This window comes from Dermacentor albipictus, chromosome 4, assembly GCF_038994185.2.
Source record: "Dermacentor albipictus isolate Rhodes 1998 colony chromosome 4, USDA_Dalb.pri_finalv2, whole genome shotgun sequence".
NCBI lineage: Eukaryota > Metazoa > Arthropoda > Arachnida > Ixodida > Ixodidae > Dermacentor > Dermacentor albipictus.
The window spans coordinates 171,002,120-171,280,529 of record NC_091824.1 but is presented as its reverse complement, the minus strand read 5'-3'; the positions used below and the strand labels follow the sequence as shown (position 1 = coordinate 171,280,529).

General features: G+C 45.7%; 6 protein-coding genes across 11 annotated transcripts in view; 4 read left to right on the top strand and 2 right to left on the bottom strand.

Moving 5' to 3' along the window:
- Window positions 1–46,158: 46,158 nt before the first annotated feature.
- Window positions 46,159–75,749, top strand: LOC135902488 (uncharacterized). Of its 3 annotated transcripts, none has more exons than XM_065432597.1 (10): window positions 46,159–46,341; window positions 50,164–50,309; window positions 57,229–57,378; window positions 58,666–58,814; window positions 62,143–62,326; window positions 64,831–64,931; window positions 65,529–65,635; window positions 69,394–69,494; window positions 73,698–73,786; window positions 74,887–75,749. In XM_065432597.1, the coding sequence occupies exons 1-10, from the start codon at window positions 46,196–46,198 to the stop codon at window positions 75,064–75,066; spliced, it is 1,353 nt and encodes a 450-aa protein (XP_065288669.1). In that variant the 5' UTR covers window positions 46,159–46,195; the 3' UTR covers window positions 75,067–75,749. The 3 variants fall into 3 exon arrangements, with proteins under 3 accessions (XP_065288669.1, XP_065288667.1, XP_065288666.1); XM_065432595.1 differs by having other exon boundaries at window positions 50,161–50,309; window positions 57,232–57,378; XM_065432594.1 differs by having other exon boundaries at window positions 50,161–50,309.
- Window positions 75,750–87,933: 12,184 nt separating this feature from the next.
- On the top strand, window positions 87,934–89,907 carry LOC135902489 (uncharacterized). Its single transcript, XM_065432598.1, has one exon. The coding sequence runs from the start codon at window positions 87,946–87,948 to the stop codon at window positions 89,746–89,748; it is 1,803 nt and encodes a 600-aa protein (XP_065288670.1). The 5' UTR covers window positions 87,934–87,945; the 3' UTR covers window positions 89,749–89,907.
- Window positions 89,908–99,799: 9,892 nt separating this feature from the next.
- Window positions 99,800–260,303, bottom strand: LOC135902447 (cytochrome P450 4V2-like). 4 transcript variants are annotated; one of them, XM_065432526.2, is made up of 14 exons: window positions 168,397–168,551; window positions 159,847–160,077; window positions 155,344–155,531; window positions 144,598–144,955; window positions 138,422–138,531; window positions 137,934–138,022; window positions 133,040–133,239; window positions 131,331–131,400; window positions 130,529–130,655; window positions 119,333–119,515; window positions 108,601–108,774; window positions 106,016–106,082; window positions 104,889–105,068; window positions 99,800–101,570 (listed from the first exon to the last, which is right to left on the bottom strand). In XM_065432526.2, exons 4-14 carry the CDS (start codon window positions 144,848–144,850, stop codon window positions 101,401–101,403), a joined length of 1,623 nt encoding a protein of 540 aa, XP_065288598.1. In that variant the 5' UTR covers window positions 144,851–144,955; window positions 155,344–155,531; window positions 159,847–160,077; window positions 168,397–168,551; the 3' UTR covers window positions 99,800–101,400. The 4 variants fall into 4 exon arrangements, with proteins under 4 accessions (XP_065288598.1, XP_065288599.1, XP_065288600.1 ...); XM_065432527.2 differs by lacking the exons at window positions 144,598–144,955; window positions 155,344–155,531; window positions 159,847–160,077; window positions 168,397–168,551 and adding exons at window positions 149,621–149,788; window positions 174,685–175,339; XM_065432528.2 differs by lacking the exons at window positions 144,598–144,955; window positions 155,344–155,531; window positions 159,847–160,077; window positions 168,397–168,551 and adding an exon at window positions 259,959–260,303.
- Window positions 176,661–205,193, top strand: LOC135902448 (normal mucosa of esophagus-specific gene 1 protein-like). Its single transcript, XM_065432529.2, has 6 exons — window positions 176,661–176,727; window positions 190,514–190,576; window positions 193,143–193,224; window positions 195,948–196,033; window positions 198,225–198,285; window positions 204,925–205,193. Exons 3-6 carry the CDS (start codon window positions 193,156–193,158, stop codon window positions 205,009–205,011), a joined length of 303 nt encoding a protein of 100 aa, XP_065288601.1. The 5' UTR covers window positions 176,661–176,727; window positions 190,514–190,576; window positions 193,143–193,155; the 3' UTR covers window positions 205,012–205,193.
- trsn (translin) lies at window positions 225,735–248,638 on the top strand. The gene is made up of 6 exons (XM_065432524.2): window positions 225,735–225,948; window positions 229,321–229,414; window positions 232,519–232,615; window positions 237,526–237,641; window positions 244,842–244,921; window positions 248,261–248,638. The coding sequence occupies exons 1-6, from the start codon at window positions 225,877–225,879 to the stop codon at window positions 248,498–248,500; spliced, it is 699 nt and encodes a 232-aa protein (XP_065288596.1). The 5' UTR covers window positions 225,735–225,876; the 3' UTR covers window positions 248,501–248,638.
- A 15,409-nt stretch (window positions 260,304–275,712) lies between the features above and the next one.
- The window catches only part of LOC135902490 (uncharacterized), a 17,944-nt gene continuing 15,246 nt past the window's right edge, over window positions 275,713–278,410 (bottom strand). The window contains exon 4 of the mRNA XM_065432599.1: window positions 275,713–275,969. Coding sequence (XP_065288671.1) covers window positions 275,891–275,969 — 79 coding nt within the window. The 3' untranslated portion in view covers window positions 275,713–275,890. The remainder of the gene's footprint in view (window positions 275,970–278,410) is intronic.

Here is a 278,410-nt window from a genome sequence, read left to right as displayed (position 1 = left end):
GAATAAATCATCACCATTAGCATTGGATCATGCCACTTGCCTTGCGATGCGATATGTGCATAGCATCTATATCTGTACCCTTCTCATTGCAGTTGCTTATTATTGAACTAGGTGGGAGGTCATGTAGAAGTTGCATAGGTAAAGTCTTGAACAAAGATTATGAAGACGTAGCTATAAATATTGGTGTAATGAAAAGCGTGTATGGCATACCTGAGTAATTCAAGCAGGCTAGGTGACTCTCACCGTCCTGTTTCAAAGGGAATGACGTTAAATCATGATCATCATTGGCATCATATCGTGCCATTTAACACGCAATGTGACATGTGCACCACATAGTCAATATATACAAACCTTGCATTGCAGTTCCGTTATATTCCACCAGGGGTCCCAACATGTAGCAGTTGCATGCTCCATGTAGCTGGACCTGGTTAACTCAAGCAGGCCAGGTGACTATTTGTCACCACCCTGTTTCGAAAGGGATGCCAATAAACTGTTAATATTGGCAACAGCAATGTACCGTGCAATGGGTCAAGGGGTGTACACGTTATGGCACCTCCTCGCAAGGTACGAACTGCTACTGAAGAAGAAAATCGTAGAGCTGCATGCGCAGCTGCAACCAGGTAACATCGGGCTTGGCAGACCGCTGTGCAGAGAGCAGGACAAGCTGCAGCAGAAACCCCAGCTTGCCATTGACACCGGGCAGACATTTTAAATCATTCTCGCGAAAACTATGGGAAGAGACTTCACCACGAAGACCCTGTAGTGTGTGGTTCCGAAAAATGGAGCTGTTCCTCCATCTTGTGCTGTGCTGTGTGTGCTGCACAGGCCTGTGACTTTTTTGTTAGATGTGTCTGCAGTATCGGAGTGCCACAAGCTTACGGTGAGCAAGAAAATCTCGGTGAAAATGTGTCCAACTGTGTTCTGTGGTCTATACTTGCTAGTGATTGCTAAACAAGTGCCATAGCATTCGTTGGTCACGTCAAAGAAAGGTTTCCTTGAACGGATTCCCACAGCATGTGGGATCTGCATAATTTTTCATTTGCACCAGCTGTTTCAGAGTTCAACATTTGTTAAGCTACAGCAAGTTTCTCCATATTGCTTTTCAAGCTTGTGAAAAGTGGGCAATATTCTGGTAACATTAAACACACTACCGCTTGGAACATAGCCTCGCAAGCGCTTGCAACATAAGAAATGCTGTTGTCTATCATATGATGAGCGGTAGTCTAACAAGGAATGTCTCTGTAGCCAAGGTACCATTGTTACCGTAAAGCAGGCTCTGCTATGTTTATTGACTAGTTCAGTTAAAATTGGAACCATACCCGGTACTATATAGATGTATGTTAGACATTGCGCCAAATGAGATTTTGGCCTGTGCCAGGACTTGCGCCGGTTGCTTGTTCTACTACTCGTCACTTCATGCTTCCATCTTCCTGTAACTTCTGTCTTGTTTTGTTGCCTTTCATGTTACTAACATGTGTCAAGTTTATCATGATTTTATCATGAGCCACAAACACTGTCATAACTGCAACACTAATTTTACAATGGCTGACTTTGGTGGATATCAAAAGCTTCATCAGAAGGACCCTGAAACACTTCTTGAACATAGTAAAAAAGCCTTGCCGATCTTGCATAGAGGCTGTTGTGAACATGCGAGCCAAATATTGCTGTACTGCATGCAACAGGGAATTTAGAATCTTTTGTCGAAAACAGCGAAAGATTGCTTGCTCTCGCTTCTGCATTGTTGCCATGCAGCGTCATTGAAAGCAGTTGACAGACCAATTCTATTGGCTGATTTCGTGATAGAACATTCTCAGTAACGCATACTAATTGATAATTTTGAGATAGCAAAATTAAATACGTATATGACTGCGATCTCAAAAAGACAGAAAAATCATTTCATTTTTGCACTGCTGGCTGCGACTGTTGCAGTGGCGTGCTGCGTTACGTCATAGAATGTTACGTAGTCTACCGCAGCCGCCACCAGGTACCACTCCTCCTTTCCTGCTGGTTTCCTCCTCCCCCATATGCACTGGAGCACCGCCAAGAAGGGTCAACATTAATGAGGGCGAGCATAAAAAAAGGGGGGGAATGTTTGGTGAGCTATCACGCCGAATAGAAACATGCATGTTTTGATAGAAGTAAATCACATCTAGAATAAGCAATGCTTTAGTTCAAAGTATAAGGTACAGTAGAGGAAGAAGCATAATATGCGGTGTCCAAATAGCAACGTTGTGCATGTTTTATATTTTACACCACTAGCCATGGCGACTCGCACACTCCCTCGCACTGAGGAAGGAAGCTCAGGAGAGGTTCTGACGTCACTCTTTGTGAAGCGAAAGCGAAGCCGGAAGTTGGAGTTGCTCATGGCGTTGCTCCGCCTATCGGGCCAGCTCTCCTCTCTTGTTTACATTTCTCGCGAAACCACGCCGCGCTGCGCGCAACCGTGCTGCTCGGAGCCGCGCGCTCCGCAGCAATACTAAACAATCGTTGGCACGTTAGCATGATTCCGCCAAAGAGGGCAAAATTTCCCGCGGATATTCCTTCGTCCGTTGCCATTGCCGTGGCGCGGTACATTGCGTACAGCGTTGCATGCGCGTTCATTTTTCATTTCACGAACTTCAGTTCCTCCTGTCCCACCTGGCCACAGCAACATCCGGTAGAGCATGCCCCAACCTGCCCGCACGGCGCCTTTGCCACGGTGCGAAACCTACGGAGCAACACGTGTGAGCGCACAGAACAACAGAGCCGCCATTGTGGCCCGAAAGGCGGGGCCATTACAGCAAAGAAATAAAAAAAAAACAGCAAAACAAAGGAGAACCCACCACGTCATTTCCTCCACACTTTTCTCCTAGCGCGCGCAGGGGGTAGGGCCTCTCTTCAGTTTCCTTCCTCCATGCTCCCTCGCATGCGCCTGCTTCTATCCAAATGCATGCTTTTTACTTGGTCTCCACTCTGGCTGCAAGAAATAAAAGATGAAATCAACCATCGCTTAGCCTGACTTAAAGCTGAAAGCAGGACATTAGGTATAATTTGTTGTCATTATTGAGATCAGCTCTTTGTTTTGGTGCTGTTAGGCCTACATAGCCTCGGCGGCGATGCTGCAAGAAAACACGGATGAAAACGTTTTGATGCATTTGCGTTCCTCATTTTCTGAGGCGCCAGTAACTCCCGCAGACCTGGAAGGAGCTTAATTCTCATGCAGATTATTACAGCACCGTGGGCTTTTTTATGGCCAATTGCCGTAGCACACTCTAGAACGCTATCCGATGTCTTGGCTACGACTACGCTTTCCGAGAAAAATTGACCAGATGATTCGCACATACGCAGTATTGAACTTTTTGCAATTTAATGAATATTACATCTAGCCGTTTAGCACACCACGTGCAAGCATTGCGCCTATCACAGACTCGAAAGAAGTAGAAAAGAGAGGGTAAGCACGAGAGTGAGGAGGACGGTGCAAAGGACAATGAGTGTCGCTATACCTTGTAAACTTGTTTTGAGGGACCTTATTCGCTGTGGGTGCCTGACTGCTCATCCAATTCGTGCACGTAGTGGGGAAGGGAGAGAGCACACTCTTGGCTTCCCTGTGTAGCTTCCAGCGCACTAGCAGAGAGGAAAAGAGCGAAAACGCCCCGTATCCAGGAGATAGCTCCTCTAATACTTGAAGGATTCGAAAAACTTATGCAATATGAGATTCATGTGGCAACATCCTTTGAAGGGCCCCTCATCAGGCCCCACAGCAAATTTTGGTTGTATGCTGGAAGTTGTTACGTGTCCTCTAAGGAGCGTTCTGCCGGAAGAAAAAAATTTCAAATGGGCTCATTAAAAGCCGAGATGGAAATATTTCAGTGCCGCGAACCCATGATTTCAGCAGGCGAGCTCCGTTGCCAAGCGAGACACTCTCTCCACTCGCCCCCTCTAGCCTCCGCAAGTGAAAGTCCTTCCCTGCGTTCTCCCATAGCGCTCCTCTAGAATCGCGTGACGCATACGTCACGGGCCCTGCCTTCATTTTTTCTTTTGTCTCCTCGCTTTTGCTTTTCGGGGCTGCACACTTCCGCTGACTGCGTTGCGCGCGGGCTGCTGTGACTGTCTCGTTTCGCGCAGCACACGATTTTGAGCGCTGTGCACAAGGGCACATCACTAGCGGTATAATTAATTGGTACACTATTACTGAGGCAGAACAAGCAGATCGCAGAGCATGATCATGCGCTGGAACACAGTAGAAAATGGCATAGTTTCGGCACCTGCGCACGTGAATGCACGACCGTGGGAACAAGCAGACGAAGCGGAAGTCTCTCTTGCTTCAGTGCGAAGTAAAACAAAAAAAAAACACGCATACATTCCGTTTGTGTGTTTTATTATTTCTCTAAACTTCAATTCGTCAACTGAACCAACAGTTCAGGCAAATAACAGATGTTGCCTCGAATAATTCTCGAAGTCGCGTGTCGCCACGAGCAACGTCACACCGCCGACACGAGTACGTAGGCGTAGGCACACGACAACGTCACCGTCCGGCTTGGAGCGCGGTCGCCGTGAGGCGCTTGTGCCGTGTGGGACCCTTGGCAAAAAACACTAAGTGATAAACTTGAAAAAAATCCAGAACCGAGCAGCAAGGTTTGTCTTATGCCGGTACTTGAGAACCGGTAGCTGTACCAATATCAAAAATGAAACAGGATCAGAAATTCTTTCCTCTCGCCGAAAAAAAAATTGAGACTGAAAATGCTTTATCAAATATTTCATGGTAAAACCGGCATACGAAAGGAAATATACTTACACAGGCTTCATTATACCCTCGTTATAATACTGTAATACCCTCGTTATGAGGGCCTTTGTGGGTATTTTTGAATAAATGAATTTATTTATTTTGAATAAGTTATGTCTCTGCACGTACTAATCATCAATTCAAGATTTTAGAATACTGCACTAGAACTAATATTTATGGTAATTCATTTTTGTTCGTTCCTTTAGCGAATGGAATCACCTATCAAGTCAGCAAGTGTTCTGTATCAATGAAGATGGTTTTTTTTTTCGACATAGTAACCCCCCTGCTATAGCGCCTTCGGGCTTAGCGGGATAATCATTGAATAAAGGAAAAGGAAAACGGCGCTCGCATTGAAATTTCAGACCTTCCCGCGGCGCGTGGTGATGTAATTCTTTGCAAACGCGATCGTTAGCGCGCATTGTATGTTATGCGCTCATTAGATCAAAATGGCCAGACCTGGTGAGGGGCCCTTTAATACTGAGACCATTCTATGATTAGTTAGAAAAGTGGCCAAATCTATTGCTTGCATTCTTTTCTTGCACCCTAAAGCTGGAGATTTTTATTATTCTTCTGTAAATACAGTTAAACCTTGATATAACAAACATTATTATAACAAAATTCTCGATATAACGAAGTATTTCATTTTATAGCTTGTCCATGAACATGTACTAGGGCGAATCAGAAAGTATTTGCTCCTATATTTTTTAATCCAAATTAGGGCTGTAAATGCGAAGTCAACATATCCATTCCAAGCCCTTTCTTGGACCGGCCCGGCCTTATCTGCCGGCAGTTCCGCGGCGTGGCGTACGAGCAATAAAGTGCAATTCATTTTTATGGAGGAGGGTACGAAAGCCCATCTAAAGCCACAAGGAAATGCAGCCCACGTATGGGATTTCCTCGTTTTTGTCCGCTGAAGAAGTTATTGGCAGGATAGTGATTCACGTGCAACGATGAAGCTAGCAGTTCAACGGTGGTTCCACAGTCAGTCGGATTAATTTACCACAGGGGCCTCTCAAATTTAGTGCTACACTGGGAGAGATATCTGCACCAGTGTGGGGACTATGTGGAAAAATAGTGTAGGGTACGTAGAATAGAGAGAGAGAGAGAGAGAACAACTTTAGTGAAAATGCCTGCAAGCTTTCACCGCGACACGGCCACTATACGTCAGTCTCGTGCATTGTGCTCCTCGAGGTCTTCGTTCCTCGCTACTTCCGGGGACCCGAGAGGGTCGCCGCCCCCTTCCTGGGGGTGCTGCCCCCCTTCTCCTCGGTTTTGCGCGGTCGCTGCCTCTCTAGAGCTGCCGAGACCCACTGGACAGCCTGGAGTTGTGTCTCTTGGTCATAGCACCTCGTTGCAGCCTCTACCTGCGGCGGGATCGTAGTCTTCTCGCTGGCTTATGAAAGTCTTCTCGCTGGCACTATGAAATTCTAGCAATAAGAATGCATAACACCGTTATTATAGTGTGTTATCGCCCTCCCAATGGCAGCGTTAGCAAGTTTTTTGATAAATTAGAAGAAATCTTTGAGTTTGTTAATAAAAATCGGCTTGATTTAATTTTCGGCGGGGACATCAATATTAATATGATGAAAAACGATTCCCAAACTTTACAATTAGATATTTTACTGAAGGTGAATGGTTTAGTGAATGTAATAGACTTGCCCACTAGAGTTACCGAATATTCATCATCTTTAATTGATATTTTTTTCACAAATATCATCCCTGAAAAAGTTAAGGCGGGTGTATTTGCCTATGACCTCAGTGACCACTTGTCTATATTTATTTGCGCCAAAGGGCACATTCGAGAGAAGGTAACGCAGCCAATGCACCAGATGCAAAAAATAACCCCCCGCAATTTGTCTATATTTCGGGAACAAATAGAAAATGCCCGTTGGGATGATGTATATAGATCCCACGAAGCAAATGGGGCCTATGAAAAAATTCTTCACATTGTCAAATCAATATATGAATCTAGCTTTCCCTCAGTGCGCATTAAGCCAAGCAAAAAAATTCGGAAACCATGGATTAACTCTGAGCTTCTCGGACGAATCGCGCATAAAAATGTTCTCTATGGCAAGTTTATTTCAACTAAAGATATCGAATTATTCCGCCAATTTAAAGTGTGCCGTAATCGCCTCGATAAAGATATAAAAAAGGCTAGGCGAGAATATTTTGCAAATTTCTTTGCAGCAGCTGCTGGGTGCTCTGAGATTATGTGGAAAAGGCTCAGCTCTGTATTAAGGCATCATCCGCCTATCAGTAAACTTCTTAAATTAGATATTAATGGTATAGAATTATCTGGGAAGCGGCTTGCAGATACATTTAATACATATTTCGCAAGTGCAGGTAATACGCCTATGCAACCAAATGATCTTAGTAATATTCCGGTTAATAGCAACACTATTTTTCTTAAACCTGTAGATGAAAACGAAGTAATCCACATAATTAAAAATCTAAACAGCAGCAGTGCGAAAGATATTGACGGGTTACAGATAAAACCATTAAAATACCATTAAAATGTGTCGTTCTCCCCTCTTGTGACCGTCTTAGTTGGCGCTGTTCCTTCCTATTTCATTAAAATACGTTGTTGATATCCTGGCTCCATGCATTGCATGTATTTTCAACCTTTGTCTCGGTCAAGCTATTTTTCCCAGTAAAATGCAAGAAGCACGCATTAGTGTCCTATATAAAAAAGGCGACAAAAATGACATGAGCAACTATCGTCCAATATCAATTCTCCCTATGTTCTCGAAGGTACTTGAAAAAATAATTTTAAATCGGCTTATGGATTTTGAGCAAAAACATAAACTTCTAAATGAATGCCAATTTGGCTTTCGCAAAGGCCCCAGCACGGAGTGTGCCTTACTTGCTCAGAAAGAGTTAATTTCAAGGGCGATTGATGAGGGAAAACTGGTTCTGGGGTTGTTCGTAGATTTCACAAAAGCATTTGATTGTGTCAATCATTCACTTCTTATTAGGAAACTCATACGTTATGGTTACCGCGGGAAGGTTGCATCCCTCATCACATGTTATCTAGAACACCGCTAGCAAAGGGTCGGTATTAATGATGAACTCTCTAGTCCACTGCCCGTTTCTTGTGGCGTACCACAAGGCAGTATTTTGGGCCCTTTCCTCTTTAATTTATATATTAATGATATCATTAGTATGAGTATCAAGGCAAACTATATAATTTACGCCGATGATACTAGCATATTCCTGATAAGAAAGTCGGCGGATGAATTAGTTGAGGAAGCAAACTTAATTCTTCAAAAATTGCATGAATTGACACGTAAAAATTGTCTTAAAATAAACACAAACAAAACAAAAGGAATAATTTTTCGAAGCAAAAATAAAAGCGTAATAATTAATACGCCTATACTGCTAAATTCAACTCCTATCGATATAGTTCCGTACTTTAAAACTTTAGGTGTTGTCTTTCAAGAAAACTTATCCTGGGATATGCACGTAAATTCCTTGGCGACAAAATTATCTCAAATAATCGGGCTTGCATGCGTTTACCGTAACCGTCGTATACCGCCAACAAAAATAATGATGCTGATTTTCAACACACTGTTTCTTTCTAGTCTAAACTACTGTCACTTAGTTTGGGCTACTACCACACAGGGAAATTTGGAAAAACTTTATGTACTGCAAAAAAAATTCCTACGAGTCGTAGAAAATGTTCCAAAATATGTTCATACACGTGAATTTTTTATAAAATACAATGTAATGCCAATTACCAATATGTACGATTATCGACTCTGTAGAGCGTACAAACAAGAAATAAAAAATGGAGCCAGCTTTCTGAGAACACTAGCGGATTTCAATATCAACATTACAGCATACGCGACAAGGTCCAGAGAGTTTTGGAAAGTAGAAACCGTCAGAACAACGTACGGACAACAAACTATTCGTAACAACTTGCCAAGGTTACTGAATAAATTACACAACGAAACCACTGGATGGGAAAATACCTCTCTTAAAGCTCTGTATAGTTATTTCTGCCTGCACTAGATTGTTCCCTGGCGTTCGCAAATTTTTCATTATCGAAAACAACTAGTCGCATTGTATAGCTTATATTCTTGGTTTTTTCATTTGTTTAGTTTGTACGAGAAATATTATTGTTACACCTTGTGTTATGATTATGTCTTTCTCACCCTTGTGTTTCTTCTTCTTTTTTTGCACAGTTGCGATACCATTGTGCCTATCATTGTTTTTTATCCTTATTGGTTAGAGATGATTTTTACTATGACCTGTTAGAGCACATCTCTCTTTTTCTTCATTTGCTTCGCATGGTTCGCGATGCTCACTATTGTGTAAAGGACATATCTAAACAATGATGTACTACTTTTGTGCTCGCTAACGCCGCGCAAACGCCAATGCGGGGGCCTGCGGCTTCGTCAAGCTGTCCATGTGGCAGCCTTTTCTGCATGCTCCTCGCGTCATGTACTGATGCAAATAAACATCATTGTCATTGTCATTCTCGCGGATTTATACTACAGTCCCAAAGGATGTGGGCCGCGGCGGCTCTCTCCTTAGCGCACAGTCTACACACGTCACTTGCGTACACGCTCGGACACACGTGCTTAGCTAGCACCGGGGTGAGCAGGGACCCCGTCTGTAATTGCCTGTATAGCACTGCCTCCTTCCGGGTAAGCCCCGGATGAGGTGGCGGCATAGTCTGTCTGTTAAGTCTGTACCACTTCACTATTTCGTTGAAGGTGGTCATCTTGTCCTTGGCACTGCACCGCGACCAACACTCCGAGTCGGCCGTGCTTGCAGCTGCGCGGTTGGTTAGTCCTCGCGCGGCTGAGTTGGCCGTCTCGTTGTGGTTCACGTTCCCGCGTTCCGACACGTCACTGCCCATGTGGGCCGGAAACCACTCGATCACCACCATTGGCGTAGCCAGAAATTTCGTTCGTGGGGGGCTCACTTTGCCGCTCGGCCTCCTCCTTACAGAATTAGTCGAGGGACCTATATTATATATATATATATATATATATATATATATATATATATATATATATATATATATATATATATATATATATCATTTAAGAACCTTGTTTACATTTTCGTGCATATGCAACGACCACGGGTAAATCTCAATGACGCTGTCCTTTGTTAGAATGTATTGCGCGGGAGCAGCTGTCACCGCTCGTGTATTGCGAGGAATTGCTCCGAAATTATAGTCGCAACAGAGAGCACATGTAAAAAAGCAGGAGTTCTGCAAAATATACGAGGGCGAGTCAAATGAAAGTGAGCCAATGCGAATATATGATAAACGGGGTACTTTATTTAAATGTAGTCACCATGAGTATTTAGACACTTGTCCTACTATAACGAGTCGCGTAATTCCCGTCTCATAAAACTCCTTGGGTTGCTGCCTCAAAAATCTGTAAATGACTACACGTCATCTTTTGACACGAATCTGGTTCCCTTGAGCAGTTTTTTCAAATTTTACCAAATGTGGAAGACGCAAGAAAACAGGTCTGGGCTGCATGAGGAATGTTGCAACGTTTCCCACTTGAACTTTGCCAGTTTCGTATTAACCACATCAGCGACGTAGGAACGGGCAATGTTGTGAAGCAACATGTTCCCAATGCTCAATTTTCCACGTCGTTTGTTCTTGATTGCGACACGCAGCCGATCCGACCTTTCACAATATCTGAAACGATTTAGAGTCTCTCCAGGTTTAGAAAATGCGATCAATAATGGCCCCTAACGATCTAAAAAGAAGTCAACACTTTTCCGGCAGAAATGACGGCCTTAGTTTTCCTTGGGAGTGGTGAATTCAAATGCTTCCACTGTAAGCTTTGCCGTAGTGTTTCAGGCTAGTAGTAGCGGCACCATGAGTCATCCTCGGTCACAATTGCAGACAAAATGTCGTCACCCGCATCTGGGGTTCTTTGACGTGCACCTAAATCTAAGTACGCGGGTGTTTTCGCATTTCGCCTCCATCGAAATGCAGCCGCCGTGACCGGGATTCGATCCCACGACCTCGTGCTCAGCAGCCCAACACCATAGCCACTGAGCAACCACGGCCTTTTCAATTGTGTTGGGGATGATTGCACGGTGGCTTTGGCCCGGCCATGGTCATCTTTGTAACTTTCATGTCCTTCTTTGAACAGTTTGCTACAATGCTTCACAGTGGCCAATGAAACGCAATGTTCAACGCATACGGCAGCCATATGGCGAATAATTTCTTTTGGGGAAACATCTTCATGTGTCAAAAACCTCTCGACACCAAGCTGTTCAACTTTTGGAGTGTCCATTATGTCACGTAACCCTGTTCAACCCAGTGTATGAGAACATTAAAGAACATTTAACCTCACCTCTGCATGTCACTTGTAAATGAGATGTGTATGTGCTACGCGCGTGCCTCGAAAATAATGAACCGAACCATTATTGCGCGGGGCGGGTCGTCTCACTTTCATTTGACTCGCCTTCGTACATTATAAATGCGAAGATACAATGGAATATACATATGTGAAGATACAGCGTGATACAGGGCAAAAATTGGCACTGCAAACAAAGTTCACTGCGCATATACAGAAACCCTCGCAACAAGATGTTTAAATATACGTATACAGGTAATATATATAAGTCTCCAATAAATGTACGTACCTAAGAAAAAGTCACTATATATAATGCGTCAAACAAGGCAAATAAACAGGTTGCGCAACCACAGATTCACAGATCACAGCACCCCCCCCCCCCTCCACTCCCAAAATGTATCGCGTGCGACAGAAGGCGGCGCGCTTCCTCCCCGCTTTTCTCCCTTGCGCACACAAGCGAACGCGTTGCAATCCGTCGAGTCCCCGCAATGCTGGCAGCGAGCGACTATGCATTGTTTCTTTTTCTCGTCTGCTAGCCAGAAAGCGTCCAAAACTCTGCCAGGTGAAAAGGCAGTCGGCCAGAAAAAAACGAACGCGCATCTAAGTGCGCCGCGCGGTTGTCGATGCAGCACGAGAAAAACGCATGCCGCTCTGGCTGGATTGGCAGCCCGTGGGTTGCGAGAACAAAATAAAAACATGAGAAAGAGGCTTAATGTATCCTCGCAAATAAAAGTCTAGGTAGAAAAATAAATAAGAACTTAGTTACAATGGTGGCTTTAGTGTCTTGACATGGATGCTTTGGCGCAGGTGAAAAAAAATTCATATTCTTTTCTGTGACCTATTGGCACAAATGAACCACCACAACGCTTTGTCTCATCGGACCTCGCTGCGTGCTTTGTCAACTTGTCTGATAGTATGTTGATTTGGCTTGCCTCGTTGTATGGCCCGATGTACGACTTTAGAAAGGTCGATACACCTTTGGCGTCAAATGTTTACAACAGCATTAAACCCACAAAATTCCGGAATCGAAAATCTAAAGCACGACTTTGGAAATGTCAATGCACCTTTCGCATCAAAATGTTATGAGAACTTTATACCCACAAAGTTTCAGAATTGAAATCCAAGCGCTCGGTAGATTCCGCGGCCTCCACGAGATGCCGAGACGAGCCCGCTCGCCATCAAAACGCCCTTGAAATTTTGTGCTCGGTGGGGCTCCTTGCGTTACGGTATGTGACTCCCGATGCATGGGCATTTCCAGGAAATCCAGCCCGATTTCGCTATGTTCGCGCTAAAATGTCTTTTCGGGCATGAATTCAGGACATTCTAGACAAAATCGAGCATGATTTCCGGCGCCGGGAGTTGTTTTGGTCGGCGGCGCATAACAGCACGAAAAAATTTCGGGGGGGGCTCAAGCCCCATAAGCGCCCCCCCCCCCTGGCTACGCCCCTGATCACCACAGCTCTTTTGAGTCCGATGTGTTCGGCCTTGCGCAGTATGCGCGCGGCCTCACTACATACCCTACCCTTGGCGTAGTTCTTCACTGCCGTTCTAGATTCACACAACACTGTAGTGCATCCGGGGTCAGAGATGGCCAAGGCGATGGCCACCTCCTCCGCCCGGTGTGCCTCTCGAGTCCGGACGCTCGCCGCGGTCTTCGTTGCACCCGTCGATGCCCCGACAGCCACCACCGCGTATGCGTCGCTGCTCCCTCGATACTCCGCCGCGTCCACGTAGACGGCGCCTTCTTCTCTGGCGTGGAGGTCCACGAGAGCCCTGGCCCTCGCCAACCTCCGCTCCTTGTTGTGCTCGGGGTTCACGTTCCTCGGGATCGGGTAGACCCTGAGCTTTCTGTTGATGCTATCCGGTATAAAAAAGTCTTTCTGCTGGTTGCCTTCCCTCGGCTCGAGGTCAAGGTCCCGCAGTATCTGTCTTCCGGTTCTCGTTTCAGAGAGACGCTCGAGTTGCGCCGTTCTCTGTGCTTCGGCTATTTTGTCCAGCGTGTTGTGGACTCCCAGCGCCATGAATTTTTCGGTACTTGTGCTGCCGAGGAGGCCCATTGCCGCCTTATACGCCTTGCGTATGGTGGCGTCTATCTTGTTAAGTTCGCTCGGCCTCCAGTTGTGGAAGGCGGCAACGTACGTTATGTGGCTAACTGCGAAGGATTGAACGAGCCTAGTCAGGCTCTCTTCCTTCATCCCCGCTCTTCTGTTGGACACCCTCTTGATGAGTCTCATTGCCGCGGCCGCTTTGCCCGCGAGCTTGTTGACCGTTTCACCGTTGACACGGTTTCGCTGGATGAGCAGCCCGAGCACTCGAATCTTCTCGACCTCCGGTATTACTTGTCCTCCCGCTGTCTTGACCGTAATCTTGGGACGCTCGTACTTGGCTTCCATATTCTTTCTTTTCCTGCCCGCTCCTGTCGGTGGAATCACCAGCAGTTCTGACTTGGCCGGAGAGCAAACGAGTCCGCCCAGCTGCTCCTCGATGGCGCTGACCGCTTCTTGCAGCGTTGTCTCGATGTGTCCGTCGCTTCCTCCCGGTACCCATAGCGTAACGTCGTCGGCGTAGATGGTGTGCCGGACTCCCGCTACTGTTTTTAGCCGGTTGGCCACCCCGATCATCACGAGGTTGAAGAGTAGCGGTTAGATCACCGAGCCCTGCGGAGTTCCCACGCTGCCCAGCTTCTTCTCTTCGAGCTGCAGGTCTCCCGCGCAGATTTCGGTGGTCCGTTCCGTCAAGAAGTCTTTGATGTACTGGTAAGTCCTTCTGCCCATGTTTAGCCTCGATACTTGGGCCAAGATAGCCGAGTGCCTCACTTTATCGAAGGCGCTCTGCAAGTCCAGCCCGAGTATGGCTCTGTTGTCATTGGTGCCCGTCGTATCGTCGATGATCTCGTTCTTCAGTAAGATCATGGCGTCTTGCGTCCCGAGCTTCTTCCGAAACCCGATGATGGAATTTGGGTAAATCTCCTATTCTTCCAGGTAACGCTGCCACCTGTTCATGAGAACGTGCTCGAGGACCTTTCCCACGCACGAATAGTAAGTATATTTGTAGTTACCTTAATGGGACCCTGAAACAACTTTGACGATCTTGTACAAATGTACTGAGTTGTTACAGTAGGTCCTTCTGATCATCAATTGACGCATCTAAGTGCTCCGCGTAAAGCGTGTAATTTATAATAGGGTTTTAAAAATGTACATCGCTGCCGATCGCAGCACACTTCTCAGCAGAATTTTCAGCCGCCCCTACCCCACGATGGAAGAATAGTGCCCTACCCATATGGCATAAATCACCCAATTGACGTCAGTAGGGCGACCTATCCGATTGGCTGCCCAGGGCACGTCATCGATAATTTTTTCACCTTTATGGTGAAGAAATGATGTTCGTAATAGTTGGAATGTTAGTTCATTTGTTTCTATAAAAAGAAAGTAACACGAACAGAATGCACAAGAACAATTTCTCACTGCACTTAAGAGGAAGCATTAGCTCGTGCCCAACTGCGACGCGGCCTATTCAAATGCACGTAAAACGCAAAAAAACGTTTTTTTGAGATAACCCCTGGACCGATTATAATGAAATTTGTTTCATTTGAGAGAGAAAGTTAAATTATAGTGACTGTTGGAAGCGGAATTTCGATTTAGGGGCCTGAATTTTCTTAAAAAGATTTTCAAATATTCGATCGTGTGAAAAAAATAGAAGCACGAAGTTTACGCATTCATATCCCTGCATCAGGAACAGATATCGTGGTCCTGTAAACGGCATCATTTAGATCATTCAAAGCGGGCAAATTCAATATGTCATTTTGCACTCACGTGAATTTGTTACGGTGGTTACGAGGGTTTTGCAAAAGCTGTACTTCCATTATACTAATTTTTTTATATTCATGTGTAACATAGCAATTTTGTCCACTTGAAATGTACTATTAGATGCAATTCACAAAATTGTATTATCATTTTTCGTTGTTGAGTTAGAGTTCTAAACTTGATAGTTTTGTCTTTTAAAAATTTTCGATTTTTGCCAATTTTTAATAAAACATTGACGGCTAAATAAAAAAATCCGAAACCAACAATCACTAGATTTTAAGTTTTTCTTTTAAATGCAACAAACCTTGTCAAATTTCGTGCAGTGGTTGCCGAGAAAAACAAATTCTCCTTTTACATTTACTGTTAGGTATGGCCGGACGCCAAGGGCGATACGTCATTCCCCTACCTTCTACTTGGTAGGACGCCAAGGGCGTTACGTCATCCCCTTACCCTCTACTTGGTCGGGCACCATGGGTGATAAGTCATCCCCTTACCCTCTACTTGGTCGGGCACCGCGGGTGATACGTCAACCCCTTACCTTCTAGTTGGTCGGGCACTGCTGGTGATACGTCATCCCCTTACCTTCTACTTGGCCGGACCTCACGGCACCGAAGAGGTCATTCACCCGATCTTCTCCCAGGATTCGTCGAAAAGAGGATCGACTTCTCCTTCTTGTGCTTGGTAATGCAGGAGGAGGGGCCCTCTCTCTGTGCCTGTCACGTGTCATCGACGGAAGCAAGATCCCGCCCACACTTGGAGAGAGCCTATTTAGGGGCTCCGAATTGTAGTTTTGAGATACTTCATACTTCATGCTCTTCTTATTTTCTTTCAACTACCTTTGAATAAACAGTGCAAGTCTCGCACTAGCAACTCGTCTCGCCCTTGCTCGGTCGCCATGGTCTACCGGATGCCTGCAGCCCGCCGACAACGCCACGCTACCCAATAACGAAAGGTCGGTCGAGCTTCGATAGGCAGGCGTCTCTACTTCTCGGCAGCAGTACGGTACGCTACCCTGGAGTGCGCAAGAAACAGGTTGCTAGCGGTGGGATCGCCTACAAACGCAACAAACTGGTTGCTAACGGTAGGATCGCCCCTGAACTGCAACAAACTGGTGGCAACGGTGGGATCGCCTACAAACGCAACAAACTGGTTGCTAACGGTGGGATAGCCCCTGAAGTGCACCAGTACATAGATAGGAGCACCCGAGCTAAAGCTTCCGCACATCCGGCACACAGCAAGCGTCGTCTGCTTGCATGATAACGTGCTCCACGAGAGCTCCGCTGCCAGAGTCTGTCTCAGTCTTTGCGCGAGAACCATGATTCGACTTTGTTGCGTTGTGGACTGCAAACTTAGCGACTGGCAATATGTCAAACTGTGACATCGTGTCCCTCTGCAAGGCAGCAGACGAGTGGACTGGCTGCAGCGCATCGGACTGCCGCTATCCGATCGGCGCCAGGATTTGCGCGTTGGCGGCCGTCACTTTACACCGGAAGATTACTAACGCAATAACGTTTTGCGAGTCCGGTATTAGGGTAAACGCAAGCGCAAGGAGACAGAGCCTGGCCGCTTGACCGTGTCGTTTCACGGGATGAGCAGAAGCGAAATGTGAATGGACTGCTCGGTGCAGCCACCTGGTGGCAGAGGGCTAAAACAAACAGTAAGGAAATGTGTTCTTTGCTGCTAGTGTAAATTTTTCACAGGAGTGTAATCGTTAACACGTTGATTTTTGTAAATGTTTAAAATGTTTTACACTTAGTTATTTTCATGGGCTATAGGGTTGCCGTTTTTTCATCTTTCCGAGAAAATTATTCTGGGTCTATTCCTGTATTTATCCAATAAATCGGCGTTAGCACGTGCGTGCCGGGTGATTTAAGTGAAGAAACAGCGCTTTTAAGAGAAATTACGGGACCTTGCGGAATCGATATTTTCATGGGCTATAGGCTTACCGTTTTTTTTATTATTCCGAGAAAATTATTCTGGGTCTATTCCTGTATTTATCCCATAAATCGGCGTTAGCACGTGCGTGCCGAGTGATTTAGGCGAAGAAACAGCGCTTTTAAGGGAAATTACGGGACCTTGCTGAATCGATATATATATATTTTCATGGGCTATAGGCTTACCGTTTTTTCATTATTCCGAGAAAATTATTATCGGTCTATTCCTGTATTTATCCCATAAATCTGCGTTAGCACGTGCGTGCCGAGTGATTTAGGCGAAGAAACAGCGTTTTTAAGAGAAATTACGGGACCTTGCTGAATCGATATTTTCATGAGCTATAGGCTTACCGTTTTTTTATTATTCCAAAAAAATTATTCTGGGTCTATTCCCGTATTTATCCCATAAATCGGCGTTAGCACGTGCGTGCCGAGGGATTTAAGCGAAGAAACACACTTTTAAGAGAAATTACGGGACTTTGCTGAATCGATATTTTCATGGGCTATAGGCTTACCATTTTTTTTATTATTCCAAAAAAATTATTCTGGGTCTATTCCTGTATTTATCCCATAAATCTGCGTTAGCACGTGCGTGCCGAGTGATTTAGGCGAAGAAACAGCGTTTTTAAGAGAAATTACGGGACCTTGCTGAATTGATATTTTCATGGGCTATAGGCTTACCGTTTTTTCATTTTTCCGAGAAAATTATTATAGGTCTATTCCTGTATTTATCCCATAAATCGGCGTTACCACGTGCGTGCAAGTGATTTAAGTGAAGAAACAGCACTTTTAAGAGAAATTATGGGACCTTGCGGAATCGATATTTTCATGGGCTATAGGCTTACCGTTTTTTCATTTTTCCGAGAAAATTATTCTGGGTCTATTCCTGTATTTATCCCATAAATCGGCGTTAGCACGTGCGTGCCGAGTGATTTAGGCGAAGAAACAGCGTTTTTAAGAGAAATTATGGGACCTTGCTGAATTGATATTTTCATGGGCTATAGGCTTACCGTTTTTTCATTTTTCCGAGAAAATTATTCTGGGTCTATTCCTGTATTTATCCCATAAATCGGCGTTAGCACGTGCGTGCCGAGTGATTTAGGCGAAGAAACAGCGTTTTTAAGAGAAATTATGGGACCTTGCTGAATTGATATTTTCATGGGCTATAAGCTTACCGTTTTTTCATTTTTCCGAGAAAATTATTATCGGTCTATTCCTGTATTTATCCCATAAATCGGCGTTAGCACGTGCGTGCAAGTGATTTAAGTGAAGAAACAGCACTTTTAAGAGAAATTATGGGACCTTGCGGAATCGATATTTTCATTGGCTATAGGCTTACCGTTTTTTTATTATTCCAAAAAATTATTCTGGGTCTATTCCTGTATTTATCCCATAAATCGGCGTTACCACGTGCGTCCCGAGTGATTTAAGTGAAGAAACAGCACTTTTAAGAGAAATTATGGGAACTTGCTGAATTGATATTTTCATGGGCTATAGGCTTACCGTTTTTTCATTTTTCCGAGAAAATTATTATCGGTCTATTCCTGTATTTATCCCATAAATCGGCGTTAGCACGTGCGTGCAAGTGATTTAAGTGAAGAAACAGCGTTTTTGAGAGAAATTACGAGACCTTGCTGAATCGATATTTTCATGGGCTATAGGCTTACCAATTTTTTTATTATTCAAAAAAAATATTCTGGGGCTATTTCTGTATTTATCCCATAAATCGGCGTTACCACGTGCGTCCCGAGTAATTTAAGTGAAGAAACAGCACTTTTAAGAGAAATTATGGGACCTTGCTGAATTGATATTTTCATGGGCTATAGGCTTACCGTTTTTTCATTTTTCCGAGAAAATTATTCTGGGTCTATTCCTGTATTTATCCCATAAATCGGCGTTAGCACGTGCGTGCCGAGTGATTTAGGCGAAGAAACAGCGTTTTTAAGAGAAATTATGGGACCTTGCTGAATTGATATTTTCAAGGGCTATAGGCTTACCGTTTTTTTCATTTTTCCGAGAAAATTATTCTGGGTCTATTCCTGTATTTATCCCATAAATCGGCGTTAGCACGTGCGTGCCGAGTGATTTATGCGAAGAAACAGCGTTTTTAAGAGAAATTATGGGACCTTGCTGAATTGATATTTTCATGGGCTATAGGCTTACCGTTTTTTCATTTTTCCGAGAAAATTATTATCGGTCTATTCCTGTATTTATCCCATAAATCGGCGTTAGCACGTGCGTGCAAGTGATTTAAGTGAAGAAACAGCACTTTTAAGAGAAATTATGGGACCTTGCGGAATCGATATTTTCATGGGCTATAGGCTTACCGTTTTTTTTATTATTCCAAAAAATTATTCTGGGTCTATTCCTGTATTTATCCCATAAATCGGCGTTACCACGTGCGTGCCGAGTGATTTAGGTGAAGAAACAGCGCTTTTAAGAGAAATTATGGGACCTTGCTGAATCGATATTTTCATGGGCTATAGGCTTACCGTTTTTTCATTTTTCCGAGAAAATTATTCTGGGTCTATTCCTGTATTTATCCCATAAATCGGCGTTACCACGTGCGTCCCGAGTGATTTAAGTGAAGAAACAGCACTTTTAAGAGAAATTATGGGACCTTGCTGAATTGATATTTTCATGGGCTATAGGCTTACCGTTTTTTCATTTTTCCGAGAAAATTATTATCGGTCTATTCCTGTATTTATCCCATAAATCGGCGTTAGCACGTGCGTGCCGAGTGATTTAAGCGAAGAAACAGCGTTTTTAAGAGAAATTACGGGACCTTGCGGAATCGATATTTTCATGGGCTATAGGCTTACCATTTTTTTATTATTCCGAGAAAATTATTCTGGGTCTATTCCTGTATTTATCCCATAAATCGGCGTTAGCACGTGCGTGCCGAGTGATTTAAGTGAAGAAACAGCGCTTTTAAGAGAAATTATGGGACCTTGCTGAATCGATATTTTCATGGGCTATAGGCTTACCGTTTTTTGATTTTTCCGAGAAAATTATTCTGGGTCTATTCCTGTATTTATCCCATAAATCGGCGTTACCACGTGCGTGCCGAGTGATTTAGGTGAAGAAACAGCGCTTTTAAGAGAAATTATGGGACCTTGCTGAATCGATATTTTCATGGTCTATAGGCTTACCGTTTTTTCATTTTTCCGAGAAAATTATTATCGGTCTATTCCTGTATTTATCCCATAAATCGGCGTTACCACGTGCGTGCCGAGTGATTTAAGTGAAGAAACAGCGCTTTTAAGAGAAATTATGGGACCTTGCTGAATTGATATTTTCATGGTCTATAGGCTTACCGTTTTTTCATTTTTCCGAGAAAATTATTATCGGTCTATTCCTGTATTTATCCCATAAATCGGCGTTACCACGTGCGTGCCGAGTGATTTAAGTGAAGAAACAGCGCTTTTAAGAGAAATTACGGGACCTTGCGGAATCGATATTTTCATGGGCTATAGGCTTACCGTTTTTTCATTTTTCCGAGAAAATTATTATCGGTCTATTCCTGTATTTATCCCATAAATCGGCGTTAGCACGTGCGTGCCGAGTGATTTAAGTGAAGAAACAGCGCTTTTAAGAGAAATTATGGGACCTTGCTGAATCGATATTTTCATGGTCTATAGGCTTACCGTTTTTTCATTTTTCCGAGAAAATTATTATCGATCTATTCCTGTATTTATCCCATAAATCGGCGTTACCACGTGCGTGCCGAGTGATTTAAGTGAAGAAACAGCGCTTTTAAGAGAAATTATGGGACCTTGCTGAATCGATATTCTCGTGGGTTACCGTTTTTTTTTGTTATTCCGAGAAAATTATTCTGGGTCTATTCCTGTATTTATCCCATAAATCGGCGTTTGCTCGTGCGTGCAAGTGATTTAAGCGAAGAAACAGCGTTTTTAAGAGAAATTACGGGACCTTGCGAAATCGATGTTTTCATGGGCTATAGGCTTACCGTTTTTTTATTATTCCGAGAAAATTATTATCGGTCTATTCCTGTATTTATCCCATAAATCGGCGTTACCACGTGCGTGCCGAGTGATTTAAGTGAAGAAACAGCGCTTTTAAGAGAAATTATGGGACCTTGCTGAATTGATATTTTCATGGGCTATAGGCTTACCGTTTTTTCATTTTTTCGAGAAAATTATTATCGGTCTATTCCTGTATTTATCCCATAAATCGGCGTTAGCACGTGCGTGCCGAGTGATTTAAGTGAAGAAACAGCGCTTTTAAGAGAAATTATGGGACCTTGCTGAATCGATATTTTCATGGGCTATAGGCTTACCGTTTTTTGATTTTCCCGAGAAAATTATTCTGGGTCTATTCCTGTATTTATCCCATAAATCGGCGTTACCACGTGCGTGCCGAGTGATTTAGATGAAGAAACAGCGCTTTTAAGAGAAATTATGGGACCTTGCTGAATCGATATTTTCATGGTCTATAGGCTTACCGTTTTTTCATTTTTCCGAGAAAATTATTATCGGTCTATTCCTGTATTTATCCCATAAATCGGCGTTAGCACGTGCGTGCAAGTGATTTAAGCGAAGAAACAGCGTTTTTAAGAGAAATTACGGGACCTTGCGGAATCGATATTTTCATGGGCTATAGGCTTACCATTTTTTTATTATTCCGAGAAAATTATTCTGGGTCTATTCCTGTATTTATCCCATAAATCGGCGTTAGCACGTGCGTGCCGAGTGATTTAAGTGAAGAAACAGCGCTTTTAAGAGAAATTATGGGACCTTGCTGAATCGATATTTTCATGGGCTATAGGCTTACCGTTTTTTGATTTTTCCGAGAAAATTATTCTGGGTCTATTCCTGTATTTATCCCATAAATCGGCGTTAGCACGTGCGTGCCGAGTGATTTAAGTGAAGAAACAGTGCTTTTAAGAGAAATTATGGGACCTTGCTGAATCGATATTTTCATGGGCTATAGGCTTACCGTTTTTTGATTTTTCCGAGAAAATTATTCTGGGTCTATTCCTGTATTTATCCCATAAATCGGCGTTAGCACGTGCGTGCCGAGTGATTTAAGTGAAGAAACAGCGCTTTTAAGAGAAATTATGGGACCTTGCTGAATCGATATTTTCATGGTCTATAGGCTTACCGTTTTTTCATTTTTCCGAGAAAATTATTCTGGGTCTATTCCTGTATTTATCCCATAAATCGGCGTTACCACGTGCGTGCCGAGTGATTTAAGTGAAGAAACAGCGCTTTTAAGAGAAATTATGGGACCTTGCTGAATTGATATTTTCATGGGCTATAGGCTTACCGTTTTTTCATTTTTCCGAGAAAATTATTATTGGTCTATTCCTGTATTTATCCCATAAATCGGCGTTAGCACGTGCGTGCAAGTGATTTAAGTGAAGAAACAGCATTTTTGAGAGAAATTACGAGACCTTGCTGAATCAATATTTCATGGGCTATAGGCTTACCAATTTTTTTGTTATTCAAAAAAATATTCTGGGGCTATTTCTGTATTTATCCCATAAATCGGCGTTACCACGTGCGTCCCGAGTGATTTAAGTGAAGAAACAGCACTTTTAAGAGAAATTATGGGACCTTGCTGAATTGATATTTTCATGGGCTATAGGCTTACCGTTTTTTCATTTTTCCGAGAAAATTATTATCGGTCTATTCCTGTATTTATCCCATAAATCGGCGTTAGCACGTGCGTGCAAGTGATTTAAGCGAAGAAACAGCATTTTTAAGAGAAATTACGGGACCTTGCGGAATCGATATTTTCATGGGCTATAGGCTTACCATTTTTTTATTATTCCGAGAAAATTATTCTGGGTCTATTCCTGTATTTATCCCATAAATCGGCGTTAGCACGTGCGTGCCGAGTGATTTAGGTGAAGAAACAGCGCTTTTAAGAGAAATTATGGGACCTTGCTGAATCGATATTTTCATGGTCTATAGGCTTACCGTTTTTTCATTTTTCCGAGAAAATTATTATCGGTCTATTCCTGTATTTATCCCATAAATCGGCGTTACCACGTGCGTGCCGAGTGACTTAAGTGAAGAAACAGCGCTTTTAAGAGAAATTATGGGACCTTGCTGAATCGATATTCTCGTGGGTTACCGTTTTTTTTTGTTATTCCGAGAAAATTATTCTGGGTCTATTCCTGTATTTATCCCATAAATCGGCGTTTGCTCGTGCGTGCAAGTGATTTAAGCGAAGAAACAGCGTTTTTAAGAGAAATTACTGGACCTTGCGGAATCGATATTTTCATGGGCTATAGGCTTACCATTTTTTTATTATTCCGAGAAAATTATTCTGGGTCTATTCCTGTATTTATCCCATAAATCGGCGTTACCACGTGCGTGCCGAGTGATTTAGGTGAAGAAACAGCGCTTTTAAGAGAAATTATGGGACCTTGCTGAATCGATATTTTCATGGGCTATAGGCTTACCGTTTTTTTCATTTTTCCGAGAAAATTATTATCGATCTATTCCTGTATTTATCCCGTAAATCGGCGTTAGCACGTGCGTGCCGAGTGATTTAAGTGAAGAAACAGCGCTTTTAAGAGAAATTATGGGACCTTGCTGAATCCATATTTTCATGGGCTATAGGCTTACCGTTTTTTCATTTTTCCGAGAAAATTATTATCGATCTATTCCTGTATTTATCCCATAAATAGGCGTTACCACATGCGTGCCGAGTGATTTAAGTGAAGAAACAGCGCTTTTAAGAGAAATTATGGGACCTTGCTGAATCGATATTTTCATGGGCTATAGGCTTACCGTTTTTTCATTTTTCCGAGAAAATTATTCTGGGTCTATTCCTGTATTTATCCCATAAATCGGCGTTAGCACGTGCGTGCTGAGTTATTCAAGTGAAGAAACAGCGCTTTTAAGAGAAATTATGGGACCTTGCTGAATCGATATTCTCGTGGGTTACCGTTTTTTTTTGTTATTCCGAGAAAATTATTCTGGGTCCATTCCTGTATTTATCCCATAAATCGGCGTTAGCACGTGCGTGCCGAGTGATTTAAGTGAAGAAACAGCACTTTTAAGAGAAAATACGGGACCTTGCTGAATCGATATTTTCATGGGCTATAGGCTTACCGTTTTTTTGTTATTCCAAAAAATTATTCTGGGTCTATTCCTTTATTTATCCCATAAATCGGCGTTACCACGTGCGTCCCGAGTGATTTAAGTGAAGAAACAGCACTTTTAAGAGAAATTACGGGACCTTGCTGAATCGATATTTTCATGGGCTATAGGCTTACCGTTTTTTTTATTATTCCAAAAAAATTATTCTGGGTCTATTCCCGTATTTATCCCATAAATCGGCGTTAGCACGTGCGTGCCGAGGGATTTAAGCGAAGAAACAGCACTTTTAAGAGAAATTACGGGACCTTGCTGAATCGATATTTTCATGGTCTATAGGCTTACCGTTTTTTCATTTTTCCGAGGAAATTATTCTGGGTCTATTCCCGTATTTATCCCATAAATCGGCGTTAGCACGTGCGTCCCGAGTGTTTTAAGTGAAGAAACAGCGCTTTTAAGAAAAATTACGGGACCTTGCTGAATCGATATTTTCATGGGCTATAGGCTTACCGTTTTTTCATTTTTCCGAGGAAATTATTCTGGGTCTATTCCTGTATTTATCCCATAAATCGGCGTTAGCACGTGCGTGCCGAGGGATTTAAGTGAAGAAACAGCGCTTTTAAGAGAAATTACGGGACCTATTGCTGAATCGATATTTTCATGGGCTATAGGCTTACCGTTTTTTCATTTTTCCGAGGAAATTATTCTGGGTCTATTCCTGTATTTATCCCATAAATCGGCGTTAGCACGTGCGTGCCGAGGGATTTAAGTGAAGAAACAGCGCTTTTAAGAGAAATTGCGGGACCTTGCTGAATCGATATTTTCATGGGCTATAGGCTTACCGTTTTTTCATTTTTCCGAGGAAATTATTCTGGGTCTATTCCTGTATTTATCCCATAAATCGGCGTTAGCACGTGCGTGCCGAGGGATTTAAGTGAAGAAACAGCGCTTTTAAGAGAAATTACGGGACCTTGCTGAATCGATATTTTCATGGGCTATAGGCTTACCGTTTTTTCATTTTTCCGAGGAAATTATTCTGGGTCTATTCCTGTATTTATCCCATAAATCGGCGTTAGCACGTGCGTGCCGAGGGATTTAAGTGAAGAAATAGCGCTTTTAAGAGAAATTGCGGGACCTTGCTGAATCGATATTTTCATGGGCTATAGGCTTACCGTTTTTTCATTTTTCCGAGGAAATTATTCTGGGTCTATTCCTGTATTTATCCCATAAATCGGCGTTAGCACGTGCGTGCCGAGGGATTTGAGTGAAGAAACAGCGCTTTTAAGAGAAATTGCGGGACCTTGCTGAATCGATATTTTCATGGGCTATAGGCTTACCGTTTTTTCATTTTTCCGAGGAAATTATTTTGGGTCTATTCCTGTATTTATCCCATAAATCGGCGTTAGCACGTGCGTCCCGAGTGATTTAAGTGAAGAAACAGCACTTTTAAGAAAAATTACGGGACCTTGCTGAATCGATATTTTCATGGGCTATAGGCTTACCGTTTTTTCATTTTTCCGAGGAAATTATTCTGGGTCTATTCCTGTATTTATCCCATAAATCGGCATTAGCACGTGCGTGCCGAGTGATTTTAGAGAAGAAACAGCGCTTTTAAGAGAAATTACGGGACCTTGCTGAATCGATATTTTCATGGGCTATAGGCTTACCGTTTTTTCATTTTTCCGAGGAAATTATTCTGGGTCTATTCCTGTATTTATCCCATAAATCGGCGTTAGCACGTGCGTGCCGAGTGATTTAAGCGAAGAAACAGAGCTTTTAAGAGAAATTATGGGACCTTACTATTTAGCGCTTTGTTTGGCTCTCTGAGCTCTGCACCAACAGGTGGCTGGACCGTGCAGGCCGATCAGGCCACGTCTACGCTAAAGTTGCTTCGTCAGTTTGAGTTTATGCCTCCACCAGCCCGTCGAAACGCCAAGCTCGCCTGTGGTTACTGGAATACCAGACAAGTTCGGCGCTGCGACAGAATGCTCGCAACGCACGCTGCTTCGATAGCTTGCGTTTGGGTTCGATTGCCAAGCAGTTGCCGGAGTGGTTGGAGAGGTTTCGCGCAGAGCCAGGGAAGGCGGAGCTTAACCCCGATCACTCGGCGAACGAGTTGAGGAGAAAATGCATGGCTATGGAGGAGGGTAACTTGTAATCGTCCGTATCTCTCTTCCCTGGTAGCACAAAAGATATACGTAACGTTTTCGTAGCGTTTATCCAACACGATAAAAACGGGTTAAAGAAGACACGAATGAGAGAACTTCGGCGGGAAAACGTCGTATATCTCTGCTAATGTCCGGCTTAATTACTTTCTTGAGACGATCTAGAACAGGTCTGCAAGACGTATTCGAAAAGCTGGTCTAGAAATAGGATTGGGAAAGACACAAGTAATCCCTTTGCCAAAACTATTCGTAACCAATTTCTAAACGTTTTTAGGACGTTATCAAAAGGCTGGTCTAGAAGCGGTCTTGAAAGGTTTACGATCACCTGAAGCTAATTTTCGCGGGTGACGGGCGCGATCAGATATCGTTGTTCAAAACACGCGTTTAGTTTCGCCTCACGCGACTGGCCTATGCCGGGCAGACGTCGTCAGCCGCACCCGTCGGCACGGCCTAGGCCAATCGCGTGAGGTGAAACTGATCGGGCGTTTCGAACAACGATCTCCAATCGCGCCCCAGATGAGCAGAAGCGTCGGTGTTGACTGTAAGAGCCATGGCGCAGTGCCAAGCACTGTTCCCTGCATTGCCGGCGCATCGTCTACCAAGTCGCACGAAAATGAGCCTGTTAGGAATAATAAATCCTTAATACCGCCTTTAGTAAGCTACGATGCTTACAACCACAATGGGAATGACATCCTGCAAAATACAAATGGCCACGTCTTGGCAGATGGCCAGACCAAGCCCTTCAAGCCAAGAGTGCATGAAATGAGAACATTGTGACAAAGCGAAAACACTTTATTAAAATGTAATGCTTATGCAAGGTTCGAACAAACTGTGTGAGAAATGCAAATAGAAGTAAAAGTACATCAACAATTACAAAAGTCGCAGAAAGGATTCGTAATGAACTCGAAAGTGAACATTCACTAGCACATAAACAAAATTGCAAGTACACATACAAAAATGAACAGAAAAACCTGGAGTGTACTAAAGTGTCTAATTTATCATAGTGAAGTGTACGTGCTATTAGATGGACTAGAGTTACGCAGAAGTGACATCGGAGCGAATGGAAGAAGTAGACTGAAAAATGCAAGAGTATGAATCGGATGGTAACTGCCTCCAAGCAATGTTACCAATCAGCTAGAAGCTTGAAGAGAGCACAAAAAGAAATACCACCGCATACCATCATAAAACAATCCTGCGACAGAAATAAAAAAAAATGGGAACAATGCAAAATTGGAAATATTGGCTTTAGGATATATCAAAGAAGGTAATGGCGAGAAAAAAATAACCATACAACAAAAAAAGCAATAAAGTGAAATTAGTACAGAATACTTCAACTGGGGATTCAGTGTAACAAGTGAACACTACTGTAGTACAGCGAACAATGAGACAGTAATGCTGCATCTTGCCACTCCAGAACGTCAGAAATGAATATGCAAGCCTCATATTAGAAACTTACATAAACATGGAAATAAACTGGAATGCACTGGAAGCTGCATTTGTGTAACAAAGGAAGCAATGGTCATAATAAATAGTAAGTGTTTTATCTAAAAAGCCCTTTACAAGAGGCAAAGTTGTACCTCTCTGGCAAAAACAAAGTTGCAACGAATAATTTGCAAACCAGCAAATAAATTAATTAGCACACTGACATGTCACACTTTGCGCACATCTCCAGTCTCCTAAACTAAAAAAAAAGGACTCTGAATGAGAAAAACGTTTAACACATCTAGCCCAGAGCAAATTCTTTGCCAGTTCACTCACGCTTTCACATCCAAAAACATTTGCCACAAAGTCCAGGCACAGTTCCACTGATGTTTACCAATTCACCCCCACTTTCACGTCCAAAAATATTTGGCACACAATCCAGGCAGAGCTTCATAGATAAATAGCTTGAGAGCACCCTACTGATTATTGCGCAGTCCCGCTGGAAATAGAACTGCCGCACATGCTGGTAGTGGTTTCAATGTAGACACACTTGCTGCCCTGGACAGGTATGCTCAGATGTCTGCACTGGTGCTCCATTTTGTCGAAGTAGATACATTGATGCACTACACTGGTAATTGAAATGTTTTGAATGCACAAGTATTGGCTTCACCAGAAAGGCTTGCCCACATACCACCACTGGCATATATATGCACTTGCTCTTCACTCAGTAGCATTGAACTTAAAGTGTTCCCTATGTGGGAGCCATGTGTAAAACCGGTGTCACACGACCACTCTCGATCGCGATCAAGCCCGATCCGGATTGAAATTATCGATGCGACTGGCTCACTCTCGTAGCTTACGCAGAGGAGCCAATCACGACCGAGAAATTCGATTTGTAACGGACTGGATAGCGGCTAAAAGAGCCCCGTGTGAAACCGGTATCAAATAATACACAGACGTACGCTAGGAAAATGTGTTGCGCAAGGACAAAGAACTGCGATATGCCCTGTTGTGCGAAGCGCGCGAACAGAACACACACACACACACACACACACACACACACACACACACACACACACACACACATATATATATATATATATATATATATATATATATATATATATATATATATATATATATATATATATATATATATAAGAAAACTACACACAAACTACACAAACAGATCGCACAACCCAAACTAATCACAGAACGTCGTTTTCTTGACGGCAAAACCCTGCAACACTTACATGACAAAGGGCAGCGGCAGCACATTCAGAACAGCCGCTATCGTACCACAGCGCATTGGAAGTGCGATAACGCTATTATGCCCGGCTCAAACAGATCGCACAACCCAAACTAATCACAGAATGTCGTTTTCTAGACAGCAAAGCACTGCAACACTTACATGACAAAGGGCAGCGGCAGCACATTCAGAACAGTCGCAAACAGACCATAGTGCCATGCGAGTGCGATAACGCAACTATGCCCGGCTTCACGAATAACATGGCCGCCTTGGTCACATAACAATTGAAAACACTGCTGATTTCCAAATTAAAACCACACAAACATATCGCACAACCCACACTGATGACAGCATATCGTTTTCTTGACAGCAAAACACTGCAACACTTACATAGCAAAGGGCAGCGGCAGCACATTCAGAACAGCCGCAAACACACCACAGCGCAATGCGAGTGCGGTGACGCGACGACGCCATGACGACGCGACTATGCCCGGCTCGCCCGGCTCGCCCGGCTGCCCGGCATCACGAATCACGTGGCCACCTTGGTCACATGATTTGACGACGGTATCGCCACCTTGCCCAAGGTTGGATCACGTTGATGGGTTGTTGAATATTGTAGAAGCCGCTAAAGAGGCTGACGCGCCGTGACGTGGTGGTGGCGCCTTGAGTCGTTTTCAAAACGTATTCACCCCTCGTTTTTAAGCTGCCTGGCTTCCAACGTTATCAAAACGTATTCACCCCTCGTTTTTAAGCTATCTTGTATGGAACGTCTTTGATGCGTCGATTTTGGTCAAAAATCCGTTTCAGACGTTGAATCCCTTAATACGACGTTTTCAAGACTTTGTGTGCTACCTGGGTTAATATGAGATGTTTCAGACAAATTGTTGTGCGAATGATTAACTTTAGCTGTACCGTACGTGTATTCAAAATTTGTCCGAACCATTTCAGGGGTCTTTAATGTATCTATTTTGGCTAATAAAATATGGCGCAAAGACTTTCTGAATCGCCCTCGTATTTAGAACCTCGGCGTCCTGGAAGTCAGCTGCCATAACCTCTTTCAGAGACTGGAAGCTTCAGCTCGGGTGCTCCTATTTAAATACCTGTAAAAAGAGAATTCGTTTTTCTCGACGGGTCGACGAGGTCTGTTGCATTTAAAAGAGAAAACACAGTGACTGTTCATTTCAAATTTTTCATTTAGGTTATCCATTTTTTATTAAAGGTTGGCAAAAATAGCAAATCTTTAGAAAACGAAAATGTGAAGTACAGAAATAAAAGAAAAAAAAATGAAATGAAAGAAATGAAATGAAATGTGAAGTTCCCTCTAAAGCGCTGGTTCTTCGCGTATGTAGGTGCCCACGCACGTGACGACTCCGATTTACGCGATGAATAAACGAATAAGCTAAGAATAATTTTTACAGATAAATGTCAAGGAGGGTAAACCAAGCTACAGCCCAAGAAAATTGTTTCAACCAGGTCCAATCAGTTCTCTCTAAAGCGCTGGTTCTTCGCATATGTCACTGCCCACGCACGTCCTGATTCCGATTTACACGATTAATAAACGCATAAGCTAAGAATAATTTTTACCGAAGAATGTGAAAGACGGTAAGCCTACAGCCCAAGAAATTATTGTTTCAGCCATGTCCAATAAGTTCTTTCTAAAGCGCTGGTTCTTCGCGTATGTCATTGCCCATGCACGTCCTGACTCGGATTTACACGATTAATAAACGAATAAGCTAAGAATAATTGTTACGGAAAAATGCCAAAGACGGTACGCCTATAGATCAAGAAAATATTGGCACGCGCTAGCTACGCTAGAAGCCGAGAATGAAGAAAGGTGCGTGGTAGTTTTTGTATGTTTCCTTATCGTTCGGAATTTCATCCGACCATCTTCGTCGAAATGAGGCGTGACTTCTCCTGCGATGGTTGGCGTCCCGCACCTCGCGCACGAAGAACTTTCTCTCAGCCGACTTTTTACCAGGCCTCGTCGAAATGAAGCGTGACTTTCTAATTCGCCATGACCGTTTCGAGTGTCTACCTGTCTGCCGGAAGCCCCGCAGTGTACAGGCCTCTTGTGCGTGTGCGAGTTTGGAAAGGCCCTTTCCTCGAATTGGACCTAGAAGAGAACTTCCACGAACCCTCAACGCGCAGAAAAGGCGGACAGGTGTCTACGATTACAGGAGGCGGGACGACTTCTTCCTTTCAGCAGGCTCGATATAACCAGAGGAGGAGGGGCCCTCTGTCTGTGCCGGTCACGTGGCATCGACGGAAGCAAGATCCCGCCCATGATTGTAGATAGCCTATTCAAGGGGCTCCGAAATGTACTATTGATCACTTCATGCTCTTCTCATTTTCTTTCATCTACCTTTGAATAAACCGTGCAAGTTTCGCACTAGAAATCGTCTCGCCCTTGCTTGGTCGCCATGGTCTACCGGTTGCCTGCAGCCCGCTGACAACGTCACGCTGCTCAATAAGTAACGTCGGTCGAGCTTCGATAGGCAGGCGCCGCTACTACTCGGCAGCAGTACGATACGCTACCCTGGAGTACGCAACAATGGGCTATAGACTTACCTTTTTTTCCATTTTTTCCCAGTGAAGTTCTTCGAAGCAAATTTATTTATTCGTCGTGTATATCGACATCAGAAAGTTCATGGAGAGGTATGTATGCGCGAGATCAGCGCTTTTGAAACATGTGATTAAACCTTGCTTGAAAACATTGTCATGGGCTGTATGCTTACCTGTTTTTCATTTTTTTCCTGTGAAGTTCTTCGAAGCAAATCCGTTTATTCTTCGCGTATATCGGCATCAGAAAGTGCATGGAAAGGTATGTATGCGCGAGACCAGCGCTTTAGAGACATTTGAGTGGACCTGGCTTTCAAACATATTCATTCTTTCCTGCGAAGCTCGCTGACGTATATCACTCAGTGAATCGAGTGGTCTTGGTTTCGCCAAAATCGTAATGGGCTATAGGAGCATTTTTTTTTCAGGAAAAGCAGATCTACGTATATCCTTCAAAGGTGTTTATTAGTTGCCAGCTTTTGGGCCGACCGTGATAGCAAGGCACGGACTCTCAGCACGAGCGGCGTTCTCCGAACAAAGAGAGATTGACCCACTAGAAAGGGCTGGAGAGGGTGGCTCACTATAGCGTTACCCCTCTTCTTCGCTACAATTACCCCCGGCAACGAAAATGGAACCTAACAACTTCTGACCGAGTGGATCACAGTACGACTTGGGGCGCTCCACGTTGACGTTAAAGGGAAGCTGAAGAGTCTGTCGAATTCAATAAGACGCCATATACGGATGCGGGAACGCTATAAACCATGCAGGTAAAATTTTGGGGGGGATTTTTCACTTAGGAGCGACGTAATCGTCAGTTAAAATTGCGCTGTCGGTCCGCCCCATGTCGAGCGCCGCGCGCTGCTGCTGACGATGACGATGAGAGCGGAGACCGGAAACCGCGGCGTAGTGACGTCAGCACTGGTATTCCGTTCCATCGCAGTCTCCGCGACCGTGCCTGACCGTACTTGTTTCTGCGTGCGTGCCGTCATAATCTGCTGCGCTCGACCCTGCATTCCTTTGTTTGTGTGTATGTAGAGAGATAGTTGTCGTGCGCAGCATCAATTAAAGTGGTGGGCCGATCATGCCATCGTTCTGTGCAGCCTACGGTTGGACGAACACTAGTGGCCATGACGATGTTCCAATGTTCCATTACTTCCCGCAAGACAAGAAGTTTTCAGCTAAGTGGGAGGCTGCTGTGAATTGAAAGAATTTCAAGCGCTCAAGAACAACAGGGCTGTGCTCTAACCACTTCCGTGACGATGCGAACTACCAGAGTTTATCAATAATGCGTGAATGAGTGAGAGTACTACTTGCTAGCAGGCTTTCTAAAAACAGCGCAGAGAACGTCGGGGCAACGAACGCACAAAGACGGGACGGGTGGACGGATGGTAACTGGTCTTGGAATACCTTATGAATACAGGAACTCGTCCAAACCTGGATTTTGATTTACCGCTAGCTCCTTCGTGCTAGCACGCTGAACGGAAGGTGCATGTTTATCTACACCACTTGTGTATTTCTTCGAGAGATGCAATAAGAGAACGAAGCGGTGACTTCATTGTAAAAAATTCGTCGGTGCACCATGAATTAACAGCGGTAAAATGTTCCTCGAAGTTTTTCAGCGTTTTCATGACATCATTGCTTGGATAGACGAGGTTTTGCCCATTTGAGTGCCTTCAGGGAAGCATATTGATCACCAGGGTTGCCAAGGAGAGCAGCTTTGCACGGCGCACAAGTTACAGACTTCAAAATTCCTTTCAAGATAAAGCCCCCAAGGTAGAACAAGATGTGACACTCGGTTGACGTGAGCTCTTCAATAAACAGAATTTCCGAGTCATTTATTTTCGCGACTTCGCCTAGAGCACATTCCTTCTTGCCTTGTGCAAGCATATTGTTACGTGTGAAAATATACAAACGAAAGAGGCTATTTACAGGCTATTTACACTGGAGCCAGACAGCCAGGCCGACCCTCGCTCGCGCTAAGGGCAGCGACCAACTTCATCGTCGTTCTCGCGGTGGCCCGTCTCTTGAGCATCGCTCGATAATATCGTAATACAACCCCCCCCCTTCCCCCCGTGGCATAAGCGCCGTCACAGTGCTGTTAAAGATCCAAGGTGCGTGGAGAGTTCTAGGGCTTGAGTCGGGCGACGTAGACAATGTCACTGGCTGTCACATCGGAGGACGTAGTTGGCGTGGCTAGAGCGATTTCATTGGTGACATCGGTCACTTGGCGGAGCGCGCTATATGCGCCTGTGTAAAAGGAAAGCAGTTTTTCACAAAGGCCAACTTTACGCGATGGTGACCAAAGCAACACGAGGGTGCCGGGCACAAAACGAACGCCATGGTGACAGAGGTCGTAGCGTTGCTTCTGTTTGTCTTGAGACACCTGTAGACGAGCGCGCGCAAGCTGGCGAGCATGGTCAGCATGGGCGACTGTATGACGGGCATAATCGCTAGTTGAAGCTGTGGCGAACGGAAGCCCAATGTTCAGCGGTAGCGTCGGTTTTCAGCCATACAAGAGGTAAAACGGGGAAAAGCCAGCAGTTTCGAGACGGAAAGAGTTGCACGCAAAGGTAATGTAACGTAGAGCGAGGTCCCAGTCATGGTGGTCGCCTGAAACGCATTTGGATAGCATGTCTGTAAGGGTGCGGTTCAAACGCTCAGTGAGGCCGTTCGTTTGGGGCGCTACGAGGTGGTAAATTTATGCTGTATTGAGCAGGCACGCAGGATGTCGTCAATGAATTTGGCCAAAAACGTACGGCCACGGTCTGAATTGATGCGGAGCACCATGCACCAATATTATATCATGTAGGAGGAAGTCCGCAACATCAGTTGCGCAACTGGTCGGAAGAGCGCGGGTTACGGCGTAGCGGTTCGCGTAGTCCGCCGCGACTGCAACTTTCCTAATGTAGATTCCGGAAATGGGCCGAGAAGGCCTAAGCCGACATGATGGAAGGGCTCAGCAGGGATGTCGAGCGGCTGCAGGTAACCAGCGGGGAGCTGGGAAGGCTTCTTGCGTCGTTGGCAAAGTTCACAAGCGCCGACGTAACGTCGTATGGAACAGGCAAGGCCCGGCCAGAAAAAACGGTGACGTACAGGGTATCGTCTCGGAGGACGAAGTGGCGTAGAGCAGCATCGGCCGGAGAGTGTTCAAAACGGTCGGTGAGTCCTCTGATGTTGGCGTCACGAGGTTGCTCGTCGGCGAAATGAAGCAGCTGCGACACAGAGAATACATAAGCAGCACTGGTAATATCGGAGGAGTCAGGGTCGTCAACAGGGTAACGCGACAGGCTGTCAGCGTCTTGGTGCAGGCGGCCAGACTTGTAGACCACAGAATACGAAACTTCTTGTAGTGTCAAAGCCCATCGACCAAGCTGGCCTGTCGGATCTTTTAGGGATGAGAGCCAGCAGAGAGCATGATGGTCAGTGACTACGGAAAAAGGGCGACCGCAGAGGTAAGGATGGAACTTCGCAACCACCCAGACTTTATACCACAGTGTGCCATTCCATCTGCCAGCCCCTTTCTTGTTTTCGGACTTCCAGACTACAGCAAGGCATTCTCATTCCGTAATGGAATAGTTGCGCTCCGATGGTGTGAGGAGGCGGCTTGCATAAGCAATAACGCGATCCTGGCCACGCTGACGCTTGGGCTAAGACGGCACCTACGCCATGACCGCTGGCATCTGTACGCAATTCTGTAGGGGCATCAGGGTCGAAGTGGGCGAGAATGGGTGGTGAGGAGAGAAGAAAGACGAAACGAGAGAAGGCGGCGGCTTCTGCAGTACCCCACGAAAATTGTACGCCTTTCTTCAAAGGATTAGTGAGGGGTCTAGCAATTGCCGCAAAATGTTGAACAAAACGACGAAAGTACGAGCATAGCCCGATAAAACTTCGAACATCTGCGGCTGTCTTCGGAACTGGAAAGTCTCGGACAGCGCGAGTTTTGTCGGGATCAGGCTGTACTCCGGAAGCATCAACGAGGTGGCCCAGAACAGTAATTTGGCGGTGGCCGAAACGACATTTCGACGAGTTAGGTTGCAGCTTCGCCTTTCGAAATACATCAAGTATAGCTGTTAGACGCTCAAGGTGAGTGTCGAACGTGGGCGAGAAGACGATGACGTCGTCGAGGTAGCAGAGACATGTGGACCATTTGAAACTACGGAGTAAGGAGTCCATCATACGCTCAAAGGTGGCAGGGGCGTTGCATAATTCAAACGGCATTACTTTAAATTGGTATAGGCCATCAGGTGTGATGAACGCAATTTGTTCGCTGTACATATAGTCAACAGCAATCTGCCAGTATCCAGAACGAAGATCAATAGAAGAGGAATAGCTGGAACCGTGCAGGCAGTCAAGGGCGTCGTCTATACGTGGGAACGGGTAGACGTCCTTCTTTAGATGACGGTAGTCTACGCAGAAGTGCCAGGTGCCGTCCTTCTTCTTAACCAACACCACAGGTGACGCCCAGGGACTCGAAGAAGGCTCAATGATGTTCTTATCTAGCATTTTGTTCACTTCATTTTGAATTACTCGGCGTTCCGACGCAGAAATTCGATACGGTCGTCGGTGAATAGGTGTAGCATCGCCAGTAAGAATCCGATGCATGACCGCGAGCGTCTGGCCTACAGGGCGATCATCGAAGTCGAAAATATCTCGGTAGGACGATAATACTTGGCAAAGGTCTCCAGCCTGCGCAAAGGACAGGTCTGTCGCAACCATTTTCTTTATGTTGGCATCGGCGCCCGAGGCTGGCGCGAGGGGCCTGCTAAGCTCGCGAGAACAATCGGTCGAGAACGCTGCCACGTGATGGCCGCCGAGACAATCAACGGTGGCAAGGCAAATACCTTGCGGTAGAATTTGCTTTGCCAATCCAAAGTTAAAGACAGGCATGCGAGTGCGGTTCGCAGTAATAGTATACTGTGAGGCACGGTAACGTCATACTGTAGTGGAATGTCGGGCAAAGGAGTGACGAGGTACTCGTCATCAGGAACTGGTGGGGAAGACAACAGTTCAATATAGGCTATGGACTTTGGCGGCAGGCGAAGAAAGCCGCTGGGGCGTAAGCGGTATTGGGGTGCGTCAAGGTTCTGCAAGAATCGGCAACTCAAGGCGAAGGGTACTGAAAGAGCAGTCAATAAAAGCAGAATGCGCGGAGAGAAAATCGAGGCCGAGAATGAGGTCGTGGGGGCAATGAGCAATTACGGTGAAGAGGACAGGAGACTGCCGGCCGGCGATGCTGACACGTGCCGTACACATGCCGATGATAGGCACAGTACCGCCATCCGCAACGCGGACAACGTGTGCCGACGCTGGGGTGAGGAGCTTGTTCAGTCGCCGTCGGAAGGCAGCACTCATAATAGAAAGATGTGCTCCTGTATCGATGAGTGCCGTGACAGGATAGCCATGAACGTCAACGTCAAGGTTTTGGTTCGTAGGTAACGTGAGGAGCGGATTTGAGGGCAGGGTCGACAACGCAGCTTCACATCCAGGAGCTGCAGTGTCTAGTTTTCCGGCTGGACCCGGGAGGCGATAGGCGGCGAAGAGAAGCGACGGGGTAGCGGCGAACGAGACTGATGGCGTCGAGGTGAGGGCGAGCGGCTGTAGCGAAGGTTCGGAGCAGGAGCATCAGCGGCAGTGTGTTAATCGCGGGTGGCATAGGGAACAGAAGGTCAAAAGGTGCGGGGATAAGCGGCGGCGTATGTCCGAGGATGTGGTGGCCATCGGTTGCGGCAGTGACGAGCGACGTGGCCAATGCGACAGCAGGGGAAGCAGATTGGTCTGTGATCAGGGGTGCGCCATTCGTGCGGATTGCGGCGAGATGTGGCAGAAAAGGACTGTCGGGGACGAGGATAGCCGCTAGAGAACTGGGGAACGCTGGGCTTAGACGTGGAACACACGGAGTTCAGACCCATGTTCTCAAATCCTTGTCTGACGACGGCCTGAATCATCGCAATGGTGGTTGCTGGCGGACCGGGAGGCGTCGCGGAGAAAGCTGGCGAACAAGCAGCCTCGAGTTCGCGGCGAACAATACGGGTGACGTCGTCACAGGTGGTGGTCTGACGTGGTCGACCCTCACATGTCGATGTAGCAGCAGTGTTGGGTAGCTGCGTGATGTGGTGTGTGATAGGGCGGCTCCTAGCTTGTTCAAGGCGACGGCATTCCTTTATGACGGCGTCGAATATCGAGACGTTGCCGAAAACAAGCAAATTGAAAGCGTCGCCGGCGATGCCTTTTAGCACATGTGCCACTTTATCTGCTTCGGCATATTATCGTCAGCTCTGCGACATAGAGCCAGGACGTCGAGGATGTATGAAACGTACGGCTCTGTAGATGACTGAACACGAGACGCAAGAGCCTTTCAAGCGGTAACTTTGCGCTCAAAGGGGTCGCCGAACAGTTCCCGTAGCTTTTCTTTGAAACTGTCCCAACTGGTTATCTCGTCTTCATGCGTTTGGTGCCACACGCGTGGGGTGCCGCCGAAATAAAATATGACATTGGCGAGCATAATCGTTGGATCCCAACTGTTATTAGCACTGGCGTGTTCGTACAGCTTGATCCATTCGTCAACGTCAAGCTTCCAGGCCAGAGAGCACATCAGGGTCGCGATGTGGGGCAACCGTGATGATTGGAGCAGTCGGACAAGCCGAAGCCGTTGCAGAGGCGGGCTCGTCACCGGGAGGCATGGTGACAAGCTCGATGTGCCGACCACTTCGCTCTGCCGTGGAGAGGACGGATATCGCTAACCTCCACCAGAATGTTACGTGTGAAAAGATACAGACGAAAGAGGCCATTTACAGGCTATTTACACTGGAGCCAGACAGCCAGGCCGACCCTCGCTCGCGCTAAGGGCAGCGAAAAACTTCATCGTCGTTCTCGCGGCGGCCCGTCTCTTGATCATCGCTCGATAATATCGTAATAATATCAACAAGGTATTCGCGGTCTTCGAGTTCATAACCAGTTGACCTCGAAGTGTGATGAAATTGACTGACACTGACGAGCCTGAGTGCGCACTTCTAGTCATACGCAGTAGGCACTGGTTGCATGAGCCGCACCACAGACAAAAAGTTTCCTAGGCAGTCTTGCAGCAGTCTACTCGTGAGAAGGAATTCATACCCATCACTGCCAAGAAGCATTCCTTGAAGGCGAAGAACAGCCGTTGTCGCAATCAGGACTCCCGCTTGTGACTGCTTCCACTGGGTGCCAGTGCCCATTTTGATTTCTCTGATCGTGTCTGCTGCCATGCGTAGAGTGTCCAAAGCCGCATGGTATTTTGTTATGTTTCTGCGGCTTAGGGCGATCGTGGGATGACGCGATGACATAAGGGCGTACCACTTGGAAACGAGGTCCATGAACCATGCTGTTGTTTCGGCCTATGGTTCGATCCCTCCTTCTTTAATCAGGAAGCGAATATCTGGTGGGGCTTCGCGGAAGAGCTGGACAGCAATTCCAACTTTCATCTTGGAGAAGTGGCCACAACTAATGTGGGCTTCTGATAAATTTTGTGCTACCTTAAGATCATTGGCAGGGCCGTAATTCAGGACGGCCTGTACGTGCTCCAGTTTCACCTTCGAGGACACCAATCCATTCTGGCATACTGTTGCATCACTGAGTGTGAAAACTTTAGAGCTTAAAAGCTGTCCTCTCAGATTCTTAAGGACATGTGCTGGGTCCGAGATGAAGAAAAGTTCCTTGCCTACTAAGGTTGGGTGTGGTATTGAGCACGAAGTAGCCGAGTGAGGATGGCTGGAAAAGCCAAATTCTTGCCACATAGCACGGTTTGCTGCGCCCATGTCACATGTGTCAACAAGGATTCTTAGAGAAATCTGGCTGCATATCTTAACTATTTCCAGGACATATGACTTCAGCACAGAGCCGTCCACACTCCTACCATTGAATTCGTAGGCTACCGATTGCTTTCACCTTTGTTTGATTTCACCCAACATAAACACCAAACCATGATTGGCTGGCTCCTCTGGCTTTGAGGGCAGCGTCGTTTCTCCCAGAAGCACCTATTCACCGCGGTCCAGTTCAAATCTCGGGGCTATCTCTAGCTAATCTCGAAAGAGAACGCAGTCCTTCTCCACATCCTCCATTCCCTCTGCTTTGCACCTCATTACGTCGATGACTTCATGCAGGATGCCTGGGAGAAACTTCAGGCCTTGAATTCTTCGCGCTAACGTTCTGCTTGATGGGAGAGGGTAGCCCATCTTTCTGATTGTTTCGTACCCGGTCGTTCCACAAGCAAATTTAATTTGTAGGCCTTGCTTAACTGTTCGCGTTGACCATGAACAGCCTTGATTGTTGCTCCAGATAAAGGCACGAATTTGGTCCTCATTTAAAAATTTCATGTTTCGTGAGAAGTTAGTTGCCTTTTTCTGAAGCTTACGAACCTGTGCCTGTGGCTTTCTGACAATGTTTCTAGATTTGTCATGACGTGTTTTCAGCTTATTGTAGGCTGCTGTAAGGTCTGCAATCTTCATTTTGAGCTCTGCTGGCTCAGAACCGAATGAATCAGTTGCACTAACCGATGCAGTTTCCTCAAGGCGTACATCCTCGGAGGTCGAAGAAAGTTGCCTATCACCACTGCTGACTTCTGTACTCTACGGTCTCTGAGCGGCCACCTTGTCTGACGATGTATCAACAAGTGTAAGTCCTTGCGTAGTTAAGGGAACGGTGTCCTCCCTTTCTGGTGATGAATCTTGTGGGGTTGCGTCGTTACGCATACAGTGTGCATGCAAGCCCATCTGCACTTCGCTCCTTTGGTGGCCTTCGCTCTTTAGGAAGTTCTGCAAGCAGGTAAATAAAAAAGAGATAATGCACATTATATTTACACTAAAGTAGTGGTCACTCGAGACAACAGAAAGCGTGCCAGAAAATTTGTTATATGTGTACATGAATCGTTCCCTGACACCGCGTGCAGAAAAATTATTATATGTGTGCATGAATCGTTCCCTGACACCACTTCTTCAAATGCATATAATGAAGCAATAAGCAATACTGCAAAAAAAAATACTAGGGTAAGGAGGCATCTTACGTTTGAATGGGAACACCGTTGGCACAGCATTTGGCTTGAGCTTTTTCCACCCATCCGCGCGGTTTTGTTCGAAGCTGTTGTCTTCGAAGTGAGCCTGCAGATGAATTAGACTCGAATTAGCGGCGCGATTCACACTGAAGACAGAATACATAATAAGAACATAATATGAAAAGTATGAGGCGAATTTCTCTCGAATGAGAATCTCAATCGGCACTGAACATTATAATGATCTGTTTATGCCATTCATTGAATTATGCAATTCATTAAATAGGAGGCCGCTTCAGGATAACAGACAGCGAAAGCTACTAACACCTCATACGTGTCAAAAGCAGCGTGAGAAAATGACAGAGAATTAACATTGGTTCCCGCACAATACAGCTGCACAATAACTGCCGCAGCATATCTAATCATGACTGTCCTCACGCTCTTTCACCTGGTGCGATGTTTGGGCGCCGACAGAGTTCGCCGGCTATCGCTTTGTAAGGACAATGAACTTTTAATTTTAAAAAATCGGAAAAGCACCCCTAGCATGCATTCCCGAGCGGAAACATTGTATTGTACAACCTCGTACGCAAAAAAACATGCGGCAAGCAATGGCCGTTGCGTTGTAGTGCAACTTGAGCACTTTATTATTCTTTCGGGCAGTCTTTTTTTTTTTATGCCGAACAAGGCCAACAGTACAGATAGCACATGTGGCCGATGCTGCTACTGAATGGCACCTGTCTACCGATACGCAAAATCGATAAATCGCGATTAACGTAGCATTGAACCGACATCCGGCACTTACGCTGCAGACACACGAGGAGTTGGTCGGTCGCCACTTGTCACGCTTGACTCGCACCAGCCACAGTAGCTTCCGTTTTGGGTCGCTTGGAAAATGAAAGATCCTTCAACCATTCCGCGAATGGTTGGAACACTGGGGAACGCAACATCCAGGCATTCCCCGTCGAAGAAAGCCGCGCGAACGCAGCAGCACTTCGCATACGCCCGTACAGGAGCGCGGCGAGGACGGTGCGGGCAACGCAATGGAGGAGGGAGCGCGCCCAAACAGGTCGAGGCGACGTGGAGTGGTTGAAAGGCTGTGCTCACGCTAAGCGTTGGCGCGCGCATCGAGGCACCCTACCCGAGTCTGCTGCTGCACTTTTCATCAAAATAAAATCTGTTTGCGCTTTATTCCGCTCAATTTCCATGCGATAGTCGAATTCAGAGGGTTGAAAACCATTACTTCTGCTCTTCGCTCTTTTATTCTGGAAAACCCTTCAGCTTCCCTTTAACGGGGAATGCGCGCTCGACGATACGGAAGGGCCCTTCATACTTTGCCAGTAGTTTTGAAGAGAGACCAGGGGCAGCGGAAGGAGCCGAGAGTTACACAAGCGCTCCAGGAAGGAAGGTGGATGCAGAAGTGGTGTCACCGCGAGTGCTCTTCTGGCGCTCTTGGGCATTGGAGGTAAATGCCCGTGCGAGACCACGGCATTCTTCAGCAGCTCTTGCCGTGGCAGAAATGGACGCACATTCAGATGCATCTGGCCGGTATGGCAGAATTGTGTCGATGGTGTGCGACGGGTGCTTACCATTGTAATGGTTGGGGTCGGGCATGAAATAGATGGTAGCTGGCCCATGCCCTCGTCCAACTCATTCACGCTGAGGACGTTGTTGAAGGTAAGGGCTTGCTCTCATCGAGAACGAGAAATATGGGAATTATTTACCAGTATCTACATGAGAACGTTACAGTTTATCAGTCTAGCATGACTGAAAGAGAATGCACACTCAGCAGCCACGCAGCCGCGCAGCCGCGCAGCCGGTTTCACTGACCACACCGAGGTGAGAGGGTTCTCGCAGACAGAGGTCTTGACCCGAGCAGGCGCCTCTTTGATCCCAGAGTTGACCCTGCAGACAGTGACCACCGCGTCTGTCCCTTGACTGGCGACTTCTAAGACCCGTGAGATGGTGCCACAAAACACTTTCTTCCAGGAGTTCCCCCGCTCCAAACAAACCATGACGGTGACGGCGAACCCACTAACAATACTTGGTCCGCCGACTGCGTCCAGACATCTCGACGACGCTCGCTTGGGAACGCGGTGCATTGTCGTCCTTACAAAGCGAGTAACCGCAGCAGACGTGCCGGTGCCAACGGGTTGTTGACGAGGCGCATTCTTGTTTTCACGAAGCGAGTCATCGCAGCGGACCGGGCGCATTCCAGGGTCTGGTTCTCCGAATATCGACACCACCGCAGCTGCAGCTGGCTGGGAAAAATTTGTAGGTCGGCACCCTCGTAGGCCGTTTATAACAGCGTACGGTAAAAAAAAATTGAAAATCGGGTGGCGCTCTGAGTAACGGCGTTGTACGCGTAAGATACGAACGACAGAATGACGTCTCAATTTGTGTGGTCTGATGCGACTTAAATGGCAATCATGTTCGCCGAGCGTACGGTTGAAGTGTTCTTTAAGGCCATTGGTTTGAGGATGGTACACCGTAGTTGTGCCATGAACAACGTGGCACTTTTTAAGAATGGCTTCAACTACTGCGCACAGGAAGGCATGTCTGCGATAATGAGCAGTTTCTGAGTTGGCCCATGACGCAGGATCAATCGATGGAGCAGGGAGGAAGTCGACTGCCACAATGGCCCAGTGGTTGCCAGTCGATGTCAGGGTAAGTGGCCCATACGAATCGATGCCGACGAGCCCAAACAACCGGGTAGGGCAAGGTAAAAGTTGCAGAACGGCTGGCGAGAGGCGGTGTGAAGATCTGCGGCGCTGACAATCGGGGCAAGAGTGAAGGAACTTCTGAACGTAGCTGTATATCCCTCATCCCTTGCCAGTAGTACAGCTTTCGAAGTTAGGGGCCCGTTGCTTCTAAATAACTTTGTCAGGGGCAATATGATGGCGGCGAAATTGCGAACGAAGCGTCTGAAGTAAGAGCAGTGACTTATGAAACTGCATAATTCTTTGACGAACGTTGACTCAAACAATTCGATGACGGCAGAAAGTTTGGCTGGATCGGGGAGAATTCCATCCTTGTATACGACGTAACCTAGAATTGTCAGCTGCCGAGTTGTAAATAGGCACTTCTTTCGGTTTAGTTGTAGGCCAGCGTTTGCTAAACACGCCAAAACACAGCGGAGCCGTTTTGCGTGGTGAAGTCAGGAGCAAAAACTACAGCGTTGTCAATAAAGCACAAACACGTGTGCCACTTCAAGCCGGGCAGAACTGTGTCCATCATGCGCTCAAAAGTTGCGGGCGCATTGCAATGTCCAAAAGGCATTACCTTAATTTCGTATAAGCCATAGGTGTGATAAAAGCTGTCTTCGGGCGATCGGGATCTGCCATGGGTACTTGCCCTGAGTGCAAATCAAGGGTCGAAAATATTCAGAGCCCTTCCACTATGTGAAGATGGAAGACCATGTATCTTAAGTTCTGTATGGTGGTCATGCTATATTGTTTGAATAAAGGCAGAGACACATAACTTCCGTTTTATGTGTCGCCTTTCTTATTTGTTTAAAATCTTTTATTCTTTTTTTTCTGTATATTTTTCGTTTTGTTTTATTTTATGCATATACACTGACGTTTCGACACGCATCGTCGTAGACTAGCGTTTGGGCAACAGCGTTCATCGCTCCGGCGCATTGTTTTTGTCAACATCTTAACTTCGTTGCTGCCGCTGAAAACGGCAGCAACACGATTACGCCAGTGTAGAAAATTTACACCAGCAGCGAAGTAGAATACACTTGGTTAAGGCAATACTAGCTGCTTTTGTCTCTTTTAGCTCTTCGCGACCAGGTAGCTGCACCATGCAGGTCACTCCCGTTTACGCCTCCGTCCCAACGCCCCCGTCCGCCCGCGTTTACCCGAATACCGGACAAGCTAAATCTCTCTATTGTCAATCGCGTTGTCTATGTGCGGGAGAGGGTAGACGTCCTTGCGAGCTACCTTGTTGAGGTAATCCGGTAGTCCACACAGAACCGCACAGAACCATCTTTCTTCGTAACAAGGCATACAAGGGATGCCCATGGACGCCCATGGAAGGACGTATCACCTCACGGTGAAGCATATCGTCGACTTGTTACGTGATTACACGACGTTCTGCATGAGATACACGATACGGACGTTGCCGCAATGACGGTTGCGAGCCAGTGCCGATGCGATGTGTAACTGTTGACGTCCGGCCGAGAGAAGACTGTCCTACATGAAAAGAACGAAATTCTGCAAGAGGCACAATAGCTGAGACCGCTGGACCGGCGTAAGGTCATCGACAATAGAACAACCAAACACATCCCTGGGCTATAGGTCACATGTAGAAACAGCTCTGAGCACACTGGAACAAGCACAGTAATTGCCACTGAACACGCCCATAACATGTACATCTGCGATGGCTTCTACATTGCCAATACAATATTCCCCTCGGAACAACATCACAGGATACGGGAACGGATCGCAAACGAAAATGGTGCTGGAGCCATGTGTGATGTCGAATGTCGCAAAAAGTAGCAGCAGAGTTTTACCGAGTGAGAAAGCGGTCAGTAGTGCAACAGCGTCCGAGATTCCGCTGCTGTCCATGGGCACGACCGTTGGCGTGCTCGGAGAAACGTGGAAGTAGGCTTGGATAAGTCTTTTCCACGAAAGCGAAGAAAAGTCGGTGAGCGACAAATCTAACAGCGGCGAGAGTTCGATTTCGGCCAGTGCACAATAGACCATGACATTGTGTCGCGGGAGAAAATGTCAGCCGAGGGTAACGTCATGAGAACACGAGGGAAGGATGATGAATTCTGCGGCGTATATAGAACGTCGTCAATGACAACACGAGCAAGGCAAGCCGCTAAGGGGTGATTATGCTGAGCGCTGGCTGTGCGGAGGGACAGCTCAGAAAGGGGCGTCGTGACTTTCAGCGAGTTTCAGCGTAAGCTGAAACTGCGGAAGCTATGCCCTCGGCGTGAGGTATGTTGGTGTACAAAGATGCGACATCCATAGTGACCAAGTAACCCTCCGCCGGTACCGTCAGGTTTGATACCTCCCGAAGGAAGTGATTTGTGTCTTTATTGTACGAGGGGACTGACGATGGGATGTCCTTAATGAGACTGTCAATAAAGCTGGATATTTTCTCAGCCACTGTTCCATTACTGGAAACGATAGGCCGACCGGGATAGTTTATTTTGTGAACACACACACACACACACACACACACACACACCCACACACATATATATATGTGTGTGTGTGTGTGTGTGTGCGTGCGTGCGTGTGTGTTTGTGTGTGTGTGCGTGTGTGTGCGTGTGTGTGTGTGCGTGTGTGCGTGCGCGTGTGTGTGTGTGTGCGCGTGCATGCGTGCGTGTGTGTGTGTGTGTGTGCGTGTGTTTGTGCGTGTGTGTGTGTGTGTGCGTGCGTGCGTGCGTGCGTGCGTGCGTGTGTGTGTGTGTGTGTGTGTGTGTGTGTGTGTGTGTGTGTGTGTTTGGTTATTTCCCGTTTAGTGACATTCGTACATATTTTCTACGGTTTATTACCGCTTCGCATTGTTTACTTTAATACTTTAATACTTCTACGTTAAAATTTTACGTAGAACAATTCTAATATCCCCCTTGTCGGACTTCTTTTAATTTTGTTCCCGCCATTTCTTCATTTTTATCGGCTGTTGCGAAGATCGAGTACTCGTTTACACATTTTTTCTCCTCATTTATCATCACTTTTCATTGTAGATGCGCCTGTATTTTATTTTCCTAATGTAGCTATAGTCTCGGGCTATACCCAACTATGTGGTGTTTATGTCACTTATTTGCATCAACCACAAAAATAAAAGAAGGAAGCGTATGGAGAACGAAGAAGAAGAAGAAGAAGAAGAAGAAGACAGGCTTGCGCAACTTGAGGACGGGTACTCATGATGCTCTGCCTGCGTGGTCACGCACACCTACAGTTGCGAGCTGCCGCCCTCTGGCTCAGCCTGATGCAGTTGCTGCCCGCGTCAGAGGCAGCGACTCCCACGTCCACAGCGCCTCGCTGCATCTGCTTCGTCAAGCTCTCCAGGTACGTGACACCGTTACTTCCGTTCCATGAAGGCTGGCTTTTATGGAATTCCGTAATATAGCATTAGTCAAGGCAAACGGTCAGATGAATCGAATAGAAAGCACAACGTCAAACTTACAATTACGTTTCATTTTCCAGACACGTGCTGTAAGATAAACGCGTCTGGTCTTTTCTTTGTCTCTCTCTGCTTGCATTGTGCGCTGCGACATTTCCAAGCATGCAACGCAAGCTCGCTCAGCGTTTGTTCTTCTTTATTCGCTTTCTTTCTTTCTTTGCTTCCTTAGGTGGTTACACTGAACTGCTTTTGAAAAGATGCAAATGAAAGACCGTGGAAATGGTGGAGGGTTAATAATCTTCATTGTAAAAGCCGAAGCTTGGGACGGTATGCCTGAGATAAAAGAACTTGATACAAATGACCAGATCCGGTTATCCAAGCATCCCTTATACGTGTGAATTGACTTTACAGCGCTTGTCCCTTAACAAACAAAGTTTTTAGCCAACTGCAGTGGCATGTGCGCTCTATAGCTCGAGTGCTCTAAGCAAGTGGGTTGGATGCTGCACTGCCTTCTCTTACAAAACATACGCATACTGTCGAAGAAGACTGCGGCACGGAAGCCGGCGACTTTTGTGGAAGGGAGCATGGCAGCCAGTCAGAAATGGAGGCGAGAAAAGAATTCCGGCGGAACACATCGGGCACGGTGAATGTCGGCGTTAATGCGATTAGCATTGAAGCGATCTAGCGACACATCGTATCGCAGCCGCAAAGACGCCGTATGTTACGGGTCGTGTGTGCAGCCGGGTTGCACTTTTACAAGTGCTAGTAGGTACACTGGGGCGGGGCGTTTTTCGCGGCGCTCGACGTTTCTGCGCAGGTGCGAGTATGAGGGGGTGCGAGAGAGAAAATCTGGAGGCCTTTGCTCCTTGAATATGTGACTCTGCCTAGGCACTACGGAGGAGGTTTCTTAGCGCGTGTTGCATGCTTTTGTCCCCTAGACATGCCGGCATTGCGGAGTGCGGTCGAGTTTGTTTATTGTTCCGCCGCTGGCTGCCCGCGCGGTGAGGCACTGGGCACGGTCGCCCCATTTTGTGATCGCTTTTTCTGAAGGGGCAAGGTTCTGACCGGTGTAGTATAAGTCGCGGGTCGCTTTTTTCGTCGCGACGAGAAATTGGATTCTTTACAAGCACTGCTCCAGGAGGGCACATGTAACCGGCAAACGTAGACCTCAGTAAAGCACCTGAGGTTATAATAAAGCAAGCGGCGCAGGATCTCCTTGGCACCGTTGCGTATCCCAGGCTAGCGTACTCCACCGCTGCCGAGTTGTTGCGACGCCTGTTTATCGAAGCTCGACCGACTTTACTATTTGTTAGCGTGGCGTTGTCGGCGGGCAGCAGGCATCCGGTAAACCGTGGCGACCAGGCAAGGACGAGACGACTTCTAGTTCGAAACTTGTCCGTTTCATTCAAAGGTTGGTGAAAGCTGATAAGAAGAGATTGAAGTGCAAAAGTACATTGCGGAGCCTCTTTAAATAGGCTCTCTAAAATCGTGGGCGGGATCTTGCTCACGTCAACGTCACGTGACAGGCACTGAGTCTGGTTTGTGGATGGGCGTGTCCCACTTTCAGTGAGCCGGTACGGGCCCGCCTCCGCAGGTACCAAGCACCCAGGTCGGGGTATCGGCGGCGCTTATCCTTTCTTCTAGGCGACGTTGGTTCGCGGAAAGGGCGCCTGGTCAATTCTCCCAGTTCACGTGGTAAGCCCTCGTAGTGGCTTTGCAGCTGCTCTCACTTTCAGTGAGCCTGTACAGGCCCGGGAGGGGCGGCTTGATCCTTTGTTCTAGGCGACGTTGGTTCGCAGAAGTTCTGTAGAGTTTGACAGTTTGTGGAAAGGGCGTCTAGTTGTGGATAGGTGGCTGATCCATTGTTCCAGTTGACGTCGTCGCGAGCATGTCTCAGCTGGCGGCAGCCCGGGGCTCCTCTCTAGTACGCGGAAAGGGTGCACACACACAAAGGGGCCTGTGAACACTGCGGGGCGTCCGCCAGACCGGGATCCACTCGAGATAACCATAGCGAATTAGGAATTTACCCTTCGTTTCGATAAGGCATGGTGGTCGAGCATCCCTTTTGCACGGGGTGCTACGCGTCAGTTGTAACAGCACCCAAGGGGTAGCGGGGGGATCAAAGCTGGAAGCAGGGATGCCCGCGGGTTGGGGCCGTGGAGGCCGAAGCGTGCCAGGGAGTGTGCGCATAAAAATTTGGCCGTCCGCGATAGCGGACAGCCGATCTTATACACCCTTGGAACGCGCGAGCCTCTGCGAGCACTGACGCACGGACCAGTCCAGGTTCTAGCCTTGGTGTCCCCGTTGCCACTTTGATGTCCTGGAGGCGCCGCCAATAATAACAAATAATGACACGTTGTTTCAATTCGTAAAAAAAAACGATTGAATAAATATAATTACGTACAGCCGCCAACTTGCAACGCTAAGTTCAGCACTACCGCGTCCCGCGGCTTCTGCCGGCACGCCTAGGGACAAAGCACAGAACACGCGCTAAGAAACCCCTCCGTAGTGCCTAGGCAGAGGGATATATTCAAGGAGCAAAAGTCCCCCCATTTCCTCTCTCGCACCTGCTGTTACCCGCGCATGCACGCAATGGTCCGGCGTCTGCGCAAATGCCCCGCCCCACAACTGTACCTACTAGCAATTGTAAATACGCAGCCGGGTTCCTCTCTCGCGCTCATACTGAACACGCTGCGTCATCTAGTGGCGTCGCAGGGAAGGCGGCAAAGTCGGCATGTGGCACGCGTGTATGAACGTATCTTGCAGGCAAGGTTATCTGAGCATATGACGCGGGTTCGATTCCGCCTAGCCTCGAATATATTTTTATGTTCGTTATTGTTGTTTAAGAGCGACAAATTCCCAGTGGCACATGTCTAGTACAACCAAAGTTGGTGTCAAAGAGATTGATTGAAGAGCGGCAGAAACCTAGTTGCGCATACTGAATGACCCCAGTTGGCACGAAGGACGTTCATTGAAGAGCGGCACGTACCCAGTGGCACATGCGCAGTAACCCAAGTAATCGTGAAATAGGTTCACTAAAGAGCTGCACACACCGAATTACGCATACCGAATGACCCAAGTTGGTCCAGCGGTTGTTTTCGAACCCTGTTCCCCTCAGCTCAGCAACCCGATGCTCTGTCCATTAGATCAAGGTCTACATATATAGTTACCCAATTTGGCGGAAAACGGTTGTATAGAAAATAGTCCCCAGAAAGATACCAAAGAATGCTAATCGCATTTAATCCGATTGGAAGACGCCGACAAAGTTGGAAGACAGGGTGCTGCATGGTAAAAATGAGTGGAAAGCATAACATTTAAGTACTTGTGCCGAATCATCACCTTCGTGTGTGTCCTTCAGTTTTTCCTCGTAACATTTTTCCTTCGCGCTGCCATTCTCTTGCATAAACCACGTAGCAACTCGCCTAACGTACAAGGTATAACCTCATGAACTCGTGTTTTGCGGAGGTGTTCTGGCCCTCGCATTATCGGCCATTCTCATGTGCCAAATCAATTGGGCCAGGAACAGTGGCGAACCGTTGTTGTGGGTCGACTCTGCTAGTTAGCGGCTGTGTCCGTGGAATTCCTATATTTCGGTTTGCTCTGTATTAGCTTGTTTCAGGGTGCCAACAGCGTCTTAATCGCAACCCGCTGTGTAAGCTGAATGCGCCAACTTAGTCTCGACAAGCGGGAAGCGTGTAGTTGCAGCGCAGTCAATGCAGCGCTTATTCCGACCATTCACGGCCTTGCTTGGTGTCGCCCGGCAGCAGCGACCAGAGCCCGTGGGTGCTGCCGCAGCCAGGCGTCGGCAGCCTGCGCTGCGCGGCGGCCGAGCCCGGACTGCTGCGCTGCCGCTGGCGCAGCACGCCCTGCGGCCGAGTCCGTCGGCCGCCTGGACTCTACTGCTTCGGCAACGGTACACTGGCAAAGCATAGCCCTTGTATGCCTTGACTCTGGAGTTTTACGTGCCGAAACCACAATCTGATTATGAAGCACGCAGTAGCGGCGACTCCAGATTAATTTCGACCACCTGGAAATATTTAAACGGACACTAAAGGCAAATATTAAGTCAAGCTAAAGTGATAGATTAGTGCTCGGGAATCTCTAAAGCGTCAATATTCTTGCGAACAGAGCCTTTATAATCGAGAAATTGAGGTAAATGCAGGACGTTATTAGAGACTCCCCTGAGACATTCAAGTACTTGCCTTAAGACGAAAGCACTCCTCAGTTAAATTTTGTCACTAGTACTCAACCACTCGTTGCAAAAAAACATCCTTGTATTGAATTATAAGACGAGGTAAAATGCTACTGGTCCAGTTCTATATCATTTTTAGAAAAAAAATAACTCGTTAAAATTACCTTTGACAACGACGCAGGTGGTCGAAAGGTTTCGTTTTCGCTCGACTCTGCGCCGCCAACGCTTTTGCGTTCCAGTAGTTTCGTTATCGCGTAGTGCTGCGCTGGTTTTGCTGCCTCGCAAAACTCGCACAAACTGCAAGCAACAGAGAATTCAACTTCCATGTGATGTCGCGGCATGCGTGAACGGTCTGCGCCATTTCACCAAAAAACAGCTGCAGCGGCGAATCCACCGCTCTGTCTTGGCTCGGTAGCACGTGCATATCAACATATCGTGATAATGTATATCAGTTATGGAAGTGTGGCGATAGACCAAACGCATCGACTACCACTAGAAATTATGAAAACCTGAGGCAAACCGGCAGCTTCAAGAAACAGCGGCGTAGGACTCCATTTTTGAGTCCTAGCCTACGCGCGGATGTTCTAGCATTTATGACCTCAAACCCTCATACTAGCGTGCGGGACGTGGCCGCCCACGTACCCATTTCCAAGTCATCATTTTGGAGGATTCTAAACGACGGCCATTCACCCGTACCACTTTAACCAGCATCAATGCTCGGAAGATATGGGCCTGTATATATAGAATCGTCTAGATTTGTCGAACTGGGTCCTCACAAAAGCCGATGAGTCACCGGACTTTTTGAGCAATATCATGCGAACAGATGAAACGAATTTTCAGAGAAACGCCCAGGTAAATCTGAATTATGCACACTATTGAAGTGACTACAATGCACACCGGGTAAAGCGTAATCGGCACCAGTACCAGTCGTCGTTCGATGTGGGGTGCGGAATTTACGCCGGTGCCATAATCGGTCCCATCTTCTTCGATCACACACTGACCGGACAGCGTTACGTGGACGAAATCCTTGAAGGAGTTGTGGACGAGTTTCTCAGCGAGGTCCCGCTGTCACGTCTTCCACTCCTGTGGTATCAGCAAGATGGAACACCAGCACACAGCAGCCGAGCACGAAACTGGCTGGATGCGACTTTTCATGCGCAATAAATTGGAATGCATGGGCCTTTAAATTGGCCGGGTAGGTCACCTGACCGCTTTTCACTCGATTTCTTTGGGGTTGGGGAAAGATCGTGCTTACATGATCGAGACGGACGTCAGACTAGTTCAAGGCAAGGAGTCTGCCACAGAATTCCGGCGTCGGTCATCAGGAAAGCGACTGAAGATATGATAAAACGGTCGCCTATTCGAACACGTCGCCTAGGCTGGTGTTCAACGGAGCTTACGAATTTATAGACGAAACGGCAAACTGAAATCTTCTTTTTCTTTGTGCGGACATCCTGATTGCCAATTCGGCTCATTTGGAAGTTGTATATTTACTTTCTTGAACGCATCGATTTTTTTTCTTTTCTGTACAGGTTGATCGCTTCCCGGTCTTTTTGCTTTTTAACACGATAGCGTTAAGGAGCTCGTGTCACAGAAAAGTCGGCGTCGGCGGCGTTGGCCGTGAGCGCAAAATCCTGGAACGCAATTTATAAATAAAAACAACTTGCAAGATGGGCTGAGTGGGAATCGAACCAGGGTCTCCGGAGTGTGAGGCGGAGACACTACCACTCAGCCATGAGTTCGATCGTTCGAAGTGGGACAAAAGCGCCTCTAGTGAATGCGGTGTTGACTTACACACGTGCCGTAGAAAGTCATACTGCTGTGCATATCGGTAGTTAGGAGCATGTAAATTACAGAAGTCGCAGTTAAACGCGTAGCGAAGTACGTTCCGGCTACATTTCTTCTGCGCTTTCCGCACACGCAGAGCCATGCTGTGGCAAACACAGAAAACCCCCTCCTCGCAATGTACGGCGCTGCCCCCACAGATGGCGCGCCACGCGCGCATTGGGGCTGTACGGGGACTGGTGCGAGGCGCGTCGCCGCTCGGTTGTCCGTGCCGATCATGACGTTCCAAGACACCGAGTTCTTTGGTTCGTTCCGCTTGCTCAGGCGCACGTTTCGTTGCCGCGCCGAACGCTGCGTTGCTCGACGCTCACCGCGTGATTGGTGGGTGCAAAGTCCGATGCGGGGCGCCTCGTAAGTGATCGCTGCGCCGTAGCGCATTGTCTTACACCCCTTGGCGGGTCGACGGAAACGCTGTCGCGTTCCACTCTTGAAGGCGAAGCTTAAGCATCCTCCAATTTTATTTTTGACACGACCCTGTTTTTGCAGCACGTATACACTTTCATGAAAAAAAAACGGTCACTTTAATTTGGCTTTTGTCTGAAGCAATCTTGTGATATATGTCTATTACATTGCATTTCGCATTTGCGTGGTCAGAGCAGCGCTTCGGCCACGTTATCAGGGGGCTTTTGTTATCAATGTGATCAGTCGGCCTTGAGAGACGGATAATAAATGTGACGTAGAATTAAGAGGAAGGAATAGCTGCGAAGCCGCGAAACCTGCTGTTGGTGCTCCTTCCGTACCATTATCAAGGTGATGCGCTGTCTCTTCGGGCTTGCGACAGGCAATGCCTTTGCTTTCTATCAGGTTATTTGATGGCGCTGCTTTATGATGCGGGTGGGAGCGCACTCTTGTGATATTTTTCATACTTCGTGAGGTTTCTATGCCACTCGGAAAAAAATTGTACGCAATTATCAGTACGTCGCTGAAAACACCGCAGTTATATGTCATTTTCAGGTGTCTACAAATGCCTCATTGACACTTCGAAACTTAGGACACTACTTCTCGAGTTAGATAATTAATTGCAATGACCGAACTAAATCTCAGTAACGAAAGAATTACTGGCGGCTACTCCACTGTACTGGAAATGATATACACTACGTTTTCTTCGAGTAACGCAACTGCTCTTTTTTAAACTCTTGGTGCATGATAGTTGGGGAACACTATAACGCACTCAGTAACCGGAATGAGGCCAAGACGGATTAACTCGAAATCAGAATGAACAGCAGTCATGCGCAGCAGCGCTTATACTCGGACTCACAGAAAAATAAAAAAAGAGAGAAAGAGAGGCTGCAGTTTCGCCGGAAAGGCGAAGGGGTATTAGTGGTAGCTAAGTATACGACAATTACACGAAGGAAGATAATACCACCACCTAGAGGACTCAGGCTGTGAAATTAAACTGTCTCCTACTATGAGGTCTTGTATATACTCATATAACGCTGTCATTACCGCGCTCAATTCTTCGAGGTCACGCGAAGTACATATATATATATATATATGATAGGGGTAATTGGAGATCGCAGGGAGAGGCCTTCGTCATGCAGTGGACATAACAAAGGCTGCTGCTGCTGCTGTTGCTGCTGCTGATGATGATATATGTGGGGTTCGGAAAGCTGGTCGCACCTCCCCCCCCCCCCCCCCCACCCCCCGAAAAAATGAAAACTCTCCGCCTATAACCACACTGATACGGGGCACTAAAAGCGTTCTAAATAAAGAAAAGAAAGACGGCACGAAATTCACTGTGGAGTGGAGCTCACGCACTCTTGCGCGAAGAATAATGGCAGAGCTACAGAAAGTAACTTAAAAAATAATAAGCAACTTAAGGACGCTTAAGCTTCCCTTATAAGAATGGAACACGATAGCATTCAAATATCCCTGACTGCTTCTCACGCTTCCCGGCAACTGCTGCTTGCGTAACCGTCATGTTCACCGGGAAACGCCGGTGGCGAACGCTATGCACGAAGGCAAAGTTTCGGACTGAAACGCGGCCTCCTGCGTAGGTGGATCCCGGAGGTGGTGCATAACCACGCCAAGCCTCCAACGGCAGCTGGAAAAGGCGTTTGTGTTTGAGTTTCCGCGTAAGAGAATTATTTTTCCTCGTATATTCCAATTACAAACCGACGCTATCGTGTCCGCAGGTTGTGGGTAACTCGTACTTTTCGAATTTTCAGACGCATTTTACTTTGAAAAATTCAGTTAGTCCAGTAGCGCCTATCGCCACGCGGAGGGCCTGCGTGGTTCGTGGTGCGTAGTTCGGGATGATGTTTTTCTCAGGGACAACGCCGCCGACGCCAACACCAGATTTTCTGCGACACGGGGCCCTTAACGCAGTCGCGTTAAAAGGCGCGTCATGTTTGTGTCACGAACCAGATTATAACGCTAGGCGCTATTGGATCTTGCCGTTTAGTGCGGGAGTTGGTCGATGTTGAGGAGCATCTTGAGATGAAACTGAAGGTTTATTTACATTATTTACAGTAATAACACAAAGTAAATAACAATCATAAGGTCATTGATGGCCGGCAGCAAATCGGACGCTGCGGCCCGTGGCAAGAAGAACGAAAAATGAATGAATGAATGAATGAATGAATGGCTCTGCTCCCTGTCTCTCGCTTTTAACCCCTTCGGTGTCTCGGGGTAACGTCATTTTCGGCCAGTCATCAAGCCCGCTCAGGTGTCGTCATTTTCCTCCAATGGTAGACGCTCGTGCAAGTGCCGTGGCATTCGGCAGATAGGGTTGCTCCAATGGCTCCACTGTCGGTCGAGTGACTAGTCACCGGCGTTGCCTCATGGCCTGCGAGTGCCGTCACAATTGGCAGATGGGGTTGCTCCAAGAGCTCCACTGTCGGACGGGTGAATTGTCACCGGCGTTGCCTCCTGGTTTGCAAGCGCTCAGCTGGAGGAGACCGGTTGTTCTTCGAACGACCTTTCAGAGCTGCAAAACAACTTTGCTCGGGACCAAGATCAACTACCTGGAATCGTGCCAGGCTCCCGTTGCCTTTTCGGGAAGAGTCAAGCAGGGCTCGACGGGCGGCACCTCAGGTGCGGGTCGCCAACTTGTCTGACAGGTCCGGGAACGTGCGCGCCTTAATTCTGCGCACCTTAATTCGAATGAGACGGCAAGAACTCGAGTGAAGTCCCAGGAAAAGGGTCCGTATCTAACAGCGCTTTCCGAGGCCGGAAATTTCGGTATAAGTGCTTGCGTTATATTCGTGCAAATACGGTATTTTGTGCGGCCTCCCGACAACGCTAAGGTCCCTAGTTAAAACAAAACTTGTTTTATCTAGGGACCTTACACAGCATTGAGTTTCTTCTCTCGTCATGTGACCGACAGAGCGACATGATTTCAGACGCCGGCTGCTCTCGCCACAAAGAGCAACGGTGGACGCTGGCGCCCTGGCAAAGGCGCCGAGCACACCACGCCAGTGTAACCGTCAGCAGCGCCGTAATGGCGTTCTACTATAAAGGCACACGTTGCAACGGCACTTTACGGCGCTCCACCCGGATCGGCGCGACGCCAGAGGTCGACCAACCTCCTTTGTTTTCTTTGTTTCTGCCCTGCTTTCTCCAAAGAGAGGGCTTCTCTCCAGGCGTCATTTAGACACCTGGAACTCCCTGCAGTCTCGGCATCGCAACTGCTGCTTCCCACCCGGCACCACAGCTCCGTCTTCAGGCACATTCTTACGTTCCTGAGCTCCCGGCGCTGTGGTGTAACTTGTGAATGCGCCGCCTTGCTACCGCTGGCATCCAAGGTTTCTGTGACTACCTGACTCTCTCTCTCTCTTTGTTCTTTATTTCTTTATTTCCCCCTCCCCTTCCGCAAGGCGCAGAGTCGTGCTCTCAATGGGTTGCAGAAAATAGCACCCCTTGCTCCTCACAATCACTCTCTCTCTCTGCTCTACAAGTAGTGCCCTCGTTGACGGCATGTGGGGCGGTGCCACAAGCACTACATATTTATGTGCTATGTCAAAGACTTTAACTGTTAGGAACTACTTGATCACGGGCGTCGTACATAGAATGTAAATAGCCTATTCTCATCTCTCCTGTGTCCTCTCCCTGTCCTGTAATCCTCTAACCTTTCCCCCTCCGCTGGTCGCTGTTCATGTGTCAGCTGGCCAAGCTACTGTTACAGTGCGACCAGCAGAAATTTCATTCCTTCTCACTTCTCAGATATTTTAGGGAGCAACAACTTATTGAGATAAACTATAGGTTCTGTGTCCCAAGCGCACGAACAAGGGTCGTGGTGCTATTCCCTGCACATTATTAGGCAAGCGGGACATTGGCCACACTGAGCCTGGCTGCATGTGCTGATCGGCACGGTCCAGATCGAGAGGCCGCGAGCACCGCTTCGCCCATAGGTGGCATTAAAGCGACGGCGTGTTCCTCAAGCGAATGTTCACTCCACAGATATGACAGTTCAGCAACTTTGTTCTAGCCTAATGTGTGCGCACGCGTAATGTACAGGTTGCGGGTTCGTCCTCCATCGGCGTCAAGGTATCTTTTCATCTACTTTCATTTTCCCTTCTCTTCATTATTTTCTTAATTTCAATTCCAACCGCAGTTAAAATACTCCTGTGCTTCCCTTGGCTTCATTGCCTGCTGGCTTTATATAGACACTACATATATAAGAAACAAACGAACTCTGTTTTTCTGGCGGAAACACAATGTAATATCTATATAAAGCCAACAGGCATATATATATTGCGCCAGATCGTTCTAGGACTTTCTTACAAATGCCGAGAAAATCGGTACAGAACATGAGTGCGCCCTTATATGCGCTGACCGCTCGCGTTTCTTGAAGCAGGTACAAGGAGCGACGTCGGCGGGAAAACGGAGGAGCAGGAGCCGTGGCGTTTGATGGACGCTTCGCAACGCTACCTGGCCTGTGTGTTCGGCACGTGCGGACCCGCGTGTGCTTTCTGCACACGGGTACAGCCTGGCTCCGGAATCGGTGAGCAAGAATTCTTTAGAACGAATGCGAGTTCAAAAAAAAAAAAGAATTGAAAAGAAGCCTGTTCTTGTTTCAGCTTTACGAATGTTTACACTAACTTTGGATGCGTTATTTCAGCTAAACGCCGTGATGTCCACAATAGAGCGCGTGGGTAGCGTGTTTAAAATACATGTAATTTTAAGATATCAGAAGAAAATATTTATCTAAGGATTTACTGTGGGCTACTGAGAATTACAAAAATAAATATCCGAGGCCACCTAAGCACTTCTTTTGAGTTGTGAATGCCAAGGCATTATAAGGTCAAATTCAACACCGCTGAGCGGTCCTTCGAGTTTTGCACTGGAGTAATGTTTACGAGTTTGGCACGGCGAGTAATGCTTTCGAGTTTTGCGATAAAAATTGGTGTGGGTTTTGGCTCGTTCCACCAGCCCTTTATTGGGAGAGTTGTGACGATGGTGCATTTCGCTGCCTGCCTCTTCGCTCGTTTTGCTGCGTTTTTACTTCGCCTGTGGTGTACTGGCGTAGACGGCCATGTTTCGCTACTGCCGACGTTGCGGCCACCAACGATACAGTCGTTTCAGACTCCACAGTGACACGTGATGCCCAAGCCAGCAAGCAGCAGCCGGTGGTGCCAACGCTGCATGCCACCGACGTCGTGCGCGACGAGAGGCCGAGGAAAGAAGCAGCGGCCACCAAGTCCGGCAGGCGCGCGCAGCAGTTAAGCCCAGTGGGGGGGTGAGAGAAAGGCACATCACGGCGACGCTCCCTTCCCTTCCCCTGGCGCGCTAGCAGTTTTCCCGCTTCGCCCTCTCTGCTCCGTCGAGGCGCGCTAGTGAAGCAGCGTCGCAGCCAATGGGAATTTAGGTGCCGTTTCGCTGCTACAGACGCCAGCTTTTTCGCTCAATGCGCCATTTGTTGCGTTCGCATCAAAAAAAGAAAACAGAAAAAGAAAACAGAAACGAGCACAAGCAGAGACGGACGCGAGGCGCACGCCAAACAGGAACGGCGTTTATTTCGAGTATACCCAAACACATATCAGACAGCAATATCACCTGCACTTTCGTGTATATTTGCGATCAAGTGCACCGCTTTCATACGTCCACGCAAATTGCCGTTCCTTGGTTCAAACACGAATTATTGGACACAAACGCTGTCACCGTCAGGTTTTCTCACCCTGCGGGTTTAAGAGTGCTCGTGTTGGTTTCAACGTTAGTATGAATGGCACCAATGTAGCCATGGTGAGAATAGATCCTCGATATAACCAATGGCCTCGCATGTGCTGCGCAGGCGTGTCTCTGCGCTCCGTCGAGTACTCGCCCTTCCTGGTGGGCGTCGAGTGGCGGCGCGTGCTGACCTTCGCGTCACTGGCGGCGACACTGCGTAGGCGCCGCCCAGCGCGCCGCTACCGCATCGGGGTCACCACCTGCTGGTCGTGGGTGAGTGCTCCCGTCGCTAAAGGTATCAAGGTCAAGGATACTGAGCATAGCCCTAATAAATCATTATTATCGTACCCTATACCTACTGCATGACAGAAGTCTTCCCCGAACATCTCCAGTGCTTTATGTAAGCAGACTCCATACGCTCACATGTTTCCTGATCTCGTAGCACCTAATCCCCTGACGTCTCCAACTGTTCTTCGTTTTCTATATAATAGGGGCTGTTATCTTATTGACCACTGGTCTTCTGCTCTAGCATTACATGAGCATGCCCGATTCTACCCCATCTTATATATATATATATATATATATATATATATATATATATATATATATATATATATATATATATATATATATATATATATATATATATATATTATATATATATATATATATATATATATATATAGCATGTCCCATCTATCATGCACGAAGTTTTCAAGATATGCAAATGCCACGTGGCTGATAGAACCAAGGCAATATTATATTTGCCGTTGCTTGGAGATAATCAGATTATTTGGTTCACTCTGCCTAATTACATAGTCTTCATTATTAATCAACTTTTCAAATATTATAATTAGAGGAAAAGTGGCAATAAGACAATTATAGAGCAACATGAAAAACTTCCGATACAGCTTTCTGTTGCTCAATACGTGTCCTTCAGAAAAGTATTTTTCTGAGCGTGAAAGAAGCACGCGAAAATACACAAAATGCCCCTACCGTATTTCTTGTTTTTCCCGTTTTCTTTTCTGCCATGACCAGTTCTTAGTACTCCTCGCAGCTGACTCCGCCCCCTGCCTCTTTTTTTTTCTTTTGCTCTTTTTGTATTATTTTATTATATTCTTTTATTAGCTCTGCTAAGAAAAAGATGAAAATTTTATTTCTTTTTATTATTCTTTCACTCATTTTACTCATTTTGCATTGCCTTTATTTGATCAGGACACTAGTGTTCGTCTAGCATGTAAAAGCACGCGTGACGAATTCATTTTCTTACGCCTCTGACCCTCTGAGCCCTTGACACCCGTCCTGGGGAATGTGTCAATTACCTGGACACTACGAATGATGAGTGGATTGACCCCGTGAATTCACCATGAATAACCCCGTAACCAACGAGTGAGCTCATCTTTAGTCTTCGCTGTTTTTCTTTTTCTTCTTGTTCTATTATTTCTTCTTTTTTTTACGCATTCTACTTAACTTGATCAGGGCACCACAAAATGGCTTGCGTGTTCGTCGATCATGTAAAGGCGCTCGTAACGAGTACCGTGCCAACGACCTGTACAATGCCAATGATGAGCGAAGTGATGAATGCGCCGTGAATAACCCCGTTAATAACGAGTCATCTCTTCAACTGGCCCTAGGCTTTCGCCCTCATGCCTTTTGCTTTTTTTTCTTGTCTTCGTTCTTGCGTGTTTTTAAAGCGAAGCTTTCTTTGCCTCTTCCTTCGACTTTTCCACTGCTGCTGCTGCTGGTGCTGCTGCCATCGAGCACACCGCGTAGGTGGGGCGGGGGGGGGGGGGGGGGGGGGGGGCGTTCAGAGCACGTGTATACATGGCAGGAGCGAGTCGGAGAGTAAAGGCATCGCTAGAAACTAGTTTTCACCCCGCGTCGAATGTGCAAAATGCCCTTTGGAGTTCCCTGGCCGTCGCCACATTAGCTTCTTTACAGCTGTAATTATCCGTGATTCCCCTCAGAAGCATTGTAGAAACTGCAGCGGTTCCCTCGTGCGTGTCCAGAGGGGACGTAGATAGAATTGTAGGACGGAGGGAGGAGAAGAGGCAGTTCCCATACAAGGGAGGAGAGAGGGGGGGAGAGAAGGCAAGGAAACCCTACTCTAAGATGGCAGTTGAGGGGAAACTGGATAAGCTCAAGGTACGGTATAATACTTTGCTGCTATATCAGAAAAATAAACACCATGTAAATATGTAAAGCGTACAAACTATGCAGGGCGCGCAGAAGCAGAGCCGCATTACGGAAAGCGCACCGCAGGGTCCAGGCGACACTACGGAAGCGGTCGACCGTCAAATAAACACTTCTGTGCCCACCGCGGTATCTTTGCGGCTATGGCATTACTAGAGTCCGTGGATTTGATCCCAACCGCGGCAGCCGCATTTCGACGGGGTCGAAATAAAGAATGTACGTGCACTGAGATTTTGGTGCACGTTAAAGAACATCACGGTATCGAAATTAATCCGGAGTCCGCCACTACGGCTTGCTTCATAATCCGAGTGTGGTTTTGGCACGTACAGCCTCATAATCCAATTCAAGTTTAATACTTCTGTCACAATGCGATGTGCCATGTGAACGAATGACTATGCTCAATGACTATGCTCAATGACTATGCCCTCTCGGAGGTTACGAAATATAACGCACAACACCTCAAGAAAACACCCCTCCCTGTGTTACCTTTGTACTACGCAGACAAACAGCAGTGGTGCAGGCAAGGTAACGTTTAACATCAACTCACCCCTCTCGCGTTAGAGTACAAGTTGAAGAAATTAAGCTTTATCCGTCAACATCACCGCTAATTATCGTCAATCAAAGCATTCAGCACGGAAAGCTTCACTTACATCGATTCCCACAATGCGTTGGATCTGTATACAATTTCTTTCTTTACCTAAATCTGTAAGGAGACTGTATCCCTCGAAAAAGGTCAGTTCACCGACCGAAACTGGCTGGGCAAATAAACCAAAAATAACCGTGAAGTCGTGCTTGTCATATATATATATATATATATATATATATATATATATATATATATATATATATATATATATATATATATATATATAAGTAACTATAAGTAACTATAAGTACTAAGAGCGTAGCTAGAGCTAGTTGTACATGTGTATTCATTAAAGTTTACCGTGATAGGCTTTAGTACTCCGCTATGTAATTTCAGATCACTTTTGTACGCAGTATGGGTATTTTATACGCAAGCGATCCTATTTCTTTTTCATATGTTGATCGAATAATTTTCTAAATCAATGATTTATGCAAACGAGAATTATTATCGTACGCAGTCACTTCCTTTAAATACAGCAGCTGTGGGTACATTACACAACAAACAGAAGCCGACTATGCCGAGTTTGCGTGAACAGCTGACACGTTGCTTGATGGCGGAGAAACAAAAAGCGACGGCTGGCGTGTGCCTGACGCCGAACGCGTACTTACTGGAAACAGGCAATGCAGTCCTAGCTGTGTTTCAGACTGGAAGAAAGAGCTGGAAGTGTTGGTAGTAGCTGGGGAAAGTGGGAGGGGGAGCGTAGTTGGGAGGGAGGAATATTGAAGAAGTCACCGCCTTCGTGCACGCATGTACCACTCATAGAAAGAGCAGCCTTGTACTCTTCGATGTGGACCCGAGGAGCCCGTCTCTCTGTCGGGGCCCGCGGGTTCCTTCAGCGTGCCGGCCGACCTGTACAGCGGCAGCGTGCAGCTGCGGGTGCGAGGCTTGGGCCGGGACCGCCCGGGAGCCGCCGTCTTCCGAGCGTACTTCCACAGAAAGCAAGTCGGTGAGTGCTCGTCAGCTGCGGACAGGAAAGGTGCGCACTACTATACCACCGAGAAACGAAAGAAACTGGAATAGTTTTTTGTTTACAGTTTACATGGTTTACAGTTTGCCGCATCCTAAACTAAACAGGGCTCAGGCACTTACATTACGCTTACTACAGACTGGTACTTATCCTTGCCCACGGAGACGGAACATGTTTTATCCCGAGACGTATACAGAGCCTTATTACCAAGATTGTGGTGCTTTAGCGACGCTCGAACACATGCCCTGGTCTTGCGAAAGAATTGAAGACTCGGCAATCAAGGATGCATCCAGGTGGGAGGCTGCACTTCGCAGCCCGGACCTTGATAAACAATTCTGGGCTGTCCAGCAGGCTCACGAAGTGGCCGTGAGGCTTGGCCTTCCGGTCTCGACGTGGGAGCGGCCCGCTTAGTGGTTAATTATCACTACTAGCAGGACTAAATGAAGTTTCCCTCCCTCCCTCCCTCCCTCCCTCCCTCCCTCCCTCCCTCCCTCCCTCCCTTCCTTCCTTCCTTCCTTCCTTCCTTCCTTCCTTCCTTCCTTCCTTCCTTCCTTCCTTCCTTCCTTCCTTCCTTCCTTCCTTCCTTCCTTCCTTCCTTCCTTCCTTCCTTCCTTCCTTCCTTCCTTCCTTCCTTCCTTCCTTCCTTCCTTCCTTCCTTCCTTCCTTCCTTCCTTCCTTCCTTCCTTCCTTCCTTCCTTCCTTCCTTCCTTCCTTCCTTCCTTCCTTCCTTCCTTCCTTCCTTCCTTCCTTCCTTCCTTCCTTCCTTCCTTCCTTCCTTCCTTCCTTCCTTCCTTCCTTCCTTCCTTCCTTCCTTCCTTCCTTCCTTCCTTCCTTCCTTCCTTCCTTCCTTCCTTCCTTCCTTCCTTCCTTCCTTCCTTCCTTCCTTCCTTCCTTCCTTCCTTCCTTCCTTCCTTCCTTCCTTCCTTCCTTCCTTCCTTCCTTCCTTCCTTCCTTCCTTCCTTCCTTCCTTCCTTCCTTCCTTCCTTCCTTCCTTCCTTCCTTCCTTCCTTCCTTCCTTCCTTCCTTCCTTCCTTCCTTCCTTCCTTCCTTCCTTCCTTCCTTCCTTCCTTCCTTCCTTCCTTCCTTCCTTCCTTCCTTCCTTCCTTCCTTCCTTCCTTCCTTCCTTCCTTCCTTCCTTCCTTCCTTCCTTCCTTCCTTCCTTCCTTCCTTCCTTCCTTCCTTCCTTCCTTCCTTCCTTCCTTCCTTCCTTCCTTCCTTCCTTCCTTCCTTCCTTCCTTCCTTCCTTCCTTCAAAAAATGTTTGCTCTGCACTGGGCTCAATATCTACCGCCGGCACTAAAGGTGGACAGGACACACAAGGATCGCTTGTCCTGTCGGTTTAAGCGTTTAAGTGCCGTCCTTCTGCTCAGTGTAGAAGGACGACACATGACGGTTGTGTCCACTTCTATTGTGTGCCCTTTGTCCTGCTGAGACACTAAATAGAGCCAACAAAAGGCAAGGGCGGCCGTAAGAATGACAACACATGGAGCTGTGTGTTATCTTTCTTATGTCCGCTCTTGTCTTTTTTGCGCTACTTAGTATCTCAGTATGACAGACCAACTTGCCCGATTGACCATCTAGGTACCGTCTTTTCTCCGTCTTTCATCATAGGAGATCGTGTGCCGATAAATTTTCAGACATGTTTTTCACTCCAATAACCATGAGTCACAATACTAACCAAATGGACCAATTTCTTAATTTACGACTGGTCATTTAAATAAAAGGTATCTAGCCACCGGAAGCTTTCGTGCGCCCCCATTTATATGAAACAGGCGGCAGTGTAGCAGAGAAACCACAAGTATGTACAAAAATATTGGACGCCATAGGCATTAAAATCAACAGTTTAATGCATAACTGTCGGTATAACGATCACAAATCGGAATGCAAACTTGAAAAGAAAGTAAGTTATTACGTGGCTGGGTAGATCAGGGCTGCGTAGTCGGTCGCTAGTGTACGTTTTGATGATAGGAGTTGCTTTCCTAGCCTGCATAACCCCAACGTCACGCAGACGGACGAGCCTGGATACTCGCATATGAAATGTTTTATTTTTATTACAATACAGAAGATAATACATTCTTTGAAGGGTGCTGGTTATGTTTCATATTGCATACGTTCAATACCAAGAAGCGAAGCGGTTAGGGATAGACCTGTTTGCTCAACATTCTGAAGTTCGCAAGATTAAGGCGAATCTAGTTCCAGAAGCTTCTGTACCGTAGGCGCTGCTCATCCTACTTCGATCTTTTTTTTGGGTCTGGAGATAGGATTTGTAACAATATATAAATAAATCATACAACAAATATAGGGATTCACTGTCGTTACCCTGAATAGGCAGCAGTGACATTCGTAAATGCATTGAAAGTTGCTTTCTGTGACTGTTTAGGCAGCGTCCGTCTATACTGTGGTTTATCAGTTGAAAAGGTGGTGGTGCGAGCTCGGTGGCCGAACTCTGCCGCTTGTTTTGTATGCGCCGCTTTTGCGACACAGAGCCAAGTAGCCCGTGCGATGTCACCGTGAGAACCTTGGGCTGGTCCGTGGTGCGACTCAGCTGGAAGGCCCGGCCCCACGCGCAGCTCGACGGCTTTCAGGTACCCGCTCCTCCGCACACCAAGGCACAATTCCATTCACAAAACTGCCTGTAGAGTCTTCCTCGACTATAAGTAAAAACACACGCGATCGCCCTGCCGGCTGAGTAGCTGTGTTGCTTGCGAGTTGTTTTTCCGGATGCGGCACAGTCCAATGGGGCGGGACGCTAAATACGATGGTGTAGCGAGATTTACGACTACGCTCGGCCAATTTACCTTGGCGCTTACCACCGCGGCGCTCCTTTTATCCAAAGGTTTGGTTTGGAACATTGCTCTCTTTGAGTACTTAGGAGCCAGAAACGTCTAGATGGTAGAAAAGTGTAACGTTTATTATGCGTTTTTTATCAGTGCCAAATGCAGTATAAGCACTTCAACGCTTGTCAGAATTTGCCAGATGAACAAGATGGCCATAACTTGAAGAAGAGCCGAATACGCAGTTGCGATAACCCGTGCAAGGTACTATTGATATAAGTTCTGAGCTCCTCCGAGCAATTGCACTAAAGGAGGCGAAAAGCGGTTCTCTTCTTTTCGAGACCATGATTCAAGTGCGCATTCCCATAACGAGAATTTCTTTGATGTTTCGGCGCACCACTGTTTCAGGTGCACTGGTGCCGAGCAGACAGCACGCTTTCCCGTGGCTGCTCACAGCTCCACCTTCCACGCAACGTCTCTTCCGTGGTTCTCATGGGACTCGTGCCGTTCCTCAGGTAACGCAAGGCCAGGACAGCGCAGAAACAGACCCGTCCAACGCGCAATGCATGGCACGCACTCGCAGCAAAGTATTCCTGTGCCGCCACGATCTGCTAGACCGTGGGAATTCACAATAAGTGTCTTTTGGAATGACGTGAAATTCGGCCGTGGTTTATGCGATTTGAACTGAATGACGGAACCAGAACCATTGTTGGGCTGCTGAGCACGAGGTCGCGGGATCGAATCCCGGCCACGGCGGCCGCATTTCGATGGGGGCGAAATGCGAAAACACCCGTGTACTTAGATTTAGATGCACGTTAAAGAACCCCAGGTGGTCAAAATTTCCGGAGTCCTCCACTACGGCGTGCCTCATAATCAGAAAGTGGTTTTGGCACGTAAAACCCCAAATATTATTATTATTATTGAACCAGAACCATGAGAGAACATTGGTATTCACTGCCACCAACCGGCGGCTTGGCGGCTAAGGTGTTATATTGCAAAGGATGAGATCGCAGATTCTATGTTCGACACGCATTCGGAACAGACAAAAATAAAGAAGTTGAAGGCTCTTTGCACAATATTACGACTCGAAAGGACTCGCGGTAGCAATTTCAGGTCACTCGTACATGGCGCAGCTGACGTACATTCTCTTGATCGATCGCCGCTTCAGATAGACGTTGATGAATTTGCACAAGGCAGGCGCAGATACTGTGCGCCTTGGTAAAGTGTGTCACATTAGTGCTGTTCGGAAACGCTGAGCCATTTAGCTTGAACATGGCGAATGAATGGTATTCGCCTTCGAAATCACAATGCACAAATTTGCGTCTTTGTTTTTTGAGTCATTGTGCATATGAAACACAAAAGCCCGCAAACATGATGCTTCACGACGAGCACACGACTTTTTCTGCAGGCGCCAACGGAAACCAACACAGTTTGCATTATTTTTCTCAGAACTTGTATGCGACACTCTTCGGCTTTTAATTTTCTTACGCACAACATATGCGCAACGCAGCTGTGTGAAAACTTATCTTTTTCGGTTCAAGATGCGCGAGCCAGCACGCCATGCCACGCGGCTGTTGTTTCGGCAAAACATAAGTAGACAGAAAAAGGTTGCTTATTCACTGTTTTATTAGCAACCTATCGCATGGCAAGGCATTCAATACACAATACAATAATGTAGAGCGGAGTATCTCATTAGTCAGTACAAATGGGCGCATTCTGTACTATACGATCATACATACGTAAGACAGCTTCCTGCAATTTCTCTTAGACAGGAAATTTCTACAGAGACCATGTGGGCTGTGCACAACACAACTGTATCAAAATAATTTTTATCGCAACAGTTATTTGTGAATAATGAAAAGATTATCAAGAGCACCATATCCACATTTTTCACATACCAGTAACAAAAACTTCCTTTATACCATACAACGGGTATACTCTAGTCCAAACAGCATGCTATATAATTTTCTGCATAGCTCTCCTTGTGCTAATGTGCCGATAAATATCCAGCAAATTATAATTGAAAATCTCTGTAGTCTTTTTTCCTATGTGGTTTTGTTTCGCAATACAACATGTAAGAACACTGAAGATTAATTCAGATTTGTAAATTACGAACAAGGTATCAATACGAAATTCCTCGCGAGCACATTGGCGATGCTTCTTAAAATGTGTGATGCCCTTTGTTTGTTCTATCGTCATCTAGGCATAAATATCACACTTCCGTGACAATAACAAATAAAGCGAAGATTTTTTTTTTCGAGGAACAGTAAATGACGCAGCATATGTCAATCAGCGGTTGATCGTCAAACACAAACCCCTTTTCAGCGCTTACACCATCCACACAGCGGCGCGCCGCGCTCGGTTCCTTGTAATCCAGATGGCGCTCGCCTTCGCGCATTCGGGGCCGACGCAAGAGCCCGCGTTTCTACCAGAAAGCTCGCTTTCGTCCATAACGTTCGTCGCCAGCGTTTCCCGATAAACATCACGGTTACATAAGCTGCACTTGCCGGGAAGAGTGAGAAGCAGTAAGGGATCTTTGAATGCTATCGCGTTCCATTCTTAAAGGTGGAGCTGAAGCGCCCTCCAAATTTTTGAACAGATTGCACTTTCCGTTTGTTTTCTTGCCCTTGAAATTCTTGCTGTTTCTACAGGTGCCACGGGCTGTGCTATACAATGTTATATAATACATGAGTCCCCATTGCGTACAATTCTTTACGAACGGGTTGGATACGCACGCTGCCTTAGCCAAAAGTCACCGATTAACGCAGCGAAATGCAGTAAGCAGTACATGCGCAATTAGATTACTTATTGATCGCACACTCACCGCCATTGGCTATTGCACAACTGGAGGACAGTGATTAGCTGGTGCATTCGTCGGATGATGTATTGTTTATTACTTCTGTGAGCACTCCCTTTAGTTATTGTCAATCACAAATTTAGAGCCAACGGGCAATAAATCTAAGGAAAGAATAGGGTAATTGCATGTGATTGAAACACAAATGTAGAACATAATGAGAAAAATTGAAAATGAAATTGGACGAAAAGGTAACTTGTCGACAATGGGAGACGTCATCTTCTGCATTTCTATTTTGATAATTTTTACCCGACATCTAACCACGATATTACAATTTATTCTTTCAAAACTTGCTGTAAGAATTATGCATGTGTCCTTGTGGCATGATTCACATTTATTTTACTTGAAGACGTAAAAAGATAATCTGTATGCTGCCTGCCATCGGTTCAAATGCAAACAGCGGAGCGCCTGGTTTTCGCGCAGCCCAGCACAAAGCAAACTCAGTGGAGATGTATACAACCAGCTGTGGCGTGCCACGAGCGGTGCCGTCTGCTCGTCGCTATGCGAAATCACCGCACACCGCTGTTCGCATCTTTTTTTAATATGGGGTTTTACATACCAAAAGCACGATCTGATTATGAGGCACGCCGTAGTGGAGGACTCCGGAAATTTCGACCACCTGTGGTTCTTTAACGTGCGCCTAAATATAAGTACATGGGTGTTTTCGCCCCTATCGAAATGCGGCCGCCGTGGCCGGGATTCGATCCCGCGACCTCGTGCTTAGAAGCCCAACACCATAGCCACTGAGTGAACCTGGCGGGTGTTCGCATTTGAATCATTGCATATAGTACTCGTAAGCAACTTGAAAACGCACTTTTTTTCCAGGCTGATAGGACACGAAGCCGGAAGTTTGTTAGGCTCACTGCATGCTGCCGGGCGGTGCTTGCGAAACCGTCGTATGTCCCTGTATTCTTTAAGCGCATATGAGCACCCGTTCGAAAGCACAAGAACATCGACGTAGCAAGTGCCTTTTATACCCATGCGTAGCAGTCCATCGATGACCTGCGCTCATGTCCCCATGGACAGTGTTTATCAGTTTACTCCAAGCACAACAGATCCACGGTTCGACATACTTACCTGGCGCCAAGAATTGTGAACATCATGAGACCTGTGCTGAAGTGTGCTATGGTAATACGGCAGTCATTATCGAAACGTTCATCGTTATTCCGTTATAGTATTCATGATGACCAAAGGCACCGAGCGTAAGGTGATGACAATTGAACGTGAGCACAAAATCAGTTAAGATGAGCAACACTTTAGCTACATCTGTGTAGGTTAGTGTGAACTGCATGAGGCTTATCAATAGTTTCTTTTGCTTTAATTGCATGGTTAGCACAGTCGAAGCGCGCTCCGCGAGTCACTTCATTGCATATACGTATAATTTCTGATTTGCGCTCACTTACGTTTTGTGGCTTGCAGATACACGTACAGGCTGCGCTCCTTTCGGGGCGACCCAAACAGCTCGGACGTACTTTTCAGCTTGCCTACCACGGCCACGCGCAGAGACCGTCTCAGCTTTGGTGAGATGACTGCACACAGCGCTGTGTCATTTTGCTTTTTTGCGAGAAGTTTTCAGCATGCTTTTCCTTGTAAAGAAGCACTTCTGGCTAGCTGCGCTCGAACGCGTGGGCAAATATGTTGAGTTACGTATCTAAGTCTCGCATTTTCGCTCTTCCAGAATTATTCAAAGCACTCAGCGCTACAGCGCCTACTGAGAACTTAATCGCTTGCGCTCAGGAATCTTGGGTAAATGGTCTATATGAAGCAGTATGAAGCGGGGATCTGGCCAAACGTATGCTGCCAATTTTTTAGTATCATATATGTGATAACGGAGACGTAACGTGCCTTTCTGGAGGCTCGGCGGGCGCGGCTATTCGCCGCGAGATGAACTACAGGTGGCAGCACTGTCACCGCCTTGGATCGATGGCGTGCATTGAAGTGCACACGGTGGCGTTCCGCTGTGAACGATTTGGCCCGATTTTCTGGTGATTACACAGGCTGACTGCAGTGAACTGATCTTATATTAACCTACAATGCCACATTTTTGAACTGAGTGCGCAGAACGTTTCTATCTATTTGGAAGAAGCGCAAGCTGTCATTCAGTGGGGTTATGGCACTCAGCCACAGTCTCCATTTCGCCATTTTCGTGGGGCTTTTTGTTTGTGTTTTCCTTGCGTTCCTCCGACTCTGTTAATATTTGGGCTCACGCTAATTAATACCGCATTCTCTAAGGATAATTCAATGGTTTAAATAAGTTTAAATAAATACTCCTCTACAACGAAGGTAAACTTAGTGCGCACTCATCAGTGAATTGTACGCATACATATCCGCTTCCGTTATTTTTTTATTCGCTGTGAAATGCAAGCAGTTAAGGAGTTCCGTTTAACGAGTTAAGCCACTCTGAATGAGAGTGCGTTAGTAGGATCATAAGGTTACTTCTGACCAGGTTATTAAAGGGAAAGCCTTATATGCCCCATGTAGAGGAGAATTGGGCGAGTGTCCCGCGTTAACGTCCAATTGCCAAAAAACCCACGCGACCAATTGATGACGTCATGTTCCCGGCGCTGGACCTGCTGCGACTCGCACTGCGAAATCCCACGGTGAACAGCCGCGGCGATCAACGGACGCCGTGGTCCACACCCCAAAAATTGAATTTGCCCAATTTGAAAATTGGGTTGACCCACGATTAAAAGCGACCTAGCCCACTCCCAAAATTGACTTTGCCCAATACGAGCACGTGACCAAGTGAAAAGTATCGCGTGGAAGTCAGAATGCTTTCACATTCAGTGCATGCAAGGAGACTTAAGTGACTCTGTAACTTTCTTTATGGCCCTGACGTGGTTATGCGCACGACAGCAACACGACAATGGTGATCATTTGAGAAGCTAAAATCGTTAGGCTGTTTTATTCCGGCCAATAGTGGCCACTGTCTTGTGTCAATTAACAAAGCTACAATGAAGAGCGAAACGAAATTATAGTAGCTGCCCTTCAACTCAGTGTTATGACGTCTGGCGTCTAAAGAGAGCCGTGTCACACATGATCCTTATACAATACCTATTTTAGCTTTCGTTTTTAACAGCTTATCAAAGGACAAAAGCGACAATTTAATTGCAAGAAAAAAGTAATTCACCGTAGGAACACCAAAACTACATATTAAGAGAACACCTCTGGTCTTGTGAACACTGAACGAGGGTCACGCAATTATCGCACTTATCATAATGTACGTGTCCTAATGTAACGCGCATGGCACGATATGCTATCAGTGCATGCTTACGATGTTTTTCTACTGTTGAGTTATGTTTACACCATCCCGCTAATGTTTCATAGTATCGCAGAGATTGTGGAGTCATCGACACATCGTGACAATTAAATCACTAAACCGCGCCATCCACGCCTCATTGCTATCACTTGATTTATACTTTCTGTGATCTATTCGAAACACGAAGCGATCATAACGTTGATATTCTTGTGGAGCGCGGAGCAATCACGCGTGGGGACAGCGCAAGGCTAAATGCTTTTGCACACCGTCCAAAAATCCCGACCAGAACTTACTACAGCCCTGCAGCCACGGCAGAAACGGTCTTTAAAAATATCCAGGCCATACACTCACACGTGACCACGTAATGCTTAAGCAGGTGACATGCGGCGCAGTCCACACTGTCAGGGGTTCCGCCAGTGCACGCGAGGCGGCGACTCTGCTCGATCTCGCGGCCAGTGCTCTCTTGGCACACGTGACGAACCTTTGGTGTGCGCGCGAGTGTGCATTCGTGCTTCGAAGAGCGGGTGCGCAGAATAACGGACCTTTAGCGTGGGCGAAGACTGCTGACGGTGCGGGCAAAGAGATGTTGCCCACGATGTCGCCGGTCTGGGCGTCACCGCCGACGTAACCGCGAGCCCCGGCAAGGCCGTGACTCAAGCAGTTGCAGGCGAATTCTGTTTGCGCACTCGGAAGTGAACGGAGAGCGCAACAATAGCTGTTTGGGAAGCAGAAGCTTGATGTGGGTGAGTTGGTTATGCATACTTGATGAAAAGAGCGCTACGAAGACGCGGACCAAAGAACAACATGTACGACAGACAAGGCGCTACTTCCAACTAAATGTTTTTTGAAGAAACAGAACTTTAAATAGATGCAACCAAGAATGGCCCATCGTGACATCACGACATCCCTATCTCTTCAGAAAAGCTATCTCTTTTTCAGTAAGCGTCACTGCACTGCATTGCAAAGGCCGAGGGCACGTGCATTAGTTGCCCTTCAGTGACGCTTACTGAAAAAGAGATAGCTTTTCTGAAGAGATAGGGAGGTCGTGATGTCACGATGGGCCATTCTTGGTTGCATCTATTTAAAGTTCTGTTTCTTCAAAAAACATTTAGTTGGAAGTAGCGCCTTGTCTGTCGTACATGTTGTTCTTTCGTCCGCGTCTTTGTAGCGCTCTTTTCATCAAGTTTCTTTGGGAAGATTATAATCGTCTACAGAGCGCGCGAAGTCGAGCACGTTATTCTTAAAGCGTTCGAACTAGCCCAATGACAGACGGTAAGAGGGTCAAAGTTTCACTTTGCAACACAGTTGTTGCAGTGCGAAAGGACGCGGACGAGAAGCACAGGACGAGCGCTGACGCATAGCACGTGCACTTTGTAACACTGACAAGTGACTAATTTTCCAGAGGCTAAAATAACAAATGTTTTTCTCGACAAAATTTTCATCATCTTTTAATATTTGTACTTGCTCTGGGTACTATCGCTAATGATGTGCTCTTTGTCACGGCGAGCTGCGTCGTTTTTGCGTATACCGCCCTATAGCGTACAATGTGAATACGGCCACAAAACATATTTTACGTAAGATGCGTGCGCGATTGGTCACCACCGCGGAGATCGCTTCGTTATGGAGCTGACCATTATCATCAATGGCGGGCACCTGGTGCGTTGGCCAATGAAAAAAAGTACTCATACGTATTGGAAGCTGTACCGCAGGGAAACAAGTGAAAAATGTTGGAAAAGTAAAGCTGTGAAAAAGAAATGCGGTTTCCAGATTTGTATTCACAAAGAACTTTGTACGCTAATACTTTTCGGAAGGACAGGCGCCTGCGTTTCGTGGTTGGCGAACATGTTATCAGCGAGGATGGCCAGCCAGTAAAACATTAGGAGAAGACATTCTTTCTGAAATTAGATCCTGCTAACAGTTCCCATTTACATCACAGAGGTACATAATCGGGTAAATATAAAGATGGTTCAAGAGGCGTAATACTGTGCAGTGGCTTCATATCATAATGCAGTATACACGTTAGTTACAAGTGTGAGGACTGACATAGAGGCCAAATGGGTGTCAACAAGAATTTGAAACAATTTTACGATTCACAATAAGATAACATCAGACAGAAATGAAAGCGGTGAAAAAGAAAGTGGCCGTACAGAAAATAATTACAGCAAAGGTGGTCTTTCTTCCTGTCCCGCTGAGGTGCTTTAAGACGATGAGCAACACAAGGACAAGGTGAGAGCATGCAGGAGTCAACGTTTCGACAACTGAACTTGTCTTTTTCAAGTGGCCATGAAAAACACAAGTCCACTTGGCGAAACATTAGCTCCCGCTCTCACCTTGTTCTCGTGTTGCTCATCGTCTTGAATTCCCCGTGTTTTCCTTAGGCGCTTTAACAAATTTAGGCGATTTTGCGCTTTTAAATGACTACTTGCATGCATAACCGCTGTTTTTTCGCGACGCAAATTTATAGAGCTGTTCCTGTACACGGAGATGCTGGTTGTGTTCTTGCTGGCTGGAGCGCTGACCCTGGTGGCACTTCTCACCATTGGATTTATCCTGGTCAGTCACGGTTCATCTTTCACGTCACCTAGTATGTGTTGCGCATTAGCAGCACGTACGCAGTTGCGTATTATGTCTCTTTTTCTAGAACTGCGTATACTCGTTGGCTTTTGCGTTGACATTGTTTTGCTTCCTTTTGAGCTATATTCAGAGTGAAATATCACTGTGCTCAACCTCACTCTCATGATTATGGTTGCCTTGCATGTTATGTCAGGTATGTTAATTAAGTTGTCATGTTCTTGTATTATGTTTGCTATTTCTATATAGAAATTACTTTTATTCCGGGCTTTGCAATCTTTTAATGCACTGCCCAAAATAAAAGGCAACCTGCGTGCGAACTTACTTGGCAATTCTAATAATCTGGAAAATTCACACTGAGTGACAGAAAAATAGATACTGCGATTATAACAAGAGGGCATGGCGTTCTCACACAAACGCGTCATACGAGAATAACGTTTTCTGTGCATGTGCCGTTGCATTCATCTCCAACTTTTTTTCTGCTTCGGAGTTTGGTTTGGTTTGCAATTTGTGGGGTTTCAACGTCTCGACTCTGCGCATGAAGTGGCCTTTCACCCTACTTTTTTGGTACACTGTGCCACCTGTATCCATTACTTCTGAATATATATGTCCTATTATATATGTAATTATATATTACACACACACACACAGTAACACACACACACACACACACACACACACACATATATATATATATATATATGTGTGTGTGTGTGTGTGTGTGTGTGTGTGTGTGTGTGTGTGTGTGTGTGTGTGTGTGTGTGTGTGTGTGTGTGTGTGTGTGTGTGTGTGTTTCTGTGTGTGTGCGTGTGCGTGTGTGTGTGTGTGTGTGCGTGTGTGTGTGTGCGTGTGTGTGTGTGTGTGTGTGTAATATATAATTACAAAAACACTCCGGGAAACAAATTACGCTGAAGCTGTTTGTGAGAGAAGGTTTCAGCCAGTCGTGATGCTGCACATGTATGATTGGCGAAGGTGGTCGGACATCCACAGGCAGCCCTTGCTAATCTTCGTGAATTTGACCTCTGATTTGTGCCTCAGTTGTGTTCAATGGCATTCCGTAGAGCGCACGCGGATATGCGCAGATGCGTGCCTTGGGCCTGACGACCTTCCTCGACATGGAGCCCAACGAAATGGCAGCGGGCCCGGGTGGTGCACGCGAGAACCAGGCGCAGGGCGACCACCGGCGCCACGTGCCTGGCGGCGCCAGGAGGCGGCGTGGGCCAGCAGCGCTTCCCAGGGTCCGGTCACGGGGCGACAGCTGACCGCCGCTGCGGGTTCGCGCAACGCCCGGCACGCCCGCCGGCGGCCATCTGACGCGGCACCTGCAGAGCCCAGCGTCGTCGAAGCCTGGGACTGATTTTTCAGCGATATTGGCGCAAGCGGAGAGGCGCAGGTGCCGTGTGACTGCTTCCCGTCAGTGATGGCTGGCGCTCCAACACGGTGGCCAAGAGCGCGAGTGCTACTGACGACTGACGCACCGCGCTCGACAATACTGAATTATAGACAAAGAAAATTTCGCCTTCACGAAAACCTAATGGGCGGTTACTCTCGACGCAGAACCGTTATTTGTTGAGATTGCCGTAGATATTCACGGAACAACATGGTCCTCGACCTGTCTGGATCTTCACTAAGGTATCTATTTGGTCCTCTTGGTAGATATGCTACAAGTACGTACAGAGTTGCGCATAAAAGGTCCTTCTTCCTTGATGTCCGTGTCTTTTATGCGCAGCTCTGTACATACTGTCGGGATAATTACCTACGACATACGATGACTGCATTCGCTGTAGACTAATGGAGTCCACCGGAATGATTTGGGCTTATACGGTCACTTCCCGTGCTCCAAAAATTTTAGTGAACGAAAGTTTTTACTGCAGCAGATATTTTTCGCTAGGTCTTCCGCAGACTGTTGTTATCATGATTAAACGCAAAGAATGTTATGGTCAGACATGGCAGTACCTTGCCTGCTCGCTTCAGGCTGAACGCATAACAAAGCCCCCTTTTCCGCCTTCGTGAGGACTAATTTATGGTGTATTGTTTCTCTTGCCTTTACCTCGCGTAAGCAGCAAAGTTCACGCATTTTCGAGAGGTGAATGCTTAGGCATCAATGCGGACCCGGCCGCCGCGATGATAGCACACAGTCGGTTCGCCAAGTCAGAGGCTCGGAGTGGCGTGGCCCTGGCAGCACACGCCAGCAGTGGCCATCATAAGATTTCGGTCACTCCCACACAGTTTGATAGAAAGAGTACCAAAGGGAAATCAGGGCCACCGCCTGCCGCAGTGGCGATGTGGCGTCGCGCTGCTAAAACAGAGGTCGCGGGTTCGAACTCGGCCTCGGCAGCCGCGTTCCAATGGGGGCGGAATACAAAAAACTCTCGATGCGATGCATTGGGTGCACGTTAAAGAACCCCAGGTGGCCAAACTGAATCGGGAGCCCTCCCAGCATGTCTTGTTGTCAGATCACGGCATTGGAACTTAAAGCCTCAGACTTTTAAACTCGGTTGCTAGTGTCTAAGGGAACTGCAAGCCTGGCAGTTCAGCGAGCATGGTAATGACGGGCACTATACTTATTTGCCTTAACCTTGTCCTTCCGGCTTCTAACGGCTTTGTGACTCGTCAAATTCATCATGTTTAAATAAATGTTGCTTTATAAATGCCTTAGTTCGCAATGATCATGCATATGAGAGACCTAGGACGCTATTCTGGAAAGTGTAAAATTCCGCCATATTGTCAAATATGGTAATGGCGGCGTTTCGAGCTAATCAGAGAGGCCTTAGTAGCCTGCTCTCGGCTAATCAGAGCTGACATGATGAATTCGAAAACATGGCGGAATGGGCCAATGACCATTGTAGCACTACTCTTGTCTTGCTGTGTTTAAGAAACTACAATTGCTTGGAAATTTTAGAAAGACGAAGCGTAATAAAAACGCCACGAGAAGTTCGAAGCCGCAAGTGTGAAGATTAGACAAATATATGTACTTTCGTTCCTTTGAGACACTAGGCGAATACCTGGTTAATTTACAGATTTTTTATATTTCAAGAAATTATAATTTTAAGTTGATTACAATTGATTGCCCTCAAATTTGCTCTCCTTTCAAAACGCACACATTTTCTTCTAAGTAAAGAAAGTCTTACATTAGTGGGTACGCGCCATAACATAGCGAGCAAGCAAAAGCAAAAACAAAGCAAAGCAAAGGCAATGCAAGACAACTGACTGACAGACCGACCGATCGACGATAGTAGGATACATCTTAAACAGTAGTTGGCAACCAAGGCACACAAACTGCACGGAGTTGTTACTCCGCCTGCCAATCACGGAAGCAAACAACATCGTCATGCGACCGTTTCAAAATGGAGTCGAACTTGATACCTCCGGAGCGTTTCTGTTTTTGAGGAGTCTTTTCATCGGCGGGAGCGATGAGGTGTGCAACAGACATGGACAAAGTGTATGAAGTCTGAGAATTTCATTCTTCAAAAGTCCACGGTACAGTTCAATTCAATGCTGACCACGTTTTACTCATGAAACTCGAAGCCAACTGAAGTGAAACTTGGCAATAATGAGTCGCAGCGAAGCAAGCGTTTTATTTCAGTTCAATAAAGAATTAGTCTTTCACCGTTCCGCTATAACAGACGAGTTAAAACGTACAAAATAACGCGTCTACAATTTTGTTTTTGTCTTACCGTCTTATTTAGGTAACAGGGAAAGGTTGAAGTACAAACTATTTGCAACCTCGCGAAGGAGCAGTGGCTGGAGGTTATGAGGGCGTGGGCGGGGCTTCACTACAGACTTGAGTTTCATCCGACTATAACTAACTAATAAACTAACTAACTAACTAACTAACTAACTAACTAACTAACTAACTAACTAACTAACTAACTAACTAACTAACTAACTAACTAACTAACTAACTAACTAACTAACTCTATGGCTTTCCCGGTACCGATGCAGAAGTACTCTGCATTTCTTCTCGTATTTAGCGCAGTACGTTACTTGTTCCATATACAGCCCTAAGTGGGAAGAGTTCTGATCTCCATAGCGGTAAGCAAAAAAATTATTTATAAAAATCACTTATCATGACTATGACAACATCTTCAACACGAAACAATGTCCCCGGCATGGTTACAGGCTTAGTGCAGGACCATGTACACAATGCAGCTTCAGACTAATGTTATAGTACCGATGCTTCGTAATGTGAAAAGTAAGGCAGGCGCTAGGAATGTTCTCGTCGTCCTGGGATTGTTCTATTCATTTTGGTTGCCCAATTTCCCTCCAATATTTCTGGCGGAATTTTCAATGCTAGTCTCAGCCCTGCGCCAACCTCCACCCTTTCATCTGCAGTGATCATTACACATTTATTATGGTTGTGTTCTCAGCTTATCGCACGTGATAACTCGTATGTTTCAAAAGCTATCTGCTTACTGACCCCTCACTTACGTATGCTGCGATCAAAATGTGCACCTGGCCACGAAGGTCGCTTTCTTAATCAAATGGCCGTTTACCTGGCGCAGGCTTTCCAGACCAGTGGTTTATATACATACGACTACAGGATATGTCATTGCAGCCAGGCTGCGCAGGTATATTCTTTTGTAGGATAAATCCAATCTGACATTTTTATTAGACTAATAACTCTTAATATTACCATCCAGAGAAAAATTCTGTAAGATTCGACAGATGGAGGTGACACTCACGAGACAGCGCTGTCCTGTTCCACAGCTGTTACCGTTTGTAAGATTCATGCTGGGGAACGTGCTCAGGAGGTACGCAACGCCACGGGAACCTTCATTTGTGATTCCTGCCCACAAGTTTTATTGACACCGATTGTTCTTTTAAGGTTTCCTTCTCTATCTCATCTTGGTACTTTTTTAATTGTCTTATTTAACGTACATCTTTCGTGTCTGACTGTGGAATCATGCATCTTATCGTCTGCTTGTATTAGATTCATTTAGCAAGCTTTCAAAGCGCTCCCCCGAGAGTGACCGTTCCGTGTAGTGGTTCGAAACCAAGGACCGAGTGACCAGTTATGGCGAAGCTAGGAAGTGTTACCGCTTAGCTCGACGGACAATGCCGCCTTCCCACCTGCCACTCAGGTGGAGGAGGTCGTCATCCTACGGGAGATACACAGGGGTCACTCCTCGCCTCAGCAGTGCTACACGTGCTTCACCCAGAACTCTATCTAGTGGTGTGTGCGGTGTTTGTGCCATGGGTCCGGCGGATGAATGGCACATCATGTGGGACTGTGCCAGGGTCCCGACCGAATGTACCTCCAGGACATACCCGCCTGAACTTCAAAGTGCAGTGCAGCCTGAAGACAAGGGCACTCATCAATATGGGCCGTCCAGCAGACCCGGGGTGCGCTCGAAAAGCACAAGCCTCACGACCCACCGTAAATGGGCCGAACTGGGGTAGTGCAGAGTAGAGCATAACCCCGTGTCGACGCTTGACCAACGTCAGGACGCGTTAAACCGTCGGTTGCCGGCGTTTTATTAAAGTTAGTCCTATCCTATCCTATCCTATCCTATCAGTAATGCATTTTCGCCTGCGCCACATTTCTATAGACATTCTCCACTTCGAGGGCATGCGCCATAGTTTGAGGTCGTCATCATCATTTCCCGCTCGCGTGCTGAGGTCATCTGCGCAGCCTTACAAAGACACTGCCGCGTTAACTTTATCGTTTTACTTTCCTCAATATGAACATAACATATTAACTTCAAATTTAAAAAAAATGTAGCCCCAAAAATTGATATTAACGATTAATATTCACTTAATATCATTTTAAATTACAAGATTATATTTAAGTATGCTTTCCTTTTTTACCTACCGGCACCCTATAGATATATATATATTCATGGCCGGACCCTGTAGTGGCTTGTTGAGCTATATCCGTAGGCACCAAGCCAAACCAAACCTTAGAGGCTCCGGAGACAGAAGAAGAAAGAAATCGCACTATACAACGTTTGGGCTGAGGTCATCACCAGGGCGACGACGTACTGTGAGTGACGCAAAACAAGAAAGCGCGTCAGACTGAATAGTCAGCATGCAAGACGTTAGTAGCAAGGTGACCTCAGCGCTTGAACTGTTCAAGTCGCCAAACTTCCCACGGCTGCAGGATAAGGGTCCGGGAAGTCCGTCCACGGAACGGGAGGTGATCAGCAGGGATTCTACCACTGCGCTGGAGGCGAGTGATGGCTGTGCGGGCAACGACTTTGGTGGAGGCCGATCAATTTCCTTGCTGGCGTTTCAAGCAGACGCTGGCGAAGCACTTGCAGCACCGGAACGAAACAGTTCGTTCTTTGTGCCCACCCTGTTTCTCAGATTCCTTGCCGTTCTCAATAGAAAGAACTCTGCCAGTCACCGCCAAGATGCCGCACCCCTGTCGACCTTAGACAATACCCAACAAGCCGATGGAAGCACGGATTCAATGGATCTCACTTCGGCTGGCAACTCTCGCGTAGCGATGGTTGGAGACCCCAGATCACGACGTATCGACATCTCCCAACCGCGCATATCAACTGGCGCCGGCAGGACGTGGTTTATTCTTCTCTCGATGATTGGCACGTTTTTCCTCTGCTTCTGGCTGATCCATCCCTTGTCTGACTTCGATGTCAGAGCTGATGAGCCCACGGAGCACAGTCCTGCATACGCTGATGCCATAGACTATGGTGCGATGGAAATCAACGAAGTAAAGGAGCTACTGGAAGATGAAGCGCCGTTGTAGCGGTATAATGCGCCGAAAGAACTATAAACGCTATATACTCTGTTGACGACAATTAGAGGAAAACAATCGGAAAAAAGGGAAATTTCTGCCTAGCCTTGGCATCTACATCAGCATCGGACCACCAGAGTGATTTAACTGCGCGGGCGTATGTAGGCTGTTACCCTGATGGCTGCTCATGCAAAAATATTGCGTATCGAATGACTAAGTTGTCAGCAACTTCTGCAATTCTCCAGAAAGTTCTGTATTTATAGAACATGAAGTACATGGGCGATGTTCACGAGATACGCATTATATTACTGTGCGCTTACATTGTTTCGCAATTACGGAAGCTTTCATTGTTAGAATTTTGATACACAACATAAACTGCTTAAAACGATAGTGACTACGACGTCACGACGGATTATTTGTTGCTACGACAGAGAAACGTTACAAGTTTCCCGTTAACACCTGGGCCGATCCTGGAAATATAGTGTAGACTGGGCAAACTGCAGGATAGTATACATTTGGCCGGTCGGGGCATAACTACGTTGTAGCCATGCAGTATTATAAGGGGCGCAATATTTGATTGCATCGCGCAAAAGACAATCTTCTATCCTTTCTGCACGTAGGTTTTACCAGGAAAGAAAGGCCAAAAAAGGAAACGTGCCGAATTACGACAAGCGTCACTTTGTGTTCGCTGTGTTGACATATATGGTACTAAAGCAAAGCTTTCTACGGGAACTCAGTCGGACTCTGCTGAGAGTGGCTACTACTGTTTTGCGGCCTAATAGAGCTAGCATTGGGGTGCCGAACCATGCCCAACAGCTCATACAGCACTCGTAACAAATCGGCCTCTATGTAGCCTTATTTGTACAACTCCTACAGATGTGCGTGTTTCCGGCTGTATTCTTCACGAAATTACGCTGTGAGGAAACAGACGCTACTTAAATACCTTAAATGCTACAAATATACGCCTCTAACCGCATAAGTAATTTATTAAACAAGTTCTTTTTTTTTGCCGCCATCTTTCTCGGGGCTTCGGTGAGTTCGCTCGGTCGGTTTCTTGCCGAAAAGAGAGATGGGCTGGTCCTGAAAAATATTGTTAGACTAAACTGCGCCCGGAGATGGTTTGAGAGTGTGTCGATCCCGGATACAATGTAATCCGCGCTCACATGGGTCACGTGCATGTTTTCCTGCGTACTGGTTTACCGGGCAGGCATGCTGCAAAATGCGTTGCGGAAGGCGAAATTTTATGCGAAGCATATTACGAGGGCTCAACCCAGCTCCTCAGGCGCGGCGGTGACCATGAAATCACGTGACACCGTGACGTCACGACAGAGGAGAAGTGGCTTTGGCTCAACTCTTGCAAGACGGGCTGGGTGGGAATCGAACCAGGGTCTCCGGAGTGTGGGACGGAGACGCTACCACTGAGCCACGAGTACAACGCTTCAAAGCGGTACAAAAGCGCCTCTAGTGAATGCGGTGTTGCCTTAGAAACGCGCTGTTTCTAAGGCGTGCGTCTCTTGCTCAGGCGCACATTTCGTTGCCGCGCCGAACGCTGCTTTGCTCGACGCTCACCGCGTCCAATGCGGGGCGCGTAGTCGCTGCCCTGTAGCCCATTGTCTTACACCCCTTGGCGGGTCGACGGGAACGCTGTCGCGTTCCACTCTTGAAGGCGAAGAAGTAATGCATGAGTTGTTTCTTCGTCTAGCCGAACCAAATATAGCCAAGCAACAGCAGTTCACCAGGCTAAACAGTGGTTCAACAACTAAAATAAAGGCTAGTATGCTTCGCATCCTGGGCTTAACCTTACCTAAGCCACAGCCATTTTTTTTAATAGAGTTTAATGATTCGCTTCACGAAAAACTTCGCTTCACATAAATTACAAAATTACAAAAAATTGTGGCATAACCCATCTCTTATGAATGTCGGCGTTATTGGGATTAGCATTGAAGCAATTTAGTGAGTGACCACCGCCGAAACGCTTCATGTATGAGGCATGCCTGCAGCCGGGCTCCTCTCTGGCACAGCCCCGTGGACAGGCTGCGCCCTCCAGCGGATGCGTTGCAAAGCCCGCACGGGGTTCGTGTCTAACTGTACGGGGTGGCATGTTGAAGAACGCCTATTGCAGATAAAATCATTCGTCCTTGAGCTGGATTATTCAGAGCGGCGGACATTACTTGCATGTGTAATGTGAACACACATTCAGCAAATTAAAAAGAAATCACTAATTAACTTCTTAATTGATTACTTGACGGCACATATGGCAACTTGGGAATTGTAATCGGTGGCTTTGCAAGGCATATCCACTTGGAATGAATTTACAAAATGTCACCAGTTTGGAAGTATGCGCCATCAAACTCACCGCAAGAATGCTCTTTTGTTCCCCTTACCTTTTTAAGAAAAACGCTCTTTTATGCACTTAAATGGAAAAGTAAATGGAACGCCAATGTATTTTTGTGCCACCCTTTGGGAAATGCTATCTCGAAACAGGTGTAATCCTGGAAATTAAGTGGATACTTCTTGCAGACTCACCGGCTACAATTCTAAAATTGCAATGTGTGTCGCAATGTAATTAATTAGGAAGTTAATTAGAGAGTATTCGTTCATTACTGTAATATGCGTTTCGACTTCTCGTGCTAGTAATGTCCACCTCTTGAAATAGTACAGCTGAAGGACAAGAATTATGTTATCTGCCGCAGGCGATCTTTCAAAACTGCTGCTTCGTGCGCACACGCTTCGCGACAGATACCGCCCGCTCTCACGCTCTGCGTACGCGGGCGCTTGCTGACGCACAAGGAAACGTTCACTATTCTTTCAGGATGAAATATCATATCCGTTACAGCGAACACCAAGTGTAACTTGTCGTGGGTTGGCGCCTATTTTTTCTGATGTTCTATTTGTTTGCTTTTTTGTTGTTTGATTTACACTCTTTACTAATATCTTTATTGATCTGCGCCGATACCTAAGGCGGTGCAATGCTGCAAGGAGTGCACGTTCAAAGCGGAGCGAAGAATGCTGCACATTTAAAGAGGAAATTGCGTAACGGAGCCTTCTCATACAGCTATCTCGTGTCACCTGCGTCAACCGACTCCATCTTAAGCCCTCCGCCGCATTTCGATGGGAGCGAAATACAAAATTGTTTGTGTGCTTTGATTGAGGCGTACGTTAAAAAAAAAAAAAGCTGGTCAAAATTAATCCAGAGTCACCTATTGCGGCGTGCCTCATGATCGTATCGTGGTTTCTGCTCATTAAATACAAGAATATAATTTAAATACATCCTACGTCAGCAAGTTTCCTAATCTCATCCCGCCTCCTAGTGCTGAGCTGCCCTTGATTGAAATTTCACCCCCTTGGTACTCACCGATGTTCTAAGCGTAGCCAAGTCGAGGGATGTAAAAATGCCCGAAGTTTCTGCACTTTTTGAACTCTGCTGAAGACGGAACCGTTGTTCATTATGTTGACGCCGTTCTTCATATAGCAGGAAAATTATATGTGAAAATAGCGTAAAACTTACGAAAGCGCTCCCTCCCAAGCTTTTTTGTGGATAGCCACCAGCCGTCGGCTAACCAGAATTTTGTGGCTAATTTGGTTCTACTTGCGTTGTTAGGAACTCAAATTGTCCAGTGCGCGTGTTCTACTTTTATTCAATACCTTAGAATGCAGCAGGTGAGGTCGCATATTCGGAATCATTACTCGCCCTTGAAAAATGTCCCGTGCTCGTGCCAATTGAGCAAGAAAAAAAAGAGGATGAAATTCAACATTCTCAACGCATTATTGTATTCATTGTGACTGACTACGATTCACTGTGTACGAGTCAAGTATCTCCATAGGGGTCTGCTCTAGTTCACCTATTTTATGCACTGGTGTGGAATAACTCGCGCGAAATTCACTTCGTGTGGTGCAGTATAGCGGGACATGAAGAGATGGTTTTGTACGAGTGAGCCGATTCTCCAGATTCGTCTCCACTGCTTGGACTTATTCTGCGTGTCACGCAGCCTTTCAGTTATATGGACATTTCAGGCGAATTTTCGCCGTCATAACCGCCGCGGCCACAATGTTCACTATGAACCCAAGTGGCATAAGATCATATCGCGCCCCACGCGCCTTATGCTGTGGTTGCGAGGGAAAACGTGTGGGGAGCCGAGAAGGAGTGTGGCTTGGTGCGCAACGTCTTATTGGAGAGGGAAGGGGGTGAGCTTGCGTCTCCTCGTCTACACCGGCCGTGGCTCGTACGCGGACCACGCACCGTATCTTATAAGTAATCTGCGGCGGGGGCAAAGGTGGTTAGTACTGCGCCATGACGATACGTACGCAGCACGCAAGCGCTTTGGGGAACGTAGGAGCGCGTGTCACATCAGGACGTTTAGTGCTGAGAAATGACTACGTAAGCGGGCGAACGTCGTTAAGGTACGTCCTCACTTGCGGAAATAAGCGCGCGCAACGCCTGTCTTCTCGTCTCGTGTCCCGTCTACGTTTCGCGCTGTTAACACCAGGATGGAAAACAAACAAGCCCAAGCTGTTATTCCAGAGTATTCTTGCGCGAAAGCGCCTTTCGCAGCGCGCGTTTTGTAGCGCACGGCTTGGCGCGCGCTTATTTCCGCAAGTGAGCCCGTGCCTTTAGACGCCGGGCATGTCGGAGTGCGTTCGCCGCCTCCGCCTGTACGTCGAACCATCGGTCGAACTGTAAACGCTGTTTATGTCGCTAACGTGACGTAACGTGTCCGCGCTTTCACGCTACGTCGAACTATATTTAGGCTTTTAAATGACGCTATATATACATGTAATACGGACGCAATACACGAGTCATATAGAAAAAAAAAAAACTGGGTACTCACTTTCTGAGGCTGGCATGGTCATTTGCGACGAACTGCGCCAACAGGAGGCCGAGCCTTTCGCGCAACTGCGCACACCGAACGCTTTCTTAAAATCATAGTTCATATTATTTATTGCAACGAATTCCCACCGTGCAGGATCCCGGAATGGGTTCTGCGCGTTAACTTCCCGCAGCAAAGCCAAATCGTAGGCCTTTGAAAAATACAGACTTCCGCTGGTCGCCTTTGACGCCGCCATTTTGCGAAACTCTTTAGTCCCGCGCTCTCCTGAACAAATGAGAACCACGAGAGCAGCAGGCAAGGCTCCCTACGTACGCACGCAAGAATCGGATGCGTGCGTACGCGGCGGACGCATCACGTACCGTTCGTATTGCGCTCTGCGCATGCGCACTTTGCAAAACGTAACGATCTTACGAACGCAATGCCGTTGCGCACGCTACGTACGCAGTACTAGAACGTTGGGCGTCCGCAGCAGTTCTGCGCACGCAGCTTCGGATTGCGTATGTCAAGCCGCGGTGGACGAGCCGAGATTCTTGGTGCCTTGATGTGGGCTATGTTCCCGCTCGCCTAGTGTTGGAGGATGCGTGATCTCGAGTTTCCGAGATGCGTTGAAGCGATAGGCAACACGAAACCTTCGCTCGCAATGGCCGACGCTCTTCACCCCAGCGTTGTGACAACGAATACCTGTTTTCACTGAGTGAGATCCGTTCATTTTTTTTTTTCGGTGCACACTGATATCATGCTTGGTAATTTAATTGGTAAGCGAACGCATGCTGCAATTTATGCGACAAATAAAACTACGACTTTTACGCGCTGTAGTTGTCTAATATAATGCTATCGCTATCAATGCTTTACCTTTCGGGCGAAACAGCATTTTTTTTAAGATCTTGTGACGAATGCTTGTCTCAGGCAAATTTTATTGTTGAATTGCTGTGTGTTGTCCGGCTTTCTATCTCGTGCTGACAGAAAGAGAAAGAAAACATTTATTCTTATTGAGCTGGGGTGACTTCCTCGCAGGGCGGAGTCCTTAATTCAGGGCCGCATTGGCTCGCACCGCTCGGCGTACTTGCTGGATCAGCCGTCGCTGCTCTTGCGACGACTAGTCTAAGCTGTGCTTGCGGGTCTAAGCATGGTCAGCGAAGTCTCCCAGGAGGAAGGTGAAGAAGAAGGAATAGAGGAATAAGCCGGACGGTATGGGCATTCCCAGGTGCAGTGATATTCTGTGGGCTTTGCTCAAAAGTAGGGACAGTATAAATGATATTGTGTGATATGGAAGAGGTGTATATAAAAGAGACAGGGGAATGAACTAGTTTGTAGCTGTCGCCACGCGACGGCACCTTCTCCGCTAAGGGAATGGTGTGGTGGGGGGAACTGTGTCCTGCTATCTCTGTAATGTTGTGCAGTTTCGGTGTAGTTCTGTGGTTCTGTCGGTGCGTCGTCTGGGTTGGGCAGTTCTTCCGATGACGCCCGGTTGGCAAGATCTCTGGCTACAGAATTAGCACGTTCATTATCATGGGGAGAGGCGTGCCCAGATGTCCAGACTATATGCACCCTGTGTAATGCTATGGGGTGTAGTGATGTAAGAAGGCGGCTTGTGTTGGGTGACACCATCATTTTTGACAAAGTCCTGCTGGCGGTTTGTGAATCAGTGATTACTGTGATGGGTTCACCCGGTGCCGGTATAGTTGAAGCGTATACGATGGCTAGGGCGAGAGCAGCCTCTTCCACCGTGCCACTGACATGTCTTGTGCGTGGCCAAAGCCCTCAGAGTGTTTGGGCTATCTCGTACGACTAGACACAGTACACATATCTGTGGGTACCTGGCCATGTCGGTGTATAGGACTGATGTGTCAATGTGACCGATGTGTCAGTGCCAGAGTCGGGCCAGGGCTTGCACTCTTGCCTGTCTCCGGTCATTATGGCGGCCACGTGAATTTTGTTTTGAATGCTAAGCGCAAGAAGCGTGTGGTCTTCCTGTTGTGGTTTTCTTGGTGTTTCGTTTCCTAGCTGGGATAGAATGAGGCACCCCTGCCTTGTTCGTTCGAGGTGTTGTAACCCCTTGTTTCCTGCCGAATCATTTACGCCTTCCATGGTGCGCTGATGAGCGCCCTTTTTCTCAATGTAAGGTTCCTAAATATTTACCATTACTATTCCGGCTTTTCGATTTATAGCCTTTCCTTCTTTTGTAACAAAAAAACAAAGAAATGACCGTTCTATCCTTTCTTCGCCCCTTCACCTACTAACGCAAAAATTTTCTCGAGCTCTGCCTCTGTCTTTTCGATGTCTGCTATTATCGTTTGGGGTTGTTCATTTTCTCCGCAGCCACAGGGCAATCTGAGCTGCACTTCAAAAATTTATCGAGCTTTTATGAGGGTATGTTGCTAGAGCTGCCTCCTATGGTGCATTGTTCTTATCTGAAATTTTTGGTTGCAAGTTATATTTATGACTGCGTATTTACTTATTTTCTTGCAAAGCTGTGCCAGTTAATTTTCCGTATGTTTTCTTTAATGTTCTTTGCAAATTTTGGCGTCAGTATATAGTCTGATTTCACACTGTGTGAGCGATCACCCTGGTGGGTATGTGCCATGGTTTTCGAGCTCAGCATCAGCGTCAGCATGCGTCGCCGAACGAAGGCTATTTTTTATGGCATTGCATATTGTGCCTTTGTGTCCGTCACCCTGAAAGTGGAGGTGTCCTACATGCGCGGCGTGTTCTCGCGAATGGAACTGCACTACAGCGGTCTGCTCCTAGAACTTCCCGGTTGCAAATTCCCAAAGTACAGCGCGTTCCACTGGACGATGCGCTTGGTCTCCCTCGTTGAACGGTCCCCATCGCAAAGGTTGTGCTCGAAACCAGCGGTCGTGTACCTCTCCGGCAGCACCCTTATGCTGGACAGACGCCTGCTTCACGAACGGTATGGACTCGTAGCCGAGCAGCTCACTTGTGCCTCTCGTGAGATCTCGAGGCAGACGGGAGCCATGACTCCGGACAACCTCTACTTCAAGACAACGCAGCAGCCGGTCAGATTTGGAGAAGTGCTGAGTGGAGAGTACATCGAAGTTTCTTGCGGAACTAATTCCACCGCCCTCTTCAAGGAGTATTTTATGATGCCGCGTAAAAATAAAGGAGACCAGGCTTCATATACTGGTCAACTAAGCATCCTAGTTTTAGGGCTAGACTCTACTTCCAGGCTAAATTTTAACCGTCGCTTGAAAAAGACGCGGCGCTACTTGACGACCGAATTGAACTCATTCGAATTCCTCGGCTACAACAAAGTAGGAGAAAACTCGTTTCCGAACCAAATGCCGTTGCTAACAGGTATGTCTGGTCCTAATGTTCTCAGCATCTACCAAGACGCCTACTTTGATTCGCTGCCGCACCTGTGGAGCGCATTTAGTACGCGAGGCTACAGAACTCTTTTTCTGGAGGAAATGGCTCACGCTGGCTTGTTCACATTTCCGGATCTTAAGGGCTTCGTGAATCCGCCTGCCGACCACTACCCTAGGCCCATCGCCCTGGCGATAGACGCGGAGGAGAAGTCATCATTCTGCGCCGGCTCGAGGCTCAAGACTGGCGTTTACCTGGACTACGTTCGAGATGTGCTCAGCATGGAGAACAAGCTATTCGCGTACGTCTGGATAAGCGACGTCCCGCATGAGAATCACACTCACCTCACCATTCTGGACGATCCGCTGGAGGGCTTTCTCAGGGATTTAACGTCGCTGGGTGTCTTGGAGAGGACGGCCCTGCTCTTCCTCAGCGACCACGGCGTCCGCTACGGCTCTATCCGACTGACCGAAGCTGGCCGCCACGAGGACTTAACACCGTTCGCTTTCCTGGCGCTTCCAGCTTGGTTCTTGCGTGAACACCCAGAAGCGGCCGTGCAGCTGGAGGTGAACCAGCGTCGGCTCGTCACGGCGTACGACTTCCACGCCACGCTGCTTTCGCTGGCCGATCTTCCGTTGCTGCGCGCCAAGCCCACACTCAAGGGCCTCAGCCTGGTGGGCCCTGTGCCTGCACAGAGGAGCTGTGGCGACGCGTTCGTTCCGGACCACTTCTGCGCTTGTCTTGGCGCCCGAGGTCGTGTGAAGAATGCCGCGCAGGCGGAGGCGCTTGGGCGTTTTGGTGTGGCGTACATCAACGCTAAAGCCGGGTTTCATTTCCCGCGTCTATGCCGCCTCTGGTCCCTCGCATCTGTGGACGAAGCGGAGGTCCTCGGCGGTGATGTTGCCGGCAAGGTGCTGTTCCGATTGAAGCTAACCACGACCCCGATGGCTCACTTCGAGGTATACGGAAAGATAAGGAACTCTACGTACGACGCCCGCTGGGTTGTTTTCGTCCAGAGGTTGGACAAGTACAGTAACGAGACCAAGTGCTTGCCCTTGAGTCGATGGCAGCATCTGTGCAGGTGCAAGTAGGAAACTGCTGGTCGCATTTAATGAACTCTTAATAAGTATAAATTGTAACGCTATCGTTTGTACTGAAATTGTTTACTGACGCGTTGACCAGGTCACGATGCATGAACTGTCTGCATTATGAGATCAAGTAATATATTCTGGACCTTTACAGACTTCAAATGAATTGAGAAGTCTTCTTGCAGTGTTCGTGTTAACCAATTTTTTTTAACCGGTATAGCCATTATGGTTTAAATTTTCATTTGAGAAATAATGACATTAGTAAGAGTAATATCTATATTTGTTTCTAGATAGGTATACCTCGATAATTCAAGGCACAATTATATGGAAACGCAGAGTTCTGCAAATCGAATGCAATTATCCATACCTCAAGATACAGTCGTACACGTTAAATAAATACTGTGAATTAATATATGCTCAGAAACCTGCACGTTACTCATGTTAGGAAGGAAGTAGGTTGCGCAGAGCAATAAATTCTCTGGCACAATCTCAAGGTCCGCACGCCTTATAACTCTAAGATGGTTCCGGACGGCAATTAGCACGACCCCGCCGAATTTAACATGCTCATAATACAAGTGGTTACATCTATGAACTGTGTTTTCCAGTGAAAAAAAATTCTTGGACAGTAAGTCGTTGCGAAGCCAAGTTTTAGTTAAGCATATAACATGGTATGAACAGGCTAGCACATTCTCGTAGAAATAGGAGGATCTCGTGCGTAGACCACGTACATTTTGTTAAAGAACGGAGCACTTTATTAACGAGGTTAGAAAAGAAATTACGTTATTCTGTTTCCGAGATTCCGGGATTCATCATGCCTGCCAGAGAAAAGCATGAAAAGGCGACCTTTCGGCCAATGTCTGCCGAGTTGACCTTTTTCGAAGTCGTTTTTTGTTCACTGTGACCCGGAAGGAAGCGTAACTCTCGTGCTTCGCTTTGAGCTTTTGGCAGTCAACATTTTTCTGCATAGCACTGATTTCATCGCAAGCCGTCGAAGGGGCCAAGCGCGACACGAAAAGCGAACGCCTTCCCTGCACAGAACCAGCGTGCTGGAAGTACTTGCCTCCATCGACGGCTTCTCCCTCGTCTTGGGCCGGAACTGAATACGTTGTAAGCCTAGACGCACATTTGCTTCCCGCGATGATCCACTCACTAGAGCGGGTGCCGATTTGACGCTGGGCTGTTCACGTACCGACGCGAAGTCGATGGATAGGACAGGTAGACTTGCGGCGCGGGACCAAAGGGACATAGGTGAAGGCGCCAAAGGAAGCCATTCGTTTCTGTCACATTGCTGCTGCGCACATTTTCGCAATAGCTCTGTGTCTCGCGCCAGGCGCAAGCGAAGGCTGTCGTTGTCCTTTTTCAGATCAAGAACCACTTGTGAGTTACACAATTTTGTCGCACAGGGCCTGCACGACGACACGAAGTTGGCCGCAGGCTTTATCCCAGGCGGTGACGTCTTGGTACAGCGGGGCACTTACAGCCGGCACAAAGAGCCCTATACTGTCGCACCCGTTGCGTCTAGTATACTGAGAGCACTCGTATGTGCTCGATTCCGTGGACATGTATAGATCATACTCTTCGTAAACGATGTTCGAGCGCTTGCAGTGAAACCGGCGGCCACAAGGCCCACAGCATCGGAGAAATTGTTGTCGACTGAAGAACGGCTGCGAGCACAAATCGCACTAGTCCTTTGAACCCGTCATGGCATGTCAGCACAACAAACAGCCGTACATGCGCAAAGTTGGCGGAATCGGGGAGCATGGCAAGAACGTGTCCGCGATCCTTCAGTACCCAGCACTGAATGCACCTTGCATGTGCCGCGGTGTTGACATAAGCCCAAGTCCCGCAAAACTTTTGGCTGAGGCAGCACTCCAAGAAGAGTGAACAAATAGTCGCCGGATGATTTTCTTGCCCTTCATTGCCACAACTGGGGTTGCATTAACCGCTTTGAAGCTAGAATTACCTTTGGAAGAAACAAATGGCAATTGGCAGGCTTAAATTTTGAAAGCGCTCATATTGGGGCATATGGTGATGCATGTATGAGCGAGACGTCACTGTCACTGTCAAAGAAAGAAATAAATTTTTTTTTACAGATGCATTAGTAGTACAGTGCACCTTAGTAACAGAAAGCATTTGGTATTTTTTTCTTTGTTTTCGCTATTGCTGTTCATTTATTAACTCTTTGGGTGGGCACACGTTCTGTGACATAAACTGCCGGTTGCGTGGGAGTCGCTCTCTCGCTGAAATAAATCGTTGTTAGAAGTTAGTCAGTGGGCCTGGTTTTTCCTCTGCGCCCATCTACTAGAGTTGTGCTACACTTAACGCTTTCCTAATGACATACCAATGAGCCGAAATCACAACCTTGATAGACAAAAGGAACGTCAGCGTTCCTCTTGTTGTTTCCTATCAAGTATATGGCTCCTACCGGTTATGGTGGACTGGCAAAGAAATGGATGGATTATTTCAATTTATAATGAACAATAAGTGAAATTTCTTTTCCCTTTCGTACAAAGGAGGAAGCCGGAGCTAAAGGCTGGATTAGGCCTGACGAAGGCCTCCGCTCCCCTGTACAGTCTGACATCAGAATAGCATAACCAAAAATATAACAACATAAATACGAAATCATGCACTTGCAAGTGTCACATGATGCAGTTATTTAAGTATACGACAGTAAAAAACGGTATTATACAAAACCAAAACCAAAATCGATAAGATATTTATTTGTTTCCTTTTTAAACATTTTGAATGAAACATCAAAATCACCATTTGTCGACATTTTATTGATAGTCGCATGGCAGTTACTTGATAATTTAATTTTTATTTGCCACAGTTAGTACGAGTCTTGGTGGATTTGTTTTCGAAAATAGTATGCATCATTAGACAAAGTATTGCTTTGAGAGTAAGGTTTGTTGGCTGTCATATGCAGCAGCAAACTAAAAAGGTAGACTTGGTTCGCTCTAAGCATATCGTAACTGCGAAACAACGGCAACATGGAAAAATCTTTTGGTCTGCCATAGCAAACATGAATGCACCGCAAAGCTCTCTTTTGCAGTACAAGTAGCTTCTGATAGTTAGTGGTCATAGTTGTTTCCCATACTAGAATACAATAGGTTAACTTAAATTATACAAGCGCATAATACACCTGCAGTCTCAACCACACGGGTACCAGTTTAGCTACTTAGTAAAGTCAGCCAACACTTTTATTTATTTCAGATGCTAATTTTGATACATCTGTGTTATGGAACCAGACACCGAGAAATTTAATGCAATCAACCTCATGTATTAATACGTGTCGAAATTGAATGTTGACCTTATAAAAGTCAGCAGTATTAATTGGCCTAAAATAATATAGCTGGTTTTGGACAAATTTAACAAAAACATGTATTGTAGGCAGGATTGTAAGTTATCTAAGTACCTGTTTATCACAGCCTCAGCTTGGGCAAGAGATTTGGCTGTAAGGAATATGTTCGTGTCATCAGCATACATAATCATGTCATGAGAACCTGGTAGTTTGGTAATGTCATTGATATACATTAAAAACAGTAGTGGTCCTAATACCTGAGGGACTCTTCAAGTCACAGTCAGTCGGTTAGATGAAACGTCATTCACCCGTATGTATTGTATCCTATGACGTAAATTATTCTGCACCAAGATAAGTGTAATACTACGTACACCCTGAAGAAGACAACTCCATTTGTCGAAACGTTGGCTCCTGCTTTCACCTCCTTCTCGTTTTGCTCACGTACACCATAGAAATTTAATGTATGTACCAGAATACCGTGCTGTACGCAGTCGAACGCCTTCCCAGAATACAAGAATAGACAAACTGCTTGTGCTCTATATATTCAAGTATTTTATCCTTAATAAGGAATAATGCTTGCTCTGCGGAATTTTTCTTCACATAACTGTGCTCGGAAACAGATATCAGGTAGTGCCTAATTAAAAAAAAACATTCAAGCCTGCAATTTACGACTCCTTCAAATACTTTAGAAAATTCTGGCAACCTAGAGATTGGTCGGTGGTTTGACATTTCCATTTAATTACCACCTTTGTATATTGGACAGACCTTGGCTATTTTTAGGTCATCGGGAAACACGCCAGTAGTAAACATTAGATTAGCAAAATAAGAATACGTCAGGTATTAAAGGCGCAACGACCTTGATGGGAACAGATCTTATATCATCATGGTACGCAGATACATCATTTTTAACTTGTTAATTAAAGTCACTGTTTCCTGAGAGGAAGTGGGCAAACAAAACAGAGACATCGATAAGGAAGTAATATTGTTATTAAATGCATTGTCAGCTTCAGATGTATAACCGAGTGGTTTACCAAGATTGACAACGTACTTACTAAAAGCGCAGGCTAATTCATAATCAGACAACTTTCCATCTGGCGTACTGATCTCGTTCAGCACAACATTATCTTTTCCTTTTATTAGAATAGTTTCTTCTCTCCATACTTTACCACTGTCGTTTTGGATTCTTATGAAGCGCTCGATAAAATATGTTGTTTTTGCTGTCTTTAATTTCTTATTCAGTTGATTTCGATACTGTTTATACTCCTTTAGAAGGTTGGGATTCCGACTCTGATTAAAAAGGTGGTACATCTTGTTCTCAGTGCAAGTATTTGCGTGTAAATCTTCGTTAATCCATGGTTTCCTGTACTTCTTCCTGTTTAATCTTCTTCTGATTAGTGGGAAAGCAGTATTATAGGCGTCTAAAAACTTCCTAATCAATTCTGGGTACGCCTTAATTACGCCACCAATTATTGTATATGTTATGCCAATTTGTATTCCAAACGAGGTATCGAATTTCTTGAGATTTTTATCATTTATTTCCCGCGTTATATATATATCAACTGTGGCCATGGGTTTGTGCACTCTGTTGATATAACAAAAATAGGAATATGATCACTAATGTCTGAACTCAGTAAGCCAGATTCAAATTACATATACAATGCTTAAGAAGGGGGGTAAACCGAGGGGGGCCGGTTTTTATTAGTCATATCATAAGAAGCCAACAAACACTGACACCAAGGACAGCATAGGGGAAATTACTTCTGTTTAATAAATGAAATAAAGAAACGATAAGTTAATGGAAATGAACGTGGGTGAAAAAAACACAGACATCGATAAAAAAGTAATAGTGTTATTAAATGCATTGTCAGCTTCAGGTGCATCACCGAACGGTTTACCAACATTGACAAAGTACTTGTTAAAAGCACATGCGAAGGCTGTGGGATCGTACCTCCCCTGCGGCAAGTTGTTTTTTTCATCCACTTTGATTTCCATTAATTTATCGTTTCTTTATTTCATTTAGTAAGCACAAGTAATTTCCTCTATGTTGTACTTGGTGTCAGTGTTTGTTGGCTTCTTATTATATGGTGCAACGCTTGTAACACAAGCATATCAAAAGGGTGGCTGTATCAATATTAATTCTAGTAGGCAAAGTTCTCTGATTGGAACATACTAAAAATTAAACAACAGTGTTGAAATCTCTAGTGTTCTTACCGTCATGCAATAGATCTACATCAACATCACCAGTAAGTAGAAATGGAAGAGCGGTAGAATTCAAGCTTTCAAGCAATTTTTCAAGAAAATCAAGAAAGTATCGCTTATTTCCAGTCGGTGGCATATAAATTGCCACGGCAATTATATTGGGCAGTGATACAGTTAAAGATTCAACATTGGGACTCATTATTGATCAGTCGCCAAGAACAGAATGCGGGTAGCAGCTTTTACCATATACAGCAAGGCCTTCACCTCTTCCGCTGGGACGTAGGTGATCATTATATGCGTAGTTATTGAAATGAAGACGGTCATCATGTGCGAGCAACCAACTCTCAGTAGATACTAACGCATCAAATTTTGTTGTTAATGAGGTAAAAAAGTGATCAAGGCCGTCACCGTTGTTTTTGATGCTTCTTAAGTTAAAGTGGATAACAGACAGCTCCCGCTGCCGCTTACAGAATTTAGCGATAAAAGACTCAGGGTTGTACCGAGAACAAGCCGGTATTTGGAACGTGACCATGATCGTTTAAACGAAAAATGAGGCAACTATTGTGATATCTTGCGCAAATCACCCTCATCGGCAGTCCTAATGACATTGGAAGATTCGTTCTTTCCGGCGAAAATCTTGCCCCTGCTCGTCCAAACGATTTTCCTAGACTTTTCTTCCTTGCGGGCAATCGCGGCTCCCAGTAGTTGCTTATTAGCATGAGTTAAGTGCTCGTTGACATACATTCGATCAGATTCAGGTAGTCCCAGCATCTCATTTGTGATCTGACGTTTTCTAGCCTTCGCAAGGACCGCCTGTCGCTTATCACGGCGCACGAAACGAACGATAATGTTGCTCTCGCCCGTCACTCGTGTTGTTATCTTGTGACATGTGCCAATGTCAGCAGCACAAAGTAGTTCGTCAATGACTTCGCCAAGTCTTTTTATGACATTAGCATTGTCCACTGACTTGACGCCCTTAAGCTCTAATTATTCAAACGGCTTTATTGTTCCAGCTCATCGACTCGTTGCGCTAGCTGCTTGTTTTCTTTGTTGAGAGCTTCGTTACTTTTTATCAGGGCGCTGAGTTCCTGCCTCAAAACTTTCAACTCTGTGTTAATCGCCTTGGTTTCATCACAAGCGTCGCTGCTAAACTTCACACTTTCTTTGACAGAGCGCGTTTCAAGTCTCATGTCAAGCTTGAAATCATCCAGGGCTTTCACTAAATCCTTTGACATTGTCGCAAACAGAATTCAATGCAAATAAAACACAGAAGCACAATGCAATGCAAATGTAATGAAAGCGTGATAAAGCTCGCTAGCGGTGCGCAAAGACTTATAGCGTATGCAGGGAAAACTAGCTCACCTGCAAGAAGCAGAAGAATTAGTCTGGTGCCTATTCCTCGCGCACCGGTGCCAGACTTTGTCTACGCGCTGAGCTGACAGCCCTTTTATAGCAGCCGAAGCCGGTGACGTCTTGCTAAGGGGTTCTTGTGACAGAGCGCCACGTCACAGAGAAGCAGCGGCTGTCAGGCTCCGAACTTGCGTCGCAGTGCGTGCCGAATCTGTCCTGCCGAATCTGTCCAGTGTGTGCTGAACCTTGTCGATCGCTCCACCATTGCAAGAAGCAGAAGAATCAGTCTGGTGCTTATTGCTCGCGCACCGCTGCCAAACTGTTTCCGAATATATCTTGTCATTATATATATATATGTAGTCATATCATGAGAAGCCAACAAACACTGACACCAAGGACAACATAGGGGAAATTACTTGTGCTTAATAAAATGAAAATAAGGAAACGATCTATAAATTATTGGAAGTAAAAGGGGATGAAAAAACAACTCGCCGCAGTTGGGAAGCGAGCCCACAACCTTCGCATTTCCCGTGCGATGTTAATCAAAAACGGGCCCCTTGGTTAACCCCCTTTCTTCTCGTTTATATATATATATATATATATATATATATATATATATATATATATATATATATATATATATATATATATATATATATAAACGATCGCGATCGAATGAATAATCATTAATTCAATCATTTAATTTAAAGGTGCTACAAAAAGAGATAGAATTTAAAAGGGCATTGGGTTGCATTCCACAAGAAATTTTTCGACAGTGGAGCAATCGTCGATGTGGCTAGATCCCAAAAAGGAGGCCCAAACGAAAGAATAACAGATTCTGTTAAGCCCAGGCCAAGTCTTCAAAAAGGCATTCCCAATGCTCCATTGCATGTTTAATACTGTCATAGGCTTTACATATATTTAAGGTTACTAAACTCGCATACTGTCTTTTTTCTTTTGTACCGGGCAATGTTACTGCGACTTTCAAGGTTTACATGCGCGTGCCATATTGAATGACCAGGTCTAAATTCAATTTGACAGGGACTAAATTGATTTTCATTAATAAACTCTATTATATGCCCATGAAGCACATTTTCAATAAGTTTCACTATATTTGATGTTAACGTAATCGGTCTTGTGTTGTCGATAGTATACCCTGCCCCTTGCTTTTTAAGTAAAGGAATGATTTTGTGTGTGTGCTTTCTTCTTTCTCAAAAGCGCTGAAACAAGCCAAAATTTCAGCGTCGGCAACTGCAGGTCATCACTGCCCCATAAAAGTTACGATTAAATGTTCTCAGCAGTTGACATTTCTCCACCCCCTTCAAAAACAGAAAAAGAAGCAAGCTAAAGAAACAATAACACTTAACGCCTTCTATCAGGCATGTGTCGGTGACTACATCTTCTTAGTATATTTTCTTATATCTTATTTCTTTTATAAAGAAAGCAAGCAAGCAAGAAAGAAGGCATCTTATTTTTAGAGCTCTTACAGTGACACTGTATCTTTTTTTTTATTTGCACAATTTACGTTGAAAGCGCGACGACGTCAATGACGAGACGCGGGACACCGCTCGTGAGGGGAGTTGGAAAGACTCGAGCCCCTAATTACGCGAGTTGAGGCAATGGTCGTTCTTTTCCGGCAAGCGTGCCGTGAAGTTAGTAAGTGCCCATTGTTCTCCTGCTTCAGAAAAGAAGTATGGAATGTTGCTTCAAGGGTTGTTATTCTTTCTTTCTTCAGGTCGCATTTAGTCACCTCCGGAAGACACCTATCCAAGTGCATGTTCTTTTTTTTTTTTCCTTTACGTATGTGGGAGGGGGGCGGGTCTTTGGTGGACGCGGTTTCCAAGGTTCGCTGCGTGAATTCACGCTCGTCGATGGCTTCATTGCTGTCTCTCCTTAGCGCTGGAAGACGTAAGAAGGGCGACACAAGGTGGCAAGCATTAGCAATTGCGAATGACAATTACCGCTCGCTACCCGCCGTGGTGGCTTAGCGGCTGTGGTGTTGGGCTGCTAAGCACGAGGTCGCGGTATCGAATCCCACCCACGGTGGCCGCATTTCAATGGGGGCGAAATGCGAAAGCACCCGTGTGCACGCTAAAGAACCCCAGGCGGTTCAAATTTGCGGAGCCCCGCACTACGGCGTGCCTCATAATCAGAAAGTGGTTTTGGCACGTAAAACCCGATATTTTTTTATTAACACTCACTATCAAGGAAAAGCCGGAGTACTGGTTGGCCCGTATTTTTGTTTCCGTGTCTGGTTACTTGGCTGATGTGGTTTAACGTTCCAAAGCAGCGCAGTAGCAGTGAAAGGCGTCGTACTGGAGTGCTCCACTCCAAGAGGTTGTTTAGCGTTCGCCTAAAAGCGTGGTGCATAAGCGATTTCCTACCGCCTCTCGATCGCAATGTTCTCGCTGGGGCGCCGCAATAGAAACTGCGGCCTCGTGTTGAGAAACCGAAGGCCACAACCATTGAGAAACTGCGGCGTGGTTTGCCTTTGTGCACGTATAGGCCTAGTGAATGATCGAGCAGGCTGGTCCTTTTGAACTTCAAGCGTCACTTTTGGTGCTTTTCTTTTGTTTGTTTCTGTGTTTTCGTATTTGTGATTAGGCTGTTTTTATATGTAAATACTTACGTGGCTCCATGTTCACGCTACCTTAACGTTCATTTCAGATTCGTACTAATGTGCATGTAAACGCGTACATCGCACACACTGGGCCGCCGCAAAGCATGCAGCACAAGTACGCAGTGCTACGTCCGCTATACTTAATAGTTGCCTGCAGTGAGGAGATTACATTTGCTTTCCCAAGGTTACAGTGAGGAGGGCAGAGATGGGCCCGCTTCTAGCGTGTTTGGTTTTATTGAAGCACAACACAAACACGGCGACAATGCTCGTTAGTTCGCTGATAAGTACCACAGGACAGTGTAAAATAACGCATTTCGGAGTGTCATGATGAGGAGAGGGAAAAACAAAATGGAAGTATAATGGTAGACAGATTGCAGCTCATGTTCTTCAAAAAACATTATGCTTGGCACATGGCGCCTTATGCACTTTGCATGACCCACTGTGTCTGGATCATAACGGGAAGTTCGTACGAGGCCGCTTCTTCGTGATATGTGGTTGTCCTGTCGGAGCTCGGTATTTGTCGGAACTCACGCAAAGAAGTCGTCAAAAATGGGAAAAAGGTAGCACGATCAGGAAAACCTGGGTTCCGGAGAAAACTTCAGCATTTATTAACTCAGATAGCTATATACACCCTGGAACATGCAAGAAAGGTGCACGATTTTCGGATAATCGGATATCGGTAGCCTGATTATACAGCGTATAATCACCAAAGGAATAATCTCCCTGGCCTTCACAAATTTATGTGACAACAACGACTGAAGGCGCACCGACCAGTACAGTCGGACTGTCCTTGTTGTAACCTGGTCACTGGACTATTCACTTCTGCTAAAAAGCAAAAAAAAGAAAGAAAGAAAGAAGAACAAACGAAAGAAGCTATGGCTGTAGTTCGGTCCAAGTTCGGTGACCCTCTCATAGACGACAGCGTTTAGGATAAGGGCGCACGTCCTGAAATGCTCTAGGGAATCTTGTAGTGCTATTTACAAAAAAATTGATTGAAGTAACTGTTTAACAAAAATTTCGGAATGCTCAAAAAGAAAAAAACCACCGTGATCTTCAAATGTAAATTCAGAAGTATAAACTAAAGAAGTTAAGTTCTTGCAGCATGCAGCGTAATATCTGTGTCGCAGGTACGCTCTCGATGAACATTGAGCGCTATCGACGCAGCGAAGTTATTTCGCTTGTTAGTGAGGACGAACAGCCGCTGCAGTGGAGCGGATTGATTTACTCATCTCGGGGGCAACTCAGTGCGATGCTGCTGCGACATTTATTTCACCGGCGACTATGGACTATAGAATATATAGAGAAATACATATTAATGGACACAAAGTGCCCATTAATATGAAACGCGTGACAGGGTTATCAGTTTGAATATAAAACATTGCAAAAAGAAATTCGCGACGGATAGATAGAACGTCACCCACCACCAGCGCTAAATCCGCAACTGAAGGGTATTTTGGCGCACTCAATAAACAATCCCCAATTTACACAAGACACGGGTTTCCGCACTCTTCTGATTCAGTTAATGTCAAGAAAATATGTTCTACAGAAACAACGTTTCTTTGTCTTACAAACCTGTTGAAGTTTGGTTTCCTTGCTTTTATCTCTCTCTTCGTTAACAATGTTTTTCTTTTCTTCGCAAATGTGGTATGCTTCGACCATTTTTGGGAGGTCTGATATTTACGCCTGAATACAATCTTCGTGTTCGCGAAAGTGTTGCCGTCTGCGGCAACTATTTTCACGTGCATATTTGTGCTTATTTATATATAGCTGTATATGCATCAACAAACCCTCTATTGGTGAGTTCGGCACTGGTGGTGTATGCCTTTCTAGCTGTCCGTCCTGGTTTTTGCGTGCGTCGTATCAAATCCAAAGTGACGCATTAATGATTTGCCCAGTCAAAGTTTTATGACAGGGTTATGTCCTGCGAGAAGTTGCACAGGTGCTGCGTCTGCTGTTTTTGCGGTGGCTGTATGCTGCAGAAGTCGCCCTCTTAAAAGTTCACTATCGAAGCTGCGGTCTTGTCCAGTTGCATGACTGGAACCTCACTTTAGGAGCCGCTTGATTTGTATCTCTAAACCCCACAGAGAACAGAGTGGTGCAGCACTGGGACTGAAGCTCGGTGGTTGTTGCTCCCGCGCGCCCTGTAGTAGCTGAGCAGAACTGTGACGCCGCGTGGCGGCAGCGATCACACAGGGTCGCCGCGTTTCCTGAACCAGACGCGCAGTCCTCCCCTCGCCTTCAGGACGACCTCGTAGGCTTGTTTCACTTCTTCGAGCGGCTGCGTCGACTCCACCGTGTATTTGGAGAGCAGCTTCGCCAACAAGACCTTCGCTTCCACCATCACAAATTTCTGCCCTGTTGAGGGGAAACAGCGTTAGGGAAGAAGAGTAAGAACAGTTCGGAAAATACATTCATGCACACGTGACAGAGGGACACAGAGCCGCATAACCCTTAAGCCATTATAGCAGCAGGAAAGAAAAGGAAGGTGAACGACAGAACGACCCTTTCCCATTTTCATGTCATCTGCCGGCCAATCGGAAAGCAGATACGCATACTGAACGCTGCCAAGAAGACACAGGGATAAATTAGCATCTGTCATTGACAGTTCGATAATAATGTCATGGCATTTCTTTGCTTAATACGCGTCAAAACTGGTCTAACTTTTTTAACGAGATTTCAACAAATGTTCAAGCGTAAGGCACCGTTCTGGTTCACCACACCGAAACGACCACACAAAGATGGACTACAGGAACAGACTACAGACGTACGCCAGGCTGACAATATATATATATATATATATATATATATATATATATATATATATATATATATATATATATATATATATATATATATATATGAATGAAAGAGACGACGAACCTTTTGGAAGACGTATTTGATCTTTTCGACTGGTGGACCAGCCTTCGTAAGAGTACAGTAACGCATGAACAACATATACACAGTTTTAAAAGCACCGTATCAAGAGCAGAGGGCGCACAATCTGTGCTGACTAGAACTTACACTGCGCATCATGCATCATTATCAATGACACGCATATTGGAATACAAAACATGAAATGCGCATGTGTTCAGGATACAATATACACAAACATGACTCTCAAGTAGGTGCCAACGGTTACCATGATTATGCGTAGTGAAAACTAAATGACATACTTTAGCACATGCCATCTCTAAGTGCAACCTCGAATTATCTAAAAATTGAGGTGTTAAGCGTACAACTCCAAGCCACATACGTCAAAAAGCCACATGTAAAAAAAGAGCATTGAAATTATACATGTACACTGTGTAGGAAGTATATATTTGTGCTCAATATAAAGTTAGACAGGTTAGTTTTCCTTCGTTTTCATTTATTCCGGACGAGACAATGTTAAATTTATGAATAAGGTAAGATTCGCGAAGCTCGCGGTCATGGCTAGTGAGGAATCCCGATTCAAGTATGGTTAGCTTGAGATTGTTAAATGAGTGGCCCGGCATGTTAACATGTTTCGAGAGTGGTAGGTTTGGTTGGGATTTGGCATACGATCTGTCGTTAAGTGGATTCTGAAAGGTGTTTCAGTCTGGCCTATGTATTGCATGTGGCAAGTGCTGCGCTCGGGCAAGTACACTATGTTACATAAATCACAGTTTAAACTGCCGTTAATTGTAGTTAATTTCCTTAATCTCAAACTGACTATTGTGAACATGAAATATATATATATATATATATATATATATATATATATATATATATATATATATATATATATATATATATATATATATATATATATATATATATATATATATATATATATATATATATGTCAGAGCTTTGGACGCGAGTTTTCATATCCTTCGGAAGTACTTACTAAGGGTCTGCTATATATCTCACGGCCTCCTTCAAACAGCAGCTACATTCGAGCATCGTCGTGGCTATGTGACGGCTCCCACGCAGGCTGCCTTCAATTACTGCGGCCGCAGCTTTCAACACCGAATCCGTGCAAATTACTGACCTGCAACGCGGAACCTCTATACAATGCCACGCGAGAAAAATGAATTGAGGATTACTCGTCAAAAAAGAAGCACGCGTGCATATAGGTTGTTGTGCACTCGAATGGGGTATGCAAGGTATTATTTATACTACAGTCATTCCTTATTACGTTTACAGTTGATTCGGGGCTCCAACACACCATGCGTTGCATTTAAATTTGATATCGATAGCGCCGTCGCACGTTGGCCTTCACTGCTGCATTAAATTCGTTGCGGAATTCCCCCTAACAGCTGCGCTGTAAAGTCAAGAAAGTTGCTTTTTCCTGTAACATTTGACGACTTCTATAAATTTCGTTTCTTACAAAAAGCTAAAAGCAGTGGCTACTTTTGCTGTAGTACCACAGCAATCTGTAAGAGTTGGGATCGGGCATGTCAAAAGTGAGAGCTGGCCCATGTGGTCGTCCGATTCACCCACGCTAAGGAATTCGTTGAAGGGAGGAACGTGGAGTACTGGGCTTATTTGCAATATCTACAGGAAAAGTGGAGAACATTACATCGCATCAGTCTAACGTGACCGAAGTGAAGCGCACCGAGGAGCCGAAAAAGTTCGCTAAAACCCCTCTGTCCTCCCTAGATCCCTAGGACAAGGAAACTGCCGTCCAACCTTCGTCGGACCGGATCGTCCAAAGTCGTCGAAGGCTGAGGGCGAGGGTTCGCGCAATCACTGCCGCACCTTTTCTCACTGAACACGCAGAAAGAAGGGGAGCTTCGTAGACAGGGGTTGTCACGCTTGACTCAAGCCGACGCGTCTTGGTTCCTGGAGTGACTCCGCAGTTAGCTGGAGCGTTTGTCAAGCGACCATGGCGGTTACCGGCATCCGCGAGGAAGTGCATTTTAACACCATTTTCCATGAGCTTTCTTGCTCCCATCGTCCGCGAAGGTGACAGTGAACCAACAAACAATACTCGGTCCGCCAAACATGTTTCGCCTTACTGGTGCCGCATTTAGAAGAGGTTTAAATGCAAGCCAGTTGGTGCGGATCATTCATCTTAAGCAGCGCCAAAAAACAGACGGACAGGGAAGAGCACAGGACCAACGCCTGTCCGAAGGGCACGCATTGTTGGCTTCACGAAGCGATTCGTCGCAGCGGAGTAGGATAGGCTGGAAGGTCACTATTCCGGCTGGCCGATCGTAACAAGTCGTACAAAATGGTAACTGATATCTCCAACGCGGAGCCAGTATAGAACGCGACGCGACTACCGTCTAAAAAAAGTTCAGATATGTTATCTGTTCGAATTAGATATGCGTAAGGCAACTTTTATTTTATAGTAAATGATAATTACGTTTCAAAGCAATAAGTTGAGATTCTGGATTTTATTTGACTAACGTTTAATACCGAGCATGTCATCGCACGCTGGCATTCACCGCCTCCCAAGATCAGCTGTGGAACTCCCCTTGGAAGCGGACAATTCTGCTCACATGCACATAACCGATTTCATGCTGTAGCACGTGAAAATAAAAATTGGTAATATGAATATGGGTAGGCTGAGATGGGGGAGGATGGCCAAATAATGAGAACGTCTACGGGATTGGCATAAAGGTAGCGCCTCGTGAATGACTAGCAGTGTCGAGCTTTGCACACATGAAATCTGATTATGACGAAATTCGCAGTCGTCCAGCTTACCCAGGCAAACTCTGACGCCGCTCGAGAAAGGAATGAAGCTGAACGGGTGCATATTCTTGCAGTTTTCCGGCAGGAATCGCTCGGGAATGTAGTTCTCGGGGTCCGCGAATTGCTCCGTATTTCTGTGCAGGCTGTGAATGTTGATCATGCACGTCGTTCCGGCCGGCACGGTATAACCATCTGGGTAAAGAAACGAAGAAAATGTATTATCCACATTTCAGCAATATTGCTTTCTTTCTGCGATTATCTTCTTTTACGCTTCTTGGCGAGAACCTGAGGTAGTTAGCTTGATGCCTTGCTATTCACAACCCAACAGAAGCGGGCTACAATAAAATGACCGACACGCTGTCTGACCAACCAGCGACATCATTTCCGGGTGGAGCAAAGCCTTTTTTGGCAGCAAAACAAAATGCACCCTGGTAATGTAGCAATAATAATAATATATGGGGTTTTACGTGCCAAAACCACTTTCTGGTTATGAGGCACGCCGTAGTGGGGGACTCCGGAAATTTTGACCACCTGGGGTTCTTTAACGTGCACCTAAATCTAAGTACACGGGTGTTTTCGCATTTCACCCCCATCGAAATGCGGCCGCCGTGGCCGGGATTCGATCCCGCGACCTCGTGCTCAGCAGCCTAACACCATAGCCACTGAGCAACCGCGGCGGGCGGTAATGTAGCAAGAACAATAACGAAAGATTGTGAAAGAAAATAAAGAAGGGCCTTGTGTTTTAAAAGGTAATTATGTGAATCTAAAGACTGGGTCTATATGTGGCATAACATCTTAATGTAAATAGAGCGTAAGAAGCGTGACACGTAAGAAGTGGAATATAGGCACACAAGCGCTAATCAATATGACCTGCGTTCTAAAGGAAGAAGAAAAAAAAATCACGAAGCTGGTGAATAGCTTCCAGGTTTTTAGGAAATAAGCCGGATATAATGAATGATTTGATATGAATTCGTTAGAACGCTGGTGTTCATTGACCTCAAGTTAGCGACCCTGAAAAAGAGCAGATCCCCAAAGAAGAGGTATCAGTTGCTTTCAGCACGTGCGCGATATGCATATTGTAAAAAAAAAAAGTTGCGCTGTTCAAGCATGATAGGCTATCGCGCAAGGATTACACCTACCAATAACGAGTTCCTCGTCCAGTTCCCGGCCGATCAAAGGAAACGGCGGACACAGACGGAGTGACTCCTGCGTGTAACGACAGGAACCAGAATAAGCACATTAGAATAAAATACCCTTTGAGTTGCATTCTCAAATATTTTTTCCCATGCATAGTTGGGCATATCTTCGATAAAAATAAATCTTGGTACTAAAAAAATGCAGCTCATATCATCACGTGCTATTAGGGAGAGGCTTGCATTCTTGAGATGTATTCATTAAGGTTTTCTTTAAAACTGATGGTAGCGCTAAAAGGGACGAACACGCGGTGAAAAGACGTTGCGCCTATCTTGTGCGACATCTTTTTAGCTCATATTGATCGCATTTCGGATCGTGATTCTATTGGAGTCCCGGTTTTAAAGGTTTTTAGGTATGTCGATGATTTTCTTGTCATTTTAAAAGCGCGTAATGACACCTCTTTTGAAGATTCTGTACGACAGGTCTTAAGTACTTTTAACAACCATGGTAAAGGCCTGGCTTTTACCCATGAAGTTCCGCAAAATGGCGAGATACGTTTTTTAGACTTCAGGCTGAGGATAACTAAGGGACACACCTGTTGGGCGTATTTCCTGCGCGCAAAGAAAGAGCTTTTGCCCTATGAATCGCCTCATTCAAAGACCGTGAAAAGAGCAATTGCATCGCTCTGCATGGAATCGGCGCTTCGAAAGTCGTGCCCATACGAAATGCTTTCTAGTTTTGACAATCAGGTTCGCAGGCTTTGGCCGCAGGCTTCCCTTGCTCAGTCCTTGTAGCAGTCGCTGAAACCCTCCTCACGAAATTTGGTCCCCAACGAATGAATGCTGCACCTGAACGCGTGAAGACCAAACCTGAGGGAGGGACCAAACCTGCCTTACACTCATAAGGTTTCACACAACCTCAAAAAAGTGGCCAGCAGGCACAACGTGCCGCTTGTTTTTTCTGCGCCAAACAAGTTGGTGAAGCTGCGCCCCTGCATTTGCAGTGAAGGTCAGCGCGGTTGCAAAAAGCAGCATGAAGATGCCTTCGTCAGTATACCACTCCTTGTGCCCTAGGAGTGGTATACTTGACTCCCCTGTCCTGCGGAAAGTGTTATATCGGGCAGACGGGGCGTTGCCTCAATGACCTCTTAAAGCATAATTCTCAAAACTTAACAAAACGAAACAAGCTTGCGAATTTAGTTTCGCATGTGATGGTTTGCGAGTGCGTGCCACGGTTCAAAGAAGCAAAGGTTCTTGGCAGAAGTGCAAGCGCTAAAGCTAAAGTTTTGCTGGAAGCATTCCACATACAAAAAAAGGAGGGTCCAACAGTACACGAGTCGCAAAGTTTTGTGCATTAGTTCACAAATGCACAAAACATTGTGACTCATGTACTGTTGGACCCGCCTTTTTTGTATGTGGAATGCGTTTCCTTTGCCAAGTGACAAGGAGTAGCCGGTGCTACCATAACAACGCCAACCACTCCTAATATTCATTTAAATAAAAAAAAAGGTGGGTCTGTGCATCACCGATGTTTCGATACATTTGTACTCGGCTGAGCGCATGCTTCTGGAGAGATTTGAAAAACCGTTATATATGGCTTTTCATCAATTGGTCATGGGTTTCACTTCTTGCTGCTTGGGTGTTTTATCATTTCACTTCCCGTGACTGCTTGCGCTATTACGATATCATTATTTGTAAAAGAAAGCTGGCGCAGTTTAGTTGTGCGCATGTGTTATGATTTTATTAAATATTGAACCCTTTTCAAAAATAAACCAGTAGTCAGTAGCGTTCCCTCGTCGTCGTGTTGTCTTTTCACCGCGTGTTCGCCGCTTTTAGCGCTACCATCAGTTTTAAAGAATGCATCACCAACTAGTCCAGCACCAAGTTTATTGACTCATTAAGGTTTTCTTGATACTGTTGATCGTTCGCGCACATTATTTACTATTCAGTTTAGCCAAAATGTTCCCAGTCTTGTGCAATAGAGTTGCTCTTTGTACTTTAGGCCTTAAGGTTTTAGCATTTAAACTAAGCAGTGCACGAATTCAACTAGCAGTCACAAAGGCTGTTGAACATTTCCAGCCAAAAGGAGGTTAGAAAAGATCACAAAATGCGCTTACGGCTCAATATTTACAACAAACATTGCTTTCGTAAACATTCTCACGGCTAAGCAAAGAATGTGCAGAAAAACCAAATAATCTAATCATCTTGTAGTGTCAAGATACTGTATTTTGCTGCCATTTTGCTGCTGTAGTATAAGTCCGTTACTCAAACAGGCTTCGCCCGTATTCTGGTTCAGTTAAAACGTTACCCTCAGCGGACCCTGAAAGTTAGATATCGACAGAGCATGAATAGCTATCTCTAATATCAAGCCTGATGCTTATGCATCTCCCGGACTCAAATCGCTCATGAGTAGTAAGAAGATTTCGTATAAATTAACACTGGAAAGTTACGATGTACATTTCTATCACACGTTTCCATTTTCTGACTTACCAAACTTTTTATCTTGCAAGTAATGACCGATACAGCATTCCTCAATTTAAATTTCTCAGTCCAAGAGTTTACAAATTCTTGGGGCTTTCCTAGAAACTTGCCTTGATGCAGCACTCGAGGTAAGGAAGCTGCTTGAGGTCGCTTGTGGTGATATCGGCTTCAATGCCCCGTCCTAAGGCGTCATCCAGCTCCTTCTGCAGTTTGGCTTGCTTGTCCGGGTTCAAGCCAAGAAGGTACAGCGTCCAGCTCATCGCTGCTGACGTGGAATCGGCAGCCTACGTTGAATAACCCGCTCATTTGAATATGGCCTTAATTCTTGTACGTTGACCGAAAATTTACTAAGTCCCTAGGGATGTAAGAATGACTTCAATACTATTGGCCGATATATCAGAACTCACAAGAGCTCTACGTATTTTGCAGGGCAACTGTATATCAGTAAGCTAAGTGGTATCGTTTCGCAGTATTTCGTAAACAAATCTTCCTGTATATCGAAATCTCTTTACCACTGACAACGTTAAGTGCAGATCTTGGTGTCGTCTGTTAAGGGACCGGCTATACCGTTATACCAGCTGTTCTATTTATAGAGAGCGAGACTGCAAAAAAAGAGAGAAAAACTGCATGATTTCTTTTCCCGCTTTCGTTACCATATACAACACCGCCACCAGCTTTACTGAAATCCTTGCTGCCATCACAAAATTTCCGAAGGTTAATGTGTCATATTATTATTTCCTGCAGACTTGATATGTGTGCAATCAACATGTCACATGTCTTTTTTCGTGACGTCTTCACACTAATCATAATAATTTGTCTGCAGTCAGTGCAACCTGCAACCTTCAACCTTCAACCTTCCATTGGCTTCCAAGTCACTGCGGGATTATCGGCAATGAACGGGCGGATCACGCTGCCCGCTCAGCCCATACTGAGGAGCACCACATCCCAATTCCACTTTCTAGAACTGACGCAGCACGGTAAGCTCCGCCTACTTGCTCGGCAGTGCACCGCGTCGCAACGGAATGAGCCACATTTAGGAAATACGCGACTACTCACTTGATCCAACATTAGATCTTCGAGCGCCATCACAGCTTCGCCGTGGAGACGCCACGCTTCTATATCGACTGCGGTTGGGCGTTGCCTTTACCAAAGCCTATGCATTCCGCATAGGGATGACCTACACCGCAACCTGTGACCACTGCGGCCATCTCTCTCTCTCTCTCACTCTCTGTGTGTGTGTGTGTGTGTGTGTGTGTGTGTGTGTGTGTGTGTGTGTGTGTGTGTGTGTGTGTGTGTGCGTGTGTGTGTGTGTGTTAACGTTTTCCTCTCTGTCCTCTTTCTAACCTCTATCTCCCATCCCCAGTGTAGGGTAGCAAACCGCGCACTGATATGTTAACCTCCCTGCCTTTCCTCTTTATCTCTCTCTCTCTTTCTTGTGAACGAGTCTGAGTTCCTTTTTATTTTGCGAGCCTTAAAAAGAAGTTCAACACTCACACGAGACGGTCTCTATCTCCTGTGCGCGATCCGCGCACTGTCGGCTTTACGCCTGTCCTTATCGCAGCACCGGCAACGCAAGTTGGCACCTCACCACTCCCTTCCGCCATTTTTTTTCCTCATCAATAAAATGTTCATTTCTCTTCCTCCTCCTCCATGGTGACACGCTTCGTGTATCGCCTTACTTCGCGTGTGCCCACTGGTCGCGCCTCCGCGGCACGCAGGAGGCAGGTTTGGAAGGGAACTATAGAGGAAGGCTCACTGCGAAACGCCGAACATGCGCTCACATGCGAGTAGCCTGTGCTGTGTAAATTTTCCCTTTCACCGTTGCGGCCAAGGTCACACAAAGCGTGATGCTACGGAGCTGTGGGCTGTGGTGTTGAAGTGAGCGATATCGACGTCTCCGAGTTTTCTATAGGTTCGGTCGGCTCACTTGCTCATTTAAGAGTTCCCTCGACCCCTCCACTGTTTTGTGATGATGGCAGTCGTTCAGCGCCGCTGACGACTGGCATCGTAACGCTGCTCGTTTGCTGGCCGTGTCGCACATCTATGCTTGTGCCCCTTTCTATCATGAGTAGTACGCCTGTTCCTTCGGCGACGCGGCAGGACTGTCCAAGTGCTACAGTGTCCAGCGCAACTTTCGAGAACAACGAGGTTAGCTGGACTTTCAGCAGCGCTCTCGTGAATCGTAGTTAGATTCAACGTCGGCAATGTAGCTTTCACGCGGGCGCTTTCGTGCCATCGAGGACGGGAAAAAAGCTAGAAGGCAGCATGATGCCAAGAAGCTCGCCTGTAGGCAAGCGAGCCTCCTCTGACGCCGCACCATCACTGTCTATCTGGGGCCTATTTGCGCGATGATTGTTGGGGAGTAGCTCCTACACGGTTACCAGGTATGTTACATACACTATTTCGTACACGGTAACTCTTAGTGGCACCTTCTTCACAATCGAACATCGCTACGCTTGCGCATCACATTAGAAAGGAAATTTTACCGTGAGCCTTCCTTTATATATTTATGAATATGCTTCGAGGTCGTCACGTGACGTTCCCTTCTAGTCTTTCCCCTTCCTCCATGTTCGGGACATGCGTGCAGTGCGATTGAGAGTAAATATGTACGTCAGCAGTGCCACTGTTAGAACTGAGCATCCGCACTTATGGCCCGTAGCGTCGTAGACAAAGCTACACTGTGGCCCGATCAGGACTAAGGAAATTATCAGAGCCTAGCGCCGTGTCCGGCAACTGAAAAAGAAAAGCCGTGATCCCCACATTCTGCGCTGCCATCCTGGATCGTAGTTAAAAAGTGGCATTACCTAGAGTCGTTTTCTGTGCACAATTTTAGTCACTCTTGTTTACGAGGTGGTCCTTCATGCCGCAAAATGCTGGAAAGGACAGAGGTCTATTTTGAACTGCAAGAGCGCACATACACGCAAGTGCGTATTGCATGCACAAACACACAAATAAAAACTACCATATTTATTTAAAATATCCCTTTAGTACATGTTATTTACACTTAGTGGAAATACATTCAGTACTGCCAACATTGTGCGCCATACATATTTGTTTCTTATAAAACATTGTGATGTACAGGGAATAAGTAATTTGCTTCTATGTTTAAACGTTTCAGATGCTCAGGGAGAACAATTGCCGGCTAAGCATGCCAGGCTTACTCCACCTGCTGCTACAGCAATACTACCACCACAATCATCTTGTGCATGACCTTTTAAAACCGTTTAGCACTTGTAATCCCTCTGCATGTGCGATACATTAGTCTCGTATGAAGCTATGTTAATTGGGAATGTGTTCAATGCACGAGAAAGCTTGTGTTTGCTAGAGCCTGTAGGCCAAGTAGGCCTGACTGAGTCTGATTCTGGTGAGCCGAACTGTCCAAGTGAACGCGGTGGAGTGGAATTTCGTTCCCAGTAATACCTAAGCAAAAAAAAAGTAAAAAAAAGAAACAAAATACTTTTTGAGTGAGTCTGGGTGAGGCGTTTATTTTGCCGCCCTGTGCTTTTGACTTTCCTCCGCCCTTATCCAGCGCAAGATTACGCGCCCCTTGCAGATGCGTAAGAAAGATTGCCGTATGGTTTAGCACAAGTCCTCCTTGTTCATCGTTCCATAGAGTTTCGTACAATAACTACTTGAGGGAACTCTAGCGCTAGTGTCTACGGGAGCTGCAGCATGAGAATTATGGGAAGTATATGGATTTGCGTATACTTAGCCCTTCTGCCTTCAGACGGATTCGTGAGTTTGTAAGCTCGTCAGTTTCAACAATGCAGCGCGTAATAAATAATTAAATAAACAATATTGAAATTGTCTGATGGCAGGATTCGAGCACAGAACCTCTACCACAAGCACGATATTGAAACCATTACGCCACGGATGCATGCGTCGACAAGCGACATATAACGCCCTTATTTATTTTATTTAGTCATACTGTTAACCCTCACTTGAGGGTCGTTACAGGGAGGGTCAGTAATTGAATTGTGCATAGAACAAACATTGAAGATCATTTGTAGGAGAACATTTATAATACATAGAACATTTGTAGAAAAAAAAACACACAGCTACATGCAAGGAACAAATATAAGCTATACAGTGTGAGCGAAATACTTATCAAGGCCAACCTCGAAATCACTCATAGCATGTTTTTGTACCACATCATTCGGTAATTCATTCCACAGTTTAATAGCGTCAGGAAAGAAAGAAAAGCGGAATAAGTCCGTTCGAGCTATTATTGGTTGCACGAATGTACTGCGTGTTGTTCGTGATAACCTTTTGTGAAAGAGCGTCAGATAATCATCCTTGTTTATTTTCACATCTGCGTGTAGCATTTGAAGAAGCAATTTCAATCGCTGCTTCTGCCATCTTGATTCCAGTGATTCCAAGTTACATATTTTTAACATTTCAGTTACCGAGTCACGTCGTCGATATTTAGAGCAGATAAATCGAACTGACATTCTTTGAATTCGTTCTAGTTTATGTTTTAAAACCTTTTGATGGGGGCTCCACACAGCACCAGCGTATTCTAGTCTCGGACGGATATATGTCTTGTATGCAATCAACTTGACTTCTTTCGTCGCCTGGCGTAATTTCCATTGCAAGTAGCACAACTTCCTGTATGTTGATTGACAAATATTTTCAACATGAGGACGCCAGTTCAATTTATCTGTGATGGTTATACCCAAATGTTTGAAGCTACATACTTTTACCAGTATATTATCAGCAATATTATATGTGAACGATATCACTTAATTCCTTTCTTTTTGTTATGTGTGTGTAAGTGTTTCTTTTAACTAATTTCCATACCCCATTTTAGACACCATGAGCTTAAGTTTTGAAGGCACTGGTTGAGTTTAAATTGATCTTCCCTGCATGTTACCGGACAAAAAATTAGGCAATCATCTGCGAAAAGCTTAATTTTTACAGGTGATTAGACAACCGCTGAGATATCATCAATGTATAGCAGAAAAAGTAGTGGCCCTAGTACAGAACCCTGCGGCACGGCCGAATACACCTCACGATTTCCTGAAATAGTATCTGCCACTCTGACTGCTTGTTGGCGACCAGTTAAATACGCTCCTATCCAATCGAGAACATCCTCACTAAGACCGACCTTGCGAAGCTTGTAGAGCAGTTTACGGTGTGAAACTTTATCAAAAGCCTTCGCAAAAGCTATGCATATAACATCGACTTGTACACAGGCATCTATAGCAACACAGAAATCATGAATCGTTTCGATCAACTGCGTTACAGTTGAAAGGCCACTGCGGAATCCATGCTAGAATGGACATAATAAGTCATTTTGTTCCAGAAATTGTCGGCTGTATTTTGCCACTATATGCTCAAATATTTTACACCACACTGATGTGAGAGACACAGGCCTATAATTGCTCAACATTGTTCGACTGCCGCCTTTGAAAATTGAGACCACAATTGCTCTACGGCAATGTTGAGGTAGCGAGTGCCATTTTAAAGACTTCTGAAATATAATTACTAGGTAATACGACAACCACTCCGCGAATCGTTGTAGAAATTCATTCGGTATACCGTCAGGCCCACATGTCTTTTTCGTGTCCGGAAGGAGCAGCTGATCAAATATGCCTTCTCGGTTAATATTAATATTAGCTGCTTGAAGTGGCAATGTAGGAGCCGATTCCTATTCTTTGTTGTCATCCTGGTACGTACAGAACACTGACTGGAATTATCGATTGAATCTGTCAGCGATATCAGGCTTTTCCGTAACTACTTCCGTTCCTTCTACAATCTGTTCAATTGCTTCATTCGTTTCCTTAAAAAACCGCCAGAACTTTCGTGGAGAGCTCTTCAGAAAGTTAGTGAGGGTGCTATTAAAAAATTGTTTTTTAGACTGTGCCATCTCTGCCTTCAAGTTTTCTTTTGCATGCGATATTTCCATCGGGAACCTTTTATTTTTGCGCAGTCTTCTTATTCTGCGCTTCATCTTAATTATTTTTCGGCTTATCCATGGGTTTCTTCATTTTGTTTTTTTAGTGCGAGTTGGTACGTAGTTATCTAAACAGTAGTGCACAATTTTCTTAAAACGTTTCCAAAGCTGTTCAGCCGACTCAAGCCTTGATATCATCTCAAATTCGCTAAGCGATGTTTCTAAAAAGTCAATGATAGTCGTATCATCAGCACGACCGTAGTCTTTAACATGTACTTACATGAGCGTGACGCTTTGCTCGAATGCTGATGTCACAGAACACGTCAACCACAACCATTCTGCGGTCCGATATACCGTCCTCAACTGATACGGCGTAATCGTCCACTTTACTTGAAATGAAAACCAAGTCTAACAATGACTGTGACGTAGGGGTGATTCTTGTGCAGTCTTTTACAATTTGTGTGAGATTATTAGAAAACATTAGCTCTAATAGCCTATCAGCGCTACGGGTTTCTACATGACCAGTTGAAAAGCTTTCCCAGTTAATATGCGGTAAGTTGAGGTCTCCAGCCATTATTAGTCTTGTGTTTCCATTTACATGATCACACAAAAACATATTTAAGTCCTCTAGAAACTCGGGCGGAGTGCTGGGCGGTCTGTAGACGGCCCCAATAAGATACGTAATGTTGGCGTAATTCACCTTGCACCCCACTGTTTCTGGTAAATGGCAATCCACTTTTATTGCCACCAATGTTCTTCTAGTTATCACCGCCACGCCACCACCGCGAGTGTCCCTATCCCATCGAAAAATCGTGTATCCCGGCGGCACAATGCAGTTATCCGTTATGACACTATTCAGCCATGTCTCTGTTATGACCATAATGTAGGGACTGTATGTAATAAGTAAGCATTCTAAATGTGTTACTTTGTTTACAATGCTTCGCGAATTTATTGAAAGAAATTTGAGCTATGATCGCGCCGGCTGAGGTGGGATTCCGCCCCCACTATCCACCGCTCCAGGCATACGCAATCCGCGATGAGCGGAAGCTTCAGAGCCGTCGTGACGTTTTGGTTTATCTTGTCTATACTTGCACTGACAAGGAATGTTCCGTTTTCGATCCCATTCGTAGAGCTCACCGTTTACTTCAAGCTTATCATGAATCAGCTTCACTTTTGCGCCATTTGCTCTTTCTGCTTCGCCGCTTCGCCACAACTTCTTTCTGACGTCGACGGTTTCCTTCGCGTAATCATTGCTGATGCTAATGGTAGACCACTTCAGCTTTCCACAGTTTTTGAGAACATTTTCCTTGTCCGAGTGATTATAAAAATTCATAATGACTGGTCTTGAACTATTTGGTTTTTCCTTACCCAGCCGGTAAATTTGGTCTACTGATTTCACTATAACGCCCAATTTTACTTCGAACAGATTACCAACAACGGCTCCCCTCAAATCTGATTCGGCTTCACCAGAAGTTTCAGGTAAGCCGAAAACGATAAGGTTATTGCGTCTGCTCCTGTTTTCATAGTCAATTAATTTCTGCTCCTGTTGCCGAACCATAGTTTCCAGGCTAGTAATACGCTCACCCATTTCCTCAATAACTTTAAGATAGCCGGTCAATTTGTCAGTTTTAGTATTTAAATCGGATACCTCCTCCTTTATAGCATCTATCTTAGATTCAAATGAAGCCTGATTTTGTAAGATTTGCTCCAACATCTCAGCTGTCTTTGGCCCGGGGTTTTCCTCAACGTCACCTGACTTCAAAAGCATCAGCACTGCAGACCAGCAATCAATGACACTAGCAATACAGTTGTGAGGGCACGGCAATAGCAACAAAAATCGATTGTCGCTTCGAATTTGATGAATTTATCAAGAGCAAGCCCATGCCTTGAGAGGCTTGGCGCGTTTCAATTTGTCCAGCTCGACAAGCTGAACCATTGCAATATTAGTAGCGATTGTGCGTGATCGCAGCGTCTTCTGCACTTCGGAAAGTATGGCTTGTCCAGAAATTTACGACAATGAAGGCATATAAAGCGTAATAAACGAATCCATAAACATGAAGATCAGACAAATCCCTGTGCTTCCCATCATTCCCATGTTGGCTCAACGATTGCAGCGCCAGATTTTCCTCTAGGGCGTTGCAGGAAACTCTATGCATAGTTCAGAAGCATCAGCGGCACCTACTTCTAAAAACGCAATGAACTGAGCGCAATGTCAACTGCTCGTTTCTTGCTTTTCTACAGACTAGAAGTTTGATGTTGTAATTTATTTAATATGATATCGCATTGGGGGGGGGGGGGGGGGTCTTCCGCAACATATATCACGTGCCGCAGTTCGTAGCACTGTGGTGAAAACGTGAAGTAAAACGACATTTAACTGACTCTGCTGTTATCACAGTAACGAGTGTGCAAGCTATGCAGACCTTACGCTGATGCAAGAATTAACCCACGCTATTTACCTCTTCTTAATACAAGTCGATAGTACTATGCAGCATATCGCCACGGGGCAGAATAGAATCGACTGCGCTGAACTAGTTTGCAAACCGGTTCAATGTTATCAACGGGTTCGCGAACCGTTGTAAATCTTCATTTCTCTGAACACGAACGACACAGGAGCGCGTTGAACTCGAACCGGAACGAATCGTTATTATTTCTTTTTAGATTCGACACTCTGATTTAATATCAGCTGGTGAAGCTGAGAAGGGTATCAATATCGAGAGGTGAATTTTTTGTCTGCAATATAACCGCCAATATCACTGAAATATATCTAGGATTGCTGGATTTGACTGATTACTGTGTCGAGTCAATTTTTTTTTCAAATAAAAGATATCTACTTAATATGTACTGCAGCTTTAGGACATTACAAGGGCATGAGGGCCTAATTATACAGAGAAAATCTGCGAGCCAAGCATTTGCATTTAAGCGACAACGCAGCTCAGCCTATTCCCTTTTCGTCAAGACATGTGGACGCCGAGCAAGTAGTCGTGTTTCGTTCGTGAACACAGTGCATTGCAAGCGAAGACCTGCAACAAGCGTCCAGAATAGGCACGTTTTCTGAGATTAACAATTATAAAGTTTTACATACAGCCATGCTTCAGCCCAGCCGTGCTTCAGCCCCGCCACCTTTCAATATCACAGCATATATTACAGTTCGATTGTTGCTCACGGTTCAATCATACTGTTAGAGACCAGAAGACGCGGGTTGGACCTTGATAGTACTGACTATTGCAATGCATTTTCCCTTTATTGTCTTGTATTTCGCATTAGTTTGTTTAACCTTTATTTTGCGATTGCCCAGCGTATATGCTGGAGCGAAGGACTTTGAAAAGTTCTCTAGCCAGCGTTGGCAGGCAACCACTGTCGGAGGACGCTACCATCGGCCCATGGCCTGATACTGCAACTTCAATGTGGGTTCAGGTTATACAGCTCCAGCGAGAGTTCTGTTTTCCCCTTGCTGCTTGGCTCAAGCAAAAGTTCGACTAATGGTACCTGGAATACGAACAGAAGCACAACTCTCGCCTCCAGTACTCCAGCAGCTTTGACTGCTCTTGCTGTACGAGACATACGACAAGCATCATCATCTATATACTGACGCTTCAACCACGGTGAATGGGTCCGCCGGATCGATGATCTTTCCCGCAAGAACCTCCACCGTAAAGATTCTACTATCTCGCCAGACTACATCGATTGCCGCGGAACTCGCTGCTATTCGTTGTGGACTTCGCGTAATTTCTGATGAATTGCCCAAGAAATGGAGCGTGTTCAGTGACTCCAAGGCTGCTATTCATTGTTTTGTTTCTGTCTTACGCCGCGGACCCCACCAACAACTAGTTTTAGAAATGATACTGCTGCTTCACCACCACGTCGAGCAAGGGCACGACATCACGCTACAGTAGATTCCAAGCTACTGCGGCATAATGGGAAATGAACATGCCGATACAGCAGCACGATCTGCACGTGAGGAGGGCTTGTAAGACTCCATTCCATTCTCAAGAGCATACGCAGCAATGAAAATTCGTGTCCTTGCAAATGAAGCCATTAGATCTTTATGGAACACACCAAACTTGAAGTACACATGTCTACACCGACTGGACCCGTCCCTTTGACTTCAACCTCCATCTGGCCTCTCTCGACTCGAGAGAGCAGCGGCCAAACTTTGCCGACTGTGGGTTGGTGTCGCTTTCACAAGATTTTTCGCCTTTCGAGTCGGTATGGACAAGAGCGCGGCTTGCAGCCACTGCGACGGTGAAGAGACTATAGCACACGTACTTTGCTACTGTCCTCGATACAGCGCGCTCCGGCTGTCACTATAGCGGTCGTATTGGCATGCCTTGACGACAAGCCATTTTTAGAACAGACAGTCTTGGAATGCCGACATGAACTGTCGTCGCACCGAAAGTCGGTCAAGGCTTTGTTGACCTTTTTTACGTGGCAGTGGCCTATTATAAAGACTATAATGATCTCATCCCATCCCGTCCTTTCTTTTTTCACGCCTTTCCTTTTGTCTCCGCTCTTCTTTCCGTCTTTACTTCCCCTTTCCCTTCATCTAGTGCAGGGTAGCAAACCGCAGGCTTTAGCTCTAGTTAACTTCCCTGCCTTTCTCTCATTTGCATCTCTCTCTATGTCACTCTCAATGCGGGCAACTAAAGCGCAGTTGAAGTTTCTGCAGGACACCAAGCTAGACGAGTGGCTCTAGTAGGGCCACTGCTTAATATACATAAGCACTCACCACTTCTCTAATCATCATCACCCATTCCAGTACTTTCACTCCCTTTCCCTCTTCCACAGTGCAGAGTAGCTGACTAGAGCGCACTAGCTCAGGTCGACCTCTCTGTCTTTTTTGTCAACAAATTCTATGTATCATAATTGCCTGATGGGATATCCGTATAAACGCAGCACACGAGTACTCAGAGCTTGAGCCACTATAGAATATGTTTAAGAGAACTTACAGCAAAAGTTACCGACGTCGCGTCTTTCTCCAGTTCGTCCAAGGTGTACGACGATGGTCCAGAAATATGTTTCCTTATTGCGGCGTCCACGGCTGCCGGGAAAGACAACTCGTCGTCAAGTTCGTCATTGTAGCTCTGTTCTGCCAGCTTTCTTAATATTGCAGATTTCCTTCGCTCTATCACCTGCAGGAAAGGACGACCCGCCAATATATAGGGCGCACCAAGTCAAGACACTTCAAAACCTATCACAAATGCGACTTCGTGCACGTGTGGAAAATAATCATTCTTTGGGCCTTCTGCAAACAGTGCAAAACAAATGTTTTCTCATAATTATAGGCAATACAGTTTGTTCGAATTTGCATTCCCTTTGTCAACTTAAACTGACCCTTAAAGAAGCCTGTATCACTTACTCCAAGCTGCGAGCTCCGAGCTTATGCATGTGCAGGCATGGTCAAAAGCTCGCTGCATGTAGTTTCCAGGGAAAAATCGAGCATCGGCCCAGTTTTAGCTTGCGGCCATTAAAATAGTACAACACCATCCTTGTCGCGTTCGTTATTAGTACTCGTTGCACATTCGTTGCACAGTTGATTGAACAAGATCAACGTTATCACTATCTCATGAGATACTATGAGGGTGACTCAGAAAGTATTTGCCTTTATATTTGTAGCCACATTACGGCTGTAAATGCGAAGTCAACATATCCATTCCTAGCAGTGGACCTTTTTTGGACCGGCCTGGCCTGACCGGCCTGGACCGGCCAGGGCAGCGGTGGCGTAGAGGTAGAACACCCGCCTCGCTTGCAAGAGGTCCGTGGTTCGAATCCCGGTGCCGGCAATTTTCCACCGGATTAAAAAAAAAAATCCGCGTGTTGATAAAATTGCACAAACAGGCCTGGAGTGTGGCCTGATCCCGGTGACCAGAACCGGTAACGCACTCCCTCACCAGAGCAGGATTGGCCACCCTGGTGCAGTACTTGGCCACAACCTCCTATGAACACAACAATCAAACCCCGGCCCTCAGTCCCCAGCAGCTGCGAAGCAACTGACCACGGCGGCGGTCAGACCTGCGACGCTGCAGAGGGTGCTAAGAATCACTGGCTCCGGACAGGCCGCCATTGGAATATGAACCTGGCAACGTTTAATGCTAGAACGTTATCTAGTGAGGCGAGTCTAGCAGTGCTATTGGAGGAATTAGAGGGCAGTAAATGGGATATAATAGGGCTCAGTGAAGTTAGGAGGCCAAAAGAAGCATATACAGTGCTAAATAGCGGGCACGTCCTTTGCTACCGGGGCTTAGCGGAGAGAAGAGAACTAGGAGTCGGATTCCTGGTTAATAAGAATATAGCTGGTAACATACAGGAATTCTATAGCATTAACGAGAGGGTGGCAGGTCTTGTTGTGAAACTTAATAAGAGGTACAAAATGAAGATTGTACAGGTCTACGCCCCTACATCAAGTCATGATGACCAGGAAGTCGAAAGCTTCTATGAAGACGTGGAATCGGCGATGGGTAGAGTGAAAACTAAATACACTATACTAATGGGCGACTTTAATGCCAAGAGAGGCAAGAAGCAGGCTGGAGACAAGGCAGTGGGAGAATATGGCATAGGCACTAGGAATAGCAGGGGAGAGTTATTAGTAGAGTTTGCGGAACAGAATAATATGAGGATAATGAATACCTTCTTCCGCAAGCGGGATAGCCGAAAGTGGACGTGGAGGAGCCCGAACGGCGAGACTAGAAATGAAATAGACCTCATACTCTGCGCTAACCCTGGCATCATACAAGATGTGGACGTGCTAGGCAAGGTGCGCTGCAGTGACCACAGGATGGTAAGAACTCGAATTAGCCTAGACCTGAGGAGGGAACGGAAGAAACTGGTACATAAGAAGCCGATCAATGAGTTAGCAGTAAGAGGGAAAATAGAGGAATTCCAGATCAAGCTACAGAACAGGTATTCAGCTTTAACTCAGGAAGAGGACCTTAGTGTTGAAGCAATGAACGACAATCTTGTGGACATCATTAAAGAGTGTGCAATGGAAGTCGGTGGTAACTCCGTTAGGCAGGATACCAGCAAACTATCGCAGGAGACGAAAGATCTGATCAAGAAACGCCAATGTATGAAAGCATCTAACCCTACAGCTAGAATAGAACTGGCAGAACTTTCGAAGTTAATCAACAAGCGTAAGACAGCTGACATAAGGAAGTATAATATGGATAGAATTGAACATGCTCTCAGGAACGGAGGAAGCCTAAAAACAGTGAAGAAGAAACTAGGAATTGGCAAGAATCAGATGTATGCGTTAAGAGACAAAGCCGGCAATATCATTACTAATATGGATGAGATAGTTGAAGTGGCTGAGGAGTTCTATAGAGATTTATACAGTACCAGTGGCACCCACGACGATAATGGAAGAGAAAATATTCTAGAGGAATTCGAAATCCCGAAGGTAACGCCGGAAGAAGTAAAGAAAGCCTTAGGAGATATGCAAAGGGGGAAGGCAGCTGGGGAGGATCAGGTAACAGCAGATTTGTTGAAGGATGGTGGACAGATTGTTCTAGAGAAGCTGGCCACCCTGTATACGCAATGCCTCATGACCTCGAGCGTACCGGAATCTTGGAAGAACGCTAACATAATCCTAATCCATAAGAAAGCGGACGCCAAAGACTTGAAAAATTATAGACCGATCAGCTTACTGTCCGTTGCCTACAAAGTATTTACTAAGGTAATTGCAAATAGAATCAGGAGCACCTTAGACTTCTGTCAGCCAAAGGACCAGGCAGGATTCCGTAAAGGCTACTCAACAATAGACTATATTCACACTATCAATCAAGTGATAGAGAAATGTGCAGAATATAACCAACCCTTATATATAGCTTTCATTGATTACGAGAAAGCGTTTGATTCAGTCGAAACCTCAGCAGTCATGGAGGCATTACGGAATCAGGGTGTAGATGAGCCATATGTAAAAATATTGGAAGATATCTATAGCGGCTCCACAGCCACCGTAGTCCTCCATAAAGCAAGCAACAAAATCCCAATAAAGAAAGGCGTCAGGCAGGGAGATACGATATCTCCAATGCTATTCACAGCGTGTTTACAGGAGGTATTCAGAGACCTGGATTGGGAAGAATTGGGGATAAAAGTTGATGGAGAATACCTTAGTAACTTGCGATTCGCTGATGATATTGCCTTGTTTAGTAACTCAGGGGACCAATTGCAATGCATGCTCACTGACCTGGAGAGGCAAAGCAGACGAGTGGGTCTAAAAATTAATCTGCAGAAAACTAAAGTAATGCTTAACAGTCTCGGGAGGGAACAGCAATTTACAATAGGCAGCGAGACACTGGAAGTCGTAAGGGAATACATATACTTAGGACAGGTATTGACGGCGGATCCGGATCACGAGACGGAAATAATCAGAAGAATAAGAATGGGCTGGGGTGCGTTTGGCAGGCATTCCCAGCAACAGCAGGTTGCCATTATCCCTCAAGAGAAAAGTATATAATAGCTGTGTCTTACCACTACTCACTTACGGGGCAGAAACCTGGAGGCTTACGAAAAGGGTACTACTCAAATTAAGGACGACACAACGAGCTATGGAAAGAAGAATGATAGGTGTAACGTTAAGGGATAAGAAAAGAGCAGATTGGGTGAGGGAACAAACGCGAGTTAATGACATCTTAGTTGAAATCAAGAAAAAGAAATGGGCATGGGCAGGACATGTAATGAGGAGGGAAGATAACCGATGGTCATTAAGGGTTACGGACTGGATCCCAAGGGAAGGGAAGCGTAGCAGGGGGCGGCAGAAAGTTAGGTGGGCGGATGAGATTAAGAAGTTTGCAGGGACGGCATGGCCACAATTAGTACATGACCGGGGTTGTTGGAGAAATATGGGAGAGGCCTTTGCCCTGCAGTGCGCGTAACCAGGCTGATGATGATGATGATGATGATGATGATGATGATGATGATGATGATGATGATGATGATGATGATGATGATGATGATGGCCTTATCTGGCTGCAGCTCCGCGGTACGGCGCTGCTGTCAGTTGTTGAAGATGGCGGTTGTGCTTCACACGCTCCACGGCGTACTAGCAAAGAACGGTGATTCGTTTTCTATGGAGCAAGGGACGAACACCCATCGAAATACACAGGAAAATGCAGCTCACGTATGGGAAAAGGTATCTCGCTTTCAGAAGTGTGAGGTGGCGGCGGTAAGAGTTGGCCAAAGGCCATGATGACTTGTATGACAATGAGCGTTCGGAGAGGCCGCGTGCGTCGCTGAGTGACAACATTTCTCGAATTTAGTGCTGCGATGGGACAAAAGTCTGAACCGGTGCGGGCATTATGTGGAACAATAGTGTAAAGTACGTAGAGTAATAGTACGTTATATTTGTAGTTACCTTTATGTGCCTTATTTCGGCTAATAAAAATTGTCTGATTCGCCCCCGTACTATCGCAGTGGAGCACAGGCGCCAGTTGTTATCGTTCTAATATTCCTTTAGCTACATTGTAGTGGACGCGAAAGTTTAATTGAGATTTGATTTGTTCAACCTCGCGGCATTACTTTATCGTTTCTGTTGTTAAAATATTGTTGCCATTTTTTTTAATGTGTGAGCATTTCTGTGTTTACCCAACGAGGAAACCTGTCCGTTTTTCACGTAAGACGATCTCTTTCTAGATAGGGCCCGCAGCAGCGAGCGAATTGACCTTCGCGCGGCCTCTCGCTTGAACGCGAACTAAGCGGCGAGAACACAGTGCACACGAAACTATCAGCACTGCGCACTCTGTCCCCATTGCTGATCGCTTACGAGATAGTGCCGGCGCGGCCGCGCGTTACGCAGTTGCTGCCAGAGAATGGTTCATCACAGTTGGTAATGGTTCGAATCGAGAGGAGGCAGAGACATCGAGCATGTCTACGTACGAGACCTCCGAAACGTGACACTGTTCAATTACGTCAAGTACTACAGCACGCATCGGTCAGTGCTCATCTTCCACGAAGCAGCGGTACCATCCAAACGCACCATCATAGAACATGAATGAACATGCTGCTACTCGCCTCTTCTTCGTCGTCTCACGCTGGCCTCAGTTAAAACTTCGGCATCGCAACCACATTTTACAGTTTCACGATTATTTCGCGTTGTTTCTCAGAATTATACCAAACACAGCAGCATACAACGGCGAAACAGCACATGATTAGTAGCAAGTGCTTACGCATCATTCAGAAATTTCCCACAGGAGATTGTGCGCGTAATTTTAGAGCACAGCTCATAGGCACCCGTTCCTGCGTTGAACGTCAGCGTGCCTCAGCGTCGTACCTCGTAACCGAGCGAACGAGCACAGAGAAAGATGAAAGCGAGTGCGGAGCGCAGCCGGAGATGAAATAGGAGGAGGCTGCAGTGAAAGCTTGAGGTGGAAAGCGGAGGAGGAGCGGTGGGGAGACGGCCTGCGCATGCGCTGATTGGCCGGCGACCACGGCGAAATAGCTATGTATTAAAAAAGTATTACTGCAGTCGCGTGGGCGATCTCATCTGCGCTTCCGAGGATGGGCTAGGGTGGCATGAGGTGGGGAAGGCTGCGCTCGTCTGCCGCGCCAGCTGCTGATGTCAATCGGCGGTACCAGCGTGTGTGACGGAGATCACTGCTCCTGAAAGGGGCAATGGTGATTGGCTACGAATAAGGCTCGATGCGACGCTCCCTTGAGTTTTGCCGCGGCTGACGCTGGTGGCACTACTTCTCCGCGACGATGGGCCGCTTTCGTCGTTGGTGGAACGAAAGCGTAAGAAAAGCGTAGCACCTCGCAAGACGGGCTCTGCGACGACGATGGCTACGACACTGGCGCCAGCATAGCACGCGTCGTCTCTATGGAAACAAAGCGCAGCATGAGTGGAGGTCTGTCTGCGGCGGTTGCTGTGGATCGCGCCCACGCGTCACTCACGCACTGCCTCTCGCGATCACCCGATTAGCGAGGCAATCGCGTCGCACTTCGCTCAGCTTGCAAAGTGCCGCACGAGAGAGATTTTCCGCGCTAGCTACGCTACTGACAGCGTTCTCTTCGTGATATAAACCATGTAACTATATAATCATTATACAAAATATTGATACGCGAAATGAGAACACGTATAGAGCTGCGCTCTAGTATCGCATTAGGAAATGTCGTAATCGTCGGGGATTTTTAGTCGTCATCGTGTTCCCGTTGATAAGTCTTCACTTTGTCGAAAAGTATTACTTCTCTTAGCGCACAATTCCCTTAACAAGAACGTCATTACCTGTCTTCGCTTTCTAGCTGTATTTACTCGCAAAAAAGGTCATGGGTTCGATTGCCAGGAGCGGCGGCCGCATTCTGATGGTGACGAAATGCCAATACGCGCGCGTGTTCAGATTTGGAAGCGCGTTAAAGAACCCCAGTTGGTCAAAGTTAATCCGGAGTCCCCCATTACGGTGTGCCTCATAATCATATCGTAGTTTTGGCACGTAAACCCTCAGAAGTTGTTATTATTCGCTCCCCCCTCCAAAAAAAATATTGACGTTGGCAGTAGAGGGTGCTGCTTTATTATGATTTTATTTTAAAGGAGAGCATCACAGGTTCCTATACCTTACCTACTTTCATTGGGATACTGCCATTTTCAAGCAGGCCATTGCTCATGGTTATATTGCGCTCAGATTTACACAAACGATATTAAGTGAAGGACGGGATGTGGACGGACGTAGCGCAATGAACGTTCAGCAACTAGCCCCCTTCATTGCTAGACCATTGCTCGCAGAGCAGGTTGTCGAGGTTTCTCTTTTAATAAGATGCTTAGCTACTTCGTTTGCATTGTATGATCAGCTGTTATTCGAATGGTGTCAAGGTTTACTCCCATTTCACCAATATGCGTAAGCTGCTATTAAGCATAGAACTTCATTACGCACATGTTTCGAGTTAGTGCCTCGTTAGGTCCGCTCTTATTGTTGGTGGCTACCTACGAAGACAATGCTGCATGCGTCAACGGCCCACTTACGTATGCTGCCCAAAGGTGTAAACAATTTCTATTGTGTTGCTTCCTCGCAGAGCAATTTTCTCTTGGGCGCCTTTTTAAAACGAATTCTCGCTCTCATATACTTGGATAAACACATGACCCACTATTTAAACATAATACTGCTCCGTAAATAACCCACTTAATTTCCTCGTAATTTGAAGAACAATAGCATTACGTAAACACTATGCTTCAATGCGCTTACAAGCATAAGCTTATTACATACGGAATGCATATATGTTTCTTTGTTCTCTGCGACTTTTTACAGCGGAGCTGTTTACGCTAGGTTCTGGCAGTTCGTGTGCTTAGGCAAAAACGATGGCGGCCACCCCAGAGCTGGAAAAGCTAAAGCATAAAGCAAACGCGTATTGTTGGATGTGCCCCAGCTGCGTTTAATCGCGAGAAGTGTCAAAACATATTGTGAGCATTTTCAAGGATAGTAACGACATACTGACCTTTACAAAGCCTTCACGTACTGCGGCGTTAACGCAGTGCGGCGGGCCCTTAATTGCACTCGTCTGCGGGAAGAGCGATTCGACGCTGACCTCGGTGTCTCTAATGAAATAGTAAGCTGTTGGGCTAGTTGGTTTGGCATGATTTTTGCAGAGGGGAGCGCAGAAGCGTTGAGGCAGAAGGAGACGTGGACAGGAAAGACGCTCACTTGCAACTTAGTATACTTTCGGAGACAAAACGGTTTCACACAACCTAAAAAGGATCGGGAAAAAACACGCCATTGACCTCGTCTTTACAGCTCCTCTCAAGCTTTCTCGGTTGTGCGCCCTTACAAGACGGCCATAAGAAGAACGAGAACTGCGAAAAGAAACACACGAAACCGCTCGCTTCCTGTGCTACCGACGTGGTATATATTATACCAATCGACTGCGGGATAGTTTACACTGGGCAGACGCGGCGCTGTCTAAATGAAGGGCGAAGAGAACATTCTTCATTTTTAAAGGCCCTGAGCAACTCCGGAAACCTTCCTGCGCACTGCAAGAATTGCGGCTGTAAGCCGCTTTTCAATAAAACCGAGATTAAAAGCAGGTCCAAAGGATGGCTCGAAAGGAAAATCCTCGAGGCAGGTCAGATTCACGCCCACGCTAAAGTTTGCATTCATGCCCAGTCAGTGCATCTGATGGATAAGGAATTAACGTTCCTCGCCCTTGGCTGAAGTTCCTACGCCACACCCTCTGCGCTCCCCCCCCCCCCGTAGGTTTGTTTGGAATGACTTCTGTCAGGCCACTTGCACGTGCCGTTGTTGCTATCATCTACACTGTAGCTGTCATTATTAATGCAGTGATGCACGCCCCGTTGTTAGGCGAAGTGTATACATACATACATACATATATATATACATACATACATATATATATATATATATATATATATATATATATATATATATATATATATATATATAATTATCCATGAGATTGCATGCGCAATAACGTTCCTGGTGGTTTGTCCCTGAAAATATACTTAGTCGCACAATGTGTTGGCGGGCTAGTTAGTGCGAATCCATAATTACTTTGTTTAGCGCAAAACAACGGACACAAGCAAGACGACAGGACAAGGCGCCTTGTCCTGTCGTCTTTCTCGTGTCCGTTGTTCTGCGCTAAACAACGTAATTATAGATACTTAGTCGCAAGTGAACGTTTTTTCTGTCCACGTCTCCTTTTTCCGCAACGCTTCTTCTCTTCCCCTTGCAAAAACCGCATCTAATGGACTTGACGCCGCAGCATAAGATGTGACCATCGTTGAACGTAGCTTCGCGTTCATTTACACACCTTGGCGTATCTTTAGTGAGAGGGAAAGCATGGTTTCCAGTGGAATTATAGAGGGCCTGACGTGCTGCGCTGCTCGAGATGCACACGCTTGCGAAATCGCCTTATCACCGTCTCGGCAGTCATTTTGACCTACCGTCGCGCCACCTATACTCGCTGGAATTACCAAATAGACCGCAGAAAGTCACTTCACTCGCCGCTGCTGCCGCGCTTGCTCACGCCAGCGTTTTGACAGTGTCCGCGGTCATCGATTGGGATGTGTTCATGTTTGCCTGCGCGCGCTGACACCATGCTTGTTAATTCACTTTGTAAGCAAATGCTTCCAAGTTTATACGACCCATAAAGCTACTATCCTTACTTCGTGTAACTCTACTAATTTGTTATCTCAATCGATGATTCGCCTTTCGGGCGAAACAGCGACTTCAATACTTTAACATACTACTACCTATGGTAGGTAAACCGGTCGCCATATTCTGTTAGGCACAAAAAAAAAAGAGAAAGAATGTGCTGAAACCATCGACGACGATTGTCCTTGTTAGCGAATAGCTGAATGCTTCTAGAAGTTTGTTTAAATGAATGATGAGCTTTAATGCCTATATTTGTTGCAGTAAGATATATAGGTAGCAGTTGTTCTTTAATTGCTTAACTCCACCGAAAAGAGCACTCTTAACCAGCCTATCTGTAGCGGTGGTATAGGTGGCTACGCGTATACGCCTGTTCGTCAGATCAGTGTTTCCTCCGGAGGTGCGATCACCGGCATGGAAGGCGACTGCCATCCTGCTCTCCCGCAGCGGCCCCAGGGAGAGAGAGGGTGGCGGGAAAAGGCTGCCCTTTCGGAGCGCTCCCCCACCGGACATAAGCTTCTCGCACGAGAGCACGTGCGTCTCGAAGAACTGCCATAGTTGGCGTATACGGATACGAACGCACCTCGCAACGCGTTTGCATGAGGTCACGTGGACTTTTAATCGCTACCCTTGAGTTGCCGGTGAAAGTTCTGCCAGCACCAACGACGGACCATGAAAACGGGCGTAATATCCAAAGAAAGCTGTTCTCTTTATAGAACGAATATCCTGACGCAATAGTGATACTGTGCCAATTTAGTCCATAGAGCCGAAGGAGCTTATTGTTCTGGAGCATCTTCCGCTTGTGAGGAGACAACGCTATCCACCAAACATCAAATCCAGCATGCCGGAGGGTAAGTGCACAGACAAAGCATAGCGTAAACATGGCATATGTATTGTTATGTGTGATACTGTGCACTCACGTGTAGAAAAATACAATATAGAAGTTATAAAATCGACGCAGTCTACACCGGTGCATCAATGTGGATACAACTCTGAGGCAGAAATAATTAACAAGCATTTACGAAAAGTAACAATAAATTGCAAATTACAGATGTATAGCACAGCTGAAAGTAAGAATAACCCGAAGCAAAACTATACTGTGCAATTCTTGTAACCAGTATGCGCTTCAATATATCAAGTAACAAAACTTGCCGTCAGTGCCCAACTGAGGACGGATATAAGAGTCAAGAGTCTTACGCAATTTTATAGACGCACATATGAGTCGGCATTCCTTTAATTTAAACATTTTTTTCTTTTCTCTATTGTGGCGTGTCGCTTTACAACGAAAGCCACCATCTACAAGGCTACGTCACGCGTCCAGCAAGCTCTTGCAACGTGCTTTTTGTAGCAGTGAAAAAAACCTTATCAATTGCGAGCATTCACGCCAAACCTCTCGAAGAATACACTCGCTAGGAGAGTTGTACGAATTAAGCTTGTCGTATATGAGCCGCACTGGTAATGTAAACGTGATCTAATATATATATATATATATATATATATATATATATATATATATATATATATATATATATATATATATATATATATATATAGTCATATAATGAGAAGCCAACAAATACTGACACCAAGTACAACATAGGGGAAATTCCCCTATGTTGTACTTGGTGTCAGTATTTGTTGGCTTCTCATTATATGACTAATAATTATCGGGTCCCTCGGTTAACCCCCTTTCTTCTCGTTTATATGTATATATATATATATATATATATATATATATATATATATATATATATATATATATATATATATATATATATATATATATATATAAGCAAATTTGTTAATTAAATGTGCCGCACAGATTGCCTTCTCTATTTTACTCACTGCTATGTTAAGCTTCAGAAGAACTTCAGTTTGGCCTAGTTGGTATTTATGTTAAGCTTTTCCTGGACCACACAGTAAAGTTATACGCCACACGCATAAAGTCTGCAGCGAACTGTGGTAGCAATCGACCCCGTCAGAACATTTGTCAGCAAGCACAACATGACGTTATAGAAGCTCGGAATGAAGAAATGCTTTATTTATATCACTTACAGAAAGGTGCAGGTTGCCGATATTGTCGACTGTGCTCTTCCAAATTTTCCCTTCCTTCGTGCTGTCGTACAGGGCCTGTATCCACAGCCAAGGTCGGAAGTATCGGACCGTCAACAGGAACGTCAGGCTTCATGTGAATGTTTCGAAAAGACGCCCCATGTGAACCGTTTTTTTTTTTTAATGCAGGTAACGAGCAGTCACAGTGTATCTAAAACGCCCAGTCGCTGTAAACATAGTCCATTAGAGTGAGTGGCGTGAGCGAACATGAGTAAGTGACAGTGAGTTAGTGTGTGCTCGTGAGACGGGAGTGAGTGACAAAGCCGTATAACAAAAACTCCTCCAGCATCTTATCACGCGCACTGACACTTTACCAGACACACACGCAAAGATGTGAATAATTGGAGCCAACGAGAGTGTCCGTGATTTCTTTATGTTATCCAGACTGTGTTTAAGTACTGTAGTCATAAAATAAATCTTTGAAGATTAAGCGCAGCTGTGAACAGTGCATCATTATAGTAATGTTAAAGTGATTATGTGAGGGAGCTTTTGCAGAATATCTGGAACAAATCAGACGGGATCTTTTGGATTGTCACTGCCGAAGCAGGGATGACACACAAGAAAATCCAATTTCGTGTGACTTAACAGGACATAAAGCTCGATCAAATTTGTAATTTTATCATGTAGTTGGTGGCAAACACTTGACTCGATGTGTTCAATTCGTGTTCTCTTTCGCAAGGGCGTTGGCGTTGTCGCTGCAGCATGCAAGATCCGTGCAGTTGAACAACCAGGAATGAGGACTCACTAGTTAAACCAGCGGGCGTACTCTTTCCTATTTCCGTTCTGCAAGCCTAAGTGGATTCCAAACAAAGCACCTGGAAGAGAAGTAAATAAATAAATGCAAGTGTGAGAATATTCTAATTAACATTACACGACGTCTCAGTACTCGTGCGCTTGATAGTAGAACGGGCCTGTATGGTGTGCGCACGAAGGGCATGTCTCTTTACATTGCAGCTGTTGAGTTTCACGCAATTTTCTCACGAAAGGCAAAGTGCTGCTTTGCATGTAGTTCAATAAACAGTGCACGACTTCAAACTATTCTCACGATACATAGACAATACCGTTGTCGCCGCATCGATTCATGACACGGACAAAAACAGCGAAGTGCATGGGGAATAACTGTTGTCGTTCGTCCTCCCGTTGTTCTCCTTCCGAGCAGGGACTGAACATTTCCTCTCCGAAATTTGCACATGGCGCGCACATTCATGCAGTTAGTCCTTTGAGGGACGAAAGCGCCCTCTTTAGGACTAACGGCCCAGTTACTCCCGTTTTCCCCGGGATTTTCCATAGAGTGTACGGCATGCGACGACGATTTTATCGCCCTTGGACTTTATACGGAACTTCAAGGCAACGGCAGGAATGCACCTGAAGCATCCATTTAACTGCTATCGCCATAATACTTGTTCCCCGTGAACTCTCGAACATAAGTTGCGCTAGTGCAGACAAACTTCAGCGCCGCTAGTTTTTCCACGGGCAAAATTAACAGTGTGGAACACTTGGACATATCCTGCTAATATCGTTATCAAAATGCACAGAACAGGGCAGAGTGCATGTGCTGGTCTGCTCTATTCCCACATAAAATTATGACGCCTGGTACATTACGCTGAAACATTCACCAGTTCAAATCAGGAACACATTTTTTTTCTCTTTATGCAAAGATTTTCCACTGCAGGCACTAGCTCTGTACAGTTTTCTCTCAAGAGAGCTTGACAAAGGCTGTTGGCCCTTACCAAGAAAGGCTTTCAAAGTCAGTGGCGGCAGTGTTAATTTCTTGTTTCGAGCTTTTTTCAGGCAATAGCCAGTAAAGAGCGGGTTGGTCGCGATGCTTGTTTGCACAGCACGAACAAACTAACACAACGGTACAAGGTAGAAACACTGCGTGCTTGGCGCCACACAAATCTGCAGGTTTGGATAAAATGGCATAGGGGAGGGGGGGGGGGGGGTACAATAAATTAAGGACGGGCGCCAAGAAGCTAACCAGAGAAAAGCACGTATGATGCACAGAGGCTCACGGCATTGAAACAGCAAAGCGAAACATTATACATATGGTAGAAAAAGCACAAGAAAATCAGGAAAAGGAGTATTTAAGGCTGTAGGAAAACAATATGACTCAGCAGCAATGTTGCAACATCCAGGCGATGGCCCATACGTATGCTATGGCTATGGCTGCTCACGTCTTTGTAGTTCAAGCGCAAAGCCATTAGCGCTTTTGCTAGTGCTTAAGATGGATACCACTTCATTCTTCGAGCACTTACCCCGTTTGTTTATGGCAAACGTTGTATATGGTATATGGTTGTATATGGTATATAGAGCACGGCTAAAAGAGGAAAGCAGGTATCTATAATTTCTTTTTTCGTCACGAAGCATTCAAGCCCCCGATTATAATGCTAAGCGACCAGGGTGAGCTTCAAGGATCAAAGATCAAAGCGAGAAGTCTAGTAGCACAATACTCACGGCCTATGATGTCGAGAACGCAGCTCTGTATGTTTGTGTAGCAGACGACTGGTTTGTCCGGTGACTCTGATGTGATGGACTCGATGCGCTTCTCAAGAATTTTTCCGCTGTCATTGAACACAGCCATGCAGCTTTCGAGATGTTCAGTGTTGAATGCGTTCTTGAAGAGTTTCGCCTTTGCTTTCCACGGGTCCCCCTTGCTGCAATAAGTGACGATCCGTTTGCATCACACGTCTCCGATCTTTTTTCGCTCTGGTTAGAGTGAGTAAATTCTCTGTTTTAATGCTATTAGCATTCTTTACGAACTTCCCCCAGTTTGCGGTATGTATAATAATAATAATAATAATAATAATAATAATAATAATAATAATAATAATAATAATAATAATAGTGTCTTTATTTGTGTCCCGTAAAAGTACACGACACGGGAGACCTGCAGTAAAAGCTGTCATGAATGACAGCTTGACAGAGCCGTAGGCCCCCCATACACGGGGCAGTTACATAACGACAAAAAAGACACATAATACATGGTCACATTTGAAATTACACATTCCGAGCGTACAACATAACATACACAAAAAATAAGGCAAGAAAGAAATAAAAATTGCGAGTTCACTCATACAATAAAACATCACAGTCAACGACGGAGTAGTCACAAAAGAAATAACATAAACGCAGTTTCACTTATCTGCAAGAAATAACAATAATACATACACAATTACGGTAAAGAGAAACAAAACAGATAAAGCACACATTGTAAATTGAAAGAGCGAAAACGGAACGATTCCCTCAACATGTACATTGTTAGTGATAACGGGGCAAAGAAAAACTTGGTTTGCAGAAACGAAAAGTTAGGAAAGTAACTGCCTAGAATTTGTTAAAATGCTGTCGAAGTTCTTTGAATGTTATATCTTCAAGTTTAACGTGTTCATTATTTAATCTATTATGTAACCTGGGTAATTTGTTCTGTAGTGTCTTTAGACCATACGTTCTTTTATAAGTTCTCACTTTCCAAAGCATAGTATTACGTGTCTGGCGGGAAGAAGTGTTTTCCTGTAGGTTAGCTAAACGATGTAAAAAGGAGCTATTATTTATTTTTTCGTTTTTAACTGCTTTGCCTAAGATGCAGTCGAACAATTTGGCAACTGGGATTACGTTGTACTTGTCAAAACAATGCTGTGTGTGCGAGTGACAGGGCAAGCCCTCAACAATTCTAAGGAACATTTCCTGCAACCTATGAAGCCTGTTTAAGTTTCCCTGTGTTGTGTCAGACCATATTAGATGGCAGTAATTTATTCTGCTGGAAAACAATGAATTATAGATTAACATCGTAGTTTGCGGTGGAAGTATATGGCGAATTCTGTATGTTAAACCTATTACTTGCGCAAGTTTATTTGCCACGCTATCCACATGAGCATCCCATGACACATGTTCATGAAAAGTGACACCTAATGTTTTAATACTGGAAGTAATCTCAATAGGTGTTGCATTTATTGAGATAAATTTGCTGATTGATATGTTTGTTTTTAGCCCGAAATATTGCAGCCTTCGTTTTATTCTCATTTATCAGGAGGCTATTCCTACGTGTCCATTCATCTAATTTTGCTAACGTGACATTAGCGTTGTCGGCAAGGTCATCAATATCGTTACCACCTATCAATATGCTGGTGTCGTCAGCGTACATGATAAATTTCACACTTTCATTAATTTTAACAATGTCATTCACATACATATTTAAATAAAAAAGGCCCTAGAATGCTACCCTGTGGGACGCCTGAGGAGAAAGGTAGTGGATTTGAGTGATAGCCATTTATGACAACTATTTGTTGCCGGTATTCTAGATAACAACATGTAAGAGAAGCGACATTGCCACGAATGCCATAGCGTTCAAGTTTCTGAATTAGAAGATTGTGATTAATGCAATCAAATGCCTTTGATAGGTCAATAAAGATGCCCAGAACAAGTTTGCCTTCCTACAAATGCTGTAGTAGATGCTCTTTATGTGCTAGCAAAGCGAGTTGAGTGCCCATCCCCTTACGGAAGCCATACTGACTGTCAGTTAGCAGATTATGTTTTTGCACAAATTCAGTTAGCTGCCTTTATATAACTTTTTTGAAAACCATTGAAAGCACAGGACGTATTGATAATGGCCGGTGATTTCCCAAATTGTTCTTATCACCTTTCTTAAAAAGTGCAATGACGCGCGCTATCTGCATCCTATGAGGAAAGGTACCTTCGTTTAAACAGAGGTTAAAGACATAAGTAATGCACTGAGATATAAGAACAGCAACGTATTTTATCGGTTTAATTTGAAGGCCGTCAATATCCCTGGCACTACTGTTTTTAGGCTGAGAATCGTAGTAGTTATTTCCCCCTCATGTACTGGATAAAGAAATATAGAACTGTAGTTTTGAGAAATGTATTCAAGATCATTGATTGGTGCGCAGTGTGCTCCAATGTTAACAAAATGTTTGTTAAAGGCATCTGCAAGTGCTTTGTGCTTTACCTCCGTACCATTTATTTTCAAACTATGCATCTGTTCAGCAGAAACATTGTAATTTAGCAGAGATTGCGGGTTTTTCCACGTAACATCCGAAGATGAATTCGAAGAAATAAAGGCATTGAAACAATGCTCGCCCTCGCCTTTTTTAATCCTTTATCTAGACGATTCCGAATTTTCTTAAAACGGCGGAAACGTTCTAGATCTTTGGTCTTTATGAATTCAGCATATAAAGCATTCTTCTTGCGTATTCGAACAGATATAGCTCAAAGGTAATCCATGGCTTGCGTATTTTATTTTTCTATTTTACGCACTTCAACAGAAAGCAAGCGTCGTATATTGGTTTTAAGAGGCTAAAAAGATTCATAAGCGTCATTTGCATCTTTACATTCAAATACAGTGCTCCAGGTTGTTTGCAGGATATTGGTACGAAACATAAAAAGATTTTGTTCAGTTATTGGTTGAATAAGGTGTCTCGACTGTGATTCCTTACTCTGTAGATGACCCTTGTAACATAGAAATATTGGCATATGGTCGCTGAAATCCGACACGAATACGCCAGCTTAACTGAATCTGGATTTAAATTTGTAATAAATACGTCGAGTAGAGATGACGTATTCTTGGTCACTCTGGTAGGCAGTTTTATAGTATTCCAGCGTGCATTGCATTTTAATAGCGTTTTAAGCCTGGTATGTATGTATGTATGTATGTATGTATGTATGTATGTATGTATGTATGTATGTATGTATCTATGTATGTATGTATGTATGTATGTATGTACGTATGTATGTATGTATGTATGTATGTATGTATGTATGTATGTATGTATGTATGTATGTATGTATGTATGTATGTATGTATGTATGTATGTGTGTGTGTGTATGTATGTATGTATGTATGTATGTATGTATGTATGTATGTATGTATGTATGTATGTATGTATGTATGTATGTATGTATGTATGTATGTATGTATGTATGTATGTATGTATGTATGTATGTGTGTGTATGTATGTCCACGCCTAACCTATTTCCTGCCAACTTGGATCACTCGGTAGTCCATAGTCAAATGAGAAGAGCATCGGGCTGCTGTGCTGAGGAAACCGGGATCAAAACCAACCTGCGTCACTGGTTATGTAACACCGGGTGCTCTTCAATAAACCTCTTGCATGCCAACTTGGCTTGCTAGTTATCTGACACTTGGTACGCGCTGCTGTCTTAACGATTTTCTTTGACGCCAACTTTGGCCAGTATGTCAGTGCTTATGTGCCGGTCTTCGATAAACATGTTTGATGCCAAGTTGGGTCACTGGGTATGCGTCACTGGGTACGTGACGCCTTTCATAAGAATCATTATATAACATATCATCAAAAATAACGCACTACCCTCAGATCGATTGCTAATAGCATTAAAGTCGCTAATCAACTGTAAAAGATGGATACACTGACATTTTTTTTAAAAAAAAGAGGTACGAGGTTTATCAAAGCTTGAAATATCATCTTATACCGCAAGGTTGTTTTTCCGAATTGTTTGAGAAAGTTGCACGTTGTTGCTTCATTATAAATATTTAGAACAACAAGAGACGCATTTAGCATAGTTATAAAAATCTAACCTGCAAGATCTTTGAACTACAAAGTGGCTTGAACGTTCTCAGCGCAGCAGAGCACGCTACTGCGCAAACCACAAAAGAGGTGTACGAAATGAATATGTTGTATGTTTCATAACCGTTTCATAAACCAAAGGGGGTTCTCCAAATCTATCCTTTCAATAAATTTTTAGCCAAATAGGGCCTTTGCCGAAGTTGTGTGACCCTGCATTTAGACGACGGGAAGGAATAGGCCGCGCGTTGTAGTGCTATGCGCATGACACAAGAAAGAGTAGTGGTTACGCTTTCATAGCGGCTGCTCCGAACCACGGAAAGCATAAAAAAACCCGCTGTGGTTGCTCAGTGGCTATGGTGTTGGCTTGCTGAGCTGAGGTCACGGGATCGAATCCCGGCCACAGCGGCCGCATTTCGATGGGGGCGAAATACGAAAACACCCATGTGCTTAGCTTTAGGTGCATGTTAAAGAACCCCAGGTGGTCAAAATTTCCGGATTCCTCCACTACGGCGTGCCTCATAATCAGAAAGTGGTTTTGGCACGTTAAACCCCATAATTTTTTTAAAGCATAAAAAACAATGTACTCGCTATTCCAATCAGAATCTAAATTGCCTTATTTGAGACGCTGTCGGATAACTGTCGGTAACTTTTGTACGATAGTAACTGTCGGACACGTCACGAGGCAACAGAGTGCTCATATCAATTATTTGTGTCAGTTTTTTGTGATATTCTTGTGGTCTTTTATTTTAGTAGTGTTGGAAGGGAGAACGCAGGGTGACACTTGTTCTGATCACCTTGTCAGCAGATTCTTTGGGCCCAACCATGACTTCAGGAATGCGTACGAGTTTGGCTTTCCTGTATTTTCTTTTGAAGAAAGTAATACCTGCAAGTCATCAGAAGGAGGAAATGAATTTTAAGAGCAGCATGGTTTCTGCAATCTTTAAAGTGAATTATAAATGTAACAGCATAACAAAATTCACAAACTGATCCTACGAAGCTGTCTCATCTTATACAATTCTGTAATTAGGTGTTCACTGCTTGAAACCGTATTCTTCCGATGTACCACCTAACCAAAGGCACGCAAATGGAATAGCCAATTTGAACAATTCAAACAAGAAGAATCAAGAGGTGACACAGCCACATGAACGCCTGAGATATACTACATTGTATCTTCAAATGATGTGGAAAAATCACGTATTATAACTTTTGCTGCATATTTGGACTAAGATCCCTACTTCCTTATTAAAGAAAGCAAAGCGCAGTAAAATTTTTTTTGGCTTACCTCTGCTGCTTCAGGCGTATGCAGGACAACTGTGGGGCTCGTTCCTATGTACACCTTGAAAGTCCTTCCTTCGTACATCTTGGATACTTTTCTAACAACCCTGAAAACCACTGTAGCAAAGGAACCCTTAGAATGTCTAGCATAAAAATTGTGCGAAAGACTTAGATCAAGCAAATGCCGCATCAATGTGAAGTAAGTCAAATGAAAAAGAATTTAGCTACAAAGACAAAAGAAACCATTTTCTTCAATAATAAGTAAAGGTATTAGTATCGTCTCTATAATTTATTTCCTAAAATTCCCAATGACATAACATCGTGGTTGTTCGTCACGTTTATTTATTAGTGTTTTATTAATATCCCTTTGTCACCTGATTCTGGGCCAATCCCACGTAATGTGTTTCGCCATTTCATTTGGGACCCAACAACCAATCAAGCAACAAAAGGATACTGAAATCGCACGGCTGCAAATGCAGTGAACTTATCCCACTGGTCTGTGATTCGTACAATAGTGTGATTCGTTCTTTTAAGCAGTCGCCGAAACTGTGTGGGAGATCCCCGAAGTGTGTCCAATCACCTATTGCCGTCTTTCCACATTCACCTCTTTAACATGTTCATGATGTCTGTTGTGAGCGCCCCCGCCGATATAGATAAAAGCTATAGCTTTTGTAGAAATAGCTAAGAGACGATCGGGACAACTGAAGTCGCGCTGCTGATAAGCTCAGCAACGAACATGCCGAAGAAGAGAGGGAGAGCGCTCGTTGATTACCCTCAATTGCATCATGGCAGGTACTCGCTCGACCGATTGTATTCTCAAGACAATACTCCCGAGAAGCACAGTAATCTCAGAAGTGGAAGGCATTAAGCAGACCGCGTCAGCTGACGTAACTACCAGGGTGAGATACACACATGGCTGGTGCCCTTGTTTATGAGAGACCGTTATGACGTGGTTCGTTATATGAAATCTGGGATGGCACACGTTACTGGTACCAACATTTCATGTGGAAAGCAAAATTTCTCATAATGTACCAGGTTGAAATATGTTTGAAAGCTTTGAGAGCGCAGCTCTTAGGCGCCTGTTCCTGCGGCAAGTGTTGGCGTTGTCCGACGGCGCCTGCGCAACCAAGCGAACTAGCGCCGCGAAGAACGAAAGCGAACGCGGAGCACAGCGGGAGATGAAAGGAAGGCGATAACGCAGGAGGAGAGTGCAGCGAAACCAGGGTCGCTATCTTGTACACGTTCGAAAAGCCGACGTTCGATTTCGCCTCGCGCGATTGTCCAGGCTGTGCCGATATCGCAGCCTAGGCCAATCAAGTCCAATCACGTGAGGCGATATCGAACGTCGGCTTTTCGAACGAGTACAAGATAGCGACCCATGAGACGGAAAGTGGAGGAAGAGCGGAGGGGAAACGGCCTGCGCATGCGCAGCGTTGCCGGCAGCCTAGGCATCCGCAGCCGCTTGGGCGATCTCATCTGCGCTTCCGAGGAATGGCTAGAGTGGCATGAGGCGGGGAGGGCTTCGCTCGTCCGCGGTACCAGCGCGTGTGACGGAGATCACAGCTCCTGCAAGAGGGCGGCAACTTCTCCGCGACGAAGGGCCGCTCTCGTCGTTGGTGGAACGGAAGCGTGAGAAGAAACGCGTAGCACCGCGCAAGACGGGCTGTGCGGAAACGATGGTTACCACATGGCCCCAGTGCAACACACGTCGTCTCTATGGAAGCAAAACGCTGCATAAGTGGAGGTCTGTCTGCAGCAGCTGCTGTGAATCGCACCTACGCGTCACCCACGCGCTGCCTCTCGCGATCTCCCGATAGACGAGGCAGACGTGCCACACTTCGCTCCATTTGGAACGTGCAGCACGAGACAGATTGTCCACGCCAGCCAACATATCGCGAAATGAAAAGAAATATAGAGCTGCGCTAGAATTTCACATTAGGGAATATCGTAATCACCGGTGAATTTCTTTTTTCTTGCGACCCTTTTTAACTCTTTACAAATAGCACTGGTTGCTTGAGAATTATGAGGCAATTTCCTTGCGGGCATGGCGAAACTCATCGGGAAAGGTCGCTAACCAAGCGGTTTATATTCATTGTAGAGTCAATGCTAGTGCTGTTGAGCGGGGCGGAATCAACGCCTCACAGTTCGTCGTCCACGGCAACTGTTTCCGGCGACAAGCATCTTGGACGCTGCATCACTGTCACGAATGCTTCGGTTCATTGGATCAAACTGTGCTTCATGACGTCATAGGGAATGACAGCTATAAAGGTGCAGCTTTCCACGGGACCTGTCAGAGGGCACGGCGAAACTCGTCGGGAAAGGTCGCTAACCAAGCGGATTATGTTCGTTGTACAGGTTAGTTACTGCTGCTCAGTACGTAGTGACGATAGATTTATAGCAATTTTCGTAGTGCCCTTAAACTTGTTTGTACATTGTGTATCAGTATAATTGCTCTTGCAAGCTAGCTTTTTGTGGTGACATTAAGGAAAACCCTGGACCGTCTGCGGACGAAATGTTCAAGAAGCTCACAGAAAGTCAACAGACCATAAGGGCTGATATTGCTGACCTCAAGAGTCGCCTAGACGATTCTGAAAAAAAGAAAAAAGAAGATATGTCGAGCCATGAAATACGCCTTCCAAATCTGGAAGGAAAGATACAGGTGTCGGACGAAGCAGTCACCATCATAGTAGACCTGCAGACAGCTATTGCTACACTGGAAGAGCTTCAGAGGTTGGAATATGCCAAAAACGTCAAGTTGTAAAATCAAAACAGACGTTTAAATCTTGTTATATGTGGCATTCAGAGGGTACCTAATGAATTAGAGACGAATGTGGGCTAACTGATATGCTGTTTACGCGCAATGATTTGCGCGACAAAATTATCGAAGAGCTGTTTCCCGACAAGTTAGTCGTAAACTGCATGTCAATTAGCAACATTAGTCGGCTTGGAAAAAGCAGCACCAAAAAGGCCTACTTTACTGCACTTCCAGGATTACAGAGAAAAATGTGTACAGTCCAACGGTCATAAAGTGAACGGAACGCATATATTTATACAAAATGATTATTGCACTGATACACTTCGCAAACGGAAATTGCCTTGGGGAAGCGCAAAGCCGGAGAAAGGTCAAGAGAAAAAAGTCCACCGACGATTGCAATACTCCCTAATGCGAATTTCGAGCGCAGCTGTTGAGGTGTTTTGAATTCGCGATACATTGGGGCAAAGAATTTGATACTGAAAGACAAGGATTCGCGGGGCGGCGGCGCTGAGCCTGTGCTCGGGCAGCTCGTTCAGCAGACAAAGCCTTTCCACCGGTCGCGTTGCTCATTGTTCAGAAAGAAAACGTAAACACGGGAACACGTGGCTCGGAGCGCATTCTCGGCGGCGGTGCCGCAGGCGCCGCAGCGCATGCGCAGTGTGTCTGAAGCCCACGCCAGCGCTTTGTTTCCGCGCTGGCCTGGCTGGTCGCATGCCTGGTCGTGCCGGCACTCCGCGTTCCTGGGCCGCTACACGTCCGAAAAGCCGACGTTCGATTTCGCCTCACGCGATAGGACTAGATTCGCCGCGATATCGACGCAGCCTGGAAAATCGCGCGAGGCGAAATCGAACGTCGGCTTTTCGGACGTGCACAAGATAGCTGCCCCAGCTGCTCACTTTCTTCCCCCATACCCTCCTCCGCTTTCCGCCTCCTGGTTGCGCTGCACCCTCCTCCGCACTTTTCATCCCCCCGCCCCCCGCTGTGCTCCGCGTTCGCTTTCATCTTTCGCTGTGCTCGTTCGCTCAGTTACGCCGACAATGAGGCCGATGCCGACGTTTGGCGCCGGACCCGGCCGCCTAGAAGCTGCGCTCTAAAAACGGCGCCCCAGAGGCACATAGCTAATAACTAACGCAGAGGACTTACGCCTACTTTCCTGAAACGCCAGGAGCATTATTAATAAATCGGATTCTCTTGAATCACTTTTGGTCACTTACGACCCACATGATTGTGTGATCTCTTAGACCTGGCCGCATGGGGCTATCGGTGATATTCAAATCCTACCGCCGGGATACGGCTTAAATCTGCGGGATAGGGGTTCCCGCGGAGGCGGAATAGCTGTCGTCGCGAAACAATCTATTGAGGTCTCCGTTTGCGATAAAATCACTGAACACGAACGCCTGCTGCTTGACTTGTTCGTCGGGCGGATGGCGTTCTTTTTATGCGTCGTATATCGATCACCTGATGGAGATGGATCGTTCATGGCTAAACTATTCGATCATGTGCAGTCTTTGCGTGGTGAGAACTTCATTTTAACAAGAGATTTTAATCTAACATCTCTTAATTGGAGACGTATGAATTATGGTTCTTCTGGCGCAGGTGATACTTTATTAGACTTGATGTTTTGTCTAAATAATGAGCAGACTATTAATCAAAGCACGCGAGGTAATGCAATTCTGGACTAATGTTCATCAGCGAGATTTTTCACGGTGCGGATGTTTTGGTACACTCAGGAATTTCGGATCATAATATATTTTTCTTCATAATATCATAATAGGATCATAATATATTTTACACGCGATCACTCTAAACCTACTCTGTCTTTAAAGATTTTTCTAAGGCAGACGATACTTCCATTATTGACTATCTAGATACTAACCTCGACTTTCCAATCACTGACATTAAAGCCTTTCGGAATAGGTTTCGCAACGTTGTCGCCGTTTGTGTGAAGGATTATGCACCTTGGGCATAATCCTTACTACCTTGGGCTTGGGCTACTCGGGAAATTATCCAGATAAAACGAAAAATTAAGAGACTTTGCAAACAGAAGAAAACGTCATCTTCCGGATTCTTAGCCCTAAGGCAGACTTTACTAGGTAAGATCAAGGTATCCCGAGTACGGTACTAGTGGCTCGAGTATGGAGTGACACTCTTGTTCCTTGCTCAGCACTTTCGGTTCACCTACTGAGACGACCGAGGACGAAACTCAAAATAAATCAGAAAAAAATAGAAAAAGTAGCACAGTACGAAATTCATGGGTTTCGTTATAGATATGATATCAGAGCATAGGTTTAGTTACAAGTTGAGTTACTCAAGTGTCTGGAACAACTAGAAATAATTAGAAATCACTGAGACGACCGGGAACGAAATTCAAAATAAATCAGAAAAATATAAAAACATAGTACAGTACAAAATTCACGGGTTTAAGTATATATATGATATCAGAGCATAGGTTTAGTTGCAACTTGAGTCACTGAAGTGCCTGAAATAATCAGAATTAATTAGAAATCACTGATTACCGCACACAAAAGCACATAATTGTAGATTTTAGAGACCCGCCAAGTGAGCACGACATTGGCGAAATTCCTGGAAACGCGAAAGTATAAAGTAGAAGTAATGACGTCACTAACGACGTCGCACACAAGAAGGTGGCATGTAGTTACCTGGCTAATTGATGAAAAACAGTTGCCTCCTATTTCGGTTCGTGCTTTGCGTTAGCCTAAAGTTAACCTAAAGAACACCAACGCCGAGGTGCGAGTGCCACTAAGAGACATATAACACACATTAGGGTGGCCCACCATTTCCGTTTTCTTTTTTTCTAGTACTGTTGCTGACTTCATTAAAAGGGATAGTCAAAAATTTTGGCGTCATTTGAAAGAAAACAAAGTTGTTACTAAAATAAAAGTTGACAGTGCAATGATTACGAATGCTGCGGACATAGCTAATCGTTTTGGCCCCTCCTTCTTGGTCCACAGTAGTGGTTCGCAGTATGTATGTATGTATGTATGTATGTATGTATGTATGTATGTATGTATGTATGTATGTATGTATGTATGTATGTATGTATGTATGTATGTATGTATGTATGTATGTATGTATGTATGTATGTATGTATGTATGTATGTATGTATGTATGTATGTATGTATAAATAAATAAATAAATAAATAAATAAATAAATAAATAAATTTTTCAGATCGCACTTCAATTCCATCGCACGATCGTTCCTCACCAGCGATGGAATTACAACTGCAGGGGCTCGTTATACCATGCAGTGGTGACGCGTCACAAACAATCGCAACCACTCTTAAAGCGTGTGATGAACAAGTGAAGTTTAAAGAACAGTACCTTCGGTACACTTGAAATGAAACGAATTGAGCTAAGCGACCATTGCAAGGTATTTCCATAATGAGTTGGAAACATAACGTCTCACCCGAGGTGGCACTGTTGGAGAGGTGCCTCCTGTACTGCCAGTACACGGAGAGCAAGAACAGTGGCGGCAGCCAGTCGGTGCCGGGCCCAGGAATAGGGCGCAGAGTACTCCATGTGTAGAACCACCGGCGGCAGTGCATAGCGAGCAGGGCACACGATAGCAGCACGCTGAACCATGGCAGCAACGACAGGAGCGCGGCGTCGAAGCGCGAAGGTGCGAGGAAACTCCAGCTGACAGCGGCTGGCGATGTCATGATTCTGGCACCGTGATCACAGCGAGTTGCGCGCGAGCAGTGAAAGCTGCCGACTGTACTTGGTGCCCGCGAGGACAGCCTTGACGCCTTAGGCGCTCGGCCCCCCTAGGGAATCCCACGCCGGTGCATTTGAATACAAAGGGACCACTTTACTCAGACTCGCGTCTGTCGGATTGCTTGGTGAAGAGGGTAGCCGTAACTAAGAGGTATTTGGCCTTTCTTCCTTGGACAAAATCGCCGTGGTTTCACACGAATGCTTGACTACAACACATTTTCTCTTGAGCTGCCCTTGAAACACCCAGGAGCCAGAAGGGGCTTCTTCGCTATGCCAAAGGGTTGTAAACGAGCGCAACCTAGTTCAGCGCTGCATAGAAATACTCAAAGTACACCACCGTAATTCGGCAGCGGCGTAACCTGAGACCACCTGTCTTAGTCTGCTTTCAGTTGTTGACAGGGCAAGGGATTGCACAATGCTCAAGAGAGGTCAGCACATGCGGATAAAAGCGGTAATTTGCCAGCCGAAAGTGAGCGTTTTGGTTTTCACGCTGAGAAACAATATTGCAGCTACCGAGACGGTGTCGCTCTCCTCGTGTCACGTGCGTGCGAAGCAGAAAACTCTAGTCTCTAACGCGGTGTTGGCGGAAGTCGGATGACGTGGCAGAATGTAGTGCACTCGTGCGCTCTTGACTGCCGCTTTCATGAGCGGCGCGAGAGTGACGTCAGTGCATTCTGCAGGAAAACAAAATTGATGCCTCACAACTCCCTCTGCAACAATATACACGACATAGCGGGAAAACATCATGTTGTCACTGTTGGTACGGGTCTTCTCACAATTTAACATAATGATCAACGGAAGGCGCATATTTGAGTTTGGAACTGATGTGGGTGTTACTTACAGGACCCCTTTTAGCCGGCTTTCTTCTTGATTATGAGAGAACGAGAGAAACTTTGTCCAGTTTTCTACCTTACACGTGGGGAGGAGGATTGGGGAGTTTAGAGAAAGTACTACGAACAAAATTTATGAGCCACAAAATGGGCCGAGCCTGACAGAATTGATGCGCCAACAGTTTTAGGCTCCAGTTGTGCTTGGTATAAGGAAAACGAACCAGATATTGTTGTCTTAACTAAATACTTAATATTTGATGTGCTAACTTAAGTGAGAAGTAAATTGATCACACTTAATCACAAAGCTGCAGAAAACGTTTCGTAAACCAACACAATGAATAGGGTCACTTCTTGGCTTAACGTAAAAAAAAATTTTTGACGTAATCACGGGGTGCCTAATATTACTACGGCTCAAACTACCATAGTTGCTTAGAACATTCCTATAAGGCAACTTGGTCTAATTGTTGATGATCTTAAGCCAGCATGAGCTCCACAACTACGTCATAACATACATATCCGCTGACGTAAAAATAGCAGATTTGAATAATCTGCGGCCAGTGGCGGCTCGAACATGCGGCTGCATCACGATGTTTGCATAAAAATAGGCGAAACACCTCAGACCCTCATTCGCTATTTACAGAAAGACACTCTCTGCAATAGCTCAGGTCACGTGCGTCTCAGCAAGGATGTAAAAAACGACTTTACGTACACAGGGAGAAAACAATGGCGCTTGTTTTCTTGAGCACCGTCCGGACAATTACCCTTTACAAGAGACAATCAAAAAGCGACATTTAGAATTTGAGACTGTAGAGAGTGCGTAATGTAGCAGCCATTACGCACTGTCTTGAACAGGGTTGCATAAAGCCATGAAACATACCAACTAACGCTTTGAGAACTGTCGAGTCACTGAACTTACGCGTGTCCTGCTGTTGCATGCTGTGGTTTCCTTATATTTTTCTTGCACGTGCAGTACAAAAATAGCACAAATGTTATGTACGGAGCTCGCACCAGGAAAAGCCTTCAGCGTAACCTTGACAAACGTGCGAAAAGATAAAGCAGAAATATGAGTTTATTTATCTATTTGATATTTATTTACATTAAAGGACACTAGTTAAGGGAAATTACATGAGCGGTTCGTTTGCGAGTATTTCCATGTAGTTATAATGCTGTTTTCCATCTGCCTAAAAAAACCTTAAACAAACTCGGTCATTCCCTCTCTTAGTTCTGCGGGCCGTTAACTTAGGCGCAGCACCAGCACCAGTCTCTCGATATAAATATACTGTTTAGTAATGTTATGATTTAAGCCATGGCACGCTGACACGGTCACAAATGGCCGAACAAGGGATGTCGCAGGAGCCAATGTTTCGACAAGCAAACTTTTCCCCGTCAGAACACGTCGGTACCTCTTTCCTGTTTTACAGCACAGCTCTTAGGCGCCCGTCCTTGTCATTCCGCCCGTACGCCGAGTGTCGGCGTCCCTCGTGCCACTGCGTGCGCTTTCCTCGTGGTATTCTTCCACAGCGGACTCCGATGCCACTCATCATACCAGCGTTCCCATACCACCCCTCGCACTCGGGCCACTGCTCGTACGTTCCTCGTCTTCTTCCACAGCTTGCTCCGATGGCGCTCACCATGCCAGCGTTACCATACTTCTACCACAGCCTTCCTCTGCGAAGGCGCTGACTGCACTGGCCGCCCACTGTCAGTCGGTGCGGTGATTACGGTCTCATATTAACGCGACAGCGTTAAGGGCCCCGTGTCGCAGAAAATCCGATGACGGCTTGCCGAGTCCCGTGTCAACCGTCTGATATAAAACAATATTGTATATGTTATACTTATATACCTATAGAATATTAGTCAAAGTCCCGATGCTCTTTCACTGTGTCTGTGAAAAACACGGTCTTCAAAATTTGGTCACCCTGTGGCCAAGACTTGTGTTGAAGGTTTCTACTTCAATTTCATATAACCAACCCTTATATAGCTTTCATTGATTACGAGAAAGCGTTTGATTCTGTCGAAACCTCAGCAGTCATGGAGGCATTACGGAATCAGGGTGTAGACGAGCGGTATGTAAAAATACTGAAAAATATCTATAGCGGCTCCACAGCCACCGTAGTCCTCCATGAAGAAAGCAAGAAAATCCCAATAAAGAAAGGCGTCAGGCAGGGAGATACGATCTCTCCAATGCTATTCACAGCGTGCTTACAGGAGGTATTCAGAAACCTGGATTGGGAAGAATTGGGGATAAAAGTTAATGGAGAATACCGTAGTAACTTGCGACTCGCTGACGATATTCCCTTGCTTAGTAACTCAGGGGACCAATTGCAATGCATGCTCACTGACCTGGATAGGCAAAGCAGAAGAGTGGGTCTAAAAATTATTCTGCAGGAAACTAAAATAATGTTTAACAGTCTCGGAAGAGAACAGCAATTTACAATACGTAGCGAGACACTGGAAGTGGTAAGGGAATACATCTACTTAGGGCAGTTAGTGACGGCGGATCCGGATCATGAGACGTAAATCATCAGAAGAATAAGAATGGGCTGGGGTCCGTTTGGCCGGCATTCTCAGATCATGAACAGCAGGTTGCCATTATCCCTCAAGAGAAAAGTATATTATAGCTGTGTCTTACCAGTACTCACCTACGGGGCAGAAACCTGGAGGCTTACGAAAAGGTTCTACTTAAATTGAGGACGACGCAACGAGCTATGGAAAGAAGAATGAGGGGGTAACGTTAAGGGATAAGAAAAGAGCAGATTGGGTGAGGGAACAAACGCGAGTTAATGACATCTTAGTTGAAATCGAGAAAAAGAAATGGGCATGGGCACTGCCCATGCCCATTGGGTTAGGGAACATGTCCAGATTGGGTGAGGGAACAAACGCGAGTTAATGACATCTTAGTTGAAATCAAGAAAAAGAAATGGGCATGCGCAGGACATGTAATGAGGAGGGAAGATAACCGATGGTCATTAAGGGTTACGGACTGGATTCCAAGAAAAGGGAAGCGTAGCAGGGGACGACAGAAAGTTAGGTGGGCAGATGAGATTAAGGAGTTTGCAGGGACGACATGGCCCCAATTAGTACATGACCGGGGTTCTTGGAGAAGTATGGGAGAGGCCTTTGCCCTGCAGTGGGCGTATCAGGCTGATGATGATGATGACGACTTCAATTTCAGTTTCAAATTTATTGTCCTTAAAGACCCTGAAAGGAGTATTACATAAGTGGTGGGGTTTATTGTTTTCACATCACAAATTGAATGATGGGCTGCGGGCACTTTTTTCTGGAATCGCAACGTCGTCCTTCGTATTTGCGAGAGCACGGTTTGCTCATAACACTAGCTATGGAGACAATGTTTTCTGCAATACCGTGAAGGTGCAATATTCACAAATGTAGGCATACACGTCTAAGTTGGTTTGATTGACGGAAATGTCGCTGTATTTTAGCGTGAACATAAACCCGCGCAAAACTATACGCGCACACTCAGGAAACAAAACATCAGCTTATTAACGAAGAAACTCCTCAGTGGTACTATAATCATGCCATTAGACCACCATCAACGGCATTACAATTAGATATTGCTCGTGTAAACTTTCTTGACCGTATATACTTTTACTGACGGTCAAGCACATTCCCATGTACTCTATTTTTTTTATTATTTTAGCGTGCGCGCAAGCAAGGTGGCACAGTGTTCCAAATTCATACCTCGGCGCTGGTTTACTGTCGTTTATTTGAACACTGTCATTGATTTCACCAAGGGTAATTTAAGAAGAATGTATTTCGTTTATTATTCTGGGCATCACTTTTTCCCCTGTGAGAAGCGCTACAAGGTGCCAAATTTGGCACAAGCCAATTGCAATATTTGTATATTCGAGAATGTTTTCACACCTGCAAAGCTTCCAGGTCCAGTCTTGGACCAATGCCAGAAAGCATGAGGAGCTGAGCAGAGCCGATAGCCCCTGCAGAAAGAATGACTTCACGTTTTGCCCTAACCATGCGGCTTCCGATGTACCGGTTATATTCGACACCAATGGCTGTACTTCCCTCGAACAGCACCTGAGCAGAAAGAAGCAGAAAAAGCTTGGAATATTATTATGTACGACTTACTTCATTATTAATTCACGCATATCTAAGCAGCAATTTATTTCTATTTTCTCTCTCCACATCTAACACCTGCACAGCTCGTTAATGTCCGCTTACACATAGCTCAGATAGATATTGACATCAAGTACATATTGGCCAAACAGGGAAGTCCTCTAGACGGCTCAAGGACTACAAACCTGACGTAAGAAATAACAGTCACATGACGAACGCCATAGCCGAGAATGAGCAAGAACATAATCACAAGACTGACTGGGACAATGTCACTATTGTCGCCAAAGAACATGTCGTCCCGGTGGACTAGAATGGCTAATCATTCAATCGACGCCAGCTACGATGAACTGGACAGCCGCTACTATATCTGCCATTTACGCATGCTCAGTACGTCACGTGCTGGTTACATAAGTGATGACGATTTTCTGTCCAACTCGGTGAACAAGGAAACCACGCGCGGTTCTTAAACGTAGGATAATGCAACAAAATTGATCAGCGACCGTGATCCTCTTCAGCTCAAATGAGTTGCATATGGAATGAACTGCCCGAATCAAAAGCGCTGACGGTTGCACGTGCAGTTTCCTAGAAGCAAAAACAGGAATCGCATCGCAGCGGCTACCTCGGGAGGTTCCAGACCATTTTAGTTCTTTCTCATACGTATTACCCTTCGCAAAAAAAGGGAGTTACCAGAGACGTGAACGGATGAGGATGATGATAACGTTGGTCTGTAGCCATTCCTTATGTAACGGGCCGATAAACTGTTACCCTGGCCTTAATAGATAAAGCAATAAAGAGGTAAATGAAAAATGTATTTTATTTTTATTTTATTTATACATACTGCTACCCTAAGAGGGTTATCGCAAAAATGTAGCACGCAATGTCACGTCACCTATCCGCTGTTGGCAGTACGGCCTATCGACGCACGAGCGTCCATCGGTGTCGAGTTGTCGCTTAGTCACTGCCGCTGCCGCTGCCAGGCCCCCGGTGCCCAGCGATGTGCGCGGCGGCGGCAGCGGTAGCGGCAGCAGCAGCAGCAGCCTATTCATGTCCACTGCAAGGCGAAGGCCTCTTCCTGCGATCTCCAATTACCCCTGCCCTGCGCCAACCGATACCAACTTACGCCTGCCAATTTCCTAATTTCATCACCCCACGTAGTTTTCTGCCATCCTCGAGAGCGCTTCTCTTCTCTTGGTATCCATTCTGTAACTATACTGGTTCCCCGGTTATCCAACCCTACGCATTACGTGGCCTGCCTAGCTTCATTTTTTTCTCTTAATGTCCATTAGAATATTGGCCATCCCCGTTTGCTCTGTGATCCACACTGCTCTCTTCCTGTCTCTGAACGTTACGCATAACATTTTTCGTTCCATCGCTCTTTGCGCGGTCCTTAACTTGTTCTCGAGCTTCTTTGTTAACCTCCAACTTTCTCTCCCATATGTTAGCACCGATAGAATGCTATGGTTATATACCAGTGGTAAGCTCCCAGTCAGGACCTGGCAATGCCTGCCGTTGTTAGGGTTTGCGTCTGGCACCACGTGTTGAAAATAATTTCAACCGACCATCTCATCCTGCCTCTTCGAAATGAGGCGTGACTTCGCCTGCTATTGTTGGCGTCCCGCTCCACGTGCAGAAAAACTTTCTCTCACCCGACCTTCTTCCACGAGGCCTCGTCGAAATGAAGCGTGACTTTCTAATTCGCCATGACCATTTCGAATGTCTGCCTGTCTGCCGGAAGCCCAGCGGTGTACAGGCCTCTTTTGTGCGTGTATGTGTGTGTGAGTGTGCGAGTTTAGAGACCCTTTTCTCGAATTAACCTAGAGGAGAACTTCCACGAACCCGCAACGCGCAGAAGAGGACAGGCGTGTACAATTCCAGGAGGCCGGACGACTTCTTCCGTTCAGCAGGTTCGGTATAACCAGAAGAGGAGGGGCCCTCATTCTGTGCCAGTCACGTGACGTCGACGGAAGCAAGATCCCGCCCACGATTGTAGAGAGCCTATTTAAGGGGCTCCGAAATATACTTTTAGACACTTCATGCTCTTCTCATTTTCTTTCATCTACCTTTGAATAAACCATGCAAGTTTCGCACTAGAAAATTGTCTCGCCCTTGCTTGGTCGCCATGGTCTACCGGATGCCTGCAGCCCGCCGACAACGCCACGCTACCCACTAAGTAACGTCGGTCGAGCTTCGACAGGCAGGCGCCGCTACTACTCGGCAGCAGTACGATACGCTACCCTGGAGAACGCAACACCGTATAGACTTCAAGCCACTTTTATTCTTCTGTTAATTTCCTTCTCATGATCACGGTCCCCTGTGAGCAATTGACCTAGGTAAACGTACACCTTCACAGACTCTAGAGGCTGACTGGCGATCCCAAACACTTGTTCCCTTGCGAAGCTATTGAACATTATCTTTGTCTTATGCATATTAATCCACAACCCCACTCTTACATTTTCTTTGTTAAAGTCATCAATCATTTGTTTTAATTCGTCCCCAGTGTTGCTAAACAGGACAATGACATTTGCAAACCGAAGGTTGCTGAGATATTCGCCGTTGTCCCTCACTCCTAAGCCTTGTCATTTTAATAGCTCGCATACTTCTTCCAAGCATGCAGTGAAAAGCATTGAAGAGATTGCGTCTCCTTGCCTGATCCCTCTCTTGATTGGTAAATTTCAACCTTTTTTGTGGAGAACCAAGGTAGCTGTGGAATCTTTGTCGATATTTTCCTAGATATTCACGTATGCCTCCTATACTCCTTGATTAAGTAATGGCTCTATGACGGCAGGTACCTCTACTGAATCAAATGGCTTCTTCATAATCTATGAAAGCCACATAGAGGGGTTGATTGTGCTTTGCATATTTCTCGATTACCTTCTTGATGACATGGATGTGACCCATTGTAGAATATCCCTTCTTGAAGCCAGCTTGTTCTCTTGGTTGACTGAAGTCGAGTGGTGGCCTTATTCACATTGGGAAGCACATATTCATAATGTATGCAAGAAGGTCGCATACGGTTGTTACTCCCTAATTAAAGCAAAGCAATGTTTCCCTCGCGAAGTACTTAAATCCCTTTACTATGCATTTTGCCATAGCCATATTAGTTATTGTTTAGAATCATGGGGCGTGACTTACATGACATACTTACAACCTTTACAAAAACCAACGAAAAAGGCCCTGACAATAATTAGCGTTTCAAATTGTACCAGTGATACATTTAATGATGTTTTCCAAACACATGTGTTATCTGTTAATGCACTATGTAATCACAAGATCTCAATTTCAGTTAATAATATTTTATGCTCTAACTTTCATATTCCTCGAAACGTTTTTTTCATTTCCAACTCGCAGTACTGGACATTATTAAAAGATGACCTCAACTTACCAAAGTGTTACAATGTATACGGCGAAAGGTTAATTGAATTTAGTGGCACAAAAATCTGGAATATTTTACCCCTAGAAGTTAAAACCGCACGTAATTTCAAGCAGAGTAGCAAATTCTTTTTCTTGGTAACCAGAGTCTCTAACTTACTTGAATTCATTATGTAGGAATATTTTCAGAATGTTTCTTGTCTATGTAACTCATGACGTTTTCCGGAGTACTTTGCTGTTAAAATCTGCGCCTGACCTGTCTTTTATAATTTGTCACTGGACCGCAAACTAGCCTTCCCTGGCTATCGGTCCAAATATCTGTATGACCATGATTATGTGAAGAAAAATAAAGCACTTTCACTTAAAAAAAAAAGCGTTGCATGGAGCTACTTTTCCTTGCCAGCATAATTCATGACCACGAGTTCAAGATCGCTTTACAAGATGCCTTGTATTTATTTTTTAGCTGCACGTCTTGCCACGTTTTCTCCACTCCTTTCTGCAGTGTTTCTGGGCCCTGAAAGTACTTTCAATAAATAAATAAATAAATAAATAAATAAATAAATAAATAAATAAATCTCTTTCGGGGACACGATAGCCCACGACCACCAGCGAAGCAGGTAACAGAGGGGTGCTGTGCACGTCGTTGACACACCGACTGACAGACGGTCATGTCACCGGCCTTGTGCACAGCACTCCTTTATTCTCAATTCTACACCGTCGCCGCTAGCACACCTTCGCTCGTTTGCGCAGCCACCCACCCTACCCCCTCTCCCCTTTATAAGAACCCTACCTATATATACTGCACGGAGGGAAAGAAGCTGTCGCCTTGAAAAAGACAACTCCACTTGTCGAAACGTTGGATCTCGCTTTTACATTGTTCTCGTTTTTCTCATCGTCTTCAATTTCCATCTCCCGTCGTCTCCTTGCTTTCCCAAGGTTGCGACTAGTATCATCTCCAACCAATCTGCTTTGCCCGTAGCCATTCCATGCTTACATCTACTCTCGATTACGGGAAAACCATAATATTTTTGAAATACACTGAAGGTGCACCAACAATAACTTCAGAGCGAAAAAAGAGCAACTGCAGGTTTACATAGATTTAAGTGCACCTTAAAGAACCCCAGGTGGTACAAATTTCCAGAGTCCCCCACTACGGCGCGCCTCATAATCAGATCGTGGTTAAATTTGGCACGTAAAACGCTATAATTTAATTTTAAGCGATGAACTGTGGCAAGTAGACGCCTTTAGTTGCAGAAGAATAATTAAATTGATAAGAACGCGTGAAACATCAGATGGGGCATCTAAATGCATGTAAATCTCTAACATGCAACATTTGTTTATGTGACAACAAAGGTAAGGAAGGATGCTTTCCGAAACTCTCTGTAATGCCCAAATAAAGTTCGTCATCAAGGAATATTTGAACAACCTGCTCGTCTTTATTTCTTGCATGTAAGACGCATCTCAAAAAAATGAAATGTTATTTGAGATGGATTGTATTACTTTGATCATTCTATCCAGAACCGAACGCTCGTTGCAGCATATCAGTAATGTACGCTGTGCTTCAATCAGAATGCTGATGGTTCCCGTACTCAGCGCGGCATACATAATACGTCGAGAATTACACGCAGTGTTAAAAAATAAGATATGCTGCGTGGATTATGTGAGCAGACATTTCATTATGACATCCCAAATTAGTGTTGTCTCAAATATGCGTTTCCATTTTTTTTTTCTTCCTGATAGTAACCATTAAGAGAATCCAAAATCGGCTTCATTCTGATTCACAACCTAGCTGAACGCATCTTTCTTTGCTTAGATAAGCAGTAAATGTGCTAGATCTAGTGGAAAATCATCTAAAATGGCGGAGTACGGTGCAAATCAGTCGATTTCATGGCCCTCGAACTGGACCGTGACGTAATTTCCCGAACGTAAGCGTTTGCGGCAACATGTTGCTGAACACCGCTTCTGAATGCCATTAGCCACAGGTGCCGTCAGCCGGCGCTCAGCGGAATACCGGTGCACTTCTTGCCGGGCGGCCACTGTACCCGCATGCATCAACAGATGGCGCCTGCTCTCCCGCCAGTTCGAGCTCTGGCGTTCGGACCTGGAGTTAGAGCGCAGACCAGATCGATGGGTCGTGCCCCACTTACAGTCCGACGCACTGGCCTGTCCCATAGGAGAATCCGTTGACAGACTCGCACTTGGTGACACCAGCACGTCCATCACCAGCGAGCCGTACGGGCCCCTCATCGCCTGATCTCACTCCGCTCTCAAGTAGGCGCTCTCTTCTTCCCTCAACCGTCTCGGAAAGGAACGCAAATCCCGGCAGAAAGAGGGACTGCGTTGGACGAGAGCGAGCGCGCGGTGTCAACGACAAATTGTCTCAAGGTAAGCAGCCGTACATACAGCCATTTCGCTCGAACAAAAGAAACAAATATTAGTCGCTCTATTTTTGCGCGAATCAGCACGCTCCAAGGAATTATCGAATATTCTAAAAATAAAACTAGGCCAGATAATATTATTAACTTCATATATGCATGAACGTGATGAATGCAGCACAGTTATAAATTTTCCCGAAGATATTTTTCTTTAAACTGCCGAGAAATCCTTAATCAGGCCAACAAAAAAAAAACACTTGCTTATCTTCTTATTCATTTCTTTAGTTCCGGTTAACCTGTAATATGACACAGCTGAATGGGTTGCGAAACATGCATCGCGGGGCGGGGCAGAATCATGGCCAACGAATCCGCTAAGGACTCCTGTGATTCCTGCGCTCTCAATGTGCGACCATCGCGCGGCGTCTGCGTTTGCTGTATGCGCGGCCGTGTCAGTTTACAAAAAGTGCAAACACGCCTGCAACTTTTCTCATGTACTCCTTTCTCTTTTTGCTTCTTCGGGCAGACCACTCACGTGCAACCTGTTGAAGTTCTCTTTCTTGCATATCAATGCTTCATCCTGGTTGTTTCGCACAGGCTATACTCAACGCGTTACTGCACTATACTGGTTGCGTCTCGTTGAAATGCCGCTTCAAGAGGTTACATGTGTTCCTAGATAGACTATGCAGTAAGTATTCGGACTCCATCCTGACATGCCAACTCATCCGTACGTCCACGTTAGAGCACGTCTAAGCCAGACATTAGACAACAAAGTCAAAGCCAGCCGTAGCTCCACTGTTTACACTAGAGTCGTTTCAGGTGGTCATAGTACGCGGACAAGTGGTACGCGGTCAGCCTGTGCTTGTGCAGCACAGCAGAAGAAAGTCTGCTGTAGCGTTAATGCGAAAGCAAATGTCGTTTTGGCCAAGCTTTGTTTGATAATGCCGTAACGGAAACGCACGTTAATGACCGTTACCTTTTCCGATGTATTCGTCTCTTGCTTGCTTGTTTGTTTGCTTTTTTCTTTTCTTTTTTGTGAGGGTGGTGGCAGAAAACACACATCAAATTGCAGAGTTAAGTCAGCATTATTCATGCTGCAAAGAATATAACTTTGTTGTTTTCGCTATTACAAACGGTCACGCGTTTTCAAAGCCGATATTACATCACACAGGTGTGTAGTTTGGAAACTGTCTTGTACAGTTTCTCTCTGGAGCAGACTCTTCTGCATGTGATTTATTTCGAATTCCTGTTTAAAAGCGAAACGATATAAGTTCTTGCTGTCTGTTTGGCTATTAATTAAAAGATACTAGCCGCAAAAAAAAAAACCTTCATCTCAGTTTGTTGCTCATGGCAGATAATTGCCTTGAATGGTATCATTTGCCCTAAAAGAGCAGCGCACTGACAAAGGTGCAGGTGTTCAAAGGGCTGCATTTGCCTTCTTTTGAGTGCGTGTGAGTGAGAGAGAGGGAGAGAGAAAAAGTATAAAATGCGTAAAGGCCCACCTGATTTAGATTGCCATAGGGCATAATTCAGGTACAGTGAGCTACCAGAGTACAACTTACAGGCTCCATGTGTAGATTCGCATGGCATCGCTGGGCAATGCCAACACGGTTTACAGATTGAATGGTGTAAAGCGCGGGCTCTCCAAACAACTGGATATATTCATTTTGGCTATAATTGATTATCACGTTGCCTATGCTTTTTCTGAGACGAGCTTAAGTGCTCTGCTCTTTTGCTTAAGGTGTTATTATTATTATTATTTTATTATTATTATTATTATTATTATTATTATTATTATTATTATTATTATTATTATTATTATTATTATTATTATTATTATTATTATTATTATTATTATTATTATTATTATTATTATTAACTAAGGCCGTGGTCCTGAAACAAAAAGAATGAAAATATATGTTTGCTGTCCGAACATCTCGACTGAAATGGAGTTTCCAAAGTAACCATAGTTGCACTCTATTGGACTTCTTTTTTAGATTGAGCCTAAATAAAAGTACCCCGAGTTGTTTGGAGGGCGTACCCAAGCCTGCAATGTGAAGCGGTTTGTCTATTAGTTGTACCGGTTTGGTTACGCCTAACAACGCCAAATATGCAACTTAGCCCTGTTTAGCCCCTGCTAAACATGGTGAGCGCACAAATCGCGTCCTATGCGAATCTTGCAAGATGAAAACGGTATAAAGTACGTGGCAGCGTGGTGGAATGGGTCTCGGTGCAGACATGCATCGAACAATGCGAGGAAGGAACGCAACCATGCAGTGAGCGTGCCCGAACACTATCTGCCGGCGCGGCCTGCGTAGCGGGGAAGGTTTGTTCGCGTCGTCGTCGCTAGCGGGTGTATTTACGACCCGTGTTGCAACGAGGAACAGCGCGGCAGGCACTCGAGTTACTTATCTTTCGTCGCTGTGCGAGTTGCTTTCTTTTTCTGCCGTAGCAACTGCCCTTCCCGAAACTACTATGCGTGGAACGTACGAGTATATTACAGTAGCGCGGGTGTGCCTACGTGATGCTATTCACGTTCGCCGACGCTCGACCCGAGTCCGAAGCGTCGACGAGCGTCAAGGGCGCGCAACCGGCGCCGCACCGGGCTGGCTTCGCTGTGCGGCGCCAGAGCGGCAACCGGTGTCATTGCGTCATCCCGCTGCGCGTGAAATAGCCGTTGCCATGGCGATGGCCTAAGCGAGAATCGTGGCCACGCCGCCGTTCCAGTTTTTCCTTTCATCGGCGCCTTATATTCCAGCGGGAGACACTGAGGGTTTATAAACTGCGCTTCCCAGCGTATAGGGTTCCTAGTGAGAGCAACAATTTAGGACCGATTCGTAGAAGCCGCTGGAGTCCGCAGCTTTCGTCAAAAGAAGCAAAACTTAGTAGCACTTCGCATGTAAAGAGATGCCTGTCAGTGCCTTAAAAATACTACACGCATAAATTCAAGTGTGACCAGGAAAAAGGAAAACATAATACGGCATGATTACACGAAAGCGTGGTGTTGTGTCACTTCAATCCATACGATCGCTAAACTTGCCGCAGGCCAAACGTTCTGCCTCAGAGAATGGATCACGATAACATTACGCTTAGCGACGATGATATCAAGCTCAGCGATTCATTTGAGGCCACTGTGCCGAAAGGGTAAACCGATCGCATTCCGTTTCTCTGTGCATCGTCGTCTTGCTGCCCTGTTGCGCACTGTGCTTCTAAATGGTAGATTTTTAAGCTATAGTGAATGGCGGCGCTAGATCCGCCTGCAGCTAACAACGTCATCAATCTCCTCAGAAACGAGCACAGAAAAAATGAGGAGTGTCATTATATATCTTAACTAAATGTTAAGCTTTAACTGTGTTATTTAGCGAGCTGTTTTACACCACTACAGCCACGACTAGTGCCTGTGTGCCCACCTATACATTGTATAGAAGTCTACGTGCATGGTTATAAATACACGAAGACATATCGAAGAAGGCAATTATTAAAAAAAAATGGTACACAAAGGAAAAGATGCCGTGCGGTGAGGTGGCGACTGGTAGGACATGCAAGCCGTCTTTGGCTGACCTCTGTTTCATTGCGGCGTGAAGATCCCTAAAAGCTTGATTGTATTTAAATTTTTTATGATTCGCTTATAACTTTAAGGAGGTTAGGGCAGGGAAATCCTGAACAGACTACATATGCACGCTGCCTATCTGACGCAGAATTATGATTGCACAACATCCTCGTTAATTCTCCAGGTACCCAACGATTCATTGTGAACTGCAGCGCGCACAAGAAATGAGACACAGTTAAGGCGAAGGTAACGCACAAGCGCTGATTCGCAACGCACTTCACCTTTGTGTTACCTTTGCTTTGTTCCTCGTTTGTTCTGTGCGCACTGCAGTTTCATATAATGAATGGCTACCAACTCGCCAAACTAGTGCTCCTGCTAGTCAATAATTGTTTGATTTACTGAGCTTTACGTCCAGAACCACACAGTCGTGACAGCATATAGTTGTGGGCTCCATATTAGTTTCGCCTCCTGTAGATCTTTAACCTGCACCTAATTTTTTTCATTCTACCTCCGCGAAACGTGGCCGCTGCAGTGTCGAATCGAAAGTGCGATCTTTGTATATGTCGCAGCAGAACGGCATAACCACAGAGGCCTTCACGGCGAGGGAGTGAAACGTTTCGCCTTGCTTACGTGTTGCAATAACCCTTTGAGCATCTGGAGTCTCACGCGTCGGTCATTTAGTTACACGGCCATGTTTGGAAGCCCACGATTTGAGTATCTCCACTTACCAAATACTCATTGACATGTAGGCTTTGAAATGTCGTTGGCTGCGCCCGGCCTACAAGATCATTCATTGATTGCGGACGTCACGAGAGCGCACGGCGCCGGCATTTGTGTTGCTTCGCCGTGCTGGCACACCGGTCGCAAAGATGCCGCCACTGGCGGGGCTCATCCCCGTTTCCTTTGTCGGGAAGAGGACGAGGCTGGCGAGGATTTGCGCGCTTCAACTTCCGTCGTCCCTGGCGGAGACAACGGATGTGGATGCTTTTAATCAAGTGAATTAGGTGAACCTTTTGCACCACTGACAAATGTCGATGCTGGACATGGTGTTTGTGTTATTTTCTGCTAATTGTGAAATTTTATTCTTGCAGCTATTGTCTGCGCTGGCTAAACAACGTTCCCACTCAGCAGCAAATAACTCTGTATGACCATCTTTCTGTTTGTTTGTTTGTTTTCTTTCCTTCGCAAATCAACCAGTAAATACGCCTCGCGGTGAATTACAGTTTTCTAGATCCTTATTAACAATCTAAGATTCGACGACAGTGGGCTTCAATCAAAGCTATCAACATCCATTCTTGTCATAATTTATATCAACAAACCTGTGCGATCTGCTAGCGGTATGCATTACTTAAAATGCCTTGCCATTGGGCTGTTAGCACTGGACCTTGTTAGCTCTACCATCATATGTACAACAACGAAAGCGAGAAAGAAAAAACATTATTTGCTGGAACTCGTACTTCTGCGCGGAGTTATAGAATCGTTACACGCCAGTCTATTCATGTAGGGGCTCCGAGGCAGAAGGTTGTTGCTGGATATGGACACCTCGGTTTTAATTAGCTCTATATAGCGCTCTCCAATGAGAAAATATTCAAACGTTAAGCCCGCCATTTCCAGCCTATGGTGGGGGCCGTCTGCCTAGGGTAAAAAGTAGCAGTGTTGCTCGAAAAGCGAAGCATTGTTAGCGATAGCAAAATATTAGACTATTGCATGAAGTAGTTGAGGTTCGTATATAACTTTATAGACTATATATAAATTGCAGTAAACATTGCTGACTAATTAAACAAGCGTGGCGTCACGTGCAAAGAAATGCGCCAAGATACTTCGCTCGATGCCCGCTAGCACTCGCTATAGCGTTCAAGTACACTCATGTACGCACACTGCTACATCGCAGTATGTACAAGGCACCGCAAGCAATGGCAAGCTCATTAAATGAGTGCGTACTTTTCGAATGATAGTGATATATTAACTTATACAACTTGGGAGCGCTTCTTTAATTCAGTTGTTAACCTGGAGCCCATTAAGCTTTCCAATGAGAGAGCGCAATTTCACGTCTAATTCTTTTTTTCTGCTGCAAAACAAAAACAAAGAAATCCTTGATACCCTCTTTTTTCTCACAGGAGCAAGAGGACACCACACACTCGAGTACATCTATGTATACTATACTTGTGCAAAAGTTTCTAGGCACAGTTTATGCAGGCTGTCCCAATTAAACAGCATCAAGACAGCAAGTTGGGCCAGTTGGTTAGGATTCATAGTAAGGTTCGTTACAGCGCAACGCAAGACACGGGCAAAAGTAAGGTATAAAACGACAACACGGCGCTGTGTCGTCGTTTTATATCTTCCTTTTGTCCGTGTCTTGTGTTGCGCTGTAACGAACCTTACTATGATGTCCCTATTATCATGACCTAGATTCAAAAATATGCAAATGCCACGTAGCTGGACAGAATCAAGGTTATGTTGTTTGCCGTCGCTTGGAGGTAGATTATTTTTTGCATTCCGCCTAATTACATAATTAGTGTTAATTGATGAACTTCTCATATTATCAATAGATGAAAAGGGTCAGTGAGAAAATTGCAGAGCAATATGAAAAGCTCCCGATACAGCTTTCTGTTGTTCAATACGTGCTCCACAAAAGTATTCCTCCGAGCTTGAAAGAAGCCCGCGAATACGCGCAAAATTACCGTGCGACTGACCACTCGAGGCACGTTTCTTCAAGTTTTCAGGTAGCAATACAGGTTCACAAAGGAATTCACAAAGGAAAGCGTGACACATTTCGATCGGCTCACGTGCATGCATATGTTCCTTATTGCGGGCACCAGACAAGCGGACCAATTTGAAGAAGCTAACAGGCAGGCAGTCAGACAGAATGAACAAATGAGTCATCTGAAGAAACATGGGGAATGCTGTCAGAAAATATGACACATAAGAAGGTAGAATATACGTCCTTGCGGAAGTTACGAGGATCTCACTATCTTATCTGCAACATGGGTGAGGCAGTACTTGGAGCGATCGCTTTTGTTTGCCGAACGGGATTTTAGCCACATACACTTCAAAGCTCCATAGCGTCACGTTTCATTCTCTCCAAATATCACAGCAGTTTATCTCCCGTAGCAGCTGCGTAGTCAGTATAGAGGGGAAATTGCGAGGAAGCATGAAGTATAGGACGTGATACCGACGTCTGTGAACCCAGTAGGTCAAGTTCTGTAAAGCAGACATTGACTAGAGATGCTGGCTCAGTACACAACGCCCAAGTTTTTTGCAAGCGCGCATATACTGCCTCTAATCAACGGTACATTTTTCTCTTCAATATTTCAAAATATACGCGTTCAGCCAACAAGTTCGTTGATGGCGCAAGCACATGTTTGCTTGTTTAGTAGCACGATAACATTTTTGAGGCACTATCACGAATTACGTCTTTCTTTTATTACAAAAATCTAATGCCTTCTAAATTGGTCTACTTTTCAACAATTTAGAACCCTTACTTATAGTTACATCGCTCGTTCCTTCAATTGACCAAGCGCGAACCACATATCATGGGCCTGTCAAAATATTGAGTCCCCAACTATCTATAAAATTAAAAACCCGAGTGCGGAACAGTGGGAGAGTATGCTTTCCAGCGTAAGCTTGAACGGCCAAAAGCGCCTAGTAGAGCGAGCTCGCGGGTTGGCCATACTCAGTGGAGCCTTGGACTAGGGCACCAACCCTGTGATTGCAGACAGAAGAATCCATCAGAAGATGGAAGAGGCCGTCTGAAGCCGCAAAGATCTCTTTTCTAGAGCCCAATAAATGTTTTCCGATCCGATTCTTGTCTTGCCTTACCAGCCCTCATCCCTTCATTTAGGCCGAAGCAGTATCCTCTTGAAAATAAAATTATTTATTCATTCTTGTAGGCTGATTTGCATAAGACAAGATGTCGCTCTTGCTTAGTTAGAAAAAAAACTGTTCTTGCCTATTTCAATGCCGTTTCCACCACTCTGATACTTCGCGATGTCTTCATTACCTGTATATATCAGCATAACGTTGCCATGTAGTGAAGGAGCAGTTAGCTCATAGACATTGTAGCCATTAGCGATAGCAATTTCTTACGCAGAATATACTAGACTATACTTGACGTCATTCTCGAAACTCACTGTAGTTTGTATCACGCTAGTATTCCTGCTTGAACCTTGAAACTAGGCTAAAATCGACAGAAATAGTCAGTGCGCCCTATAGTGACGCCAACCCCTCAGTCTGTGTGGAAGCTTTTCGGCATAATCATATTTTAAACAAGATTAATTCTCACCACTTGGGCTTCCCTGGCGTCCCCTTAAATTTAGGTGCGTACGCTCTTTTACATTTGAACTCATCGAAATATGGCTGTCATAGATGGAAATTAAAGCCGCGACCCCGTGATCAGCTACGGAACTTCGTACCTATGTATTGGAATTAATCACGCCATCTGCTCACATGGACCAATCGAGGTTCTTATAAATTGCTGGCATTTTATTTTTGCTGAGATAAAAAATAAGAATTTCCCGTCGAAATCGCTACATTTCCATTCACAAATATAGCACGACGCATTTCGTCATTATCCTCTTGATTCCGGTCAGTGTGTCAGACGTTGGGATTGTAACCAACGTTGCGGCTGCCATTATATTCCGGTATATACGGTAGGCTAGCCGATTGTTTATGCGATAGAGCATTCACGACACCAAGACCTAGAACTTTGCCCTCACTGCTTGCCGATCGATAAATGGAATAGCGTCGCTCAGCGCTTGTTCCCGTTTCTGCTTAAATCAATACAAATCCACTTAATTGGGCACTATGCGAATCGGGGAGCGCTACGGCAAAGCTAGCTGGCATCGCTTCCACACCCAGATGTTTTTCTAGCTGCACCCTAGCGTTCTTTGAAGTCTGTTAAGACAGAGAATGTTATATAAGTGGGCCATCATCTGTCTCGCATGAAAATCAGCTTAGTATTTCTAAAGAACTCATGGGCACATGGCAAGATTCCTTCGGATCAGCTGCTGCGCTTACCGTAATATTCCTATATTTTAAGCAATATGGAAGAGAGAGAGCGAGAGAAGGGAAAAAGGAAAGGTAAGTATTATGGAAATATTTTGAAAGACACGTGTACCTTGATACTGTCTTATCTGTGCTTTCTGTTGTCTACAAATACCATGCTCATTACAATAAAAGGTACCGCCAAGTAAGCGTCTTTCTCCGATTATCTTGTTTTCGCTCTTTGGCACCATTTATAATCAATCAATCTTAACTCACTCACGTCCTGCTGTATTTCAGACTGCCTCAGAATGTAGAGACACGCTTTTTTTTCAACATTTATGTACAATAGGTGCCCCCGCATTACCTCAACCCTCAAAGTCCGAGCCAGCCATAACGTGACTTCGTAAGCTGTTCTCCTATCCCCCGTCTAAGTATAATATTGTCACCAAAACTCTATCGGTTCTGAGACGTATTTTTTTTTTATTCATTCGTGACGCAATGCAGATGAAGATTTGAGTCAGCCATACTTTGAAAGATGCAATTTGCGAAGATGTATTTTGACTCAGACCTCCAGAAAAGAGCACCACTTGTGACATTTAAAATATTTTTAAAGCAATCTGTGTATCTGGGTTGGCCCCGCTGTTACTTCTTTTAGTACCACAGGTTTCCTGGCATGTTGCATGAGTGTAGCTCACGTCTGACATTGTTATAGTTATGTGTTTATTGCGTATATATGAATTGAACTTATGTGCATGTTTGCAGACTCAGTCGTACGCTTTCACTCGTTTACGGAACTGTGTATGCCTCTTAAATGTCATTTTACTCTTCTTTCTTTTGTGGGTAGAACTTTGCAAATGTGCGTGCTCTTTGACTTTATTCAGAGCACATCACTTTAGTGTGCTTTTGTATTCCTTGCCCTGTGCAAAGGAGTTTCCAGCGCCAATAATGGAGCCAACCTCCTTCATCATTTCATATTAGTGAAAAAGAAATCACAGATTTAAAATGTAAATGTATATATTATAGCACGTCCAGTTTGAACAAAGGAAGGTGAAGGACGTAGACAACAATAAAAGGTAACTACTTCGGCATTTTAAATTATAATATTTAAAGAAGAACAGAGTTATAACGGCGACCTCGCACTAATATTGTGTTCGCATTGAGAAGTGTTGGCAGCCCAAACATAACGATGTGTTTTCGGTTAATTTTTGTGGAAAGCATGTTCTTGGCATCAATCAGGTTTTAGCTTTCCTCCAACTTGACTGATTCTTATTTGCTTGGCTAAAACATGGTGTGCGAAATAACAATACTGAAACGTCCAGTCTTCCCATTCCGTGTCCTTCCTATTCGAAAGTTGTATGTCAAGCCACCTTTGATGGTTTTCAGCTGGAATAACTGTGCAGCCACTCTTGAGTGCACCACAAGGACGCTACAAACATCAACGGAAAGACCAACATTAGCAAATCAGCAAGAGTCTGCTATCACTGCGCTGTTACCTCGCGAACTCATCGTGGACATTCCGGGTGCATTCAAAGGCCTGTCTAACGTCTATTATATTCCATTTAATTGATAAAGACTTCAGAGCTTAAGAAATCGCCTGAAGTCTCTTGTATTATAAAGGCATGTGCGAAGGCTTTACCTGGTTACCCCCTTCTTCGATGACGGACTGCTTGACGACAGCAACCCGCTCCATCTTAGTCGCGGGCTAATTCAAAAAGTTTTCAGGTCGAGAGGAAGGTTTCTTCTTGCTTATTGTGTGGAGCACCTTTTCAATCTCCCAATGTGGTTGGTTGGATTTATCGTAAAGTATTATTTGAAGAATGTGCTTGAGGAGTGTCATGTCCCGGTCGCCTCCATAACACTTGCTGCTCAGTCTAGTTTTATCCATTACTGTACGTACCCTTTAATTAGCTCGTCAACTTAAAAAAAGTGACTTTTTGTACGATGACACACTCATGTCTGCGACTAGTCTCATAACAGTCTAGTGTAACCTCGTAGAAACTGCCTCACATTTTTTTTTCGCATAATTATGTCATTGGTAACTCCCATGACCAGCTCGAGCAACTTTAACTACCTTCCTTATACACCTGAATCAAAGCGCACGTTTTTCTTTTTCTTTCTTTTTGTTTTTAACTTGCAATGAGCAGTCTATCTGCTTTTATTATCCGGCATGCATTGAGCCATGGCAAGGAAGCTGCGCCTGAAGTTTTATTGCCCCAGACGCTCCATCATGGCCTGCAGAAATCTTACACAGCCCTCGTCTTCTGCAGCGTGAGCAGCAGCTGTCTCCCGATAGCGATAATATGTGGAGCATAGCTCCAATGACAGAAGGTCACTGTCACCGACGCATTAAGCCTATTTACGAGGCAAGCTATATGTGGGTCCAGCGTTGTCAGGTTAAGCGCTTCTTTGCCTCTCAGAGAACGGTCATCAATATCTGCCGCCTCTTTGTTGAACCAACTCGGATCGATTCAACGTGTTCCTCGCTGACCCACTTCCAGGCTGTCACGCAGTGCTCGCACAGCTAAGCCTTTGTAAGCAGGTTGTTGCGCTCGCTGACAAATGCGGATGTTTTCGCCATTGGTGACTCGGGCAAGAATTGGGCTTTCGCGCTACTATGGGAACAGTTCGACAGAAGAAACGCCTTGATACAGAGGGAAATGGAGATGGTGACAACGGCGACCTAGTAAAGCATTAAGGCCATTCGTGCTCGCTAGCAAGATCTCGTGCTCATCAAGCAAGTTATATTGGCTTGCAGGCACAAATAGGAATTGCTATATATACATATAAGAGCACCACCCGCGTATTGCGAAAACGTGGGTTCGTATCCAACCTGCGGCCAGTTGTTTTTAATCCATTTTCATTTCCGTTGATTTATAACTTCAACATTTCAGCTATATATAAACGTATAATTTCCCATATGTTTTCTGCCTGTCCATTACCTGCGTATGTATATATATATATATATATGTATATATATATATATATATATATATATATATATATATATATATATATATATATATATATATATATATATATATATATATATATATATATATATATGTTTATATATATATATATACATATATATATATATACATATATATATATATATATATATACATATATATATATATATATATATATATATATATACATATATATATATATATATATATATATATATATATATATATATATATATATATATACATATATATATATATATATATATATATATATATATATATATATATATATATATATAAAAACTCAGTGAACTGATCAAATTGACTCATAAAAGTCGTTTCCGCCAGTACAACTTGATTAAAAGCCATCTGTTATAGATAAATAAATACAATGGTGTAATAGAACGCGAAACGATAAGAAATAAGAACAGGACAGGGAAGAGCGTCTTCCCTAAAGTTCTTTCCTGTGATGATTTTATTTTTGTGTTGTTTCGCGTCCTATCACACCATAACAACTATGAACCAACTAGTCCAGTAACAAGTAGGGATAAGTAAATGTAAATTTAATTAGAAGCAAAGTCTGTGAGGCAGCTAGGAACATGACATTCTTACGGGAAACATTTCAGTACTAAATTTTTATCGACATGTTCGCGATACTAGCTTGGCTATTATTTCTCCCCTCGGGGTCAAAGTACTCGTAGATTTTCAGTGCTCGGTGCCTCGTAGGCCATCGATGCAGATAAAACATAACCTCAGCAGTTGTAGTTATCATTTGTACATGACATTGCAACTGCGGCATGGTGGAGCTTGAAGTTTGAATAAAGACGTTAAGTCACTCTATGTCGTCGCGACGCGTAGGTAAAAACGTAATGTTCTTTCTAATTCCACCGACGTCAAAGTGTGTTTCTTCAGTATCTATTAAGATATTATATAGTAAGCCTAGGGAAAAGAGCTAATTCTTATTCAAGAGATAACGTATTTGATTCCACGTTTCTGCTCTATCCTTTGAGAAATGTCTGCGTAAAGGGGGTACAGTCAAGCGGCCGGCATGTAGACAGCGCAGAAACACAAATAATAAAGTAAAATAAACCCTGACAATTCGCCCAGTAAAGTGCATAATTCGGCAGTAAAGAGCATCTTCCTCTAGACCCGCCTATATGTTGGGCGAAAGGGTATAATTTGCCCTGAACACGAGTGATATCAAAATGAAGTTGCCCACTAACGCGCAGGGGCTAGGCGTTTCGCGTCACTTTTCTATTGCCTCAAACTGCCAGTGCATATCGATGCTACAACATCAACTACAGAAATGGCCATAACGTTGCCTACCTTCTCGAGCAAGGAATGGTTACAGTGACAGCAGGGATGTCACCCCGGTCACGACCATCTTGTGGACATTTCGCACCGTCAGTAAACAGAAGAAAATCAATTACAACCAAGCGAGTGCCTGCTCGAATTGGCCCGACGGCACGTCACGTCCCAGCAGACCAAATCGAGCCTCGATCGATGCGTCCTTGCTCGAAACAGGCGACCTTGAGCAAAAAGAAAAGCGAGGGTCCCGTGGCATGACGTGCTCGCGTGTAGCCCGTGCAGGTCATTGCTAATGCACTCCCAGTATGCGACACCCAAGCGGAAGGCTGGCCCAGGTATACGGCAAGTAAAGATCCTTAACTAGCTATCATGCAAACAGTGGAAAACCAACGAGCTGAAGCGTGACACCGTTAGTTTTGAAGATGCAGGCAAGAGGCAGTTTGTTTTAACATCCAAAGCAAACGCCTCATCAGGTGTGATATTAACCTGCTTGCGCCTTATAGGAATGGCAGCTGTTTAACGAAATGACTTGGATATCGCGATTTATTTTAAGAGCACAGTGCTCTCCTGAGAGCTAAGACTTGGACCTGATGACGATTCTGGGTAACGATGGCTCTGCAAGGAGTTAAATTACTCGTGAGATGAATATGCAGCTCTATCGTGGGGTAATATAAACCTGCTCTTGTTCAAGCTGCTTCAGTTTTTGAAGTGAGCAACTAAGCAAACCCAAAGGCTTTGATACAGCCGCCCGACGGCCGGTCAGAGAAAACTGGCACATGTAGAAATGCTACTGCGGCCACCGCTTTGTTCAATGCGACGCCAAGCTCCTTAACGGTAAAAGATATAGATTGCATATGGCGTAACATTAAAATTAAATTATGGGGTTTAACGTGCCAAAACCACTTTCTGATTATGAGGCACGCCGTAGTGGAAGACTCTGGAAATTTCGACCACCTGGGGATCTTTAACGTGCACCTAAGTCTAAGTACACGGGTGTTTTCGCATTTCACCCCCATCGAAATGCGGCCACCGTGGCCGGGATATGGCGTAACATGCATGCCGTAGCGGGCGCGTGCGGCAGGCGCGCTACTGTTTATACGCGCTGGAAGGATGAAGGAGGACAGTGAAGATACGTGACTGAAATCCACTGCGCTTAAACGATCAAGGTCGAACCCACAAACAGTTGTTCTCGTGTAACTGCTACATTTTCTGTAATAAAAAGAAGCTCAAACAGTGCAAAGTTTCAAAATCTTTAAGACGCCAATATTACGACGCCATAGCTTTCTAATGAGTACAGATATCTGCTTTCTTTAATCTTGCGCTCCCAGTGTTTAAAAGTTCCCATAACTATAGCATTCTCAATCTGATTCTCCGTATTCATTACGACTGCTTCACCAACTTTTGCCAAATCGAAGTAACGATTTCGAGCAACTCCATATGCACTCGGCTTGGTCTTCTCTAAACGCAGCAATAGAATCAGTTTGTAATATTACCAACTTGCTTCTCGTTATATACAGGCTGTTAATTTTTTAGCTGCACCAATTTTTTTAAAGGTTGCCTATGGCAGATAGCATAATTCTAACTCTTGATTTAAATCACTCGCTGAGGCGACCATTACTTCTATAGGGAATCAAAACGTTCAATTGAATAATTAGTGTAATTACGCTAATTGACGTTTAATTAATTACATTACTACACATATTTCAGTCCATGATTTATAGCCGCTGAGCTTGCATGGCGTATCCTCTTGGAACGAATTATCTGGGCAGCACCAGTTCCGATATATTAATTTCCGAAGTGTCCGTCGAAATGCATGGCGATCCAGTCACTTTTTTAAGAAACCACTGTTTTATGCGTTTAATGTCAAACTGCTTGAAATACTGTCATGTTCCCATCTCGAAAACTTTCGTTAAATTTCGCGAATAGGGAATCTAAGCGGAAATTCGGCTTCATCAGTTCCAACATTCAGCCTGCCCCTATAAGCCCAACAAATTTCATCGAAATTGATTCATCCGATTCTAAGCAGAGCCATTTTTCCAGAAGAGATATTTGTTCACATAATCATACCCTTTTGTTCTCCTTATCAACGCCCATGCCCTTCATTTTTGCCACATCCTCGTGTATACCTATCCGTAGGCTGTAGTTTTATTTCTCGCTGACCTCAGTGCATTCTTTTAGATTTATTTTCACATAAATTACAGCCTACCCTCTCTCCATTTCCATGTATTTAGATGAAATAGACCGATGTAAAGGCTATACATTTAGGAGGCTAAAGGGAAGGTTGAGTGTCGCAACTTTCGTCAAACTCCGCCTGAAAACAATATTGGACTGGAGCTACAGCTTTACAGCAAGCAGAGCAATGTTTTCAGGCGTCTGTTGCCCTAGCATTTCTCTTCGGTTCGTCTGCGGCAAGATATGCCCGCGCATCGTAAACGCTGCAGGCCCGCTTGGCTGGCGACTATTCTTGCCTCAGCCCGTCGCTTAGCAAACACAAACCGTACATCCTGGCCACGTAACAGGATGCAAAAAAAGATGTTTCATTTCATTTCATTTTATTACCTTAAAGGCTCCAATAAATGGAGCGTTACATAAGGGGTGGCAAGAATAAAAATACATAGTCACAATAACAGGAAGTTTTTTACATTTTCGGTGAACTTGGATGGGCACATAATGACAGCAACGTCGTTAGGAAGGCCGTTCCAGTCTGCAGCTGTGCGAAGAAAAAAAGAATTTGAAAACGTGACAGTGCGTGCGCGTGGACGGGCAACCTGTAGCTGATGGCTGGTGCGGTGAGATATGCGTGTAGGAGGAAGGATATAAGGTGGGATGCGCATATGGCTATGAAAGAATTTGTGAAATAAAGCTAGGCTGGCAATGCGACGACGGAGCGATAAGGGGGATAATGCGGATGCAGTTTTTAAGGAGGAAACGCTGATGTCAAAGGAATATGATGAGTGGATGAAACGAGCGGCGCGATTTTGTACAGATTCAAGATCATTAATTAGGTATGCCTGATGAGGATTCCAAATAGGCGATGCAAATTCTAGTTTTGACCTGACAAATGATTTGTAGGCTAACAATTTTACATGTTGAGGAGCGTGATGCAGATGGCGTTTTAAAAATCCTAAAGTCCTGTTCGCGGATGATATTAGGTTAGTAACATGAGGATTCCAGGAAAGATCGCTCGAAATTGTTACTCCTAAATACTTGTATGAATGAACTAGTTCTACCGGAACTTCAGATATTACATAAGGAAATAGGAGGGAATTACGGCGACGGTGAATGGACAAATATTTACACTTACGCGGGTTAAGTTCCATTAGCCACTCGTTACACCAGTCCTGGACTGCATCAAGATCACTTTGAAGAGAAGATTGGTCAGCGGTGGAATTAATAACACGATATATCACACAGTCATCCGCGAACATACGTATGCTAGATGTTACGTTTAATGGTAAATCATTTATGTATATTAGAAAAAGTAGCGGGCCCAGCACGGATCCTTGTGGGACGCCTGAAGTTACAGAGACTGAATTAGAATTCCTATTATTAATGGTGACGAATTGTGAACGATTAGTCAAGAATTCTTCAATCCACTTTAGTATATTAGGGTCAAAATTTAAGCGGGAAAGCTTTATAAGAAGGCGTTTATGGGGCACTTTGTCAAAGGCTTTAGCAAAATCTAAAAATATTACGTCAGACTGAAGATTACAATCAAGGTTAGAGTGCAGATCGTGTAAGAAAGCGGCAAGCTGAGTCTCGCAGGAGTAACCACGGCGAAACCCGTGCTGGGCAGGATTGAAAAAGTTATTCGAGTCGAGAAATGTCATGATGTGAGTATAGATGACGTGTTCCATGATTTTGCAGGGAATACTAGTTAGAGAAATGGGACGGTAATTTAGAGGCGAGTTCTTGTTACCTGATTTGTGGACTGGAACGACCTTCCCTTGTTTCCATTCTTTGGGCAGTTGGCCTGTGAGGAGTGACTGAGTGAATAACATGCACAACAGGGATGAACATGTATCTTTGGTGTTCTGCAGAATCTTAGCGTTGATGTTGTCAATGCCAGCAGAGGATGAAAGCTTTAAGTTTTCTATTAGGGACAAAATCCCTTCTGAAGAAAATACAAGCGAAGGCATTGTATCCTGAATAATTGCGAGGTTTGAAGAAACAACCGGATCGATTTCATTAGTAAAAGCGGATGAAAACGCTGCGTTAAAAATGTTGGCGCATTCGGATTCACGGATAGTTTCACCTGATGCATCGGTGAGGGAAATTGTGCGTGTATTCTGGGGATTAATGACTTGCCAGAACCTACGGGGGTTAGTAGACAACATGTTTGGCAGGTCATAATGAAAGAAAGAGTGCTTGGCTTCTCGCACATTTTGTAGGTAAGTTTTTTCCGCTGCATAATACTTGTCCCAAGCGTTCTGACTAGGCCGCAACTTGGCTGAACGAAAAAGACGCTTCTTTTTGTTTTCAAGGCGTTTTAGTGAGTTTGTGAACCAAGGGTTTAGGGGGTTAGTTCTTATAATTATGCTCGGAATAAACCTGTCAACCAAACCTTCAATTTTTGTCTTAAACAAGTGCCAGTTATCGTGGATAGTTCTTTGATTAAAGTCAGACTGAAAACGGGGTAAGAATGTGCGAAGTTCATTATTTATGGCAGTATAGTTTCCTTTATCATAAAGCCGGATGGTACGTTTGCTAGTTGTCCGTGAAAATGGTTTAATGGTGAAGTCGGCTTGTATGACTTGGTGATCGCTGACGCCTGGTAGATGCGTGATGGAATGAACGTATTCCGGATTATCCGTTAATATTAGGTCGAGAATGTTAGCGCAGTCCTCAGTATACACGGGTTGGCTCCGATATAATTTGAACAAGATTAAAATTAAGGCAAACATCAAGAAATTCGTTAGCATCTCTGTTACCTGTGGTAGTTAGATTATGCCAATCAATACTCGGGAAATTGAAGTCTCCAAATAAAAGAGTACAGGTGTTTGGATGCTTCGTTTTAATTTCATTTATTGCATTATTCAGTTTTGTGGGGAAATCCGGACTGTTAGGAGGCCTGTAGCAAACGCCAATCAAAACGGACTGAGGTGAAGCGTGACATAAGACCCATAACATTTCTATGTCTGATGAAATATTAATGGTTGTACATGATAGTTCATGTCTGGTTGCAATCAGTACTCCCCCTCCCCTCCTATCTGGGCGATCCTTGCGGAAGACACGGAAATTAGGCAGGTCGGCAAGGACTTCACTATCACAGATGTCGCTGTTTAGCCACGTTTCCGTCAAGATTAGTAGGTTGCTGGCGGAAGATGAGACGATATTTGAAATAATGTCGCGTTTTGAAATGAAGCTGCGCACGTTAGAAAAAATAGCTGACAATGAAAGTGCTTGTTGTTGAACATGCTTAGAATGGCCTGTCGATTGACGGTGAGATGATTGCTATTTCACTTCTTTTACTGTTTGTGAAGCTTCATCGAATGTGTAGCGTTTCGGACCAATGTGCAAAGTTTTGAAGCGCAGGGAGAACTTATCGGATACCGATCTGGCATAGGCTACAAGATTTTTGCGAGTGTTACGGACAGAAGCGGAAAAGTCTTCACCAATGCTGTAGTTCGTGCCTTTAAGTTTATAACCACATGATAGAATGCTTTCTTTAGTTTTGGACGATGTGAATTTTACTATGATAGGCCTAGTACGATTAGATGAGTGACGCCCGAGACGGTGAGCACGCTCTATTAAATGAGGGTCGATGTCAAAGCCTAGTTGTTGAGAGCAATGGCGAATGACGGTTTGTTCAGAGTCTGCAAAGGTTTCAGCGGGGTTAGTGTCCGGAACATTGTAAAAAATGAGATTGTTACGACGGGAGCGATTTTCTGCGTCGTCCACTCGTGCTTCCAGTTTGTCGACCTTGCAGGTAAGTTCGGTTGTTAAAGTTTTCAGGGTGCCTATTTCAGAGTGGAGAGCAGAAAGGGTAGTGTAGTGGGATTCCAGAGCGTCCATGCGTTTGGTTAGGTCGGCCAATGTTGTGTCAGTAGTTTTCAGCTGTTGTTTAATGTCTTGTAAATCAGACAATAACGCGGTTTGCCCGGCAGTTAGTTTCTGGAGCTCGGCAAGTACTGTGGCGAAACGGTCGGGGCCTGGGTTAGTTTCTACGTCACCCGACAATAGCAATAGAATACGAATAACATGCGAACATTCGGCAACAATACAGGCACAGCACTGAGGGCTCGGTAGCTGCATCAGGAAAAGGTTACTACTTTTTTTAGCGAACAGAGAAAATTTATCACCAACCTGCATCATGAAAAGCAGCGGATTAGTAGACTGCACTGTCGCGCAGCTACCGGGCCCACAGAGTGGCGGCGATGAGCGCACGCGTTTTGTAGCAGCAGCGGATGATGTTCCTGGCGATGGGGTTGTCCACTGATGATCCGAGATGCGGTAGACTGATGGCAGTAATGGCGCATGCAGCTCTGATGACGTTGCGGGTTGATCCGAGATGTGTTGATTGTGGTAGGGCAGGTTCGCGGAAGGCACAGATCCACATGAGGCAGACGGTGGAACGGTTAGAAGTAGGCGGACGGCGAGAGCAAACACCTGCATCATGAAAAGCAGCGGATTAGTAGACTGCACTGTCGCGCAGCTACCGGGCCCACAGAGTGGTGGCGATGAGCGCACGCGTTTTGTAGCAGCAGCGGATGATGTTCCTGGCGATGGGGTTGTCCACTGATGATCCGAGATGCGGTAGACTGATGGCAGTAATGGCGCATGCAGCTCTGATGACGTTGCGGGTTGATCCGAGATGTGTTGATTGTGGTAGGGCAGGTTCGCGGAAGGCACAGATCCACATGAGGCAGACGGTGGAACGGTTAGAAGTAGGCGGACGGCGAGAGCAAACACCTGCATCATGAAAAGCAGCGGATTAGTAGACTGCACTGTCGCGCAGCTACCGGGCCCACCTAAGCGCGTTCATATCGCGTTCCAATAAGCGCGTTCATATCGCGCTTATTGCACCTTTGCTTGCCAACACGTTCTTCCTGGCGGGTTTTTCTTTTCATTATTGTTGTTTCTAGCACATTACTTTACGAGGGAGCTGTAATGGCTGCAAACAATTGTTCAAAGTTTGATAAAGAGGCTGTCTGCGCGCCTTTACACACATTTTTTTTCTATCGCCGCCCCTGCCGAACAATGGAATTCCGTAACGGTGATCATCCATTCACATATGCTCAAGGGGTTTTTAGTTTTATCCAATTCTTGTTACCGAAAAGTATATTAGCTGTTTAGTCAGTTTCTTTCAAATAGTATACATTAGGATTGCTTTCTTTCTGATGTTTGTACGCTTATGAATGCATCGTGACTTGATCGGCGATTTCTATAGCACACGTCACCTTACCAATGTTTCCTTCCTATTGGCCAAATTCTGCAACAGCCCTATATGTGAGGCCGCAGTGTGTACAACTAATCAAAGTAAAATGCCGAAGGTCAAATGTCTTGATCACCTCTACCTCCGCACTCGTCTTTTGTACTTGTCATAACATGATTTTATGCGTAATTTTTAAGCAATCAAAATTTTGTCAACAACGTCAACGAAAATGCGCATTGTTGTTGAATGAACACCCGTACATTGAAAGCACATTACATGCCACTTATCATGCGGACAAAGACGTTGGCCTACAGCTTACGAATAGTATACTCATGGAATCGGTGTGGCATGCCCACTGCCTTTCGTGACCAGCAACGCAGGCATTCCCGATCTGCTATTCGTACACCATACAGCACTGTTCCACAACACTCGTCGCAAAAATATGCGTAGAAATTGGTATATGTTTATGAGACAATGGTTTGCCTCTCAGGTATACCCGGCTGTCGAAATGCCGACGCGTTTGGGATAGGTCGATTCGCTCGAAGGTGTTATCGCTAGAAAGTTGCCAATCGGTAGCAATATTTCTCATTCGGACGCAATTGCGGTGCAAGGGGGAACCCGCCCCCTGCACTTCGATAACAGAACGTGACGTGCGTCTATTCTTTGTTTCGCCTGTTTGAACGCGGACATTGCACTTGAAGTGGTCATTGCAGCGGAACCCGATCGCATAGAGAGCCGGAGGCCGCAGGCGCTGGCTCTTTCGTTCTCGGCGCCCGCTGTGTGGAGGCCCTCGGAAGCCGTTTGCCGTTCTCGATGCAACTCGCGCTTCCGCAGAGCCAATCGGCGCGTGCGCGCGTTTCCTCGCCCTCTGTTTGCCCGAGCCGGAAATAGCCTAGCAATATTATTTTTTGTCCATTACTGCCTCGGTGGCATCGCGTACGTACCAACTCGGGCGCCTGCAGCAACTCTTGCAGGTAAGTTGATTGATTCGTCAGTACTTTATGTTTAGGGCACACCACTGTAGGTACTTTATTTTTAGGGTATCTGAGCTAAGGTTGGCCAAGTCGTTTAAAGAGAGAAATAGAAAACGCAGTGCGAGATACGATTTAAAGATCCATGTTTGGTCGTCAGAGGTCTGACGACCGAACACCGTAGATCATAAAATGGTGTCTTGCACCGTGTTTCTTAAATCTTTTTGTTTTATTTGAATCACTTGGCGAATATTAACTGAGCCACACGGTATAAAAGTTTGCTACAGATATTTAAGGATTATGTTCACAGCTGCCATTCAGCAGCGTCTTTTGAAACCGATGCAGCGATTTTCTAAACAATTCTTGACACTCAACTGAGCGTTTCGATCATATTATCTACTCAATCTTGGGCCGAAGAAGCGCCCAGTCCGGACATCACTGCGGAAATGGTCTCCAAAGCGTTCGCTTCAGCATGGGTTTCCCGCTTCGGATGCCCCAACATTGTTACAACTGATTGCGGCCGGGAATTTAAATGTACTTTCTTCCCTTCCTTTTAAAACATTTGTCTTTCTTTTGCTTCATTTTTTGTGTATGGTAAACAGTTAGTAAAGAAGGAACGATTTTCCCTTTTACTCAGTTCACTTTACTTACGTACGTTTTCTTGTCTTTTATTTCATGTTACTAACTGATCTGTTAAGAACTTATAGAGCCATTTCTTAGTAAATGCGACTACTTTTGGTTCAAGGTGCGATGTTTGGCGCCCTTAAAGGGACCCTGAAACGCTTTTGACGATTTTCTACAAACGTACTGAGTCGTTAGAGTAGGTCCTTCTGATCATTAATTGACACATCTAAGTGCTCTGCGTAAAGCGTGTAATTTATTATAAGGTTTTAAAAATGCACATCGCTGCCGATCGCAGCGCACTGCTCGGCGGAATTTTAAGCCGCCCCTACCCATATGAGCGAAATCACCCATATGACGTCAGTGGGGCGAGCTATCCGATTGGCTGACCAGGGCGCGTGATCGATAATTTTTCCAACTTTATAGCAAACAAATGATCTTCGTAATAGTTGGAATGTTAGTTAATTTGTTTTTATAAAAAGAAAGTAGCATAAAGAGAATGCACAAGAACAATTTTTCAGTACACTTAAGCACTTCCGGCACACAGCAAGTGTCGTCTGCTTGTGTTACAACGTACTCCATTTTGACGAGAGCTCCGCGGTCATAGTTGGTCTCGGTCTTTTCGCGAGCACTATGATTCGACTTTGTTGCCTTGTAAACTGCAAACGTAGCGACTGGCAATATGTCAAGCTGCGACATCGTGTCCTTCTGCAAGGCAGCGTACGAGCGAACTGGCTGCTGCGCATCGGACTGCCGCTATACGATCGGCGCCAGGATTTGCGCGTTTATGGCCGTCACTTTACACCGGAAGATTACTAACGCCATAGCGTTTCGCGAGTCCCGTATTAGGGAAAACGTAAGCGCAAGGGGACAGGGTCTGGCCGCTTGACTGTGCCGTAACTGGATGAGCCGAGATGAGCAGAAGGGCAAATGTGAATGGTCTGCATGGTGCAGCCACCTGGAGGCATAGAACTCAACCATACACAGTAGCAGCAACGAAGCGTATTCTTCTTTGCTGCCGGTGCGTATTTTTCGCAGGAGTGTAATCATCAACACGTTGTTTTTTTAAATGTTTAAAATGTTTTACACTTGGTTAGAGCAATATTAGCGCTTTGTTTGGCTGGTTAAGCGCTGCGCCAACAAGTTTCTAGACCGTGCAGACCGATCAGGCCACTCACGTACGTCTCCGCCAAAGTTCCTTCATCAGCTTGAGTTTATGCATCCAGTCATTTGCCGAAATGACCAGCTTGCCTGTGGTTAACGGAATACCAGACACGTTCGGCGCTACGACAGAATGCTCGCAACGCACGCTGCTTCGATAGCTCTCGCTTGGGGTCGACAGCCAAGCGGCTAGCGGAGAGGTTTCGCGCGGGCGGGGGCGGGCTCCAAAACAACCGGAAGTGGACGATGTGACGTCGCATCGTGACGCAGGACCAGTGAAGGCGGAGCTTAGCCCCGCTCGCTCGGCGAACGAGTTGAGGAGGAAAAGCGTGGCTGGGGAGGAGGGTAACTTCTAATAGCTTGTAGCTCCATTAATACGTAACGCTTCACTTAAATTGTGGTGCGAATGTTCTACTTAAGCTGTACCCTACGCGTCTACAAAATTTGTCCGAACCGTTTCAGGGGCCCTTTAAGAGTAGTCTAGTTTGTTAGTGACGAGTAGTGTAGCCAAACTGTTTGAAATTGTTTTTCCATTTCTATTCTTTCTTTAATTTTTTTTATGTTTTGAAATATGAATGTTTGTGCATTTTTACCGAAATATTACCGCTCACAACGGAGAGCAAATTCATGACCTCGTGCTGAGCGTTAGAAGGCCAAACCCTTCTGTTTTTGTGGCAAGTTCCCAGGCGGGTTCTCATGAGCTGGCACAGTAATTGTCACCTAATCGGGAATTGATCTTATTTCCGTGGTTCAGCCTAACAAGCTTCCGATGTTTAGAGTAGTGTGTGTGCATATGTTCAAAATAATTTGCAATAAGATATCTTTCCTTATGAGAGGTCGAGAATGTTCCATTGAATTTCTTGTCCGAGATTTCCCATTTCGGAGCTGTAGAGCGGTGCATGAGAGACAAAACAATGGCAGTGTTTCGTCCCCCTCTATTTTAACGGCGATTTTCAAAAGTGGGTGCGGCGCACCAGTCATGTCAAACAGCAAAGATAATGCGGTCTTGCCAAAAACGTGAATAGATGACACCGATAGAACGCGAAATATTATATTTAAATATTAAATTTAAGAGTATATATAATCAAGATATTTAAGCACCTGGAAAACCTTAGTCGTGTGAATGTGGACGCTAATGCTACACTGCGAGCAGAAACAGGGCGCCCGTACGCATGCATTATGGCGAAAGCGTGGCTAAGGCGGCAGATGACAATCGACAATAAGCACCTTGACAACAGACTCGAATGTTTGTTTGGTCGACAGCTGTCACGACGATGAAACTGCTTGATCGTTTGTACCTTTATGCGTTCACTATCCGTGGTTGTGCTATGAAGCGAGTTTGTGTCTGAGAAATAAATGTGGCGCTGGTGGCAGGATAAGGCAATGTCATTATCTCCGCACTCTGGGCCAGCAATAAATACGACGCTATATATGGCGACAATGCAAGGAGGAGGAGTAGATTTTAATGAAGAGAAAGGAGGAGAGGTCGGCCTGGAGAGCGGGTCTATAGCCTGCTACTCCTCACTGGAGAAAGGAGAAGTGGGAAATACAGGGAAAGGTAGGTGGCGGGTGATTATGTTATGGTACAATGAGATACTATATACACGTTGTCCAATATGTGGATGCGCAGTGTAGACGCAATACACGTAAGAGTAATCTTGTCCATAGAACGAGTAATCTTGTCACAAAAAGTTATTGCGCAAACACATTTCGCACTGACGGCACGTCTCACAGCTTCTAGAGGCGATCGTCTAAACCAGTCTCACTTAAAAAGTTCAAAAGTGATTTTATGGCACTTTGGGCACAGTGAACACTCCTCCACGCACCCAAAAGCTTTTCTTCTGAAAAGGGGCGGGAGTCCAAGTGAGTGTTCTTCGTTCGGCCACATATTGAGGGCACACGCAAAGTACGTGAGCTATTGTCTCGAGAGTGTGACAGACGCTACATTCAGGGTCCCGTGCTTGTCCAATTTTGTGAAGGTATCGGTGGGTGTATGCCACACCCAGCCGTAATCAATGAATGAGTGTTTCCTGGATTCTTCGCAACCGAAGTGGAAGCCGGAATTGTAATCCAGCGTCAAGTCTATGAAGGCGCTCTTGTCGATGTTCGGGGTTGTCTTAATGTCGCGCCGTAGAAGTTTTAATGGAGGTATGGAGCAAGGCGTTAATGTCATACCGGGAAAAATGAATTTTTACAATGGTTCCGTCAGTGTGCGCCTTTTTTGCTTCCGCGTCAGCCTGTTCGTTTGCAGCTATTCCACAATGGCCATTATGCTGGCCTCGCGGATCGCACTTGACGGGATCAAAGCGTCCGCTGTCCAGCTAGATAACGGGTCGAACGCAGTTGAACATTTAAAACAAACTTTAATTACACTGAGAAGGTCAAAAAAGCAAGTCAGAAATACACAAAACGTTCAGTTTTAGCCCCGTAAAAAAGTGGTCCGGTCTCTAGGGCTGGTGGGGCGAGTCTGCCCGTCCCGCGCTTTTCCAACTGCGGTTTCCATCCCCGTCGCCGCCCCCAGGCACGGGAAACAACAGACGACACCCCGAAGCGTCGTCACTGGGTTTCTTTCAGGAACCGAACGGAGGGAGCGGGGTCCTTTCTCTCGCGCACAGCTTGGAGTCCGCGGGGGGCCAGTGAAAGAGAAAGCCATAAAAGTAAGGAAGGCTCGCTTCCCTCTTGAAAGAAAAGTCTGGCCGTGCATTCGCGACGCGCACAGAACACTCCCCGTCTGGTGTCTTCCGTTGTAAAGACGCCACCACTATATCACGGTCACAGCAAACGCACAACTTCTGTTGTTGGCCGGAAGAATGTTTTCACAACCCCGTCTTTGGCTGTTTTCAGCTCGACCTTGCGCACCCTTCCATCTGCGCTGGGCAGGCTTCGTGTAATCACTCCGACGGGCCAGTCGTTGCGGGTTGCTTCTTTATCCCTGAGTAGAACGACGTCGCCTTCTTTGAGGTCGGGTTTTGCTGCTTGCCATTTTCGGCGTTGTTGCAAAGTAGTGACATACGTTGTGCGCCAGCGCTTCCAGAACTCGTCAGCCAGGTTTTGCACGAGACGCCAATGCCGTTTGTAGAGGTTGCTTGTATCTAACTGCCCAGTTGTTACAGATGCACTTCCGTGTTTTTGGGTTAAGAGTGTCGCCGGAGTTAGGATTGTGGGATCTTCGGGGTCAGACGAAGTAGGAGTTATGGGCCTGGCATTAATGATGGCCGCAACTTCTGCCAAAAAGGTTGCAAGAATGTCATGCGTGAGTCGTTGATGACGTGACTGCATGAGCATTGAGTCAAGAATGCGACGTACAATGCCTATCATCCGCTCCCACGCACCGCCCATATGGGACGCGTGCGGTGGATTGAATATCCATTTGCAGCCGTTTCCGCTGAGGAACTTGCCTATTTGTGAGCGATGAATGCCCTCTGCGCTGATTCCAAGTTCTCTGCAAGCTCCGATAAAATTGGTCCCGCAGTCAGAGCGTATTAGCTTGACGGGCCCTCGCACTGCTAGGAACCTTCGGAAGGCATTAATGAAACTCGACGTATCCATTGATTCGATTAGCTCAATGTGCACTGCGCGAATGCTTAAGCAAGTGAACATGACTGCCCAGCGCTTGCTGTTTGCAACACCACCTCTCGTTCGGCGAGAGACAATCATCCAGGGACCGAAAACATCGATTCCAACATTCGTGAAAGGAGGATCTGTGCTGATTCGGTCTGCCGGAAGGTCAGCCATCTTCTGGTCGTGAAAGCGCCCTCGCAGCTTCTTGCATGAAATGCATGCTTGCAGCACGGATGAGATGCACCTTTTACCTCCGACGATCCAATACCCAGCAGCTCGTACGGCTCCTTCTGTGAAGTGTCGGCCCTGGTGTTGCACGCATTCATGGTGGTGGCGCACGAGAAGCTTCGCCACATGGTGCCGACCCGGAAATAAGAGAGGGTGTTTCTAATCGTCTGGAAGGTCGCTTCTATTCAAGCGGCCGCCGACGCGGATCAAGCCGTTGGCGTCTAAGAATGGGTCAAGCCTTCGAAGCGAGCTTGTCTTGTGAACCTGCTCTCCTCTCTGGATACAGCATATCTCTTCATAATATGCGTCCTGCTGTACTGCGCGAATGATGACGAGCCTGGCTTTGGAGAGCGCCTCAACGGGAGCTACCTCTCCTTGTGATGCGTTCTTTGCGCGATGGGCAACCTGGATCAGACTTGCTACAGCACGAGTGAGAGATTTCCAGTTCGAGAGTCTATGAAAGCGTTCAGCTCCGAGTCGCTGTCGTCTGTTCACCTCCGTCGCCAGAGTGCAGACTTCAGGGCGTATTTCTTTGTCTTCATCAGGATTTAAGAGGATGAAGCTCGACGACCGTGCTTCCTCTTCTCGTCGTGAGAGAAAATCAGGTCCGGACAACCAGTTCGTGCTCTTAAGCTGTGCTGCTGGAATCGCTCTAGTGGCGTGGTCTGCTGGATTTTCGTCTGTGTGAACGTATTTCCATTGTTCAGGTTGCGTGCTGCTACGTATCCGCTGCACCCTGTTGGCCACATACACGTAGAACCTTCTTGTTTCGTTGTATATGTAACCCAAGACCACTTTGCTATCCGTGTAGAACGTGACCGAGTTCGGCTGGAAGTCCAATTCTCGTAGTATAGAATCGGTCATCTCTACAGCAAGCACTGCTGCACACAACTCAAGCCTTGGGATGGTGTGTTCTGGTTGTGGAGCAAGCTTGGCCTTTCCCATCACAAATCCGACGTGTCTGTTTCCTTGCTTGTCAGTCACGCGTAGGTATGCCACAGCTGCGACGGCCCTTGTGGACGCGTCTGAAAATACATGAATGTCCCTGCTTTCGGCTTCAAGCGTCGAGACTGGCGCATACGTTCTTCGCACGTGAAGGTGCTGTAGTGTCTGAAGAGAGTTCTTCCACTCGTCCCATCTCTGCTTTTTCTCGTCCGAAAGCGGTGTGTCCCAGTCATAACCCTTCGTCACGAGGTCACGGAGAAGGTACTTGCCTTGAACCGTTATTGGAGCCACAAACCCGAGTGGATCGTAAAGGCTGTTGACGGTCGACAGCACTCCTCGCCGCGTATATGGCCTGTCCTGACGAGGAGCCCTGAAGACGAAGCTGTCGTCGCGTATGTCCCACAGTAGACCGAGACTTCTTTGGGTAAGCGACGCGTCTGTGCCGAAGTCGAGGTTCTTCAGTCCCTGGGCGTGGTCCTCTCGAGGAAATGCATTCAGCACATTCTGCCTATTCGAAGCTATTTTGTGCAGCCTTATGTTAGCTGTTGCAAGCATTTTCTGCGTTCTTTGCAGCAGACTAATGGCATCTTCTTCGCTCGGAAGAGACTTAAGCCCATCATCGACGTAGAAATCTCTTTCAACGAACTTCCTGGCATCTTCACCAAATCGTGGGGCAGCTTGTTGGGCAGTCCGTCGAAGGCCATACGTTGAAACAGCTGGCGATGGGCTGTTGCCGAAAACGTGAACCTTCATTCGGCACTCTATGATTTCTCTGGAGATATCGTTGCCCTTAAACCAGAGGAACCTCAGGTAGTTCTGATGGTCCTCGCGAACCATGAAACTGTAGAACATTTGCTGGACGTCTGCTGTAACCGCAACTGGTTCTTGCCGGAAGCGTATCAAAATCCCCACAAGGTTATTCGTCAGGTCAGGGCCGGTCAGGAGAACGTTGTTGAGGGATACCCCTTCATACTGAGCGCTGGAGTCAAACACGACTCGGATTTGATCAGGCTTCTGGGGGTGGTGAACGCCGAATATGGGCAGATACCAACATTCTTCGTCCACGTGAAGTGGTGGAGCTTCCTCCGCATGACCCTTGATGAAGAGCTCGTTCATGAAGTTCACGAAACGTTCCCTTGTTTCAGGATTTTTTCGCAGGGTACGCCGTAGCGAGAGCAGACGAGACAGAGCTTGTTCTCTGTTGTTCGGAAGCCGACTTCTCGGTGTGCGAAAGGGGAGAGGGGCAACCCAATTATTTAATTTGTCTTGGGTGAATTCACTATTCATTATCTTGAGGAATGTCTTGTCTTCCATGGAGAGAGCACGCTGGTTGTCAAGTTCTGTTGTCTCGAAAAGATTCGGGGCCAGGTTGTCATCCAATGTTGCTGCCAATCGTAAATCTTTTGAGACCTTATCCGCAGAGTAGTGAATTGGCGCCTCCCTAACAAAGAAATGTCTTGGGCATGGCTCAAAAAGGGATGGTCGCCCACTGTCCAGCACATGGGTCTTGAACACGTTGACGCTGCCCGTTTTCCGCGTTCGACCAACGCAAACGTCACCGACAATGACCCATCCGAGGTCGAGCTTCTGAGCATACGGCGCGTCGTGGGGTCCGTTGATTGTCTGACGAACCTTGTGAGCTCTTAGGATGTCCCGGCCAAGGAGGAGCAGTATTCCAGCCTCCTCAAGAGGCGGAATGTGATTTGCTACTGACTTCAAGTGCGGGTAGTGCCTTGCAGCGTCAGGTGTCGGAATTTCCTCTCTGTTTTCTGGAATTGCCTTGCACTCGAGGAGAGGTGGAAGAGGAAACTTGACTTCGCCTGACATGCTCTGCACGAAAAAACCATGAGCGACTCTTCCAACCACTTCAGTACTGCCGGAGCAAGTGCGGAGCGTGTATTGCGTAGGCGTCCCCTTCACTCCGAAATCGTTGAGGAGTTCTGGCCTAACCAACGAGCGATTACTCTGGTCGTCAAGAATCGCGTACGCTCTGACTGTTTTCTCAGGCTGAGTCTCATGGGTCACCTCTACGAGGCAGATTTTAGCACACGACTTTGTGCTGCTGCCAGCGTTTGCCACTTCGGTACGCCTAGATGTGACTCTTCTTTCTGAGTCATCTGTCGTACTGTCATCAGACCCACTAGCCCTTGACGGCTCTGAGGTTGGCGGTGCTGGGTGAAGCGCTGTGGCGTGGTCGGTGCTGTCGCATATGAGGCATATCACAACTGCCTGACATTGCCACTGCATGTGGTTCTTGGATGAGCAGCATCGTAGGCAGATCCCTTGCTTCTTTATGAAAGATTGCCGCTCCTCCAAGGTTTTCTCACGGAAGGCGCGACACCTTTCCAAAGGGTGAGGTTTCTTGTGATATGGACACCACCTTTTCAAGTCCTTCGATTGCGGTTGCTGTTCGTAAGCAGTGGCATCTCGATTAATTTTGGCAGAAGCAGGATCCACTTCTGTTTTTCTCGCTGACACAGACGATCTTTGCCGCGTGGTCTTGGTAGCATTGTCTTGCTTCCTCTGATTGAATTCAGACGGCGCATTTTGTGCACGCAAGATGAAACTCGGGTCGTTCCTCATGCTGGCCTGATCTCTAACGAATTTGCTAAAGAAAGAAAAGGGTGGAAATGCAGTGTCGTGATCTTTCTTGTATTTCGACCCCGCCGACATCCAATTTTCTTGAAGTCCAGATGGCAACTTTGAGACAATTTTGTTGACCCCTCTTGCGGTATCCAAATAGCCAAGACCGGCGAGATACGGGTCAGTTTTCGCAGCCTCGAGTTCTAGCAGGAGGTCGCCAAGTTCCTGGAGTCTGGTGTTTTCCCGGTAAGCTATCTTCGGGAAGTCTTCCAGCCGCTTCAGTAGTGCATCCTCAATCGCCTCAGGGCGCCCAAAGACGTCGTCGAGCCGTTTCCACACAACGTTCAAGCCCGTGGAAAAGTCATCCACGTGCACCGATTTCAACCTCCGAGCCTGATTTGACGATTCAGGGCCAAGCCATTTGATGAGAAGGTCTAGCTCTTCTTGGGCAGAAAGACCTAGATCTGTGACGGCACCTTTGAACGATGATTTCCAAGCGCGAAAGTTCTCAGGTCGATCATCAAACTTGATAAGACCGCTTGAAACAAGGTCTTTGCGGCACAGGAATTTGAGGACATCGGCTAGCTCTGAGCTTGAACTGTTGTGTGTCGGGGCGTGCACAAGCGGCTGCGGACCAACTCGTAAGTTCATAGGACGACTCGTAGCTCCAGCATGCTTACAACTTGGGTTGTTAGGGGCAGCATCGTAGTCAGGTGGACGTTCATCAGCTCGCAGACACATCGAATCATTCGCAGCTGTGTTGGCCCTCGGCGACGTGCGAGCATTGTTTACGTCGTCGCTTGAGTTGGTAACGGCCTCCTCAGTAAACACGAGCGCAGAGTTGCGTAGGGCTTGCTGCTCATCGATATAACTCCTAGTCTGCAGCGTTCGGTCCACAGGAGGGAGCGTGCGCATGCGCTCCCCGCCATCCTGCTCCACGGCTGCCTCGAGCGCATTCGCCTGTGCGTTTGCAGCTGCCGCTTCTTTTTCATGCTGCAAAATATCCAATTCAGCCTCAATCCTTGCCTTCTCAATACGCATCGCGGCCTCTCTGCGACCAAACTCTGCTCTGGCCCGGACGGCTTCAGCTCGTGCGCGTCGAAGCGTCGTCACTGGGTTTCTTTCAGGAACCGAACGGAGGGAGCGGGGTCCTTTCTCTCGCGCACAGCTTGGAGTCCGCGGGGGGCCAGTGAAAGAGAAAGCCATAAAAGTAAGGAAGGCTCGCTTCCCTCTTGAAAGAAAAGTCTGGCCGTGCATTCGCGACGCGCACAGAACAGCCATGGAGCGCGTGTTATAAGCTTACTGGCAGCGCACGCTCTTGGACGATTTCAGCATGTCAGGCTCTGTCTCACTTTAGCTGTAAAAGGCTACTGAAAGCACAAAATACAGTCATCATGCTGTTAAAAACATTCGAGCGAACAACACACGAACAAAGAAGGAAATGCATACATCACCATCAACCGCAGCAGACTGCATTATGTCCACTGCAGGGCGAAGGCTTCTCCCTGCGATCTCATATTACCCCTGTCCTGCGCCAACCGATTCCAACTAGCACCCGCGAATTTTATAATTTCATCGCTCCATCTAGTCTTCTGTCGTCCTCGATTGCGTTTCCCTTCTCTTTGTACCCATTCTGTAAACCTAATAGTCCAACGGTTATCTAACCTGCGCATTACATGACCTACCCTCCTCCATTTTTTTCTCTTGATGTCAATTAGAATAATCGTCTATACCCGTTTGCTCCCTGATCCAAGCCACTCTCTTTCTGACTCTTAACGCTATGCTTAGCAATCTTCGTTCCATCACTCTTTGCGCGGTCCTTAACTTGTTCTCAAGCTCCTTTGTGAGTCTGCAAGTCTCTGCCCCACATGTCAGCACTGGTAAAATGCACTGATTGTACACCTTAATTTTCAATGATAATGTAAACTTCCAGTCAGGAGCTGACAACGTCTGCCGTATGCGATCCAACCCATTTTTATCCTTCTATGAATTTCCTTCTCATGATCAGGGTACCCTGTGATTAATTGACCTAGGTAAACGTACTCTTTCACAGACTCTAGGGGCTTACTGGAAATCTTGAACTGTTTTTCCCTTGCCCGGCTATTCATCATTATCTTTGTCTAGTACGTAGTACATACATACATTGTACATATATATAGTTTCCCTTTTTGCTTGCTTCCGTAGTTCGCGCTAATGTTTAATACAACTTGGATTACCAGCTCGCCGGAATGTTGCACTTGTGACATTCATTACGCTGATCTGGGTGATCATCTTAATCCAACACCAACGCGCAACCACACTTTTACGTTGCTCATTCATTCGTGTCTCATTTACGAATTCCTTGTGTTGTAACGCATGGAGGCGAGGTACAGCCAGAACTTACAAAGTGTCGTCGCACACAACTAAGCATCTGCCTTCGTCAAGAAAAACCGAACCGTTCACCATTTTTCTTACTCAGATAAATTTTGCCAGGAAGCATGCTATACTAGCTGCCACTTGGAAGAGTCACCAAAAAAAAACAAGAAAGGAAATGACCGTGATTTTCATGACACTTCAACCAGGTTTTTGTACCAGCAAAATCTTCCTAATACCATCAAAATCTTGGCCAATCCCCCGCAGTGGGTACGCGCCATCGAAGAAGGAAACCCAATCCAATCCAATCCTCGTGTCCGCGCTCGAGCGACGCGCCCTGACAAAGACGAAGGCGGGTTCCTTTGTCGGGGCCGGATTCAAGCTGAAACCGCGGCTTGCGTTTGGTGAGGTCTGTATTTACGTCGTAGATTTTATCCTCCGGTGTGCGCTTTTTTTTTTCTCTCCTCAGTCAGCGTTGCTCGTATACCTCGCAGCTTATCCGCGGAGTGAATCATCCCAGCTTCTATGCGCGCACGTCAGCATGTCCATGCTGAAGCAGCTACACGAAGGCTTGCCCTCATTTTATTGTTATTTTATTTTTCCTTCGAACTTTCGCGACCACGAAAAACAATGATTGAAATTAAACCGGGATAAATGAGACGAGATATATTCTGCATTTGCACGTACGTAGTTCTACACTGCTCTTTCAGGCCTATCAGAGTTCCGTTATTTCGTGAGCGCTGACAAGGAAGAAAAGACCGCTGAATTATCTCATTTCTAAAAAAAAACTGTGTATGCTTGTTAAGGATGGTGTGAGCGACGCCAGTGTTGGAACTAAAACACTTGAGTGTAGCAACAGAAGTTCGGGCGCACTGGCGTTTCACCTCAGCTTCGACCGCGTCCCTGCAGAACAGGCTGCACCCGGCCCGGCCCGCGGTGCCGTGCCGAGCGGAATCGCCGCGCGACGTCCATTCGCCATGCAAGCACTGCGTTCGCGCATTCGCTAAACTTTGCCATACTGTGAAATTCCATTATTGCGACGCGCCAGTTCTCCCTGGCAACTGTCTACGGCATTCCACATAAAGTCCTGTTTGATATCAACGCGCTCCTGTCGCTGCGTGCTGGTGTATATACAAGAAAGCTTCGTTATTCATGACTTAAGCGAAGCAGGAGTATTTCAGCGATCCAAAATTGTTTAAAGCAGTCATCACGCCTTCATTTTACGCGAGCATCTGGTGCGTAACAAAACCAATAGGCATATTTCTGCGTTCACAGAATATTATACTTAGTGGTGCTAGAGCTTTATCCAGGCACAGGATTCTTTCTTGTTGTCGGCAGTGACAATGCTGGAGAATAGAAGAGAAAACATGAAAATGCCCGCTAGAACTTATACAAACTTCAGGCCCAAATGTTTGAAGCTGCTTGTATCAAAATAATGTCGAGCGGCATAAAGCTTGTGAATAATGCCAACATATGATAAACATTATATTTTCGTCAGTCTCCTTCTTTTTCTTTCTTTTCCTTTTTTTTCTTTTTGTCGTGCGTCTTTTCTTTGTTTAGCAAATGGTGTAGGTGGGAGAGGGGACACCGTAAAAAAACAAGTTCAACGGCCTCTCACCCATGTCACGTAGCAAAAGCTGTTATTTTCTGTGGTAGCCCCTCTCTCCCCCTCTCTTTCCATCTTGCCAGTTTTTTCGCCCGGCACATTTCTTTCGGTAGGATCACGTTCGACGTATTCGAAATTCCCAATCGTCCCACATATGCCTCTGCGATTCGGTCAGTGTTCTCGGAAGTGCGCCTTTAAATGTTAACGGAGGCAACGTTGCAGGCTCTGCCGAAGGCGTCCTTCTTGTCCCAGAGCTCTCGCAACTTCTGTTCTCCCTCCCGTAAAGAAGTAAGAAATATAAAAATGGCCAGTTGTTCCGCCGCCGTCACGTAGGCTCCCACAACGGCTAGCGTGATGGATGCGTCCTGGCAGCATGCTACGTGCTGACAGCCAGGTCTCTCAAAAGGGCGGGGCTGTCGTAAGTCGAGCACCAGGACAGCAGGGTCGAGGCATTGACGGCATTGAACTTGGAGCGCGTCGACTCGAAACGTTGACGGCTGTCGCGAAAAGGGCGACGGGGCTCTTCGATTCACATGCGTCTGTCGCTCCAAGCTCTGTGGACTATAACGCTTGCGACAGCAGCTGGTATCGGCGCCAGCGTTTACATTGAAGCAAAAGTCTATTTCTGTGTCTCGTGCCCCCTTACTCCCTTTTGATGCTCTCTCCTTGCACATCGGCGTGTGCTTGAGATCTGTCTTTGACTCGCACCACTTTGGCACGGGCTTCTTTCAGAAACGCACCAGCCGCAAAGCCGTGGGAGCTCCGCATTCCGTGGGTGGTCGCAAAGATTACGAGGTACTTATAATTTTTCTGAAAATTTTCCAACTGCTTCATTTGTGATTACGTATCAGGTCGTTGTGATGTTCGCTTTGTCATAAGCTATCTTTGTGTTTCAAAATACGACATGTAGTACTTTCACTGCATGTCTGATGTATAAAATGTGGCTTTCAGTCGTACCGAAGTTAGTTTTTTCTTAAAATTCAATTAGGGAGTTTAATGGCCCAAAGTAACGCGGGGACTTTGAAAGACCCACCGTGGTACACCTTCCATCATAGTGGCTATATGGCGTCTCGCTGCTGGGCTCGAAGTCGCGTTTAGGTTTTGGTGCAAGAACGTTCGTGTACTTAGATTTAGGTGCGCGTTAAAATACCTCGTGTGGTCGAAATTAATCCGGAGACCCTATACTACGGCATGCCTCATAATCAGATCGTGGTTTCGGCACTCAAGACCCCAGATTTTATATATTTATTCTTTATATTTCGGCAAGGGAGCACTGTATATTGAAGAACCCCCGATCATTTTCAGCCGGTAGGGTTCTTTATCGGGCACATACGTCGAAGTAATCTCGTGATCATACCCGCGCAATCTCGTGATCCACCGTCAAACGCCATATCCACTAAGCCGCCACAGTGGCTTTTTAGCAAAGCTAGCCATCGTATCTACGAGGCTTGAAGAGCGAAAAAATTGCCGACTTGTACGCCACTACTAATAAGTTGCACATATGTACTCTGAAATTGTAATATCTTCTCGCATCCTTTTTCTTTTACAGCGAAGCTGATAATTGCTAAAACCGCTCGAAACCATAATATGAGTGTTTTCACACTGTCCTAAAAACTAGGTCGTTCACCAAGTTTATATGTGGGGCATATTAGGCGTGCTATATGCATGCAATTTTGGAAGTGCGTAGGTGAATAACGGGCTAAATGGAAATTCGTAACGCTTGCGTTCTCTCTGTTTAGAGGCGATATGTAAAACGCTTACAAACTTCCCCCTCTGAGCTGAGAAAATCAATAATGGTAATAACTTTATGTTTAAAGTACATAGTGGTCGTGTAATGGGTGATCAGCATACAAGGTTTGAAATGTGTTGGTTTTAATTACAACCTTTGCAGCAAATTGCTTCCAAAATCTTTCTAGAGCTTATCGAGCGTATCTTACGAACCACGTAGGAAGTTCACCCAATGTCCGAAAATAATTGAACCGGCTACAAATCTAACATTTTACGTAAGCAAGGGGAATCTTGTGAGCAATGTGTGGGCAAAGTTTAGAAAGCGTCAGGTAAATACTGGTTGTGTAAAAAAAATATTCAGCAAGTACTTCAATGTACTTTACGGCCTTTATCATGTTTCCTAGTGTCCCGAGATAACTCTACTTTACCCAGAGTCCTCATATTAGTGAAAATATGGTCATGTTAAATGTAGTATGTGTCCAAATTTTAACGTTTATGGCGTAAATATGAGCTTTGAAATAATTAGCGAACCTTCCTTTTCTCCCTGTTTGCGTCTTTTATAGCAGGCGCCTGCCGTGCGTGTCCACACTGAACTGAATGGGGGACCTCGTTCATATTTTGTAGCAATAAGGAGCAGGTTATAGTGAGGCAGTGTGTCAACCATGAGGGTTAATCACATATGTTTTTCTGCAAATTATGTGTGCGAGCGCTTCTGAGTATTATAACTGTGTTTTACGAATGGTGAAGAACTTAATCGACTGTCCTAGAATTGTAACTACCGCCGAGATCACATTAAAAAACCAGCGCATTCGCTTGAAATTGGAATGGGATGATGCGCGTATTTTTTCAAGGTCTTCAATCTGATATTGAAGTGGTTATTAGCTGCAGGTGTACGTGAACATTCTTTATCCTTTACTGTGTCCCAGCTAACGTCAGCCAAGCTGTTCAGAGAGGAAGAAAAGAAGGTTTGAGGAACAAGGTGCAAGATGGAATTATAGAACCTACGGTGTTCGTTTCTCAAAGATCTGACGACCGAACACCGCAGGTCTTAAGATCGTATCTTTCCCCACGTTTTCTTTCTTTCTTTTTTTTTGAACAGCTTGGCTAACGTTAGCTCTGCCACCCTATACATTATAAACACGTTGTTGCATAGGCCAAGAAGAGCGTTGTATGCCTAATTTCCTTCAATGGTCCGTCGCCTGCTCCTGATTATTGCATTCGTTTACTCAATTACACAGGGTGCTGAACACAATAGGCCGAGAACAACACATACATGAAGTGTAGTTTCTACTACTTCGTTGTATCATAGCTCTACGTTCTAGGCAATGTCGGTATGTTTACAAGAAGCATAAAACCTGAAGTTATATTAAGCCTCAACGAAATTCGGCTGCCATGTGAGCACAAAAGATACCTTTAACTCAATATTTTACTCATCTGTGTGGCCGGCGCCTGGTCGGTTCTTGCTGCATTTCTCCTCGGGCTTCCATCCAATTTTAGCCTTGTTCACTGTAATAAGTTTTGGGAACGAAACCTAAACACAAAGCGCCTTATCACACAGCACACAAAGCTGCTGTTCTTTGTTTTTTGTTTTTCTACAACTCATAGAACTCTGTTTCCTTGTTCTGTGCTGCAGGGCAGCCGCAATCATGGAGAAAATTAAACAAGCCGAAAAGCTTTCCATTTTCGGACTCAAGGCCTTCAGAACGCACAAGGAGGTACGAAACGAAGGTCGCACATACTGCGTTTAGTTTTCAGACAGCATATTTTGACCAGGCCTGATTGTCGTGCATGGCATGTGGTGATGCAACACAGGCCCCGCAGCAGATCATTTCGCAGAGCCAGGCGGGGTGGCGGAAATTGTAAAGAGGTTTCGTATGGCTTGAAATGACACAAGAGGGCGGATGGCTGGCAGCTGCGTCGCGCCTGATTGAATTTTAGTTAATTGCGAATAATTCTGGTGTGACATCACAGATATTTAGCAATTGAAAGATTCAGCTTTGCATGGTGCGTGAGGGGCCCAAAGTGCATGCACTTCCGTCTCACTTCTAACCGCTCACAACCGTGCAGGTTACTGATTGCGCAGCAACGTGGCAACGACTAGACAAGCCCAGACCACCCGCTTTGATCGAAACTCGCCCATGCTACTTGCTCTTCTCTCTGAAAATAACAAATAACTGGTAAAATCAGCCATCGCTTACCAAGGGCGAAGAATTACTGACGTTTTATATTTATATTATTGAGATAAGCTGTTTGTTTGGACGCAGCAAGGCTTACAGAGAGACGTCATCGAGCCGAAAAGTGTTCATTCCCATCTAGCCGATCGGCGCCACAACATTAGCGTTTGTGATGCGTTGGCTATGCGGAACGCTCTAAAAGCGTGTTCATTGCGTCATTACTCGGTATGTCTACGCTAGTTCTGCGGAGAGGCGACGGGTGTACCGAGGGCCTAACGTATCACGTATCACACAAAGCTAAAAATCTATTATGGCAAAGTCAGGCACGGTAATCCTTGTGTATAATAAGTACGCTGCGTAAGAGATTGAAAACAACAAAGCGAAAACAAAACAAAAAAATGGCTGTGGCTTAGCTAAGGTTAAGCCCAGGATGCGAAGCATACTATAGCCTTTATTTTAGTTGTTGAACCACTGTTTAGCCTGGTGAACTGCTGTTGCTTGGCTATATTTGGTTCGGCTAGACGAAGAAACAACTGATGCAGGCGAGCGCACGAGCTGAGACCCGGCTATGTAGCTACGCGGCCGCAAGCGAGCGCACGAGTTGAGCCTCCGCTTTTGCAGCTGTTATGACGTCATATGGTAGCTACGCGGCCGCGCGCGGCGCAGCAAGGAGGAGCGTGGTTGTGCGGCTAGTATGCTTCGCATAAAACGCAGGTGCTTGCGAGCAGTAACGGAAGCGTCTCCAAGGACGTAGTGACGGAATCACGGTCATGCAGTCAAACGGCGTCGGTCCAACCAACACCATGTTTCAGACCACGGAGACACAACCTGGGCCGACATTTAGAAGTGCGAACGCGATAATCACCTGTCCCCTGTTTCTGCTATGTCATTTGATTCTACAGACTGTCAGTACCTGTGTGACGTCGCCGCTTAAGACACGTAGGCATTGCGATGTATGTGTAGTGTTGATAACGAGATTGTGATAACTATAAAAGCAACTTGTGGAAGGAGATGTCGAGAGGGTTCGGTGGTGATGCTCAAGGCGAGCCGACGCAACTAAAAATAATTTCGCGGTCTCAGGAGAAAAATCATGATTTGATTGTGAGGCACGCCGTAGTGGAGCACTCCAGATTAATTTTGACGAAGTGGGGTTCGTTACGTGCACTCAATGCATGGTACACGAAGGCTTTTGTATTTCGCCCCCACCGTAATGCGCCACGGCCGGCATAGAACCTGCGACCTCATGCTTACAAGCGCAACGCCACAGCGACTCGGTGTACCGCGGTCGGTTGGTGCAATTAGCGCAGCACGCTGAAAACTCGGCGAGTCATGCGAGACAGAGGCGCACTCGGAGGCCGTGGTGAAGACATGCACAGGCCGGACGCGCCGCTTCGACTGGTATGAACTCCATATTAAGTACCAGTATTGCGGACGCCAGATGTCTGGTCTTCGACAGAAATGAGCAGCTAGCGTTAACCACAGATCTGAACTACGCTGAGCGGGGCTTCATCGCGTGCAGCGTGCCTGCGCTTGATGCACCAATTGAACGGTTCACGCATGCTTTTGGACATGGCAGCGGCTGGGCTCCGGTGTTCGAGCGTGAATCGTCGATATGGACATGCTCATTTTTTTTTATTTGCAACAAAACTAACACTTTTGCTACGACATAACCAGTGATTGCGTGTGATGCGTCATGATGCCACAGCGTGTTGGACCAAAGCTGTTCAACTGCGTGTTCTTGGAAGTAAAAATATGGTGGCTGTTTCTGAGAGTTCTTTGATATGCGCGTGTGGACAGCTATGTATTTTCCCGCTACAAGTGGCTTCCATTTCAACCGGGAAAATCTTCACGAGACAGAATACACGGAAGATTACGAATAGTTGAGAAAAGAAGGCAAGAGTGTCTCAGCGCCTTTTCAAACAGCATCATACTTGGACGCATAATTATTATTCGAGTGTATTACATTCAGTACACGAAAAATCGCTCGAACATGCGAGACGCTGTTACAAAGAAAAGTCTGTCGTGCGAACGTGTTTTTATTTTATTTCGTAATAAGTGGCAATTGAGCAAGTTGATGGGAATGTATGCGGACACGAAGACAGGCGTGCAAACGCGCTCACAACGAGACGGACGGCGGAGAATATAGCGCGCCTGTCTTTGCGCACCGTGAAGTGTGCTTATTTTGTGCAAGGTATACCCAGCAACAGAAATACTTAAACAATGGAATATCCACAGATTTTGTGTTTTTTGTTTTGGTCGTGCAGGTGATCCCTCTTGTCGCGATCATCTCAGTGGCCACCATCGGCTGCATGGGGTTCAGCTTGTACACGATGATGAAACCGGATGTACAGTGAGTTCGACATGGAAACGTTAACAGCTTCCGGAAAAGTGTGCTCTTCCTGAGTAGTGTGGTGCATGAGGAGCTGGCCTAGCAAGCTTATCGCAATGTGCCTGTGTTTCATGGTCACGTGATGCCACTGTCGCTACTAAATAAATAACATCGTATGCTAGTACAGAGGAATAGCGTACAATATAGAATTGGCAATACAGAATCAGCCATAGCTATCTAACGTGTATTCAGTAATGCTATTAGTTTCTTTTTTCGAAACGCATGTGAAAACAGAAGAGCAACAAACTAAACTAACCTTTTTATGTTGTGCTAGACAGCTATTGCTAAGTATGCATTGGTCACCGGCAAAGGTGCTTTCAAAGCGCAACCTCATACATTTATTACAGGCATCTATAATTTGTCTTGCCCAGACAAATTATGAACGTGAACAATCAGCGCTTCTATAGTTGCCGGCAGCACGGAACAGGTGTTGAGATACCGTTTTTAGCAAATAATTAATCTTGCACTGAAAGAACTGGAATTACAGACAAGAAAATATATTTTAGTCTTTCATCCACGCGCCGCGCATTTAGTAGTACAACTTCTCGCTGATGAATCTTTCAGCGGTTCAACTATAAATACTGAACTATGCAGGTCAATGGAAATCACCTAATATGAATCACCTAACAAAATCACCTAATAAAGAGATTTTGAAAGGTAGGACTGCATGAAAAAGAATTTTAAAGTGTCCACACGTAGCTTAGAATCTCGGCTTTCGTCCCCTTAGAACAGCGCGTCTCTGAAAGATGCAAAATGTTCTATTTTCTCCTTTCGTTCTTCTCTTTAGAGAAAGAGAGAGAAGGAGCATGCAGTTCTCAAAGCAAGGTCATAAAATTGATAGCGCAAGTGCACAGTATAAACATGTACGCACTAAGAAATGAGTGCCCGCAAATTTCATTTCACACTCTCAAATGTTAGTTTATTTATCCCAATGTTTGCATCCTTTCCGCGAGAATTTGGAATTTTCAGATCTTGTAGGCCTTAAAACCTGAGTGTTTCAACGTGAATAGAGAGGACCACGGAAGTACACATATACAACAAGAGGCGTCTGCGCACGTCGTACGTGTGCCTTTACTGTCCTGTCTAAAAGATAAACATTCCTTAAATATCTGCCTGTGTACTTGCGCTGCAACACTCAAATATTTGGATAGCGATGTGCCGAATAAGTCTTTCAGAATGCTATAGGGGCCGTATTGAATAATTACTGTAATAGTGATGTTAATGTAATAGTTACTGTAATAAGGATGATGATACGAAAGTTCTGCTGTATTTAAACCTTTAGGTACCTCCGTACACTTAACTACATCGTTCATAATAGAACGTCAACGGAGCGCCGCGTGGTGGTAAAAGGGGCCGGCTGGAAGTTAAGTGTCTGGCATCGTGCGGTATAGGTTACAGAGATTGCATTGGCATTGGGAGAACTGCATTATCAAAACTTTGATGGCATGTGATCCACCGAACTTTCTTAAGTAGACTGCATGGAAGGGCTTCAGCTTGACCGTTCTCTTAAATTTCCTGCGGCGTATTTAACATCAACTTGCGAGATCTACCAAGTCGTTGTCGCCAATTGTTGGACCTGGCCGCCAGGAGCGGTCCCTTTGAAATGGCGTCGCAAAAAAACACGTTTTCGGCTTGAGATTTGAGAGAATATATGTCTAACACCTCCAGCTACACCACCTGAACATGCGATCAATCCGCATCCAATTCCAGCGCACCAGTCTTCGCTTTTGTGATATCATACTTAGATCTGTGGAATATTCGTTTTCTCCTCGCTAACGAAATCTTTTCACAAACGATATCACTATTGTGCGCCAGTACACTAAAATAAGCTTTCACCTTTTCGAGTTTATCCTATCCCCAAACAATAATCTTCATTTGTATTGTGTGCCTTTATTTTCAGGACCCGAATGGTGTGCTCGCATCAGCGGTACACAGCATTCTTGATAGGAACGCAGCGTGCACTTGATATGCACGCATGCCAGACGACACTTAGTTTCAGGAGAAGATAGGCCGCAAAGGGCGCAAATTTTGTTAGTGATAGGAAGCGTTTTCTCCTTGGCACTCGTAAAACAACAGCATTAATTTTTTGGACATGCATGCCTTTGACATAACTTTCAACATACCTCTTTCTTTTTTTTTCATATTATTTCAGGTGCAGCAGAAAAGACCAGATCCCGTCCTGGATGCGATACAAAGCCGACAAGACACAAAAGGTAAGTTTTCATATCACAGGAAGCGCACTGTTGTTCCTGGCAGTCCTTCTGGCCCAAGGATGCTTCGCCGGCAAGCCTGCAACTATGGAGCGCTGTTGTGACATCGCCCCTGCAGTCAATCTGCCCTTTTCACGGCGCAACCTGTGCATGTTCGCTGCCCTAGCGGGTTAGTCGCGAAACATTTTGAAAGGGTCGTGCGCGCGGCCGCGCGACCCGGTATTGGGCCCCGAAAGTAAAGGAAAGGCGCTTGGATGCAGGCTGCTTCAAATGCTCGGTGCCGTGAGCCGCGTCGAAACTCGACTGGGGACTCGACGTCGGTGCGATGACGAAAACGTGCGTAGCGTAAGACTGCAACTCCAATTTAAAACAGAAAGCGGCCAGGGCTTCGTGGTCCGGACCACCATGAGCCACGTATAGTGGCCGCCTTTCATTGGTGGCTAGCAAATTTAACGAAATACCCCTGTGTTTTACACTTGGGTGACACTTAAAAACATCACGTTGTTGACTAAGCCTTCTCACAGCGTCGGCCCTTACCTACTGGTGGTGACCGCCGCGTGCCCGGCTTCGCGTACTCGCTTAATGCGCAGTAACACTGGGTCGATACGATACCGACAAGACGCTCACGCCAACTATTGGCCGACTACTCAGCGCAGTGTGTCGCTGAGACCATGTTATCATACCAGGCCCACAATGGCGTAACCGACGAGCGTGAGTTGACGTACTGCGACGGGATTTCTTGTCGACGGCACCGATAAAACCAGCGTGCCGACCATCGGTCGTCGATCTGCAACGCGATATCCGCCGCGCCTTCGTTTGGATATATAATTAATCGCGCACAAAATGAGTCAAAACATGCCTGCGAAGTTGAAATGCACAAGCTTCAACGCTCTCTCAAGCCGTGCATGCTGATCCTGTTCAGCGAAGGTTAGACCTCGCGCCGTCGATTTCGTGCACCCTCTACTGGCAGACGCGAACTAAAAAGTAAGCAGTTAGGACGAAGTAAACTGCTTTTATAGTTCAGTTGCGGTTTTAGCGATTTGAAATCAACCACTCTCCACTTGTCACTGGACGTACAGAATAAGAAGCAAGTGGCGACACAGCGCTGTGCCATCTATACGTCACCCTTCCCGTAAGCTACCGATCGCATTCGCTACGTAGCCTGGGTGGGTCTGTACGTTTTGCTATGCTGGCACATTTCTTCATTTCAGAGACACCATTTTTACCTCCGCGTCAAACAAGAAACAAGAGAGTGGGCATTCAGCACAGCAGCATAAACAACCGCCTCGCTCAGTTATACCAACGGCGTCAGCGATCGCCTCCGCGCGTTTTCGGGAGAAAGCATCAAGGCCTATTAATGACCATGCGAGCAGGGCTCTCTCTAATAAAGCTTTATGTCACGCTCAAACTGTAAGTATGATGAAGTTAAAGAAAAGCGCCAATCAGTAATAAATGCATCTGGATGCATATATGTAAAATTATATGTTGAAAAGATTATGTTTTCTTCTCATTTGTACGCCTGTGTTATTGCGCACTAGTTATTATCTTGTTCTGTATACTTGATTCTATTATTTGCTTGTCGATTTGTCCCCTTCGCTGTGCCTTGTAAAAGGGGGCCCAAACCCTCGTCAAGTGGACTAGCTTCCACTTTTTGTTCGGGCCTCCTTCCGAATGTTCTTTGGAAAAAAAAATAAACATGATTTGATTTGATCACAGTTGCCGTTGTTTAAGTCGACCAGCCGCTCATATCACTCGTCTCAGAGTGGAACAACGCGGTTCATATGCGCAGATATGTTTGTGTTGCTAACTTTTGGACATTTTTATGTATCAGCGATGCACCTTTTCGCCTAAATTTGACGTTAACAACAATGTGTGGCTGTAGATGTCGATGTAAACAAGTGCACCTCTCTGGTAAATCCGACGCGGAAGGCTGCGTTCGAACAGGTCTTGAATATGAAAAATCTCTAAAGAATGTTTAAAAAGAATACAAAAAGCGAGGTGCAAGTGCAGAAATGAGCGACGGAATTCAGCGTGCCTTCGGCCGCACTGTTAGCACAACAGCGCACTCAGGCTTGCTCACCGGTGAGTGCTGCATGGCTTCCAGGAACGACATGCTGCCCCGGAGAAGCCATTAATAATTATTCGGGATCCACGAAGCGCACAAACGACGCGTGCTCAATATGAGCCCAGGTTCGCAAATCAACCGGGGAAAGCCCCAGCAGGTTCGGAGAACGTGAGTTCAGCGAACTGCCAAATTCCAAATGGGGTTGTCAGGTGTCACTGGTTGTTAGCAACCAACCGCGACATTCCTGCGTCGTCAAGTGGACGCTGACTTTTGAGAGGGAGAAAGGTACCCTCTCACTCCAAGTGCAAGTGCGTGTTCGTCAATTATGATGACCCTACCAGGGTTCCCGTATTGGTGGGATCCCGGCCACCGCGTGGAGAAAGGGAAAGAGGACCAGCCGAGCTATCTAATCCGGCGCACCGAGAAGCGCCGCACTCTGTTCATTGAGATCCTCGAATGATGTAAATAACCGTGTAAATTTCTTCTTCCTTCCTTAAACTTGTCTGGATGACTGCCCCGGCACGACACCAACTCGATATCACGTCGGCCACGCAACCCCAGACACAACAGCGCCAATAGATATTTGCTTTTGCTAACATATTTCACAGCTGGAGTCGTTGAACCTGAAGCGCGCATTGTGCGCAACAGTGATCCTGTTTTCCTCCGTATGTATTACCTAATGCTGACACCGGTAAAGATATGTATATGAATAACCTCGCGTTGCTGTAGTCACTGTTGCTGAACGCTTAAAGAAGTCCATCACTTTGTCAAGTTCGAACATGGTTGCAGAGAGCAATAATAACAGGAGTCGTAGATATTCCATATATCCCACCCTTGTCACACAGGCTACAGAAAGTGCGAAGTAGGTACGGTGTCAACGTTGTTTTTACGGCTGCCAATACGCTAGGTAAAACTTACCCCCATGCGGAAAAAGAATGAGCAGGTAAAAGACAAATTCAGGAGAGACATTTGCTTCGTAAAACACACGAACAAATTCACGGACTGCCGTGCTGTTGTGGTATGTATACATATAGTGTTCCTTTCAGTTGCGTCCGTTTCCACGTAGGGCAGACAGGCCGTCGTGTTAACCAGAGATTAATGCAACATAAGGGATCGTGAACCGGAGGATCGCCATCTAATCTTTCTTCGCAATGTCTAGAGTGTAAGTGCACGCCAAATTTCGATGAATGCGCTGCTTTGTATTGACACAGGAACGAAGAAACGCGCCTAACGGTAGAGGCCTGGCATATCAATAGCATAAGCGCATGCGTGAGCCAGACCTTCGATTAACTTGCATAAAGAAGAAATAAAATTTCTAAACAGTTATCTCTCACATAGGCCCGCACGTGTCCCTGATTGACAGGAGGCGCTAACATACCTGCGCATGCGCAGATACAGCAGATACAGTTTTGCCTCTTTCTTTTCTGCCACAGTGCGCCCTTCAGTTGATAGTCGGCCACTCGTGTTTTCTGGTTTCCTTATGCCCGTGTCTGCCCACGCCTTACTTTTTTTCACGATGAGTGAGTGAGTGCGAACTTTATTTAGGTCCTGAGGAGAAAGAGCTAAATCAATCCGGCGGCTTCACCCAGGTCGGGGCAGGTAGACTAAGTCCTTCGGCGACGACCCGGGACCTCTGGACAGCTTTGAGCTGAGCGATGAGCTCTGTACTTGTGTGCGCTGAGTCCCAGGAGGACTGGTCAAGAAAGTCCGTGCCCGCGTTGGCAGGGCACAACCAGATCATGTGTTCGAAGTTGTATTCGCGGCCGCAGTGTGGGCATTCAGTAGAAAGTTCTGGATTGATCCTGCTTAGTGTCGTTGATGTGATGTATGTACTAGTCTGCAACCGTCTGTAAGTAACGGCCTGTGCTTTTTTGAGCTTTGGATGAGGAGGAAGAAAAAGTTTTTGTCCTAACCTATGATTTGAAGTGATTTCGTGGTATGACACGAGCGCGTCTTTGTTGTCAAGGTCCTCCAGGCTGGGTCGAAGCGAGGGGGTGGACCGCTGACGCGGAATGCGAGTACTCGCGCCAGTCGGTGTGTCCGCTCGTTCTGATTACTGTCAGGACGTCCGGAAATGTTGCTCATGTGGGCCGGGAACCATGTGACGTGTAGGGACATGAGGCTGTAATCTCCCGTTTCTCGGAAGAAGACATTGTTGACAACCGTAGCTGCTTTCCAAGAGACGAAGGCCGCCGACAAGGTTCTAATGGCTGTTGTTGAGTCCAAGTAAATGACGGAGGCTCCTTTGCAGCTTCAGGGCCACCGCGATGGCCATTTCTTTTGCTTCATGAGTGAAGTTGGTAACTACCGTGGCTGCGTTGACGAGCGAGTCATGGACGTCCACCACGGAGACTGCGTAGGCGCCTCGATTCCAACATCTGGCAGCGTCAACGAAGAGGACTTGCGTTTCGTTACATTTGATGTTGTCGAAGATTGCCTTGACACTAGCTTTTCTTCGCCCTTCATTGTGGGTCGGGTGTATGTTTCTTGCGATTGGATCAACTGTTATTGCCCTATTGGTGTTTGTGCATAGTTGCGACTTCCCTGGTGGCACGAAGAGGGGCTGTATGCCTGCTTCTAGTAAGATCTCTGTGCCTGCCCTTGTGACTGAGAGCCGACTGATTTGGTCGTTTCACTGTGCCGCAAAGAGTTCTGTTGCCGCGTTGGTTGCCGCGCCCCAGTTGGAGGAGTCGTTCCATGCTAGTGTGTCTAGGGAGACTTAAGATCTTTTTTTAATCCTGTTCTGATTAATGTGTCGATTTTGTTCAGTTCCGTCTTCTTCCAGTTGAGGAAGGGGGTGGAGTAGGTTACGTGGCTTATGAGGAAGGCGTGAAATGCTTTCATGAGGTTGTCCTCTTTCGTCCGTTCCTTGTGCTGGCTACCCGTGATATGACCCTGGCAAAGTTGAGGGTGTTCTTTTCGATGCGTTTTAGTGCCTCCGCGTTGTCATTGCTGTAAGCTCCAATGACCATGCTCAGGACCTTGATTGTGTTACACCTGGGGATGTTTCCTCCGTCCCTGGTGTGTAGGTGTACGGGGAGGGAGCTAAGGGGCTGTCTCTCCCTGGGGCCTTGTTTACACAGGGGGAGCTCTGATTTGCTGGGGGAGAGCTTCAGTCCCGTGTTTGTAAGAAAAGCTTCGTGGTGTCCAGCGCTTGCTGTAGGTTCTGCTCCAGAGTGCCTAGCGGGTCGCTCGCGGACCAAATGGTGATGTCGTCCGCGTAAATCGCGTGCCCTACTCCAGAGACTTTCGAGAGTTTGTTGGAGAGATCGTGCATTGAGATGTCGAAAAGAAGCAGTGAAAGCCTAGCCTGTGCTTTCTGCTTCTGATTTGTCCGACGTTTATGGTGGTCGTTCGGTTAGCCAAAAACGATCTTACAAACTTGTGGAAATTTACTCCGAGATTTGAAGTGGAGATTTCGTTGAGGATGTGTTCATGACCGACCGTGTCGAAGGCCTGGGTTAAGTCGAGCGCCAGGATGCCTTTTACATGCCTGGATTTCTTGTCTATGACGGCGCTCCTGATGAGTAGCATAGCGTTTTGCGTGCATGGTGATTTTCTGAAGCCTATGAGATTGTAGTGGAATAGGCCGTCTTTTTGATTGTGCTCCCCAATTCTATTGTGGATGCCATGTTCCGCGACCTTCCTGAGACAAGACGTAAGGGAGATGGGTCTCAGATTCTCACCATGGAGCGGTTTTCCGGGTTTGGGGATGAGGACTACATTGGCAGTTCGCCATTCGTCCGGCACCCGGCCTTCAGCCCATACTTCGTTAATTTTACTCGTAATGATTTGTATGGCTTTGTCATCTAGATTTCTTAGTAGTTTGTGAGTCCATCTGAACCAGGCGCCGAGCGTCCATTAATTTAGGTCGTGAAGGGCGTGCGCAATCTCTGAGGCTTCGAAAGAACGATCCAGCGAGAGTTGAGGTGTCCCCTTGCACTCGCGTGTACCTACTTGTAATAGCGCGCGCCGTAGCCTAAACTACGGACAAGCCTCTTGCAACACGCAATAAGTAAAATTGCGAATATACATGTCAGGCTTTTGTGCGCAATGAGAGTTGTTCAGAGCACTAGCTCCTGTACGAACTTCACGATCATCAAGATGGAATTAAACGGGTCTGTATGATCACGGACAGGCACCACGTAATGGTGGATGAGCCGTTCTGGCATACATCAATCTCGCCGAGGTTATGCGAGACGCGAAATGAAATCGCTGCCTATGTAAACAATTCATTATTAAATGTCGTCACAGTGATGGGAGTCGACTGTGTATGCCTACGGTTATATTTATTTATTTATTTATTTATTTATTTATTTATTTATTTATTTATTTATTTATTTATTTATTAACGCTCAACGCAACACGGGAGTTAGTAAAGACGGAGTAGTGGACGGCTCTCATAGGTTAGTGCTGCATCGCCTTCAGCCGACGCAGCTGGAACAGTAACCGAGACCTCGTGCTCAGCAATAGAACAGTGGCGGGAAGTTAACTTGTTCCTGTCCATTACGTCTTGAGATATTGTGCGCAAAGCAGTATTGTTATTTTTTTTAATCTACATGTCGCTTCTTTTGCAGCTCTACACATCGGAAAAAGACTGGAAGCTTGACGAACGGACCGTCGAACTGGAGAAACTGCGCAAGGAGATCGGATCCACGCGCTGAGCCTTTCGAGAGTCTAAGTTCATGCTCGCGAGCCTGGTGCCATTTTCGTGCTCGTGTTACCTTGTGTAGATTGTGACTTGAGGCAATCTGCCGATTTGTGATGAGGAACAAAAAATTTTCACGGGCTTCTGCCTAGTGCCAGTTCACTACGAAAACAGTAAACACAACTTAGAAATTGCTGATTTCTGACTGCTCGCTTTTTCTTGGATACGCCTGTTACCATAAAGGTGTCGCTGACGGCGAAATTAAGAACTGCGTTTCGTCTATTAGAGGGGCCGAATAACTGCGCTGTATCTCTTTTTAATCGTGTGCTGTCGCCTGATTTGTGTACTATATCGACTGTGTTTCTACTGGTTGTAAGAACTCTTCACACTGAACGTTTAGAGAGGAAGACACTGCACGAAATCGTAAATATTCTGCAGCGCTCTAATGGGAGCTTTTCTCACAGCCATGTGTAAATCCGGTGGAGAAAGGCTTGCACTTATTTTTTACATTTATCGTGAGGCGCATAAAAACGGGGGCGTCAAGCTTAGAGTGGCATTAATTATACGAGAACGTAATCGCTCAGACACACACTTTCTAACGCCCAAAATGTTCTTATCGGATGGTCGTTTGTGTATAGACCATTATTACTTGTCAGTGTAAGTGGAGTGTATAGTGTTTTCGTCATCACTTTATCGTGGTGTGGAAATGCTAGTGGCTGTTTATTATGTATATTATGTGGACGCGAAGCATATTTAAAGGCGCTTTTGACAGCAACATCTACAATCTGTCTGCAGTGTTTTATTACAGCGTCATGCTTGCCTTACAGGACAATAATTAACGCATGAAATCTGACATATGCTATAGTCTTGAGCGGCAATGAGTCTTTTCCGCTTGTACGGGCTGTTGCGCGGTGTTTTTTTTTTTTTAGCTGTGGTAAATTCGAGTAAGTTGCTCGACTTCAGACACGTAAGAAGGGGTCGAATCCTGGCCGGGGACAAGATACAATTTAGAAAAGAAAGAAAAGCTAAATACAACAGCGTATATTTCGACTTCGAGCAGTGCTCCTTTTGATGCATTAGTGTCACATTTACGGAGCCCTACACTGTTAAAGCATTTGTTCGATATGCCGCGATAGGTCCCGAAACCGACGCGATGCCAGTACGTGGTCGAAAACAGTCGCAAATGACGAAGGCAGCCTCCCCACCGAAGTGAAAGGCACACAAAAAAAAATGGCTGTGGCTTAGGTAAGGTTAAGCCCAGGATGCGAAGCATACTAGCCTTTATTTTAGTTGTTGAACCACTGTTTAGCCTGGTGAACTGCTGTTGCTTGGCTATATTTGGTTCGGCTAGACGAAGAAACAACTCATGCATTACTTCTTCGCCTTCAAGAGTGGAACGCGACAGCGTTCCCGTCGACCCGCCAAGGGGTGTAAGACAATGGGCTACAGGGCAGCGACTACGCGCCCCGCATTGGACGCGGTGAGCGTCGAGCAAAGCAGCGTTCGGCGCGGCAACGAAATGTGCGCCTGAGCAAGAGACGCACGCCTTAGAAACAGCGCGTTTCTAAGGCAACACCGCATTCACTAGAGGCGCTTTTGTACCGCTTTGAAGCGTTGTACTCGTGGCTCAGTGGTAGCGTCTCCGTCCCACACTCCGGAGACCCTGGTTCGATTCCCACCCAGCCCGTCTTGCAAGAGTTGAGCCAAAGCCACTTCTCCTCTGTCGTGACGTCACGGTGTCACGTGATTTCATGGTCACCGCCGCGCCTGAGGAGCTGGGTTGAGCCCTCGTAATATGCTTCGCATAAAAGTTCGGCAGCATGTTACCCTCCTGTAACACGTGAAGGCGAAAGCCTGCTGCACACTTGGTAATGCATCAAGTTATACGATTGGAGGAGTAAGACTTCTTACAAGATAAAACGAGCCGCAGTGTGAAGTACACGTGTGACATGCCGTTGTCTGCGAGCTTCGACCTCCTCTCTACGTTGCCGTCTCGCGTCGTCACGTTGCTGCTTTCGCAGTTCGGATTATTCGACTGGTTTTCGACGCTTAGCAGCGGCTTCGCGCGCTCGCATAGCGCGGTCAGACTCGCGCCAACGACGTTTCTCTTCGGCTTCACGTTGAATCCTCTCAGCAGAGGAAAGCAGCACTCGCGTTCGAACGCCTTGCTCCCGACGCTTCGCACGTCGCATATCGTTTCTCCCTTGGCGTGCTTTGTGTGGTACAGAATGAATGTATGCACTGTTCGCTTTACTCTGCTCAGCGCTTGTAGCCTGCGAATGTAAATGTCGAAGACAAATTGCACAGAAAGTCGCTGCTGCACTGCGTCAGGTAAGTACATGCATGGGGAAAAAAAGATTAGGAGGGAGCGTCACATGACAATTTTGAACCCTATAGTCATAAAAATGCAAAGGCTTATGGGAAGTAAGCGCGTAATCAAGCACGAGGAGTAGAGATGGGAGCGGAGGACGGGAACTGATCGTGACAAGGCTGCCACTAAGAGCTACCACGAACCGAACCAAACAAATGCCTTTTGAAAGGTACGGCGACTATGTAGGGGCGATTTCCAAAGAGTAATCGCACAGATTGGCCCCGAAGGAAAAGAGGGGCGGTTTCGGAGAAGGCTGTCTTGCCGATGCCTTACGCCATCCTCCATGAGTAACGACCGGCAGAGATGCGGGCGGCAGTGGCTGCATGGTGCAAGCTCTGCACCCCATCCCGCTTCACAGATGTAGGAGCTAAAATAGGACGTGAAGCAGAATAGAGTTTTACGTGTACGAAAGAAGAATTGCGCGAAACATTGGAATAGTTATAGGTAGCAGGTGTGCTAAACTGATCGAGAATATTTAATTGCTCGAATTAAAGGAAGGCAGGCACTGATTTGCAAACGGGAGCGCTGCTGCCTCGGCCGTATATGTTGCTCCGATGTCGCGTCTCACCACTTCAACAAAAGCTAAGTTATGTTTGATATGTTTGAGCGGGGCGTGCCCGCACCCCGGCGACATCTGTGTGGGTTTCGATTGTTGTTGCAGGTCACCCAGTACAAAATATTTCTGGTCACCAACAAGGAGGTAACCTCTTGAAGAGCTATGCAGTGATGTGACATGGTGCCCGAAGACGTCAAGTGCCGCGCCTTGGAAGTGTGTTTTCAGTCGTCCAAAAGAATGGATCCGTAATCCGTTCACTTCACCTGCCTTTGGGGAAAGGCATGGCCCTATGGCCACCGGCGAGGGAATGACGCCTTACCTACTGCTGGTGGACAATGGTTAAATCGAACCAAAGAATGCACAGTAATCTCTGTCGACGAAAATGGCTTTCCCGCCTGTAGAGCTTCTCGGGGGCCTTTGCGCTACGCTATATATGCGACCCCACCATGTACATTCTCTATTTTCCCGGTTCTTCCTTCACTCACTAGACGCGTGTGTCTAAGCTTTTTGCATCACCCAGGATCGACCTTATTCGTGTCCTGGGCGTGTTTGTCGAATTCAACGGCGGGAACGGAACGGCTCTCCGCAAGATCATCGCAATGACGGAGAACGCTTTCCGCCTCGTTCGCAGAATCGCAAACCGGCACCAAGGCATGAAGGAAAACAATCTCCGCAGGCTGACCAATGCCTTCGTACTATGCCACTTCACGTACACGATTTCTATGCACAACTGGCTCAGAGCGGAGCGAGACAAGCTCAACGCTCTCATCCGCAAAGTAGTCAAGAGGACTATCGGGCTACCCATCAGGACCCCATACCGAGGATCTCCTCAAGCTGGGGGTACATAACACCCCCGAGGAGACAGCCGAAGCCCAAGAACGCGCGCAACTCACCCGCCTGACTCCCACAGCGGCAGGTAAACGTATCCTCGAAGAGCTGGGTGACCATTCTGTGGGATTCCCGATGGTCAGTATCCCGATCCCTAGGTGCATTCGAGACAAGTTCGAAGTGGAGGCCACTTCGAACTTGTCTCGAATGCACCTAGGGATCGGGATACTGACCATCGGAACGTCCATCCCGAAACGTCCATCCCGAAACGTCCATCCCGTCCACAACGAGGGCAGACGCAAGGGCAGAGCAGCAGCCATCCTCAAACAGATCAAGCAACAAGACATTAAAGCAAGCTTCGTCGACGCCGCGGAGTACAGCGATGGGAAGATCTTTGCCGTCGTTGTGGCCGACTCCAGCGGCAAGATTTCCAATAGCGCCTTGATTCGCACTTCAGAGCCCGGAGTCGCCGAGCAAGCCGCCATCGCCCTCGCCCTGCTAGACGGTCATGGGTCCGAGATCTATAGTGATTCTAAAACGGCAGTTAGAGCTTTTCAGAAGGGTTGCATCACCAAGCAAGCTGCTCGTCTTCTTAGCGGCTCGAGTCCCTATGCTCTCACGCCTCATTCAATTCACTGGTTTCCCGCTCACGTAGGATCGGTCGAGAGTGCTCTCCCGAACCTCAATGAGTCTGCTCACGAGGCTGCGCGTGACTTCACCGACCGCGCTTCCTCTGTATGAGCGCCGACTCCCTTCCTCTCTACGGCCACATGGACGCTCCCGCTACTCACAACAAGGTTATTACATTTTTCTACCTGTCTATAAGGGTCTTTCCACCCCCTCACCTCAAGTTGAATAGGGCGCAAGCCGTTTCGCTTAGATTTCTACAGACCAGCACATATCCGTGTCTGTCCGTTCTCCACGAGGCTTACCCCGACGTATATCGCGACGACGCCTGCCCGTTTTGCGGGCAGACCTCCACTCTAGTGCACATCAATCAATCAATCGATCATTATTTCGCATTCATTCATTTACAGACAATGAACGCTGAGACAAGAACTAAAAGCTGCTTTTTTGCAGCTTGACAAGGTTCTTGCCCGTATTCATGACAACGGGGACATAATAAAATAAAGTTTGTACACTTTAGTATGTGCAACGTACAAATGTATAAGCGAGAATGTGCAAGGCGAAATATATACCATCAGTGATACAAAGCAGTGTGTTTAGTCAGTACAAATGACATACATGAATATACATATATTCATGTATACATAATTATTTTCGATTGCTGAAAAATTTATCATATAACATTCTCTTAACTACGAAAACATAGATAGCAAATAAAGGTGTGTATAAATGTCTTGCAGGTTACATCCTATATGCGAACATGCCATCGAAACGTAAATCCACTTAATTAAAGGAGGTAAGTAGTGACTTCCCCTAGTCAAAGAAACGTTTAAGAATAATTACTCAGATTGAATCAAAAATTCCCGTATTGCTTTACTAGTAACGTCAGTTATCTCGACATCGTTTTCATGAAGTTTATTTAATAAGGATGGGACGCGATTGGATAAACGATTTGATCCATAATTTGTACGGGGGAGAGCTATATTTTTCTTTCCCTAAAATTATAGGATATATCTGTTGGTTATGTTAGGTTGCACAACCCAAAGAACGCTTCGTTGTTATAATTAAAGTACGTCTGGTATTTTAGCGCAGGGTTAACTTCATATAAACTTGCTAGAGAAATGATATTAAACTTCGAAAATAGTTCAGATGTATGTGCATCGAATGGCGCGTTTGCGATATGACGAACCGCCTTTTTTTTGTAGCAGTAATAATTTACTGATATTTTGCTTTGACGTAGTACCCCACACAAGGTGGCAATACATTAAATGAGATGAGAATAGTGCATTGCAAAGGATTAGCTTAACTTTAGATAGTATCGTCTCACAGAGTCTACAAAGCACGCTGCAAGCTTTGGCTAAACGGGATGCAATAAGTTCAACATGTTCACTCAACATTAATTTTTGATTAAATATAATACCCACTGTTTTGACGTTAGGAACAAGTTCAATTAATTCAGAGCCAACCTGCAACAATGTATTCACTCAGATGTTTTTGTAGATGTGCAAAAATAACTGCTTTTGTTTTTGTTGTATTTAATTTGAGAACGTTGACCTTGCAAGCTCCATTCGGCCAATTGTTTCAGTGTGGCATTTGCCAACAACGAGAGATGGCCTATATTACGAGAATGAAAAAGGAGGCTGGTGTCGCCTGCATAAATGATGAAGTTCGCGTCATTAGAATTGTTTACAATGTCGTTAACATATATAGTAAACACTACTGACCCTAAAATGCTTCCTTGGGGAACGCCCTGTGTAATTTCCAGGAGACGTGAGTCATCCGATGAAATTGGAACGATTTGTTTTTAGTGGTTAAGATAAGATTGTAAAAGTTTGAGAGAAATGCCTCGAAACCCATAATGCTCTAGTTTAGTGAGCAAAGTCTGATGATTTAGCCTATCAAATGCTTGCAGTAGTTCTGAAAAATTCCAAGTGTTAGTTCCTTATTTTCAAAACCATTTAAAATGAACTCTTTTTGGATTAGCAGAGCCAATTCAGTTGAAATTCCCGCACGGAACCCAACTTGTTTATTTGATATGATGGAATTTTTATCACAAAATGACCTAAATATTTTACAAATAACTTTTTCTAGTCCCTTGGATAATACAGGCAGTACTGAAACTGGCCTGTAATTTATTTCTTTATTTATTTAAAATAATTCCAGGGCCCAAAGGCACTACAGAAAGGAATGGGGCGGGAAAATGGCAACGCGTGCAGCAAACACAAAAAAAACATACTACAAGGCGTCTTGTAAAGCGATCTTGAACTTGTGGTCATCAGTTATGCTGGCGTGGGGAGAAAAGGTGGCTCCATGCGACACTTGTTCTAGGAACAATAGAGTCATTACACAATTTTGTGTGACAAGAAGGTAGACCCACCTTGAAGCAATGATCGGTCCTTGAAGACATGTAATGAGGTGGATGAAACAGAACGTCCTTCATATTGTTGTTATAATAGATCTTATGAAAAAGGCTAAGGCGAGATGACTTTCGACGCAACGAAATGTCAGACAAGTTTAGGGTTTTCTTCATAGATGTGACACTGGAATGACGTGAATAATTCGATAAGAAGAACCGTGCCCCGCTATTCTGAATGGCTTCAAGAATTTGAGTGAGTGTAGTCTGAGTAGGATCCCATATGGCGCATGCGCACTCTAATTTAGAACGTACAAAGGTTTTGTAAAGTGTTAACTTCAGGGACGATGGGGCATCAAAAAAGTTTCGACGCAGATAACCAAGCATGCCATTGCCGTTGTTCGTTACATAATCGACATGCGTATTCCACGACAGATTAGAAGAAATGTGAACACCATGGTATTTATAGCTGTCAACAGATGGTAATGGAATATTATTGAGGCAGTAAGTACGCGGACAATGATTAATGCTGTGGCGAGAAATCTGCATACTTTTACATTTAGTTGTATTAAGTGTCATGAGCCATTGACTGCACCATTCAAATACCCTATCTAGATCACGTTGCAGGTTGAGATAATCGGCATGGTTAGTAATGTTCTGGTAAACCACGCAATCATCTGCAAACAGTCGAACAGCTGAGGAAGAAAGACAAGTAGGAAGATCAATAATATAAATCAAGAAGAGCAGAGGGCTGTTAGATATGGGGCTGTTTCCTGAGCCTACTTCGAGGTCTGGAGACCACATCGAATCGCGCCACGGTTAAGTAAGGAGCGCAGAAACACGGAAAGCACATTCCAGAGGAGCGCACGTGCAAACAAGTTGAAGGCCCCTACTTCGTACGCCGCCGGTGGAGCTATTCAATGCTTGACTCTTCCAGAAAGCGAGGGGATAGCCCGGCACTATTCCAAGTAACGTGAATCCCGATGCCAGACAGCTGTGATGTACCGGGAAGGCCTGGCAGCGTCGCACCGGCCGCCTTTGAAGAGGGCATTTGCAAGCCAGCGAGGCCATACCGCCAGGAGTAGGGGGCCCTCGGACACTTGGGGCCCAAGCGTCGCCCCCCCCCCCCCCGTCCGCCTTTGTGACGGCGCGTAAGTCAGCATCGTAAGTCAGCAAGGCAAGACCGCAGGGAGTCGCCGGGTGTGACACCACCACACGGGAGCCTACCATTGGCCGAAAATGGCGTCATCTGAGCGGACTCTCCCATTGGCCGAACATGACACGTCTTCCAGAACTCGAAGGGTTTAAAAGACGCAGACCGGGAGCAGCAGGGCATTCCAGGATTCGTAGAGCATTCCAGAATTCGTAGAGCATTCCCGGATTCACCTCTCTCGAACTTCTTGCCGCGGGCCGCAGCGTCCGCGTTGCTGCCGGCCCGTAATGACTGTACGACTGTTCATTGACGTCTCACTGTAAATAATGTAAAATAAACCTCCCAAGTGTTTCATCCAGTCGTCCGTCCTCAACTCCTACAACTGGTTGGCAGCGGTGAGATCACCTCCGAATGCAACAGCTGGTGACAGCGCTACGGATCAACCTTCGTCGAAAGAGGTCCGAAGAAACTGAGAGTGGAGAAGAGCGAGCCTTCGACCCAGGGAGTCCGGAGGAACCGGGAACAGCGGACAAATGAACCGGATGGCAGGGTGCTGCAACCGTAGGTGAGCGCGTGGTTTTTTTCCTTTTGATTCGCCAGACTCAAATGTTGTGTGTTCATTTTGATAGTTCTGAGAATCGGGAGTTTGTTGCATTGTGTGTTTGCACAAATTAAGGAAAACAGTTCTAACCACCTGTCGGGGCAGCTGCCATGGATCTTAGAAGGTTGACGAGGTTAGACTTGTTGTTGGTGTGCGACGATTTGGGAGTTGAGGAGGACGAACGGATGAAAACGCCAGCTATCATAAAGGCGAATAACGATAGTGGCAATGATGGCAAAAGCATTGAGCTTGCTTGGGAGGTGATACAGGAACCACGGGAGCGTGAGCGTCGTGAACGTGAGCGAGAGCGTCGTGAACGTAAGAGTGAGCGTAAGCGTGAAGAACGCGAGAATGAACGGAAGCGTGAGCTTCAAGAACTTACTCTTAGCTGTGAGCGTCACGAACGTGAGAATGAACGCGAACGTGAGTATCAGGAACGTGAGCGTGAGCGTGAGCAAAAGTATGAGAGAGAGAAGGTAGCACTGATCAAAGAGATACAGTATTGTGATCAGTTAATGGCACAGAGACAACGGCTGTCTGAGATTTCTGTAGGTAGTACAGAGCGAAAGAATGAGGCAGCATCGAGCGGATTTTCGCCAAAAGCCGACGAGAAGAGTAGTGCCTGTGAGATTGGCTGCAGATTCTTAAGTGAAGGGAAAAGGCTAGCTGCTAACGATGCCTTAGTGGTAGCAGAGGCCGTTAAAGGCCGCAAGGAGAGCGACGAGGTGCTGTGCCAACAGATGACTGTAGAGACAGCTAGGCCAGCTGCGAACAAATTGGCAGTTACCGCGCGTGTGCGTCGCTTGTAATGTTAGCAAGGTTGCTAGCGAAGAAAAGGGTACTGCTGACCCGACAGACGCGAGCACCCATGTAGAGCCAGATCTGCGTGCAGAAGTGTAGTGGGAACTGGACGATGCAGTTGAGAGTAGTTCTCGGGATGGCGAGCTCCGTAGTACACGAGAGAACAACTGCATTGTTCAGGGATCGGTGTGGCTCTCCGCCAGTCTAGATAGCCTAGATAGGGATGATTCCGTTGTTAATCATTCGGACTGTGCGCGTGAGACAGCAATCGATACCGACGGGCTGTGTGCCGATGCACAGCGTGAGCTAGGCAATGCAGTAGAGGGCAGTTCGCAAGAGTGCGAGTTGCATAACTCGAGTAAAGCCTGCTGCATTGTTCCAGTGTCGGTTAGGCTGTCCGCCAGTCGAGGCAAAGTGAGAGTAGATGTAAATGTAAATCACTCAGACTGTGCGGGTAAGAGACCGATCCGGGCCGACGAAATGTGTACCGGCCAGCACGAGGCACGAGAAGGCGACATGAAAGCGAGTGCAAATAGAAAGCGCCGTAAAAAGAAGCGCGGTAAAGACCGAAAGACGGTAACTAATGTAGCGCCGCCAAAGATGGCGAGAAACCCAAAAGGGCAGGGCGCGAGGAAAAAGGTGCGGTCGTCACGGACGATGTTGACGCATCCAAAACGTTCGAGCCACCGGTCAAAGGGCGACCGCGAAGCATGTTCTGCACGGACGCGGACAAAAGGCACGGGGCAGTTAAACTCCTCGTCGTTCCGTAGTTCTTTTCAAAGCTCAGCGTGCAGTACGAAGAAGCGCAAGGTGGCAGGACGAGACCAGGTGGGGAGTAGCGACGCGGTCAATCGAGTTTGTGAGGAAAGCGGGGAGCCAGGACGCAAAGTGGCAGGAGACCGTAACGTCTTAGGGCAGCTGATAGTGAGTCAGCCCTTTTGTTGTTCCTCGGCAGCCAGAGTAGCTTTCAAACCGCGACCACCTCGGGTACGGCTCAAAGTATGAGTCAGACGTAAACGTTTGGAACGGGAGGCAAACAGAGCTTCCGTAGAAGTAAAACGTTCTGTTTTGTTTTATTTTTGAGCACTTGGTAATTTTCGCGATGTAAGTTCCTTTCAATATGTAAGGTATGAGCTCTGTTTATGTTTTCTTTGAGAAGCTCAAGATTTGAAAGAGGCTTTTTTTTTAAACATGTAGTATCGCGAGGTGTTCATTAATAAGTAGATAGGCTTTCTTTTTTGTGTGTGTGTGAGTAACCTGAAGGTCAAGGTTATTGTTGAGTGGCATATCGTAATGCGCGTGTGTTTTAGTTAACCTACTTTTTTTTATAAGCGTTTTTTATTTTCTAAGGTTAACCGCGTAGGTTTTCAGTAAGTGCATCATTTGCATTGAGAAGCGTCCTTAGTTCGTTTAGCGCGTGTCCTGTGTGGACGGAAGGAAGCAGATTTATGACTGGGTTGCCCGTGTGTGTTGAGGGCAGCCGTATTCTGACTTCTCTGATAAGTATGCGTGGAACGAGTTATTAAAAGACGCATTATTTTAAGGGTTCTGCGGAGTTTGTAAGTCCCGCAAGTTTAATTGTTCGTTTAAGTCACGTGTCCTGTAGGACTTTCAGGGGAGAAACGTGAGTAAGCGTAAATGAAAAGTTTGCCTACAACGCAAGTACGCGTTCTGTTTAGTGACCACAAGGCTAGTGCGCTTGTGATTACGTACTTGTGAGGTTGACCAGATTGTTCAGTGGCACCAATACGTGCGATAAGTACGCCACTGCGATAGATTGGAAGCATGCTGTTCGTGTAGTTAGGCCACTTAAGTTATGTTCGGCTGTTTTCATTTGTTGTTTGCAACGTCAACGACCCTTTGTTTTGCTACAACAATAGTAGTCTGGTCTTGTCGGCATTCGCAGAGAAATGGGTAGCGGTTTGGAAGGGTGGTTGGAACTGCTTTGTAAAAATTGGGGAAATAAAAGATCAGGGTTCATTTTGACTCAGTAATAGCCTGGCGAGTCAGGGGTGAAGAGCCTGCGCTTACGTGGTGCAGCGCTGTGTTGTTTTGTTTGTTTTACGTATGTTCTCCAGGGCCTAGGATCCCGAAGTTCGTCAAACGTGGCTCGACACCAATACCCTGCAGGTTCTTTCAGCATTCCTCATGGCCAGCGAATTGAGTTCACCGGCCATTCAGAACATCCGGGGCGAGGACGAGCTGTTAGATATGGGGCTGTTTCCTGAGCCTACTTCGAGGTCTGGAGACCACATCGAATCGCGCCACTGTTAAGTAAGGAGCGCAGAAACACGGAAAGCACATTCCAGGGGAGCGCACGTGCAAACAAGTTGAAGGCCCCTACTTCGTACGCCGCCGGTGGAGCTATTCAATGCTTGACTCTTTCAGAAAGCGAGGAGATAGCCCGGCACTGTTCCGGGTAACGTGAGTCCCGAAGCCAGACGGCTGTGATGTACTGGGAAGGCCTGGCAGCGTCGCACCGGCTGCCTTTGAAGAGGGCATTTGCAAGCCAGCGAGGCCATACCGCCAGGAGTAGGGGGCCCTCGGACACTTGGGACCCAAGCGTCGCCCCCCCCCCCCGTCCGCCTTTGTGACGGCGCGTAAGTCGGCATCGTAAGTCAGCAAGGCAAGACCGCAGGGAGCCGCCGGGTGTGACACCACCACACGGGCGCCTACCATTGGCCGAAAATGGCGTCATCTGAGCGGAGTCATCCATTGGCCTAACATGACACGTCTTCTAGACCTCGAAGGGTTTAAAAGACGCAGACCGGGAGCAGCAGAGCATTCCTGGATTCGTAGAGCATTCCCGGATTCACCTCTCTCGAACTTCTTGCCGCAAGCCGCAGCGTCCGAGTTGCTGCCGGCCCGTAATGACTGTACGACTGTTCATTGACGTCTCACTGTAAATAATGTAAAATAAACCTCCGAAGTGTTTCATCCCGTCGTCCATCCTCAACTCCTACAGGGCCCAAAATGGACCCTTGCGGGACACCAGATGTTACGGCAGAATTAGGTGAAGAGAAGTCGTTAGCCGTCACATACTGACTACGGTTAGAGATAAATTCCTTAATCCATGCAAGTACATTGGGGTCTATGTTAAGTTGATTAAGCTTGAAGATAAGTAGATCATGTGAGACGGAGTCCAATGCTTTAGCAAAATCTAAATATATGCAATCAGTACCAAAGTCATGATCCGCGTTAATAAACAAGTCGTTAGGAAAACATAGCAATCGCGTTTCGCACGAAACTGCTTTACGGAATCCATGCTGAAGAAGCAATGGGACTCAAGGAATTCAATGAGGTGAGAGTATATTATATGCTCTAGGATTTTTACTGAAATGGATGTTAATTATATGGGGCGGTAATTATTGGGGGAATGTACATCACCAGATTTATGCACAGGGACCACCTTCCCAATCTTCCAATCAGAGGGCAATGTAGACGTCTGTATTGACTGTTGAAAAAGGTTTGACAATATCAGTGAAGAATAAACTTGTGTACACTTCAGCATTTTTGATGAGATACAATCTGGACCGGCCGACGAAGACACTTTTAAGTTGACAATCAGCCTTTCGACACCAACTGCATCAATAGCGATAGAATCCATTGGCAAGAAGTTGTTTTTTGGTATATGCGGAAATGCTGTGGGGGTTCTCTTATGAAAATGAGTAACAAACACATTGTTCACTATATTGCAGCATTCGCTTTGAACTACTGGAACATTAGATTGCATTAGCTGAATGTGTGTCCTTTTAGTACCGTTAATAATGCTCCAAAATTTACGGGGATTCGAACAAAGTAGTAAAGGAAGAGTTTAATCAAAGAATTCCTTCTTGGCATTTGAAAGCGCAGTACAGAATTCTTTGTTAATTTTTTTATAGCAAGACAAGTTGGCGGCGAAATATCCGCTTCTTTTTGTTGCGCATGCGCTTTAACGCGTTATTAAACCATGGAGAGCGAGTATTTGATGAAACTTTCCTTTTAGGTACAAAACGATCAATAAGAGACAAGAGTTTGTTTTTATAAAGCAACCAGTTGACCTCAAACGATCGCTGCTCAAAACCGGCGAAAAACCGATCAGCAAAGACCTGAAATTCCCTATTCATTCCAGTTACGTCTGCTTTACCGTAGTCTTGGATGACCCTAGTTTTTTTTCTTGTTAGAAATCTTTGCCCGTAGAGTGAAGTGAATTATAGAGTGATCGCTAATTCCCGATTAATGAGTTAAGCCGGTAGCTAGGTATGGTGTAGTGGTAAGTATTCAGTCTAGAATATTAGCAGAAGTGGGAGTTATGCGAGTGGGAAGGTGAACGAGCTGCATTAAGTTGAAGTCGTGACAAAAAGTTCAAAATTATTTGCTTTCAGCTGACTTGTGTTTTAAGGAAACCGAGTCTCGTTCCCATCTGATGTCAGGAAAATTGAAGTCGCTACGTAAGAAGAGGGGCGATTTTGGGTATCTGACGAACAGCTGATTGACAACATCGTACAGTTCATTACAGAAGGACAACGATGCAGTTGGTGGCCGATAACAGACAAAAAATTATTTCGCGAGAACCGATGAGCACGCGCACACACACACGTGCTCAAACGAGGATACAATTGGAATTACATGGGAAGCAAGACTATAGGCAACTGCCAGCAGAACACCACCAGACCGGTAATCACAATCACATCGGTAAAATTTGGAGTACTTTTCACAGTCCAAAATTTCTTCATCTTTAACTTTTGCAGAAAGCCAAGTCTCCGTCAGACCAACAATATCAGCAGAGCAGGAGTCAATAGCGGAAGACAATTCCACGCGTTTATTCATAATGCTCCGTATATGGGAAAAAAAATAGAGGCGTCTTTTGCGCAGGATCTGGGCGGGCATAGCTATGATGCACTGGAAGTGCCAGCACGCGCAGTTACAGTGCTAACGCTATCATGCGCATCTACTGATCGTGCTGAAGCGATTTCGCCTACGCTATCACTTACTGTCCAGTAAACGTACGTTTTTTTTTTTATCCATGATCAGCTTATTCATGCGGAGAGAGTACGTCTTCCCGGCTGCCTTTGCAAATTCTGTTAGTTTCCTCCTTGAGTTTCGCGCAGATCTGCAATAATCTTCGCTAGCTGATACACCAGTGCCCTTGAGCTTATATTTCTGCGCCCAAACTGCATCCCTGGCTTTAGACGACGAAAACTTCATGATAATTGATCGGGTCTTTTTATCGGTGTAGGATCCTAACCTGTGCACTCGAAAAACTTCGAAGTCGGAAATTTGCATTTTAAGGCGACGAGACAAAACATATTGAACAAGACCTTCTGACTGAGCCCATGTCTCAGTCGGGCAGTCCGGTATTCAAAAGAACAATAGGTTATCTGACTCATAATAGGATCAATCTATGCTGCCCTAACGCATCGATTGAATATTTAGAGGCCATCCAACACTACTTAGAAGAACAGAAGGAGCGAAACCAAAGGTGCATAATTGCCGGGGATTTTAGCTTGCCACGGGTTAACTGGAACTCGATTACTATACAGTCACGGGAACGAGCTGACTGCGAAGTGTTGCTCGATATTGATTTCGCTAACGATTTAACACAGGTAGTACAGGAAAGCACTCGAAAAACGGGAACAGTACAGTCCATATTGGACTTAGTATTTGTTGATGGACGGTTTGAAAATTATCAGGTAGCAGTTGAAGCTGGCATATCAGACCATCATCTTGTATTCATACAAATCAAAACTAAGGTTCCAACAACAAATGGTGCTCTACAATTTTCTCATTGACACTTTTAATCTAACTGCAGTATTTATTTTTTATTATTTATTCTTACCTCGAATTCCCCATTTGGGGTTTTACATGAAGGGTGGTCATATTTAGATCATATTTTCAATGAATGCCTTCAACGATGACTGACTGGAGTGGTGCACCGCTTCAGCAGGTAGATGATATTTATTTATTCCAAGTCGATCAAATAATTAAGACTAATTATCTAATTAGGCGGAATGCAAAAAATAATCTAAATGTCCCCAAGCGACGGCAAACAACATTACCTTGGTTTGACCAGCTAGGTGGCGTTAGCATATTTTAAAATCTTGGTGCATGATAGTTGGGACACCCTGTATAGTGGCAGCCATAGAGTTCCCTACAAAAATTTTTGTAGGACACTCTATGGTGGCAGCATATGGGTGGACAGCACGTGCCTGTCAAAGCGCTTGCCAGGCGGCGTCCGGCAACGAACGCGCCTTGAGTTACTGTATGTGCGCAGGGAGCCACATACAGCAGGCTGTATGTCGCTCCCTAAAACGCGCGCCTCTAGCGTCGGCGCCTTTGCGTCCTCCTTATGACCAGCATATTTAACAGGGATAAGCGGGCTAGTTGGTGGTCGTTATTGGAATGCATCATGTAACCGCACAAAAACAAGGGACCGCGCCTGTCTCGTGTGTTCCTTCTTTGTCCCTTGTTTTTGTGCGGTTACATGATGCATTCCAATTATGACCAGCAATCTTCGACCACCAGCCACCGACCACAAAAACGAGCGAAAATCTTGGAGGACGCTCAAGCTTCGCCTTTGTGGAACGCGATAGCGTTCATCAGTACGTGTATATAACGTGCTTTATTAGGTTAAAGGAAAAAACTCACTCGCTAGGTCTCTATATACTACCAGCAGCCACCAAGACAGACCTCGAACGGCAGCTGGAAAAGGGGTTTGTATTTGAGTTTCCACGTAACATAATTATGTTTCCTTGTATATTCAAACCACATTTCAACGCTACCACATATGTAGGTTGTGTGCAAGTCGTCTTTTACGAATCTTCTGATGAATTTTGCTTTGAGAAATTTAATTAGCTCAGTAATATGCGCCACGCGGAGAGCCTGCGTGGTTCGAGATGATTTTTCTCTAACAGACAACGCGGCCGACACCGGATTTTCTGCGACGCGGGGCCCTTAACGCTCTCGCGTTAAAGGCCAAAGAAATATATATATATATATATATATATATATATATATATATATATATATATATATATATATATATGTGTGTGTGTGTGTGTGTGTGTGTGTGTGTGTGTGTGTGTGTGTGTGCGTGTGTGTGTGTGTGTGTGTGTGTGTGTGTGTGTGTGTGTGTGTGTGTTTGTGTGGGTGTGGAGAGAGAGAGAGAGAGTATAACTGACGGTGGTCTTCTGCAGTCCGTATTCAGCTGCACTTCGCTCTTCCATTAAGCAGGACGTATGTAGAGTGTGACCTCTATATACATGACCCTCTAGTACATGACCGGGTTTGTTGGAGACGTAGGGGAGAGGCCTTTGCCCTGCAGTGGGCGTAACCAGGCTGCTGCTGCTGCTGCTGCTGATGATGATGGTGGTGATGATCATGATGATGATGATGATGATGCTTGTGATGTAGAGTGAGATCCTGAACAGCCATTGGCAATGTGGTGAAAACAGTTTAATTCATTTTATAAGTGAGCTTGCAGTTTTGTTTGAACGCTGATTAGCCTATCCTTTTCGGCAGCTTATCGTGGGAACTGTCTCAACAGCTTTGGTTGCGCCGTGCCTATCTATGGCGTGTAGAACCACACCCGACACAGGCCGTGCCGATAATGTCGCCAACTGCATTTCGACCAGGTGCAAAAACTGTTTCGATTAATGCGCTACAATTATGTAGTCGTTGTTGTTCTAACAGTTATTTCCTTCCGTGATTAGTTGCGTACAGGCAACACAGCAGAAAATTATTATTTTTTTACAGCGATGCTGTATACTTCTATCCCCCAGCGCATTTGTCGTGTCCTCAGCCAATCACAGCGATGGCGCGCGCCGCGTGAGCCGCTGGGTTCCTTGGCGCACCACCAGATGGCGCTCACTTTCGCGCATCCGCGGCAGCGGCGGCGCCGGCCGTGCGAGGGAAAGAAAAAAAAGAGCCAGAAAGCTTGCCTTCGCGCGTAGCGTTCTCCGCAAGCGTTTCCCGGTAAAGATTACGGTTGCATAATCTGCAGTTGCCGGGAAGCGGCCGCTGTAGCATACGAACCAGGAAGGGACGTAACTATACTACCATATGTAAATGACGAATTCGTCTAGCAACTGACTTCATTTGTGTTCTGATAACACTTTGGAAAGGCCGCGCACAGGTAGGACGTCTTAAGAGCAGCGCGAATACGATGAGCGACGAAAGCAACAGCAACGTCAATATGCACAACGGCATCGTGTTCAGGCTAGGTAGGACGCAGCGGTTCCTGCCCAAAGCAAGCCACGCACAGTTAGGACACCTGAAGAGCAGCGCCAATACGATGAGTGACGAAAGGAGCAGCAACGTCAATATGCACAATGGCATCGTGCTGAGGTTAGGTAGGACGCAGTGGTTCCTGCCCAAAGCAAGCCACGTACAGTTAGGACACCTGAAGAGCAACGCCAACACGATGAATGACGAAAGGAACAGCAACGTCAATATACACAACGGCATCGTGCTCAGGCTAGGTAGGACGCAGCGGTTCCTGCCCAAAGCAAGCCACGCACAGTTAGGATACCTGAAGAGCAACGCCAATACGATGAGTGACGAAAGGAAAAGTGACGTCAATATGCACAACGGCATCGTGCTCAGGCTAGGTAGGACGCAGCGGTTCCTGCCCAAAGCAAGCCACGCACAGTTAGGATACCTGAAGAGCAACGCCAATACGATGAGTGACGAAAGGACCAGCAACGTCAATATGCACAACGGCGTCATTCTCAAGCTCGGCAGGACGCAGCGGTTTCTGCCCGACGCAAGCCACGCACAGTTAGGACACCTGAAGAGCAACGCCACTAGGATGAGTGACGAAAGGAAAAGCGACGTCAATATGCACAACGGCATCGTGCTCAGGCTAGGTAGGACGCAGCGGTTCCTGCCCAAAGTAAGCCACGTACAGTTAGGACACCTGAAGACCAGCGCCAATACGATGAGTGACGAAAGGACCAGCAACGTCAATATGCACAACGTCGTCATTCTCAAGCTCGGCAGGACGCAGTTCTAGGCTACGTCACATTGGTCTGTGGGATCAGATGATACCATGTGCAGCGTCGCTAGCCAACCACCTTCACGGCGTGGATTGGAGCCCGCCCCCCCCCCCCCCTTTTTTTTTCTTGCTGAGCTTTGGTATCGAGCATGCTAAGTTTCTGGCTAAATGTATTCGAGCAGCACTGAACGACAAGCAGCAAGCGTCATGTGTTGGTTTGTTGCTGTTGTCGCCTTTACCGTAAGGCACGAACCCAGGAAGGGGGATGGGCCAAAGTTCGCAATGGAAGCATATAATATGTGCCCTTGCTACCCGCTAACTCAGTTGTCTGAACTACCTATATTTACGTAATAATGATTATAAGTTCTAAAAAATTATATTTTAGTAGTGTTCATGCTAAATTTTGGCGAAGTCGCTATATCATAAACAAGAAATGTGATCTAACGTTAATAATTAAGAAAAGTTGCCTAATGTGTCTGTTTCATGCACTGCAGCAATGACGCACTCTTACACAATCTGACACTTCTTTTCAGGCTCGACTTCTGCGTGGGCTTGACCAAAGGTGCTTGCTACAAAAGATAAAATATTAAACACTCAGAGGATGACCAATACACGAAATGGGCTGCTCTTCAGTAGGTCTTTCTTCGGGGATTAAATTTTCGGCAGGAGAGAGCAGGAGCATAGGACGAGGAAGAGGTTTGGCACGCAACTCCTATAACATGGAATTTCATTTCGCATAAACATAAAAACACAACGATAACAATAATAGTCCCTTTGCCACCCGATAGATTCATACCCAATCCCCCAAAGAGGGTTGCGCAATTTCCCTAAGAAATAAGAACAAGAATCCATGATAGACTCGGACATGATGTGGGAAAGGAGCGAGTTATGATGAAGACCGTATACCCATGCTCGTATACCCGTATACCCGTACCGAATCAGATGTGCGGTCGAGGAAGGTGTCTCCTTCTAATGTCGTCAGTTCCCGTGCACTTCCACAGTAGTTGAGTTGCGTCAACAAGTTCTTGTACGCCATGACAGATTGGACAGTTCCTTCCTGGGGGTTTTTGGCGTCTTGAGCAGGTTAATTGTGGACACCATCTTTCCAGTACGTTAGGTGTAAGCGTGACGGCGCGACCCCAAGTCGAAGGCGCCATAGCATCCCGTTTCTCTCCAATCGGGAAGGAATAACAACGGTGCATGGTAAAGCGCATGCGTACCGTTGCTCTTGCTCCCGCGCCGCCTGAAGCGATAGTATGTGATACACCTGATTCTCACGGTCATCATGGTGCATCGTTAACGATGCATATGCTGCACGTCAGTTGAATTCTGGGTGACAAGCGCATGAGCCTCTTCGTTTCTGGTTATCTCAATGTTGGCGGGAATCCATTCAATCTGATTATAGGTCTCACTGCTTTCAATTTCTCTAGCCACTTTGTGTTAATATAAATTGACTTTCTTCAGTTTAGTCAGCACTTTTGACGAGTCTGTGTAGATGCGTAATTGACGGCGATCATCATGTGTTCCTCATCAAGTGCACCAAAAATTTCGTACAGCTCTGCTACCCTCTGTGTATCATTCGGCCGTCGCGAGCGTGTGCGGGTGCCATGTTCTCCAGTTGAGTCGCTCCAAGTTGCGATTGAAGCGTCAGTCCTGTGAAGATGACTTGGCTAGGACTCTTGGTCGTCGCTTGTAGGCTCCATCTGAGATCTTCGAACGGTAGCTCGTTGGCGTGACTCATCGTGCGACTTCCTGCGCCGTAGAGTTCTTGCATACCATGGTGGAGGTTGCTGCTACGAGGCAGTCTCATCGGGCATTCAGTGCGGCAAATGCTTTGTTAACGTCTTCTTTGAGGAGAGTGACATATGTAAGGTCTCCAGGTGCAGTGGTATCACACACGTGATATGAAGCAAAGAAAATATGCACCTGTGGTTCACATATGATGAGAGCAGTCCGTACGAATTCTAAATGAAGCCATATGGGGCTTGTGGTGAAGCCAACTTTCATTTTTCTGTCTGGTGTTTGTCCCCTACCACTGAATATGTTTCCGCATTTCTTTCTTTTCATTGATTACGCTTATTATTCTCAATGTTTTATGTACATTTAGACAGAAAATAAACATTTTTTTTTTTTTATGCCTGGCTGCTCTCACTCAAGCAACCGCTGTATTCGGGCCTCGGGCAAAGCATGAGCGAATGATGATGATGATGATCTGGGATTTTTATGGCGCAGCAGCCGTGCAGACTATAATGCGCGAAGCACATGTTTTTAAAAGCATGAGCGAAGCGCCAACGTATAAACTTTTGGTTTCAGTATTGATGAAAAAGACTTGTTCATCAATATAAAATTTGAAAGCCACAAATACACACTATGGCATTTAAATGTTCATTTTAAATAGTGTTAAATGTATTTGTCTTGTCAAAAAAGAAATATAAACTATCACCAAAACAAATGTTTTGAATTCGTGGCATCTGGCAACGCTGCACACACAACACCGCGTCGCGTTCGCTTTGCAGTGCAGGCTATGCTGTCCGCGTTTTGTCTACCGGCCAAACTTTTCACGCTTTGCCGACGGTTTAGTGTCTATTTGTCGACCATCGTTGGAGCTTAGCTCAAAATGTCGTACTCCGTGAGCGATGTCTTCCTTTCATTTCAAGAACACTTGGACAGCGAGCAAGACTTTCGCGAGGCGAGTACTTTGACAACTGGCCCTGTCATAACGTGTACCTTCACGTACCGTTTTCGCGTTCCTGGAATGTTTGTCGAGGTGTTCTTGTTTGAGTAATTTAGACAATCAATTTTCGGATGTTCTAGACAGTGCAGTAACTTTGTATTTGAAATACTTCCTGTCATGTATAGTTATATGTTTGGTTTCGCGAACGCTACACCAGCGTTCGAAAACGTGCGCCTTGTCGCCGTCTGGTAGTGTAGTAAGCGGTCAGTGTGCCTGTGACTGTTAAAACTTGCTGCACCTTCCTGTTTAAGCTTTGACCTTGAGCGTAGTCTAATTTGTTTCTCTTAAAGTGGTCTGCTGAGCGCCAAAGGCTTGCATATTTTCCGAGCATTAATGTTGCGTTCCTTTACAGGATGAAATATGCGACAAAAGGTATCTGTGCAGATTTCGATGTGTGCGGAAGTCTTCGATCCTGAATGTGCCACCTAAAGACTTTTAGCAACGCCGCTGTCACAGAGAGAGAAAAAGAAAATGAAAAAGAGACGAGTCATCACCCCCCAGTTATTTGCAAATTTTCTGCATCAGTAATGTCGCGTGCGATTTTGCATTCGTACTTTTTTGTATAAGAGAACCACTGCCTCCGAGCCACAGACCTCTGCAGTGTTTTGGTAACAGGCTATTAGTATTACATTAGCTGCTCTGGTGTCAGTGCACACCTGCTTTATCCGCCTCCTTTCTGTTACTTATTGTTGTACACAGGTGTTTAAGGGTGCTCGTTTTAATCGGCTGGCGCAGGACAGGGGTAATTGGAAATAGCGGGGAGAGGCTTTCGTCCTGCAGCGGACATAAGATAGGCTGATGATGGTGATGTGTGTGCCAGCATATAGTACTGCACATGGGATTATGCCCATTGTTCATATTTACCGAGTTCTGCAGAATTTATAGGATTGAAATGACACTCCCTATGGAGTTAGACATCCACTTGACCACAGTGCAGAATGAGTTCCAGGGGTGCACTGGCTGTGCAGGCTGCAAGTAAAACAAGCTCAAGCAGGAACACTGTACAACATCTTGATTACTAAAGCAGTGATATGTTTAGTTACCAATTGTATGAACTTCAGCTCTCATTGGTTTCCAACCAACCTTGGCCACTAGTGATGAGCTTTTTCCATCTGGTGCTGTTGTGCATTAAATAGAGTTAAATTTATTTAGTTTAAACCGATAAACATATGCCATTTCTTTCTATGAATTCGGTTTTAATGAAACAGAGTCAATTAAAGCAAATTTACCAGAGAGCTAAGACAGCAATTGCATAGCAGCTGTCTACCTGTGTGTCCTCTGATGTAAGTAGCCAGGCGAGATCAAGGCCAAGCATTAGTCTGCTGCCCCAGCAATCTTTACTTTTTGTGCCTGTTTTGCACACTGCTGCAACAAAAACGTGAAGTGGGTATGGGGGGATCCTGGACCTTCGCAGTCCTCACATTTCTACCATTGCGATAGGTAAAATGGACAAGTTCACCGATGCTAAGGCAGGGTCTTATCCACCTAGCCGTTCTTTCAGTATTATTTGTCAGAACTCAATACCCATGTGAGATTACAAATAGACTCATTCTATTTGTGTTCAAATAGCAAATGCTATCACTTATAATTCCTGCATAATCACATCGCCACATTGCATCGTACCTTCGACAAACTGCTTCTAGAAAATGTTATTTTACATGCTAGATGCAATTGCAGTTGAGCAGTATATACAGCACAATGTTAGTTAAGGAGGCATTCACCAAAAAGAAAAAGAACAATGGAACTAAACCTTATCAACCAAAAAAAGCATGGTGGGAGTTCATCATCATCAGCCTGTTTTATGTCCACTGCAGTATGAAGGCATCTCCCTGCAATCTCCAATTACCCCTGTCCTGCGCCAACTGATTCCAACTAGCACCCACAAATTTCCTCATTTCATTGCTCCACCTTGTCCTCTGCCATCCTTGACTGCGTTTCCCCTTTCTTGGTACCCTTCTGTAACCTCAATGGTCTAACGGTTATCTAATCGGCGTGTTGCATGACCTGCCCAGCTCCATTTTTTCTCTTAATGTCAATTAGAATATCGGCTATACCCGTTTGCTCTCTGATCCAAACCGCTCTCTCCACTCTCCGTCTCTTGACGTTATGCATAGCAATCTTCGTTCCATTGCTCTTTGCATGGTGAAAGTTCACCTAGAAAGATATATTTACTGAAATAGACAAACCTTTAGGTTGAAATAATATATATATATATATATATATATATATATATATATATATATATATATATATATATATATATATATATATATATATATATATATATATGTGTGTGTGTGTGTGTTGAAATTTGGAAAAAACTGAGAAGGCTGAGCCCTAGCTTTAAGTACAGTTCTGTTGATTTTCTTTGTGAGTTTTGTGCATAGGGCTTTCTTCGGCCGATTTCTTTCTTTTTTTTTTATTTGGGAGACTTTGAAAACAATATAAATGAAGTGCTATTGGTGATGTGAGGTTTGTATGGTATGCCATACCCTTTCGGACTAATAACCACTTGTAGTTGAGGGATGTACTATGTGACACTTGCAATTTCGATTCCATATCTGCTGCTATGGTTGAGAGTTGTGCCAGATAACACACGTAAGGTTAGGTTATAAATATATGTACCATTTGCATAAATTGAAATGCAAACAGGAAATATGAACTAATCACATGAGCTGTTTCATGCCACCGCAGTTGAGTGCCATGTGCAACCGTTCCATAGGTGGTCTTATAGCATTTTGTGGACCTATAGATTTGTGGCTCTGAAATGCCAGCATTTCAGAGCCCAAATTCAGCTATTTTTACACATCCAGGCGAAGCTGGAAACACAACAGCACATTCTAGTTGTTTTCTACTTTTTTTTCAGTTTAGTTTATGCTAATTGTATATGGATAAGCAAAAAAATAGATGAGGAGGACAGCTGTAGCAGAACTGAAAGAGCACCACATGCATCATACGGTGCCTCTGGGCTCTGCTCTTAACTGTGAAAAGTTGTTTTTATTTCTGCTTTCGTACCCTCCTTTATCAAAATTATGAAGTTTATTGCAGGTACAGCAGTCATTCATAATTAATCGTACAGTTCAATAAAAAAGTGGGTAACTGGTAATTTTTTTCTTAGACTCATATAGTTATGAAAAACGAAGCCCTTCCCTAGTTCCTTCAGTGCTCTGGTAAGTGTCATATATGTCAAGGCCTGACCCCTATGCAACAAAAAAGAAACTAGTGAAATGGTTGTAGCGTGTTTGTCTGTGTCTGATGCACATCAAAGGTACACATCAACTGTGTATCTTTGGCAGAGATTGTGTCAACATGGAGTCGTACTTGCAGGAAATCCGCCTGGCAGTGCGTGACCTAGAGCAGACAGCTCGTGGAATTCTCACACTGCTGCAGGCCATCCACCAGCAGGCTGGAATTAACACCAGTGAGTTTTCATTCCTAATGCATGCATTGAATTCAGCTTAGGATTAATGCCAGCTAAAATCGAAACCATGCCAACTAATTTAAGTTAAGAACCTACAGAAGTAAGGTACTTCACATGTGGTATGTTACATGTGGCGTGCATTCCACCGTATGAAGCAATAAAACGACGGACACCGACCAAAAGAAGTACTAAAAAAGGATTAAATCTGAATAACATTTCGGCTTCCCTACGAAAGCCTTGTTCTTATTAACCCTCGACTTCATACCACCGTATGTGTGTTTAAATGAACGTTTACACCTGTTTGTCCAGGAGGATCCATCATAGCCAGCAAGTATTGTGTCTTGTCATAGTCTTCCTTGTGTGAATATCTATTGATGTGTTTCAGTCACATTGGAAGAGAGGCTCAGGCAGAGCAAATGCCAACCTGTGTTCCCAAGCTAAACTCTCTTGTGGCTGCCAACACCACCTCTACCACCAACGGTGGAAAAGAGTTATAGTCAATATGCAGTGAAAAGTTTTTAACCCTTATGCAGTACTTGCTTACAGGTACCAGTAGGCTAATTGGTTAGTCCCAATATAGCCAGCCAAAGGCATTTCAAAAATAATCTCTAAAGCGCAGAAAGCAAAGCCAGCAGGGATCACATATGTCCTCCTCTTTATACTGGGTTTTCTGTGCTGTGCAGTGAGTTATGCTATACTACCAACAAATCAAAGTGCCAACCTTTATGCAAATTAAAAAATATAGGCACACAAAATAAAGGCAGACTACTTAGCATTGAACAGCAAGCATTTTCAGTTTTCACTTCATTGTGAGTACACGCCTGAAGAATTACACACATGGAAAAACAAACTCGCGCCATCTGTTTGCGTTTCTTTGAAGAGGTGATTGTTGACTAGGAGACGACGGTGTGCTGATGTGCTTTATGCCAGAAGTGTGTTGAATTAGATGGTAAAACTTGGATGCAATTGTGAAACAACACACTCTGATGAAGTTTCTATCGAACTAACGGCTAAAACAAACTGTAATTAATGCCCGACTTCAAGCTCAGTGTAGTGATTAGAGGGCAAGCTGCAGCACAATATATGAGAGGTGCAAACAGTTTCAAGATAACTGGATGTCTGTAGAAGATAATACCAGGAAAGGCAGCTCTGCAGCCACCGCTGTAGTTCCCCAGAACATCCTGAAAGTCGAGGGTCTGAAACCACCAAATGATGTTTTGTCAATTTGCCGGACGCATCTTTCCTGGGGCACTCAGTTTGATCATTCATGAAGGCCTCGTGTTTTTCAATATCAGTACGTGCAATATAGACAACTCGATACCTTCAATCAGGACAGGAAGCTGAAACGTCACATAGAGCTCAGTGCTTTTGCCAAGGTAAGGCAAGTTTTCTTGCTGGATTGTCACCTGCATTGATTCCTTAGTGCATCACCCCACAACATGATAGAAAGAGGCCTTGAAACACTAGCGATGTATGGACTCCTCATCATCAAAAAACTTTTGAGCAACTTATTCAGCAGGGAAACTCATGACAAGAATTTTTTTTGAATAAATGTGGTATAATTCATTTCAAATCCCTCCCTACTGGTGAAACCATCAACAGTAAGTACTATCATTAGCTTCTGCGATGTGTTAGCAATGCACTCGGAAAGGAACAGCCTAGCTCATTCACCATGGACATTCTGTACCTCCAGGAAGATCTACACCTGCATACACCTCAACACACTATGTAAACTCTGTAGAATTTAGGAGGTACCGTATAATGTGGAATATACGTCGACCCCCTTACATTGAAGCAAAGAAGTCAAAAATTATAAGGCACAAAACTTCGTTTTATTTAGTGGTGCCGCCAGACTCATCACCTGCTCGTTCGTTTGAGCTGTCTGAACTCTCGTCCGAAGACGACTGCTTTTCACTGGCTGCATCCCACAACGTCATCCTCAGTGCCGTCCAAGGAGTTGCCAATGCAACACTTCTTGAATGCCCGCACCACCATATCGTCGGGCAGCGAGCGCCAAGCCTGCGACACCCGTGTGGCCACAGTGGCCTTCACCCAAAAAGTCACGTTCTTGTGACGCCTGCGGCAGAAAAGATGTTCCACATCTGCCGCCAAGGTTTGTGAGTGGTGGCACTGGCTAACACTCCCAGGGTTCTACTAAAAAACATAAATACCCAAGAAAGTGGATGGGCAAATGGCGCCGTGGTAGTTCAATTGGTAGAGCATCGCACACGTAATGCGAAGGTTGTGGGATCGTTCGCCACTTGCGGCAAGTTGTTTTTTCATCCACTTTCATTTCCATTAATTTATAGTTTCTTTATTTCATATATTAAGCACAAGTAATTTCCCATATGTTGCGCTTGATGTCAGTGTTTGTTGGCTTCTTATGATTATACAGTTGCAATGTCACTCCAAGTAACTATGATCTCTTTGAACTACTGAAAGGGTTCCTGGGAATCAACACTTCAGCAGCGATGATAAGCTCAACCTCATGGCTGTGACACTACGAGAAATCTGTCTATGCTGCTGGCATCTATTGGTGCTGAAATGCTGTGATAACTAGATCAGTTCTAATGTGGATTATCTTGAGAAATGAGGCATGCTGTACTTCTAACCATGTCTTGTAATCCTGAAAAGGAGCTGGGAATTGATTTGAGCACCCCTTGTGTCTAGGAGTGCACTGCTGTAACAAGGTAACTGAATTCATACAGTAGAAGATAGTAGAATACCTTACTGCTATCCAAAGCTCCTCTGCCCTTTTGATGGACGTTATATCTGTTTCTGAGCATGTATTCAACTTTCTCTTGAAAAGATATATATATCACATCACATCACCTTATTTCCTTAAAAACCGCTCCAGGGGGTATATGTACACATTTTATTAAAACAAGGCTGCTGTACCTTAAAGCACCCTTAAACCCCATCATAATCTTGGATTACTAAAAGAGCAGAGGAATATTTGCGCTCGTTTAAGATGTGTTACCAACTAACCCAACAGCTAGTTCTTTTGGACCATCCATCATCTCTGTATATTGTGTAACACTGCACTTGTTATGCTGTGTGTCAATGTTGTCTGTATGGATGACTCATGACTTCTCTGCCCACAGTCCCTGAGGTGTGCAAGAAGAGTAAGGCACAGTTTGCCACCATTCGGGAGCAGTACCAGGTGCTGAAGTCCAAGGTGCCTGAGGGGCAGTACTATAGGTCAGTCATGACACTCTCATGAAGTCAGTTCTGTCAGACCAACACTTGGAGCAGCAGAAGTAAAAAACTGAAAAAAAAACATGCTCAAAAGAATCAATGACAATTCTGTAAACATGTGTCTGTGGTGTTTAGCAGTACAAATGTAAAAAATCAAAAAGAAATGCTGAGGAAGGCACTAATTTTATAGCTACCTAAACACTTGAATGGCACAAGCAGTAAACTCTTGTCTGGTGTTCTTTCTAGTTTGGTCTTAGTCATTATAGCTTGTACAGTTAAGCCCACTTACAACGATTTGAGTTATATAATTTTTCATTTTATTTACCTACCTTAAAGACCCGACAAGGAAGTATTAGAAGCATAAAAGCTCCCAAGATTGCATCAACAGGCAATCAGCAGAAAAAGATGATGGGCATATGATGGCGACAATATTGTGAGGAAGGCTGTTCCAGTCCTTGGTTGCACGAGGAATCATGCAATCTGAATATCGCTTCGTGATGCGCAAGAACAAAAAGGCAGGCCGCTTTTATCTTCTTCCTGAAATACATAAAGTTCCGATCGAAGAAATATTTACAGCAGAAATACCGTGTGGGCCTATTGTGTCTAATAACAACACACCTACTGGGTCACTATCTAAATCCTTAAATCACCACCTGTCGAACATCTCCACCACCCTCCCATCTTTCGTTCAAGACACGCCGCCGCACTTCCTTCGAATTATCGACGGCATCAACGCCAACGAAATCATTTCCGACCGCGCTATTCTTGTCACTTAGGATGTGTCTGTCCTTTACACCAACGTACCCATGAGTGAAGGAATTGAAGCCATTTTTAAATCCCTCGCAATCAATCCCCAAGCACACACTCCTGAAGTTTACCTGTTGCTCCTTAGGTTAGTTTTCACGCTCAACTATTTCGAATTCGATTCTATTCACTACCTGCAAACTTTCGGCACTAGCATGGGTACACCATTCGCTCCCACATATGTGAACATTTTCATGGGACAGCTTGAAGCAGACCTGTTGAAATCCTACCCTTTAAAACCCCACACCTATCTTCGTTACGTTGACAACATACTTATAATATGGGAACACGGCACAAGCGCGATAACCGACTTAATTAGTCATTTCAATCACTTTCACCCACGTATTACATTTACTGCTCACCACTCTCCTAGTCGGACCAACTTCCTGGACACGACGGTCTACATAGAAAAGGGAAAACTGAGAATGGCACTTTACCGGAAGCCTACGGATAGCCAGCAATATTTAGACTACAACAGTCATCACCCGCGACACTGCAAGCAAGGAATTTTTTTCGGACATGCGAAACGAACAAGAAGAATCTGCACCGAAGACCACGATTATATCCACCACCTAAATTACCTTAAAACAATGCTAGCAAAAAGGAATTATTCCCAAGTTGCTCTCGATGGAGCTTATGATGCCGCGTCAAGGTTGGAGAGACAAGTCGGAATTGGCAAAGAAACAGCCCACACTAGAATCTGACAGACTGCTGGCCTTTATAACAATATATTCTAATGCACTCCCAAACATAAACAACATCCTACGAAAATACCCCCCAATATTATCAAGTAACGAGCATCTGAGAAAAATGTTTCAGGGTGTACCTAGGGTTACCTATCGCCACAACAGGAACTTTAAGATGTGTTAGTGCACGCAAAAGTCAGCCTACAGCATTCCCCCGTAATAAAAGCATGTTGTCGCCCCAGGTGCAGAACCTACAGGCACCTCCAAAGTGACATTAAATTTAAAAGCACCGCAAATAGTTATACACACCAAGTCAAATCTAGCTTCACTTGTACAAGTTCGGATGGGATTTATATGCTTGAATGTGAATATGCTTGATATACGGCTTCTGTAAGAAGCCGTATATCAGTGAAACACGACAATCAATGAACGTCGGATTAAATGGACATCGCGCGGACACAGCTAAATGGCTTCCCAATGCCGTCGCCGAGCATTTCAACCAACCGGGTCATAGCTTTGATGAACTTAAACTCTACATCTTGCAGTCGAATTTCCATTCTGAACGAAAAAGAATATACAGAGAATCATGCCTTATCCATAAGTTCAAGACCTTGCAACCAGTAGGCATAAACGTTTCAAAGGGAGCTTTAGAATCTATTCGTTATGCTAAATTTCAAGCTATAGACAACAACACTTAGTTTGGTTTCTTAGCGTTATCTTTTTTCTTTTCTTTCCCTTTTTTCTTTTTTCCAGCCAGCATGTCAAACGCCGTTGACATGCCGGCTAACACTCGGGCATTGACACGTGATTGGCAGACGGCCGGGTCGTTGGCCTTGTGCACAACACTCCTTTATTCTCAATTCGACACGCTAACACGCCTTCGCTCATTGCCATACCCTCCCGCCTTGCACCCTCTCCCCTTTAGAAGAACCCCAGCTATATATACTGTGGCGAGGAAAGCATATGTCACCTTGAAGAAAAGTCCACTTGTCAAAACATTGGCCACTGCGAGTGACGTTTTTCATAACTGCAGAAGTGGTAAAGACACTTTGGATGGAGGTTACCGTGCATTGTATCAAAAACCATTTTCGCAAGGCTGTATTCATCTGTGCAGCAGAAGAGTCTGGAAGTGTCAAGCTCAGAAGCAATGACAACTAGCTTGTGGATTTATGACAGCACATCATTGCAGTGCAGTCGAGTGCTGCTGACACGGGACGACAAAGTCGATGTCACAGAGTCATGCCTGGATGAGGGCGTTCTTCATGTAAAAGGCTTCGTCAGCATTGAATTTGATTAAGAAAGTGAGAAGACTGTGGAACCAATACCACCACCTATAAGCGCATCAACTGCAATAGAGTATACACCACGCCACTGAAACAGCTTGTCTGCAGTAACGCCCATTTGAACAATCAGGAAACTGTGGCTATTGAGTCAGCATTGAAGAAACAAAGCAAGTTTATAGATTACTTTAGAAAATAAATGTTTCTCCTATTTAGTCAGCTTGTTCTGCATGGCCACTTGTGAATGCTTGGGTATATCAAATACATCCTTCATGACCGTGACGTTTCTTGTAAGTGGGTTCAACTGTATACTTCTTTTCTGTTAGCTGCTTATACAGATTTTGTATAATACAGTAAAATCTGATTCATTAGCCCCTTGTTAATTTGGAAATTCAGGTTTATGCTTTGTTCTAAAAGAAGTGAGGGTGGTAGATTTCTTTAGTAATTAACAGCATGTTAAGCAGTATTTGTTACCTCACTTTTTGGTCCATTTGATAATTTGAAATTTAGCTACATCAATATTTTTTCTGGTCTCATGAAATCTGAATTAACAGGGTTTTGCTATACTGGTGTCAACTGCTTCTGCTTGCTGAGCCCTTCTAGTTTTGCTGTGCCTTTATCAGCTGGGTCAGCAAGCAATCCTGCCGAGCTCTACAGGCTTTTAATTTGTATTTATACAAACCTATCGGAGCAGAAAAATGGGACATTTCTTATAAATTATTGTGCACAGGAATGCTGGAATGAAACGTGAACTTGAGAAAACGAACTGGAAGGCAAATTTCGTTCGTTGTGCGAATATTCGAAATTTCGAATACAAATCGAATATTTTCCTTATTCGAAGCGTATTCGATTCGAGAAATGCATATTCGTAAATTCCCGAATATTCGAGGACAGCCGAATAATGGACGAAACGGCGAATATATTCGGACAGACTGTGAATAATTTAGCAATTAACGAATTATACGCTTGCTCCACATTCTCCTAAGAACATGTTTATTCACTGAGAGCTTCACATGATCCGCTCATTATCTGTATGCTCTGCATCAAGATGGCAAGTTGGGCCAGTTGGTTGGGATTCATAGTAGGGTTCGTTACAGCGCAACACAAAACAAGGACAAAAGAAGGTACAAAACGACGACACAGCGTTACAGCACTGTGATCTTAAGTGCTGTAGCGAACCTTACTATGAATGTGTACGCTCTGTTCCAGTCTATCTGCATCAGGCCCGTGAGACATGATCAGTTTCAATTTCTTTTTTACCAAGCTTTATTCCAGGGTTCTTTCATAAAAATATATGATGTACTTTCGGGCTTTGTAAGTATGCGCAATAAAGTATGCACCTAGAAAATGTTACCTGGACCAATGTTGTCATAGTGCATAGAGAGCCTTTACTTTCTGAACATGTTGAGCAGTCAATTTTCCTTCGCCATAATCTGTAACAAGCGTTTACCTGACAGAGCATTACCTTACATTACCTGAGTGCATTACCTAGAATGAGTGCCTCTTTAACCTGAAGCAGCCTCGTAAAATGCAATATTATTTTTAAAAGGGTAATAAAGCTATTGTTACCTCGTTTTGCAATATTTTAATAGTACACATATATTCGATATTCGATTCGATATTCGAAGACAGTTTTTCGCCTTATTCGTATTCGATTCGTATTCGAAAATTTCAATATTCGCACACCCCTACAAATTTCCCTTTTCATGTTCATCACTATGTATGTAAAGCTGGGGCGATTCAACCACAGAGTGAGTTATGGGTTCATAGCACTCTTAACACCTGGTTACGCCGTAATTGCATGTTTCTCTTTCATGTAATCAGGCATGAGAATTGTTTGCATTTCATTCCAGCATAATAGTACATGGGTAAAACAAAGGTAACTTTCACAGAATTTTCCAATCAAAGCTCAAAGAGTGGCTATCACACAAGTGCAGCTATGTCACATAACTACACTGGCTGTATAGTATTATGCAGAAGCTTGCCCCATCTACTTAGAGCTATCAAAGGCATTGCAGGACAGCCAGCATCATAGCATATCAGTACTGCTAGAAAGATTCTCTTCCAGTTTTTTATTATGTTTTGTCTTCATCCAGCACTGCACTTGTAGTCAATGCAGTACTTAAGTGGGTTGGTGATGCAGGTTCCATGACCACTGGAGGTTTGTGACTCAGAGGCTGTGCTTCCTTGTGGCCCTTACAATCTACCTGGAGGAAGAGCGTCTTGTACAACGGGAACAGGTGGCTGAGATGCTAGGCCGTGAGTGGAACTTTGCTGCCTCTTGCATGCAGAGCTTTGCACTGATTTCACATGAGAAGGATTACTGAGATGTTTTATTTAAGAAGATAGTAAGTGTTTGATTCTAAGCATGCACTCGAAAGTTAATTGATGGGGTATTTATGGAATAATGAGTGAAGTTGGCAGTAGTAGTTGAGAATATAACTTTAGATGACTATGAGAGTTGATTCGTTTAGCAATGTGGCATTTAAAATCAATTTCTGTTGTTTATTGGCAAAGCGAAAAAGTGCACAAAAAGAAATGCAGGCAAGGTTCCCCATAATGAAGTGTTCTGCTTGTGACCGTTAGTATGTACTAGAAAGAGCAGGCAAGTTACAGATTGATTAATGAGGCAAGCTTACATTTATGGGGCAAGCTTAGACTGAGCCCTTTTACTGTTTTTTTTTTCTTTCTTTACATTCCAAAACATTTGTGGGCAGGTATGAATGTATTAGAACAGCACTTAATCTGTGTTCCTCAAAATATCTGTTAACTTGTTTTTACTAAATGCAATTTAATAGAACCATTTATAGTCGAATCTCATTGATACGTTCCCCTTACTTATGTTTTCCTGGCGCCAACGTTCGCAATCGAGAACACAAAAATGACCCAATAGAGTTATTTTTTACCAGTTCATACGCTCCCAGGAAACACGATTTTTCGGCACCAATATTCAGTACATTGCCAAATTGCGATCATATGGTACGTTTTCCAGCCACTAGATCCCATGTAAACAAGAAAAGGCGTGAGGCGCATGCGTTCGAGAACAGTATGTAGCTGTCCACCGCCACAGCTTCACCGCAATACATGCCCGCCCGTCTTGCGTGAGAATGCCGGCAGGCACTCATTTTCTCATCTCAGTACCAGCAAATCTTGCTCCAAGGTCGTTGCACGTGGCATTCACATTTATCACCGCCAATCCTATTGTGATCAGCATATTTGCCTATCTGTTTCACAGTGCGTGGTGCCATAGGAAGTGTAGCACACGCATTTAATAGGCGGTGACCGAAACGTGCCGCCGTTCCCTGCTACAGACTGCAATCGTATACGGTTTCCGGCCTCTAGATCCCATGTGAACAAGAAAAGATGTGAGGCGCACGCGGTGGAGAACAGTATATCGCCACCTGTCTCACATGAACCGACGGCGCGCACAGTTTCTTATTATGGTACCAGCAAATCTCCACTAAAGTCGTCGCACACCACATTCGCAGCTATCGCCGCCAAAGCTATTGCAATAAACATCTTCAGCTATCTGTCTCAGCGTGTGGGACGTAATGCCATTGGAAACATACCACACAGCTTTTAATAGGCAATAATCCACACATGCTGCCCTTCCCTGCTACATGCAGAGTGAAGTGAGTGTCATGTTTCGCTCTGACGGCATCGTAGGCATTCCAGCACGTAGTGCCATCGGTAGTGTACTGCACGCTTTTAGTAGGCAATGATCTATACGTGCCACCGTTCCCTGCTGCAGACAGCACGATATAGACGTCACATTTAGCTTAGGCAGCATTGGGCGTCGACCACCAGCTCGATTTCGTTTCAGTTTCCTGTCGCCCTCTTAAAACACCGTGCAATAAGAAAACAAAACGCGTCTCGGGCCACCAGAGCACCACCCGCTTGACACGTGTCGGCATGTCATGCCGCAACGATCCACACAACACTTCCCATTATGTAGATGTCAACGATAGTTGAGGCTGTCAAATTTTTTAGTTTCTTCGGATCGTACGTTTTTCTGGTTAGTACGTTTTTTCATGTGATTGTTTTCCAAAACATATGAACGAAGTTCTACTGTATACATCTAAACATGCCTACCAATTTTAGATTCTTTAATTTAATGTCTTTGAAGATTAGCTACTAATGGTCTGAGTTGACCAGCTACTGCAAATAATGTTGAAGTTATTTTGTCAATACCCATGGGTACGATGGTTCACTATTTCTTTAGGAAACAAACCTCAGCTTTCACTACAGTATGTACATTCTATCATGGCTTTGAAGACCTTTTGCCATACCCTCTTTCTCTCTGCTTCCCAAGCAACATTCAAGACTGCACACTTTCTATACAAGGCTCTGAAGAATTATTTGTAAACACCCTCTTTGGGTGCAATAAAGGAGCCTCTCTGTATCATTTATGGCTCCTTTGTCTTCTTCAGGAGGGTGCACAATTTAAATAGTACATGGCACACTAACACAACACAGCCCTTGTATGGCCACCTTTGGCAGAATTTGGTCAGTTAGACCAGTTTCCTTGTTTTCACTGATGCTCAAGTTTACATTTAGGACCTTTTAATGGAGGTGTGCAAACACGAGCAGTTCTTGAGACCAAATCAAATACGAAATTAATAGTGCCAGACGCATGTTGAATGAAATATTGATTACATTTCTAATAGTTTTCAAATAATATACAGCCTTCTCACTAAATATTATTGTCATGGTTACTGAAGACCAGTGCAACAGTCCTGCTTCTCATGGAGTGACGAAGACCACAACAGTGTTGGTGGGACTGATCGCTCTAGTTCCCTTTCCCTTACGCCTGTGCTGCTTAGCTTCACAACTGCCTGCCAGGTACTGCTTTTTTTTAGGCGGCATGAAGAAGAACTGACAAGTTGGGACCTATGTAAACAGAAGCTACGTTACTTGTTTGGGAGATCAGTCGAGTGACAGTTGGCAGCCAGGTACGAACACGTCATGAGCTCAGACATCCACAGAGTGGTACATCGCATAAATCCAAGACATGTTATTCCTGTGCCGCAAAGTTGATAAAAACATGCTAGAGGTGGACAAAGTCAGGCATGTGTTAAGAGGCATAACTGATGATGCCTTCAACATACTCCTTTGTCAGAACTATTCTAAGGTTGACGCCATCATCACTGATTGTCAGTGATTCGAGCAAGCTAAAAGTAGGTGGATTACTCACCGCTTTGACCGGCGCCCTAGCTCTGTTTTGACTTCCTCGTGCGACGATCCAGTGACACTACATCTGCTCTCAACTCAACTTCAGACAACCTGACAAGGATTATCTGTAGGGAACTAGAAGCCATGGCTCCCACTGCTCACCAAGCAACCGTGTCTCTTATTCGAGCCATCGTGCATCAAGAGGTTGCAAATATGGGCGTCCTGCCTCTACGTACCACCAGTCACGCCCCCCAGTCTATGTTCACTGCCGGTCAACATTACGTCGCCCCCAGTCGTTCCTGCTGCCACTTTGCTCCTGCATTTTCCACCACGCTTCAGAAATCCTTCCGAGTGGCTCCATGCCTCACCGCACACAATGCCTGGGTGGCCTGAGCCCGGGCTGGCAACCTCGCAGGTCCTTTTTCCATTAAAGTTTTTTCCGTCCGTCCATGCCAGACATTACAATCTGCTTTTCTTGCTCTTGCATTGTGCAAATTTCCCACCACTGTTGTAGCCGATGTTATTCCCCACCAAGCTTTCACGATGACCGCCATCAGGACCGTGGACCATGCCGTTCATCCCCTCACTAACCCACTGCACACTGAAGTTGCCGCTCAACGTCCCTGCTCTCCACCCCCAGCTTGATCCGGACACATCTCGGGGAAACTAAGCAGTGTAGCTCCCTGAGGTGATGCCGCATCGGTGACCCGGACCGAAAATCTTCTGCCAACCCTTAATCCTAGATGCAGCTTGTTTCATGTTCTCGTCGATGGCCTGATCGTTACCACACTTATACACACTAGAGCTCACATATCCGTCAAGAGTTCTGCGGTCGACTGCCACCTCGAAAATGTGCTCACACCTGCTATGTCCCCTGCAGTTCATGTAGCTGATGGAAGCCAAACAGCTCTTCTCAGTACATGCACTGCCCGCATTACAGTTGCCGGCCACCACACTTCAAATCATGTCTGCGGCAAACTTGTGTTAGTTACTTGTGGCACTTTCTTTTTCAATTTTTTTCACATTTCTGGACAGATTAGTGTATATTACTTTTAGAGTTTTTACAATGTTTGAGAAATTTCTACACTGTGTTGAAACTTCAAATCCCTCTCAACATCCTTATTTTATCTGTTTATCTCTCATTAATGTTACATTTCTTCATTCGAATGTGTACAAATACAGTAAAACCTCGTTAAACCAAACCCGGTTAAACAGACAGTCAGCGGTCATTGAACATAATGCATTTTGTATCTGCATAAACCGTACCAGCTTATTGCATACGTATTGGGATATTGGTTAACATGTAGTGTTTCCCCTTTTTGTTGCGCAATCATGGTGCTGCGTCGTCCCCATGGGCGGCCCGGCATAACAACAAGCCTCAGAGATCAGAACATGGATGTTTGCGCATGAAGCCACATCAACATCAACATCATTTCAGTGCCGTGGCAGAGCATTATTATGGTGTCTAGATAGGGGAGGTGTGATGACCGGCCAGGAAAACCTGACCCCCGTTCGCGTGAATGCCGCGTGGCGGCGCTGTTGTCAGGGGCGCCGTCAGCACGCGCGGCCGTCCGCTGCGTGTTTAGAGGGAATGCTGTAGTGGAAACGCATTTGACTGAGTTTTAGAAATTTTAGCTAATACTGCGGTCCCTTAGACATCGCAAAGATGGTATTGCGCTACGGTTATCATGCGGTTTTCGAATACGGGGTAACACAACCGAGTTTTCTGCTGGCAGAAAGCGAGCACGCATTTTAGAAATCCCATATTAAAGCCACTAAATCAGCGGGGAGCTTATCTATCGTAGAATGCTCTTTGCACGATTTATATGCAATCGTGTTCTTTCTTCTCCGAGGTCAACGCGATAACTGCTAGGATCACCCGGAATGTTCATTCTCGCCACCCGTTTTTTTTTTTTTTTAGTTGTGGGCGTTATTACGTACGAAAGCGTTTAAGTTCGTTTACACCTAGCTGCCAAATCAGCATTAAACCATGACATACGTTGTAGTGCAACGTCCTGGAGTCATTTCATTCTCACTGCAATTCAAAAACCAGATAAACAAAAGCAACATGTTTCTGGACGAGCAAACTTTATTGCATACAGCAGAATGTACTTCCAATTCTGCTGCTTGTTTCACATCACGCAAGGCTTCGTTCTTTTGCCTTTTTTCTCATCCATTTCCTGGTTGAGGCTCTTCAAATGAAAGTGGATTCTGGTAAGGCAGCAAAACCTGACTACCGATTCTGTAAGCGCCAGGCAATGCTCCCCACAACCAATTTGTGGCACATTTGTACTCGCTTTCTTGAGTATGCTGAGGGCAGCTTTAGAATGCAGACGCGTTCTGCTAAATTCATGTGTTAGCCTGCTTTCAAGAGCTTGAATCAGACGATACAATGACTCCGACGGGTAGAGAAGCCCACCCAAGTCCCACTCTTTGGAGGCATCAGCTGGGAGTTCTTTTGGGACACAGTCCCTCGGCACAAGGCAGGCATCCCTGCATGCTGCACAGCTAGTTGAGAGCACACGCTTCCTGGCCACGTAGCCTGCAATGTAGTATACCAAGCGAGCATCGCTTCGTTTTTCAACATAGTCCACATGGTCCACGGCCACTTCAACAGCCTCCATGGGTAATACATCATCTTGTTTCTCATTTTCCAGGAGTGCCTCTTCCGCAGAAAGAAGGGAGATCCAGATGGCGACACGCTTCCACCTCTAGGGCTCTTTGCAAGACTGTAAAAGCTCAAGCACCTGCAAATGTTGAAATTACAGGAAGCAGTTCAGCAAAATTATTTTTACAGCCAAAGATATACAAGTACCTGATGATAAGGATGAACTGAGCCGGGGTGGGGTGATCATTTGCACCGCTTGCCTGCCGTACTATACCAAACGAGCGCTCAAGGCAGTCTTGGCTCAGGTGCGACGTCATCAGGTATCTGAAGCCGACCTTTTCGGTTAAGTACTTCAGGAGGGCCTTTGTGGAATGTATTGAAACACGTAGCGGTTTGTCGGCCCTTGGAATGGCACGCGCCCACTTCAAAAACAGTTCTTGGCAAGTCGACGCACGGAAAAGGGACACTTTTTCCGAACAAGATTTATAACCGGAATCGCACCCTGGCACGAAGCAACACCTCTGAGTTTTTTTTCTTTGAAGTTGAAGGCATCTTCGTCAGCTCACAGCAGTTATAAATAAGCAGCACACGCATCAATCTGCAGCAAAACACACCGTGAACATCCGGCGCCCAGGCGCTGTCTAGCCGGACTCGCTGCCTTCTCTGCGCAGTCTCCGCGGAAATGCACACGGCGCCCCGGGCCGCAGCGCTCTGTATTGCCCTAGCGGCAGTCACGCGCAAGGGGATCACCCCTCCCTATGGGAAGGGCGCCGCGGTCATCACACCTCCCCTATCTAGACACCCTAGCATTATGGCGTCTTGTAAGCTAGGACTCACGTCATGCCAAAGCTTGGATAAAAGACATTGAGTGCTCAGCGTAGAAGAAAAATTGGACAATGTTCATGCTATCGATGTGGCACGAAGTCAGTGCTAGCATTACGACAAGGATCTACCATTGACTACAGTGTAGAATGCAAAGAAGTTGTTCGGCAGCGTTGATGCGATCGTGAACAGATGTCGGCTACAAAGTTCGACTTTTCGCCATGGTTGCCTCTGTTAATGCCGAAGGGTCACCTAACGACAGTGATGAGAATGACAGGGAAAGTGACAGCACGGGCACTTCAGGCCCAAGAGTGACAGAAGCTGGGCGTTACGTCAGCCTCATGAATGCAATTGTTGCGACGAGAACAGTACCCCGCAATGAAAAAGGTGCCACACGACTTCAGCAGCGCTATCGTGCCCGTGCAGGGAGAATATGCAACGCCAACGAGGAATCTGCCATGCGAGTGTTTGTCGAGAAGAGGGGGCTGGCTGCAAAGTTGGCTCGCAGCTTCAGTAAGTTTAAGGCCACTGTCATCACTGCCAGGCCACTGCAGCATCAAATGAAAATAACAGGCTTTTGTTACGCGAAGTGAGTAAATACTGCATGTTTTTCCCTTTCATCGTAGTCTCTCTGAGTTCTGTTTCTGACAGGTAAGTAGGCTATCGATCTCATGCTATTTCGGTTAAGCAGTACTACCGTTCAGTACATACTTTTTCTGAGCTCCGGCCAACTACAGTTTAGTGAGGTTTCACTGTATAAATTTTGTGTGGGATTCCTCCCAGGCAGTCGGGCAAAAGTATACTGCTGACTTCATTGCATGAATGCTGTGTTTGAGCGTCACTTCTCGCCTATGCAGTGTGCATAGAGCAAGACAAGGGCTTCCACTTGGATCTGGATGACTACCTGAGTGGGCTGCTTATGCTGGCTGATGAACTGGTAAGTTCTCGATACACTGATGAGATCACTGTGCTGCTGTGCTGGAGCAAAGGTACTCAACTGGGCCTTTATTGTAAGGAGTGCAGGAGTCAAATGCACATCTGTCCTTTGAGACATCATTTCACCAAATAAGCATAATTTTTTATCAGCCAAAACTTTACAGGACAGAGCAGCTGACAAATTTTCTGAACTTCGACTTTTAATAGAGTAGACTTCCATTAATTCGCTACATGTCTCATACATTTCTATGGGTCAGAGATTATGTTATTTTGATTTTAAAATTGGCCCACAATGGATAATTCCAACTTGACTAGCCAGCACATGTGCCTGACCCCAATGGTGCCCCCTGCTGGTGCTCTAATGGCTACAGCCTCTTGTCTTGGCAGTGCTAGAGGACAGTGAATACGTTGAAGACATATCTCTTGCCAAAAACGCTGACTCTTGGCCTGCCTTCAGTGGATTTCAACATGATAGTGGCAGCTCATAGTGATTAGTATTTAGCCACTTTCAATGTACACATGTCTTCCATGAAAATTGGTCTGAAAATGCGTACGCATTACAATCAGATACGAAACCGGAACTGTGTTCAAGGCCTTAGCAGCAGTATACCGTCAGGGCCATTGTCATGACAAGATGATGACAAAAGTTTTCAGATAGCATGGCAACAATGTCGCACCGCTTTGAGGCTTTAATTATAAAAGCTTATTGAAAAAATAAGTTATTTTACATGATAAGCGAGTGGTAGCAGAATTGTGTCGCATGTTCTTTTGGCGCTCCAATGTCGCAGGTTAGCGTAGGCATGGGCCAACATCCTGTTCGTGATTGTAGTGGAGTGGTTCAAAAAATGAATATCAAATGCTAGCAGGGCAACATACAGACAGCATTAAAGAGCTGTTTGAGAATAACAACATTGAACATTAAGGGTAGATCTCAATTCCCTAAAGGTATTTATAATCGGAGGAATGCTACCTCTTTTTAATGCGAAAGCATTATATGCCTCAGCGCCTTCGTCACCACTGAGTGCTGGTACCAAAAATGGCCGACAGCGCATGAGGTAAAAACATGTTAATCTGAGCATTTTTTACGTCAGCTTTCTCAAGAAGGTTCCTGTACACAAAGTAAATCAATGGCTTTGAAAATTTAATTTGATAAATTTCAGTCTGGGTGGAAATCGAGCTCAGGCCACCAGAGTGCGAGATGAGCACGCTTCCCCGACTCCACGACGGCTCCACGGTTCTGGCTGAATAAAGGTTTGCCTAGCGCGTGCGTCATTGCACACATTACATCGCACCCAATGGGGAGAAGGTGGTGCCACGTCATGGGTGTATAAAATAGAAAGCATTAACGTGCCTGGAGACAAGGTCTCGACATCCTGTCGTGGGACACCTGAGCCCAGGTCGCCAAAAACCTGTCGGATAATTCAATAAAGTTGTTACCAGCCAATGTGCAATTGAATGCTGCTGAGCGGCCTTTCGAGTTATGAACTTACAGACCAGCGAGCACATTGAGACACTTAGCGTGTTTTGATTGGGCCTTACTGAGCCGCACTTAGAATGCAGGCGAGAGCTTGCACGAACAAGGAACGCATGGAAAAAAATTTCACTTTCATATTCCCACACATAAGCATTCTTAAGTGTCTCTGCAATTTTTTTTCTCATTTTTTTATTTTTGTAAAGTGGGTGCTTGTTGCATTTGTATGCACACTTTTTTACTGTGAAAGTAAAAAAAGAACTGAAAGAAAAACTGAGTGCGCTTTATATTCGTGGACATTTTAAAGCTATTTATAGACAACCAAATGAAGCACTGGTATATTTAGACTTGTGTTTTGCCTCTTATTACCGTATTTACTCGCATAATGATCGCCCTCGCATCATGATCGCACCCCTGAATTTTGTTGTCGAAATTCTTTTTTTTTTTTTCTTTCCCGTGTAATGATCGCACCCTGAACTTGTCGCAGCGATATGTCGTGTGCCAAGTCTAGCTAATGATGATCGCGCTTACCATCTGTCGAATGCTGCGTGAACGACTCTTGAAGACATACCAAGCAGTCTGCACACACCCAACATTTTTAAGCAGATGCCCAATTTCATTCCTTTCATCACTTTCTGCACTCCCATGAAAAAAAGAAATAAAGGTACAACCAAACTTGCCTTGGGTTTATTATTTGTAGGCTTCGTAATGGTTTTGACCAACAACAACAAAAAAGGTGCCTTTTGATTCTTCTCGTCTGCTCTCGTGAGCACGCAACAAATCGTGAGCGGCAACTATAGTGACCACGTTTACACTGATACGTTAGAAGTGTACCCTATTCATTCGCCAACGCTTGTACCGCACTAAGATTTTCACCCACCCTTAGCGGAAACTTGCCGTATTAGGATAGCAGTGAAGGCAAATTCCACAGTTTCCGCAGCATGCCAGCCATGTGTTGCTATGTCACTGGCAGCTAAGCGCGCCCATCTCTGTTTCTGTCCCCTCAAAGTGGGCGTAGCTACGTTATTGTCGCAAACTTGCCAATATTAACGATATTATTCATTACTGATATGGAAGAAACTGCTTCAATGGTCATAATATACTCACGAGAAGAAAAAGAATTGCGTTAGGCACATTCGGCTTGTTTCGCCGCCCCCTATTTTTGTTTTGGTGTCCCGCACGTACAGTGGCAGCCGCCTGCTTGTTGACCTGTTGTCATCCCACAGCAAATGCGGGATGAAAAAAAAAAATGTTTTTTTTCACAAATACGTGCGATCATTATGCGAGTTAATGTGGTATATTTTGGCTTGCCAGATAGTTTGGTAAATTTCATGAAGTCCTGTTAAGGTTGAATTTATTGAAGTCAACTGCAGCAGTGAAGCTCGCATGTAGGTCACGAGAGTGAGGGAGAACCAGGGGAGGGCATAGTGCGCCTCACATGCCTATGGCGGCTCTCGATGCATCTACTTTGTGGAAACGCGACGACGGAGTACGGTGGGGAAGAAATAGACACATGTGCTCCCATACAGGAAACACTCAGTTTGTGGCGCTTGTCTTGAACTTGATGTTTTGCCACTGACTATGTTTACACATTCCAATTAGGTAAACAGATAAGCAGTGGGCAGCTGTAAGGGGCATGTGTGTATAATTTTTTGCCATTGACGTACAGTGTTGCAGGGGGTAGAAAAAAACCAAGGACAGCTACTACTTTAAAAACAAGTATAGTGCATCAGAGTAGTATGTATGTAACATTATATTTTATCTGGTTAGCGTTTCCAATCTTAGAAAGGCTTAAACAGCGAGAATAATGTTGCAATTGGGTGGCTATGATATGTGAGCTTGTAATATGATTTCTATGTTTTTCCATAGAGCCGCTTCGCTGTCAACAGCGTGACAGCTGGAAACTACAGCTGGCCTCTGAAGATCTCTGCATTTGTGACTGAGATGAACTTGGGTTTCCGGCTTCTCAACTTGAAGAATGATAACCTGCGCAAGAAATTTGACGCACTAAAGTATGATCTCAAGAAGGTTGAAGAAGTTGTCTATGATCTCTCGATCCGAGGACTCAAGCCGTCAGGTGATGCTGACTTAATGCCCAAGAGTGGCTGAGTGTGTTCCATCTGATTCAGACCTGGCTACTGACTGCCTCATCTTGTTCGGCTATGTGTTTGCGATCACATTCTTGTTCATTCATTTAGTGGCGACGGAAGCCACTGAATAAAAGGGTGATCATTGCTGTTGATTGAATGTGAGTGTGCTGGCTTAAATAGAGAGGGCTGTGAGCCTTTGGAAACATCATCAGTAGTGTCTCAATCTTTATCATCATTGTCAATACCAAGTTATATTTATTTCGAACTCTTAATGTGTGATGCAGTTATTTCATGCAAGACCTGCGGGTAGCCAATGGTGAACGGAAAGTGCTGGGATTGTTTTCCATTGCTACTTAACATATTCTATGTGGGAGTTTTTTCTTGAAATTCTGATTGTGCATCGTGACTCCTTAATGAACAATGGAATACAGAATGCAATTGCAACAATAGCCTCTGGTGCACTGTAACCCACAGTGCAAGTTGCATAGTTCATTTTATGGGCCGCTTGTAGGTCGCACTAACACCCTTACATTTGACACTGAGCAGGGCTATTTCAGATGTGCTGATAAATTTTAAGTCTTAATTGAGAGGTGTGCCAGTCAGCTGCCCACTTTGCACAGGGTCTGTGCCAAATACAGATGATTGTGGTGCTTGTCTTGAGCTTTGCAAGCATTTATTTCACTTAGTATGTGCTGGCCATGCTGTCCAAATTATGGGAAGAACCCTACTTATGGAGTTCTAGTAAGGCAATGAGCTTATGTATGTTGGTCAACCATGACCCATACAGCATTGGACATGTTTTTTTTTTTTTTTTAATGAGTCAGCTACATTCTGCAGTACTTGTCTTCAGGTTGAGGTTCCTTATGCCACTTGCACTCAGATGGAACGATTCTGTCTTCTGGTTTGCCAATGTTTATGAATGCACAAAATGCTCACTTCAAAATGGACCATTATATTAACTGATGCACACCAGGAATACCCTCCACAGTGCACCAGTGATCCTAGATGCAGCGAACATGATGTAATAGCTGCTCTTGAGGGAAAAGACTGCAGTTGGGGTAGTGCAAACTAACTGTGCTTGTATTCAAAAACCTACACACACTAAAAAAATGTTTTGGAAGAATGGCTGCTCACCAACCTCAATAGTAAATGAGTTCATAATGGAGGTCTTGACCACTGACCAAAAGTTTATGGATAGGAAAGTGGATAAGTACAGCCCGATGCTTGATGCCTACTTGTTCTTGGCGATCTCAACCTATCCCATTACATCCATGGTAAGAGTATGTTACAGCTTCGAAATTGCCTCAGCATTATTGCCGATTCAGAATCAAGCTTATTAAGGCGAAAGCTGTCTAAGCTTCAGCTTAGACGGTTTCATGGGACGAGAAATCCAGTGTCCGGCATTACGGCACAAAAGTTCGTGGCATCAAAATTCTTAGCGAGTCAAACCCTCGACCTTTGGTGTTAATTAGGGCGAATTAGGCCATCAGTTTCTTAATAGGAAAGCATGAAGCTGAGGCGGCAAAGGTGAGAGTCGAACCTTCAACCTTTGGTGAGACCAAATTCAATGGCACCTAAATTGATGGTCCCACCATCGATAGTCGAACCAACGGACCTTTGCTGCGAGTCTAACCCATCACCTTTGGTATTAATTATGGCAAAGCTAATTAAGACACCATTAATTAAGATATAGTTAATTAAGTCACTCAAACTCTTCACCTTTGGTGGGACTTGAACCCACAACCTTCGATGTTAATTATGTCAGAGTGAATGAAGGCGCAGTTTATTAATGCATAATTAAGGCACTCGAACCCACAACCTTTGGTGGGAGTCCTTTGGGTGACCTTTAAATGTCGCATGAACGTGCGAATGGCATCAAATATATCCATGCCTAGAACGCATTGCAATAACAGCTTGAGGATATCGTATAATAACAAATTAGTATAATTCGCCACGAACGGAGTGGGTTCTGCGTGCCTGTGTCGCTGTTGCCCTCTGCCGGGCGGCCACCAAATGCAATCGGAGCAAATATTCCCAACAAGATAATGCATGTGTCTGCTGCAAAATCCGGACATCACTCAGCACAACCTAATAGAGTATGAAGGTATTCGCCAAGCGAGACTACGGGTGATGTACACCTTCCAGAAGCACTTGGATTTAAAGTGGACGAAGGCATCAACCGGTCAGCAGTCGAGGTAAGCAAAATATATTTGGTGTTTGTGGAAAAGAAGCAGGAAAGAGATTGGTACAACCAAAGCCATTACAGACATAGGTAGCAGTACAAGGTAGATAGAGAAGCTTTGAGGAAAAGAAAAAGGATTTAAGAGATTTGTACAAAAATGGTATAATGAAAATTATGTATAGCATACCTGATTAACTCTAGCAGGCTAGGTGAATATTCGTCACCGCCCCGTTTTAAAGGGGATGCCAATAAATCACAGGAGGAGAGCGGAGAGGTGCCGGCCACAGAGTCTAATAGTATGCGAGGGGTTCGTAACGGCAGCATACCACCGCATCGCAAAAATTTGCAGGATGCTGAAAAATCGCTGACTGCTCCTTGCGCTTCCCGGCAATTGCAGCTTATGTAACCATAATGTTTACCGGGAAACGCTGGCAGCAAACACTATGCACGAAGGCGAGCTTTCTCGTAGAAACCCGGCCTCTTTCGTAGGCCGATCATCTGTTATTGTTTCACACTTTTACTATTTCAGTCTAAGATTTAACATAAAAGGCATGTGCTGCCAGTGTTTCGTCACATTTGTTTGAAGGCTGTCATTCTGAAAATTCTGAGGAATGACTTTGTAAAGAATGTAAGACAAGGTGTCACCTTTCAACTTAAATCTTCTCAGATTCAAATATTAAAAGAGTGAAACAGTAACAGCGCTCAAATCTGAAAATGATGTCATTTTATTAGCGCAACTGTGCGCTCCCTCCGGGATCAGCCGAGAAAGAGTTTTGAAACCTCCGCATTACGCCAGTGCTGCCCTGCCAGTTGTGCAGCACAGGATCAAGGGGTTGCTGCAGAGGATGAGGCAAAAAGCACGCAGGGGAACAACTGCAGTTTCGCACAAAAGGCGAGGCATTGCGAAGAAGTAAGGTTACCATTTTTATCGGCCGTATGAATTGCAGTGAGCATTCGCTTAATAAAGCAATTCCCAAATGCGTTGTCGAACGAACGCTCCATCCTTACTCCATCCTTACTTTAACGCGTCTTCGAAGCTTGACATTACGCGTTTTCAACGCCACAGCGTTAAGGAGCCCGGGTCACAGAAAATATGGTGTCCGGCGTCGGACATCGTTTCGGGAAAAACATTTTCTTACCACCCATACCTAGGCGCTCCAGATGACGCAAGGAATTTGCTAAACTAATTGAAATTCTCAAGCTAAAATACGTGGGAAAATCGTAAACTATGACTTGCACACAACCTAAGACATGACAGCTCTCGAATTGTAATTTGACTATACGAGAAAACGTAATTCTGTTACGCGAAAACTCGAACCTCTTTTCCAGCGTTTCCACAATTCACAGACCGCAGCGTCAGACAGACCGCAGACCACAAGCACGACCGCGGCGTCCGCCATTCGCGCACGCCGGCGCGTGGTTGTTTCGGGGGCCTCGGTAGCCACGGAGCGGCGCGCCCGGTTCCTTGCAATAAAATACACCCACCTGGCGCTCGCCTCCGCCGCATCGTGGCCCACGCAAGAGACCGTGTTTCTACCAAAGTTGGTTCTTTATTCTATGTTTCGACCACAAAGCCCGCCTTCGTGCATAGCGTTCGCGTCCAGCGTTTCCCGGTAGCGCACTCGCCGTGGTTGCTCAGTGGCTATGGTGTAGGGCTGCTGAGCGCGAGATCGCGGGATCGAATCCCGGCCACGGCCGCCGCGTTTCGATGGAGGCGAAATGCGAAAACACCCGTGTACTTAGAATTAGGTGCACGTTAAAGAACTCAGGTGTTCGAAATTTCTGGAGTCATCCACTACAGCGTGCCTCATAACCGGAAAGTGGTTTTCGCACGTAAAACCTCGCTATTTATTTATTTACAAGTGCTATAGTAGTTACGGCGGGGCGTGGCACTTGCGGAGACGCCGGACGTTTGCGCGCATGCGCGACTGAGAGCAGGTGCGAGAGAGGAAATGTGGGGACTTTTGCTCCTTGAATTATGACTCTGCCTAGGCACTACGGAGGAGTTTCTTAGGGCGTATTGTATGCGTTTATCGCTAGGCGTGCCGGCAGAAGTCACGTGGCCGGTAGTGCTGAACTTCGCGTCGCATGTTGGCGGCTGGACGTAACTATATTTATTCAATCGGGTTTTACTAATTGACACAGCGTGTTATTATTTCGCATTATTGGCGGCGCCTGCAGGGCATCAAAGCGGCAACAGGGACACGAAAGCTAGAACTCGGACTGGTCCGTGGGCTGGGGCTCGCCGAGGCCTGCGCGTGCCAGGGGTGTATAAGATCGGGTGTCTGCTATCGAGCACAGCCAATTTTTTATGCGAACACCCCCTGGCACGCTTCGGCCTCCGCGACGGCCGGCCCCAACCCACGGGCCTCCTTGCTTCCAGCTTTGATCCCTCTGCTACCCCTTGGGTGCCCTGGAGATCCTGCGCCGCCTTCTTTATTACAACCTCAGGTACTCTCCTGAGGCCTCCGTTTGCCGGTTACAAGTGCCCTCGTGGAGCAGTGCTTGTAAAAAAAAATGCAATCTATAGTCGCGACGAAAAAAGCGACCCGCGACTTATACAACACCAGTCAGAACCTTGCCCCTTCAGACACAGCGATCACCAAATGGGGCGTCCATGCTCACTGCCTCACCGCGCGGGCAGCCAGCGGCGGAGCGCAAGCAAACTCGACCGCACTCCGCAATGCCGGTATGTCTAGGGGACAAATGCATGCAACACGCGCTAAGAAATCTCGTCCGTAGTGCCTAGGCAGAGTTGCATATTCAAGGAGCAAAGGCCCCCAGATTTTCTCTCGCACCCACTCTTACTTGCGCCTGCAGCAGAAACGTCGAGCGCCGCTACAAACGCCACGCCCCGCCTTACTTACTAGCAATTGTAAAAATGCGCACGCGGCCAAGTTATGGGTTATGTACGACAAAAAGTTAAAATGTTGTAAATTAATTACAACCTCTGTAGAAACCTATTTACTCGCGTTCCACATACGAGCGTATTCAATAACCATGCAGGAAGTTTACCCAATGTTCTGACAAAACTTAGGTGCCACAAGGTTGACATTTCCAGGTATTAAGGGGAATTTTATGAGTGATGCGGAGGCAAGCTATTAAGAGCGTCAGGTAAAGAGTTTTGCACACAAATAATTATCCTGTAGAAATGCTCATAAACGTTAAACGGCTGTTTATTTATTACTGCTTTTTGCGCGTGGGCGGGTGACGAGTTCTCGGGCATTATTTCTTATACATAAACAGGAAGTTTAGACACTGCCCCTTCGGCATTCTGGGGAACTTCACTGCAATTCCACGGCGTAACTGAATGGGCACACATATTAAGAAATTATATTTCAATATATCGGCCGAGTTTCAACAAGTTTCAACTAACGTCGCCGAAAGGATACTCCCTTTTAACAACATGCACATTTATGGCACTTATAACGTAACATTGGTGCAGCGTTAAAGTAGTGTTTTGGTCAGGAATGAGCGGTGAAGTCACACGACAGGAGCGGATTGTTTTGCACCCTCCCTGCAGCGTAATACGCCTCCCGGCAGAGGACACGTTGACTTGGACAGGACGCGCCGAATTTAAACCGTGAATCGATTTATTACAGCTGGCGTTGCAACAAAATTCGCAGAGTGAGTCTCAGTCTCTTTGCACGCGCTGGATTTTGAGCGGCAGTAGGAAGAAGGAGAGTGATTATCTGTGTGTGCGCGAGTCTGCGTGCTTGCGTTTGCGTGCGCGAGAGTTATGTGAATGTGCGTCAACATGTGCGTGCGTGTGCTAGCTGTGTGTTCCCTTGCGTGCTTGCGTGGGCGTGTGTAAATGTGTATGCGCGCGAACATGTTTGTGTGTGTGTGTGTGTGTGTGATAAGGCATGCGTGTGAACATGTTCGTGTGTACTGTGTGTGTGTGTGTGTTTGTGTGTGTGTGTGCGTGCGTGCGTGCGTGCGCGCGCGCCCGCATGTAGCGTGGGAAGCCGGACACGTGGTGGAGGCACATTGGGGATGGGAGTGATTAGAAGAGCATGTAGGTGTGTGCTTTTGTAATATATATGAAGTAAATTGAAGAGAAATTCTTTGGCTAACTTTCAAGCATAAACTTAAGCGATATGCTGCAAGGTAACAGAACATGTAATTTCAACGGTTTCGGCCGCTGGACCAGTCTTCATGAGAGCTTGCCATATATATATATATATATATATATATTATAATACCGAGACCGATCAAGTTGTCCAGCGCTGTTTATTCCAAAAAAGGCAACGCCCGCAGCTCACGCGCGAAGAAGTCGAAGAAGAGGGAAGATGATGATGGCTATGTACAAATGAAAACGACGAAGTACGTTAATAGTGCTTACAATATAAATATTATTCTTACGAATGTAGGATGGATTTATTTACCGTGAAAAGGGTAGAGCAGACACGGGATGGTCCGAAACTGCCGATCACCCCCCCCCCCCCCAAAAAAAAACAACCTCTTGATGGTACGGTTTCAATCATGCGATGTGCACACCTTGCGTCTTGCGTGAACGGCGGTTATCAGCCGTCAGTTTAGCAATGACATAGGTCACTTCACTCAAGCATTTGAGAACGACGGACGGGCCTTGGAGAGAAGCTTTTGGCAAAGTCCCCTTTTCCGAACCGGTGTCCACAGCCACACGAAGTCACCGGTGGCGAACCTGACGGGCAGATGTTGTGCATCGTAGCGAGCCTTATCATGATCACGCGACGATAGGGTTCTGAGCCGCGCAATTCGACGTGCTCCTTCGGCACGACACAATATCTGCGTGAGAGAAGCATCGTCGTTAGGTGAAAAAGGAAGTCTGGTTGTCGAGAAAACTTTTAGGATGGCGAGCGTAGAGGAGAAAGAAAGGTGCGTATCCTGTGACTTCATGCTTGGCTGTGTTGAGGGCATACATGATGAACGGTAATACGGCATCCTAGTTCTATGATCCGCTGAGACATACATTGGAAGCATGTTGACGAGTGTACGATTGGTGCACTCGGTTAGACCGTTGGTTTGCGGATGGTGAGGCGTGGACGACACTGAATTCCACAAAGGCGTAGCAACTCTTCCACGACGTCAGCGGTGAACTGCCGGCCGCGATCACTTATCACCACACGTTATCTCCGTGGCGTAGGATAATCGAATGCAGGAGAAACCCCGAAATGTCGGATGATGTAGTTGAGACAGTTACAGTAACCATATCGAAGCACACACAACTTCGCTGTGTGCTTCGATTTGGTTAACCTACATAAGGCAAGCTTGTTGCGGAAATAAACTTAGTTGTGAGTGGCGCCGGTCCTGTCGTTTGTGTTCTTCTGTCCTGTTCTTTGCGCTCTGCTCTTTACACATTCAAGCATGAACCAACTAGCTCAAGCAAGAGTTTTACTTGAACAAACACCAACAGGGCACAACATTTCACCTCCAACTCTACGAATAGTTCCTTTGCGATCCCACGTAAGCGATCTTGAAGCGAAGGCTCATAACAGAAATAGCGGCACCCGTATCGACAAGAACAGTAGTATTTACACCATCTATACACACACAGGCAGGCACACACCTTGTTCTTCAGCATACTCACAGGCGGAGGAATTGGCGAGCCTGAACGTCCCGCGACCGCACCTCCATTGGCCGCACCAGCTAGTTTCCCAGCTGCTGCGGGGAAGGCGACCGACGACGGCGCGGGGATGGCGAACGGCGCAGTAGGCTCGGCGGCGGTTTATGCTGCGCTCGGGGACAGAAAGTGAGAGAGGCACAAAGGAGAGATGCCTCGACCTGCACCACTAGTGTATCGCAGGTGTGAAGAGAAAGCCGAATTTAATATAAAAAATGAGGGAAGATATCCAAACTGTTTTTTTTAGAGAAATAAGAAAAGAAAGAAAGAGGAAAAGAAGAGAGTAGAAGATAGAAAGAAGTAATGTTCATCACCGTCGGCGAAACCACAGCAAGGGAGCGGGTTGGTGCGGGATTCATTGATCAATTATTTACGTATATGTTTCTTCATCTTGAATACAATGAATTCTTGAGGCTTGCTTGCCTCGAGCCTTGCATCTTGAGGCTTGTTGCTTGACTTGCCCTTGACTTCAGGGGTCTTGCGTCAAGTTGAGTCGAACCTTTTCTCCTACTCTTCTTAGTGGTAGTATGAGGTTCTCTATTTTTCCAGATGTAAAACGATTGATGTCCTGCTTCCATTCTACGGGGATTATTCTATAATAGCTTGGGAGTGGAGCAAGTGATCCCTCGACTTTTCCCAGGTGATTAAACTAGGTAAGAGTGAGTTGGTACCCGATGCCGGACGAAAGTACGTCTTACACCTAGCCCTTCCGGGGGTCGGTTCTCCTTCCGTGAGGCATCCGGTCTGTGTATAAAGTAAATTATATTTACGTGAGTTAAAATTTAAGTTTTGTTGCTATTAAATTTGTGGGATAGAGTCTGTAATTATCTTTACCGCTTTACCGGGGACAGGGGCGCGATTGATACGGCCACTGTTGCCGCAGAGGATGGACTCCAAATGGCGCGGGCGCGTCTTCGTGCACACGAGCTGTGTACGCCGAAAAACGTGGCGCTCGCTGCGGGCAGCGGCGACAAAAGCGCGCAATATGTCTTCGCGAACCGTAGACGTAGCAGTCGGGTAGGTCGCGGCTGAAACTAAATGGAGCAGGTACTTGTGGCACCGGGTATGATTCCGCAGGAGCATGTCGTGGCATCCGTATTCCGCAGGAACACGTCGTGGTGTTGGGTATAGTACTCCAGTGTCACGACGGACTGGTGAGGACTGGCGACGACTGAGATTCGCCGGGAGAGACCGGAAGCTCACGTTGTTTATGTGTGGTTCTTCAGAACACGGTCGGCGCTCGATGCAATGTTCTGGCGACCAGGATGGTGTTTCGGGAATGCACTCGTCAAACGCGCACTGATAACCAGCGGCTACTCCCTGGAGTCGTGCTATCTCTCCTTGAACCACTCGACGCACAATCGAGGCGATGTCATCGCAGGCAGCCACCTCCATACTTGCAACTGTGGTGACGTTGTCCAATCGCCCGAACTTCGGCAAGATCCTTCGAGTCTTCAGAGCTTCGAACGCGCGACATTGCTGCCTGAATTCGGAAGGAGTGTTCAGGTTTTCTTTGCTTATTAAATAATTATAAACGTCTTCAGGGATGCCTTTTGACAGATGTCCTACTTTGTCTTCATCCGACATATTCGCGTTTACAATTCCGCGTAGCTTCAATATTTCATCAACATACGTTGTACACGTTTCACCATGCAGTCGGGCTCTGTGCGAAAGCGTGTGTTCCGCTTTCTTCTTTTTGGAATTGGAGTCGCCAAAGCAGGCTTTCAATTCCTGGACAAAAGTTTCCCAACTGGTCGGCACGCGTTTATGATTGTCAAACCAAAGTAGAGCGGTACCAGCGAGAAGAAATTGCAACGTTCACAAGCCGCGCTGACGTGCTCCACCTGTTATGCCGGCTTACTCTTTCCTATTGTCTCAGCCAGTCATCCACGTCCTGGCATGTTTTACCTGAGAATATGCGTGGTTCCGGCGTCCAGTAGCTAGGTTGCCTTGGTCTCTGGCTGGCTTGAACGATGCCTTCTTCGACGGTGTTCGTTGACCGGCCTGCTTGGGCGTCGGCCATGCTTGTTGGCTCTGATGGTAATCTAGCCAGGCGTCTGCTTCTCCGAAGATATTGTAGGACTGGGTTGTCCAGGGCGTCGAGTACCCAGCACTTCCACCACTTGTTAGGAATGTAGAATGTATTTATTTTCGAAAAAAAGGGTGTAGAGCAGACATGGGATGGTCCGAAACAGCCGTTGTTGTTGTCCTGAGCGGCTGTGGCACATACCCACAGTGGGAGATTGGTCATGAATCGCGTGGTTAAATTAGGTGTATAAAAAACAAGGGAGTTAACAATTTCAACGCTGGAGCTTAAAAAGTAAACTTTCTTGTGTATAGCTCCTTTTATTTATTTCTATTATTCGATGTTTTTTTTAATTTTTTATATACGTAGTTTCCGAAAGAGCCGATCACCCAAAAAACCTCGCGCCGCTTCTTTCTCTTCCACGCTCCTCCGATGCGGCGTTACAATATATATACCATCAGTCACACTTCGCTCCTGGAAGAGGCAGGACGCGGTTTAAATCACAGATCCGGGACATCAAAGGGGTGCGACGTAATGCTCACGCATTTATTTGACGTCTAAATCTTAAGTCCGTTGCATAATTGTTTTCTTCTTTTTCACGTGCACAGTCACGACATCGATCCTCTTGGCGATATCATGAGCCCCGTTGGACTAGTACTATGTATAAATTTAACAAGAGTATCTGTAAATCCAAGTGATCGTGGCCGCGTCTACTTCCAATTGCAGTACTGCTAACAAGCGCAAAAGAATATAAAACCTTTACTTTCCGTTGTCGGCCGACAAAAATTTAACGCAGGCTCTTTATTTATTATTTGGGAAATCAACGGATTACAGAAAGAAATGACTCGAGTGTTTGAAAATTGGTCATGGGGTCTTCTGCCTGATAACCTTCTTGGAAAGCCGAGCACACACGCCTGAGAAAACGAAATGATTGACCGGGTTCTGTGCTGCATCTCAATTTATGCTGCAGTCACGGCAATCCTTTTCAAGGAAACATGACTTGCAGTACACAGCACGAGACAAGTGGGAGTTGCTTAGACAATAAAGAAAAAAAAGCCGCGGTTGCTTAGTGGCTACGGTGTTGGGCTGTAAGCACGAGGTCGCGAGATCGAATCCCAGCCATGGCGGCCGCACTTCGATGGGGGCGAAAACACCTGCGCACTTTGATTTAGGTGCACGTTGAAGAAACCGAGGTCGTCCAAATTTCCGTAGACCCCCCTACGGCATGCCGCATAATCAGGTCGTGGCTTTGGCACGTACAACCCCATAACTTTAAAATATTATGAAAACTTCTTGTGTTTGCGCAAACTACGCTGCAGTTAAAGTGCAAAGATTGGGCATATCACGTCGTGGGCCCAAAAATGACTAACCAATAACACCGCCTTCGATGCGCGACAAAACAATGCGTAGTTCTCGGTAACGTCATTTGGAAAGCTGCCTGCCTGTGCGGCTATCTTGTACGCGTTCGTACTGCAGTCAGGTAGTGGCCAGAAAGATGAAACAAGGGCCAAACGCTGATTTTCATTTTCTGTGTGAGAAAGTGCCAAGATAAACGCTTTCGAGAAAAGTTGTCAAGAGGGCGATACGTGGACAGCAACATTATTTTTTTTTTACGCAATTGGTTCTTTAACTGTCGAAGATTTGTTAGGAATAATTTCACCTACCTCTCTAGATCTCATCACTTCGTATTCTTTCCACGGTATCGACTGTAGCAACTTATGCAGCGGCTTGCTTCCTTCGGGAATAGGAACACAGGTAGCTGCAGCTGTTGCGGTGGCACATTTGCATACAACACTCAAATAGCATGGCTCTCACGTTTCACAAAGCAGTAGCACAACTATACAGTTTACGCAAAATAGCGCGCACTCATCACACGCCGAGGTAGCACGCTGCAGGCAAGGCATTCCATGATCACAAAAAGATGCGTTCCCAAGCCGGCGGCCCGTCGCCTGCTGCTTGCGGACGTCACGCGGAAAGCAAGCAGGCTTTCAGTTATGTCTAAGAGGTGTTCAACTGGCTTGAAAAAAAAACAAAAAAAGGCGCCGGTGATGTCAATATCGCGGCACCGTCACCAACGGCACGGCCTCGCGAGCATAGAGTTTCCTAAAAAAATTACTAGAGGGAGCTCTGGCAATGCAATTGTTCAGTCACCATGAGAATGATAGGAAGTGCATGGATTTGTCTGATCTTCGTGCTTGTAGATTCAAACGTTCTTGTGGTTTCGTTTATTACGCTTTATATGCCTCCATTGCCGTAAATTTAAGAGAAATCTATACTTTTCGAACTGCAGAAGACGTTCCGATCACACACAATCACTACTAATTGCAACGGTTCAGCTTGTCGAGCTGGGCAAATCGAAACGCGCCGAGCGTCTCAAGGCACTGGCTTGCCCGCGATAGATCCATAAGGGCGCTTTATGTCGCTTGTCAATGCCTGCGACCATGGCATAATGGTTTCAATATCGGGCGTCTGTGCCAGAGGCTGTGTGTTCGAGTCCTGCCGTCAGACAGTTTTAATAACGTTTATTTAATTATTCATTACGCATTTATTGTTAAAAGTGACGAGTTTACAAAGTCACGAAGCCGTTTGAAGCTAAAAGGACGAAGGTTAGGCAAGTCCATGTATAGTTCTGTCCACTGCTGTGTAGAGCGCGCGAGCTGCCGGCTTTGCTCTGTAGAGCTGGGTCCGAGAAAGTGTGCCCAGGAGCATGCGCGGCCTTGTAGACGTGCAGAACTGCTTTTGAGGAGTGGCGACGTCGAAGAGTGCCTTTGTTTACCCCGATCTGCACGCGGTCTGAGGGCGCTTGCGGCACGGCCAATGCCACTGAATGGAGCGTATGTGCTGATAACGCGCGCCGGTCCTTTCGCAACACATGAAGCGCGCTCACGGACTGTCCGAGATAACAAAGGCGCTTACGAACATGACCGCTGGCTAAATGCAACACGCACAAGTTTGCATGTTTATTAGGCCGCGCATGCTCCTGGGCACGCTATCTCAGGCCCCGCAACCCTCGCCAGGCGTCTTCCCACAGAGCAAAGCCGACTGTTCGCGCGCTCTACACAGAAGTGGACGGCACTGTACTTTTCATAATTCCCATGCTGGCTGAACCACCCTCATTGCAGCTTCCGTAGGCACTAATGCCAGAGTTTCGCCTATTGTAGGATACAAATTTTTAAAGAAACTGCCGTTCGCAACCAAGGCACACGGACTGTACGGGATTGTGTTGATCTGCCAGCCAACCACAGAATCAAGCATAATCGTTGTCATCAGACCTTTTCAAAATGGCGTCGTACTTGATACAGCCTCGATTTGCAGATTGATTTGCAGCCTCGCGGAGGAACAGTGGATGGCGATATGAGGGCGTGGGTGGGGCTTCACTGCAGACTTAAGTTGTATCCGACTAGATCAGATCAGATATTATTCAAGGCATCACAGACCTCGCTGTACCAATACGCACTTTGGTACTTAGCAGCACAATAACAAATCACAGCTACATTTCTGTAATAATGAATTTTCACGGGGCAGATGACAGCGGCGTGCTAATGCATCCACAGGTGCAGACCAAGAGTTCATAGCTTTCCACAGCTGTCGTCTGGCGCATGCTACGATATATATACTCTATGGATTACGTTCAAATCAAATGTATTTTTGGTATTGAGAGGTACATTCCAAAAAAAATAAAGAAACAGCAAAGGTCAAACCGATGGATCACGCGAGCGGTTAGTCAGTCGATTCGCCGAATTAATCAGTTTCGTAAAACACACAAAAAAAATGATCCAGGCCAGTCGATAACTTCCGCACTCCTGTACTCTATAGCAGACCTCAGAAATAAAACCAAGCAGCAAAACAATACTTTTTTAACATAACTTTTTCTTACAATTTCCTTACAAATAAACCCCATAGTTCTGGAAGCTATTCAGTAGAAATATATGTAGTAGAGCCACCACAATGTGCAGAAGAAAGCCAAATGAAAGCTGATTCATTTAACGATATTTTCCAGTCAGCATTTACAGTAGAAAATGAGAGAATATCCTCAGTTCATTCGTGCATTACTATAAGCATCGATACCTTGAACCTGCTATTGAACATTGATTCTATTAAATGTAGTGGCCTCGCGATGGAATTCCAAAAGACTTGCTTAAAAGGTACGCAGAATGGTGCAGCAGATATCTCGGGTTAATTTTCAGGAAATCTTTCCAATTAGGTAAATTACCGTCAGGCTGGAAAAAAGCTGAAATCATACCCATACACAAGTCCGGAGATAAATGTATGGTATCAAATTATAGGCCTATATCTCTTACTCGTACAATGTGCGTACTCGTAGTACATATTATATTAAAACACATAAGTTTTCTTTGAACTAGTCAACTTTTTTTTCTTCTAAACAGCTTGGCTTATCAACTATTACAGAAATGACACAAGTTGCACATGACCTTGCACTTAGCCTGAATAAACGTAGACAAACAGACGTGGTTCTACAGGATCTGTCGAAAGCATTTGATAGTGTCCGCCATAACAAGCAAAGCGTTTTAGGTAACAGGCCCATCACCTGTTGGATTAAATATTTTTTGCTAAACCGGAAACAATTTGTATTCTTCGGATACGACATCAAAAACTATTTCTGTAGCATTGGGTGTATTACAAGTATCAGTCCTTGGGCCGTTGCTATTCCTAATCTTTCTTAACGATATTGCAACGAACATTGATTCTAAAATTAAGCTTTTCGCTGATGACTGCGTTATTACCGAGAAATTAACAATTATGCAGACCATCTTTCTCTGAGCGCATCCCTTAACGCAATATCTGAATGGTGTGAGCAGGGGCAGCCTGTCAAAAAAAAAAAAAAATCCGCCGTAAGCACAGTGACCAGAAAAAAAAGAGCCCTCACACTTTGCTTAGACAATCAACGGCACAGCCCTAGCTAAAGCACATTAGCATAAATGTCTAGGTGTCGCGCTTACTGCTGACCTTAAGTGAAACTCTAACGCTAACTACGTTGCCACAGCAGCACTGCGTCAACGATTATTTTTTCTTAAAATAATAGTCGCGCACTGAAGACGATGACGCTGGCCATGATGATGAATATATACAGATGGAGAAGATGAAGGGGTAATATAATGCTTACAGCATAAAGATAGCGCTTACTAGCCTTAAGTTGCTCGCCCACAAGACATTCATAAGACCGATCCTGAAATATGCAAATGTGGTTTGGTTCCCTCACAAATGACTAACCTAGCAAAACTGCAAGGAGTGCAGTGGGAAGCCATAAGATTTATACATAATAATTACAGATGCACTGACTCACCCACTCATCTTGTAGCTGTCTCTAGTCTAAAAACGCTATCAGGTAGAGCGGAAGAAGCACGACTAAAGTTTTTACTCCAGCTTCTTCATAACAACTTTAACATAGACACGACGAAATACATCTCGTTTTTCAGATCTCGAACTACGTGTCAGAATCATCTAAATGAACTAACTGAATATTCCTACAACAATGCAACTTTTAAATATTCCTATTTTCACTACATATACGAGAGTGGAATGAATTGCACCCACATATCACAAATACCAAATCATTTTCTATATTTCTTCGTACAATTGAAGGTACTAGAGGACTAGAGTTGTCCTAACCACGTCCCTCCCCCACTCCTGTCCTAGAATCAATGTTGATCGCCTCCTTGGGGAACTTTTGTTAATATTTTCTTTTATACTTCTTTCCCCAATTTCTTCCGTTTTGGAATGCTTTATGCAATGTGATATCACTGTGTTTAATATCCGAACGCACTTAAGTGTCTGTCAAATGCACTAGTGTGCTGTACCCAAATGTATAATGTACAAAATATTAATTTGTCTATATTTATGTAACCATTCCTCTTATTTTTCTTACTGTAACCCTTCCTATTTTTCTACATTCATTAAAGTTGTATTAATTGCATATTTTGTATTTGTAGCCATTTCCTAATTTTGGATTGACTGTCTGTATTGCCCTCCTGCTATGCTCTAAGTTCAGAGCAGCAGTATGCAAATAAATAAACTATAATCTTGCCAACCCGATGTCACGGTAGGTTAAATCGTAAACCTTCGTCAGCGCGTGAAACAAAGAGGCCACGAAATCGAAGGTATGCAAGTGCATCGAAGGTGCAGATTGATGACATCTTGACGAAGATCAACACAAGGTCATCTGGTCCTACTGGGCTCAAGCTTGCACTCTTCCTTGATCACTCTCAGTTTCTTCTCGAGGTCAGAGAATTATTCTTCGTTTGTTAGCTTCACTGCAGCTTCCACCCGAGTTCGCACTATGAACGCTTATCTGCCGCTTTAGCCTCACGAGCGCATGCTTTCCTGGCTCGCGTCGTAAAGAAAGAACGTGCGCAATCGCAAGAACAGACTGCCAGGGCCCCGATGATGGCTCAAGGGTCACGGCTCTTGCAACTGGAATGCAACCAGTTAAGGTAAACGTCCGCGCTGCCAGCGGTGACAGAGCGGTGTCAGCCCTCATTCGGCGTGGTCACACTTGCAGGTGCTTTTGCCACAGTGGAAAACAAGTAATTAACTCAGCTGGAATCACTGCGGCTGAGATCAGCGATGCCGAGAGATGGATCGCAGCGTGTGGCCACGGGAACGAATCGGCCGGTCCTCACTGGTCTCCCGGATCGGCGACGAGAGGCATGCCGCAAGAAAAATACCTCCGATCCCCATTTGCTCTTCGTGCAGGAATGTGTTGTCGCATCGCCTGTTTTCACGGCGCGCCTTCTGCTGCCCGCGGCATGCCGAGCGCGTTCGTCCACACTATAGTGTAAAAGAAGGCGCTGTCTACACTATAGTGTGGACGTGCATTTCACGGCTGGCTATTTCGGCATGCTATGGTATTCGCGGATGTATATACGAGGTCTGTTGGAAAACTATCCGACCTTTGGCCGAAGAAGACGAACTGGCATAACTGAAGCGTTGGAAACCTAATCACCTTCAAAGTAGTCTCCTTGGGACTCCACACACTTTTCCCAGCGGTGCTGCCATTGTTAGAAGCATTCCGAGAAGGCGTTTTTCGGAATGGAGTTTAATTCAGCTGTTCTGCAGCCATAATGCCCTCTCTTGTCTGAAATCGCGCTCCTTTCAATGGCCTCTTGACTTTGGGAAACAGCCTGAAGTCGCAGGGAGCCATATCAGGAGAGTAAGGAGCCTGTTGAACTACAGGAGTCAGGCTTTTCGCCAAAAAAGTTTGCATCACCTGAATCTAACTTGGATAAATGCGACAGCAGACTTCTCCACATGTGGGAAGCTAAGCAGTCGCTTCAGAATAGACTTAGCGGTCAGAAGCATAACAGAAAGTTAAGAAAGCGCATAGCACTCCTCAACAAAAAAATAGAAGAACATGCTAAGCAATTGACCAAACAACAATGGGACGAGATATGTAATTCCATGGACGGACAATTAAGCACCGTCAAAACCTGGCACATGCTCAGATTCCTGCTTGACCATGACAATAACAAGAAAAATCACATGCAAGCCATTAATAAGTTAATACACGCATATGAGGGTACAGAAGAGGAATTTCTCAATGAATTACAGCAGAAATACTTAAAACAGGCACCCCCTTGCATCTATCCTTGCTACAACGGGAATACAAACGCAAAATTAGACGAGGAACTCACGGAGGCAGAAATCCGCGCGGCCCTACAAAAGTTAAATACCAAATCTGCCCCAGGCCCGGACGGTATAACCAACAAGACTCTCAGGAACCTGGATGATGAATCGATAGCCAAACTAACAGAATACATAAACGAGTGTTGGGTAAAGGGAGAAGTGCCAGCTCAATGGAAGAAAGCGACGATAACGCTTATTCCAAAACCTGGTAAGAAGCTTGAGATAGACAACCTCAGACCAATCTCCCTGACATCCTGCGTCGGAAAATTAATGGAACATGTAATTTTAAACAGAGTAGACAACTTCTTAGAGGATAATAACATATACCCAGATACAATGATAGGATTTCGCAAAAATCTTTCGACACAAGATGCGATGCTCCAACTTAAGCATCAGATAATCGATTATAACACGCGCTCGACAAGGGCCATCTTGGGCCTTGATCTTAAAAAAGCTTTCGATAATGCCAACCACGCAACCATATTGGAAAACATCGAACGAATAGGACTAGGGCAACGGACGTATAACTACATCAAGAGCTTCCTATCAGACAGGAAAGCAGTCATCTCCGTCGGAGGGCTCAAGTCGCCCGAGATCGACATAGGGGGGGCCGGCACGCCGCAAGGCGCTGTCATCTCGCCGATGCTGTTTAATCTCGTCTTGATGGGACTCCCCGAAAAATTAAATCACATAGAGTCCCTGAATCACACAATCTACGCGGACGATATTACTATCTGGACCTGTGATGGCAGCGACGGATCAATAGAACAACGACTCCAGACTGCAATTAACACAGTAGAGGAACACCTCATAGGAACAGGCCTCACATGCTCTGCAGAGAAATCTGAACTTCTATTGTACCGCCCCACACTTAGAGGAAGGCCTCCCAGAGGATACAACAGAAACAAGGCTCATGAGGAAATCAAGCTACACACCAAGAACGGGCGGAATATCCCAATAGTCAACCAGCTCAAAGTGCTGGGTCTGGTAATCGAGAACAAAGGCACAAATAGGGAAACCGTAATGAAGTTAGACACAAAGGTAACAAACACCATGAGATTAATCAAACGAATTACTAACAAGCACCAAGGTATGAAGGAAGAAAGTATCATACGGCTGATACAATCATTCGTAATCAGTCAGATCACATACATAGCAGCCTTCCACAATTGGTTTGCAGCTGAAAAGCGTAAAATTAACAACATGATAAAAAAAGCATACAAACTAGCTCTAGGGATTCCCATCAGTACGAGCACGGATCTCTTGCTAAAGTTAGGACTCCACAACACACTGGACGAACTCATAGAAGCACAACAAACATCTCAAGCAGAGCGACTAACCAAAACCAAAACGGGACGGCATATACTAAGCAAACTAGGAATGAATTATCACGATCTATACGGGGAAAAGATGACGATAACGAGAGAAATTCGTGACAAACTCCTAGTACCAAATATACCCAAGAACATGCATCCAGGTTACAACGACGGCAGACGCAAGAGTAGAGCAGAGAAAATTATCCGAAGCTTTGGGTCAGACGACAGAGCAACCTTCGTAGACGCGGCTGAATACCCAGACAGAAATAGCTATGTAGCAGTAATCGTAGATCACACCCAAAAACCCCTTACAAGCGTATCAGTTAATACCAAACATTCCGAGACCGCAGAGGAGGTAGCCATTGCACTAGCATTGGTCTCCACGAATGCTCAGTACATCATTAGCGATTCTCAAGCGGCCATTAGAAATTATGCAAAAGGTACGATCTCTCCTGAGGCATGGCATATCATCAGAGTCAATGAAGCAAAGTTCTCCAATGCAGAGAAGAACGGCAGGCAATTGATCTGGTTCCCAGCGCATACGACTCCAGACATTCCCGCAGTCAACCTCAACGAGGTAGCACACCGCGAAGCTCGAGGTCTTACTCGCCGAGCTGAGCAAAGAGTGACTTCCATCGGTCAGGAGAACGCGGAGGAGGAAATCTGGAGAGAAAAAGACATATTAACAAGATTTAGTGACATTACCAAATTCTATCAAAATCGGAGGCGAGTATTACCACCGCCTCACACTAAACTGAACAGAGCTGAGTCCGTTACTTGGAGGCGACTACAAACAGAAACTTATACGAGTCCCGTGCAACTAAAAACTTTCTACCCCGATATATACGAGAGCGATATGTGCAAGCTATGCAAGTCTGTTAGAGCCACCCTTCAACACATGTTGTGGGGATGTGAGATATATCAAAATAAAATGGCAGTCTCCCCAGAAAATCTACGGGCGCGGTGGTCGGCCGTGCTGCTCAGCTCAGAACTCCAAGACCAACTTTGGGCCGTCCAGCGAGCCAAGGAAGCCACACGGGAGCAGCAGCTCCCAGTGGCCATCTAGGCGGCCCCAGGCCCGGGCCTCTCAATCGCCGGATTCCAAATAAAGTTATCGCATCGCATCGCAAGTGCGAGGAATGTGCAGGACCATTGTCGTGTTGGATGGATGGATGGATGGATGGATGGATGGATGGATGGATGGATGGATGGATGGATGGATGGATGGATGGATGGACGGACGGACGGACGGACGGACGGACGGACGGACGGACGGACGGACGGACGGACGGACGGACGGACGGATGGATTGGATGGACGGACGGACGGACGGACGGACGGACGGACGGACGGACGGACGGACGGACGGACGGACGGACGGATGTATGGATGGATGGATGGATGGATGGATGGATGGATGGATGGATGGATGGATGGATGGATGGATGGATGGATGGATGGATGGATGGATGGTGTCAAAGTTCAAGCCTGCAGGAAGAGCAAGCTGACGCACTAGCAAGCGAGACAGGGTCGTTATTATCACCGGCCTCAAAGAATTTTGATCAGCTCTTACGTGTGGACAGGGAGCCACTGGCAGCCGAGCAAAAGAATGATGACAGCTTAGCTAAATTACACCACAAAGCTAAAGAAGGCATTGCTAGGCGCAACGTGACGATACATGAGAGAGGAGAATTGTTGTATCGGCACTACAGAGATCGAAAGGGTAGGATTTTAGATCAGTTAGTCGTACCTACTAAATAAAGAGAGGACCTTTTGAGTCTCTGTCATGGAAATGGATGGTCCGGCCACCTAGGCATAAACAAATCAAAAGAAAGATTACTTATGGAATACTACTGGCCTGGCTGTTTCAAAGACGTAGACAACTTTGTAAGATCATGCGACGCCTGCCAGCGCTCGGGTAAACCAGGAGAGACATGGAAAGCTCCACTAAAGGTAGTGCCCTTAATAACAGAACCTTTCAGACGACTTGTGATAGACACGGTAGGGCCTCTACCAAAAACAAAATTGGGCTACGGGTGCTTGTTTACCATGCTGTGTCCGGCTACAAAGTTTTCAGAAGCAATCCCTCTGAAAGAGCTCTGCTCCACCGAAGACGCGCTTTTGACGGTGTTTGCACGAGTTGGGTTTCCAGCCGAAATTCAGGCGGATTAAGGGTCAGTATTCACCAGCGTATTGACTTCCACATTCTTGCAAAGGTGCGGGGTAAAGTTAATACACAGTTCCGTCTGTCACCCTCAGTCAAACAGTGTAAAGAGGTGGCATTCAGTGCTTAAGCGAGTTTTGCGTGCGCTCTGTTACGAGCATAAGGAGGACTGGGAGAACTGCCTGCCGGCAACTTTGTTTGCTCTGCGAACGGTTCCACATGAAGCGACAGGGTTCTCGCCAGCAGAACTAGTGTATGGGAGGACACTCCGTTCTCCACTAAGAATATTAAAATAGATGTGGGAGAAAAGAGTGGAGAGTCCTACAGTGGTTGAATACGTGTTAAATCTGCTGGAACGGCTAAGCGCAACCCAAGAACTAGTCCAAAAGAACATGGGACTAGCTCAAAAGAACGCCAAATTCTATTACGACAAAAATGCGATGCTTCGTACGTTTAACGCCGGAGGCCAGGTAATGATCCTCAAACCTTCAACAAAGAACAAGCTTGAAGTTCACTGGGACGGACCCGTTAAAGCGTTGCACAAACTTTCAGATACTAACTATGCTCCGAAAATGCCCGGTCACAGGAAGGAGGTGAGGATATATCACTGCAATTTGATGAAGGCGTATATAGAGCGGAGCGGAGTCGTTAACTATACCATCAAAGAGCAGGATGGCACTAGTACCAAGTTTAAGGAGTATAGAGCGACCTCCAACTCTGAAATCGGCCTAGAAGAAGTAGTAAAACATTCGGTAAGCTCGCACGCTCTTAGACCCAAGCCGCTGAATGAGCTAAAAGGGGTGTTAGGGGAATATCTCGACAGATTCAGCGATCGGCCGGGTAGAACCGAACTAATAACGCATGAAATAGAGCTGACATCGACCGAACCAGTAAGATAAAAGCCTTACAGGGTGTCTCCAAGACAGAGAGAAATTATGAAGGCAGAGATACAGCGCATGCTAGAGTTGGGAATTATTGAGACCGTTGAGAGTGACTACACGTCACCGCTAACACTGGTAGAAACCCCTAACAAGGACCCTCGTCCGTGTGTTGACTACAGGAAGTTAAATGCCATCACTAGGGATCAGCTGTACCCGATATCCAACATTGAGGAACGAATTGAAAGAGTTAGCGCTGCTGAATACATTTCAACTATAGATCTCGTGCGGGGGTACTGGCAAGTTCCCCTTTCAGAAAGTGCCAGCCGCTATGCCGCATTCATCTCACCTGTAGGCACTTTTCGCCCTCTCGCACTCAGCTTCGGGCTGAAGAACGCGCCGTTTAGCTTCTCTAAGTTAATGGATATTGTCCTAAAAGACTTGCAGGAGTTCGCCTTGCCATATCTTGATGATGTAGCAATTTTTGCGGACAGCTGGGAACAACACGTATCGCACCTCAAACAGGTCTTCTCATGGTTGAGGGAAGCCGGCTTAACGATGAAAGCGGAAAAGTGTAGGTTTGGTTGTTCACAGGTTACTTATCTGGGCCATGTTGTCGGCCAGGGCACGAGACGGCCGGCCGAGCTGGAAATAGCTACGATTGGAGAATTTTCTAAGCCGCGCACGAAAACAGACCTTCGTTCATTTTTGGGACTTGTGGGGTACTATCAACGGTACATTCCGAATTACTCGCAAATGGCAAGTCCATTAACGGCCGGACGCACTCCGAAAGGGAGCACCAAGTAGCGTACACTGGGATACGGACAAAGAGAACGCTTTCCAAAGTTTGGAAACGCTATTGGTTTCTCGTCCTGTGCTTCGCGCGCCACACTTCACAAAGGAATTCATAGTTCAATGCGACGCAAGCGACAGAGGTATGGGCGTGGTACTTAGGTCAGCGACGATAACGAGGAGCATCCTATCCTCAATGCCAGCCGTAAGCTAACTGTAAGAGAGGAAGCCTACAGCGCTTCAGAGAAGGAATGCGCTTGTTTAGTTTGGGCCGCCCAGAAGTTGTCGTATTACTTGTACGGAGCGAAGTTCATCTTCGAGACCGACCACTGTCCTCTGACGTGGCTCAATCAAATGTCACACAAAAATGGCCGCTTGCTCCGATGAAGTCTCACTCTTCAAGAGTACAACTTCTCCGTTAGATATAAGAAGGGAAAGTTGCATAGCAATGCGCATGGTTTGAGCAGGCTAATCTTAAATCTGCGTTTAAGGGTCCCGCCTAAATTTTAGGATTACTATTGTTAATTTTTTAGGCCGAGAGATCCCCTCTCATTTAGCAGCATTCCCTCCATGATTGCTGAATTTAGCACGAAATTGCTTCAAAAATTACCATAGCGAAATGCAGCATTTTTTGTTTCTGCACTTATGTTTTCTTTGAAGCCTAGCGGGTCTAAAGTGAGAGCCAAGGTACGTCATCTCGGCGCAGAGCCGTGTTGTGGGGTTCGTTTTGCAGTTGCCTGTGCTTGTTGGATGTTTCGGGGCGGTGACATCATTACACAAGTGGTTGCCGCGAGCCAAGGCATCACCCCCTGGTCACCAGCCGTTCTCTTCCTACCCAGCGGTTGTCTGCGCTGGACAGTCGAGATTTTCCGGGCAATGGAGGCGCTGTTAAGAACGGCCCAGCTGAGGTGCAAGTTTTGCCAGCCAGTTGCGACGGCGGCGTCAACTTTCTTGGAACGCCACCGTTACGCTCTAGCCTCGTCGCCGTTGTGACTGAATGCGATCGGCGGACGAACTATTGTTGCTGAGCCCGCCACCGCCGCCCTGGTCTGCCGCGAGAGGGGAAGTGCTCACGGGGACGTAGTTCGAGCTTCCTTCCCACGCGCCGTCCAAGACGCAAGAAAATGGGCACCCGGCTGCGCTGCGGGGGTCAGCTCAGGGAATAAAAGGCACCTTTCCTGACACAAGCCCCGAGTTCTACGAAGTCCGTCTGGCGTCGGCTCCGGACCGTGAACCTGTGCGGAAGTGTGTGTGTGTAAGCCGTCCCGCAGAGAGGCGGCTTGTTTACGATCACTGGACGAACGTTTCCGTCACCTTGGGATCGAGGGGGGACCGAGTGTTTATAAACCGCTTGTGCGGCTGCTCAGGGTACTTTCTCAAGCAGTCATGTTAGACTGAAGTACTTTCTCTCGCAGTCATGCTAGACTGATGTAGATACTGTAAATAAACCCATATTCCTCGTTCTCGATGAGAAGCACTCCTTCCCTTCATCAACGTCCTCAGCGTGGATAAGTTGGACGACGGCATGGGCTAGCTACTTTCTAATTCATGCCGGACTCCAATCTTGACAACGGGTTACGAGCGATGGGACTGAGCCCCCAATTCTAACAGGGTGTCTAGGGTGGCAAGTACTCCCAACACGTGACAGACTAGAGAGGTGGGGCCGCTTTATTACATCTGGTCGCTGCTCACGTGTCCGCTTCGCATGACTTTTAGTTGCTGCGCGGGCCTTTTGTCCGTGGCGTCATTGGTGCGAGGTACTAGCCGCGGAACATCGTCGTCGCGCTCTGTTTCCACTTCTAGAAATCCTCTACGCTGAGTTACTGTCGTTTCTGTCAGAGGAGTTGTTCTTCCGCGGGGAAGAGGAGTTCCTTCGACAGTGGTCATGCCGTTTTCTGTCGGTGGCTGATGGACGCGTGAGGTTTCATTTTTGACCAGCCTGGTTATTGTAACAAGGTCAGAAAAAGCACGCACTGAATATTGACACGTGTACTTATCTTTATCGGGCGACCACGTTTCGCCGCTGTAATCTCACAGCGAGGGACGCACCTGCATGTATCCGACGTTTCTGGAAAGTTATCGATGCTTCTACCCGGCTGTCTGTTGTCGCCGAACCTTGTGCTATCTGATTTCATCCCGTGACGCGAATGGTGTAGAACTTTGTGGAAGGCACGCGAGTCCCATCGGTTAATCTGGAACATTCCACGACTGATCTATAAAAGCCGACGCGCTTGACCCGCTGGTCAGATTTTCGACGATCGCCGACCGTGTTCGCCGCCATGTTGTGCTATAAGTGTAGCCTCTTTTGTGGGCACAGGTTCGCCCAATAAAAGTTAGTTTTGTGTTTCACAGTATTGCTACTGTGTTCTTTGACGTCACGACCTCGTGACAATATACATAGTACGTAGGTGCCCGTGATTTATGTGTGCTCTCGTATGCAGGATCACCTTTGTATATACAAATCTCATAGTATCGCTACAAAATTATGTAGTCACATCATCATTGTACATAACCATTGCGTACACCGTATATACTGAACATCATTTTGTATAATGCGACAATTGTTTTATGTGTAACTGTGCGTTTCCGTAGGTCTATGTGGCTATATGTTAGTGAGTGTGGACTCGGATATGTCTTTCAAAACGTGCCGTGTTTACAATGTTTCGTACTTTGTATATGTTGTTGTCCTGGTGGACCTGTGCCGTCAATGCGACTCAGTGTTCGTATCGTCTTTTGCTGAAATAAACGTTTTCTAAAACGGCCAACCCAGCGGCCAGACAGCCACACCAAACAGGGAAAGTAGGCATAGAAAGCTTTGCTTTAAATTTATTCTAATAAACGTATATTATGAGCGACAAATGTTCTAGTTCTTGGTCGTGCCGTTTGCTGTTGCGCCGTTTCTAATGAAAAAAGAAATGTGCCGGCAGGCAGCCACTTATTCAAAATCTGAAAACAGAGCGAGAACTTAATGACATTTGACGTTGACATTTTTACCCAACGGCGGTAAAAACAGTCATTCGGTTAAACGATTCCATCTTGTGAGAGGTTAAATCAAAGGCTGCTTTAACCGCAATTCTAGCGGTGTTCCTACACATTTTTCAGACAAAATTTCCCGAGCATATTCAAACCACATGTTATACGTAAAGTTCTGCATTTGCAGAATAATCTCACACATAAAGGACGAAATAAAATGCTAAATGAATCATTTGTGAAGTTATTGACGTTTCTTATACTCCGAAGAGCTTCCTACAGTTTCGTCCAAACTTATTCTTTCATCTTCGCATCTATGGCTCTCATTTAAGGCTCGGCTTATCGGCGCCGTTCAAGATTATCGCCCCGGACAACCTTAATCAAGACCGCCGTGGCCGCAGGGCTTACTTCAGGAACTTGTGGCTTCAGACATAAGCTGTACCTTCTCCAATGCATGTACCTTCTCCAATGCATGACAAGTATAATTGCAAAGTTAGCGTGAATGTACAACACGATGACCTCCTTGGACTTGTGCGTGTCACTTTTTACGTCGGAAATAGATTCAAGGTCGCAGGGTAACACATTCCACACAATTAATTAAGTAGCTTAATAACATGCTCATGAACCACTAGACAATGTCATTTAAATAGCGGTAATTGTCAGGCTTCTAGCAGGCAGGCGCACGCATGTTATGAGTGAATTTACTCGTTCTCACAATTTTATTTACTGTAGAAATTGTGGAACCTTTATTGGGATTTCTACCCGTGTAAAAAAAGAAGGCGCAGTTTCGCCCGAAAGGCGAAGCATCGATTGCGATAGCAAGTTAGTAGACATCTATACGAAGTTAGGATAGTAGTTTTATCGGCCGTATATACTTGTAAATATTCGTGTCCTACGTAAATTCACAAGCATGGGGCCATGCGCGCACAAGCAAACTTGAACACATCTCACTCCATGGCCGCAGATACTCGCTATCAAAACGCTGGAGTCAGGAAGCGCGGCAGCAGCAGCGGGTGAATTGACCTTTGTGCTAACTCTCGCTTCAAAGCGAACTAAGCGGCGAAAACAGCGCACATGAATCTATCAGCACACGGCGTGCACTATGTCCCATCGCAGATCGTTTTCAAGGTAGGGGCCGCGCCATACGCAGCAGCCGCCGGAGTAGAACGCCTCCCCTCTTCCCCGCGGTGCCTTCCGCGCGACGGAAGGCGGCGCGCTTCCTCCCTGCTTTCCTCCCTTGCTCGCGCAGGATTGAGCCGCCATCATCGGCTCAAAACGGCCGACACAAGATGGCTGTGTCTATAATTTGAATAGTTGAATGTATCTTGGTACGGTCTACATTTTGTTTTCACTGTTTGTATGTATATTTTTGGGTCTTTGTACTTACGACTTTGAAAGGCGTCCGAACGTTTGTCAAGGGAACTAACTTTCGATATAAATTCAAGTTCGTACATAAAAGCATGGCTTCCTCCATTTTCTTTATCATGACATACAACTAGATTCAGCATAAATGCGAAGATTTCTTCATTTTTCAGCGCAATTTACCAATCTGTATGTGTAGTTCCAATATTGCTTTTCTGCGACGTCACAAAAAAGCCACAGCTTGACTGATAACTCCAAAACTTAATTTCTTTTGACTTTTATTCCTCAAAGCTCGTGACCTAAAATGGCAAGCAGCATCGGTGATGTCGTTACTTGTAGGTATGTAGGTATGTGGCAGCGATAGAAAGAGCAATAAGTTATTGTTGTTGGTTAATTTTCTATTTCGTGATTTTTTTTTCATGTAGCGCCATGTACTGGGTGCTAAGACGCTGATGTAAAGGTTGCCAAAATCACCAGCCACTGTAAAACTGAGAGTCAGGACTCTGCTCTGGAGGCCGCCTTTTTTCTTGTTTCTTTCTTTTGGCGAACCTGAAAAATACGGTAAAGCAGTTCTTAAATAACGCCAGCGCAAAGTCAACAGGTACTGGCATTAATGTGTCTTACGTACTCGGAACTTCAATATATTGCTATAAAAACAGGGACAGTCATAGAAACGGCAATTTGCTGTTGTTTCTTGTAGCGTTCCTATTTAAAGGACACAGTAGACGTAAAGCATTGCTGTGGAACTGGCGTCCATCTTGTCTACATTTTTATTCCCACCTCCTTCTTCTCTTCTCCTGTCTCCCGGTTCTCGCGCTTCTTCATCTTCTATTCGAAGGCTCATACCGCTTCACCCTTCCAGGTTTCTTTTGCTAACCCCTCCTGGGGTAATACTTGAAAACGTTTCCAATCGAAGCACATTCAACTGTGCCCCGTTCACCAATGTACCACACAGTCTTCAATATTCCTTTCTGAGTGGCTGTCTTTGTCACAGAGTAAGGACCATAAAATTTGGCACTGGATTCTCTTACTCCTTTCCTAACTAGAATGAGGTCGGTGACTTGAATGTCTGGGATATCTACGCAATGTCTCTTGTCAAAATTTTGTTTCATTCGTTTACGGTACCTCTCCTCCTGCGATTTTTGTTTCCTCTCCTCGACGATCTTGAGATTTTCTAACAGCCCCAATTCACGGTCCGCCTGAAGAATAGGGGTCTCTCCTGAAGACGCGAACTGCGGGCTGCATCCCAAGCCACTGGTGTAGGAGCGATTGTGATGTCTTACAGCTGCTTCTAAAGAGCATTTCCATCCACCAGGGAAACTATCGTACATCCTGATGTATTGCTTCACATCTCGTATAGCACGCTCTGCAAGCCCATTCGCTGCGGGATGGTATGGCGCACAGAATTTGATTGATATATTATGGTCTCGAGCCCATCTTGCAAGCTTTTCACTCTTGAACGCTGGACCGTTGTCACATACAATCGTCCTGGTTGTCCTAAACATTTCCCGTTCGAGAAGGGCGATGACACTATTCGCATCTTCTTTTCCTGCCCGTGCCGCGACCATCCTGGTGCACTCATCTATGGCCAGAAGAAAAGCTTGCGTTTTTCGGACTCCTTCTCGTTTCTTATTCAGCTCGGCAAAATCAAGGTGTATAACTTCAAAAGGCACGTTCGAGTGGCAAGGTATTATCATGGCGTCCGTAGGCTGCTTATATTTCACTTTGTTGACCTGACAAAGGTGGCATGAACGAACGTATTGCTTGACGTCTTCTTTCATGTGAGGCCACGTAAATCTCTTGACTAGCTTGTTGTAGGTGCGCCAAAATCCGTCGTGTCCTCCAGATTCTGGGCTATCGTGGTACAAATAAAGAACCTTTGAAATCAGCGTTGGCGGGACTTGATAGCGACCTTCCATAAACATCAATTGTTCAGTGCCTTCCCACAATTTTACTTCATTGATTTCTTCAGATTGTTCGGCCTGTATCATCAGTCTAGACAATGCATCTGCATCAGTCAAAAGGGGTCCAGGTCTGTGGGAGATGGTGAAATCAAATTGCTGCAAATAGTTCACCCATCTGGCGATACGTCCCTTAGGTTGAGTCATATTCAAGAGATGAGTGAGGGCCTGGTGATCGGTGAACAAAGTAAACTTCGCACCTTCTAGGTACGTACGGAAGTACTGAATTGCTTTAAGGACTGCAAGCGCTTCCTTTTCAGTAGTGGTGTAGTTGACTTCAGGTGGCTTGAGGGTGTAGCTGTAGTAGCCTACTACGTGTCGCTTTTCTCGGCCGGATGCTTCTGGACATTTCTGGTACAAGACTGCACCTGTTCCATAATGTGAGGCGTCGGTATTCAGTTCAAAGGGTAAGGTGAAATCTGGTATGCGTAGAATAGGGTCAGCAGAGATTCTGTGCACCAGATCACGGTAGACTCTCTCACATTCCTCATCCCACTCAAATGGAACTGCTTTCTGCGTTAGGCGCGTGAGGCATCTTGTTTTTATGGCAAAGTCTTTTATGAAAGGTCTGAAATGTCCTGCTAATCCCAAAAACACACGCAATGAGTGGACGTCATATGGTTTTACCAGTTGGGATATCCTCTCAACGGACTCTTGTTTCGTGCTTTTGGTAGTCCCATCAAAGACTCTTCCAAGAAACACAACTTTTCTTTGAAAGAACGCACTTTTCTTAAAATTAACCTTGAGGTGTGCCAAGCTCAAGGCATTTAATACCTGGGACAGGTGTTCCTGATGCTCTGCCTCTGTTTTGGAGAAGACGATAATATCATCGATGTACACGTTACAAAAGACACCTAGGAAAGGCTTCAGGACTTCGTTCATTATCTTCTGGAACCATGCTGGTGAGTTTTTCCAGCCGAAAGGAAGCCGGTTATACTCGTACAGGTCGAAGGGCGTGATAAAAGCAGTGTACATTTTTGTTTCTTCCAGAAACCTTTGCACAAGTCAATACGTGAAAAACATCGGCAA

What these genes read in the sequence shown, in the direction of transcription:
- LOC135902489 (XM_065432598.1), top strand. Translation starts at nt 87,946, where the DNA reads ATGCGTCGCCGAACGAAGGCTATTTTTTATGGCATTGCATATTGTGCC.
- LOC135902488 (XM_065432594.1), top strand. Translation starts at nt 46,196, where the DNA reads ATGATGCTCTGCCTGCGTGGTCACGCACACCTACAGTTGCGAGCTGCC. An exon ending in CTTCCACAGAAAGCAAGTCG is followed by an intron (nt 62,327 to 64,830) that starts GTGAGTGCTCGT and finishes TTTGCGACACAG; the next exon opens with AGCCAAGTAGCCCGTGCGAT. An exon ending in CGCAGCTCGACGGCTTTCAG is followed by an intron (nt 64,932 to 65,528) that starts GTACCCGCTCCT and finishes CCACTGTTTCAG; the next exon opens with GTGCACTGGTGCCGAGCAGA.
- LOC135902448 (XM_065432529.2), top strand. Translation starts at nt 193,156, where the DNA reads ATGGAGAAAATTAAACAAGCCGAAAAGCTTTCCATTTTCGGACTCAAG. An exon ending in CCTTCAGAACGCACAAGGAG is followed by an intron (nt 193,225 to 195,947) that starts GTACGAAACGAA and finishes TTGGTCGTGCAG; the next exon opens with GTGATCCCTCTTGTCGCGAT. An exon ending in ATGATGAAACCGGATGTACA is followed by an intron (nt 196,034 to 198,224) that starts GTGAGTTCGACA and finishes ATATTATTTCAG; the next exon opens with GTGCAGCAGAAAAGACCAGA.
- trsn (XM_065432524.2), top strand. Translation starts at nt 225,877, where the DNA reads ATGTCGTACTCCGTGAGCGATGTCTTCCTTTCATTTCAAGAACACTTG. An exon ending in GCGAGCAAGACTTTCGCGAG is followed by an intron (nt 225,949 to 229,320) that starts GCGAGTACTTTG and finishes TCGTACTTGCAG; the next exon opens with GAAATCCGCCTGGCAGTGCG. An exon ending in TTATGCTGGCTGATGAACTG is followed by an intron (nt 244,922 to 248,260) that starts GTAAGTTCTCGA and finishes GTTTTTCCATAG; the next exon opens with AGCCGCTTCGCTGTCAACAG.
- LOC135902447 (XM_065432526.2), bottom strand. Translation starts at nt 144,850, where the DNA reads ATGACATCGCCAGCCGCTGTCAGCTGGAGTTTCCTCGCACCTTCGCGC. An exon ending in CTCCAACAGTGCCACCTCGG is followed by an intron (nt 138,532 to 144,597) that starts GTGAGACGTTAT and finishes CCTTTGCTACAG; the next exon opens with TGGTTTTCAGGGTTGTTAGA. An exon ending in CGGCGTCAGAGTTTGCCTGG is followed by an intron (nt 101,571 to 104,888) that starts GTAAGCTGGACG and finishes TCCCCTCAACAG; the next exon opens with GGCAGAAATTTGTGATGGTG.